Source organism: Centropristis striata, chromosome 24, assembly GCF_030273125.1.
Source record: "Centropristis striata isolate RG_2023a ecotype Rhode Island chromosome 24, C.striata_1.0, whole genome shotgun sequence".
Classification (NCBI taxonomy): Eukaryota; Metazoa; Chordata; class Actinopteri; order Perciformes; family Serranidae; genus Centropristis; species Centropristis striata.
The window spans coordinates 11,136,731-11,375,730 of NC_081540.1; the positions used below are offsets into that span (position 1 = coordinate 11,136,731).

Consider the following 239,000-nt stretch of genomic DNA (forward strand, 5'->3'; position numbering starts at 1 on the left):
CCCCTCAGGCCTGGAGCCCTGAACCCTCACGGACTTAACTGACCTCCCCTGCTAGTACTTGAGTGTGAGAGGCTGGGAGCACTCAACATTGTATTCACAGGAACGGGACAGCACTTTGCTTTGACATATAAAGTAGCAACAACACAACCTTTTATTCACCAAAGGTACACAAGATTATGACTTGGTGACAGTGCAGTAGGGATGGAAATAATTAATTGATGAACGATTAATGGTCGATTTGTGCATATCTGTGTATTTTTTAATTTTATTTTTATCTATGACTGTGTATCAGAACTCATTAAACTGAAACAAGGCAGATCGTTCAGTTCTGTGGCCGTACGTCAATAAGCCAATAAGGAGAGGGGGGTAATATTTCGGTTCCTTGACAAGGACAAAACACTGCATTCTGACTTTTTTCCCATAAATCTGCAACTTCTTTTCTCGCAAATTTGCCACTTTAATTCTCGTAAATCTGCAACTTTTTTTCTTGTAGATTTTCCACTTTAATCTTGCAATTTTTAGACTTGTTTCTCGAAATATTACCCCCCTCTATTAGGTCTGTATTTCTTTTGGGTTTTTTTCATACTTGGCCCTAATACGCCATCATACAAAACACATTTAAATATGCAGATTACTGTGAAATTTAACCTCATGCCTCTTCAGGGGCTAAAACATTGAACTCCTTGACGTTTTCTTTACAGTATAATCTTACTTGAGTTAGTGTACGATCGTCAGGAAGTCTCTTTTCGTCCTTTCAAAATAAAAGCCTCTGTTATTAAAACAGGCTTTTGCATAGTACTGTATATATATATATCTTTTATTTTTCCAATGTATGCATATAGTCTCCTAACGATAGCTGGCCATTGAATTTAACCAAATCTATGTCGAATCGATTAATTGATGGTTAACGTTATAGATAATTGAGTTGGCAGGTTTCTTCCAAACACCCACCCTTACAGTGCAGTGAGACAAAATTAAAGTTAAATGTTTATTTTGACAAGATAAATAACTTTAAATACATGAATGATAAAAAAAAAAATATATGTATATATATACTATATGCTGCTTAATGCTACATGCTAATGCTACAGTCCAAGTATCGTAATGTGAAATTGTGCATTTAGGACTTCATTTCAAAAGTTTTCATTTTCATTTTCTTCCCAACTGAGAAGATGAGAGGTAATTGTCAAATAACTTGCATATTTGAGCAAAATTAAAAGAAATGACTGTATTACACACCTGGTTTATTCATCGACTACACATTAATTCATCTGAGTGTATGTGTTTAATATCCATGTTAAATCCTTGTTAATATTTCAATGTAAATTGAATCTGCCAGGCCGAACACCCATGTGAAAATCCTCCTGGGCTTCCCCCTGTCCCTCGTGTTTTCACATGGGTAATTCCTTCAGACATTGTAGGTTCATTCGAGCTGAGCTGCACCTCGCCTGCAAAACTGACAAGAGCAGACTGCAGCAGCAACAGCAGGGGGCCGAGACAAAAAGCTGCAGTCAAGTCGGACAGTTTCCAGAAGACTTCAGTCTGTTCAGGGAGTCAAACACCGAAATCCTTTTAGACTTTAGGCTCCTATCAGTTTATACACACTCTCCAATTGTTTTCAGAATGAAAAATAACCTATAACGTTCAAGAAAAAAGAAGAGGGATAGGCTTTATAGTTAATAATTCCAGTGCATTGCATTTCGTAGGAATAATACAAACTATCATGAGAACAACCTCCAATAATGTTTGATTTCAAACAGATTTGTCCGCAAAATTCAATAACTTTAATCCAGTTTAACCCTCCAGGTTACCACTTTGGATTGAAACCGATGTTTTGTTTCATGTCTCATTTAAAACATTGCCAAAAATAAACCGTTTGGAATAACTAGATCCTGTTAAAAACATTAAATTCTGCTCCTGTGAAGCCATTATTGATTCTGCTGAGACGAGCGTGACAGATATTCACTAAAAATGTGTTTACACAGAGCAGAGAGGAGAGGACAGGAGAGGTTGTAAAAATGCAAATAGTCCAATACGTGTAATATGTGGAATTTTTTCCAATGTTCGTGAAACTTGTGGACACTTGGAAAAAATCAATTTTATTACATTTTTCAAAAAATAGTTTATCAGACAAATTAAACTTGTTTTTTTCTTTTTTATTATGCATGTCATTATAATTGTGTCCACTGCACATATTTTATATTTTGCAGTGAAGACCACAATGAGTAATGTGTAAAAAGAGAAAATGCCCTGAAACCACTTGGAGTTCAGAGGGTTAATTAACAGCCTCACAACTAATGTGTTGTTCAGGTTCTTTTGCATTTGCTTCAGAGCCAGCCGGTCTGCTGTCTGTGCTGACATTGGCGAATGACACTGATGATGTCAAAGGTAAAAATTAATTATGATGAAGTCTTGTCCTTTATCTGCATCTCAACAAGGCTTTGCTTTCTCTCATGTTTTCTCATTCACACCTCCTTCTATTTGTGGATTATTGTGATTTTGCCTTCAGGGAACTGTCTTTATATTTAAACCAATATGCAAAATGAGCCACTGTTTCTTTATCTCCATTCATCATCCCATCTATTTTTAAAACAGGTCTTATTTAGTGGTATGTGACACCATCTCTCTACTATCCATCCGTAGCACTAAAGCTCACCGAGCGGCATGTGAGCTACAAGACAGAAGCAGAGCGAGACTCTCTATTCTGGGCTGCTGGAGTGAAAGCAGTGGTTTCTGTTAGAGCGGCAGACAGAGCCATAAATCATATGTCTACTAATGGCAGCTCCAAATGAGTCCTCTCATCAGACAAGACAAGTGCCGTGCTTTGTGTGCTACTTCAGGCTCCACTATAACATCTGTGCGCTCTCAAGCAACTGTGCATGAGATATGTGTCGCCCTTGTATTCATTAGGAATTGTCTACTGAGCCCTAACAGTTCAATTTAGTGAAATTTAGAGCGTATCTGAGAAGCAGGCTGTTGCAAACAATCAGGAGCTGAGAAGTCTTGTTGTTAATTCTACAGAAGAGTCGCATTTCCAACCAAAAGTGTTAATCCTTTGTCGTTTGTCAAGATTCATTGAGAAAGCTCAGTCATATTTTAATTGACAACATGTCAAACATTGCAATGTGTTTGTTTTAATTTGGTATCTTTGTAAAATACTGATGTTTTAAAGGCAATAACCAAAGAGAATATCTATTCCAAAGCAAAACAGGACCATAAAAAATAAAACAGTTTAATTTTAAAGTGACCTGAACCCGGTCCCAGAGAGGGCTTTTCAGGCTCACGCGTGCCAAGATGAGGATAATCCAGAGGCTGATACGACACCCGACTCTGAAACCATAAATTAAAAGTCATACTGTATTCTGCAGCCTGTGAGACCGTGGCACAATTTGATGTGTAACCCCAGAAGGGGTCAGTGTCTCTTTTTGAGGGCCAAAACCATTGAATGTTAGGCTTTTGTTCCATTTGGCAAGCGTATAATGGAGTTTGAGAGGGGTATGCTGGTGCTGTATGGAGATAGGGACTGAATGGAGGAGAATGTAATTACTATACCTGTCTATGCAACAATGGCTAACCACCTTTGTCGCCCCTCACTCCACTTGAAGAAGCCAGACAGCAAGTGCTGTTGGATTGTGGGAGCACAAAAGCCGCCCTTGCTGCGACTCCCAAATCAGTGTCTTGCACTCGCACTCAGACAGCAGAAAAAGGATATGTCAAAGTCCTCTTTAAGGAATTAATGTGTGTATCTGGATGTGAACTTTTACTTCTCCGGGCAGCGATTGGCAGTGTGTGTTTTCTCATTGAGTTAAGTTCTTTCATGTATTGAAAAAATAATAATTTTTAAAATACCAATAATTTATAGCGGGCATAAAGGTTGCCAGCATGCAAACGTAAAAATAACTGGGTAATAAAAAATTGCAACAACTTACAGCGAGAGAGAATTATGTTGAATATAAGAGTGAGGTAATCTTCTGCATCTCTTGTGCATCATTTTTTTATACTAATTTTCGCCTTTTTTAAATTTGGTATCTGGATCTCTACAAGGGTGTTAATGTAACCATAATTTGCAAAACAGTTATTCTGCGATACAAATAAGTGGAAATTTAAATCGGTTCAAATTAAATTGCAATATGCTTTTCTTAAACAGCAGATGGGGATATCTATATCTGTTTTGCACAAATTATACCCAACCCCAGAAAGATAAAATTAAATTTTGTTGATTTTTGTCATCTTTTTCACTCATAATTAGGCCTTTCATCTAATTTTGGTTAAAAAAAAAATTGTAAGAAAATCCTATTGAATTGTATTGAGTGGAGTATAGTTACATTCCTTCTTCTCAATAAAGCTCTGTGGGTTTGAACAGTTTGGCTGCACAGGATGAGTCTGTAATGACATTAGAATATGAGAGTGGTTGAAGTCGAGGTATAATGGTAAACTAAAGCCCTCCAGCTGCACTGTGGTAAAGCAGGCTTTACCATTAATGACCTAGACTCCAATCTGTCCCGCCAGAGTCTCATGTGCTGCGATAACTTCACATTTTTAAGCTACTGAAAGTATTTGTACACAATTCATAAGATAAAGTTATTTTGCGTTGTGTTGCTGTTGCTCAGCAGCGTGTCTGTCATCAGTCAATCAGTCAAACCCCGCCCCCACCTCTCCATCCGCTTCAGAGACATGCCCGCGCATTCACACATTGAGTTTACCGAGCTGTCCACCCCACTTCTCCACTTCAAAACATGATATAGAAACATGCCTATCTGTCTGTATCAGTCCCGACCCCACAAGATCGCTCTGTATGCATGTGCGCGCACCGAACTAAATACTATCAACCTGTACGGGCCGGTCAGATCCAAACACACTGCTGCATACGCTGACCGTTACCCGCAAGCTAACATTAGTTAGCAATTAAAGTTGTTTTAATCACACTAAACTGTGACAAATGCTTTCCTTTCACTAAACACACACAGCCTTCAAAATAAGAGCACAGTGTGTTAACAGAATCGACCACAGAATTTACAAGATGACTGTCAAAATAAGATGCCTTAAATAAAATACACAAGAACCCTTATTCTTTAAAATAATTCTTAAAATATGCAATCATTAAGATCAGTCTATATGATGGAATAGTGGCATTAGAATATGTGAGAGGCACCAAATTTGGCTTTTATGGGGAAAAAAAAAATCTCCAGGGGATCCCCCTAGCCAGCAATTAAAAAGGACACAGGAGGATAACAAAGATTCTATAATACTAATATATAATCCTGACTGTGAAACATGTTATGTAAGGTGATTGTTCTCATTTTGCTCTCCAAGTGCACGAGATTGATGCATTTTACTTAAAAATGTACAAAATTTTCTCCCGAGGGCACATGCCACCGGACCCCCCTACATGGTTCGGCCCCCCACCCCCTCATAAAATCCTGTGGGAAACACTGTAAAGGCTGTCACTTCAAGCAGTGTTGTTGATATATCAATAAAATCTCCTCCCCCTCCATCTCTGCTTTTCTTGTGTCTACTGAGCCAGCAGCAGAGAATGACATGCTCCCCCTAAAAGCCGTAGCTGGTTATTGCTTACAGCCCATAATGTACTGCCAATTATTATACTTCTAAAATATTTACTATGCTCCACTCTGCATTATATGTAGCATGAGAAGGACGAGCTGCTCATCAGGTGTCACACCCTCCCACGTCTCCTCTGCAGCTTGTTTGAAAATGCAGCCGTGGGTCCTCTGGGTGATCATGCATGCAGCGTGAGCACCCTGCCCACTGCACCCAATTACAGAGGAAATACGCTGTCGGTGCATGGTGATGTCACTCTGTCATTAAGCAACATGATACATGATGAGAGCGAGGAGAGTAGGGGAGAGGAGAATATGGCTGATGATTATCGTGATTATAAGCATGATGATGAATGATGTAGTAACATGAATAAAATGATGCAAGATACCATAAAATTACATGAGATCTTGTTCCAGGCTTGAAGCTCTTTTAAGTCTGTTATTCTGTAAAACACTGTGTGCCTGAGTTGCAACAATAAAAGGAGCAAGGACCCAAATTGAGCATTTGCATATGTCTTGGATATATTTATATTCATATATCTTCTAAGAGTTATCCAGAAGGAGCTCGATTCAACTCCGCTTGTCGTAGTCGCAAAAGTTTCACTGAAGGAACAATGTGTTTATGAAACAAGGGATTCCAGTTGGGTTTCAAAGGGGCGACTAACCCTCTGAACACCCTCTGAAAGGCATGGTTTCTATTGAAAAAGAAAAACAGAAATTGCCAAAATTATGTGTAACAAACGCTTTTATCAGAAAAAATAACCAAATTTAAGCTTAAAATATAAATATTTAATTGAAAATCTTTGCATGTCTAAAATGTGGCCGGAAATAAAGCATTTGCACTAACCAGATCTTTAAAAATCATTAAACTCAGCACTCGCCAGCGCAATTTTGAAGCCATGAATGACTTGGCTAAGACCAAAAGTCGTGTGACATATAACCTGTTAAACCAACAGCCTGTCCTCCTGTCAAAACATCAATATAGGTCGTGTGTACAGGCAGCGAAAAATGATCTAGGGGAGCAGGGTTCGCGTCCCGTGTGAAACAAAAGTAAACCATTTTTAAGTTAAGTTACATTCTTTACGAAAATCACGTGAATCACGTTTTTGAACGTAACTTACATTTTTAACGTAACTTAAAGTAGACACGTAACCGTTGTAACTACTGCATTTCCTGCATTTACGTATATTTACTGATTAAACTCTAATATAACGCCTTACCAGGAAGGTTTTTGCTCTAAACCTAGGTCAATGGTTTTACAACATAAATTCACAGAAACTGCCGTCTTATATTAACAACTGGACTGTACATGTGTGCTATTTTTAGAATGCACCGTTGAACCGCGGGTCCGCGATTCGCATTGTGATATATTAACATGTGCCCTGAAACGGGAGCCGCGATATGTAATTTTTGGTACTGACACACAACCTTTTCTGCCGTTTATGTTGGAGAACTTGTTGACTCGAACTGAACTGCATGGTGCTTACACAGAGGAGAGAGGAGAGGACGAGTATGTGAAACCCATGTATAATAATAATCCTTTACTTCGATTTATTATATTTTTTTAATTAATGCATTATTTTCCCTTTTGTTGCATTGGAAATGGCTGAGGGTATACTTGAAGGGGACCAAGGGGGGTAATAACAATATGTGGATGGACAATTAGTTACATTGTATCTTTATGTTTTTGTACCCTTAATGTTCCTTCCAATAAAACATTATTAAAAATAAAACTCTATACGACACAAAGTATAGAACCAAACCAGTGGGACTGAAGCGACTGTCCTTCACAGCTCGCTGCTGCTTCAGACAGCACTTGAAAGAGGAGCAGGTGTCGCTGCTGTAGCTTGGCAGGAAAGAACTACTTGTCTTGTAAACAACAGATCGTTGGGCTCCAGGTACAATCTGAGTCTGTAGGTTGGTACCTGCTGGCAAAATGTAGCCAGACACTTAAGGATTTTCCATTCCCACTAGTGAAATCACATCTATATTTTATTCTATGTCTTCAGCTTATTCTAGTTATGTATTCAGATGTGACTTATGTATCAAAAAGAGACAGAAGGGCTGTTAAACGGATCAAATATGTGACATTTCAGCTCTTATCATTCAGCCTCACAATGACTGCAGCTCTCCACCATAAAATCTATTTTATTGCTGCTTTGACTCATTATGGATATGATTTCTTAATGCACAAGGTGAATATGCTTCCACATAGAGAGCAGAATGATAAAGTACTCTATTCCCCACGTATTTTATTTAAATGCTGTTTTGACAAACCTGATTAAGTGAATGAATGCCTGTTAACTATTATTTTAGGAGTTAATTTAAAAGCCATTCTTAGGAAGCTGAACAGCAGTCTAGCCAGTGTTGAAGGTTGTTTTATTTTGCTGGTCAACAAAACACATCACTGTAATAGAATTACATTACCGGTTATGATTACTGCGTTTTTTAATGGCGAGTTTGCCTTAAAAGCTTCTACAATGAATTTTATACCAACAATGGATGAAATTAGTGTATTATGTGAAAGAGGCTGCTCAGAGAGATAGACCTACAGATAGGTTCCCCTCATATCTACACTCCTTCAGCACATTGTCTTGCACCAAACAGCAAGTTAGCTACTCGCTGGTAAATATACATGGAAGACAGAGTAAGTGCCAGATTTTTCCAACAAGATCTCCAACCGAAACAACAGAATAGACCGTTTTGTCAATACCACCCATAACGACACATATTGCGTTCGTCAAAAGCGTCAAAATTCTAAAAACACGTCGTTATACATAAACGTACGGTTCGCAGTTGTAGAAAAGGCTGCTGTGTCTGTGACTTTATGCTACAAAACCACTGACATAGGTTTAGGGCAAAAAACGTCCTGGTTAGGCGTTATAAAAGATAAATGTGCATAAATTGTGCAAGTGATGTTGTAAGCAGTGTGACGTGAGCCACAGAAGTTATGTAAAAACGTGATTCACAAATGTAAGTGACCTAAAAAACATAAGTTATGTAAAAAGTGATTTGATTTTGTTTTTCCTCACGGGACACAAACCCTGTTGTCCTGGGTGAAAGTCCGCTATTTGTTCAAATAAATCGAAATGGGCTGAATTTTGGGTTTAAAGATACAATATGTAATTATGCGATACAGCACAGTACCGAGATATTTTGCAGGGAAGCTTAAAGTTGAGAAAATGCTGCAGTTGTTGTTGTCCATACATGTTTGATATCAGTTTGACTGAACACTTTGTTGGTCAGTCTGTGGGTTCGACTCTCATTGTGGAGAAATAAAAAGACTGAAGTGAGATGAATGGACTGAGAATATTCTGTATCGCAATACTCAACGTGTCGCAAAAATGTTTAAAATTGCAATTATATCGGGATAAACACATATTGTGGGGCTTCTGCTGATTCCCACCTCTAGTAGAAATATGGCTTAAAACTGAATACAAAGTCCATTTATTACAGCTTCTTGCAGACAGCCCAGGCATTGTTTATTCTTTATGTACTATATCTAGATGTACGAGGTATAATAAAATGAAAATTCCAAAAGTCAATCTGAAAAAAAATCGGAAATTAACTTTTCAGGCCAAAACGCCTCATCCTAAATAATTGCCGACTTTATATTTTGATAAGTCAAGCCGCCATCAGGATGAAGCTGTGGTGCTTGCACTCTGTTATCATCCTTGCAGCCAGTGGAGAGTCAGCGTCTTGCTCAAGGACACTTCAGTGGGGTGGACACTCTCAGAAAAACAGCAACTTGAGTCTAGTTCACAGACGAGGGTCTGTTTACCCACTGGGCAGCTCTGCCACTCCACGGTGTTTTGCCATTCTTGCAACTTGAAAAGTGTCAAGCATGAACAGATTTCTTTTTATACTCTGGCCTTCCTCACTTTTAGGTGACAGCTGCTGAGTTGGCACATGTGCATCATGCTCTTAAGCACAATCTGAGCTACGACAGCAGCGCTGACGGTGCACAGACACAAAGGACACTCGGTGGATCTTTGTGGGTCTTTGTGATTGGCAAAAAGATATCAAGTGGAAGGAGCAAAGCAAAAGCAATTTTCAGGAGCTGAGGGGAATATATTGAGGTCAAGTGAACTTCATTTCCCACGTTCACTTTACATGAAGTCTGGTCTCGAACACATTCATTATGTCCGAACAGCGGCCCCGTAACAGCTTATGGCACAGTTCTGAATACTGATTTCCTGAACTCTCATGTTGTATTTAAGCAATAGTCATGTTACATGTGAGGGGGCCAAGTAGGAGGTAATAATTCTAATTTTGAAGACAATGTGAAAAAGCCATGTTTTTCTCTCCTATGCGAGGATTTTGAGCTAAATTGATAAATTGTACCTTCAGTGTCAGCAATGTAGGGGTGGGCGATATGGACCAAAAGTCATATCCTTATTCATTTAGGCTGAATATCAATATACAATATATATTCTGATATTTTTATCCCAAAGTGAGAGCATATGTTCAGTCAAAGTCAAAGCCAAATACAAATAAATTGAAACCGTTTATTTAAGTGAACATAAATACTGTATAACAACGGGAGTACCTTTTTTTTTTTTTTTTTTTTTTTTTTTTTAAATCAAAGCTCCATAAAGTGCACATTTAAATTAAAAAAATATCTTAAATAAAAGCTGCAGCTTGCCTGGAGCAAGTATCATAGTGCAAATTTGAACTCTATTGATATATGCGATATGGTCTAATTCATATCACATTTAAAAATATATCGATATATCTTTTATATCGGTGTGTGGGCCAGCCCTACAGCAATGTCACATGTAATTGTGATAAAACAAACAATCTAAGGGGATGAAAATCACAACAGATGTTTTAAAAAATGCTCATCAATAAAGACAAGGATAAAGCCACAGAGGAAAACAACCTCCCAACTATAAGAGAGAAATCAGAAAGCCAATAATTGCTCATATGCTGAGAAGTGGGAGCTTATTTTCGCAAGTGTTCATCTATCCCTGAAGAGCCCTCACACCTCACCCAAACACACTCAGAGGCAGAGTGACAGAAACAGAGCAAAAGGTAAGATGTGCTTGGATGCATGATTTTACGGCGCCCGCTTTAATGTCTGCCCGCGATTCTGCAAAAGGCATCTCACTCTCTGGGTTTATTGACCGGGTCCTTTCTGCCTCGGCTGCAGTGACCATCAGATCAGCCATCCTTTGCTTCACAGTTTATGAACTTCAAAGCTGCGCGGCCAGAAGCGAGCAGATGATGGACTGCGGGGACGTTAAAGGGAGATAGCGAGAAGAGCCAAGGCTGTACTCCTAGCTGTTTAATTTCAAATGAGCGCGATGACAAGGCATCCGGCGGGTGGAAAGTATGGGTGGGCCTATAGTTAGTAAATAAATCACAGCAGCAGCAGCAACACTCAGGCCCAGGCACAAGGCCCTGTGAAGCTTTCGAAGGAGAAAGTGGGAGTTTCTGATCAATATGTACTTTTTTTTTTTTTTTTAGGGAAGCTAGCAAAGAGGAGAGCGTGTTTGGAGTACTTCAACTAGGGAGTGTTGTGTTTGTTGGATATTTATAAGGAAGCAGTTAAAGCAGCAGAAGAGGCAATTTTTCAGAGGACAAAAATGAATCACTTCCTCTCGGTCAGAAAATAACTTCACGCTAGAAATATGCCTCTTACACAGACTTGTCCTGTGTGTATCCTGACCACTCTGGAGTCTGTATGGTAGCTTAGGCAAGCTTAGTTTAGCATGAAGACTGGAAACAGAAGACAATAGCTCGTCTGGCTCTGTGCAAAGGGAACAAAATCCACCCCCAGCCCCTCTCAAACTCACAGATTAAACATTATTTTCATCGAACGGTGTAAATGAAGTGACATCAATTTGTGGACTACCATTATGAAACTCGGGTTTGGCATTTTTGCTATCGTCATCTTGATTTTTTGGAGTTGGGAAGTGACCCTGTATGCACGAGAGGGTGAAGCTAAGTTACCAGCTAAGGCTAGTGCAATCTTAGTGAGCATGGTGCATTGGTATTTTTTCATCTTACTTTCATTTATTTATTGTGCACTACAGTGCAAGACAAGAATGGGAAGATATGTGAAGCCAAATAACTGCAAAGGAAAAAAAAAGGATAAAAAGGAATTATGACAAAGGCATATGAAATAAATGGATCCAAACTGAACAAAATCAAACAAGCGGTCAAAACTTCGCTATGACTCAACTCATTCAAACACCTGAGATGTTTTCACTCAGTTGGTTTGTTGTATCAGGTGTGCTCCTGCTGGGTTGCAACAAATCCTTGCAGGATGACACCCATAGCTTAGTTGGGATAAAGCGTTCAGTTGGACTAAAAGACGATATTCTCAGCATTAATAGCCGTAAACAACCATTTACTACACCGCGTTCCAAATTATTACGCAAATTGTATTTAAGTGTCATAAAGATTACATTTTTTGTTTTTCAATTAAACTCATGGATGGTATTGTGTCTCAGGGCTCTTTGGATCACTGACATCAATCTCAGACACCTGTGATAATTAGTTTGCGAGGTGAGCCCAATTAAGGAAAAACTACTTAAGAAGGGCGTTCCACATTATTAAGCAGATGACCATTTCCAAGCAATATGAGAAAGAAAAAGGATCTCTCTGCTGCCGAAAAGCATGAAATAGTTCAATGCCTTGGACAAGGTATGAAAACTTTAGATATTTCACGAAAACGTGATTGTGATCATCTTACTGTTAAGAGATTTGTGGCTGATTCAGAGCACACACGGGTTCGTGCAGATAAAGGCACAATGAGGAAGATTTCTGCCAGACAAAAACATCAGATTAAGAGAACAGCTGCTAAAATGCCATTACAAAGTAGCAAACAGATATTTGAAGCTGCTGGTGCCTCTGGAGTCCCACGAACATCAAGGTGTTGGGTCCTCCAGAGGCTTGCAGTTATGCGTTATTCTATCAGTTATTCTATTTGGCCCCCCCTAACCAATGCTCACAAGCAGAAACGGCTGCAGTGGGCCCAGAAATACATGAAGACTAATTGTCAAACAGTCTTGTTCACTGATGAGTGCCGTGCAACCCTGGATGGTCCAGATGGATGGAGTGGTGGATGGTTGGTGGACAGCCACCATGTCCCAACAAGGCTACGACGTCAGCAAGGAGGTGGCGAGGCATGTTTTGGGCCGAATCATGGGGAGAGAGCTGGTCGGCCCCTTTAGGGTCTCTGAAGGTGTGAAAATGACCTCTGTAAAGAATGTGAAGTTTCTGACTGACCACTTTCTCCCATGGTACAAAAAGAAGAACCGTGCTTTCCGTAACAAAATCATGTTCATGCATGACAATGCACCATCTCATGCTGCAAGGAATACCTCTGCATCATTGGCTGCTATGGGCATAAAATGAGAGAAACTCATGGTGTGGCCCCCATCCTCCCCTGACCTCAACCCTATTCAGAACCTTTGGAGCATCCTCAAGCAAAAGATCTATGAGGGTGGGAGGCAGTTCACATCCAAACAGCAGCTCTGGGAGGCTATTCTGACATCCTGCAAAGAAATTCAAGCAGAAACTCTCCAAGGTCAACACTCACAAGGTCAATGGATGCAAGAATTGTGAAGCTGCTATCAAATAAGGGGTCCTATGTTAAAATGTAACTTGACCTGTTAAGATTATTTTGATTGAAATAGCTTTTGATTTCAGTAAATATGACCTCAGAATGCTGGAAAAATCAAAAATGAGCATTTTCAGTTCTTAAAAACCTATAAAATGTGGCTCGCTTCAGGGCACATATGTATGTATTGCGCCGCGGGCCGGCTCGCAATACAACGGCACATTCTAAAAATAGCACACACGTACTGTCCACGGTTGGAAATAAAAAGGCTGCAGTTTCTGTGGATTTATGTTGGAAACCACTGACCTAGGCTTAGGGCAAATAATGTCTGGTTAGGCGTCAGGGTTTGGGACAGTTTAAAACATTAAATTAATGTGCGTAAATGTCAGAAATGAGGTAGTTACAAGGGTCATGTGACTGCCGCTAGTTACATAAAAAAAGGTAACTTACGTTCAAAAATGTGATTAGTGTAATTTACGTAAACAACGTAACATTACTAAATTTCACATGGGACGCGAATCCCGCTCTCATAGGTGAAAGTCCGTTGCTTGTTCATCCACCACTCTTACGTCCAACCAGATGCGGGAATCCACCCTTTTAAAATTCACTTTGCTGTCAATCTACGTCAGCAAGATGGCGGAGGGCACATTACAGCGGACGGTGAAATACGGAGACATAGCTCGATTTTCGCTACCTGTACAGGCGACCTATATTAAATTTTTGACAGGAGAACAGGCTGATGTAAAAATATTGAGGAGCAATGGCCTGAGAATGAAGTCATGATCCCTCCATGTGTTGTAATCTGAGCCTCTCTGTTCTTTGTTGACAACAAACAACAAATTGTTGTGGTAGCCGGTCTAGCCAAGCGTGCAGGTTAGTCCTAGTATGTGTCCCACTCGCCCCACTGCACTCACACACTGGATATCGATGATAACGTCTTCCCAACACACTGCGTTGTCGCACAAGCAAACCTGCCACCTGCCGGTTTCCTCTCAGTGACACTGTTAGCTCTGTCCAGACTGTCAACATGTTTAGGACTGTTCGCAGCGCCATTAACAGTTAGCAGCACAATCGATAAACTATGAGTTCCATGTACAGCCACTTTAATTTAAAGTCACTCTCTTCTCCATTCATCTTTGTTAGCGTCTGTGCCCAGCGTGGGCACACACTTTAATGGCTGTTTGTTCTACAGACTGCGGTAATGATTTCCATTAGTTTCTATCTCAATTTATTATTTCCAAAGATGAACTTCTTTGTTAGTGTTCGAGCAGGAACAGAAAGCAAAGCAAACTTTTTTCACACCTGTCCAATCTCTTACAATTAAAGGAAAGTGCTTTCATAAAACATGATGCATGAGAGATATTGAAAATCCCATCGTCTCCAAACCTCAATAATAAAACTGGGCAACTCCAGGGACAGAAGCTGGAGGAATCTTCATAAATATAACTAATACACATCTCCAACATTCATAGTGAGGCACGTGGACACCAAAGACTTGAATATGTAATTTTTCTCCTTTATTTTAGTCTGAATAAATTTACTTTGTCTTAAGATCTTGATTGTTAATTTCATCCAGACAATTGGACTTGGGGCCTGTTGTACACGTCTGTAACCATTTGTATCTGTGCTATGAATTTAATGAGAGTAGTCTTTGTAGAGAAAGATGACCTTCTAAAATAACACGGTCAGATAAAAAAAAAAAATCTCTGCTCAAACAAAATAACAGCAAAAATCGTCCCGGAGGTCCGGAAGCTGATAATAGGTTTGATATGCAACTCTCTGATTTTGACTGGGTCTGATTTATAAATGACATTTTTCACACACACATCTAGATACAGTCGATGACACATGCACAGCAGAAAGGCATACAGACACAAACAGCCACAGAGGCGCCCAGATTGTCTCGCATAAAAAAATAAATAAAAAAAGATTGCAGAGGAGTTTCTATTGTCAGCAATTCACTCCCTGCTCTGGAAAAGCAGAAAATCTACATCACGCATGAAATGAAGTGATGCAAAGGAGCAATAGGTCCTCTCATATTCCTCTCCACAATGCTTGTGTTTGCAGTGCTCATCAACATTAGGATCTCATCTGCATAGCCATATTGCACTTTGATACGCTGACTGGCTGCCATTATGTTTACTATATGAAAAAGCTTTTGTCACTGAATGTTTTCTGTCCAGTCGTGCACAACGATCCCTGTGCCACCAGAGATACAGCCAGGTGAGGCTTTCAATATGAAAGTTGGGTTAACCCCCAGCTTTAAAAAAAAAAAAGCTCCATAAAGTGATTGATTAAAGTGACATTTAAATAAAAAAAACATCTTAAATAAAAATAGTCTATGAAATAAAATAGGCCAATCTTTTTCTGAAATAAATATATTTATATGAGAAAAGAATAATGAACATTACAAAAGAACTAAATATGACAAACACTAGTAAGGGCACCATTTATATATGAATAATTATTTAAAAAATTGAACTATATTTATAAATACGATATGATCTTATTCCAAAGCACATTTAAAAATATATCGATGTATGTTTTATATCGATATATCACCCAGCCCTACACAGACTGTTACGATATTGAAGTCTTGGGTACGTCAGCGTAGTAAGAATGACACGTGAATACAAGAGGAATTCATTAAACAATGGGTCTCATGCAAGAGCTAGGGATGGGAATAATTAATCAAAGATCGATTAACGGTCATGAAGAATTTGGTCGATCAGGTGGAATTTTTAATTGATCTGTGTATTTTTTTATTTTAATTTTATCTCTGACTGCGCATCAGAAACACGGCATAGCATTCAGTTCTGCGGCTGTACATCAATAAGCCAATGAGCTTAACATTTGGGTTTTTCCCCAACTTCTTGTGAATTAGGTTTGTATCATTTTAACTTTCTCATACTTTATCAATCATTTATATACACAAAATTGCTTTAAAGTAATGAAATATGCAATCCATCAGTAAAAAAAAAACTGCAAATGACTCTTACAACATGGCCATAGATGGATAGATATTTAAATGTTTTATCATTTTTTAATAATTAATTTTTCAATAATTATTTAACTTTTTTTTTTTTACATTGTTTTTCAGTTTAATTATATTGAGTCAAAAATCGGCTGTTTAAAAAAAAAAAGGATTTATTTTCAAAAGTTCAATTAATGCATTCCAAAGTCAGTGAGTAATGGTGTTAAATAATTGTAATCGCAATATTGATCATAATAATAATGATTATCCATTATTGAGCAGCCCTAGAAATAACCCAGTTTTATTCTGAGGCCAGGTGCATGCCTCCAAACAAACAGAAAAATGTGTCATGCTTACATTAAAAACTGACAGGGTTATATTAGAATGAAATAACAGTCTGGTGGAGTTCCTCTATCCTTATCTTATATGCAAAATAAACTGCTGGGAATACCAACTCTTTTCTTTAGCTCCTTAATTTAGCTTTTAACAAAACCTGCTCATGCACTTTATGCATTCATGAAAAAGAAAACAGCCAACAGGTCATGTAGACTGCCTGGAACAATGGACTGTCAGAAACTCGGATCTGCAGGCTGTTTTAATGGCTTGAACTTTCTGCCCACGCAGCTGCAGGTTCCTACACTTTCTGAGGACAACAACACACAAAAACAACAACAACAACCACAGACCTGCTTCTTCCCGGGCGATGATTTCAGCCTCTTGTGACTGCTCTGCTCACCCACTCTTTCCTGTAACAACACAAGTGGAACAATCACACTTAGCGTAACTCTCCAAGAATTGTTTTCGTTTTACAAAGGTCTGCCCACACTGTCCACTCTCTATTTGCACATTTCTCACACTGGACCTGCAATCTGACTTACAACTGGACTAGTCACCGGAAGAAAACAGCCGCAAACAGATTCCAAAAGATCCCGACATTAAAGCAAAGACTGTACATTTTTGTACTAAACCTTTATGACTTTATGTCCTTTTACAGGCTGTCATTAACTTTAATGAAGCTTGTTAATTTATACAGCGTTGTGTGTATTAATTCCTGCGTTGAATTTGCTACTCTCTCCTGTTCCTTACATTTTGTGTGAGCTCCACAGTTTATTCACCTACAGTCATGGAAAAAAATATGAGAACACCCTTGTTTTCTCCTTGCTTTCTTGTTTATTTAGTGCCTGGTACAACTAAAGGTACATTTGTTTCGACAAATTTAATGATAACAAAAACAGCTCATAAGAGTTTAATTTAAGAGCTGATATCTAGACATTTTCCATGGTTTTCTTGGAAATGATTTTAGTTATTATCAATAAAAATCATGGAAAATGTCTAGATCGTCTAGATATGGTCTAACAATGGTCTAATCATTTTTTCCATGACTGTATGTGGCGACAAAAAACCTAGATTACATTTTGCAATTTGGAAACAGTCTGAAGTTGGCATCCAAGTAGCTCAGCCTTAGTGCCAAACATGGAAGTCTATCTCAATAAAAAACAGCCCACTGCATAGTATTCAACTGCAAGAAAATATCAATACACACTTGTTTTGTGATACTGTGTCGATTTTCAGAAACATGTCAATTTAATTAATGGCTCACATGCAAAGAATCATACAAGACATTCATCCATCCATTCTCCTTAACCGCTTATCCAAACTCGGGTGATGGGGGGCTGGACATCGGCGATACAGACAACCATTCACGCTCTCATTCACACCTACGGATAATTTAGAGTCACCAATTTCAGTCTCAAATGCAGGGCACACTGTTCTAATTGCATAAAAAAATACCCATTTCTTAGTCTTGGGGGTGTAATGATACATCAATCTAGAGCTGGGGGATATATTGATATAAAAAATATATCAATATATTTTTAAATGTGATATGGAATTAGATCATACACTCTATGGAGCTTTCATTTTTAATTTTTTATGGACCAAAAGTCATATCACGATATATTTAGGCTGAATGTCGATATACGATATATATCCCGATATTTTTAATCGCAAAGTGAGAGCAAATGTTCAGTCAAAGTCAAATATAACATGTCAGTTTTATTGAAACCGTTTAAGTGAACATAAATACTATACAACAATAGGAGTACTTTTTTTTCTTCTTTTTTTTAAAGCTTTTCATAGCTCCATTCAATAAAAAATAGCCTTTGAAATCGGCCAATCTATTTATGGAATAAATATATTTATTTGAGAAAGAATAACGAACATTACAAAATAACTAAATGAACTTTTTTTGACTATATCGATATTTGCAATATGGTCTAATTCCATATCAAAAATGAAATATGATATATTTAATATATCGCCCAGCCCTCGTTATGTACGCTAATGTACGGCAACCGTATCTATTTCCAGTTCAGGCAACCAAAAGCTGATGCCACTTTTAAGGTTATTAAAATGATTGCAAGCGATGTACATTTCAGCGGAAATTATATTATAACTCAATGCTTTATCACAATTATTATTAACTATCTCTTTACAACCTAATGTGACATTTCTTCAGTCAGACATGATGAACAGAACTGAAGGAAATAAAAGGGAAAATTCTGCGATAGTAATATAAAACTATAATACAGGCTTTGAAAAGCCTTTTGGGAGTCTTACAAACTTGGAGGGATTCAACAAAGCTGAGCTCTCAATGTCTTTGGCTACCACCATTCAACAATTTGTTCCTGCTACTACTCCTCCATTTCTTCTTTTATTTTTTTTTCACAGCCTTGTTTCTGCTGCTGTAAATAAATCCAATTTTCGAGACCTTGAAGTGACTCAGTGTGTCTGTGAACTCTGGAAGCCAAAGCGTGTCTTTGATGTATCTTGTTAGATGTCCTTGCTTTTACAATAGCCTATATTTAGGCGCCGTTATTGCTGCTGCACTTGTGGCGTAAATAACCTCTGCAGCCGTTGATTAAACACGTGGGGTCATACATGAAACAATGATGATACGATTATTACTTCTCAACTGTGTTATGCTGCGGAGATGGCAGGAAAAGCAGCTCAGACGGGGTCACTTGAAGTATACAGACGGACTCTATAAAACATACATACATCTCCTGTGGGTAAAATCACTCTCCCTTCTGTGTCTGATTCACCCCTCAGGGAGCAATCACTCTTCAGTGCCTTCAATAACTTTCTAGACAGTCGTTTTCCTCTGCCCATCAACGTCAGACACCACGCTTCTCCTGCTTTCGCTTAGTCTTGATTTGTCTCGTTGCTTTGATTTGACAGAAATTCTCTGCCTTCGTCTGGTATCCGTTGCCCACACGCATTCATCATGCAAAATATTGATTTCCGATTGCTTGGATTACTGGCCATGCTGAAAATGTGTGAGCCTTTATTGAATATATATTTTTGGTTTTCAGTGGGCAGGTCAGTGTCATTTCAAGCAAAAATCAATATTTTTTAATAGTAATTTGAAAGGGGTCATCCCCATGTTCCCAGATTCTTACAGCCTTCTGTGTGAGATTATGCGAGTAGAAGAAGAAGAGATTGAGCAAGAGAGAAAAAATAATTTTAAAAAAACTATGTTGCTAATTGGTTGCCTTGGCCACCCATCAGAGAAATTATGTCTTCAGGAATTAGACTTAATTAGATAATACTTTATTGATCCCACAACGGGGAAATTCACTTGTCACAGCAGCAAAAACAGAAGCAAAACGTGTGGATATAAATAGGTAAGTAATTTGAATAAAACATTAAAAGTATAAATACAGATCTGGGTTTCAGAGGACATTTTTTTTAGCTGGAATGAAATGCTAATAAAGATAAAACAATTATTGCACAGCATTCCGTTTTAAAATAACGCTTGTTTTGTCTTTTGTTTTAAAACCAATTTCCTTTACAGCGATGTGAACTTCTGTTTATGAGTACCTGTCTGCAACATGTTGAAAATATAGTTCATTAAAAAAAAGGTTGAATATATGTTTAGGTTTGTTTTTTTCCAGTTGGTTGTGGCAGTGCGTATTTGATTTAACTTTTTTTAAAACATTTTTTTTACATTTAAGTGTATTTACTTGTTTATTTAAAGCAGTATCTCATATTTTCACATTTATTTTTTTATTTGTCTTTCAGTTTAATTATATTAACTTAAAATCCAAGAAAATCAACTGTTAAAATGAAAAAGGCTTGATGTTATTAAAGTCAACGAGTACACTACTGTAAAATACTGACCAAAATGATTGTGATTCTTGCCGTAATATAACAACTGTGGGCTATCAGCTCTAGGTGGATGATTTCACCATACTGACCCACTAAAACGAACATTTGACCTCAGGCAAAAACATCGCCGACGACATAAAACCTTCTGAAAGGTTTCCTTAATGAGTCACACTAAAAGGATATTGTGCTGGAGAACATCAGACCAAAAGGGGTCATCACTATGTTTCCAGGCAGTGATTGAAAGTGATGAAGCGGTGATTGTCAACTAGCACTTGATGATAGACATTTCATAGACAGACACAGGATCCGGTGATGCATCACATCTTATCAAAGTAAATGAAAATGCAGCTCAATGAGGATATTCACAATCTAGCTTCAAACTGATTAATAATTGCTGCAAATCAAGATTATATTCTGCAATTACAGCTCTGAAATTACAGATTTCAAACTTCACTCATTAGTTTAATGATTTTGTGAGTCTGTTCACACTAATACTGGCAAAAAGGATAGATAAATAGATAGATAGATAGATAGATAGATAGATAGATAGATAGATAGATAGATAGATAGATAGATAGATAGATAGATAGATAGATAGATAGATAGATAGATAGATGTGCATCTCAATAAATTAGAATGTCATAGAAAGTTTATTTATGTCAGTAATTCATTACAAAAGTGGAAATAACACATTTATAGATCCATTACACACAGAATGAAACATTTCATGTCTTCATTTATTTAATTTCTTCTAATTATAATGATTATGGCTATTTGACTTAAACTACTGGAAATTGACTTTTCTATCATATTCAAATTTATTGAGTTGCACCGACAGACAGACAGACAGACAGACAGACAGACAGACAGACAGACAGACAGACAGACAGACAGACAGACAGACAGACAGATAGATAGATAGATAGATAGATAGATAGATAGATAGACAGATAACCCCTGATATAAACTAACATTGTAAGAAATTAGTAAGGGGTTTCTGCGCAGTTCCAACTGCAAAACACCAAAAACAGCTGGATGTTTCAAATGTAGTTTAAATGGAAAAACTCTGTTGAACCACTGTTGAGATATCAAGAGTCAAAAAAAACTGTCTTGCTTGTAAGTTTTGAGAGTGTAGGTTCCAAGGAGTACAACATCAGTAAGCTATGAGCTGTAGGTGGATGATTTCAACATATTGATTGAGGGAAACATACACTAAACAGACGGAAAAACATAAAACCCTCCGAGTCATATTAAGAGGATATTGAGCTGGGGAATATAGGCCTCTGGGAACTCCTCTCTGCAGAGTCTTAGCATTCTTAGCTCTTTTTAGTTTTGGCTTTAAGGTCCACAATATTACTGCTATGGTTTAGTCTCACCTCTTTCATAACCCATAACAACCCAGACCCAGTTATCCTTATAGGAAAATTGTGGGCGATATACCTCAGACCAAGTGGACCACATCGAACGCATTTATGTTTTTAAATAAAATACTTCCCCTAAATGTCAAAGATCTTTGATGTGACGTATACGTTACAATGGGCATTTATGGTATTTATGTTTATAATATTTCTTATTTTAAAATAAAAAACTAGACACATTTTCTGCTTAGAGACACAAATTTACATTTTTCTTTATCATTTATCGAACATTTATCAAAATTGTGACATTCATAGTTCTTTTTAACAACAAATTATTTTTCAGATTTGTTTTTTAGGTAACAAAATAATAAATAAATAAATAAATACATTTTAAAAAATAACCATTTGCCTTTTTGCTTGCTTCTTCATAACATATCAAAATTGTGACTTTAATTTGTTTAGGAAATATGGTCAAAACAGGTTAAATGCAATACAGGACACCCTAGTAACTGATTAGAATTGTTAAATGGGTTTAAACTTAGCCTAGTAACAAAAAATAAGCTTTTTGAAATTAGCTAGTTTTCACATTTCTGTTTCCAGTCACAGCCACATTTTGGAGAAGTCACTTCTTGCCACAGTCACATGACCACCACCCCAGGGTGTTGAGTATAGTCTCTTAGGGATTTAATGAGTTAAGGTGAAGCATAAAGCTGAATATGTTAGATTATAGAAGATTTAAAGTATTTGTTACACAGGTGTCACCATGGGTTCTTATTTTTATAATATAATATATAATATAATATATTATTTTTTTACTGCGCCAAACATTACCGCTGCATGAAACTGCGTTGAAGGAGTAGGGCGTGTCCGCAGATCCGGAGGCTGCAGATCTGTACCATAGACTGTATAAAATTTCTAGACCTCTTGTATTTTTTTTTTACAACTATTGCACATGTTTTTTCATTCATTCATTAGTTCATTTATTAAATTAAACATGTTAAACACTTATTTTCATAAGCAACAGGTAGCTGTTTTAAGTGTGGAAAAAGCTTGTTTTAAAGCCACTTTAAGCTAACTAGCTACTTAGCACCATAGGCCAGGGATTCCCAAAGTGTGGTGCGTGGACCCCTGGGGGTGCGCGAGCTGCCTCTAGGGGGTGCGCAAGATGAAAAATGTAATGGCGGTCTGATAATTACACAATTACATTTTTTTCCCTCCACACAATAAAGAAGTGTAAATAAACATTTCTTTGTAAAATGTAAAATCAAAAACTGTAATATTAATTAATTAATAAATGCAGGCTATTCAAAATGCACTTCATCTTAAAATGAAGCGAAGAAGAAGTTATCTTCTTCCATTTTTCCAGCCTGTGTTATGATGACGGGGTTGTGAAACCTCCACGGTCATTTAAACTTCCTGCAATTTTTGTTCAACGCGGCTCAAAATATGATAACATTCCCCCAACTTATGTGCTTTCTGCCTCTGATCCTGAGCCTGTCACCATCCTCTTTGCTCTTAAAAGTGGAAGCTTGTTCATAATTTTGTTGCATTATATTGAAACTGTTTTTTAGGTTAATTCAAATGCGAGAGCTCATTGTTGTGATGGCGATTATTTTATTATATGTGTGTTCTGGTCATTTGAGCATGATCAAACATGCCGCCTTTAATATGGCTATAAAAAAAGCTTATTGCATTTTGTTTTTTTTGAAGGTCTGGGGGATTGGGGGTGCGTCAACACGGTTGGGACATAGAAGGGGGTGCACGGCTAAAAAAGTTTGGGAACCGCTGCCATAGGCGGTAAAAATGGTACAAACAGATAACTAACTAGTAGCTAGTAAACATAGTGGAGCATTTATGCTACCCATAGACTGTATATAAATAAGATGCTAACAGGTAAAAAGCCACAAGGCTTACATTCATCAGGTGTCCAGAAACACGACTCCAAATGAAGGCAGGTGTTACTGTTTGGGTTAATTAGAGCGCGCCATACTGCCCCTACATGGTCAAAAAAATATTTACCGCCGCAGACCCGGAGGCTGCAGATCTGTACCTGCATTTCTAGACCTCTTGTATTTTGCGACAGCGCCCCCAATTTCCGTGGAAGCATTCCAACTCTTGAACATGTTTTTTCATTCATTCATTAGTTCATTTATTAAATTAAACATGTTAAACACTTATTTTCATGAACAACAGGTAGCTGATTTACGTGTGGAAGAAGCTTGTTTTAAAGGCACTTTAAGCTAACTAGCTGCTTAGCACCATAGGCGGTAAAAATGGTACAAACAGATAACTAACTAGTAGCTAGTAAACATAGTGGAGCATTTATGCTAACAGGTAAAAAGCCACATGACTTACATTCAGGTGTCCAGAAAAGTTGAAGGGCCATTTTCACAGCATTTTACAATAATGCTCTTGTTTTGTCTTGCGTTATAAAACTTGGCCGTTTTTGAGTTACTGTCTGGAACATGTTTAAAATATAGTTCACTAAAAAGAAGTTTAATATATGTTTAGGGTTTTTTTCAGTCATTGATCTAACTTGTTTTTCTTTTTTTCTTTTTTATATAAATATATACTGAAAATATGTTAAATAGTTTTCAATAGGTTGTAACATGGTACTTAAGTGACACTGTAGTTGATCTTTTTTATTTTTTTTCATTTTTTTATTTAAGTGTATTTACTTGTTTATTTAATACAGTATCTCATATTTTTATTTATTTTTTATTTGTCTTTCAGTTTAATTATATTAACTTAAAGTCCACTTGCTAAACTGTTGTGTGATTTAATTTATAAAAATGCGAGTAGAGGTAAAACAGAGTGGCTAAAGTTTTAAATTATGGACAGTGATGTAAAGTACTTAGTACATTTACTCAAGCTTATTGTACTTTACTTTTGCATTTTATGCTTCTTCTATTTTCCTGGAGTTTTAAGAGACAAAATTACTTTTTAGGACATTTACTTGGCAAATTGGTTAGTTACTTTGGAAATTAATATTATTAATCCATACAAAAAATTACTTACTTTAAGTACTGTCCCCAAATGCAGTTTTGAGGTACTTTACTTGAGTATTTAAACCAATAATTTACCTTTACTACACTTCATTTATTTGGCAAATTGGTTAGTTACTTTGCAGATAAAGAATAGTAATGCATAAACAATAAACTAATAATTTACTATAAATTAATAAAGATTAGCTGTATATAAAATAATTCTAATTGCCAGATGCAAAATTAAAGGTATGAACACATGAATGCATCAATAATGAATCCAATAATATTTTATTTTGAAATGGGCCGATCTCACAGTTGGAACTTTAAGTATTTTTTAATGCTCATGCTTTACTACCTTTACTTTTTTTCAGTAAGATTTAAAGTGCAGGAGTTTTACTTAAAGCAAAGTATTTTTGAATCTTAGTCGTGCTATTTTTATTTTTATTTTTAAATCATTTCTTTAAATAAAATATTACATAATTCTATTTTCATGAGTAAAATAATTATGTAATTATGTAATGAATTATTTGCCCATTGCAGCAGTATTTATGGTGTCTTGTAAGCCTCTGAGGGTTGGGCACTTTGTGTACATCACATGAAAATACAGAAAATCAATCAGAAGCTGGTCGCCAGCGGGTAGATGGGTTTTAAAAAGGCGAGCTGGCCCAGTATTCTCATTCTTGCATCATCAAGGGCCCAAATGGAGCTGTGCGATTGTTGGTTTTCACATCCGCTCTCTCTCATCTTTCCTGTCGCTCTCTCCTGTGAGCTCTTCAGCAAAGCAGAAATACTTAAAAACAACAACAACAACGCCGTTGCCTCGCTGAGCCCACGGAGGACTGACATCAGAGTGTTTTAGGTACCTGACAGCTCCCTAATGATTTCTTTTGGCTTTCCTATCCTCCGCTGTCTGCTAGCAAGTAATTATGGCCCAACTCAGCACGGATCAGTGGGAACAGAATCATCTGTTTGTGTGTGTGTGTGTGTGTGTAGGTGTGTGTCAAAATCACACTTTAGATTAATCTCAGTAGTGTGCATGCTTGCACATCAAATAGTGAATACACACAAACCAAAGAAAAACAACACGAGAGGCCAAAAGAGGACAACACACAGTATATTATTGTTTGAATTTTGGCCAGACGAAGACCCATATTTGAGAAAAAGAAACTGAATGGAAAATAAATGAATTCCTAAAAATCTTTCTAGTATTTTGCTGTCAGTTTAAGCAAAACGATACCACCCAGAAGCTGTATTCAGCTCTTTCTTAGATCTGAATTTACTTACTTGTCTTTGCTCAGCATTTCTCCACATCACATGATTTGCACCTCCGACATTCAACCCTGCTGACACATCAACGCATGAAATACACAAAAGCCACCATCACACACTCCTGTAACGTATAAACCAATACTTTATTTCCTCTCAGGATCAGCAGGTGCATATTGAGTGATGCAGCTGCACTTTAATTAAACCTGTGTGGTGTTGATGACCTGTTGATTCTCGGCATTAAACACACAGATGCAGTGGAGATTAAACTCACTATTTCATTTCCGGCTACATAATGGTACAAATCTCAAATCTTTGCCCCCATTAGAAACAACAAGAAGCAGGAGGAGATGTTCCATACTGCAAGAGGACTAGAAAATATGTATAAAAATATAAATATAATGTCCTGGTGGTCAAGGGGGGGACATGCCTGGTTGGCACGTTACATTTGGCTATTAAGAGGCAGACAGAGAGGTCAAAGGTCAACCACAAACTAGTTTATTAGCTCCCCTCAGGCTTAAGCTTTCACATTGCCGGACCAAGGGACACACAGGGAGAGGTTTTGAGGAGGATCGCCCCATTAATAAAACATTCATTCATTCATTCATTCATTAACCTTAACCGCTTATCCGCATTCAGGTCACTGACATTGGGGCGAGAGGGACAGGACACCAGACTATCACAGGGCTGAAACATAGAGACAGACAATCATGCTCTCATTCACTCCTACGGGCAATTTAGAGTCACCAATTAAACCTAAGTGCATGTTTTTGGACTCCTCACAGAAGAACCAATGAGCTTCTTGCTGTGAGGCAAGAGTGCTAACCACTACACTACCGTGTAGATAATTACTGAAAAAAAAAGTTTATTCATAGTTCCTTTGATCTAAGTGCTTTATAAGCTATTGACAACATTTAGCAAACTAAAAGTCTTGAAAATGTAGCAATGGGAAAAGCCCATAATCCTGCTTCAGCTGTAAAAAATAAGAAATAAATGAAAAATCATGTGTGATATCCAGGCCTATCTAAAATATGCTGAAATGCTGTGCCTCCTGAAAAGACTGCACAGCAGGGGTTGCATGTACAGATTTGTAATTTAACAGAATAGAAAGCCAAAACAGTCTGTATAGATGTGCCCACCTTCTCCCAATGCAACTTTCCTCCATGCTCAAACACACATAGTTACATGTCTTGAGCTGTTATCCACTGTTATATAGTAATTTGTTCAGCTATTTATATTTATTGCATTTCATATTTGTGAGGTTTATATATTAGTTTATTGATGACTGTTGATTCATTTTCACCTCCCATTTAAAGTTTTCCTTGTGGTTTCCTTACATGTAACCTTAAAACATTTACATAATGTATATTTTGGGGGGCTTTTATGCATTTCTTACTTCTTCTTAAGTGTTTGCCTTTTTTTTAATTCATGCCCTTGTATGGCATGTGGTTGGCCTCGCAGCCACTCCCTAATTAAGATGGCTTCTCATTTTCAAAAAGACATTTGCCTGATGAAGGTCTAGCCCCGATACATTGCAATAAATATGTCTTGCTAGTTAGACGTTCTGCGGGAGTCTTCTTTGTATATTTTGAACAGAACCATCCAGAAACATTTTGTGCTTAAAACCATTTTTTTAAATCCCTTAACACTGAGATAATCAGCCACATTTACCCAACCCACTTCCACAAACACGGTTGCCCATAAAGTTAGTATAATTTTGTTTTTAAGACACAATCCTCTGTTAATTGTGGTTTTATTTGGAAATGTTTGGAAGAGATTGATTGAAAAAGTTTTGAGAAGATATACACTTTATCCGTCAAGAACAAATCACGAAAAAAATGTATTCCAACACAGAGTTTCCCAGACTTGCCTCGTTTCAAGCCACCATCACTTTTTGCCAAAGTGTCCATCAATCTGTAAATTATGCATTTCTCAGTCTCAACATGAAAGTCATTTTTTCCATTGTATAAATTCTTGGAGAGTCTTTTTAAGCCAGTTAAGTGTTATTGCTTTCTGGGAAAAGTACCGGTTCTAAAATTGATCCTTGTGGCACTCCACAGATAAAATCATAGTGTTTTGAGGAGTGGTCAACAAAAAAAGATTTGTAGTAAATCCAAACATACCATTGTATGCTACTTTACACCTCTTGAGACTTTATAACCTTGTAAAGAACAACCAAAATATATGTTTTGATATAAATAAAGCATTCTTTCATGTATTTCTGACCTCAAATGTTGTCAGAAACTCATTTAAGTGAATAGTTTCAAAGCCTGGGCACATCCTTATGACTTCAAAGTACAAAAGTCCTTCACTTAAAAGAAATAATAAGACACAATTGTAAACTTGCACCCACAAAGTAACCTTTACGAGTGACACTGAAGCGATCAAATCATTAATTGCATTTATTCTAATAACACTCAAGGATGTTCCTGACATGTGCATGTCAAAAGAATATGCTAGATCGCTTATATAAAGTGTGGGAGAAGGAATTCTTTGCTTTATATTTCACATTTTGCAGTTTGATGAATGCGAGCCCAGAATAAAAACTCAATGCCAGCCTATTGTGTGCCACGTTCATGCAGGTGCAGAGAGGATTCCTGCTGGCATTTCAGCACAGAAGAGCAGTTGTCAATCATGTGTCAGTCAGATTTAGCCTGAAATTTGTATCAAGACGTGCTCTTCTTCTTTGCCAGACCACAACAAGAGAGCTAAATTTGGAGGTTGTCCAAAACTATGAGAACAACACAACATGTTCCGGCCTTCAGACACACTATTCTCTGTGTTCCCGTATTGCCTCATCGCCAGCCCTGATGCTCCCCTGAGCCGCCCCCACTGCACCCTCACACCACCCTGTCACTCAAAGGCAGATGGCTTCATCTATGTCGAGCTTCCTCCCAATCCTGTTAGCTCTCAGTGTGGCTCCTCTCTATCCCCACTCACACTTTCAGCCCCTGTTTTGCTGAGCCCGGCCAGATACGCCACAACCTTCCTCTGCTCCTTTTTCACCTTTATCTCCTCTGTCTCTCCCCCAAATTCCACTCGCCCATTATTTGCGCTTTTTCCTTTCTTTTCTCTATCACTCTTGCGGCGAACACCTCATTATCCCTTATCTGCTTTTCTTATTCTCTCTCTCATCTCTCATTGCCTTTCGCCCCTAATCTCCCTCTTTTACTGCCTCTCTGCATCTCCTTCTGCCATTTGCTAACCTCCACTTTTTTTTATAACCGACCTTAATCAAAGCGTGCATTGTGTCCCTATCAGGTGTGCTGATAGCAAGCATGTTGCAGAAAATGAATTGACTAACAGCAGAGTGCATGTGGCACATTAGCTCATTGTTTTAGACGAGCACTTGCATGCAATGAGGCTGTTGGATCAGAAATGTGATGCAATGTGACATTGAAATAGGTCCAGCATTAGCTCAGACGAGTGCATTTGTTGATAAGGGCACTAGATAGCGAGGGGCCTTGGCTCAAGTGCTCTGCAGGGCAGTTTCTTCATTTACATTAACTGTATTCATCTTCACCAAAAGGTGCAAATTGCTTTTGTGGAATCAGGCCTGAATTTCATGAGCCAGCACTTAAAAGCTTTTTAGAAGTTAAAATATAGGACATGCTGGCCACAAAATCACTATTACTGGAATATGTAAAGAAACTGACTCTCTGATATATACTATATCACCTTTAAGGTTTGTCCGATTGAGCTTGTTTTTACTGTTACTATTTTTTTTTTATTATCTTTTTTTAAATGCTTTTTATGGGGGTTTTTTGTGGGGTTTTTTTTTTTTTTTTTACTTTTTCAAAATATTTTTTTTTTTTTATTTATTTGCTATCTATATTTATATTTTTATAACTTAGTAATTTGCCAATTGTATTCTTTTTTAGGAGTGGGTAGTGCATGGTAATTAATTGTTTTATCTATTTATTTTATATCTATATTTAGATTTTTATCATTTGGAATTTTGTCACATTTTTATTGTTGTTTTTTTTTCTTCTGAGTGAAATCTTGGTCCCAGTGGAGGTAAAGAGGGATTGGGTCCAATAATGTCTATATAAGTTCAGTGTGTTTGTACATGTGAGGGCTGTATATTTATATCAATGCAAACTTCTTTAATAGAACTATTTAATGAAATGACTCTTAGGGGACAAACAAATTTATATTTTTCTCACTTTAACTGGGATTTTTGCCTTAAGGCTGGAACAAATGATTATTTGATTTTTGATTAATTGTTCCGTAAATACAAATGTCAGAAATGTTTTCCCACGGCCCAGTGTGACATATTTAAACTGATTTATTTTTTCTTTTTGTCTAAACAACAGCCCAAAGGTATTACATTTACAGAGATATAAAGCACAGAAAAACAGAACATCTTATCATTTGAGTAGCTGCACCCAGTCCTACATGCAATCAGACAGTAAACAAGGTGATAACATCTCTACAGGGGACACACAGTAAAATGGAAATACAGCATAAAGGAATTTAGAGTCACTCAATCTGCATTGCAACACGACATAAATGTGGGTCACATTAAATTGCAATTAGCAGCATTCGTCAACTTTAGGAACTTGATATGCAAGTTTTGACACATACATAGGACAAGTAACAAGTTTAAGTTTACAAGGGGTGGGACCTGAAGCCCTCTGCTCGTCACAGCACCAGACTCTATTGACAAAAAGAATAATTTTACCTGCAGGAGACAGGAGTGGCTGGTGTACCGCTGCCTCCATCATTCAGTTAGTTTGTGTTATTGTGTGGCTTTAGTGTTTTAAAGGATTAGTTTGAAATCATATTTTACATGTAAGGCACACTGTAACAAAGTGTCAGTTGTCTAAGGAAATGCTTTAGCAACTGCGGTAAAAAAAAAAAAAAGTTATATGACAAGGTAGTTTACCTTCTATCATCAAGCGAAGCCCAACCAAATGGATATCAAGGAACATCAGAGATGATTATTCATTCATTCATTCATTCATTCATTCATTCATTCATTCATTATCCGTAACCGCCTATCTGCACTATGGTTGTGGGGGGCTGGAGCCAATCCCAGCTGACATTGGGCGAGAGGCGGGGTACACCCTGGACAGGTTGCCAGACTATCGGCAGCTGTGGCTCAGTTGGTAGAGCTTTTGTCCAGTGAGTGGAGGGTTGGTGGTTCCATCCCTGAACATGCCAACCTACATGTCGAAGTATCCTTGAGCAAGACCACAAATTGCTCCCGATGCTGTTTTCATCGGTGTGTGATGGTGGTAGTTGGCACCGTTTAGGGTAACCTCTGCCACCAGTATGAATGTATGGGTGAATGAGCACAGTCTGTAGTGTAAAGCACTTTGAGTGGTCACAAAGGGACTAGAAAAGCACTATATAAGTGCAGGTCCATTTACCATTTACTGTCGCAGGGCACATAGAGACAGACAATCAGGCTCTCATTCACACCTACGGGCAATTTAGAGTCACCAACTGAAGTTTAATTCAATTAAGTAGGAGACTGTTAGCAGTGGGAGGAAGCCGGAGTACCCGGTGAGAACCCGTGCTGACACGGGGAGAACATGCAAACTCCACACAGAAGAGCCTCAGGCCGGAGTCGAACCGGCGACCCTCTGTGTGGCAAGGGTGCTAACCACTACATTACCGTGTAGCCCTCAGAGATTATTAGTTACTCACACTGCTTGATTGAGCTAATAGAAATATTTTGAGAAAAGATATTTCACTGGGGGCGACATGACGGTGTAGTGGTTAGCTCTCTTGCCTCTCTCTTGTCTTCTGTATGGAGTTTGCATGTTCTCCCTGTGTCAGCGTGGGTTCTCACCGCATACTCCGGCTTCCTGCCACAGTCCAAAAACATGCACTAAGGTTTAATTGGTGACTCTTAATTGCCCGTAGGAGTGAATGAGAGTATGAGATGTCTGTCTCTATGTGTCAGCCCTGCAAAAGTCTGGCAACCTGTCAGCTGGGATCGACCCACAACCCGAGTGTGGATAATCGGTTAAGGATAATGAATGATAAAATGAATATTTCACTTTTTATCCCCTTCCTCAAATTTTCCGACATAAACGCATAATAATAATATATATAATAATAATCTTTGTTTATAGAGCACTTTTCAAAACACGGGTTACAAAGTGCTTTACAAAGACAAGTTCAAAACAAACATAAAACAACAGATCAAAGTATTGTTAGAAAATCACATTGTTCTGTGCAATTAAAAGACAGTTCAAGGGAAGGTTAAGTTCAGTTAAAATCAGGAAAGGCTATCCGATAAAAGTATGTTTCAAGAAGAGATTTCAAAGATATCACTGACTCAGCTGACCTGATTTCACAACACATAGATCAGTTTTAATCAGTGACAAAAATATTGATGAATAAAGCTTAAAATGCATCTGGTTGAATAAATCTTAAGAAGAAGAAGAGTTGAGAGTAGATTTGGCATCATCTATTGGTCAGGGCAGGAATTCAGCTTCTTACACTACATTTTAAGGCATGCATTCAGTATTTTGAGGGAGAAAATGGTTTAGTATAACTGAACACTGATTACCAATTGTGTAAATCCTCCTTTAAGCTGAATACAAATACTAGTGTAGCATAGACGCTCCCCTGCCGGCAGCTTCTCTGCATATAACAGCATTAAATGTACATTCACCCAACCATTATGTACGTTTAGCAGCTGCTCTGAAGACTCCTCCAGGAGCTCGCTCAAAATCTCCTTCAACTTTACCCTGTTTAGTGACATAATGAGACATGACATGGCTTCCATTAAAGTATGAAAGCTTTGTGCTCTTTAGTTAAAACCTGCAGCCTGCAGCTCCTGAATAGCTGAGTACGGCAGATTTAGCTTCTTCTGGGCTACATTTTGTTCCTTCATTGTCAACAGGCTTAGGTCAGACACTTGGAAACATCTTTAAATTCAGCCCAGATGAAAAGCAAAGACTCACGGTTGTCAATAAAGTAGCCAAGCAGGGATTACTGGAGCTGCAGTGCCCTCTGCAGGCAGGGAGAAGTAACCGCACGAGGGTGAATAACTCATTCTCTGTATACTCCCTATAGGTGCAACCTACTGCTGCGTAACCCCCTCCAGCACACAAGCACACTCAATTACCTATTACCTCTTCTATCTCATTTTAAAGACAGATGCACACACCGCAAGCCACGACTTGTTCATTATTAGCTCTTTATTTAACCCTCAGGGTCTCCTGACAGGTTGTTGACACACAGCTCACTGCAGGCATTTTTTAAAAACATGTTACACTGCATAATAGAGATTTACTGATGATTACAGATGAAACACACACACACACAAACACACACACACGGGGGGAAACAGAGTGGCCTGGTTACCCATTCCCCACTATGCTTGGATGTAAGATGAAAGGCGCAGGAGTTGAAAAGCGATGGCTTATCATCATAATGTGTCCTAACGCTACTCTCTCCTTCAGATGTGGGTTATTTGTCTTCTTCACTGTCTTTTTTAAACAGCACAGGCAGAGAGTGGGAGCTTCCTGCAGTGACCGGCTGCCTGCAGCGAGCATTGTTGCTGCATTTAAAGAGATACAGCGTGATAAATGATGTGATATCAAACTAAAGCCCAAAACAGCTTTGGGAACATTTTTTTGAACACAAGCCAGGGAGATACTTGAGTCCAGATTTGACAAAACGACGTTCACAGGTGTCGTTCTGGCATTGATTTCAACACTCTCATCAATATTAAAATGTTTGAGGTACAATTCCAAGCAGATCTCAATGTTTTTCACATACAGAGTGGAATCAATGGCTACTGTGCATGCAGTCAGTGTCCGTCAGCCCACGTGTCCTTGACTGACACACTAAGTGCCTTTCTGCTCATGTTTTATAAGCTGCTGCACATATAGAAGCTTTATTATTCTGATAAGGAGCATATAGATACAAGCTCTGTTGGTGCATATAGGGACTGCTTATATTATCACTCCCTAACCTGATTGTAGATATTAAAACAAAGGAGTTTTGAACTAGTTATGAAAGTCTCAGTTTAATGCTGATGCATCTACAGTCATGGAAAAATTATTAGATCACCCTTGTTTTCTTCAGTTTATTGTTCATTTTAATGCCTGGTACAACTAACGGTACATTTGTTTGGACAAATATAATGATAACAACAAAAATAGCTCATAAGAGCCAACCACTATTTTCCATGGTTTTCTTGATAACGATGTTGGTTATTATCAAGAAAACCATGGAAAATAGCTATCATCTCTTAAATTAAACTCTTATGCGCTATTGTCGTTATCATTACAGGTGTATCTCAATAAATTAGAAAATCGTAGAATTGTTTATTTATGACAGTAATTAAATTTTGTGTGTAATGGATCTATTATTTCCACTTTTAGAATTGAACATTTAATGTCTTAATTAATTTAATTTCTTCTAATTATAATGATTATGGCTTACATTTAATGAAGACCTTAAATTCAGTGTCTCAAAAAAAATGTAATATTATAAAAGACCAATTTTCAAAAAGTATGTTTAATATGGAAATATTGGCCTCTGAAAAGTATGTCCATCTATATGACTCAATACTTGGTTGGGGTTATTTGACTTGAACTACTTGAAATGGACTTTTCCATCATATTCTAATTTACTGAGATTCAGCTGTTTATTTTTTACAAACAAATGTACCTTTATTTATACCAGGCTTTAAAATTAACAATAAACTGAAGAAAAAGGGTGGTCTAATATTTTTTTCCATGACTGTATATGACCTACATAAGCAAACAAAAGCACAAGACTGGCTGTTTTATATAGATATTTGAATGCCTGTCACCAGGTCTGATTCCCTGCAAAATCAGATGAAATGATTCATGTCATGCAGAACAGAAGTTGTTTACAATTTCCCAGCAGGCAAAGTTTGGCAGTGAGTCAGTTGTACGTTTGCCAGTTAAAAAGAAGAAGGTGGAGAAATTACTTTGGAGTATTTTATATTTTCTGATTATGGTTCATATTGGGGCGGGATCAGCAAAGAGACTGCTGAATGCCTTTACTGTCACTATACGCATGTACTATGAGATTAAAATACGACTCCAAAAAGCAGTGCAACAGTAAAAAATATATATATAAAATATAAAAGCACATAATATAAACATAGGCAAGTAAAAGTACAAAAATATACAATATAATATAAATATGGGCAAGAAAGGGAGGTGAGGTGCACAGTCTTCATTTGCCAAAGCAGATATGATGCTATATACAGTGTTACCCATTTTTATATATATTGCACATTATAGGGACAAATATTGCACGTTGCCAAGTATAGCACAGGACAAGAAAAATAATTGACCGAAGAACAGAAAGAAGCTAAAAGGTAATAGCTAAAAGGTAGTCTGTGTACAACCCCAATTCCCAAAAAGTTGGGATGCTGTAAAATTAGATGAAAACAGAATGCAATGATTTGCAAGTCTCGTTCACAAACGACATATCAGATGTTGAAACTGAGACAATTTACCATTTCATGGAAAATATCAGCTCATTTTGAATTTGATGGCAGCAACACATCTCAAAAAAAGTTGGGACAGGAGCATGTTTACCACTGTGTAGCATCCCATCTTCTTTTAACAACTGTCTTTAATCAAGCTTTGTGCTTAATTCTCTTTTTAAAAAAAACCCTGAAAGGACTTCAGGAGTTCCTTGCTGACTTTCAAATTTAGGACACCCAAGTGTTAGCTGCACACCAAGAGACAAAACTTATATCCAGGTGTCACACAATAAAGTGAGTTGGTGAAATATGATATTGAATGGAGTTTTTACCACATGGAGCTGGCTTTTGATGTCACCCTGGAACAGCATGGTCAGAAGAGGCTTACTTCCTGGAACCTTAGGATGAGGGGGCGGGGCATCCTTTGCAAGGTTTGGTGTTGCACTCTTTTTGTGCATATGAAATAAAATGGATGCAATATGTTATACATTGAAGTTTGATCATGCTCTCACATACATATAGTAGTTAGCTGCTGACAACTTTCTCAAAAAACATTGGGACAGGAGCATGTTTACCATTGTGTAGCTTTTAACAGCTGTGTGTAAACGTCTGAAGGGAGGAGACCAGCTGCTGGAGTTTTGGGAGAGGAATGTTGTCCCATTCCTGTTTGATGCAGGATTCTAGCTGCTCAACAGTCCTGGGCTGTCGTTGCTGGATTTTTTTATTTTATGATGCGCTAGGGCTGGGCGATATATCGATATGAAATAAAAAATGTATAGATATATTTTTAAATGTGAAATGGAATTAGACCATATCCCATATATCGATATAGTTTTTAAAAAAATCTTTCTTTATATATAAATGCTGCTCTTACTAGGGTTTGTCATATTGAGTACTTTTGTAATGTTTGTTATTCTTTTCTTACTGTACATAAATATATTTATTTCAGAAAAAGATATTTTATTTCATAGGTTATTTTTATTTAAATGTTCACTTTATGGAGTTTTGATTAAAAAAAAAGGTACTCCTGTTATTATACAGTTTTTATGTTCACTTAAATAAACAGTGTCACACGACTTGTGACATGTCATATTTGGTTTTGGCTTTGACTGAACATTTGCTCTCACTTTGCGATAAAAATATGGGGAGATATATTGTATATCAATATTCAGCCTAAACATATCGGGATATGACTTTTGGTCCATATCGCCCAGCCCTATGATGCGCCAAATGTTTTCTATTATAGCACCCGGACTCTTCTACAGCGAAGCCATGCTGTTGTGATGGATGCAGTATGTTCTTTAGCATTGTCTTGCTGAAATATGAAAGAGACGTTGTCTGGATGGATGGGAGCATATGTTGCTAAATATGTTGATAAAACCTCAATGTACCAGTCAGCATTGATGCTGCCTTTCCAGATGTGTAAGCTGAACACGCCAAAGGCACTAATGCAACCCTAACATTACTGTATTATTGCCAATTAACCTAATTAGTTGCCTCCAGTTGTTTTAGATTTGTGCCAATTACTTTTCCAGCTTCTTATTGCCCCTGTCCCAACTTTTTAAAGATGTTTTGCTGCCATCAAATTCAAAATGAGATAATACCTTCTGTTCTTATCTTATTTTACTGTAATTTAAGATACAGGTAGGTTTATATTACATTATGTATGTATTAATGTCCAGTGAGTCCATATCCGCTTCTGTATTATTTGTTCAGCCTGTGGTGCCCTGATATGGGCTACAAATGTAAATGTACATATGGCTTAATGAGAATAATAAAATGTATTATAAATGATTGTATTGCCCTGGAAATTGTAATAAAAAATAATTTAAAAAATAAGAGCTAATATTTTCCATGAAATTGTAAAAAAAAAAAAAAAAAAGTGTTTATGTTCTATTGGGAATAAAACTCGGGTTTATGAGATTTGCAGATCATTGCATTCTGGTTTTAATTACATTTCTCATAGTGTCCCAACTTTTTTGGAATTAGGGTTGTACATGCTCAACACTGCTAGTGGAAAAAGATGTTCCTTTTGAGAGTAAATACTGTCCATTTATTTGTCATTACTGCAGTTTAATTGTTATTTTTTGACACTCCTCTCAATCAAAACGTGTCCTGCACCATTTTTTAATTCTTCTGTTTATTCCAACTCAAACCTGCTGCTTCTAGAAACATAAAACGCATCATTTCCTGTGTGCTGTGTGAGTATTTTTTATTTATTTTCCCATGGATGACCTACAGCAGCAGGCACTGAGCGTTTAAAACAGCAAACATAAAAGCTTTCATGAGCAGGGAATAGGTTGAATCACTTTTGTGTTAAATCACTTGGCAACAGCAAAAAGCAGCAAAAGGGCCGTGAACTGAGAGGAAATGTTTTTGGGCAGTTGTGCTGGCACCAGTAGAGCTGTCATTCATCTGGAAATGTTGACAGGTTGCATGTTGATGCCAACTGATGCTGAATAACATCAGGTAATACTTCTTCAGCATGGTAGAAAAACATCATGGTTTGGGTTCAAATAAGTGAGGCAGAACATAGCTTCATTTGGAAGTTAACTAGTAGAAATAATCAGTTAATTTGCATACATAACTTTACTTACACAGGCGGTTTTTTGGCTTTTTAAACATGGTGAAATGGTTGCGTGGTTAAGAACATTTAACAAGCCTCTGTTTAGTTTAGCCAGTTAGTGTTCAAGGTCCTTTTTTGAGAATTGGTGGTTGTGGGCAGTGGATGTTTAGGGGGAGATAGCAGGTCAACAATAAATGCCACATAGAAGTGGTGAACATCATTTGAAAGCTGTGAACCTGAAGATTAATTAGAGATGCAGCTCAGCACTGTGTCAAGTTGTTCTCATCAAAATATCTAATAAAAAATGACTTAATTAATTAGTTATTGTTACGTCCACCAGCTCTTAAAGGGGTTAAAGGAGGTAACATAAACCAGATGGAAAGTTTTTAACAGAGGTGTTTTAATAAGAAATAAATAGCAAGATAATTTTACAAAACAAAAAGACTCTCCAGGCACATGAGGTTTAAAACAAAAACAATAACAATCTCCAGTTTTAGTTCTAGCTGCACACAGACAAAAAACAATAATCTTAAAACAATAATCTTAAAGCCGAGCACAGACAAAGATTCGGGCGACAGTTCACATCAAATCCGGCCGCCGCTTTACTGAAGCTCCAGCCAGCCATCTGAAACCTGCAGCCGCTTGATCGTTGAATCTGATTGGCTCCTGTGGCTGCCATCAGCCTTTGGTTATGGTTGTACATGCCCACAAGGAATGTGAGCCAGTGAGGGTCTGTGAAGACAACAACTGGCAAAACTTCAAAATGTTGGAATGCCAACAAAAGAGCAAGAGTCTCTTTTTCAATGGTGGAATAATTTACCTGGTGTCTGTTAAATGAAACCTATTAAGGTGGTCATAACATTAATATTTTTCTACCTGAAGTTCATTTCCATGTTCAACTAAAAATGCAGCTGCGCGTATTCTCACTGGCACCAAGAAATATCAACACATCACACCCGTTCTTAAATCTTTGCACTGGTTACCCATTAGAATAAGAATTGATTTCAAAATACTGCTCCTGGTTTATAAAGCACTACACGGCCTTGCACCTCAGTACATCACAGATATGCTCATCACCTACACCCCAGCAAGAACACTTGGGTCAACAGGCAGTGGCAACTTACTCATCCCTCACACCAGATCCAAAGGAGAAGCAGCTTTTAGTGTTTATGCCCCAAGAAAGTGGAACACCCTGCCTGACACAGTTAAACATGCCACATCAGTAGCCATTTTTAAAAACAGATTAAAAACCTATCTTTTCTCTACAGCATTTGGTTGAATTGTGTGCATGTGTGGTTGTGGGAGTGGGTGCACATGTGTGAGTAAGTAAGTGTATATGTGGTGAATATGGAATAGCTTGTCTACCTGCACTCTTCAACTAATTTGTAATTGATTTTTGTTTGTTTTTCCGTGTTTTTTGTTGTTGTTTTTTTTAACTGTAATTATGTGTATACATTGGGAAGCACATTGAGTCTGCCTTGTGCATGAAATGCGCTCTATAAATAAAGTTGAATTGAATTGAATTGAATTGAATTGAACTATGTCCCATAAGTTGTTGCAGCAATTTCTGGGTTGATACCATTTGTTACACATATTTGGTGCTGAATAATGTAATTTTATTTATATTGAGAATGGATAAAAATGGTCAAAAACCCTCCAGAATCAATATATATATCCACATCAATATACCAAGACTTTTGGAACAACATATAGAGTCCATGCTGTGATTTGGGTTCAAAATCTTTGGTCATTTTGGAGATTGTATTTTCAGCAATTGGATGACGAGCACTTCTGTTCTTCAAACTGCTGAGAAACCCTTTTATTGTTAATAAGAATGAAAGCTGCACATCCTCTGAATGCTCTAGATCTCTAGTTTGTGGTTGTAAAGTTTCATGAGGCTGTGATTATCCTAGAGGACACAGCAGCTCATTTTATGCAGGTTGAGATGTCAAGGCTCAAGAAATGCCCTCATTGCAATGAATATGGCGTATTTTTATTTTTTTATTTTATTGTTGTACAATGAAAATGGAAAATAAAAAATGTTAATCACAAAAAATAATGAGTCTCAGCTTTCCACTGATACCCAGTTTATGTCATTCAAAGCCAGTTAGATAACAAAAAAACGCCTTGTCAAAGTTAGGGGGAAAATCAAAATTGCATAATTTTATTGTATAACGTCCCTTGACTTAACCACAGAACAAAAAATATTGCACAAAAATATCTTCAAAGTCAAAAAATGTGAACTCATTTCCAGGTTTTAGGACTCATTCCTGCAGCTCTCCATATACTGTTCAAATGCATTCTTTATGCTTCTATTGTAGATATTAAACATGTTTTTATGTATGGTTTCTGTCTACACTCTACACAGTCAAACAGCTCCTCTGTGTTTCCTTCGGGCCCACAGAGCAGACTTGATGTCAAATTGAAATGTTTCCGACGCAGCCACAATGAAGTTTGATAGCTGAACATTTTCATACAATCAAACTCTGCACCTACATTTGCACAACAATACGGAGAGACATCCATTGTAGAAGAGGAAGAGATACCAATTTCTTCACTGACGGAATCCTCAATAGAATAAAATGCAATGCAGCCTCTTTTTATAATCCTCCAGCTTTATCTGCTCGGGGCATTTTTGTAATTTGAACAATTGTATGGGGCCTATAATGGCTGCGCTCACTTTTCTTTGACACAAAAACTTTCTCTCTCCTTCTTTAAACTTGCTCTACACAGACTTTTTGGGGGGTTTGCTGAAAGGCATTTTGGGTTATCTGATAAAATCAGTAAGTAAAACAGATGCAGACAAGCAGATTTTGGGGGAAGTAAATTACAACACTTCATCACAAAATCGCTCCTGGAATGGACTGGACGTAACAGATTGATATCAAGGAGTGTAAGCATAATGAGGGGGGGATTGATGGTTGAAAGCATCTGCTTAAGGGCACCAGTGCATCTGCCGCTCCTCCTCGTCCTGCAGCACTCAGCATCATTGCACGAATTTCGGCTCCGGCGTCATGACATCGCTCACTTAAATGAAGCCTGTCTGTGTATCGACAACAGGGAGAGCCGTAATGAGACGGCACATTATTGCAATGTTTGGTTGCAAGTGACATGGCCTGTAGAAGCTGCTAACAGATGTTTGACAATGTCTAAATGAGGATACGCAACTATTTTTAGAGAGAAGCAGATTGCTGAAGCTCATTTCCAAATTGTCACGGACTGTTTACAATTACAGAAAATCATCATCTCTCTCTTGAGCTGCATTTTCCTCTTTTTAGTCCTAATAATGTCCTGGCAGATATTTAGGGCAGCACTCTAATCATCACTGTGTAAATGTGTAATTATTTTGTCAAGCAGGGACTTAAATCACCTCCCATCATTTAAAGAATTGTTATAATTTCGGCGTTATCCATCATTTTGCAGCAGGTGTCACTTTTTTTACAGCTCATTTTGAAGCTCGGGTTGTTTTATTATTATACAGCACGATTCCCTGCTGAAAAATGTTTCGCCCCTGGGCAGTTTAATTTGTATTACTGACAGATCACTACTGTACAATGTGACCAGAAACAAAAGAGATGGTGTGTCCGCGCTGTGTGTGTTTTATTACTGTAATGAGTTCATTGGGTTCGTGGTGCATGAGTCAGATGACGTGACTGCTGTGCTTTTTAGGCCCTTAAAGGCAATTTACCAGCAAAGATATGAGGGGGAAAAAACATAATTTAAATGCAAAACACACAGAACAAGTTCATTAAATGTTCCAATATTGCTCTGTCTTGTTTTGATCTCTTGTGTTGGGTCATTTTTTCTCTGGTGAGCTGTGCAAGGAGAAGATGAAAAGCTATGGTTACTGGTTGATTGATTACAGCCCAACTGGATAAATAAGACTTTAATTATTCTGTGAAAGTAGTGAGAGTTGAGATATTTTTATATCATTTTGCTGGTAAATGGGCATTTGGATTCTTTGTTCACCATGGAAGCACATGAGAAAAACAAAAAATTCTTTAGGAGTTCAGGTATTTTCTTTAAAGTTTGTGGCCATTTTTTAAACAATTTGTCTTCCAGTTCACTCAGAAGTTGACAAACGGAAGTCACAAATCCAGCCAACAACCGTGGATGGATGGATGGATGGATGGATGGATGGATGGATGGATGGATGGACGGACAATGGATGGATGGGTGGATGGATGGACGGACGGACAATGGATGGATGGATGGATGGATGGACGGACAATGGATGGATGGATGGATGGATGGATGGATGGATGGACGGACAATGGATGGATGGATGGATGGATGGATGGACAATGGATGGATGGGTGGATGGATGGACGGACGGACAATGGATGGATGGATGGATGGATGGATGGATGGATGGATGGATGGATGGACGGACAATGGATGGATGGATGGATGGACGGACAATGGATGGATGGATGGATGGATGGATTGATGGATGGACGGACAATGGATGGATGTGTGGATGGATGGACGGACGGAAAATGGATGGATGGACGGACAATGGATGGATGGATGGATGGACAATGGATGGATGGATGGATGGATGGATGGACAATGGATTTTGTTGGCCAACCCATAAGTAGCATCACCATGGGGTCTACTGAGAATTCTCCTATGGGATTTTTGCATTGGATTTTGGATCATGGCAGAAAATAAGCTCTGTGTCAAACACGTTTCTGATGCTGATGTGTTTTGTTCAGTATAATAATCTTCACAAATGAACACCACTTTTATCATGTTTGGAGCTCTAATGCAGTCGACAGAAGTAAAAAGCTAACGTCATGCTATTGCATAGCTTTGAATTAAAAACTCAAAGCACATGTCAAATTCCTCCTGACAATAATTCAGGGGTGGGATTTTGCTCAAATAGAAAAGTTTGAGGTGGAACATTACAAACATTTCATGTACTTGGAGGTCTATTTTGCTTTGCTAGTCAATACAAATGTAGTTTTTTTTTTTACTTCATCTATTCGTGTCTGTAGTTTTCTCTTAAATTCACCAAACGTATGCATGAGATACTGATTCTTTTTTATATTATATATAAAATTTCAGACAACCTGTCAAAAAAAATGTTGAAAAACCCCTGCTCTGTACACAGCAGTGCTTCTCCCCTGGGTGCTAAACTGGTGCAGGGTAGTCTGCAGAGTAAATCAGAAAGTCAAAGTTCCAGTGCACACCAGGATACTCAAATAGACAGAATTTTTTAATAAACTTACTGAAAAGAGAGAGGAGTGAACTCTCTTCTATGTTCTAAATTCTTTGCAAGTATCCTGACTTATAGAACATTTTATTCCTAAAAACATGGACTTTCTTGGTATTTTAAGATTTGTGGAGTGACAAATTATACTACAAAAACGTTTCATGGTAATATTTTTTTCACCCATTTCACCTGTAGTGTCTCCATACATGCTGTTAGTTCCCAGTACATATTGTCTATTTAATTCACCTTATAACTTCCCAAAAAAACTCTCTTCTCACTATGAGCTTTTTAAAAATTCTGTGCAGTGCCGTATCATAACTACAATCTAGAGATCCTGATATTACAGTAACTGTGTGCGAGCCAGGAGCAGAAATACTGAATAAACATCAGCGGTGACAAACTGACACAGGTGTATACTGAGCAGGTGCTGGGTGATGAACCAATCGATGTTCACGTTGAGCCAAAAATAAAACAGGACAACAAACACGACATTTCCAATCTAGTAGCAGCTGCTCGTTATGTAGACGTACTGCAAACAAACACAGATTCTGATCAGTCAAGAATATATTTAAAACATCTTTTATTGTGCGGTTATAAAATTCAAACTGGGTAGAAAAAATATTTTTTCAAACATCTAGCTCATTAACAAGAGAGTGAGTGCCGTACTGTAGAATTGAGATACAACATTGTAGTTTTAAAGTGATATTTCGTGGTGTTCTTTTGCTACACATATTCTCATGTGTTGTGACCCAGTATTGGCTGTTCCAGGTGTTCGTGTAATGATATTTTCTCCTCCCTCATCGTCCCACTGCAAACTCTTCCAACTCACAGGAACTAAACTGGGGCAATGTTGTGTTCCAAGTCTCCACATGTGTGTTTGTGCTTTTTGAGATGCAATTTTAGCTGTTTTCAAAGTGAAAATGGGTGCAAAAGAATGGAAAAAGCTGGAGGAACAACAACAGCAGCGCTGGCTGGCACCTCAGGGCCACCGGAGAGGCAGCGAGTGTGAGTCGTGCCCCGAGAGAAATATCACTTAAAAAACACGTACACAGTGTAAACAGCAGAATGCGTAAAAAAAAATCTGTAGCCCTGTAGACAAATAAAGACATATATTTTCATATGTTTACATATTTAACAATAAATAAAAAGATCATTTATGATGCTGCTGGCAGGAGACAGAAAATATTCCCTATTACAGATTTAACTCATCTTTTCCTGGCCGTAAAAACTTTACAATATTTAAAATTGAACAACTGACCCTTTGCTAAGTGCAGCCCCACATTGGTAGCCGTTGCTATACCTGTCAAGCTTTCACACAGGAAATGTTTGCCAATTTATAATATTAGTTTGAAATATCAGAGAGAAAAGGACAAAAAGCACTGCAATATGCATTTGAGAGATACATTCACGTAATATGTCATCTTTGTGAATGAAGAGGACATTAAAATTAGTAGTCAGGCTTTCCACGTCATAAAAATTCACTTTGACAACAAACATATACAAGGATGCCAATGTTTTTACAGCAGGGTAGGTCAATATACAGTTTTTAGAAAGCAAATATTGTGTTATGACTCCAGAGTGTTAGAAACTTTCAGCCGGATGCCATTGGCAACATGTGCTAAGATTAGCATAAGCTTGCAAGCCATTGTTACAGTTAAAGTTGTGACCCTGTTAACTGTTGAAAAAAGCTTTTGGCGTTTTAGTGTTTAAAGCTATTCAAGGTTACATATGCATTCTCAGGCGATCCTTACTTGGTGAAATAAAAAACTAAGCAAAGAGAACAGCATATTTTCTTTTCCTTTTTTTTTTGACAGCTATTGTAAGTACTGCGACCACAGACTCATTTGGTGAAGGCAGGGTTCGTACAGCGAGAGTAAAAGTTGAGCGCCTTTAAAGCACTTTCAAGGTCCAGTCTGTCTGGTGTGATACACCACGAGACACACGAGATTGTACAATTTTTCATGGTGTACATTTAAAATTAAGCATATTCCTTTCTTTGAAATCAGATTGAAGACTTTGTACAATCTTGACAAAGTCGCCAGTTAGCAGGGTCACTGGTTAAACCTGTCACACTATTGCAGACACATGAAATTGGGTTTCCGGTCAGCTACAACCAATACAGAGAGAGTGGTGTGTACTGCTTTTAAATGGAACTTGTAAATTTCTAAATAGGACATGGGAGGTTGTTTACACAAAAGGCTTGCCATTCAAGTGGTTATAAATCTACAAGCCACAGAGAAAAAACTTCTATGCCGCTAAAATAACAATATATTAACTCAATAATTGACCAAAAAACATCCATGGCCTTTGTCATTTTCTACAAAACGGCAGCATATAAGCCATAACTCGTGAAGCTTTCAGCACCATAGACAAGGACAGTGTGTCAGCAATGCTCCACGACTGCAGGGTAACATTACATTAAATGAAACACATCCAACATCTTTACGCACAGTTAACAGCATCACCCAGATGTGCCGATCACCAGGACAAGGAGAGAACAAACTAGGACCCAACCTCTAATCTCAACGTTACCATATAAGTGATAGGGTTATACAGAACACTGAAAGCTTGACAGGCATAGTTAGTTACTGATGTTGGACTTGGCTATTGCCGTTGTGTGGGAGGGGCTTAGCAAAAGGTCAATTACCAACAACAATGTAGTGTAACATTTTCGACATGTAAAGTACAGTGTAGTGTAGCAAATCACTTCCACAGTTCCCCTCGTTTCAGCTTTGTAGTAAAAAGGGAAATGTTTCTGACTTTATAAAGATTTTATTTAAAGCACTCAGCTGTAAAAAGCCACTTAAGACCTCCAAGATATCGTACACACCTTTTTTTTTCACTACAAAACCGCAGGTGCAAAAATAAATCAACGAAATATGGTCATTTTTAATGGCGGCATGTATACAAATCAGTTTTTCAGTAACAGACATAAACATATATAAGGTTATAGCGGACATATTTACATTCTTTGTCAATTAAAAGCCAGTTGGACAAAGTGAGTCCAAACCGTCTAACACTGGTATAAACAATAAGAAAAGGTTTCAGTCTACAGTCGCGAAAAGAGTTCAGCACCAAACGTGCTTTTGGGACATAAAATCATTTCAGGCAGGTTCACACTGAACATGTGAAACCATGAACCAGCTTCAGAGCAGGACTGCATTTCCCATGATGCTCCTGTGTTTTTCCTGTGTCTGTCACATGTCGGCGTTCACCGGCTCCGGCGTCTGAAGTCGCCTGTCTGCCGCGGTGTCTACACACCGCTCGCTTGAGACACAAAGCAAAGGGGAGAGCCGTGATTGGAGGACCTCAACCAGTAAAGGAGGTTAAAAAATGATGTCATGAGCGTCGCCGTTAGGCCGCGGCCTGTTCGCGAGAGGCGGGAGAGGCTTCTTGTAAAACTCTGTGGAGGGGATGGGAGAAAGGTTCGACTACGTTAGTAAACTACATCCATCGAGTCCTGAAATAAAAATACTGTCAATTAGATTTCTATCTACGACAAGCAAAAAGAGAATTAGCCACGTCGGCGAACAGCGAGAGTTAGATGGGACGTAGACTTGGGGGTGAAATGTGGATGAATAGACAGACAAGCCTTTGAGTTGATAGAGATGTCTGCCACCATGAAGGATCCACACACATTCAACATACGCCTGGTGAGATGCAGGAGAAGAGAAGACAGTGATGTGGGTCTGGGACACTAATTAACAGTCAGCGCACATCGTAAGCCAGTCAGTGTTTCCTCTGTACCACCACATTGAGTAATTCACCACTACTGCTGCTGCGACACACACAAATCCACCAGACTATCTCCCCGGAAAAAACTAAAACACTGCTACTACTTTGGAAGTATTTTTCGTTTTATATGACAGCTGCAGAAGAAGAAATAATAAAACTTCAGTGCCAGAACCGATCTCCACAACTCTGTTTTGAAAGGTTTTTTATTATTGCCAAAATTACACCATGTACAGCTATCATAGCCAGAAAGTGTCAAAACTGTCAGAAATACTGTCAGATTGCACTCTGTAATCTAATTTAAGTATTTTTCTTCTACAATTCTATCAGTGTTTTTGTTCATTTTCGTTTGTGTATGTGTATATGTGACTGTTTACATGTACATATATGTATAAAAAATAAGAAAAGGATAATTGTATTCCTGTAATTGGACATTTTTTATTGTATTTTTCAATAAAAATATTTTGGAAAAAAAGAAATACTGTCAGATTTATCTTAATCCTTGGTGAAGTCATGTGTGATGAACTCCCGCAAGGAAAAGCAAGCAAATTTAAGCTTAAAATAGTGATATTTCATTGAAATCACTTTATTCTACATGTTTCATTTAAAATTTCAGCGAAAATAAACTGTATGCACTAACCAGATCCTGTTAAAAGCATTAAATGTTGTGCTCCTGCAAGCTCCGAATGACTCAGTCACGTGGCAAAAAACAGGCAAACTTGCAAACTGCAGGCTGTTTACACAGAGCAGAGAGGAGCAGACAAGAGAAGGTTTTTTCCAATTTAAAAAAATATATTTTTCACTTCTTTGGGCCATGAGTGTGCTGTTTCCAGAGAGGTGCGGGATATATTGCAGTGAAATACAAGGCCACTTATGTGGGTACTGCATAGAGGAAACACTGATTTGCAGCCATACAGAGTTAGTCAATAAGTTAATCCACACAAAGACCATGTTAATAAGAGAGTAAATGGCTGATTTGGTAGTATAACAAAAAAAGAAGTAATGCATGAAATTAAATAGTGAAGGATGAGTAACGACCGAACTTCACAGGCATCATTACCAGAATGTCTCGTGTCCCCGAGTGGTTCTAGTTTTGGCAGCCTAGAAACTTTAGGTGTGGCCCATCCCACTAAAAAAAAACAAAATAAATACACAATAATCAGGACAAATCCTAAAAGAGAAAGTTGGAAAGGATGCTCCGGCAGAATCTGGTTCATCTGAATCCTTTACAGACTTGAAGTTGTTCAGAAGGATTAGCAATAAAACAGTACAGAGCATTAAACAATCTACAGCTAGACAGTGACACTGTGGTATTTGCTGGACAGAAAGCTCACTAAATTGTATCAAATAAGTATTAATACGTACATTACTTCTCCTCAAGCAAGATTTAAAACTGATCTGCTGACCAAATAGTGCCAAAGGTGCCCATATCTGGCTGTGTAGAACAATATTTATTGAGGAATCACAAATTCTTTTAACTGAGTGACAAAAACATTGTCTTTCCTACAGCTTTTTCACAATAAAAGCCTCCTATACAGGCCCATTTCAAGATAATTACTTTTGAGAGTTTCTCTTCTTTTTTTTTTTTTATAGGTACAATGTCATTATTTTTCTCATTTTTTTTGATAAAGTTTCTCATTATTTTCATGAAACTTTCCCATCATTTGATGAAAGTCTGATTTGATAAGTCAATATTTTGAGGGCTTCTCGTTATTTTTTTAGACACCAACTAGTTTTGATGTTATGACTTTATCATATAGAGCAATATCTGTTTTATCTGCTGATAATGGCCAATTGTGGATATAATGCAACCAACTACATCATACCAAGTTAAATAGCCCCAACCAAGTATTGAGTCATATAGATGAACATACTTTTCAGAGGTCAACATTTCCATATTAAACATACTTGTTAAATGTAAGCTATAATCATTATAATTAGAAAAAAATAAATACATTAAGGCATGAAATGTTTCATTCTGTGTGTAATGGATCTATATAATGTGTTATTTCCACTTTTGGAATTTAATTACTGACATAAATAAACTTTTCTCTGATTTTCTAATTTATTGAGATGCACCTGTATATGTTGTCCGATATGCAGCTATATGCTGGGTTTTTTTTTTAACAGAACGTACAGTATAATGCAGGAAATGATGCTTTGGATGATTTAGAAATGGTGTCATCATCAAGTTGTTTGTCCAGCATAGTGGAGAGTAAAAAAGAAAACCTGCAGATAGCTGAAAAGCAGTAATACATTGTACATATAATGTAAAATAATGTTGTTGGATACATTTGCATAGTCACATTGGTGCAAAATCAACACAAAATAGGTCCAGGTTCATTCTAGAGTTACTAGAGATACTAAATCATAATTTAGAGAAAGTTTGTCATTATCAAGACATACAGGATCTATCACAGGGCTACGTTTTCATGTTATTTTTTTTCTTTTACAGGCAGAAAAAGGGCTTCCAAAGACTCCAGCTGGTTCATTAGAGGAACATTTTAATGAGAAGCGGAAGCAGCGGGAAATATATGCATGAGCAGTAACTTAACACAGCTCCGATACGACTACGAGTGACTTTTAAACAGTTAGATTAGGCTGCTATTTGAAAGTGAGTGAAACTACTTATACTCCTGGTGGCAAGCAAAAAAGCAGTTTCAAGAAGGTGGTTAAAAAAGACCCACCTACAATAGGAGAATGGCTAGATGATATATATACAATGGAAAAGTTATCCTACTCCCTCAAAATCCAGACTGACAATTTTTCTAGAAATTATCTAAATGGACTGGGTATGTTGATCATATAGGCCTAAAATCAGATTTTGTTTTTGTAATTGTCTATGTATATGCATGTCCCTTTTTCTTTCTTTATTTTCTTTCAGAGAATTAAAGAGAAACTCCTTATATTCGAACTGTTCTTAAAGTTAATACATAAAAATGTAAAAAAATTGGGCCTGGGAAGAAAACTGATGTTGATATATAACTATGGATACAGAATGAAAATCCTGACGGTTATCTTTTCTATGATTTAGTTTTCTTTTCCTTTTCTTTGTGTTTCCTATGTATCAGGAACCTGTAAATCTCAGAGAAATCATGTTTTGTTTTGTTTTTAAGAAGGGAAAATATCTAAATATATACAGTACAGGCCAAAAGTTTGGACACACCTTCTCATTCAATGCGTTTCCTTTATTTTCATGACTATTTACATTGTAGATTCATCAAAACTATTAATGAACACATGTGGAATTATGTACTTAACAAAAAAGTGTGAAATAACTGAAAACATGTCTTATATTCTAGTAAGCAAAGGGTGGCTACTTTGAGGAATCTAAAATACAAGACATGTTTTCAGTTATTTCACACTTTTTTGTTAAGTATATAATTCCATATGTGTTCATTCATAGTTTTGATGCCTTCAGTGAGAATCTACAATGTAAATAGTCATGAAAATAAAGAAAAACGCATTGAATGAGAAGGTGTGTGTCCAAACTAGGGGTGTGCCATATCGTATCGTTCACAATAATATCGTATATTATATATTGTATATTTTTTTTATGGTTAAAAAAAATGCATATCATGATATTGGCAACGTTCTTACTTCTTGATGTAGTGGTTAAAGTTGTTTTAATCACAAAAAGCTACTTACTCCCTGTCGCTAAACACATGCAGCTTTCAAAATAAGAGCACGGTGTGTTAAGAGAATCCACCACAGAATTTACAAGACTGTCAAAATAAGATGCCTTAAATAAAACATACAAGAACCTTTTTTCTCCTTTACAAAATTCCATTAAAATATGCCCCCCAGAACCCCTAAACGGTTATTTTTATTATTTGCTCATACTCAAGTGAAATTGTTTTGTATTTGGCAACTGTTGCGATTTGCACTTCAAACTACATTTTAGATTTTTAATTATTTATACAGACTAAAAAAAAAATCATATTTTCTATATCTTTTTAAGTATTTCCTAATATCGTCAAGAATGTCGTTATCGCAAAAATAGCCTGCAATATCGCGATATTCTTTTAGGGCCATATCGCCCAGCCCTAGTCCAAACTTTTGGCCTGTACTGTATATGTTGTATGAAACCTGTTAGCCTCAAAAAAGATAAAATTTTTAAAAAAAAGAAAGTGAGTCAAACTAAAGAGAGATTGAGGTGGACTGACCTGGAGGAGGTGGAGGCGTGGGGCTCTCTGCCGGCCCGTCCTCCGTCCTCAGCGGGTCCACTCTGTGTTTCCTCTTCAGGTGCAGCTTCCTCGTCTTCTTTTTGTCCTGCTCGCCTGTTGTGACTGTCAGCACAGACACGAGTGGAAAAAAAGAATCCAGATGTTTGAACTGCTTAATAATCACATAAAAGTGGCTCCTCCCTTCAGCTTTTTACCACCAGACTTGAGCAATTAGCAACCGTTTCCCACTCCCATCCCTTTTATCCTTTAATTTATCATGTAATCATCCTTCTTAATGTGCAATTATGTTTATTTATCAGACATCAGTGCTGAGGAAACACATCAGACGGTCGCTTCGTGTGACTGAATATCTTTTACACATTTTTAAATATCTCAAACGGATATTTGTTGCAGTCTCTGTTTGTTTAATCGTTTGCTTTCAAAGTGAAAACAAATTTAATATCTTGCTTTTCGATTTATCTACAAGGACTGATATTTTTCCTTCATATGGTGCAAAGCCGAGCGACTCTTCAAAGGGCGCCTGCTGCCCTCACATCTACACTGATAATAATTTCATCTGTCGTTTTTACGTAGCTTCTAATAACTTTCTTGGCAGAAAGCACAGTTTTCAATAAACTGTTGAACTATTTGCCAAGTGATTCAAATCACGGGGCGTTATCCAGCCAACCAGACACACATCTGAAAGCTATTCCCGACCACAAGGCTGAATAAACTAACCCAAAAAGAGATTCAGAATGAAAGTGGTTTCAAGTGGTTTCAACCTCACCTGAACTGGCATTTTCCGGCTCTTCGTCGTCTTCATCCTCCTCTTCCTCTTGATCAGCGCTTGTCTTCGGGCTGTTGGTCCTGGCCTCCTGCTGCTCTCTTTGCCTCTTCCTCTCCTTTTCTTTGTCGTCGTTCTGAAAAGAGCATAAAAGCCAAAAAGTGTCACTTCCTGAACTATTCGGAATAAGTTCAGCTCCTGCTCTTAACCCCTTTGTGTACAACTTAAGGAAAGATGCCCTGATGTCTTTTAGGGACAAAAACATCTGCATCAAACTGCCACAAAACTAAACATGAATATTATTTTTTTAACCAACAGTCCAAATATATTTAGATTTAGACTTTATGCAACTTCTGAACTAGTAAAACGCAGACATTCGGTTAAATTGTATTTACTAAATACTAGGTAAACTTTTTTTTTTACGTGATAGATAACATTTTTGATGTACAGTCATGGAAAAATTATTAGACCACCCTTGTTTTCTTCAATGTATTGTTCATTTTAAAGCCTGGTACAACTAAAGGTACATTTGTTTGGACAAATATAATGATAACAACAAAAATAGCTTATATGAGTTTAATTTAAGAGCTGAAATTAACCATGGTTTTCTTGATAATAACCAAAATCATTATCAAGAAAACCATGGAAAATGTCTGTCTTATATTTGCTCAAACAAATGTATCTTTAGTTGTACCAGGCAAGGAAATGAAGAAAACAAAAGTAGTCTAATCATTTTTTCCATGAGTGTATTTTTATTTTAGGTGCGTCATTTGTTAAAAACAAATAGAATTTTGAAGGGCTCCAGATTTAACGCTTAATATCGTCAAAAAACTGTTATAATGTGAAGGTTGTGGGTTAAAAAATGGTGGTTTCAAATCATAATAAAGGTCTGTAGCATCTACACAGGCTACACGGTTTATATTAGACTTATAGAAGCTGAGGAAGATCTTCCCAAATAAAAAAAAGACCCATGCCAAAATTTATACCATATAGTTTAAGAAAATTTAAAAAAAGCTAAATATGTCCCCAGTGAGGCACAAGGCAAAAAAAAAAAAATCACAAACATGTCAATACACCGTCCCGTAATGTGTGTACAAAGTGGTCACACACCTCAGAGATCACGTTGCTGATTGGTTGAAAGGGGCTGGGCATGTTGTCATCATCAGGCTCGTCTTCTTGGATCTGCCTGCCTTCACGTTCTGCCTCTTCCCGCTCTTGCCGCTCTCTGTGGACAGACAAGAACTTTTCAGCATAATTATGCACCCCTCCTTTGACAGAAAACTGGCCAGAGGCAAGGTTATAATAGTTTTTGATTTTTCATTAGTTTTAGTTTTAATTTCGTTGTGTTTTTTGTTTTCAAATTTTTAAATTATTTTTTAGATCGAGTTTGCTAGTTTTAATTAGTTTTTATTTTTTGGAAAATGCTTAGTTTTAGTTTAGTTTTTATTAGTTTTAGTGTTCGTTTTTTTATCATGGGGTATTTGTTAGGTGCCAGATTAAAAAAAGTCACAATAAATGTTGCCTTCATTTCTTTTGTTGGATCCATCTCAGCTCCAAAAAGTTTATTAAGTCATAAAACCAGATAGATGAAATAGCTTTCATATCAAAAAGGTTTACGTATGAAAAAAGTCGACAAAGACGAAAACAAAGGACATTTTCACTATAATTTTAGTTAGTTTTGTAACCACACAATACAGTTCCAGTTAGTTATCGTTTTTTAAAACTCTCGTTTTATTTTTATTTCAGTTAACGAAAATGTTTTTTCAATTCTAGTTTTCGTTATGTCGTTAGTTTTCGTTAACTATAATAACCTTGGTCAGAGGTCAGGTTTAATTACATTTATGGCTTCGGTACAGAGGGAGTTTTCTCTTTTTAAACAAATACAATCTACTGTTTCTATCAAAGGATACAAAGGTTTGATTGCTGAACCTTGATTAGTTTATTAATTTGTTTTTACAGTGCACGTATCATCTTCCATCCATCGTTCGTGTCCTCACCTCTCGGCTCGTATCCTCCTCACTCTCTCCGCCCTCTCCTTCTTGTCCTGTTCCTCCTGAGCGCGCTGCTCCGCTGTGTCTTTCTGCACGCGCTCAGTAATGGCCTCGTAGTCTTTGGCAATGTTGTTGAGGAGCCACTTCAGGCCCTTCCTGATGGACTTGTCGGCCTTTTTGCCATAGCCGAGAACGGCAGAGCATGGCTCCTGTGGCAGAAATGAAAAGATAGGACCTCAATAACAACTCTTAAAAAATAACAAACTTGATTTTAATGCATGTGTGGATTTGCAGGATATCTTAAGCCGTCCTGCAGCCATGGAAAAAAATATTAGACCACACTTTTTCTTCAATTTCTCATTCATTTAAATGCCTGGTACAACTAAAGGTACATTTGTTTGGACAAATATAATGATAACAGCAAAAATAGCTCATAAGAGTTTAATTTAAGAGCTGATATCTAGAAATTTGAAGAAAACAATGGTCTAATAACTTTTTCCATGACTGTATATCCCAAATATATTTTGGGTTATTATCATTATGGATGCATTATGTATCAATATATTGTTATGAAGTTTAACTTAAACAAATGTCACTTTACTATCATGTTTTTTATGTTAAATCTCGACCTGAAAAGTAACTAAAGCTGTAGTAGAGTAGAAGTATAAAGTCACATAAAAGGGAAATACTCAAGTAAAGTACCTCAAAATTGTACTTAAGTACAATACTTGAGAAAATGTACTTAGTTACTTTCAACCATTGGTTTTATTATACTCTAATCTAAGAAAACCATGGAAAATGTCTAGATATCAGCTCTTAAATTAAACTCTTATGAGCTATTTTTGTTCTTATCATTATATTTGTCCAAACAAAACTACCTTTAGTTGTACCAGGCATTAAAATGAACAATACAGTGAAGAAAACAAAGGTGGTCTAATATTTTTTTCCATGACTGTATATCCCAAATATATTTTTGGGTTATTATTATTATGGATGCATTATCTATCAATATATTGTTATGAGGTTTAATTTAAACAAATGCCACTTTACTATCATTTTTTTTAATGTTAAATCTCGACCTGAAAAGTAACTATAGCTGTAGAAGTATAAATTACATAAAAGGGAAATACTCAAGTTAAGTACAAGTACCTCAAAACTGTACTGAAGCACAGCACTTATAAAGTAAGAGTTAATGAACTTAGTTACTTTCCACCATTGGTTTTATTATACTCTAATCTAAGAAAACCATGGAAAATGTCTAGATATCAGCTCTTAAATTAAACTCTTATAAGCTATTTTTGTTCTTATCATTATATTTGTCCAAACAAAACTACCTTTAGTTGTACCAGGCATTAAAATGAACAATAAAGTGAAGAAAACAAAGGTGGTCTACTATTTTTTTCCATGACTGTATGTTAAAGAAAAAGATAAACTGCTCTTTAAAACTAAGCCTGACTCCCTCTCTATATTCCGGTGAAACCAAATCCCCTTAATGTCATTCAACTGCAGTTCCACAACAGGTGCAAAAACACTTACGATCTGACAGAGACACTTGTTCTCATTAACAAGCTTCTCTAGCGACAGGTTCTCAATGATGTCTGCTTCAGCCAGCGCTCCCTCATGGTCTTGTTTGTTGGCGAGCCTGAAAGCAGAGAGGAATAACAATACGTTATGGATTCATGTGAATAAAAAGCTCAAAAAAATAAATATTGATTTTGTGATCCCTCTCCTGTGACAACAAAGTAATAAAGTGGCTGCAAAGACAGTTATCAAACTCTTTGCACAGTTGCAGAGTTATTAATGACTGGAAATCGTATGGAAATCTTATGGAAATATGACAGCACTGATTGTTGATTACAAAACTATCTGCATACCTGGAGAAGTACTTTCAACTCTTCATGACTTTGTGTCCTGATTAATGACGAACAGATTTCTCACTAAATAAAACCTACAGTGCAGGTATTTAACAATATGTTGGTCCAAGGACTTTTAGCACCCACTGTTGGGGATGGGTACCGAATTCGGTACTTTTATAGGTACCGACCGAATTCCGTCAGTACTACCGAGTACTGATTCATTTAAAATCAAACGGTACCATGTTTCGGTTCCGAAACAGCCTTTCCTTTAAACTGATCATTGATTTCAACCTGTTTTCATTTGATTTCTTTGATTAACAAGCGTGCTGACGATCGCACTATTTACGGGCAAGCAACACACAGGTTCTTCACGTCGTGTTTGATAATTAAAGGATAAATTAAATTTATCAGGTAAAATATTTTAATTACTAAGTAGCCTATGCGCGTAAAGAAAAAAGATGGATAACTCTTGTTTACCGCACTAGCTTTTAGTATAATCAGCAATAACATAACGTGTTTCAAAACAGTTTGAAATCTGCATTGCAGGTAGTTGCTTTGAATGCCTATTATCCGAGTGCGAAGAAGGAAGATATTGTCATGTATTTACAAATAATGTTGAACATTCAGAAAATATATACAGTACAGGCCAAAAGTTTGGACACACCTTCTCATTCAATGCGTTTTTCTTTATTTTCATGACTATTTACATTGTAGATTCTCACTGAAGGCATCAAAACTATGAATGAACACATATGGAATTATGTACTTAACAAAAAAAGTGTGAAATAACTGAAAACATGTCTTGTATTTTAGATTCCTCAAAGTAGCCACCCTTTGCTAACTAGAATATAAGTTGTTTTCAGTTATTTCACACTTTTTTGTTAAGTACATAATTCCACATGTGTTCATTAATAGTTTTGATGAATTTACAATGTCAATAGTCATGAAAATAAAGGAAACGCATTGAATGAGAAGGTGTGTCCAAACTTTTGGCCTGTACTGTATATATATTTGAGAAATAAATATGTTGAATTGAAAAATTTTGAGATTTTATTATTAAACAAATTTACATTCATTACCAAATAAACAAACGAAAAAGTTCTGAAAATTGGCACCGTTGAGTACCGATACCGATTCCCAGGTACCGGGTATCGGTTCAAATGTGAAAGGTACCCATCCTTACCCACTGTGCTTTCACAAGTCAGCAATAATTTAACCCACACACAACACTCACACTAGTACAGGTTTTCCTGCAATGCGTGGATGCTGGAGGACCTCGGCCATGGTCTCCCGTGTCTCCTGGATCCTCTGGACGTCACTGGAGTCCACCACAAACACCACACCATGTGACTCTGAGTAATAGTTCTTCCAGATGCCCCGGATTCTTTTGCCGCCACCCAGGTCGAAGATGGTCACCTCGAACTTGCCCTGCTTCAGGTCGACTTTAGAAAAACCCACTGTCGGAGCCACATCCTGCGGATTCTCTGTAAAAATCACAAATCATGTCAGAAAAAACATGCAAACTGTATAAGCGTGTTAGTGGAAATACAATATAATACCAGCAAGGCATAATTATAAAGCTGTTTATTGTGAAATAAACATGATAATAAATATTAAAAAGAGGAGTAAATGAGGCATGGCAAGATGTAGAACATTTCTATTATTTACAATGTTTTTTTAACAAGAAAAATGTGCAAAACACAAAATATACACTACCGGTCAAAAGTTTTAGAACACCCCAATTTTTCCAGTTTTTAATTGAAATTCAAGCAGTTCAAGTCAAATGAACAGCTTGAAAGGGTACAAAGGTAAGTGGTGAACTGCCAGAGGTAAATAAAAAAAGGTAAGCTTAACCAAAACTGAAAAATAATGTACATTTCAGAATTATACAAGTAGGCCTTTTTCAGGGAACAAGAAATGGGTTAACAACTAAACTCTATGGAGTCTTGGGCAATTTTGTCCATTTTTGAATTTTTCTCATGTCTTTTAAGTCATTTTGTGTCTTTTTTTGGTCATTTTGTGTCTTTTTTTGGTCATTTTGTGTCTTTTTTTAGTCCTTTAGTCCAACATAAAATGTGATTTTGAATCTTTTTTTTACTTTCAAAACACTATCATGCTCAATAAAGAATTTTAAATGTTGCAAATGTGCATTAATTTCAGAGTACACTGAGACATTAAACTGCATAATTTTCAATTAAATTCTGGAAAAGTTGGTGTGTTCTAAAACTTTTGACCAGTAGTGTACATTATTAAAATTTACAGCAAACAGTCCTAACCTCCTTGGATTCCTCGCACTGTAGCCGTCTTCCCTGCGTTATCCAGTCCCACCATAACCAGAGTCACTTTCCTGTTGGGGAAGAAAATGAATGCACATGAACACAGACATCACTATCAGTCAGCTACATATGGGGCAGAAGAAACCGCATCCCATGATGCCGTGCATCCAAATGTGCAGCACCTGAGCTAAAGAAGCTGCATTAGCTGCCACAAGGTCTCATGATGCATTTGAGGGTTCATAAGCCAATTTATAATCTGAATGACCAACGCAGAGGCTCAGTGAGTCAGCAACAGTCACATGATCAGCTAATACAAACATAGCAAGAGAGAAATACAGTTTATTTACTCCAGGTAGTATAGTATTAATGGTTAATATATTTGGATGTGATTAGAATTGGCAAATTGACTTTTCTTAGTCCTGTTTACCTTCAAACTTCACACTGCATATATATTTAAATATTTATACTAGGGCTGTGTACTGACTTCATTTCTTTTTCATGTTTTGTTAATCTGTCATTCTGAGACAGACAAAGACACTGAAGCATAGTGTATTCTGATAAGCAACACAGATACAGTCACCCCAACAAGTTTGTGTGCATTCACACACCTGGACAGTAAGCTGGGAGGATTGAAAGTTGCTATTTACTATTGCAAAGTTACCATCTGGAGGGAATTTAAATATGCAACTTAGTGCAACTTTTCTAAAAAGCAATGCAACATTTCGACTATAATTTGCTAATTTTTTTCTTCAAAAAGGATATAACACAGTCTGGCTGCATGTAGCCTCAACTAACCCTGTCCTAAGTTAAAGAAATGAACACACTTTGGCTCTCACAGTAATAGAAAAAGCAAAACAATTACCACCTTGCCTTACTCTAATTGCAATCTTGCAAATCTTTAAGTTTATATTATGATTAAATCTTGTGTAGGAGCTAAACCAAACACAAAATATAGAACAAAGGAAAGACCTGAGACCAGAGAAGAGCTGTAGAAAAAGCACAACCATACACATAAACACAGCCTGTCTATCTCTCCAGCGTGCATATTTACCTTTGACACTTGCGCCGAAAAGACATCAACCGAACTATCCATCTAACTGTCCTCTCAAGCCAACCGGCCTTCATCTAGACAGCGGCTTGTTGTAAACCTCCAAAAGGTGAGATGCTGTCTACCCTTTGTCTGCTTACCCATAAACCGCGTCCTCGCCGCTACAACAGGCCAAAAGGAAGAGACCCACGGAACAGACCTGGCTGTAGGATTAGGTGGGGATTTCTGGCTAAGTCCGAAGGATCAGATGCCTCACAAGCACCACGTGAGCTAAGCACTCGCAATTACATTTTGCTGGTCCCGCTGCTTTACAGTCAGAATGTTTTACACGCTCTGTATTCAGTCCCAAAGCTTTGCTTGGCGAAAAAATACTTCGAATAAAGACTGCAGGCTGGAGGCCTGTTCATAGAAGGTATAAAAAGCAGAGCAGGGACACTGTATCTCTTATAATTCAAGAAAAATTGTTGAAATACATAACAATAACAGAACAAATATTTTCTTTATTAATCTGGTTAATAGATTGTTTGTTCTAAATGCCACATAATCAGCAAGGCAAGGACATTTTTGTACAGCATTTTTCACATAAAAGCAATAAAAAGAGAGATGAATTGTTATGTTTCTGTCATCTTAACAGTCAACCAACAAATAGTTTCAGTTCCATTAATACCTGTAATAAGCCTTTGTTATTAACCATTTTGCACATTCCTTTAAGAATATTATAAAACACAGGCAGCATTTCATACACAACAAAAAGATCTTTAACATTATAAGACTAAATGTTGTAGTGTGCAGCTGATACTGTTTCTAAGGATCCAATAATGTATTTTATTTGCATTTTTGGCTGTTAATGGTACGAGATAGCTAAAATGTAAGAAAAGTGGAAATTATTTACATCCCCTTGTACTGCAAAATGTTAATTAAACTGTTGGGGTGCCTGCTCCTGCTCGATTAGTCGACTAACTGGTTGTATTGGTTAGTTGTCCATTAGTCATATTTTAAATGCTTTTTAATGATCACAAGATTTAAAGTAGTGTTTTTGCACTAACTCAGTTTTACAAATCTGTCAAATACATTAACTAGCAAATTAGTCAACAAAATCATAGACGTGTTAGTCAGCTGTGAATTTCTTAAGTTGAGGACAACACAGAAAAAAAACAGAAAATAATAACAGATGTCCAACCCACTTCATTAAAGTTCAAGGTAATGTCTTTACATGTATTTTTTTCCCAGTGCAAAAAACACAAATATTCATTTCAATTTGGTATGAAACAGAAAAAATCAGGACATTCCCTAATTTGAGAGGCTGAAAACAGCATTTTCTAACATATTAGCAAGAACATGTATTAATAATAATGATTAAACAATCACCCTATGACAATCAAAACAGACAGATCTGTCTGATCTGTTAGTGGTTGCAGTCACTGTAATATGCTGTAAAAAAACAAACAAACTGGCTTGTAATGAACTGCTTTGACCTAAAACATTAAAACAGTCGTATAACAGTGACTACAAACAGGTGTCGTTCACTTTTGCAAACTAGTGCAACACACTGATTTGAGCTGTATGATAAGGAGAGGGGAATGAAACATTTGGCATCATAATAATAACTTAATAAAACTTACCTTGCAGGCTCTCGCCAACGTTTCAGCCAGTTGCAGCAGTTCGCCATCAGGCTAAACATCGCAGTCAGAGTCCAGATGACTGAGATCAAGTGGTCATCCAGCCACTATCCAACCCACTTCAGCCAGCTGATCGATTCTTAACCTATATTGGCTAACATAGCGAGCTAACTCATGATAACAATAGCAGTTTTTTTAAAGTCGTCAGCGTAAACAGCGATGCTGATCAAGTGGTGGTTATCATGTGTAATGTTATTTCAGTTAACACCCATTTTCTGAAATACTAAATCCGTGTCCCGTTACCTAATGTTAGCAACAGCTAATCTAGCTAGCAATAACGGTACCTTGTCAAATCGTTTAATGTCAGTCCCAGCATGTGAGTGAGTCTGTTACCGTGCGGACGAAAGGAGTACTAACTAATAAAATAAAACACGGGTCCATATTGTAACCGAATTCAGCTACTGTAAGTATTTTACTCACGAAGCTTGAGCTAACGTTAATTAGCGTTAGCCCACTTGTAGCTCTCCGCTTTGTTTACGCCGTCTGTTCTGCTGCTAGGCTGCGGACGTGCTTACGTCATCTACCGTAATCAACCAATCAGCGTCGTTCCCAAGAGATGCAGAGAGAGCTTATGGAAAGAGCGCCCCCCGTGGACGATTGGCTGAACTACACCTGTAATAATATTTATTTTATGACCTTATGATTGTTTTATTATCGTCACCCTGTAAAAATAATCGCCTGGCTCATTTTTTTCAAGTTTTGCAGGAAACACAAAAAAACTTCACCAAAAGTGTAACATATGACATTTATTGATCATTTCACTCAAAAAGGATGTAACAAAGGATGGCTATTGGGATAGTAATAACACTGTGTGTAAATGATGTAACTCAAGAGAAATAAATGACTTAGGCGATTTGTTGAACATGCCTTTGTGACTTTAGCAAGATATGGTAACACTTTATTTTGAAGGTGTCTACACAAGAGTCACACAAGCCTGTCAGAAATATGACATGACAAGTATCATGAGCATTAATCTTACTTCAAAGTGTCATTAATGTTCATGACACATCCCATGTCATGTTTATGACACGCTCATGTCCCACTCGAATGAGAGAGGCGGGTATAGAGGTGCTTCTTGTATTTTATATCTCATTTTCAGCTCTTTTAAGAGAAAGAATATTGCATATAATATTATCAGAATATTGCACCTGCAAGTCTAGATAGATAGATTGATAGATAGATAGATAGATAGATAGATATACTTTTATTTGGCACTTTAGCGCCATCTGCTGTTTTCCACCAGTTTATCTGAATTTGAACTGCGCATGCGTTGTTCACATGATCCATCTGAATGTACCGCAGCAAGCATTTTTTCATGAAAGAATCATTATTTAATGAAGCTACGAGCCATCATCATCTTCATCACGCTCCTGGTAAGGCTACACAGAGCACAGTGAACTTATACAGTGTAGTGTATATTGTATGTTATTATTGCTTTTAGCCGTTTTGTGTTGTATAACACACGCAAACGTGGCGTCAACGTTTGCTTTCTGTATGCAAAGATAAGGGTTATGTAACGCCGACAGGTGTTTCTGTTACCTGTATCATGCGTGCACATGTTGAAGGTACAAACTGTTTTCATGATGCACATGTTTGTGTTTACCAGTGGTGGAAATTAGCATAAGCTAAACTACAGGTGCGCTATCTACTCGAGTATTTCTTTTTTATGCTACTCTATATTTAAACTTTTAAAATAATTTGGGTCAATATTGATTATTTAACACGATTACTCATTCACTTTGTAAGAAATCATGCACTTGTTAAATTATTATTATTTAAAAGTTATTTAACCCTGGATATTCTTGAAAAAAAAAATAGGAAAAAAGAAAAAATACAACATAATAATAACATTACTATAACTATTATTCTTATTATTGTTAATAAAAATATTGATAATAATAATGAAAGATATAGCTTAACATGATTCCTAGAAATAAATATAGAGAAAATAAATGTGTGAATATAAATTGAAATAAAAAAGATTAAATAAGTAAATTAAAATGTGTGAATAATCAATGAGAAATAAAATAAAAGCAAATATAAAAAGTGGAAATATGAAGAGAAATAAATCCAATAACTAAAAATAAGCAAATAAAGAGAAATGTAAAAACTAAATGAGCAAATTAAAAAATGGAAATACAAAAGAGAAATAAATTACAGAATAAAAAAGCAATTAAAAACGGGGACATTTAAATAATAAATAGTATTATGCATTTTCATGTTTAACATCTTTTTTGTTAATTTATTCCTGATTGGTATATTATGTAAATTATTTATTTTTTTGCATATAAATTACTTTATCTTTTTTCTGAATACAGGCAAAGGCTAACCCTCCTTTTAGAGATTTATTGTTTTTTATTGAAATTACTATAGTTCTACTTCTGTCTGTATCTTTTGTTTCTATGAAATGTTGAATGTTTTCTTTTCTTCTTCTTTTTTTTTTTTTAAGTGAATGCCTTTCTGCATCCACATGGCTCGTGTGTTCGTCTACGGCACCCTGAAGAAGGGCCAGCCCAACTACTACCGTATGTTTGAGAGCGCCAACGGGAAGGCGGAGTTCCTCGCCTCGGCCTGCACCGTCCAGAAATACCCGCTAGTGATAGCCACCAAGTACAACATCCCTTTCCTCCTCAACCTCCCCGACCAGGGTAGACGAGTCCGAGGAGAGATCTACAAAGTGGACGACAAGATGCTGAAGTTCCTGGATGACTTTGAAGGGGTTCCCACCATGTACCAGCGGACTCTGGTCAAACTGGAGGTGCAGGAGTGGGCGGGGCAGACACACGGGGAGCAGAGGCCTGCAGCAGGGAGCATCACAGAGGCGTTCATGTACAGCACGACTTCATACCAGCCGGACTGGCCTTCACTGCCCTGCCACGAGAGCTACGACTCTAATGGAGATCACGGGCTTCAGTATGTGTTGAGAGAAGGTCGAGATTGATGGAAATAAGACGAGCAAATACAAAGTAGATAGAAAATATGAGCACAAAGTTTTCCTTTCTTCTACCTCTATATGAATCATCCTCTCTTATCGTCACACTGTTAAAATAATCACCTAAGTCATTTTTTGTAAAAATAGTTTTTTTTTGCCTAAATCATCTCCTCATAGCCACCTATGGTAAAATCACCTCCATCCTCAGTTGATCAGATCATGTGATTTTACCCCTTTAAGATAATGGCCGATGTCAAGTGTGTGACTTAAGCAGATTTATTATGCCTAAGTCAAAATAAAATGTGACTTAGTCAATGTTTTTAACTTGCCTTTGTGACTTTTGTGACGCAAGATATGGTAACACTTTATTTTGAAGGTGTCTACATAAGAGTGACATCATCGTGTCATGAACATTAATGACACTTTGAAGTAACATTAATGCTCATGATACTTGTCATGTCATGTTTCTAACAGGCTTGTGCGACTCTTATATAGACACCTTCAAAATAAATTGTTACCATACCTTGCTTTAGTCACAAACGCATGTTAAAAAAATTGCGCTTCTCTTAAGTTACATAATTTACACACAGTGTTATTACTATGCCAATAGCCATCCTTTGTTACATCCTTTTTGAGTGAAATTATCAATAAATGTCATATGTTTTTTGTGTTTCCTGCTTGAAAAAACTTTTAAAAATGAGTTAGGCGATTATTTTAACAGGGTGACGATATGCTGACAGATTTATCTCTTAGTGACATCTCAAGAAAATCACACTAATACACTCCTGTGTCTAGTTTTGACTTATTACTTGTAAATGATCTCATATTTTGATGAAATATTGAAAATAAATACACTTTTATTCACTTGACTATTCTTTTTTCTTTCATACATGTTCTCAAATTTACCATGTGCAAGAACTATAAGCCATTACATCATAAAATACTCCCCAAAATGTTTTACCTCTTAGTAGTTTCTTGCTAAGGCGAATATTTCCCTCCCTGTCATACCAATGTAAAATAGTCCAAAAATATATAAAATATAAACCAGTCCGTCCATAAGGTTTTGATAGAGTGTCTGGGAGTCCGTTTTTCCTTTCACTGTCCAATGCAAAATGCTATATATATAAACTTTATTACAGGCTCTAGAGTCTAGACCAGACCTGGGCATTGGGCGGCTCGCGGGCCACATCCGGCCCGTTGGCTGTCCTTGTCCGGCCCGCATGAGGTTACCCAGAAATTAGGAATCAATATAACCGCAGTGCTTTTATTTTGAAGGCGATTTACGTATAAGTTACCCGAGGTACCTTGTCAAAAACACCTATTAAACACCTAAAAAGTTAACAAATTAACAAGTTAATAAATTCCTTGGTCACCTTGTGTTGTGTTTTCTGTGGATTCCTGTAATTTGTTTATTGTTATTTCTTATTTACATGTTTGATCAAATGTTTACGTTAGATTAGTGGGGAATAGTGCTGTGGCCCTTTAAAAAGAGGAGTTCGTTTACAGGATAGATACATTCAACCCGGTATGCAGCCACTTGGTAAGCTCTTGTCATTTTTTGTAATTCCTTGTTTCTTGTTTAGCTTTCATGTTGTACGTGTCATGTTGTCTACTGTCGCTTTGCTGCATCGGTGCACTGTGTTACGTCTTCTCCCTTGTTGATCGTTAAAAAAATAATGCAATGCTTTGGTAGAAATCACGGTTTGGTCGCTAATAATCAAAGTTAAAAGTTCCAGAAATGGCGAAGCTATAAAGCTAACATTATGTATTCATAGGTTGATATCCCATCTGTGTCATCCATGGTTGTTTGTTGACTTTATGAGTGTTTGATGAAATGAATCGCCGGGACCGGCTTTTGATGCGGGCGCTTTACTTCCTGGTTTGCCGCGGGGCATTTTGGGAGTTGTAGTTTTGGTGCAGATAAAGACTAATGCAGCTTTTGCATAGGCGTTTTGTTAGGCTTTGAATATGGTGTGTGTACATGAAAGAAGGATTAATTATTATTATTATTATTACATTTATTATTATGATATTCATGAAATTCTAAAATATGAAAATATAAATATAAAATGTTGATTAATGCATATTATGTTTAATTTAATTAAATAGTTGATTGATATTTTGATATTTGTTATGAAATATGGGTTATGTTATGTATTATTGTTGCTTATTGTTAATGGGTGATTGAGCTGTGATGATTTTATTATGCAAATAATTAAAACATTGCATTCTTTAATTTTTTAGGTTTATTACCTGTTGCTTTTCAGAAAACAAATAAACAAACAAGTTGGAACTGTAACTGAGTAATATCCTTTGTGCACCGGGTTGCCCTTTCCGTGGGGAGAAAACGGAACACCTTGTGAATCCACTGTAAGAGCTACGAGGTGGGAAACAATAACAAACATTAGCATTAGCACTTGAGCAAACAAGCACTTTTACTATAGTTAAGACAACAAATATAGCCACAAATATATATGACAGAAGAAAATAAACTTTAGCAAACTTTGTGTCCTGTCAGCCGCCACTATAGAAGCCTTTTGATACTTTATATCAACTTTATATGAATTACTACGCACTCCTTATTATTTACCGTTTGTTTTTCATTTAACCGTTCCACCTGTTACCTGTCACTACCTTTCAAAATTAAAGCACCCGTTTCACACTGGACAGCACCTTTTCAAAATAAAAGCATCACAACATTGTAAAACGCCGAGAAAATGTACATATATATATTTCATTTACTCCACATTAACAGTCTTATCATAACATGTATTGTTATCAATAGCAGCTCAAAAACAGATAATTTACTGTATTTTATAAAGCGGTTAAATTAATACTGAGCAGAATTTAGTTCAGAGTTTTGGTCCGGCCCCCGTAACCTTTGTGGTATTGGTCATGTGGCCCCTTTGGAAAATTAATTGCCCACCCCTGGTCTGGACCCAATAGCAGGACATACAACATACAAAAAAACAACAGATACATAAACACATACAAACATACTATTATTCATGAGAGTTTTAAAAGGCACCCATACCAATGTTTCCACAGATATGATTGATATCTGACCGAGCTGCACGTGGGGCTTGTGAGCATCATTATATTTTTTATAAAACATGATCCATTATGTTTATCCAAATCCATCCAAGTTTCCAGGCCGAAATTCTGCAGCATAATTAAAATGTCCTATTTCATGAGTAAAGATCATAAACCACAGACAAACAGGCTCTGCACCATCTGCTGTTAACACCAGTTTATCTTAGTTTTAACTGCGCATGCGTTGTTCACATGGCTCTGTATTATCTATATCACGGAGCAAACATTTTATAAAACCTGTTTTAAAGAAGCTACGAGCCATCATCTTCATCAGGCTCCTGGTAAGACTACACAGAGCACAGTGAACTCTTACAATATAGTGTATGTTATATCTTTACTTTTTGCTTATAGCCGTTTTTTGTTGTAAAGCTGTAAATATTGCACATTTTAGGGTTAGTCGATTATATAATAATTATAATCTTAGTCACTTTTTGGTCGATGTTGATTGCTTAACACGATTACTCATTCACTGTGAAGAAATCATGCACTATCTATCAAAGTTATTTAACACTGGATATTCTTAAACTTAATTTAACTGAATTCATACTGAAAAGTAAATCGAAAAGAAATGTAAAAAAAAAAAAATACAACCATAATAGTAGACTAACAACATTGTCATTACTATTCTTCTTCTTATTGTTATTATTATTATTATTATTATTATTATTATTAATAATAATAATAATAATAATAATAATAATGATAATAACATTAATGAAAATATATCTGAACATGATTTCTATAATTTTTTTAACCTGCATTTAAAATACATGATGGGTTCCTTATAAGTATTTTTTTTTAATAGATATATAACAATATCTGTACTTACATACATACATACATACTTTTGAAATAATGCTCTACATTCTGAAGATGTTTTGTTTTGCATAACTGTGCACACACACAAAATATGTTCATATGTAACTTAAGAGCAGCTATGTATTTTTAGATGCTCATTCTTTTGCACTTTTATTAAAGTAACATTTTAAATGCAGGACTTTTACTCACTTTTACTTTTACTTCTGTTACTTTTTCTGAAGTGAGACGTGGGAGAAGTCCTTCCTCCACCACTAATGTTTGCTCTGTCTCTTAACCCTCACACACTGTTACTGAATGACCTTCCTAAGCTTTAATGATCTTAAAAACAATAGTGTGTTTCAGAGATTATCTCACAGTGAATCAATTATTGAGCCAATGTTATCTGCAATAACAAAGTCCAAATTCCTTTGGTTAAAGGAAGCAGCAGGAACACTGTGGTATCTTTAACACTAAACATTCTGATCAGAGCCAACAGGAAGATTTTCATCACTTCTTTTAAGCCATACTTCACTTTTTTGGAGTAAAATGTTGAAAAAGTAAATATATATATATATATATTGTATATATATATATATATATATATATATATATATATTGCTTTATTAAAAGAAATACAAACAAAGAAACGCTGAAAATCCTCATGAATAAAGCTCTAACCAGAAAATGTTTTGGTTAAAATTAGTAATATGATTAACTGATTGATTGAAAGAATACATCTGTAAATAAAAAAAATAGGGAAAATAAATGTGTAAATATAAATATGAATAAAAAAAGATGATTAAATTAAATATTAAAATTACTTTAAAATAAGTGAATAAAAATGTGGAAATAATCAATGAGAAATAAAATTAAAGCAAATAAAAAAGGGGAATATAAAAAGAAATAAAAACCAATAAATAAAATTATGCAAATATTAAAAGAAATAAATGAGCAAATAAAAAAAATGGAATGTTATGGCCTCTGAATGCCAAGCTGTTTAATGTTATACTGCCCCCTGTGGAAAAAAGAGTAAATGCAGTCTTAACTCCCATTTAGTTAAGTTTCACTTTCGGTTTTGAGAGAAGGAGAGCACATGGCTGGTACTGGAGACCATTTTCTTTGTCTGTGAGCTGTGGGGGGACTTTATTTTGGTTTGAAGCCGCAGAAGACCATATCTGTAAGTTTTTATGTTTCATAACTTCATAAATGAAGATTGTGTGTTACAATCATTTTCATAATCACTTTAATTTGTACATTGTAATAGGCTAATTAGCCATGTATGATACATAATTTAGCCACGTAGCTTAAATGCTAATTTGATTCACTCAAGGTGTTTTCTCTTCTTGTGCATATCAATATTATGTGTACTTACCTCATTCATTATGATTATTTTTCTGTTTGTGTAACTTCGTTTACAAATTTGTATCTTTGGATTGTATTACAGTTTCACATTCGTGACATCTTCAGTAAAGATCAGTGACAACGCCACAGTCCGGTCTATGAGTCTTTTTCTGGGGAGTCTCGATTGTTTGGGCTAGCTGGATAACCACTTCAGCACAAGAGGGAGACCAGCATATGGAAATGCAAAAGAGAAATGTATTAATAGAATAAAAAGCAATTAAAAATCTGGACATTTAATTAATGAACAATATAAAGCATTTTAACATATATTTGTTCATTTATTCCTGATTTATTTTTTATTATGTAAATTCATTTTTTTGCATCTAAATTACTAAATTTAATAAAATACTTTATGAATACAAACCAAGGCTAATCCTCCTTTTACAGATTTATTGTTTTCTATTGAAATGAGTCTAGTTCTACTTCTGTCTGTATCTTTTGTTTCTATGAAATAATAATAATAATAATCCATTTTATTTATAAGCGCCTTTCAGAACACCCAAGGTCACTTTACAAAAAAGCATAAAATAATTTAAAAACAGTGACAACAAAATAAAACATTGAACAGTATTGAGATGGTGACTGAGTGACTAGGTGGTGTATGCTTGTCTGAACAGATGAGTTTTGAGTCTGGATTTGAAAAGTGGCAAGGAGTCAATGGTTGAATGTGTGCGCACCGGTCAGAAATTTTGCTCAGCCAACACTTCTTCTTTGCTTTTTTTTTTAAGTGTCTGCCTTCCTGCATCAACATGGCTCATGTCTTCGTCTACGGCACCCTGAAGAAGGGCCAGCCCAACTACTACCGTATGTTTGAGAGCGCCAACGGGAAGGCGGAGTTCCTCTCCTCGGCCTGCACCGTCCAGAAATACCCGCTAGTGATAGCCGGCAAGTACAACATCCCTGCCCTCCTCAACCTCCCAGACCAGGGTCGACGAGTCCGAGGAGAGATCTACAAAGTGGACGACAAGATGCTGAAGTTCCTGGATGACTTTGAAGGGGTTCCCACCATGTACCAGCGGACTCTGGTCAAACTGGAGGTGCAGGAGTGGGCGGGGCAGACACACGGGGAGCAGAGGCCTGCAGCAGGGAGCATCACAGAGGCGTTCGTGTACAGCACGACTTCATACCAGCCGGACTGGCCTTCACTGCCCTGCCACGAGAGCTACGACTCTTACGGAGATCACGGGCTTCAGTATGTGTTCAGAGAAGATTGGAAAAACTGATGGAAATAAGACGAGCAAATACAAAGTAGATAGAAAATATGAGCACAAAGTTTCTTTTCTTCTACCTCTATATGAATCATCCTCTATATTATGTCAGAGTTCTCTCTCTTACCCTTTTGTGACTAGAGTTCCTGCCCGGTGGCTCGGTGCTCGAACTGGTTAAACTTGTGAACCAGCTCTGAGCCGGTTTGCTTTTCCACAGGCTATAGAGCCACACCATTACGACACTTAACATCTATATACAGTAGTGTTCAAAATAATAGCAGTCCAATGTGACTAACCAGATTAATCCAGGATTTTAGACCCTTTATGGTAACACTTTACTTGAAGGTATCGTCATAATAGTGACATGATACTGTCATAACTGTGACATGACACAGTCATAAACGTGTCATAAACATTATGTCAATGTCATAAACGTTTATGACTGCTGTCATTAAGTGTCATTCGGTTTTTGTCATGACAAGTTGACATTCCTTAGGTTGTCTTGATTATGACAACTTGACTTTAATCAAAGTGACATTACCAGAAAATATCTTTGTCATGACAACTTGACATAAACAGTCAAGTTGTCATAAAACCGAATTACACTTAATGACAGCAGTCATAAACGTTTATGACATTGAAATAATGTTTATGACACGTTTATGACTGTGTCATGTCACTATTATGACGATACCTTCAAGTAAAGTGTTACCATATTTATTATGCTGGGTCTTGTTGGTTTTCTGAGAATCTACTGCACCTACTGGTACCTTGTTTGCCATGTAGCAATAAAAAATATACTAAAAACCTGGATTAATCTGGTTAGTCACATTGGACTGCTATTATTTTGAACACTACTGTATGTCTCTGCCCTCTCGGCAAGTATAACAATGGCAGACTACATGTTTCTACAACACATCTGTGCTGCTCATTTTGATCAGTGTGGATGCCCAATGCATTCTTATTAACACTGAACGTAAGATGTTAATGCTGACTTTGTTGTAAGCTCACGCCAGCAAGCTAGCTCGCACCTATCAATCACATTACAGTTAAACAAATCAAATAAATGAATGATACCGTACATGTTTTAGTTGGTCTCTCTCAACAGGCCGAGTTAGTCTTGTTGGTCAGATAACCCCGCCCCCAGCCCCTGACGTGGCGGTTCAAGTCCAGCAAAGAGTTGGTGCCGCTGTGGAACCAAAGAGACGTTCGCAATTGGGCACGGCCGGAAATTATCTCCGGTCGAAAAGGGGTATCAGTGACATCTCAAGAAAATCACACTCCAACACACTCCTGTGTATAGTTTTGACTTATTACTCGTAAATGATCTCATATTTTGTTGAAATAAATCACCTAAATCATAGATTAGTCTTTGAAGTCTTTATCACATACACACAATAATGCAAATGAAAAATACTTTTATTTACTTCACTGAACTTGTTTCTTTTATATGTTCTCAATTTCACCATGTGCAAGAACCATAAGCCGTTATATTATACAATACTCAAAACATTTTTTTACCTCTTTGTAGTTTCTTGCACACATTTGTCAGCGTGCTAAAAGTGAAACATGTTTGTTAGCCTCTTTCTTTAATTTGACTAAATTGAACTAATCATTCGCAGCCTTGTTAATTTCCCAGCTTCTCACATGAATTCTGTGTTAATCCCTGAAGAACTGCAGCAGTCTTACCTACTGTTGCACCTGTGATTTTTATTCTTTTCTTTTATATTTGAGTTTTTTTTTGAAGCACTAATGATTTTTCCTGAATTGTTACATGATCCACCTCTCTGTTTTGTGTCCTCATCTCATCTGACGTTCTGTTCCTATTAAAACTAGAGATAAAAACAAAAGACATCAATTTTTGAGTTTCGTTTTTTTATATGAACACAATCTTTTCTCATCTTTATTTAGAATAGTAAAATCCAGAAAACTTGAGGGGTACAGAAGAGACGTTTTTTGGCAAACGGACCAGTGAAATCTCTGTTGGCGCTGGAAGCAGTTTTCATTTTAAACAAAGAAAAAAAATTACAGGAAAACAAGAAAAAACAAAGAACATTTCACAGTGTATCAAAGAACTGTACAAAAAGTTGCCTTACAAAAAGGAAAAGATGGGTTTTTGTCTTAATTGTGTCCAAAATGGCATCACAGTTAATTAACCTAATTAAAAAAACACATCACCATGAGTGAGTTCACATGCACACGGTTTAAAATCCTGGTTTTACGTCTTTTTCAAGCTTTCTATATACACGTTTCCCCTCATCACAAACACAGGAGTATTTACCGAAATGCAAAAAAACAAAAACTCATGCTTCAGTGTCCCAAATACTTCTGGTAAATCCTGTCATTCAGGTTTAAAATCCTCTTTTCTGAAAACATGGGTGAATATTAAATCTGTGTGTGTGCACGTGAATAACACTCAATGGCACTAAATAAAAAATAAAAAAAAAGGAAAATCAGCGAGGCTTTGTGCAGCCATTAAAAAAGAGTTAAACGACATTGTGGGCGACTGCCATCTCTGATCAGACACTAGTGGTGCAGGAAGTGTACTAAGAGGGTGTTTCAGAGGTGTTAGTAGTGATTCTGATGATTCTGTGCCTATAATAATATTAATAAGTCTTTACTGAAGTCCAGATCTTCACCCAGGTGAGTGTCTCTGTGCAAGTTCGTCAGTAAAAGTCTTTCCTGGTGTTGGGTAGAGAGCGGCTGGCAGAGCAGGTGGCACTGCGGATCACCTCCATCCACCTGAGGAAAAACATTATTATGAGTTTTATTCAGTGGTGGAGGAAGTATTCAGATCCCTAACTTAAATAAAAGTACTAATACCACACTGTAAAACTACTTACTCCACTACAAGTAAAAGTCCTGCATCAAAAAGCAGTAAAACAAATAAAAAAATGGGTAATGCTTTATAATAAGGTCCTTAATAACCATTAATTAACAAGTAATAAGGCATTGTTCTCGCTTTAGATCCGGTAGTTGCAAGAAGCATAGTTAACTTATAGTTAACTTATAATAGATGAGCAATAAAGTAGATTTTAATATCAATAAGCAAACAAAGTATGAAGTATTTTCTTGTCAATTATATGGCAGAACAGTGTTTTTTTTAATGGAAAAACCTTTTATTTTTTACGGTAAAATATGGAATAAAATGGCAATCTTCAACGTGAAATCAACAGTGCTAATATAATTTTGCCGTAATATTAGAAAAAGTTCCGCATATTAAAAAAAAATTAAAGTTCTGGCACAGCTGCCGTTTTTTTTACCGTAAAAACAACAGTTTTTGATAACGCTTTATAATAAGGTCCTTAATAACCATTAATTAACAAGTAATAAGGCATTGTTCTCGCTTTAGATCCGGTAGTTGCAAAAAGCATAGTTAACTTATAGTTAACTTATAATAGATGAGCAATAAAGTATATTTTAATATCAATAAGCAAACAAAATAAGATTAATAAAGGCATGGCAAAGACATAATGGGTGGGTCATGGGTGTTTGTAATGCCATTATTAACACTTATATAAGCTCATAAACACACGATAATGTTAATAAGCATCTTATAAGGACTTACAAGGGCCTTATTACTGGTTAATTAATGGTTATTACAAGGACCTTAATATAAAGTGTTACGTAAAAATGTGTATCTTCGTAAATCGATGATTACGAAAATTTAAATAATTCACAATGCTGCTCCACCACCTCTGAAAAAAATTGTCCAACCCTGCTCTGAACGAATAGGCAGAGCCACCAGATCCATCACTAAGGGAGATTGTAACCTCCCAAATCGGAGCACTGCATTTGCACAATCAGATTTCTCTTTTAGAGCTACTAATGCATGGAACACTCCCCAGTAATCTAAAAAGTGTTACAGATTTCCATACTTTCTCACGTGAAGTGAAAAAATGGATTTTAAGTAATCAGTCTTGTCAGCACTAATCATTATTCTGTACTATGTGCATATGTCTATTTTTATAATTGATTGTGTGTGTGTGTGCTTGTTGTTCTTGTTTCATTTTATCCTGTTTTATTCTTCTTACCTGTCCAGGGACTGCAGATGGAAATGAGCTTTTAGCTATAATCTGGTATAAGCCATCTTTTTACTCCATGTAATTAATCAACCTTGTACATGGTCCCTGTTTTAAATAAACCAATTAACTAAACTAAACTAAAAAATCATCTCTGTTTGAAGTTAAAATCAGGCGTGAGATCTCCTGCAGGTTTTATTTTAATGGTTAAGGGAAAGACTAGGTTTATAAGCAACTTTTAAGGTTACTGTTTTGCAAATTTATCCAGAAAGTGACTGCCAAACAGTGGTGGAAAGTAAAAGGAAAGTAAGTAAAAGTACTAATACCACACTGAAGAATGACTCCACTATGAGTAAAAGTCCTGCATTCAAAAGTTACTGAAGTAAAAGTACAAAAATATCAGCATCAAAATGTAGTTGTTTTGCAGAATGAACCCACTTAGATTGTTTTATATATTCAAAATATATTATTGTATTATTATTATTGATGCATATGTAAGCAGCATTTTCATTTTCTCACCATAGGGCTCATTTTAATGACTTAATATACTGTTATGAGGTTTAATTTATATTTTTAAAAAAGCTAATCACTTAAACTAAAGCTGTCAGCTAAATGTAGTGGAGTAAAAAGTACAATATTTCCCTGAAAATTTAGTGGAGTAGAAGCATAAAGTTACATAAAAGTACTTAGTTACATTCCACCAATGCTAATAAGTCATAATGCCCATTTTTTAATATGAGTTTGTTATGTTTTTTGTTATTATCCTTATTGATGAATTATGTAAGCATCAAAGCATTATATTCCTAACATACTGTTATGAGGTTTAATTTAAACAAATGTCACTTAAATCACTTTAATATCATGTTTTTTATGTTAAGTATTGACCTGAAAAGTAACTAATGCTGTCAGCTAAATTTAGTGGAGTAAAAAGTGCAACATGTATTGGAGTAGAAGTATAAAGTTACATAAAATTAAAAAAGTACAGTACATGTACCTCAAAACTATACTTAAGTACAGTATTGAGTGAATGTACTTGATTACTTTCCACCACTGGTTTTATTATACTCTAATCTGGGTGAAAACTCAATTCTGATTGGCTGCAGCGTCTCCATTAATTACTGACCTTTCAAAGGTGTACTCGCTCTCTGATCTGAAGTAGTAGACGTGGGACTTGAAGTGGAGCTTGAAGACGTAGTCTTTGTGGATGTTCTCCGACTCGGACGGTACGGTGACGGAATAGCCCAGCAGAGGAAGGCTGGCCAGAGGGTAGTCATCCTGAGAGAGGAGGGGGACAGGAAATACTCAGCAATCATCTTTATGCATCAACATGTGACCACTTGATCACTTTACGAGCATATCAGGCAGTTTAAGCTCACCTGCACTGGCTGCCAGCGTTGAGTTTTAAGTTATTTTAACCCATATGGTATGTTGCTGGTCAAACTGACCCATTTAGTTAAGTTAACCCTCTGGAGATCATCTATTTATTGAAAATATACGTTTTATTTACAGTAATAACTTTATTTATATATGATATGTAGACAAGCTGAGAAAGCCAGTTGAAAGTGCAGCTTTCACAGTGTGCCATTTATGTTTCTAGACCATTTTTAAAATGGGAATTTTCTTTCTACAATGAAAACTATTACTATTTTTAATTTACATGCAGAGACTGTCTTGTAGTTTTATTATTTATTATTTTTTCTGCTGTTTTTGTGTGTATAAATGGTAACAAAAGAAATGGTACATTTCCATAGACACCTGTGTCTTTTGTTTGTATTTTGGGTTCCAGGCAGCTTTATACTTTAATTAAAATAAAATGAAAAATCTGACTGATAGCCAAGTTTGTGTGGAGAAAAAGGAGCCATGCATGTGATGTAAGGACAGAATGAAAGATGCTAAACAGAGAGAAGAATAAATGCATAGGAAGTTGACAAATTTGAACCAAAATCTCCTGAACTTCAGAGGTTTAAGAAATCTAAATAAAAAAATAGCTCAGGTTTGGTATTTGTTATTAGAAAAAATGTTAAAATGTAAAATAAAAATTTTAAAAAGTCAATGTGATGTAAAACCATTGTATTTGATATGTAGGTATTTCCAATGTTCGTAAAAAAAGTTTTAACATGGATTTTTGTTTTTGAAAAACGAGTGAATTATCCTCATTGAACCACAACCACTGCACTAAATATTGATTGAAATGGATAGTAATGGAGTTATTAATGAAATATAAACAGTGTTTTATTGGGATTTTTTGATTTCTGACACTTTTGGATAATTAAACATTATTGTTGTTCCTGAGAAACGAACATAACAGGAGGGTTAAAAGCTTTAAGGCTCTTTAGGTCTGACATTACTGATATTTTGTTTTATAATTTTTGCAAGTTGTGTGAGCATTTTAAATACCAACTGAAAACTTATGTATTCAGCACTGCTTTAAACTGTCACTGTCTTCTTTCTATGTCCCATCTCTGTTTGTTATTTATTTGATTGCTTGCTTTTATTGTACAATATTTGTCTGGTTCTATGTATTGTGTTGTTCCTTCACTTTATTGCAAAGCATTTTAAGCTCCATCCACCGTATGCAAAGTGCTACACAAAAAATGTACTCTTATTATTTTGCCTGTCCAGACCAGTTCTAACAGGACCTGCCATTATATTTCTCACCTGGTGTGACTTGTAGAAGAAGAGACTGAAGTTGGTGAAGACCACCCAGAGTTTCTGCCAGCCGTTACTGTTCTTAAACTTCCTCAGCAGGTTACCTGACAGCTGGTTCTGGAAACAAAAGAGTCAACAAAAGACATGTGAGGAGAAATAAAGTGAAACACTGTGTTAGAAATGGGAGAAAAAGACAAGGGAGAAAAATCTTTGCTATTCTAGCTCTACTGCACTTAACTGTAAATTTACCATTTATTATTGATTTTATGATTATTTGAAAGTGTTACCAGAATAACTAAATAGTCTTGAAACTGTTTTACTCCAGTTAAAGTTACAGTGGCCCTGAGAGCTCACAGAGCTGCTACTGAAAACACATGCAAATACACAAAATACAAGCAAATTGAGAAAACATCATCAGCATTTAGAAAACTCACTGCAAAGACCACAACACAACGCAAAAAAAAAACAAACACACAACAGAAGTGTTTCCAGAGGACACTTAAAAGTGATGCACACGTCTGGACACGCTTGTGATTTTATCACATTATTTCAAGATAATGATAATTTCACGTTATAACGTGATAAATAGCATTAGCCCGCTAGCGCTAGCCTGCTAGCCAATATCAATCACACAAATCACACAATCACAAATGAAATAAATGAATGATACACGTTTTAGTTTGTCTCTCTCAACGGCACAGAGATGGTCTTGGTCTTGCTAACCAGCTAACGCTAGCATGCTATCGATCACCGGCTAACGTTAGCACGCTATGACCGGCCGCTTATGTTGGTACGTTATGATTGTTATAATGTTTTCACGTGAGATTATCTTGAAATAACATGATATCACAAGCGTGTCCAGACATGTGCATCACTTTGAAGTGTCCTCTGGAAACACTTCTGTTGTGTTGTGGTCTTTGCAGCACGTTTTCTAAATGCTGCGCTTGTGTTGTCAAATTGATGAAGATGTTTTCTCAATTTGCTTGTGTTTTGTGTATTTACATGTGTTTTTTTAAGTTGCAGCGCTGTGAGCTCTCAGGGCCACTGTAAAAAGTACTTCTCTATATTAATAAAAGGAGTAGTTTTATTGAAATTTCTAGAGGATCAATAAGTTCTGTGGCTTCTGCAGTACCTCTCTGCTCCAGCAGGTGTCACTAAACGACAGGCTGTGTGCTCTGTACCAGCAAACCACAGAGAGAGACACGGGCCCCTGAAGACTGCTGAGGGGCCTCGTCGACTCAACGGCTGAACTACTACTGTCCTCTAGTAATGTTGGCGAGGACGGACAGGGGTGGACATGGACAGACAGACACATGGAGGTGAAAGAGGTAAAGATGGAGGTGAAGAAGAGAGAAAAGGACAAAAACACATGAAAAGTGAGACAAAGGACATTGGATCAATGGTCCTTTGCCTGAAGAAGAGGACAAGGACAGACAACACACAGACTGGACTCCACAGCAAGAAGAGGAAGAACAGGTGTGTGATGTGTGGAGAAGACGACTGAAGAGACACAAACACAGTCCGGTACCTCCACAGCCACACTAAAGTCCACCATGGACACGCTGGTGTTGCGGTGCCAGCAGACGTGCACGGTGGTGTTACCACGGTGACCCTGGCGCTCCAGAGACGAGCGCGAGCCGCAGAGCTCCTCCTCAGACTCCAGCTCGCCTCCACCGTCCTCCGACAGCTCTGGGGAACGACGGGGAGTTAGCAGGAAGAAACTGAGCTCTCACCAGGGAGAGTTTTTAAATGTACAGACAAACTTTTTCACCATTTCCTCCATTTTTCTCCACTTACTTGGTAACTAATCAATTTATAATTAAATACAGAAAATAAACTAATAAATATGTAAATAAATAAAGACATAAAACAATTAAAAAAAAATACTGCAATAAATGCATAATTAAAACAAAAAAATATATAAATACAGGAAGAAATCAATGAAATCAAAGCAAAAATAAATACAGAAATAAATAACTGTATAAATAAAATAATAATATGTAAATGTATAAATAATGCAGGAAATAATAAATATAAAAATAAAAAAATAAGACAATGTTGAATGCATGCTGACCTTAATACAGATATAAATAAATGCATTAATAAATTAATAAATGCTGAAACAAATGGAAAAAACGCATTGATAAATAAATAAAAGTTACTAATTCCTGTTTAAATAAATGCAGGAATTAATAAAATAAAAAAAATGAAAGAATAAATAAATGAATATTGAAATAAATATAGGAAAAATATATAAATGCATAAAATATACAATACATTTATATTGTGAATAATTAAACATGGAATAAATAAATATCTTAATTGATACATTTTTGTAAATGTGCATTTATTTATTTCTGTAATAATACTTTATTTTCTTTCCTGCATATAAATCACATTATGGGTCACTACTAATATGATTAGGCTAATTTTTAATATAATATGTAATCATCATCTATCATCTTTTAAAATACTAACCAATACAGTTCAGGATTGTTGTTTTTTTTTTTTATAATTTTACTTTTTCTTTCTATTTTCTATTTAATTCGTATGCATTTTTAGTGAGCAAACAGCAGAATTCAGATGAAATAAATAATCTAAAACGCCACTTTCATGGTTTTAAAAATGGCTGCAGGTCTTTGCTACAGAACAAAGTCCTGAGCCAAAACAGTGATCAAAGCCATTTCAATAGAGTCTGGACCAAATAAAGGAGAAAAACTCCTTTTGTTGTTACTTGTAAGCCAATACTCTTTAACAGTTTGAGTTAAAAATGTACAGAGCAGGTGATCAATGGAGACGTCAAAGCAAAGGTCACCAGGTTGAAGGCCTCATTGAACATCCTGACAGGCGTTCATGATAAAGAAGAGAAAAGGGGGCGACAGCTGGTGCCTACACCTACATATATCAGGTGACATTAAAAATATGATGAAAGACCACCTGGAACAATTCAGTGAGATTATTCATGAGGCGCTGACAGCAGCCGTCTGTCGGGTTAGAGGGAGAGAAAGGAGGGAAGGATTGAAATATAACCGCAGGTCCCAGCTCCAGAGCCTGTGTCACATTAACTTTAGCTGGGAGAGTTTGGCAAGAAGTGGGTGACAAACATTTCCAGAAATAACTCTCCTGTGGGGCTTCTTATGTCTGAGCCTGCTGGATCTCACATTCCTGTAATACTCTGATGATTTATGGATGTCTGGAAGGTACAGGACTTTGTATGAATATATACCAGTAGAAGAAAAAAATCTTGTTTCTTGATTTTTTTTCCACAAAGTTAAATATAAAGTGTACAGAGAGTCACTTACTTATGGCTGCACGATATGAGAAAATCAGGCAATAACGTAGCTGACTATTGTGATGATAAAATTTGCGATAAATAAACATAATCATGTTTTTTCAGTTCTGCCTTCCTGCTCCTTTTTCTATACTTCGAGAATAAAGCAAATTAATAGAAAAATTAAGGAAATTATTTCCAACTTTATTTTAAAAAATCAGGCAGTAACGTAGCTGAATATTGTGATAATAAAATTTGCGATAAATAAAGATAATAACCTGTTTTCAGTTCTGCCTTCCTGCTGCTTTTAGTATACTTTTAGAATAAAGCAGATTAATAGAAAAAATAAGGAAATTATTTCCATCTTTATTTTATTGAATTAACTGAAATTTAAACTGAACACAAAAGTCAAAAATTTAAAAAGAATGACATTTAATTTAATTTTTAAGTGCTTTATTTTGAAAATCCACTCTTTCATCCAATTAAAAAATAAAATCCTTGAGTGTATTATCGCAGACGTTTCGATGTGTTTATCGCGCAAGTGGACATCACGATTACAATAAAAATAAATAACTAAAACAATGTATATTGACGATTAAAAAAACAATCCATTGTGCATCCCTGCACTGCCTGTATAGACAGTAAAGGGCAGACTCACTGTTGTCAGACAGGCTGGTGGACAGCAGGTCGCTGGTCGGGCTGCTGCTCTGCTCCGCCAGGTCGATGGCCATCCTGATGTCCTCCACCCACCGCTCCATCTCTGGCGCACAGCTGCACACACACAGAGACGAAAAATTCTTTATCTATAGGCATTCTGTAGAAATATTGTCACCCTATTTAATTTATTTCAAATCAATCAAATCAAATCAAAATTACTATATTTATCCCCGAGGGGAAATTCAGTTTGTCTGGTAGAATCTCTTGAATTTGTTGGTGTAATGTAATTTCCTTTCTTTAATTCATTAATTTCTTCCATTCCCAGTAGATGTTTTATTCATGCTTATTGAGTTTTCTACATTAAAACAAATAATAGAAATATAAGTAAATGCATGAATTAATAAAGGTATTTAAATTATATATGTATGTAAATATTCAGTATTTTAAAAATATATTAAAATTAAGCATGTTTTTTCTGGACTGTGGACTTAATTTCCCCTCTATTATTATTTATCATTAATATTATTATTATTTTAAATATGTATTTATTTATTTTCTATTGTCTTGTCTTTGTATCCAATTTTATTACAAGAAAAGGTTAAAAATAAGGGAAATGTATCAGCAGGACGCCATGCAAGATGTTTTTTTAAAATATTTTAAAATATATTTTATTATTATTTTTATCTAGAAGCTGTTCAACTGCTGTGGATTCTAACCGTGTGCCTAAAAGTATTCATAAAAATAAATAAATAAAATAAATTATTCAAAGTAATTAAATCCGAAGAGAAGAATATATAACTATATATAAATATATTCTTTTAAACACAAGAAGGGGGTACTTTACAGAAAATGTTTTTTTTATATATTATCTGCTTTTTGCATTTATTTCAACCCCTTCTATTATATATGTGTTGTGTGTGTGTGAGTGTTCACCTGGCTGCCACCACCACAGACTGACGCTGTCCAAACAAGGTGAAGGAATGAGGAACTCCCCACTCCTCCTCACTTTCTCTGATCTGCAAACACACACACACACACTCTTAAGCTATAGACCTCAGTAATCCTAAACTTGGTCAATGCATGGAAAGAAAGTCATACCGACAACATAGGATGTAAAAAAGTTAAATCTTAACATCTAATTCATGCTATGACTTAAAAAAAGAACAACTTCACAGGTTTCAACTCTGTATCCTGCAGCACAAAGACACTTAAATATATACATATTTCTTTTAAAACAAGCAAATATGTTCACATACCGTCATACCATACAGCGGCAGCTGACCGTGAACTTTAAACTGGTTGGACGGAGTCATTCCTCGACTGGTGTACACCAAGGAATCACTGAACTGGAGAGGAAGGAAGAAAAGGAGAAGAAGAAGTGGAACTTAGTTTTATTTTTACAGCAAAAATATTAGATTCACTTTAAAAAGCAGCTGAAATTTCATACCAGGAAGAACATCCTCTGCTGCAGGCCTTTCCCTGAGAGCTTACTGAGGCAACCGAGCCTGATGAATTCCTGAAAGTGAAACAAAATCACACTATAAAAAACATTTCCACCATATATAAATGCAGTAAATGAAGTGTTTGTCTCTCCATCTGCAGTCATGGAAAAAAATATCTAGACATTTTCCATGGTTTTCTTGATAATAATCAAAATCATTCTCAAGAAAACCATGGAAAAATGCCAGCCACCCTCTCGCATATGTTCTGGTTTTGTTCAAAACTAGACAATTTATGGCAGTCAATATTTAAAACTTTTTCAGATGTTTTACAAGTACCTGTAGAACCTTCTGCCATTACTGCCATATTTGGAATAACTCCTCAAGATACTCACCTCAACCGCCAGGCAAAGAATATGATAGCTTTTGCATCTCTCCTAGCTAGGCGATTAATACTTTTTAGGTGGAAGGAGAAACTTTCTCCAACCTTTAAGATGTGGATCAATGATCTTCTACACCACTTGGTATTAGAAAAGATTCGTTATTCTACAAGAGGATGTATTCAAAAATGTTATGATATTTGGAAACCCTTTTTGAATTATATAGAGAAATTAGATGTCACTAATATTGGTGCTCTATATGACTGATCCTGTATTCTGTTTAATCTGTAATCCATAAGGACCCTCGTTTACCTATTGATTTCTTATTTACCTGTGTATCATGCTATTTTGCTTTAACTAATGTATCTGTTATTATTATGTATTTATTTATATATACATATATATAATCTGAAATTTTATTATTGTCTTTTTATTTATTTTTTATTTATTTTTTATTGAACACAAGTTCAATTAATACTAGGTTGTCGAATGGTACAGTAATGTTGTTGCAGGGATGGGGCTCTGTTGGAGCGAGGGGGGAGGTGATGTTTATGTTTATATTGTATTTGTATTATTACCGATCATCTATATTTCTGAATGTATATACTTTGTACACTATGCATAAACCTCAATAAAAAAGACTTGGAATAAAAAAAAAGAAAACCATGTTAAATGTCTAGATATCAGCTCTTAAATTAAACTCTTACGAGCTAGTTTTGTTGTTATCATTATATTTGTCCAAACAAATGTACCTTTAGTTGTACCAGGCATTAAAATGAACAAGAAATTAAAGGAAACAAGGGTGGTCTAATAATTATTTCCATGACTGTATGTCAGAGGGTTGAATATGTAAATGTAAGAGTCTGACCCTGCCGGGGATGGCGAGGTTTTCGATGCCGGTCAGATCTTTCTTCAGCTCTAGAAGCTTCTGGAAGTTCTCCATCTTCATCATGGAGCCTTGCAGCTGCAGCACCATCTCGCTGATGTCGGCCAGACCCGCTACGGGTTAAGGAAGATGAAAAGATGGTTATAAAAAAACGAGATTAATTTTGTTTTATGTGCACAAAACAAATGCATAAAATGCACCTCTGCAGTCCCTGAAGTCGTCGTGTGTGGGCGGGTAGTGCTTGCAGAGCCTCTCCAGGATGAGTTTGTAGTGCAGCAGGCGGTGCAGAGGCCTCAGGAGGAAGATGTTGAGGGGCAGGTAGCAAACTCTCTGCTGCTCAAAGTCTCGACACACAGCATCCGCTTTCCGACTGGATCTGAGGAGCAGGAGGAAGGAGGGAGAAAGTGTTGGTTTTCAAAATGCTCCGACAAGATTTTGCATTGAAATTAAGTTTAAACATGTTTCCTTTGATAACCCGTTAAAAAATTGAATTTTTGCTACACGACTGTTGGTCTCAACCAAGTCAATCATGGCTTCCCAGTTGCACAGAGAAGTGCAAAATTTTATTCTTTTTACAGGATCTGGTTTGTGAAAATGGTTTATTTTTTACATAATTTTAAATGAGGCATGTAGAATAAAAATGATATAATAATAATATATAATAATAATAATAATAAATTTACGCTTTTTAAAGTTTCTTTCCTGACAGAAGCGTCACAAGTGATGCGTTCAAAGAGAGAAAAAAGTCAGAAATTTGAAAATCTGTTGATAATTTCTGCTTCAACAGTTTATATGGCAATTAAAAAAGACATTCATTTTAAATAATCCAGCAGATATAATGCTGGCCTACCTGCAGGCCCGCTCCAGTTCAACCAGACACTCTGAATGTTTCTGCAGATGAACTGTCAACTGCTGCAGATGCAAAAGAAAATAAAACAATTTCAATACATAAGATAATGCATAAGAAAGAGAGAAAAAGTTGTTTCACAAAGAGCACATCGATAATTTTACACAAAGATGTAAATAACATAAATTTACCCTCAGACCCTGAATGTTTTTCAGGAGGATGTCACCAATTCGTTGATAATCTCCTTTAATGTGGGCGTTCGAGCGACCCTCCCTAAGAGAGAAAATAAATTAAAATCTTTTTTTAACATGCAGTAACATTTGTTTGCCACTAGATGGCAGGCTACAGCTACCAAACATGGCTGGAAAATCTTCAATCACTTCCCACAATCCCATTCATCTTACCAGCAAGTCCTTGGGCCCTCTCCAAAAACAAGGTTCATGTGTGTGTGTGTTGCAGTGTGTGTGTGTGTGTGTGTGTGTGTGTGTCATTACAGAAACAACACAGAGAAGATTCCCACAGGAGGAAGTGAGAAATAGCATGTGCTCATTTAGTTCCCATGCAACGTTACATTAAAGCAGCTTATTTGTGCTTCTTCTGTGAAGTCTAAATCAAATATCACACTTTATTTCCAGAGTTTTTTTGAATGGAGAACAGACAGATACTGACCACTGTGCCAGCCGCTGCTCCACCTCTTTCAGAAATCCCTGGTGAAACTTGTAGACCGGATCGTAGCTGGCACAGATCAGGTTCTTAACAGAGTCTGGGAACGCCTCGTCTTTCCCCGCAAAGCTCTGGAAGGACTACAGCAGACAAACATGCACAAAACCAGACAGTGATTAGAAATATGGGCATGAAAGAACAGAAGATATAAATTACTTGCAAAATTAAGATGAAAAAAAGAACTATCGGAGGTTCAAATTTTCCATTCTGGACGTGTTTGAGGGTCCCAACAGCAACATCTGAGAGCCACATTCAGGGAATTAACATGCAAGTGAAGCAATTAATGAGTTTAAGATGAAGCCAAAGCAATTAAATGTTTGGCTGATTGGCAGAAAATGAATCTGGATATGTGGACAAATGTGCCAGAGCTCTAACAGAGGAGGTAAAGGAGGTTCTGGAGAAGCTGCATGATTTCATGGCAGGCATTAATAACTATATCTATATCTATATATCTTTAATGATGTTTAAAGTGTAGGAAAAGAGCACAATTTAATCTATGAATAAAATGAAATACATGATTTGGGAAAATCAAAAAAGTATGAGATATCTAAACGAAATAACCCAGTTGATTGATATGTAAAACATACAAATAAATTAAAAAAATAAAACATATAAATACAATTTTGGAAAATAAATCAAAACTGAGAAATCATTTATTGTCCAAAATATATATATTTTTTAATAATTTAAAAGGAATAGTAAAAATAAAATTCCTGACATTAAATTTAAAAATGTTTCTTACTGAAATAATCTAACTGCAGTTGGGCTTGACTGCACGAATAAATAAATAAAATTGAGGAAAATATATCAAAACAGCAATACAGTTGTTTTTTTTTGCAAATTAACTAACTATAGTCCAATACCAATACTTTTTGAGAACATTTTTAAAAATAATTTAAAACAAATAACCAGGGTTGATTGACATTTTCTTGACTGCACAAATAAAAAATAAAAAATAAAATTTTGCAAATAAACTATTAAAAATAAAAATATGATACCAACGTTATCTTTCTTTTTTTAATAAATAAAAACAATTATTATATTATATTATATATTAAAAATTAACAATAATAGTGAGGAAATAAATAAGTGAAAAATAAATTGAAATTTGAAACTTTTAAATCATTTTTAATCACTATAATACATCTAAATCCACCAAAACAGGCACTGACGATGAACAGGAGAATTAACTGGAAAGCCAAATGACATTTTGTTTGCAGCAACAATCGGCTCAATGTGTCACTCACACTGTGACCTGCTGGCCCACAGAGAGAGATCCAACCCCTGACACCGAGGTGTAATATTCCCCTTCAGAGTAAATCACACGAGATTATGACAGCGAGTGCAGACAGGAGGCCGTCCAGCTGTTTCACAGAAGGACTCGGAGGGAGAGAGGAAGGGTGACAGCGAGAGGAGGAGGAGGAGGAGGAGGAGGAGGGAGGAGAGGGTGTGGGATCTCAGGCCTGAGCGCTGCCAGCCAAAGAAAATATTTAAGAGGTTTTAAAAAAGCGCCAGCGCACGCCTTCCTCCCACATCAAAGAAGGGTGGAAACTACTGTTGGGAAGAAAAACAGCTGAGAGGGTGAAAAAAACCCAACAGAAGGGAAATATGATATTTCCCTCTCTGCAGCGAGGTCAAAGGTCATAATATTAAGGTGCTTCAGCAGGTGCTTGCTGCTTCAGGGGCTTGAATCTGGGTTTTTTCCCCTTATTGGTGGTCTCGTTGCCGATTTTCCCCTCGTTTGTTTCAGTCAGACAGTAAAGTTAACGGCACAGTCTGACCCACATTAAACCGCACTTTCATCCCAGGATTTAAAATGCAGATGTTGTATTTATTTATGCATGCAAAGCGAGTTTTTCCCTCCGTGTTGATTTTAGTGGTTTTGCTTGTAAACTAAAGAGCCCGGAGCTAATAGTCGTGTTGTCTTAAAGAGCAAACGAGAAACAAGTTTGCTGGCTTAGAAAGAAGGAGATTTAGAACATGCAGGACAAAAGAGAGAAAACGCATCTTAAAGACATAGAGACATACACAGCTAATTTTCAGGTTTGACATATACAGGGTATATACAGAAATACTTGAATTCAATACCTTTTAATACCTTTTTTAATACCATCACAATATATTTTAATACCAACACGATTGATTGATCTGAAACTGTAGCGGCAACCTTTTTAACTTCAGCGTTGGAGGTAACTAATTATCAAGTAACCGATTACTTTTAATTTTTTTTTTTTGTTTTTTTTTACTTCAAGTCAAATCAAGTACCTATATCACAGTTACTTGATACTTTTTGCTTCAATAGCAGCACTGACCTAGACACAATTATTTGCTATTCAAACTTACCCCAACACAAAATGTTATTTCATTGTTATGTGTAGGGAGAGCACACACCACCTCATCATTCTTTCTCAATAAAGGGGGTAAAGGAGTAATAAATTCCATCACGTTTTAAAGAAGTAACTTGCAACTAATTGTAACTGTAACCAGGCTTCTTGTAGATTCTGTGGTGGATTCTGCTAACACATCTACATGCTCTTATTTTCAAAGCTACATGTGTTTGCTTTTATTTTGAAGGTGGGTCTAATATGTTACATGCACCGGGAAAACAAGTGGAGGCTGACTGGCCGCAGTGTGCTTTGTTCTCTTCCAGTAACGTTAGATAGCCATCTGCTCTAACAGATAGTCTTACTTCATTTAATTTACTACCCTTTAATACCTTTTAAAAACCCGCAGCAACCCTGATATATGATTTTGTTTATGGTACTCCATAAAATGTTCGTTGGCTCAAATTGGGTAGCAGTGGTGGAATGTGAGGAAGTACATTTACTCAAGTGCTGTACTTAAGTACAATTTTGAGGTAATATGTATTTCCACATATGTAACTTTATACTTCTACTCCACTACATTTTGAGGAAAATATTGTACTTTTTACTCCATGACATTTAGATTTAACAAAAAAAACATGATGAATTTAAACTATTACACATTTGCATTATTTACACCACATAACAGTATAATAAGCAGTTGAAATGAGCCCAGTAAATTAAAGCTTACATAAATACTTTAAGTACATTTTGATGCTGATACTTTTGTTCTTTTACTTCAGCAAGTTTTGAATGCAGGACTTTTACTTGTAGTGGAGTCATTACACAGTGTAGTATTAGTACTTTTACTTAAGTAAGGCATCTGAATACTTTTTCCACCACTGTTAGGCAGTCACTTTCTGGATACATTTGCAAAACAGTATCCTTAAAAGTTGTTTATTAACCTAGTCTTTCCCTTAACCATTCATTTAAAACCCGCAGGAGATCTTTTAATTTTAACTTCAACGATGCTTATTAAAATTTTCGTGATCATCATTTTACTAAGATACGCTTAGATGTTTTATTTGTTTTACTGCTTTAATGGCTTTAACCATGACTCAACATCCTGCAGATGTTTTAACTGAACTGAACAAATGTTCTAAGATATACTGACATTTAGACAAAAAACTACTCAAATGAGGGTCTGAATTCTGACGTCAAGATCAAATATATAAATCATAAGAAAAGCCTTCATGCTTCACATTCATCAGATAAACTGATCTGATATTTTAAGCTTGCTGAGATGGTTTTGTAGCTTCCCAAAGTGATCACTGCGACGCCCTGCAAAACCATGCCCATCTGGGTGAAATACCAAGTTTTTACAAAGTCCTGCTGATTGCTATTCCAACAGAAGGTTATTCTGAACAGGATGAGGGAGAGAGATCTATTAAAATCTATTTGTGTTCAGACCCTGAGCTTGTCTGGCCGAGTGTAAACACATTCCCTGAAGTATACAGCGCCAGAGGTTGGTCTCCTTAAGGCCCTGTTGCTGCAACAGTGAGTCAAGCTGCTTATTTCAGTTCCCAAAGTCTGACATCTTGAGCTCAATCTGGTCTTTTAAAAGCTTATGTGTTTCGGACAGTGAGTCAGAGTGGGTTTGTGTTGGAGTCACGAAGTGAATTTGATGTTTTTACAGCTTAAATGTTGGGGAAGTGAAGCCAAAATCACAAGCTGACTCTTTTCTGTCATGTCACATTAATATTAGTGGGGTTGTTTCAGCTCTCTGTTCCAGGATATTTTAATTCCCGTCCCGAAAACAGGCTTTTATGCTCATTTAGTTTGGCTCACGACTGAAGATGGGGTCTGAGGTTTTATGAGCATTTCTCTTGTGCAGGACAGAGAGAATACTGCTTCTCAGTGAGGATCTTCAAAGGTCAGATATTGTAAAAAGTTAGATTCCCAAGTGTTTTTATATTATAGATCAGGTCTCTTTGCTTTAAATGCTCTGAAAGTAGCAAAAAGTATCAACCCATTACCAGTAGCAGCTCAAAACCAGATCATTTACTGCATTTTATAAAGCGATGAAATTAATATTGAGCAGAATTTAGTTGGTCCTAATTGGTCCGGCCCTTTGCAATCTTCGCAGTATCTCATGTGGCCCCTTGTGCAAATTACTTGCCCACCCCCGCATTAGACTCAACCACTCACAGGTGCATCTCAATAAATTAGAATATCATAGAGAAGTTAATTTATGTCAGTAATTCAATTCAAAAAGTGGAAATAACACATTATATAGATCCATTACACACAGAATGAAACATTTCACGTCTTAATCGGTTTAATTTCTTCCAATTATAATAATTATGGCTTACATATAATGAAGACCTAAAATTCAGTGTCTCAAATTTAATATTACAAAACACCAATTTTAAAAGTATGTTTAATATGGAAATGTTGGCCTCTGAAAAGTATGTCCATCTACATGACTCAATACTTGGTTGGGGCTGTTTGGCTTGAACAACTGGAAATGGACTTTTCCATCATATTCGAGGGGCGCCGAGAATGCCCTGCTTATCCTGCTGCCCCCGCGACCCGGCCCCGGATAAGCGGACGAGGATGGATGGATGGATGGATGGATGGATGATATTCTAACTTATTGAGATGCAGCTGTAGAAGCTATAGGAGCCTTACCTCTGTGATGACCTGCAGGTCTTTGAGGTAGGTCCGCTCTGTGGTCAACAGTTCCTTGGCGATGAAGTACGCCTTATCTGTGGGAAACTTCTGGACACAAACAGAAAGATGACGTTCATTCAAATGCCCACAGATGAGAAATATCTTATTTTTCATGTTTTATTCATCAAATATCATTTCATCTACCTTCCTCCTCGCCTCGTCTTCATCATCGTGACGGACGCATCCAGCGTCAGTGAGCAGCGGGCTGGTGAGAGGCGACAGATGGCGTCCCTCAGGGCTTTGACCCAGGATAATAGTGCTGCCCACCCCCTGGCCATTAACGGAGCCATTTCCGTTAACGACCACATGGGGACTTCCCACCGGGGAGTCCTCTGAACCTGGACTTTCTGAGGGAGGAGAGGAAAAATAGGAAGATAGGAAGGGGACAGAAATAGAACAAAGGGTGAGATAAGGGAGGAGATGGCAGGAGAGGATAAGGGACAGAGTTAAAAAGGATTCCACACATGCTCTAATGAATTTCACTGGCTTCTTCCTTATCATTTAATTCTGAAAGTGACATTTTCACTCTTACTTCAGACTCTCTCTAAATTCAAGGTATTCCCAAAATGATTCCTCGAAATGTAACCGACAGCTGTGGCGGTGAATCTGAAGGTTGCACAATCAATCCTAAACTACGGGTCAGGACCCAGCTGTCATGAGAAAAATGCTACAATCGCTCATCTCTGAAGGAGGCTACATCTACTCTATTTCTCTATTTAGATTCATGTATAAAATATGGTTAAAAAAAAAAAAGCAATAAAAAGGATCAAAAGTAGGAAAAATAACTGTAAATATTAAGTGGATGTTAGTAAAGAGCTACAGATTATATAAGACGATTTATTTGGAAGATATATCTGTGCATTATAAGAGGAAAAAAAGACAAATAATGCAAATTAAAAAGCTGTCCTTCAAATCAATTAATCATTAAATGATGACTTTATAACATCTATGAATATTTTATTATCATTTCCCTTACAATGCACTACAGATATGGTCTTCTATATATGTGATAATGTTGCTAGATGTGATGACGCCTTAAATCATCAGTTTTTTAATAGGAGTCTGGTATGAAATAGAGTTGAAATCTACTTTTACAGGAAATCTAATCATCGGAGCAGGAAAATAAGGAGTTAAACCTACTTTTGACTACATCTAGAGTCACTACAGAGTAAGTTGTGACTGTATACTTGCCAAGGTGCAAAGTTTCCAAAGAGTCCACTGTTACACACCAAACTGGATCATGGGTAAAACCACTGAGTGCAGATCTGTGACGGGTGCTATAAAAGAACTTGCCACCATACAGAAACAAAAACCACTACGACAAAAAAATACATGTGAGCTAGACAACATGAAACACAGACAAACGGGTTGAAATCACGTGTGCACGCGCACAACACCGAACAAAAACGGACAACCGCTAATCTACGGGCTAGCTACCACAACACAACACAGGGGGTGGGGTCAAAGGTCAGGCAGGTAGAGGGAATGTGGGTGGGGGTTTGAGGGTTTTTCTCTCTACAGAAAATTCTGGAGTCCCTTTTCTTCGAACATACAAGGTCGTTTTTTATTGACACTAGTGCACACAGTTACAGTGTTAAAAAGAGAAATAAAGAAATAAAGAAGTCACAAGAAATAAAATCCAGTGGGTGTTTTTGTAATGAAAATAAGAACAGATGTGCAGGAATACAAAGTGTTACAAGAGTGAAAACCAGTGAGTCTTTAGGCCATATAGAGAGTGAGTTTAGTGAAAAATGATCACTTTAATGCCTTTCTTTTGTCAGGAATATAAAGACTTTTTGGCAAATCTTCAGATGGATTGCCAGCAGTTTTGCACCTTTGCGACACTGCCACCAATCTTCAAATCAGAAAATTAGAAAAGCCAGAAAGACGATTTATTCCGACAAAAGAAGTCGGTCAGTCAGAAAAAAGTGTGTTATGTAAACAGAAAGAGAAGCACAAATGTGATGCTAAAACGCCACCTTATACCATTTGAATTATCAAAAAAATCAAAGAAAATAGTTTGAAATTTGGGGAAATTTGCTTGTTTGGTTTCTTGGCAAGAAATCAAAAGAAGTGCATTCCCCAAAATGTTGAACTATTTGCTTTAAAGGGATAGATTTGTTTAAGTGGGGTTCTACTGTATGAGGTACTTATCCATAGTCAATGTTTTACAGACAGTAGATGGAGATCCACACACTTCCAGTTTGGAGAAGCAAGCACGAGTAGCAGCACGGAGGCTAAGCTAACAAACCCTTGATAACGAAAGCAGCAGCAAGACCACCTAAAAAGACTAGATTAAGTATAAGCTATATTTAGAATATTTTCCATCAAACAGTCCTGTTTAGGTTTTATCTGGGGAGAACTCTAGCGATCATCTACGCTTTCTTTAAAGCCACCAGACTCCTTTGAAAAAAACAATAATTTTACCTTGCAGAAGATGCTGCTCTACCACTGCCTCAATCTGTTCTATTTTTTGTGTTATTGTTTGACTTTGGTGAATCAGAAAAAAAAACCCTTGAAAACATCAAATTCACACAACAACAAAAAATAAATAAACTAGATGATCGAGCCAATAGTAGACCTGCAACTCCTGTGTTCCGCTAGGTAAAATTACTTCTTTTGTCAATGGAGTCTGGTAGCTTTGAAAAGAGAATAGATAACCGTTTCAGTTCCCTGTCAGAAAGAACTGTCTGATGCCAAGCAGTGAAAATATTCTAAATATAGCATACACTTAAACTGATTTTTTTTGGTGGTTTGAATACATTTTGCTGCTGCCCCCATCCACGGTGGTGCATTACTTATCTTCTGTGTCGCTCCTCGTGCCTGCTTATCCAAACAGGAAGTGTGCCCACCACCATGTACTGTTGCTAACACACTGACTTCATATAAGTACTTCATACAACCCCAGTTCAAAAAAATGTGCACTATCCCTTTAAGCAGCCGGATCGCAGTCAAAAATGATCACATCATCACAGCTTGTATACCGCAGAAGAAACTACAATCATTTTACTTTTAAAGTAAATCTAGAAAATTTGGCTCTGATTAAGTCCATTAACATACAAATTACAATATGAGTACAAAATCACAATCTATCAGTCTGTTACTGTATGTACAGTACATTACAAAAAGCCTCAATGGAAGTGCTGTTTTGGTGACAGTGAAAGGGAAGATGACTCAACTCCAGTGTTCATGTATGTGTGTGTGTCAATCTTCTGACAATACTCAGACTTTCACACCTTTTACAAAATGCCTCTCAAAGATTTCTTTGTTTTTGCACTTACTTTTGCATTAAGCTTCACCTAACTTGTGTCTGTCTAGCTTCGCCCTCTCACTCTGTGTTAAAAAAAAGAAAAAGAAAAACACTGGTGTTGAGTCGGCCTTGTTTGTCCTTATGCACAGTGAGGAAAACCTGGGGCGAAAACACAAATGGTTTCTAAATATTTGAAAAAGACTGGGTGCAGTGAATTAATCATAACGTGTTGGAGCAAAAAAAGGCATGAAAGATGCAATATCCCACAAGAAGTGTGGTGGAAAAACAGGAAACCTACACATTTCTAGAGTTGTAAGCTTTGTGTTATCCTGCTGCACCGAATGCTCCTCAAACATTTGAAACCATTTTTCAGCCCCGTGAGAGAAACACCGAGTGACAGAGTGAGCAAAAACAGAGCAGAATGACAGAAAAAGCAGAAACATCGCTCGCCTGGTTAACATGCATTCAGAGTAAAAAAAAGAAATGCGAGAAACAGTTCCCACTGACATGCTTAAAAACAGTGCATTTACAAAGCATGAAGCATGGACATCATGTTTCAAGAAGAAGCTCGGAGAAAAGAAAAGGTTGTTTTTAGCTTTAGAAGACTAAGCATAATGAGATGCTGATGACAATAAGTTGAATTTATATTTCATGAAGCACCAAGGCTCCCTGTGTTACAGTTTATTCATAGAAAATTGGCGAAAGTGAGTTTGACATCCAGCTCACAATTACTGAAATTCATCTGAAATACTTTAGTTTAAAAATTAAGTTCAGACTTATTTATTAATGTGTTGTATGAGGTATTTAGCGTTTTAGAATATTTTCACCCCTGTGACAGGAACAGAAGCCGTTATCTAAGCTCTCGTCTAAGCCACCAGACTCCATTGACAAAAACAGTAATTTAACCGAGCAGAACGTGTGTGTTGCTTGGCCCCGCTACCTCGATTGGTTAGCTTCTTTGTCTTTTTGTGTGACTCTGGTGAATCCAAACTAACCGTTTAAAACACCAAAATCACAGAATAACACAAAAAAAACTTAAATTTTAAAATTATTTGGTAGAGAAGCAACTCCTGTGTTCTGTAAGGTAAAATTAGTGTTTTTGTCAATGGAGTCTGGACTGTGGCTTTGAAGAGCACATCGAATGGTTTCACTTCCCCCTTCGTAAACTCAATCTGGGCAGTCTGACAGCAAAGTTAAAGCGGTGAAAATATTATAAATATTATGTACAATCACACTGATTGTACCTCATACAAGACCACATAAAAATCCAAACTATCCCTTTAAATCTGTGTTTTTATGCACTGTGAGTCAATCAAAAGCATCTGAAGTTCCAAATAAAACTCTATGTGTTTCTTACCGATATAATTTGTATTGCCAGTGTGTCTAAAACAAAAAAAAAAAACATGTTGCAGTGAGCAAACAGCCAGCAAATGACAGTGATTGGGATGAAGTGCCAGCACACCTTCAATAAACAGCATCGTAACAGAAGAGAGAACAGCATCGACAGAAAGTGGAAAATAACACCTTTTTGTGTGTGGTTGTAGTGCATGCCAGGGGCCGAGCCAAGCAAAGCAGACAGCTGTGAGTGGTCACAGGTTTAAGGACGATGGTTGTTGTGTTGGATTATTGCTCATTGTGTGCGTCAGAAAGAAAAAAGAACGATAGAAAGTTTAAAAAAGCCCATGACCAGCCAACAGAAGCATCTTCAGTAGAAATGTCGACATAGTTGTTATCAAAAATACAAATATAAAAAGTTAGGGTCTTCGTACTCTCCCTAACATTTTTAATTGATTCGCTAAAGGTAGATAGAAAAGAGCATTACTACAAAACGTCTACCACAAACATCAAGTGCAAGTTGCCCACAACAGACGGACAGAAAGGAAAGCATGAAAAAGTGCTCCGAAGAAAATCAGCTCGGGCCGAAACCAGTGAGAAAGGCAGACCGGCCGCTAGCTACAGCAGATCCCCACAGCTTACACATATTCACTACCAAGGAAATCACTCCACAATCCATCGTCTACCAATAACATTCAAATATTCTGTACAATTAAAGGTCTCTCGCTTTGACAATCCGTGTTTTCCTTAATTCAATCCGAACGACCACAAACTCTATACAACATCTGACACAAAACCTCCTTTAAAACCTCCATTTAGAGCCCCTTAATGTACTCAAGCTACCACCTTAAAGCCCTCCTATTGCACAAGACAACAGTGAAATAATTATAAAAGTGTGATTTTGAGAAAATGCTACATTAGGATGCTAAACATTACTATAACAGGATAATAATAATGACCAAGAAAGGCAGCAGATCCTGGTCAACAGCTATCAATCAATGCCACCTTTAAATTTCCTTCAATATCTCAACAACAAGCATTTACAATCAGAAGAATCCTAATTCCTCTAAATGGATGGAATAATAACAATGTTATTAAAGATTTTTATAAGAAAAACGAGGAAATAATCTCCCCCACAAAAACTACAATCCTACACGTGAAGGTTTTTCTTTAGATTTCTATCATGAACTTAAACTGTATTTTTCATCTGCACATACATCTACACTGAATGTACAGTTTTTGAAGTTATGGCACATTGCAAGGAAGGTTACCTAAAGCAGAAGAAGAACTGGCTGAAGTGCCTTCAGCAAGTTGAGGTGCTTACTTAAAGTTCGACTAAAGTCACAGAATCAGCAGCAAAATTCAATGTAGGAATGAGGATTTATTAACAATGGGTGATTATTAATCCAGTGCTTCTCAAACTTTTTAAAACATGCAAATTTTCATTTTGGCTACTACTCATTGCCTCGACAAACGTTTAGCAGCTAGTATGCTTCATCCACACACACTCTCTAGCCAACTTTAATTGAGAAAAATATATGACAAATTCATAAAACCTTGTCTAAATGAGTCTACACTTAAAAAGAAGTAGGGATGGGCGATATATCGATATAAAAAATATATCAATATATTTTTTAAATGTGATATGGAATTAGACTACATCGCGTATATCGATATAGTTTAAAAAAATGTCTTTATATATAAATGCTGCCCTTACTAGGGTTTGTCATATTTTGTTATTTGTAATGTTTGTTATTCTTTTCTCATATAAATATATTTATTTCAGAAAAAGATTAGCCTATTTTATTTCATAGGCAATTTTTTTATTTAACATATTTCTTTATTTAAATGTGCACTTTATGAAGCTTTGATTTGAAAAAAAAGGTACTCCTGTTGTTATACAGTATTTATGTTCACTTAAATAAAGGGTTTCATTAAAATTACTTGTGACATGTCATATTTGGCTTTGACTGAACATTTTCTCTCACTTTACAATAAAAATATCGGGATATATATCGTATATCGATATTCATCCTAAATATATCGGGATATGACTTTTGGTCCATATCGCCCAGCCCTAAAAAGAAGCACGGCAGGGGGAGTAAAGGCTGTACAAAAAAAAAGGAAAAAGAAAATTAAATCTTAAATAAATACTGGGTAAATCTTACAATGATGAGGCAATGAGTACTAGCCAATCACAGCGCACTCTTTTGTCATGAGGAAGTGGAGGAAGTGAGCTTTATATAAAGTGGGTAGGAAAAATTATAAACGCCTCCCCAGTTTGGGAAACACTGGATTAATCTAAAATTAGGGCAGGGGTTTCTATTCACAGTTAAAAACCTACAAAATTCTAAAAAATGCCAATACCATATTTCAAAAAATATGTTAGAACCTTTGCACAAAATGTGATTTTGTTTACAGCTAAACTTGTGTAAAAAGGAGAACTAGAGTTACAATATCGCAATTCACAGTTTTTCTATTAATGTAGCTAAGTTGCTGTTACAATACTTAAGTAACAGCATTTATTTATTTATTTATTGTGCATTATAACGACGAAAGTGCGGCCAAACTAGTCGCATATCATTATTTGTTTTACTTTGTTATCTCTTCAACAGCTGAAAACCCGCCCTCCGATATCTTCCTCGTTAAAGCGGTAACACCCCCCCTCCTCCTCCCCCTCGCCGTCCTCCCCCTCCCCCAGCTGCAGACTCCCAAAGGAGAACTTGCTCCGAGGCAGCGGGGACGAGTTCACGCCGTTCGAGTTAACCGAATTCATGGAACTGACGGCGGCCGGGTTGCCGTACATCAGCGGGTGGCTGTACGCGCTGCTGCCCGTGTCCGACTCCGTGTCGCTGGTGTCGGTGCCGCTGCCGCTGCTGGTGGAGCCGTCGATCATCTGGACCGGCTGGTTCGGCTGGTTCAGATTGTGCTGGTTGTTACGAGCGGTGGCGTTACCGTGCTTCCCCTGGCGACCGAACAACCGCTGCACCGTGTTGGACCGCGCCTGACCCGGAACCACGAGGTTCCCCGCGTGATTGCCGTTAGTTATGATCACTCTGCGCTCCATCGGGGCGGAGCACGGGGCCGTGGCGTGCAGCCCGGAGCGGTGAGGGTCGTGTTGGTGGACGGGCGTGGACGTAAGCTGGCTGAGAATGAACGGATCCGTGTCGGAGCGGTTTCGCATGTTGTTGTTGTGATACGGTTTGGCGAAATGTGGCGGAGTGCGGTTTGAGGTGATGGGGGAGTAGCTGCCGTAGTGGTTGGGGGGGTGGGATGGCGGCGGGGCGGGGGGAGTCTCCACTGGGAAGACTCCTGGACGCTTACTGAAATAATGCCCGCCGTCATCCCAACGCGGGGCAGAACGCTGCTGCCCGTTGGCCATCTCAGCGTGGCTGAGGGAGTTTGTGCGCTGGTGGAAGCTGCTGATCACGGGGCTGGAGCACTGACTGCGAGTCCCGGTCCCTAACGGTCGCCCTAACACGGCGCCCTGCTTCTCCCGACCCTGAAAGATCTCATCCAGCAGCGTGCTGTGCAGCGGCAGGCGTCCATGAAATGAACCGCCATTGGGTAAAACCTCCTCATCTGTTAGCTCGTGATTAAACTTGTTAGACACCGGAGACTGATCTACAGCGCCTCTGTTACCCAGCATGCCTTGCTTCTGCCCGACCTGCAAATGCTGCTGCATCAGCCCCTGGTGATTGGTGTGGTAGAACCCATTTACAGCCCCGAAAAGACTCCCCCCGTTGCGATTGCTACCCCCGTTCTTATCATTATACACACAATGCCCATCCGCTTTGCTGTCATTTGCGGCGCCGTGGCCCCTGGGAGCCCTGTTGTTCTTCGCCACATCACATTCACTGTCTATGTCGCTGCAGTCTATGTAAGGAATAGAAGAGCTGCTGCCTTTGTTTGCCCTGCAGGATGGACCTGGGTTGAGGAACTGCGATTCCGGCGCTGCTCCGGTGCCGTGGTGGTTCTGGCGGGGCGGAGTCGGGTCGGAGCCGGGCGCTGCCGCCGTATCGTGGAAGCCGTTGGTGGTGGACGCGGCCGCCGGCGGATCCTCTGAGCCGTTACAGTCGGCTCGATGGCCCAATCTGGAAGAGTCGGGCTGGTCTGCTAACTGGACAGACATGGCACTCTGCACATCAGGAAGGAAAGAAGAAGACAAAAAGAGACGGACGAGGAGAAGCTTTTTAAACTCTCATTCAACTGGGCTCATTAAAAGGATTCATGGCTGTGAATAAAAAGGGCAAAGAGAGAAAGCACACATTCAAACACTCCTCGGAGCTGCTCGGGACAAAAACAGCTTTTGGCACGGAGCAGCTCCAGTTTAAGAGAGGGGAGAAAAGCCATAAAAACAGAACACAGTACAATAGTCTGTAAATGGGCACAAGGAGAGTCACAAGGACAATAAAAGAGATGGAAACTAAAGACAAACAAGACAATATGTGGACCGTTCACACCAAGAAGAATAACAAAAGTGGTTTTCTGACCAGTTCTGGAGACTCCCTGAGAGGGCCGTTCTCCTGAAACTACATTTACTACAAATGCTTTTTTTTATGTTTGCATTTGTAAGGCCATTAGGAGCACTGAAGTGACATACACTGTTGCATTTATGCTCAATAAAACCTGGACTGTCAGTGTTTTTTCTTTTCGTTCAGAGCTGTAGTTTGTGTTTTCTTGTGTATGTCATTTACAATGCTATCTGTTGAATAAAAGTGGCTGTGATCCACCAAACAATGTAAAAGTATGTCACTCATAAGCTTGAAAATGTGGTATAAATATATCTAAATATATATATATATAATATATATCCAACTGTGTTCATAGCCCCAATGTGGATATTAATGACCTGTCACTGCTGCATGTTAAGCAGTTGGAATTATGATCACAATAAGAGTTTTCTACTGTAATAAGAAAACACATCAAGTGTTTTAAAAATGTATCTGTCGTTTTCTGACCACAAAACTACTACTACTACTTTACTCAAGTACTGTACTTAAGTAGAATTTTGACTTACTTACTTACTTACCTTGTACTTTACTTGAGTATTTCCATTTTATGTAACTTTATATTTCTACTCCACTACATTTAGCTGACAGCTTTAATTACTTTTCAGGTCGAGATTTAACATAAAATACATGATCAATTTTGAAGTGATTAGACTTTTTTAAATGAAATATTATAACAGTATATTAAGTAATCAAATGAGCCCTGTCTTTACAAAATTAAACACTGCTTACATAAAAGCATCAATAATAATAATAATAATAATAATACAATAATATATATAGAATAATAACAACCTGAGTGTGGCCATTCTGCATAACGAGTACATTTTCTTTTGATACTTTAAGTACATTTGGATGCTGATACTTTTGTACTTTTACTTAAGTAAGTTTTGAATGAATTTTACCCGTCTTGGACTTCTTATGTACTTATTTTTATTTTTAGTGTTTTTAATTTTATGTTTTATTATAAGATTGTGTATCTTAATTCTGCCCCTTTTTTCTATTTTTTCTTTTTTCTTTTGGTTGTTAGTTTGGTCTTGTAAAAAATTTAAAAACTCAATAAAAGTTGAAACATAAAAAACATGTCAGTTTTTTTACTTGTCATGGAGTAATTTCATAATGTGGTATTAGTACTTTTACTTAATTAAGGGATCTAAATACTCCTTCTACCACTGAAAGGATTAATAGATATCTGACCAGCTAGTAGAAGAGTTTTGATTGGCTGTCAGGGTTTCTATTGTTGATCAAATTGCTCTTCCAGTGATCCCAAAGATATAATTGCCAGTGTCGCTGTCATAACAGCCTTCTACTTCAACAATATATCTATTGTTATGATTCTTGGTGTGGCCGGCCCCTCAGGGTGAACAAGGTGGGTGTCTGTAGGTGTTACGGTGTGTATCACCTCTTTTGGCACTTGTGATCTGAAGGAAGACGACTGAGGGGACATGCTGCTATTGGACAGGATCTTACTGTGCTTCCTGAAAAGAGAGGAGGGGACACATGAAGCCTCATTCTATTAGTACTATTATTATTGCTGCTGCTTCTGTTTTTGAATATATATATAAAGAAAGGAGGGGGCTTCACCTTTCAAATGGAACTTTCTTGAGCTCCGAGTCTTTCACATAATCGATGATCTGCTTTTGGGTTCGCCCGCTGCAGGAGAGACAATCAGGTGATGAAAAACAAAACAAAACACAAGTTTTCACTGTTTCCATTTATTTATGGAGCATTGATTTTTTTAAAAAGATACTCCTATTGTTATACAGTATTGATGTTCACTTAACCCTTAATAGGGCACTCATTGAAATACTTGCAAATTCCAAATTTCAACCCTAGAGAATATTGGAGGATATTACATACAGCCAGAATGTGTAAAAAAAAAAACATACGGACCTGGGGGAGGGGGGTAATGTTTTTAGAAAAAAGTTACACATTTATGACAAAAAAAATTCAAATTAATGGTAAAAAAGTTACAAATGTATGAGAAAAAAAAATCTCAAATTAACGGTAAAAAAATCTCAAATTTGTGACCAAAAAATCTCAAAGTAATGGTAAAAAATTTTTACGAGATTAAAGTGGCAAATCTACAAAAAAAAAAAACATGCAGATTTATGAGATTTAAAGTGGTGAATCTGCGAGAAAAAAGTTGTTTTTCCTCCAACTTTTTTCTCGTAAATCTGCGACTTTTTTCACACAGACTTGCCACTTTAATCAAGTAAATTTGCATTAGTAGTATTATTAGTATTATAAGTATTAGGACCCCATTTTGATATCCACTGAAGATACCAAATATAGTTATTCGCCCGATGAAGGGTTAAATAAACGGTTTCAATAAAACTACTTGTGACTTGTCATATTTGGCTTTGACTTTGACTTAACATTTGCTCTCACTTTTTGATAAAAATATGAGGATATATATCATATATCGGTATTCAGCCTCAATATATCGGGATATGAGTTTTGGTTCATATCACCCAGCCCTAAAAAGAAGCACGGCAGGGGGAGTAAAGGCTTTACAAAAAAAAAGGGAAAAAGAAAATTAAATCTTAAATAAATACTGGGTAAAGCTTACAATGATGAGGCAACGAGTACTAGCCAATCACAGCGCACTCTTTTGTCATGAGGAAGTGGGCGTGGCTTATATAAAGTGGGTAGGAAAAATGATAGACGCCTCCCCAGGTTGGGAAACACTGGATTAATCTAAAATTAGGGCAGGTGTTTCTATTCACAGTTAAAAACCTACAAAATTAAAAAAAACGCCAATACCATATTTAAAAAAACATGTTAGAACCTTTGCACAAAATGTGATTTATATCTTAAATATATTGGGATATGACTTTTGGTCCATATCGCCAAGCCCTAGATGAAATCAGATCACAAGTGGACACTGAAGCCACATGGGGAGATGCAGCTCCTGCAGGTGAGAACACTCACACACACTGACAGCTGTCCACTTGTGTTGGGATCACTCAGACCATGTTACTGCTAAATGGAAACAGGGTCTTTCTGCTTTTTTCTCTTTCTGTCCTCTCCTTACCTGAAGCGGAACGAGGATCCTCTGGTGAAGAGGATGGGTTTGGGTTTGGGCTTCGGCTCCTCGAAGAGCCTGAAGAAGGCGTGGTACTCCACACAGATCTTCCAGAAGATCTTACAGCAATCCCTGCTGGCCATGGCGAACTCCAGCGTGTCGTGGTGGGCGCTCTGCTGGAAGACGCAGTAGCAGATGTTAATATTAACGGAGAGTCAGGACGGGCAGGAGAAAGAAGGAATGGAATGATGAAGGAGGTGTTGTAACTTACAGCGGGGTCGGCTCTCAGCTTGATTAGGAACCGTTTACGTTTGAAGCTGAGCTTCCGAACCTTGGACCAGTTGAAGGCGTTGATTTTTGTGTACCCCTAAATAATAAACAAGAAGACATTATGAGAGCTGATTAATATTCATGATCAACTCATTATCTCAGGATAAATTGGAGGATTTCCCCGAGGAAAAAGGACCTCCTTGACTCTTGGTGTCAAATTCTAAGTATACAATATATTCTCAATATCAAAAAATGTGAATTATCGATTCTAATAAACACATAATATAGACGTATATGTTATTATTATGTAGATCTCAATGTTCTGACTGCATATAAAAAAATTTTTTTTTAGATTTTATCCATATGGTGGGGGATTGTTTATACTGTGACAGTTTTCCGATATATTGATTTAATTAAAATTAAGTTAGTAATGTAACTTTTTTATTGAGTTATTTTCATGTAAAAAAAACATTCACAAATATTCAAACCATAAATTAAACTATTTTTATTTGAATACATTTTGCTGGTGATGTGAATATACATTGTATATAGTTTTGTGAATCTTCTCATTTATCCATAATTGCTTTTTCCTTTTTTTGATGACTATAAAATACTTTTTTAAATTAACTTTTACTTTTTATTGTAATAAATGTATTTGTATTATTATTATTGTTGTTATTAGTTCCTATTTTACTTATGTTTTAATTTATAAATTAATGCTTTACTATAATTGATATTATTTATTGGTTTATTTGTATTTATTTATGTATTTATTTTCTCTAAAGTCTGTTTTTATTTATATCAATCAATCAATCAAACTTTATTTGTGTAGCGCTTTTCATACATATAAATGCAACTCAAAGTGCTTTACAATTTATAATGGAATATGTTGCCTTGCTGACAGTATTGTAAGATATATCCCAGTATATAAAGTCCTAATCCCTGTATCCTGATAGTTGTTAATCAATTTAATGTTTATTTGGTTTCATCTTTATGGTTTCACCTGAAACACCAGCACGCCGGTGTGTGCTACAGCCAGGCTGAGCTTGGTTCCCTCTCGGTCCTTGGCCGGGTGCAGACGGACTCCGTACATCTCCAACCGCCGAGCGATTTCCAGCAGCTGGTAGTCGGACTCAGCAGGAGTCTGCCCGCTGTGGAGGAGATCGCTCCATTAATTATCTCTTAATACAATCCATCAATTTAATGCTCATATAACTATTTTAAAGATAAGATAAGAGATAAGATAAGACTTTATTTATCCCTCAGTGGGGACATTTAGTCGTCACAGCAGCTCAAGATACAGACGGGAGTTTAGATAAAAAAAAAAAAAAATAAAGAATAAGACATATACATACATAATATACACCTTACATACATAAGTAAACACAAGTAAATCTGCAAAAAAAATTAAGCAAATTAATGTTTGTTTAAATCCACTTCCGTTATGGAATTATTAGAAGTTGGTTTATTAAAATAAGCAGTCGGTAGCGCCAATTCCCAAAGTCGGAAAACCAAGAATTTTAGGATTACGTCAATAAAGGAGCATCATCTAAACGTCAAATGGTTAAAAATAAATAAATAAATAAATAATACCTGAATAAAAAGATAGCAAAGTTTTAGAGTTTTAATCTGCTGCTATTTCTCGTCTCAGAAGCTTCAGTGGACGTTAATGTCACATGCTTCATGTCTGTTAATATTTAATTGCTAACTTCTTTCTTTTTTACTTTGATTAAAGTTAAATGGGATGAAAAAGAACTTTCCCACCTCAATCCAATCGTGCAAACTTTTGTGCAGTTTTTAACAATTTTCTTTTGCATTTTTTCAGGTTTTCACTGATGCAAATTGAAGATTTGGATAAAAACAGGTGGATGTTATTGCACTTTTTCTGTGCCCTGTATGCATCAGCTGTTAGCCCAGACCCAGACTGTATTCCAGATTTATTATGAGTGTAAAAAAAACACAAGCAGTCCTAAAATACACCACAGGATCAGATGGCAATACCCTCTGTGGGCGGAAAGAAAAACTGCCACAAAAGAAGTTTGTTTCCTCACAAATCTGAAAATAGCTTCCTGTTTCCTGTATGAGCTGCTGAATTAGCCACTTCCTTCCTGTGTCGGTGAGGGACTGGGAGGGGGGAGGGAGGGGGAGAGTATGTGGTGCACACAGTGTGACCGTGACAAATAATCAACAAGTCTGTGGTTTGGTTTTCAGCTTATCTGTGGTTAAGTGCCGGCTTTTTAGGGGAATTTGCATCTCGAGAAAACAAGGAAATGCATTTGTCATGTATTTGCAAACAGCGGCGGGGAAAGCACAGCTATGATGTAAATGAGAGGAGAGGTGTGTTGTGTGAATGTGTGGTCCCTGGGGTGCAGAGGGAGTGCAATGTGGTATTTTTGGAGATAGCCACCTCTGCGGGGGAGAGATTAAAAGTGTGTTTGTGTGTGTGTGAGCTGCAGTTAAAGAGATAAACATCTCTGCAGGAGAGAGACTTATGGCTGGGTGTAACTGTGTATTGGGTGTGTCTGTGAAGGTACATTTGAATAAACAGATAAGCATCTGTGTGTGTGTGTGTGTGTGTGTGTGTGTGTGTGTGGGATTTTTCCTGACACCTTCAAGCCCAGAAACTGATCCCAGGTCAGACTAAAGCTCCGCTCAGTGTTGTTTCCCAAACCAGGATAATCCTCACCAGCTGTTTACAGATAAACAGTGCCGCTAAAGCAACTTTTTATTCACTTAATTTAATATTTTCATGTAAAAAGCAGACTCAAATGATCACAGATGTTCAAACCAGTGTTTTTTTTTTATATGAATACAGTTTGCTGGTGATGTGAATATGCACTGTAGTTTTGTAAATCTTCTCTTTTATCCTTAATTAGTTTTTCTTTTTTTTTAAATTCCATTTAATTTTGTCCATATAAAATGCATTTTTTTCTCCTTTATTTACTTATTTAATTGTTACTTATTTTTTAAATAATCAATTTAATATATCATTATAAATCACTTATTATATATCATTATTATTATAATAATATCATTTTATTTTAATTCATGTATTTTTTATAATTACCATTATTATTGCTGTTATCCATTTTTATTTTATTAGTTAATGTATTACTATATTTTTTATTTTTTCACTTATTTATTTTTGTATTTATGTTCTCTAAAGTCTGACATTTTTTAAAAATAATTCTAAGAGAATAGAAAAAATATTTTTTGAATGGTAATGGAATAATTCTGAAGTCAAAGTCTTTTTTTAACAATTTTTTTTCTTAATTTTTGTATCATATACATATATATATACACACACATATATACAAATATATACACACAAATATATATATATACATATATACACAAATATATATATATATATATATACACATATATACACAAATATATATATATATGTATATATATTTTTGTATGTATATATATATATATATATATATATATATATACACAAATATATATATATATATATTTTATCATTTTGTTACAGTCCTAAGCTTGAATATGAAACAGATGCATATTACTGTAAGTAAATTAGTAAAATATATTTTTTTAATAAAATATATTAAGGATTAGTCAGAAACAATAACTTACAAAATGATGTTTGATGTTTTAACGTCATACCACTGCTTTTTTTTTTTTTTTTTACCACCATGTAAGTTGGCCTCCCTTTATTTCAACCCTTTATTATTTTCTAAAAACTGAATGTGTCCCTGTAAACCTGTATAACCTGTGTGGACATGTATGTGCTCACTCACACATGCTTGCGGTGGCAGTCAGTGATCTTGTCTCTGATGGCGTCCTGGTCTGGCAGGTACTTATTGTGCAGGAGGTGCTGCCAGCTCTGGGTCTCATCGAAATCTCCGATCTCGGCTGGTGGAGGAGGAGGAGGAGGAGGAGAGCGTGACAATTCAATATTTATTTCAAGTGAAAACAAAGGGGAGTAGATTAACCCGACAGAAAAATAAATGATACATATATTATTCTACCTGTGTTTATTGTGTTAGCTCATTTCTTATCCATGCCTGTATTATCTGTTCTAGTGTAGATCAGATGAAGGGAAGTGATGCGTGGCTCGCCTCCATCTGTCCGATCGCAGCAATAATAAACCCTCGACGTGTACTGTACCACCCGCAGGTGCACATACAGGCTTCAGCGCTGACGGTTACCACGGCAACCAAGTGATATTCTTCAGCATGCTGTGCAGCCGCCCCGCCGCTGTCTGCCCGACTCAAGTGAATCCATATATTCTCCATCTCTCACATATGGTGCTGAATAACAATGGGCCGCCGCGTGGAGACGGATAGCTCGACGAGCAGGTGGCGGCCAGTGGAAAAGTGTTTATTTAATTCAAATATGTTAATAAAAATTAATCCTTTTAGAAAAAAACAAACAAAAAAACAGGATTGTTTGGCATCTTCTCTTTTATCCTGTTACATTTTTCTTTATTTTACCTTCAAGTTCACTGTAAAATATATTTACATAATATAATATTTCTATTACTACTCTGCTTTAATTTCATTTTTAATTGTCTATTTTTTTTTTTTTATTTTTATTGTATGTATTTATTTATACATAAATACAATATAGATATATATTTATATTCTATTTATGTATATATAAATAAATACATACAATATGAATAAAAATTAAAACATAGACAATGCATACATTATATACATATATATACACACACACACACACACACACACATATATATATATGTGTGTGTATATAATGTATGCATTTACTTTATTTTTCATTTTTAATATCACAACTGCTATCTATCTTTTATTTAATTTTAATATATTATTTTATTTTCTTTAATATAATTGATTGACTTTATACATAAATTATTTAATTAAATTAGAGTTTTGTCTATTTATTTATTTTTAATTAAGTATGTTTTATTTATTTTATTTAATATTTATTATCACAATTACTATCTCTCAACGTATTGAGGTATTTATCAATGTACACTGACCTTAGGAAATTAACTATTGATAAAACACTGTGGGGGAAAAAAAAATTCAATATAATGTAAATATAAGGTGATAGTGATGCTCTATGTGTTGTGTTAGAGGGAACAGTGATAACAGAGAGGAGTTATAAAAAGTTATGTTTTTATAATCCTTCACATCAGCATCCGTGTAGCTGCACTTACACTGAATGATGTGGGAGACCATGAGAGCAGCGCTGGTGTCGTTACAGATGAGATGACCGCAGGCCAGGTCACGTTTAATCTGCAGGGCAAACAGATACCTAGAGACAGAGAGAATAAAAGATAAAGCACAGACAGAAATAGAAGAGTGTGGGAGGGAGAAAACTCTTAAAAGCAATTCCATTTTTGCAGACTGCTGGCACTTATAAACACTTGATCATTTGAATCTACTGACTTTGAACTGAAACCTAATTGAGTTTATGACCTTTTCTGGTTAAAAATTATACAGCCACCTATTTATAACCTCGTCAGGAGAGTAACAGAAAAGTGAAGTAAAAGTCCTGCTTTTAAAACGTACTTAAAATAACAGAGCAACAACTCTGTTTACTTATGTATTTTCTGTTTCGTTCTTATGACTTTTCCTATTCGTTATTGGTGGGTTTTGCATTACATAAAGATTATTTCCATTTTCACTGATTTATTCACTTTTTATTTTTTGTCTATAAGAACATGTCTCTACCTTTTTTTAAATAAATATAACAAATTGGAAAAAAAGGAACGCTAAAGGGTTACACCTCTGTTTACTTATGTATTTTTTGTTTTATTTTTAAAACTTTTCCCTTTTTACTATTGTGGGTCTTGCATTACATAACCATTGGTAATATTTTTATTTATTCATTTATTTTTTTAATCCATTTTATTCTTAGTTACTAGTTACTATATCTTAGTAAAGTTACTTTTGTTTCTATCTTTTTGAAAATAAAATTACACATTGAAAAAATAAAAGTAACGCTAAGGTGTTACAACTTTGTTTACTTATATATTTTCTGTTTTATTTTTATGACTTTTCCCTTTTTATTATTGTCAGGTCTAGCATTACATAAATGTTGTTAATTTTTATTTTTATTAAACGATTTTTTTTTGTATTTTTGTGTTATTTGTGGTCTGTAATGTACATGTTTGGTCTTTGTGAGAAAAAAATAAAAATAAAATAAAAGATGGAATGTTAAGGAGTTACACCTCTGTTTTCTCATGTATTTTCTGTTTTAACTTCAAAACTTTTCCCTTTTTATTATCGTCGGGTCTAGCATTACATAATCGGTAATATTTATTTATTTAACTAATTTATATTATTTTTTATATTATTTAAGTTCAAAATTCATTTTTGGTCTGAAATGTACATATTTCTACTTTTTATGTATTTTCTGCTTTATTTTTATGACTTTTCTGTTTTATTATTATTGGGTCTTGCAATACATAACCACTGTTAATAATTTGTATTTTATTTTTTATTGTAAGTATGTCATTTTTGTTCTGTAATGTACGTGTGTCTACTTTCTTGAAAATTAAAAAAAAAACAAAAAAAAAAACAGCTCGCTACTTACTGCACAAGGACAAATAGTGTCCTGGAAGTCAGAGGTGTGTGTGTGTGTGTGTGTGTGTTTAATGGTCCAATGCAGCTTTTTCATGTGACATCAACTCAGCCTTTTTACAGCTGCATTATAATCTCTCTAATCAAGTTAATGAGGCTTTGGCGAGATAGGATATCTTTTTATTTTAGCCCTGGAGTAAATTCACTTTTTAACAACATTGAACCAATTTAAAAGTGAGATAAATCAGGCTTCAAACTCTAAAAGATAGCATCATATCAGAGCTGCACTGATTGGCCAGTGTCCCTTTTTTATTAAAAAGCTAATATCACCCTGACTTTCCTTCAAAGCACTGTTTCTTCCTGTGCGTGTGCATGTTTGGTCTGTCTGCGCCCACATTAACCATCAAAGGAAACACTGACAACAGTGAAATGCTATGAGAGCCAAACAAAGAAAAAAAAAAAGCTGTGTGCCTACTTCCTGTTTAACGCTGGAGTCAGCTGGCTCACTTCAAGACGACATGAGGCCAGCTGAGAGGCCCAACAACGTCAACGGAAAATATGTAAAGAGTTCTGAGCTGGTGATGGTATTTAAAGTTATAATCCATAAGATTTCAGTCGGGGTGAATTTTGAACTGTTAGATGCATTTCATTCAGCGGAGTAAAAATATGGAATGGGATGTGTGGAAAAATAAAACAATCTTCAAACATGAAACACTTCAAAACTACAAAATCAAATATAAAAAACATGTCTTCACACGACATAGGGATGAAAACGTGTGTGTGAAATGACAGTAGGTGGTTATTGTTGACGTTTTATTTTTTAAATGTATTACTATTTTTTCTTTTTTTGTGTGTTATTGTTGTTTGTTTGTTCATTGTTGTCTCATTATGACTACTACTATGGGTGTATGTGTACTTATGTGTTTGTAAGTTAATAAGTTATGTGTGTTAATAATGGTAATGATGAGTTTATAGACTACATTACTATGTGTTATACATACATATATATAAATATTATTGTTGTTATATAACTGAATATAGTAAATTAACATAGGGAGAAGGGATTTAATAAGCTTTGGCTTCTTCCCACTCCTTTTGAACACAAATAAGTGTTGAGTCTTGTGGTTGTTTCATTTTGTGTTGTTGTCTTGTATTTATTGTTGTTCGTTTGTTTTTAAATGTTCATCTTTTATTTTGTGTTCAAATAAATTCTCAATCAATCAATCAATCAATCAATCAATCAATCAATCAACTAACCATTGGTGATAAATGACAGCCAGCTCCACCCTCAGTGACACATACAAGGCTTTTCCTGTGACTTCTTCACAGCTTTCACTAGGAAATCCAGCGTCTACATCATCAGTTACTTATTACAGCTGTGATGCAGCTCTGCACTACAGTGAGCAGTGAAAAATGAGGCTGATATCATATTAAACAAAATATACAGCCTAAATGACAGAATAGACCTGTCAACACTGCCCATAACAACAGATATGAGTGTTTGTCAAAAGCGGCTCACAGTATAATTTCTGAATCATCTGTCGATATGTATTTTTTATTTATTTATTTTTTCTCTGTGTCTGTGGGCCGAGTTGTAGTGTAGTATAGCCCAGTGTGGGTTCTTTTTATTTTATTTTATTTTTATATATTCTATTTTATTTGTTTGATTGTTCTTTGTGTTTGTTTGTTTTTCACTGTGTGCTGTGAAAACCAATAAACATATTGTTTAAAAAAAGCGGCTCACAGTATAGATCGGAGCATTCTAAACATAGTATACACGTCATTATACATAAACGTACGGTTTGCAGTGGTAAAAAAGGCTGCAGTTTCTGTGAATTTAGGCTACAAAACCACTGACGTAAAAATTGTAAGTTGCGTAAAAAAACGTAAGTTACGTAAAAAAAAACCAGAAACATAAGTTACGTGAAAAACGTACATTATGTTAAAAAAAAGTAAGTTGTGTTTAAAAAAAAAAACACGCAAGTCAAGTTTTTAAAAAAGTATATTACATTAACATGACATCTTTCTGCCACCACTGGAATCTAATTTTTACAGATAGTATTGTACTAATAATATTCATGCAGCCTAATATGAAGCTGCAACTGTGCAGAAATATCAGCTTTAAACAGAATGAACAGACATGCAAAACTGTTGATTTATAAATTAAAAGTCATTGTTAACCCTTTATCGGGCGAAGAACCGTATTTCTGTGAGGTCGTAGAACCTCATGGATTTCTTTCCAGCTAATCAGCAAAGATCAGGCTACCTCACAGACAATGACACCATGACATCTGACCAATCAGTATGATAATAAAATAATAATATTAACTTTATTGACCTTGACTTCCAATGTAAAAATGAAAGATTTAGAAAAAATTTGGCAAGAAACAGTCGTGTTGTTCTTCAATGACTTGTACGAGGAGAACTTGATGGCATATAAGGGCATTTTAAGTATGAATAAAAATAAAAATACAAACCGGGGGTGGGGGTGGGGGGGGGGGGTAATATTTCAAGAAAAAAGTAGCAAATTTACTAGATTAAAGTGGCAAATCTACAAGAAAAAAGTCACAAATTTAAGGGATTTAAAGTGACGAATATACAAGAAAAAAAGTTGCAGATTTTAAGACATTTAGTCTGAAAAAAGTTAGATTTACGACAAAAAAGTGAAAAAAAAAACACTTTAAATCTCATAAATCGGCACATTTTTTTCTCATAGATTTGCCACTTTAATCCCGTAAACTTTTTTCTCAAAATATTACCCCCCTCCCCCGGGTCCGTATGGTTTTTTTTTTTACACATTCCACAGTCCACATTCTGGCTGTATGTAATATCCTCCAATATTCCCTAGGGTTGAATTTTAGAATTTGCAAGTATTTCAATGAGTGCCCTATTAAGGGTTAAGAATGAAGCTTTGAAGCTTCAAACTATTTGATACCTTAAAAGCCTTAAAAACTTCCCTTAGTGTATAAAAAGTAAATGCACTTAATGGCTTAAAGTGCCAGTAGTGAAAAGGATTAAAAATAGGGTTTGATTATAACTTCTTTCAATCTCAAGAGATCCCGTCACAGAGGAGAGACACTGTGCTCGCTTCCTGTTGGCTCTGGGCTCAAGTGAACCCAGCTGGGCAGTTAAAAGGAACCACAGCATCATGGGAAAATGTGGCAGGTCAAATGTTTTGGTGCTTTGATGCAAAATGGTGCTGAGCTGAAGGAGCTTAGACAAGCACAGACTGTGCAGGCTGCCTCTGTCAGACTAAACAAAAGAGAAGCAGACAAGATGGAGGCTGATAATTTACACTTTGTGAACAGGGAGGTAGAAAGTGTGCAGTCATAAGAGAGACATTAAAAAAACAATAAATCTGCAAAAGGGAAAAAAATTAGGGGGGGAAAAGGTGGTTTAAATGGCATTACATGAACAAACACATGTGGAACCATAAAAATTGTGATAAATATTTAGTTAAAAAATATATATAATTTTTATTATTTATTATATTTATAAATTTATTTTATTTGTCTTTGTATTTCCTCATCTATTTATTTTATTACTGTGTCTTTATAAAAACACATTTCCTTTTTTAGTTATTTTTAAAATATATATATATTTTTTTTTATTATTATTTGTTTTATTTTTTTTAGATTTATTCTTGGAAATTATGTGGAAACATTTTTCTTCTTTTATTTCCTCATTTGTTTATTCTTTTATGCAAGTGTCTTAATAATACCCAATTTCCTGTTTGAGCTATATATCCTTTTATTTATTCCGTCTTTATTCCCACATTTATTGTTTTCCTTTTTTTTTTAGATTTATGTGTTAAAATTGTGTGGAAACAAAAACAAATGCTTAAAAATATGTTTATATTTAATTGTTTTTTTAATTTCCTCATTTGTTTATTATTTTATTAGTTTGTCTTTATAATACCACATTTCCTTTTTTAGTTATTTATTCTTTTATTGATTCCTTTTTTATTACAACATTTGTTTATTTTTTTTTGTTTAGATTTATTCTTGGGAATATGGAACCAAATACAAATGCTTATAAATATTTTTATATTTTTTTGTCTTTTTTCTTCTTCCATTTCTTCCTCATTACATCAATTTTTCTTTTCTTTCTTCTTTAAGAGATTTATTCTTTGAATTTTGTGGAAAAAAATAAAAATGCTTATAAATATTTTTTATATTTTCATTTGTCTTTTTATTTCCTCATTTATGTATTCTTTTATTTATTGTTTTTTTAAAACCACATTTCTTTATTAACTTATTCATTCTTCCATTTTGTTCCTTTTCTTTCCCACATATATTTTCTTTTTCTTTTACAGATTTTTTTTTTCTGGCAGTCCCCGTTTTATTTGTCCTCTATAATCTAATATTTAAATGCTAACAGTGCAAAAGAGATGCCTCTCCAGATACAGCGTGGTGTCTAAGATTACTATAAAAGGTCTTTCAGAATAACACACACAAATACTTCTACAATGAAACAGCCTGTTTTTTTCAAAACTATGGGTCACAAGTGGTCAGAGCAGTCATCTCCTTTCAGCTGCTTTTGGAACAACAAATGTTTTTATGAGCCTGGTTCCCAGATGAGTGACTAAAGTTTCTCATTTGGGTCCAGAAGCAAAGAAAAAACCTTGTTTGATGCAGTGGCATGTGGATATAAATGTGTTATAAATGGCAGCAGACCGTGGACGACACAAAGTACAAAAGCAAGTTGCAAAACATGTAACAAGGTCTTTGCTCTGTGTTCAGACACAGCTGGGAAACTAAGAAAAAACACTCTGACTAGACAGAAAGCCAAAAGCAAAACAACATGTCTTTTAATCTAAGACGTCCCTCCTCAGATAGGTGGGGCTTCCGTGTGGAGAAGACCTACCGAGTCAGCTCCTCCAAGAGCTGTGTGTGGTCAGGAGGGAAGAACTTCACCACAAAACGAAGGATGGTGTTTTTAGGCCCTGAGGGAGGGAAAAGAAGAAGGGAGAGAGAGAGAGAGAGAGAGAGAGAGAGGAGACGGGCAGAGATGCAGAAAACAACGTTAAGGGAAATATTTCCCACATCACTGTTACATTTTCTGATTGGGGATGGGCGTTTGGAAGAAACCTGCCAACTTAATTATCTATATGCGTACATGGGTAAAATAAAAGATATATACAGTACTATGCAAAAGCCTGTTTTGATAAGGGGCGCTTTTATTTTGAAAGGACGAAAAGAAACTTGATCATGTCATATTAATTCTAAATGCCGAAGAGCAGAAATGTATGTATACAATGTGTATAGAATGTATGTATATGTGTTATTTTACACACTGCAGGATATATAGTAGTCTTATCTCATCTTATATTAAATTAAGAACTAAAACAGCAACAAATGTTGCATTTAAAGACTGAAGGAAAAGACAGAATTCATGAGAAACTTACGTCTGATCTGTTTCAGTGTCGGCTTTAGCAGATCCAGCCACACCTGCAGAAGACAGAGAAAAACTTGACTTTAATAGCTGCAAATCAAAGAATGACACTTGAGGATTTTCTCATTAAAACCTTCGATAGAAAGTTCTTCTTCCGTCTAGTTCTTCTGTTAAGGTGTTGGTTTAGAACAGACCTGGGCATTGGGCGGCCCGCGGGCCACATCCAGCCCGTTGGCTGTCCTCTGCCGGCCCGCATGAGGTTACCCAGAAATTAGAACTCAATACAACCGCAGTGCTTTTATTTTGAAGGCGGTTTATTTTAATTTTGTACAAATTATAATACAGAATATAAGACACTTCTTGTCCTATTTAAATAAATAATAATAATAAGACAACATTCATATACTGCATGTACAGCTCACATGCTTTGCAATTTACAATATTGCAATATTTCCCTAAAATAGACCCCAAATTGCATAGTTCTTCTCAGATAACCTCTTAGCCATTATTAAGAAAATATTCAGAAACGATGGAGCAGTAAAATAAAGCTTTACCCAATGACACCAGACTGTAATGTCATGCTACAAATGCTGCTCATAATGGCTTTTTATATGTTTATGAGTTTATTAGTTATTTATTACACCAATAAAACTCACACAAGCCAACATGAAGAAGATAAAAACATCAGCTGTCTACTTATATTTCCATGTATTTGCGTGTGGATTTATATGAGAGCTCACAATGTTGTCTTTATGTCTTCAGCATTACATCATTTGGCCCATCGATCGCTTCGAAACAAGCGTTTTCTCTGCCCGAGGCGGTGAAATGCACAGAGAGAGTCCAGTGTGTGTGAACACATTGAAGTATGTGTGTTCATACTGCGAGACAAATGGCTCCAATTCTTGTCCTCCAGCTAACTTTCCTTTTATTAGTAGCTGTTTCACGCACAGATACAGATTGTAGCAGCAGAGGCAGTAGAACTTGTGAGAGACGAGCAGCTGCCGCTTCATAAAAGAGGTGGAACAGTCCAGGTTAAAATCAAAAGGGGAGAGTTTACAGAAGAATTGACTGAGGTGGGTTTAAACAGGAGGGATTTTAGCAAATAAAGCAACTTTAATTGGAGATTTAGAGAAAAATCCTTTTAAATATAACGCAAAAAACATTTGTAATGCTTAATGGAAGTCATATGGTTTTTCCTAAGTTAAGTTAAGTTTAAGTTTTTCCTTTGAGGCCACAGCTGCAGGCAAAGAAAATACTATGAATCAGCAGAGGCCCAACCATACGATTTCATCTTGATCTTGAGTCACGATACGATATTGTGATTTTAAGCATTTTGCGATATGGTGAGTATTGCAATACAAGAAATTCAATCAAGAATTGTTTTGTCAAATAAGAGAAAATTATCAGTCTGTTCATCTCATTTCAGTCTTTTTATTTCCCCACAATGAGAGTCAAACCCACAGACTGACCAACAAAGTATTCAGTCAAACCGAACTGAACTACAACCTGTACATTTGTTTATATGATAATCCTTTTTTTTTTTAGTTCCTCAATTTTAAAACTTATTTTTCCTTGCTTTGGAAAAATTGTGGACTGTGAAAACAAGTTTTTTTTTTTTTATTTAACTTTTTATTTAACTTTTTATCATTTTATTTTTAAGTTTGTAAAAGTGCTCTTGACTCAATTTTTTTTAACCTAAAAGAAGAGAAAAAACCCAAAAGGAAAACACTGGTACAGGATTTTGCTAAGAAAATAAGTAAGTAAATTAAGAGGAAATTTGTTCGTATATAGCTTCCTGCAAGAGGTCCATTGAGAGTAGAACAGTAAAAAGGTTCCTAAATGAGAAAAAACTGCATTAAATAGAGTAAAAGTGTTCATCTGCAAAAGAAAAAAGCAGCATAAGAGAACATATGGGAAATAAAAACCACTGAGTGTGTTTCTCACCGTCATCTTGCGCTGGTCCTGGTACTCCAGTCCAAAATAGTCCCCCTCTACCAGATTGAGATGGACACAAACCAGGTCAAACAGCACTTTGCCAGGGGAACGTTGCTGCAAGAGAAGAAACAGAGAAGAAAATTTGATTAAAAATAAAAGAGGAAACTGGATTACAGGAAAGGTGAGAAGAGGAGAGGCCACATCATCTCATCAGGGGAGAGCTGCTGAGTTTTCAAATTCATCTCATTTAAAAAAGAAGCTGAGGAAGGTGAGATTCAGCAACTCATGGATGCTTTGTTCTCTAACAAGCCTCTGACCTTTGGCCTTGTGGAAACTGGGCTCCAGGATCTGGTCTAATGAATAGCTGGAGGCTGAGCAGCTCAGCTGGGAGAAACAACCACGATGCCCCAGGAAAAATGAAGCAGCCAGCCCCGATGCTGCAGATGCATTGCTTTGTTCCATGTTGTTTTGTCTGGACTCATTTGTATTACAACCTATTCTGCAGAATTTCAAAAGTAGACACAGATGTAGAAGTCAAACACAAAATGAGTAATTTTCTCCTCGCCAGTTAAATGGTTCCACCCTGAAGAGTTCCAGCACTCTATTATACATTCAGTCAAGTGAATACGTACTTATATAATGTCAAACATTCACTCCTTTGGCAGGGAGATATAATTATAGTAATTTGTACATTTTGACGTATCTTTCCTCTTTTCGTTTCTTAAAGGTACTATGAGCAATTTTTAGACACCATTGGTAATTGCATTAAATTTCAGTCAGTGTATTTTTGCTTGCATGCATGCTTGAGTGAGTTATAATCCTGGGAATCAGCCAAAACAGTGACGTGACATGCACCAAACTGATCGGAATTAAATGGTGTCATGTCGATTTAATGCATGAATATAAATCATAATTATATTTGGACCTTTTTGGCGAGAGAACAGGCTGTTACGGAGCAATCAGTGCCAGCTTTCTACGGGCAGGCAGGCAAACCATAGCGCAGTTTAGGATATGCCTTTTTGTGATTTGGTGGTTTTTTGACATTAGCTGACTCCACTACAAAGCTAACGTTAGCAAGTGTTGCACTCTGTTGGCACTGTAGGGGACATTCAATGCAATAATTTACAGAGAAATCATGCCAAAGGCTGTTCTAGGCAACTGAAAAACCAGGTACGATCTCAGTTTCTTAAGTAATGTTTTAATCAGTAAACAAAAGGCAATATAAAGTTATTCTACAATCCTACAGTGTCATTTAGCAGACGCTTTTATCCAAAGCGACGTACATTTGAGAGTTTATACAACACAAGCAAAGTCAAAAGACAAAATATGAGTAAGTGCCATGGGTTCAGTTTGAGTCTATGAAGACATAAGTGCTATCAGATAGTGGAAAAGGACAGTTTTCCATCTGATTATGTGTACAATATTATTGTGATTTTAAGCATTTTGTGATATGGTGTTGTGAGTGTTGCGATACAATATATTGCGATTTAACTGTTTAACTGCATTTGTTTTTGTCAAATCAGAGAAAATTCTCAGTCTATTCATCTCACTTCAGTCTTTTTATTTCTCCACAATGAGAGTCAAACCCACAGACTGACCAACAAAGTATTCAGTCAAACTGAACTGAACTGATATCAAACATGTACGGAGAACAACTGCAGCATTTTATCAAACTTTCCTCAACTTTAAGCTTCACAGCTCTGAATTCTTTTAAACGAAACAACAAAAAAGCCTTACTTTGCAGCTTTATTTGGAAAACTTCCCGACACGATATCCTGATGCACATGATGCCTATAGATTCCTTAGATCTCCTAGTTTCATATGATACCAGTATCTCCAGTATATTCCTGAAAGTCAGCCATCGGCGCTGAATATCAATACTTGGCGGCCATGAATCAATATAATATCGCGATTCTATGATTTTTTTTCCACACCTCTACTTTTAATATAACATTTTTTCACTTTTTATTTAAGGAAGCTGTAGCATGATAAAGCACAAATAGTGTAGACTAGAAAATTCTTTAAAAAACAAAACAAAAGCATGTGCTGTTGTGAGCTCACTGTAGTTGGAAAGTAGAAGAGTCAGACAGTAAAGAAAAACCAGGAGGACAGGAATCAGAGCGCTGAAGGCCGAAGGTGTGAGCCAAGTCTGTCACCATCTGGCTACCGTGTGTACACGTCCATGTGTCTCTGTGTGGCCAGTCACACCCACATACTGTACTCACACACTCACGCTAGCCAGGCCTTTAAAAACAACAATGGGAGGTGATTAATAGATGTCAGTCATTTTGCCGCCAGATAGCGATGATACAAATTACCTGCCTGACATCCCGTGTGCATGTTAAGACAGAGTGAGCAGGGAGCTGGAGCGTGACAGATGCCACGGCCCAGAACAAAGCTCAAAGATCCCTGGAGTTTGGCCAGGAGCCAGCGCTGGGTTGTTGTAATCTTGGTTTAAAGGAGGTTAAGACGGGAGAGGAGAAGAGGAAGAACAAGGTGGAAGAGAAACCAAGAAAGAAAAAAATGCTCTTTTTCTTCTTTGCTCTTCTTCTCTGGGAGGAGCTACAGAAGCCTTAAATGCAGAACTAGCAGAATGAAAAACTGCTTCTTTCCCTGAACTCTTAACACTCAGAACTCTCAACACCCACACAGGATAAATCATGGGTCTCAAACTCGCGGCCCGCGGGCCAATTGCGGCCCTTGTGGCGATATTTTGTGGCCCCCACCTTGATATGAAAGTTTAATGTGAGCTTAATATGAATGGCACTTTACCGTGTTGTGTGTGGAAGGTCCATTTAATTACTTTTTTTGATAATTTTGTGTCTTTTTTTTGGTAATTTTGTGGCTTTTTTTAAATAATTGTGTCTTTTTTAATAATGTTGTGTCTTTTTTTGGGTCATTTTGTTTATTTTTTAAGTAATTTAGTTTTTTTCTGTCATTTTGTGTCTTTTTTTGTAATTTTGTGTCTTTTTTTGGTCATTTTGTGTCTTTTTTGGGTCATTTTGTGTCTTTTTTTTTTGGTCATTTTGTGTCTTTTTTTTTTAGTAATTTTGTGTCTTTTTTTGGTCATTTTGATACTGCCTCCAGCAGCCCCCAGGTAATTTGAGTTTGAGACCCCTGGGATAAATTAATTACAAGGTGCAATAAAACGGACATGTGCAATACAATTGATATGTGCAAAACACTCAATTTACCTCATGTATAAATTATTGCATTTTAAGTAGCCATTTATTTATTTTTATACTTATTTATTACATCACATGGTCCTGTTCTTGTTTTTGTCCCTGTTTAGCTTGGTATATTTTAAAATGTTTTTACTCATGTTGTTTTGTGTTATGATTGTCAAAACTATGCACCTTATGCAGTGGCACTTTCAATTTCGCTGTATAGTGAACTATATAATGACAATAAAGACTATTTGATTTGATTGATTTGATTTGATGAACATATAGCACTCCTGTAGCGATTACAGTTGGCTCTTAAAGTTATGTACTTACTTGATTCCTGTGGTTTAAGGCTAGTACCATCAGGTTGAATGCACTTATTGTAAGTCACTTTGGACAAAAGCGTTTGCTAAATGAGATGTAATGTAAAAAAAATGTTAATGTAACTTGTTTGCCTACATTTGTGTGTAAAAAGAAAAAACAGCGTCTTTTATCGCCCTTTTTTAAACTGTACTTTTAGTCCACATTGCACACTTTAAATTAACTTGCAAAAACTTGCATGGAAATTTGACATTTCAGCAATACAGGGTCCAATTGTGTGTGGAAGAGCATCAAAAAATGCATTTATTCGTCTGAAAACCAACAAGTTTTACCCCTAAGTTGCATTGTTTTTTTTTACTAAACTGTACTTTCAGTCAACTATGCACACTTTAAATTTGCTTTTTTAAAACTTGCATGAACACTCCAGTCTGAAAAGTCAGATTTCAACAATACAAGGTGCAGTTTTGTGATGAAGAGAATCAGAAAACTTGTCATTTCAGCAATACAGGGTCCAATTTTGTGTGGAAGAGCATCAAAAAATGCATTTCGTTGTCTAAAAACAAACATGTTTTATCCCTAAATTGCATAGTTTTTTTCACTAAACTGTACTTTCAGTCAACTATGCACACTTTAAATTTTCTTTATTAAAACTGCCATAAAAACTTCAGTCTGAAAAGTCTTTTATAGTTTCTTGTATTCAGTCTTTATATATAGTGTGAAGATGGTAACATTGTTTGTTTTTGTCATAAATGACTATAATATTGGATGAACAAATGGCAAAAATATATATATTTTTTGATCAAATACAGTACCTGAAGACTACATCTGTACTTCACATAGCCCTCTAAACAGGACAAAGATATTCTTTGGGTTGAGAAAATTGTTATTTGCCTTTAATGATACTTTCGAATGGACCATTATGTATTACATTCCAAATGTTACAGCATTCTTTCATATAAAAGTCATAGATCTACAATGCTGGATGAAGAGGAAGTTAGCGGAGTATGCTGTTAGACTTTTAAACTTTAAAAACTGAGGAAAAAAGAAAAAAAGGACAGAAAAATATTGCATTTTTATATTTTTCATTGTCAGTATCAGCCCTGTTTTTACTTTTCTGTACAAAAGACAAACCCTGCAAAGAAAAGAGCAACAGAAATGTTCCTAAACCTGCGAGCAACAGGTCACGTTGTCCAAGATGAACTTTATTAGACTCAGGGAGATGTCCAAGTATGTTTTGGGCAAAAAGCTATTTCCTTTAATATCAGCAAACCCTTCTCAAATAGCTACAGTAAGCCTGCGTGCATGCATCTGGGAGATATCCCATATCACATTCAAGTAACGCAAGACATGGGAATGCAGGGAGGAATGTCATTGAGGGAACGGTGGTGAAATCTTTAAATATCAATACCAGTAAGAATAACACAGGCGTCACGAACACATGATGTGTCACGAACCTGACGGCATCCAGTCTGAGAAAACCTGATAAACCGCAGCATTATTTATTATTAACAAGCTGGCAAGAAAAGATAAATTTAACCTCAACTGTGTGAAAAGACGCTGGAATGAAAAGGTGAGAGCAGAAGTGCTGGAAAGTGAGGAAAGCAAGATCCCAGACAGGCTTTAAACCCAAGGCGTGTTCAGATTCAGCCCTTTTTGGACTCTGAAGTAACCCTCTAAAAACAACATACAGTTAGTGGCTGGCCAAGTTCACTGGATCTGGTCGACATAGGCTTCTAACTTCAAAGCTTTATGTAAAGAGAGTGTAGAAAATTTACTTTTAAGCCTGATAATTTAGTCAAAACCACATTTAAAGGTCAACAAATCTGCAGCGTTTCACTTTCACCAGCAAGTTTCAGTGAAGAAAGAGGAAATGAGACAGGATGATGTGAAACAAAACATCGGCCCCATTCTCACCCTGTGAATAGTCAGACATACTGTGCAAACCTTGCCTTTCACTTGCAGGTAATAGGTTTCCTGCTCTCTCAGATAATACCTGCAAGTTTCCAATCCGGCCGCTCGGTTCCTAATCCCACTCTCCAGCAGAGTAAGTCCATTTTGTTCAAACACGCAATGGTCGTGACTTAAATAGTCAAGATCAGAGGGTCAAGGATCCTCTAGCTGCAGAGGAGAGGTCATTTATCTCTTCCAATGGAAAGATGTGTTTAAAAAAGTCCTATTTAAAAACTTTTATCAGGGAAATTGAGAGTTCCAAATGTTCTGATCCATCAGAATCATATGCCTCCGAGTTTATCAATCCTCTTATCAATGCTGGCATGTTTTTTGCACATTTCAAAACTGATGTGAAACCCATGTGTTTGTGCTGCTGCAAACTTGCAGCAAGAAGGAGTCATGATGTAGGTAAGAAATGGTCCAACATGAGGCCAACTTCCTTCTGGTTGACACGTTTTTACACTCTAAACCACTTTATTCCCACACAGAAACTGATCAGGAATCAATAAGGAGATTGACAAAGAATCGGACCAATAAGCAGAACCAAAAATGGCACTGGTATCAATAGAATTTTATAAATTCCAATCCATACTTTCTTATGACACTTTCTGGATAAAAACAACTGGGATTACACAGATCTCCCCATCGATACTTGGGCTTTGGCCCAGTATTAATTCTAAGATCAGTATTAAATAAATAAGCTGTGTGCCTCATTGTGTGAAAAACATTAATATAAAAGGCGTTTGTAGATGGAACAGAATACATTTACATTTTATGCTGTCCCCTGCCACATTGCTGACGTAGTAGTGATTGATGGCGGATTTCTGCCCAGGAGAACGGGGTTCTGGTCCGTGTGAAAACAAAAGTAAAAGACTTTTTATGTAACTTCAGTGGCTCACGATTTGTGAATCACGTCTACATAACTTCAGTTATTTACGTGTGTTTTTACGGTTTGTGAATTCTACGTTTTCCGTAACTTTCGTGGCTCACGTCACCCTCGTAACTACTTAATTTCCTGCATTTACATACAATTATTTACTGTTCAAACTGTTTTTTATAACACCTAACTTGGAATTTTTTTGGCCTTAACCTATATCAGTGGTTTTGTAGCCCAAATTTACAGAAACTGCAGCCTTTATTACAGTTCATGCGTGTGTAATGACATGTGTGCTAAACTTAGAACGATCCATGGTACAGTGAGCTGTGAAACTCTCATTTTGATACTCATATGTGTCCTTATGGTTGGTGTTGACGTCCATTGTGTCTTTTAGGTTGGAGATCTTGTTGCTTGTCGCATTCATACTATGACTGGGAAGTTTATTGCATCTTTGAAATGCATGCAACAAAGTTGACAACTTGAACTCATCCAATTATTCGTCATAATGCTTCTTGGGTTGGCTTTATTAAGTTGTGGTGTAGCAAGCATGAAACCCTCCAGACAGCCGACATGTTTGTCGTTAGCTCCTTCAGCTAACTCCTCCTTCCAACTTAGTTATGGGTTCCTAACCCTGGATCCCACCACTACTACCCCCTTCTACTAGAAATAACAGCCCTGGAAATAGAATCTCTGGACATTTGACTCTCAAAACATCGTATTTTGATAAAACCTTGTATTATCTAGCAAACATTGTAAGTATAAAACTTAAATCCAACAATTAGGGTGGACCTAAAGTTTACAGGTAGATAAAGTTGCTTTCATGACTTTGAGAGCCTTCAACTTCACCTTATAGGGTGAAGCCATCTTTATTTTTAAAGCTCAATAATCTGCACTTTTCCTTGCTCAGCATACTGCGTAATCACTTATTTACAATCCAAAGTTTCAGACTAATTCCTCACAATATGTGATTATGATATGTACTTAAAGTTTGTTTGTGCGGCTGTAAACTTTCAAAACAACCCAAAGCTGCTTACTAAATTGAAGTGCCTGAAGTGGAGCAGCCGGTTCTCATGGTCTGCTCTCTTTTTGGCAGCAGTTTCAGCAGAGGAAATGGTCAACCAGGCCGAGGTCAAACATGATATATATATATATAGGTTCTGTTTATAATAAAATCAGAGAACAATAATAGACTTCAGTGTTGCATTCACTGGGAAACAAATACAGAAAGTGATAATCTTCTGCAAGTTCATAGTTTGAGAGTTTTAAAGTCTAAAAATAACCGGTGTGTATGTGTGCTGAAATTGTTCAGCTACAGACTGTAGCCTGTGGAGCCCAGACTGAGGTCCTTTCAGTTCAAATCACAATCACTTCATTCAGCAACGACCATCAATGAGCCTTTCTTACCCGGCCAAAATCACACACTTGTGCTCGCTCACTTCTGCACAGAGACACATTTTTATCTGGATTTTTCTCTTATCTAACAGAAGTGGAATGATGCTCTGCAATCCCAGACATATTGAGCACTTCTCTGCAGCATATGCACACAGTGACACATTCATTGGTATGTGCGCTCGCATGCAGACACACAATTAAAGCGCCCGAAAAAGCTGTCGGAGTCAGACTTTCCTGCTGCAGAGTTGGGACTGTAAAAGCAACCTGCAAATTTTTTAAAATGTTTTTACTCATGTTGTTTTGTGTTATGATTGTCATAACTATGCACCTTATGCAGTGGCACTTTCAATTTCGTTGTATAGTGAACTATATAATGACAATAAAGACTATTTGATTTGATTGATTTGATTTGATTAACATACAGCACTCCTGTAGCGACTACAGTTGGCTCTTTAAAGTTATGTACTTACTTGATTCCTGTGGTTTAAGTCTAGTACCATCAGGTTGAATGCACTTATTGTAAGTCGCTTTGGACAAAAGCGTCAGCTAAATGACATGGAATTGAAAAATTTTTTTGAATGTAACTTGTTTGCCTACATTTGTGTGTAAAAAGAAAAAACAGCCTCTTTTATCGCCCTTTTTAAACTGTACTTTTAGTCAACATTGCACACTTTAAATTAACTTGCAAAAACTTGCATGGAAATTTGACATTTCAGCAATACAGGGTCCAATTTTGTGTGGAAGAGCTTAAAAAAATGCATTTATTTGTCTGAAAACCAACATGTTTTATCCCTAAGTTGCATTGTTTTTTTTTATAAACTGTACTTTCATTCAACTATGCACACTTTAGATTTGCTTTTTTTAAACTTGCATGAACACTCCAGTCTGAAAAGTCAGATTTCAACAATACAGGGTCCAGTTTTGTGTTGAAGAGAATCAGAAAACTTGTTCAGTTGCATTTTGTTGTCTAAAAACCAACATGCTTTATCCCTAAATTGCATAGTTTTTGTTCCACTAAACTGTACTTTCAGTCAATTATGCACACTTTAAATTTGCTTTATTAAAACTGTGCACACACTATGCACACAGTGACACATTCATTGGTATGTGCGCTCGCATGCAGACACACAATTAAAGCGCCCAAAAAAAGCTGTTGAGGTCAGACTTTCCTGCTGCAGAGTTGGGACTGTAAAAGCAACCTGCAAAGGCGAAGGTCATGTCCTTAAAAGCAAGGTCCAGTTTCACACAGCTGTGCTTTCAGGACTCACGCTAACTTGGCTCTTGTCTTTTAAGATAATTAGAAGGCTTGCAGGTCTAGCACTGAGCCTTAACAACCAACTGTCCATCAGTGGATTCTGGCTCCAAGCCCGGCAAGCATTATGAAAAAATACTTGCAAGAGTCTTAAGAAATCATCAAAATAGCTCCAGACATGGGAAAAGAAACCAGATCGTCCATTTACAAAGCAACTTTTCAGTGCATCATTGCAGCAGTTTAGCTGTTTAAAGCTCAACTTTCTTGTTTGAGACACAGCTAATAAGATAAACACAAGTTTTATTGATGGGACCGCACATGACAGCAAAATAACTGGTTATTTTTCAGTCACCGAGGTTGTCTGCAGCTGTGGAGACTGCTTCCTTTTTCTGTTTACCTTTCATAAAATGACTCATGTCCTTTTCTTGTGCAAATTATAGAGCAGCCCCTGAATTAAACTTCATGTTAGAGGGGCTGTGTGTCACAACTGATTACAAAAATATACATTACGGTCAGCTGGCAGGTTGATGGTGGTCAATCCTACTCAGTGTTTCTGGTTGCTGTTACTGGCAATACACAAGGTTTGAGTTGACCGTGTCAGCAAAAAGAGCCCAAAATAATCCATTTTGCAAATTAAGGAAGGTGTTTTTTATCTTTCTCACTTTCTTTTTCTTTGGATTTATTGTCTCCTAGCTTCCTGTCCTTCCTTTTAATCCAAGAACTCTCTCATGCTACAACGTTAGTGTCTGGCTAAACTGGGAGGCTGTATATCAAAGTAATTGTTCTCTCCGTTCTATCCATCCCCCTTGAGGCCTTTACTAAGAAAACCTACATATATTTCACTTCACTTTCTCTCTTTAGTCTCTATTCTCTGCTATCATCACTGTTTCACTGTGGACAAAGCTTCCTTTATGTTGAAGATGAATGGTTAATGAAAATGCATCAATTAGAAAGAGGCCTCCATCTATCTTTTTCCCCAAGCAAGTTATTTAAAGAGTCACACCACGAGTAGTTTCTGTGTGTCTGTAGCTTGAAGAACAACCAGTACCTCACTCTAGTATTCTCTCAAAACCATAGACTGTATAAAAAGTGGAAGTAGACACTGTGGCTTTCGCCATCTTGGTTGTTTTGGAGTCAGAAAGGACAAAGGTCACATTTGGACAAAAGGGCGGATTAAAGTCACCAGCTGGAGCTAGATAGCTTTTCGTTAGCATTTTGTGCATTTGTAATCTGCTGTGATATTACTGGGATGCTAATTTTGGCTCCCAAAAAGGAAGCTTAAAACTAAATTTACCCCCCAAAAAATGAACAATTGACTCCTTAGATGGACTTTTATTCAAAGGCTTAACAAGACTTTTTAGGAGACCAAAATGTACAATTTGACACACTATTAAGGGTGAAAAGATGAAAATGTAGACATAAAAAAATATATATTTAAATGTACACATTGTCACGATTACACATTTTTACATTCCTATCTTAACTGACAGGTCGCCATGGTAGCAACTCGTCAATCATAAGGTAGACCTCCTAAAGAATACCTGTCTTTGCCGTCTATTTTTTCTCTCAATGAGACGATAATTAACAAAATAAACATCATAATGTATTGAAGAAAAGTTAAAAGTATTGATTGAGACCATAAACTCATGAGTGAAATATTTTCTGACGAAATAAATTAAGTGAGAAGTAGGGTCATTTTCTCACAGACTTCTATACAATCTGACTTCTTTTTGCACCAGTGGAGTCGCCCCCTGCTGGCCGTTAGAAAGAATGCAGGTTTAAGGCACTTCTGCATAGTCTTTTTCTTTTATCTATCGAGTCTTTGCTCAAAACACATGTCTGTTTTCCATATAAAAGTCCACATGGACATATTTAACCTATTAATTGTTTTGTTTTATCCTCTAATATTTTTCCATCACTCCCCTTTTCTTCGGATCCTGCCTTGCCCTGCTCACCATGGCCAAGTAAAATATTCTCACCATATGCCGTGGTGTGTTCAGGGTCTTTGGGGAGCCCTGCAGCGTCCTGATGCAAATGACCTATGAACCCATCTCCCCAAACCCCCCCAGCTTACATATGGTGATGTGGTCCAATGCAAAGATGTACAAACTTAGAAAGAAAAATTCTTAAGTATCGAAACAGTGTTGTACATGAAAGTTAATGCACGAAACAATAGAATGTGGCTTGAGGCAAACTGGTATGAAGTGAGGGGATGGTTGAAAGGTACTTCTCTGCACTCAGACTAATGTCAACAGGGATGGAAACCAGATGGCTGAAACTGATGATAAGAACTCTCCACGGGGGAAAAGACAGGAAAAAAAACACCTCAAAGCTGTTTCTTGCTCCAGTCCCCTGCTACGAATTCCAGCAAGGATCTTTGTCAGGCAGATGAGAGACGAATGTGTTATTAATTTGAGATATTCAGATTGTTGGATGTTTTTCTGACTCACAATTTAGCCCAGAAATTGACCTTTCTAAAAGAGATACATAACTGGAAAATCATTTTTTATTACTAAAACCAAATTGTGCTTACTTCAAGGTTATGTGACAAAGATACAAGGAGAGAAGAGAGAGATATGGGAGGACTGAAAATGAAAGAGATAGTTACACCCTGCTGGGAGAGCACCGGAGAATCACCTGAACCTTAACTCAACTCCTGTCTTGCTGTGATTGCTCGTACAAAGCAGTAATTTGAGCTGTAAATCTGGACAGGTAATTTTTTTCCCATGGTCAACCTCCTGATGGAACTCTGCAGGTTTCATACCACAGAGTATGTGGTGTCCTGCTGCTAAACTGCAGGTAAATGGGATAAAAAGCAACAGAGAAGACATAGATTTAGTTGCAGGAACTTCAGATGTAATTACTTCAGAAAGGAAATGAACAGGACTATGTCAAGAAATTTACTAATTGCTTTGAACAGACTGTAACTCAACTTAAAACCTGAGATCTTTCCCAACTTTCTTGCGTGCCTTAAAGGTCTGGTGACTGAATTCAATGTAAATAACCAACAAGACTTTTGCTGGGATATATACACATAGGATATACATAGCAAATACATAGGATGAGGAGGTTACTTGCCTCTCTTCAGCTCTCCCTATAGCACCAGCTTATTGTAAGAACTTGATACCGGACCCAAAGATGGCAACTATTGAGTTTAAATCGCTTCAGGAACGTTTCACCAATATAAACAGTTTTACAATCCTTGCTTTTACCATTGTGGTCTATGGGGGAAATGTTTTGTTTTTTGTTTTTTTACAGTCATGGTCCATGCATGTAAAATATATTGTGTAGCTGTAACTACCTATGCGGCATGGTAGAACTATATAATAGATTCATATTTATACATTTGCTGATATATCTTTTTTATTTTTATATTTTATTATTTATTATATTTTTTTTTTCTCCCTATGTTTTTTCAAATATTTTATTTGTTATAATTTATCAATACATATTTATATTTATCTATTTACCTATTTATTTTTTGTTTTATTGCCTTATTTTATCTCTATTATGTTGTATTTTATCCCTATATTTTTATTAAAATATTTCACGTTACATCACTATGGCAGTGGTAACATGATGATACATGATGCAGATCAATCATATTCAGCCTCCTATACGTTACATCACTGCTCTGACTGTAGATCATTTAAAGGCCGCTTGTGTCATAAATACCAAAGATTCCTGAAAACGGCACACAGTACGCCTATCTTTAACAGAAGCTTCAAGCTGGATTCCAAGGCTGCACTGATTGTGCTTCTTTATACTTGATTCATTAGCATGCATGCTATGATCTTGTCCTATTCCCACTCCATTTACTTGAGAAGTAGTTCCCTTCGGGCTAAAAATAACAGAAGCTCTGCACTGTTTAATAGCCTAAACACGCTTCCTTTTCTCTGAAAGCAAAGAAGTCCATAAAATCTGATTTAATAGTGTCATGTTAAAGTCATTGTGCTCGTTCTTCAGCTCCAGAATTGATGTTAAAGCTTTATTTGATGCTGCTTTGAGCGATTTCTCAAATGAGAAGACAAATCACAAAAGATCCCCTGGTGTTGTTCTTCATCCCCGCTGTGTGTCACAGGAAATAAAATGTCTGGGTTCTCCCTCGAGCCCATTGGTACCGGCTTGAATAATGGGGTGTTTAGCAAAGGGACAGGTTTTAATGGCTGTAATTTAATGTGATTTTATGCAATACTGAACCCATTATAGACTGTTTTACCTTTTTAATACCTGCACTGCATTCAATATCACCTTGGTATGAGGCTAAAGAATGCCTAAACAGCACAACTTCCCCTCAAGGGAAAAAAAATAAAAACACACCAGTGAACAGCAGGACAGCTGGGAGAGGCTTCCTCTCTCCTCGACTGTCCACCAATCACGTCGTCTCGTTCAGATTAGGTTAAACGGCTTAACTTCTGGCAAGACGTCAGAGCCGGTTCCTCCTGGCCACCAGAAGGGAGAGGACCACGCACACACACACAGATGGACACACACATATGCCTAACTGGACTGTTGAATAAACAGCATGTTGGCAAAATACCTGCTAGCATTGTCAGCAGTGACAGCAAGGCACTGTGGGTAATCAAACTGGCAACACCACAGATGGGGGGTTGATGAAAATGCCTACAGGCTGCTATGAAGACAACAGCGTGCAGCGTATGTGTGTGTGTGTGTGTGTGTGTGTTCCCAGCACACTTGAGGCAGACAATTAAATCAAGCAGCAGAGGAAAACACATGCACAGTGTTGTACCATTTAAAAAAAAGCAATTGGTGTCTCGTGTAGGACGATGTTTTGTGCTACGCCTCGTGCAGTAATGAGGTCTGTAAATCTCACAACAGGGCCGCTTTGTTTCCTAAAAGCCTCTGGAGCTCCATCAAGGAGCAGGATGATAAAATGGAAATGGTACAAGCTTTTATCTAAAGTGTCTTACAGTACTATGAGTACACTTGTAGCTGCTGTGGGAACATAGTCCGTCCATGGTTCAGCTTGGAATGCAGGCTCTTAATATGACAAAGATCGATTATTATACATGGATGCCTGCACAGTAATTTATGTCGAACACGGAAGAGGGGAGAGAGAAGTGAGGCGAAGATACAGTGGAAGGCTGCATGCATACCAAATCAGGCATTGCAGCAATAAGTACAAGGTTCTGTTACCTCTTTGTGTCACCATTGTGTTCCCTATATTTAGCATTTAGCCATGCTGCTAGTATGCCAAGTTCTACAAGTGATTATATAAAATAACAAATTCACTTTCAATAACTAACCAGGAAAAGGCTTTGGATTTTCAATTTGTTTTCTTGCCAGTGCAATGCAAAAATGCTGTGCATAAATATGGAAAATCTCCATGAAAATTTCCAGCGTGACGATTATGCTAATTTTCTGCATTGTAATGTTGGATTTTCCGCCACCCACAACTGTAGCCTGTACAGACAGATGACTGTCACTGGATTTCTTTCATGACGTAGAAAACATGATCATTCTGGCAAGTTCTGGAGTTGTCAAGCCTGTTACAATAATTACAATATTCCTTGATAATTAACATATTTTCGCTAGGATTTCTATGACCAGAAAATACTGCAACATCCTTGCTTATACCCAAACCCACCTTCTGTCTCCTCATCAGAGGCCCATGAGCATTTAAAAGGCCGTGGGCCGTTTGGGCTCCCTGTCTGAGAATTACCAGCTGATGGCCAGAGCCCTTACAGCAAAACCTATCCAGACAAAGAAGCTATCATATCTTTTGAGATCACCATCAGCTGGGATACGATGAAGATGGCAATGTAGCTGATATACATTTTTATTATGTTTTGGTGTTGTTGGTCATAAAAGCTAAAATTACCTACTCGTCCAACAGCAAGAAAATCAGCCCAGCATCCACAGCCATTTATTTTTTGTCACCAAGACTGGTGGTCTTGGTGGTCTTTTTACTTATAAGGAGATATTGTTATTGTTGTGACCAGCCAACAGAGACAGAGCAGATACAAGCCCACCCCCTTTGGGGAGGAAAACAAACTCCTTTAACTTTGTATTCTAGGACGGTACCTCCTTGACAATTTGATCCGCTTGCAAAAAACTGAAAAATGGACAAAAGCTGCTGTGTGGTTGAATGTACTTCCAACAAGTTAAAGAACCCAGAACTACGTTTTTATAAGCTGATAAACTGAAAATACAAACTTTTATGTGGTAAAGTGGTAAAAGTATCAGCACTTACAATAGGGGAAATTCCTTAAACTCAGTATATTACACTATAATGTTAACTTTTAGACAACCACACTAACAAAATGTCTGTTTCTAGCTAAAATTATTACATTTAAACATACAATTTCATTATTTTAGCACTTTGTCAGTCTATCAGAAAGGACAAGTTGACTGTTAGCAAGCTAATGTTAGCTATATGTTAGCGAGCAAATGTTAGCTATATGTTGGCGAGCTTATGTTAGCCAATATCTACTTTTGTCCTCTTAAAAAGTTCAGTTTTTCAGTTCGTCAGATTTTTAAAAACTATTATGCACTACCAACTTCAGCTTTTGACCATTTTTCTGTTTTTTTTTGCTAGCGACTGAAATTTTCTAGGCGGCTCCTTCATTAAATACAAAGTTTGCCTCCCAAATAGATGCAAGACTAAATCTAATTGGAAATAAATTCATATTCTATGTAATATTATACCTTTGTTTCATCATAACTAGTAGGAAAACTTTTTAAGTGCTTTAGGTTCCTCACCCTGTTTAACCTCACAGCAAAGAACTTGCCACTAAAGCAAGTCACAGATGCCAAAGCTTGGCATATGTTTTTGTATGTGCACGTGTTGCTAAACGGACGATTTATAAGCCAGAAGAAAGGGTGTGGAAACACAATTGAATGATTAAACTAAGCCTGCGGTGAGCACATATGTGTGTGGTTATGAAGATGCGCGGATGATTTACAAGTCAGGAATAGCATTTTTAATTACGCCACAGCCCAAAGTCTTAAATGTAATTAAAACTGGATATCTCAGTGGCATCAAAGTATGTCAAATAAATACACATTTATTACCATAAACAACAGTTTTACAATCTATGCGGCCTATCAGCTTCAAGAGAAATGCTCCCAAACAGCAATGACACATTGAAAAGCAGCAAAAAGCAATAAATCAATCACAGCTCCAGCCAGCAGAGTGATAATTAATCAGAAGATGCAACACTGGAAATTCCAATTTAGGGCTGAAAAGGCACCGTCCCCTCGGTAGTCTGCAGTGATTTATGATGCGAATGATGAGACTTAACCATGACGAAATGTCTTGACAGATAGAGAGGCATGAAGTCTGAGATGAAATAAAAGTGAAAAGAAAGGTGGAGAGAGAGGTGAAAACTAAAACTGCTTTTCCTCCCAAACATCACATTTCAGACCACATTCCTCTGCTAGTTTCTCAGAGAAACAAACGGCTGGAGACTCGGGGACACAGCAGGGGAGACGCCATTGAATTCCACTGAGGCTTCTGGAAAACATCCAAAACGGAGACGAGGAGAGAGCGAGGAGAAAGATTAAGAAACACTTCACCTATTGAAAGAGTGCAGCATGCTCCCACACACACACACACACACACACACAGAAAGACTTAGGGGTGAAGTTACAGGGCTTGGTCCAGATTTGCGACAGAGATTGAGCGAGGCCTTAGAAAGGCTTAATAAGGAGCCATGGTTAACACTTATCAAGGGGGAGAAATCTCATTTAGGATACTGAAGCTGACACTTGGGGTTTAAGCTCTTAGCATGCCCACTTACGCATTTCTTTGTTAATCAAAAACAACTGGTTCCCATCGCTGAGTTCCTGTACACATTTCACTCTCCAAATAGCAACATAACAAGTGTGTGTACACTTCAGTTCAAGTTCAATGCTCTCTTTAATAGGGCTGCAAAATACTGGGGAAAAAAGACATTGCGAGACATTTATTCTACGATATATATTGCGGTATGAAAACACAGCTCCCAGGAATTTTCAGGGTGCAGGTGAATGCACGTCCGGAGGAATATTTTGTACATTTCAGAGTCAAATGCATCATTCTGGTGCACTTTTGGAGCAAAATTAAGAGGCTAGATCTAAAAATGTGTGCTCAAGTAAACAATTTGGTGAAACAGGTTGGTTGTGTACATATGAATGGTGATGAGGCAGCAAAAAGAAGTCACCCCCTGACTCTGTAGGGCGCCCCATCTCTCAATGCAGGGAAAAAGGGGGAAACAAACACCAAGTCCATGCTGCATGGGCGAGAGGTGCTGTATAGTTCTCAGCCGGAGCCACAAGCCAGGTTTTCTAGCTGACCTAGAATTGGTTGCATAATGATGCATAAAAATACATAATAATGACCGAGTATAATGTGTAAACGTCCAATTAGACTGTAAATGTTGGTTAAAATGGTGTTTTCCAACAGCAGTGTGCAGGAATTTTCTCATTCATTCATCTTAATTACTCAACTCCTGCATGCCTGCACCAAGAAATCTGCTTATGGGAATATGCAATGTAGTTAAGTCAAACTACTGTATTAAAACTACTGATTACTCTGTGTGCATGCATGTAATGACAGTCAGTAAAAATACATTTCTCTATAATTTCACCAATACGTTTTGACATGCTAATTCTACTCTAATGTTATTTATAGGATAGGGACATACTCAGAATTCTTTATTTGTCAAGTGTTTAATTCACAGTAATCAATTAATATATTGATATACACTACCGGTGAAAAGTTTTAGAACACCCCAATTTTTCCATTTTTTTAATTGAAATTCAAGCAGTTCAAGTCAAATGAACAGCTTGAAAGGGTACAAAGGTAAGTGGTGAACTGCCAGAGGTAAATAAAAAAAGGTAAGGTTAACCAAAACTGAAAAATAATGCACATTTCAGAATTATACAAGTAGGCCTTTTAAAGGGAACAAGAACTGGGTTAACAACTTAACTCTATGGAGTCTTGTCCATTCTTTTCATGTCTTTGTAAGTCATTTTGTGTCTTTTTTGGTCATTTTGTGTCTTTTTTTAGTCCTTTAGTCCAACATAAAATGTGATTTTGAATCTTTTTTTTACTTTCAAAACACTATCATGCTCAATAAAGAATATTAAATGTTGCAAATGTGCATTCATTTCAGAGTACACTGAGACATTAAACTGCTTCATTTTCAATTAAATTCTGGAAAAGTTGGTGTGTTCTAAAACTTTTGACCAGTAGTGTATGTATATGTATATCACCTATATTGTGATAGAAGATTTGAGTCACCCTACCCTACATGCAGGCCTGGCTAAATCTAAACTGCAGTTGGAGAGTAATGCAACCAAAAAATAGAATTTCTCTAATTTGATTCTCTAATAGCTGGTGTGTTTCTGGGGAGTTTTCCAGCTCTCATTCCTCTCCCGCAAACAACCTTTTCCCAATGACTTTTTACCCTTTGCCAAGAGAAATCCCTGACACAAATTATTATTACTCCGTGTCATCGGGTGCAGATTTACGGCAGCAGAGACAGCTGGAAAGAGGAACCGTGTAACCTAATAAATCTACACATATAGTCACATATTGAGCAATGAGCTCCCACACGCTGCCTTCAAATTAGTTTTCAGGTGGAAGAGAGGGAAAATCAGAAGTATAATCTCCTAATTATGTGATTAGGAAAAACAGGAGTGCTGCCTGAAGCTACGTCCTCTGTCCAACACCAACATGTACTGTATACCCAAGTGCAGCTACTATTTTTCACCTCAGCCTGTTTCATTTTTCAAATACAACAGGAGCTCCAAATGAGCTTTGGCTGCCGTCCAGGGTTTCTGGCAGCGATGATAAACCGACCAGCATTTGCCGAGCGGGTGATGTTAATTTTTTCCCATTGTGTTTGAACACCGAGGTATCGCCATGCCAAACTGGAATAGTGCTTGTGATGACAGGCAGGTATTATTATAACATGTTAAATTATCAAAGTATCACAACTGCAATCAAATACAGGAAATAATCAATTTCCCACCTGTAAGGATGGAATGACAAGATAAACTTGTAAAAGCAGGATTTTCACCACATCCCATTTGGCCCCTACTGCTACAAATCTTACAGCTACGGATGGGCGATATGGACCAAAAGTCATATCCCGATATATTTGGGCTGAATATCGATATACGTTATATATCCTGTTATCTTTATTGCAAAGTGAGAGCAAATGTTCAATCAAGTGGTAGACTTGTAGATAAGTAGTTTTATTGAAACCGTTTATTTAAGTGAACATAAACACTGTATAACAACAGGAGTACCTTGTTTTAAAACCAAAGCTCCATAAAGTGCACATTTAAATCAAATAAAAATATTAAATAAAAATAGCCTATGAAATAAAATAGGCCAATCTTTTTCTGAAATAAATATATTTATATTGGAAAAGAATAACGAAATAAAATTACAAAATAACTAAATATGACAAACCCTAGTAGGGGCAGCATTTATGTATAAAGAAAGATTTTTTTTTAAAACTATGTTGATATATGCGATATGGACCAATTCCATATCACATTTAAAAATATATCGATATTTTTTTTATATATCGACATATCGCCCAGCCCTACTTGCAGCCACAAAAACTACCAATTTGCTGTGGTGGCTTTGAGTGAAACAGAGGTACAGTGATTACCCTAAATGGGGCCCAGCAGCTCTTCTACTGTTGGCTTGACAAGCCTCCTCACTTGGGACCTCATTCACTGCAATTACAAAAAAAAAAAAAGGGAATCCATCTGCAGCCAAGCAGAGCGGACAGTGTTTGCTCGCTCACTGGCTGCCGGGCGAACTGCAAAAGCCTCCTGTGGGAGACGGATGTGTGCCTGTATGCATCTTTCTCTCTCTCCCCATGCTGCCATCCCCCCCTCTTTCTCCATCACAGCGAGCGTAACACCACGTCTCTTTCTCGTCCCTCGGCGGGGCCCCCGTTCATTTATTTCCTACCCCCATCCTGCTCGCTTTCAGGAACAATCTCGCAGTAATTGTTTCTCCATCAGCAATAGTCTCCCACTCACTAAAGTAATAATCTCTGTCTCGTTCGCTCATGCCCTCCTTCCTCGCCCAGAGGCAGCTCCGTCTGTGGCCCCGTCTTTGAACTCAGCACGTCTAAACGCTTCCACGTGGCTCCACGTGCACACACCCACCTTAAAAGCCAAGGAAAATGCATGCTTCCACTGTAACTGTAGCACTGCATGTTTATGTCTTACTTTAATGTGATTCACATCTAACCAGTCCCACAGAATACCAGACTTTAACTTAACGCCATGATATTTAATTTGCTCAACAGGCAGGTAAACTTTGGACTCTGCTACCGAAAGGAAAAAGAAGAAGAAGAAGAAGTAGCTGAGAGTAAGTCAGTCCACATTCAGAAGTCCCTCTCTGAGGTCTCTGACCACAGGAATGAGACAGTGAATGCCAACCATTACATAATACAGCACAGTCCCTCTGTTAGAGGACTCTGTATGCAAGCATGCTGTACCACATGTTCCTCCATCTTTGGGTCTGGATACCAAATAAGGTCCCAGAACACTTCCAAGACTGATATTCCTATATTATATATATATTTTACAACCCAAATTCCAAAAAAAGTTGTGACGTAAAATGTGATTGAGAATAATTTGCTCATCTTTTGTACAGTTTTCAACTGAATATATGTCACACATACTATATTTAACCTTTTAAACCCACCACTAGCAGGTAGCAGAAACTAAAGTTGTAATCCTTCAAATGAAGCCTCGAACATGTATTTCCACCTCATAATTCTTGCGTTATAAGCTTTGGATACAAATCTTTTACTCACAATACCCCTAAACCTACCTGTACATGTAGAGTTAAAGCTCAAATTGATAAACTTTTGTGTTTGTAAATAAAAATTCTGAATTCTGTGGAAACACTATCGGAGGAAACACATAGAAGAAAAAATAAGGTTGCTTTCACAACCCAAAGTTTAGTCCGTTTCAATCGAACTCTGGTTGGTTAAATTCTTTCGCTTCAAATTGTACTCTGGTGCAGACCAAAACAACCAGTCCAAGACCACTTTTGCCCTTTTCCAAATTAACCCTAGTGCGGTTCAATTGCTTTGTGAACATAATCCGACCCAATTACAGGAAATGAACCAAAACTCAGCAGATTGTTGTCTACCTGTGAGATGTACACAGAGAGACAGATGCAACAGGACTGGGAGACGACTGGCTTGGACTTCTGCTGAAGTCTGATGTTTGACTGACATCAAAGCTGACGTTTGGTAGGACCACCAGAGGAGGATTACGGCCAGTAGATTCAAAAGTACTCAGGGTACTTCCAGCTCCATGTTGCTTTGTTTATTTCCGTGTCTGCTGACTAAATTTGGTCCTCTTACATTTATGCACTGTAAAAAGCAAACCAAACTAAATAGAAAACAAACCAAAAGTATCAGTTTCATTGAATTCATTTTCAATTCGGACTAACCAAACAGACTTGGGTTGTGAAAGCACCCGACATGTCCTAACCAGGAACTGGAGCACAGGATCTCTGAAGGAGGCTGCAGTTTCAGAATAAAAGCCCCCAGATGGTGACAGGAGCTGAACAGGAGCTCTGGAGAAGGCTGCAGTTTCAAAACAAAAGCCCCCAGATGGTGACAAGAGCTGAACAGGAGCTCTAGAGAAGGCTGCAGTTTCAAAATAAGAGCCCCCAGATGGTGACAGGAGCTGAAAAGGAGCTCTGGAGAAGGCTGCAGTTTCAAAATAAAAGCCCCCAGATGGTGACAGGAGCTGAACAGGAGCTCTGGAGAAGGCTGCAGTTTCAAAATAAGAGCCCCCAGATGGTAACAGGAGCTGAAAAGGAGCTCTGGAGGTGGCTGGATCTTAAAAATAAAAGCTTGTCAGGCCTGCTGTGCCTAGGTAATAAAATATAACTGGCAAATTTGGCGAAGGGGTTGAGCAGTAGGTCAATTGTGGGGCCTACAAAACTCTAATATATCATTTTTTTATAAGGGCAATTCTGAAGAAGTATGTGGTGACTCTGCTCTACTCTTGTGCTGACAAGAAGCTGATGCATCACCCTGTATTTAAATGATTAAACAAAACACTGCATTATTTAATCACAGTCTTTACAAATTCCCATCAATGAGACATTCATAAAGAGGAGGATATTACATCAGAAAATCTTATCAAATATTTACTTTAATAGGAGTGGAATTAACTGGTCTTAAGAGTCAGTAGAGCTGCGGGGCAGGTCGTAGCATGCACACATGCACTCACTGTGTACTTGTTCATGCATATTGGCCTATAAACTCACATGTCCATGTAATGTGGTTTAACGTGGCCCTCGTGAGCACATATAAACAGCATCAATATAGGTTTAGTATGTTCCGGGGCTGAGGGGTTTCGACACACGCACAGAGCAGCTCTCTGCAGACGGTGATGAATAGGACCTGCCAAAGCTACTGTTTGTTCTGTAAGCGCTCCAAGAAAGCAGAAAAACGTGATTATTTGAGGGATCAGAAGCAGGGTCTGGAGATGGGATGCATGGATAGGTAGAGAGTGAGAGAGCAGAAGTCTGAGACGAAGGGTCGTAAAAGCAGAGATCACAAAGCCAGTGTTTGAGCCTCACCCTGAAATAACTACATTTTACTATCCTTAAACATCACCTTGGCTCTACCCACACATCCAAACCACTTCAACCTTACTGCCAGGACTCCTGCCAACTTTAAAAGTCATAAAGAAACACATTCGTAGCTTGGCTCCAGCTTCAAAAATGCACACTTTCTCGTGTCTTATCACTTGTCTGTCTCTCTCCAGAGTAAATATCAGTAAAAACACGATTACAGTGGTGGAAATAACTGAATCTCAGCAGGGTTTTAACACGCTTCAGGGCAAAAATACTGCAGCAGGAGACACATGATCATCTCACAAATTCAATTTAGGGATTCTAGCTGACTCTTGTAAAAAGAAAATAAGTGTGTTGCTCAACCACAAGCTTAAAAATAACTGAGACTTTTCTGTGAATTCACAAATGGGAGGCTGAGTTTCAACTAATTGACTTTATTGAGCTCATGTTTGCAACAAATAGCCAAAGGTCTCAGCTTTGGAAGCACAACAATGAGGCAGTAATACTTCTGTTCTGGAGGAGGGATGAATCACAGTTAACCCACAGATATGCAGAAAGCTTTATCTTGAAGCATTTTCACAAAATAATGGAAAGACTGTGCCCTTTAAACGATACAAATATGCACAAATAGCAAGAAAACAAATTTAGGCTACACAAGGACGGTCTGAACAGAAGACGCAAAAGTGGCCTCGCGTCTTCACTTTTTATTCCTCGTTTAGACGAGCATTTTCGGGAGGAAATCTGCGTGCATACGGTGACACAAAAGTGTGTGAAATTCGATTGTATGCATGCCAGGCGGCATCACTTAAAGCGATAAGAGCATCTTTGGGCATGCAGAAGTTTTCACGCCACACATTTTCATCAGCTACTCCTTCCACAAAGTTATCCACCATCACTAGATCTCCCAGGTCTCGTTCACAGCCGTCTGGCTCGCCTCCGACCAATTGCTGCATCCAAAATGTGATGGAGGTAATTACAGATCCTTCTCTGTTCACTAATACTATCTGTACATATCCTGTACATTTGGTGGAAAGACTACTGTAAATTTATTAGAGCTGCCAGAGCAGCTTGAAGGTCCGACGCATGGAAATAATCCCACGTTTGTTTATTTTCCTGTACTGGAGCATGTATGTGACGTAAACACATACGTGACGTGAGCAGATCTGAGCAGAGTTTTGCGTCTTGTCAGTGTAGACGGACACGCTACGGCGGAGCGTATTTAACTTTTCCACTTTGGAAGGTGGTTTCAGATTTTTGCGTTTTTAAGCCCCAAAATCGCCGTCACCGTCTAAACGAAAGGCACTTCCGATAAAATATTTTGTCATTTTTACCCCCGAGCGTCCTCGTGTAAACGGGGCCTTAAATTGCAGAAATATCATGTTGAAACGGCCTCTTTTGATAACTTTATTGCTTCTTCTGAGAGACTTCTTCAAGGTGTGACTGACTCGCTATATTCCCTTCTCATTCCTTTCATATCTGCGGCGTGCACATGTGTCATTTACTCCCGAGGTGGCCGACAGCACAAAGGCCCATCCATTTGAAATGTCAGCTGCTCCACATCGGAGCCAAAGAGTGAGAGTGTGTGTGTGTTTGTGCATAATGTGGCGGGGGACTTGTAGCTCATTTATCACAGGCCTTTGGGGGACTGCTAGTCGTCAAATGATGTTGTCTATAAAGCGGTTCAATCATCCTAATCCTCATAACCCTCCCCCCTGTAGGCCTGTATCAGCCCCCAGCCCTCAAACACACACAGGGTCAAGAGCTGTAGCAGCAGATCATAAAGCTGGAATCCAATCATGCAACCAAAAAGCCCCATAGTGATCTTATTGTAACTGAACAGGCGCACCTCCCACACGCATGCAAAGCCAAAACTCAGTCCAGCCTCTCCTGCTATCTGTCTGGTTTTTAAATCTTCTAAAATCCACTGAGAAAGTCAGCCTCAAAATGTGGATATATTGGATCTTCTAGCAGGGATTAAGGTCAAGTAAGCATGCAAGACAAGAAAAATATTCACCAATAAGAAACCAGTGATTGATAGATAAAGAACCACAGAGGGCTGCAGGGATGATGTGTTTTTAGGATCGCCCTGGTTCCTTTCATTAAAGACAAATGGGATTTTTCCATTTTGTTTTAGATTATTACAGAAAACTGGAGGTAAACACAAGTATATGATACCTTTAGTGTTGTTTGGTAAGATAATTTTAAAAATGAAAACAGCTTTTATGAGTTTTTTTAAGTGTAAATGCGATTGTCAGGAGAGAAAAATATGACATTCTTATTTGTTTTTCTGGATAGAATTAATTAGAAAACCATCACAAAAAATATGATAGATGTTTACCATAATAAAGCAGCCCTATTGTTTATTTAAATGTATATATTGATACATTATATTTTTTTTTATTGTTTTGTTGTTTAAGTGAATTATGTCTAAATTTCAAAACAATTCACAAATAAAAAGTAGTAAAATTTTGACAAAAGAAAACATGATTTTTGCCATTATCAAGCAGCCCTTAAATATATTCAAATATGTACATATTGATAATTATATTTTATGCTATTTATACATTTTGTTATTTAATTTTTTTTTATTCATTATTAGTTTTTTAAATTGAATTATATTGAAATTTCAAGAAAATCCACTATGAAAAATAAGTAAAAAAAGATGTTTCCAAACTCCATGAGTGATTGTATTAAACAATCTAAATTTTTACCCCCCAAAAAAAAAAAATCATGATTTTTATCAGATTTATACTCAATAGAATGCAGTTTATTCCTGCTCTTTTCACAAAAAATAATAAATGATCCATATTTTAATCTCATCCTCTTTCAGAAACAGGTGCGAGTGACAGTAAAGTGCAGTAACTTGTTCCTATTTTCGTTGACTTATTAATCTTCACCACAAAAACCAAAATGGTTTCCTCTGGAAAGTTCCCTTCAGTGACTGGATGCTGTGAACTCGTGATAAACGGAGGGAATCTGGGGCAGCAAGCTTTACTTGTGAGGGCAAATCATACAACAATGTTTTTCTATGACACACAAGTAAACACTGCAGCTCAACCCGATTAAACTGTAATGAAATTAAATATAAAAAAAGGCAGAGTCAGAAGTACACACACACACACACACACACACACACACACACACACACCTTCCTCTCTACCTTCAATAATTCACCAGGTGGGAGTGAGCGAAGTAGTCCTGCTCACACACTCCTCTAACGTGCTGCTACCATTCCACATTAATAATGAAGACTCCAAGTGTGTGTGTGTGTGTGTGTGTGTGTGTGTGTGTGTGCCACGAATGCAGTGTGTGCCAATGTCTTGTCATGATGTTTTATTAATGTAATGTGTACTCAAACAATGTACATTTTCACAATGTCAGCAAAGAAAATCATGAACATGACAATAAATAATACAAAATATATAATAAATAGTATAAAAACTATTAAAAATCTATCTAATTTTTTCCTGTCCTTCCATGAGAGTGAAAATCTGCGTTAGATTTAACTGGTATTCAGGCTCTGAGTCCAGATAAAACTCTGCAGGGTCTCCTTTTGATCTAATGGATCCCACATTACTCCTCATGGGATTCTGGCTGTTAGAGTCCATCCACATTCCCAATGAAAGCCAAGGTGATTTTATAAACACCAGAAATATCATAAGGACAGAAATCTTCATCATGAAAGCCAAAGCCCTCAGTGTCAACCACCTGGATCCAAGAAATGTAACTTCATTGAAACCCATGTTGCACCAGCATGTTTTGAATGATACGTATCAGATCTGGGTTCACTTTTCAGCCAAGTTTACATATCAGAAAAGAAAGAAAAAGATGAATCGTGCAGGCCTATCTGCCCTGCCCTAACAAAAAGTTACTTCAAAGCATATCTATGGGAAATACAATTATAACTGAAACATGACTCTATAATTTGCACAAAAAGGTGACAAAAAGTGACCAACGGGCCTATGGTGAAATGTAAATCAGCACTTTGCTATTGAGAGTGACTTTTCCAAGAGGTGGGGCTGCCTTGTAGGTAGGTCCCTATATCCTGACTATGTTTATAGCATTTCTCATGGCACAGAAACCACTGAGAGTGAATCGTGTTGTTGTACTGTTGGTGTGTCTGTGTTTTTGTTCTGTACCTGCCCTCAGGCTGTGTTGCCTGCTCCAAGTATTCCAGGCAGCACTTTCTCATTAGTTATCACACATATTTGTCATAATGTATGATTTGTATGAGCGTCACAACTGAAATAAAGCCACAACACAACAATATGTGAAATTATTTTTCATTAAAAGTATGTATTTCAGATAATAACTCCAAAATTCACAAGCTGGGGTATTTGCTACCATATTTTATGTCGTACAATAAACAAGATCTCTTCAGCTTGTGTTAACCACAGACCTTATTTTTGGGTAACTCACCAAAACCCCATTCCAAATCCTCATTGAGTTTGAGAGTTTAGACCTCATCAGTCTTGCCAACTCCTCGGTAAGGAAAGTAGCTATTGGCTGTCCTAAAAGTCGCTAGAAGTCACTAAATGACGTCATTGCATAATTTGCATAATTTACCATGTGCATGTACTTGTAATGGACGCTGTAGGAGAGAGGAATAACATTGTGGGAAAGACAAAACGTGAGTAAAACTCCCTAAATATGTTTAGAACAGCAAGTGCCCTGTCTCCTGTCACAATTCCAACCCTCCTCCTCTATCCGGCCTTGTGACCAGCAAAAGTGACCCAAAAGAGACATTGACTGTAAACCAGCTAGCAGCGACTTTGTGCAATTTGCAGACTGGACGCTGAGGGGTTAACATCTCCTGCTCTGGCTGCAGCTGGGAGAGACTGCTGTGGGAGGACTGGGCCGCTTGTGAGTGCTTTGGGACAAGGGAGGGAGGGGCCACCGGTAGCACCTGTAGCTCGTTAAGAAGAATTATAACAAGTCTCCAAAAATCTCCAATCATACCAGAAAAAGTCGCTAGATTTGTCGCTAGTCGCTTTTTTGAAAAATAGCCGCTAGGGGGGGTCTGAAAATTTGCTAAATATAGCCACAAAGTAGCTAAGTTGGCAACCCTGGACCCCATGTCAATGCAAATATGCTAACTACTTCCTGGTTTAAGGAGCCATTCCTGTGGTGGCGTATAGGGGGAAATGATAAAGGGGGTTCATCTTACAAGACTGTGGGGGTTGTCTACCTCAGACCAAAATAGCTGGAAAGCAGTGATTTAAAGTGTATAAAAACCCCTGACTGTTAATTATAAAGAACCTGATGTTTTGAATCTTCCTTTCTGCAGCCCCCTGGCTGAGGTTTTAAGATAACAGGCTCAGTTAATGAGCAAGCCGTCCACTTCTCACCTCCCTGTAGTGACAAAATGCCCAATCAAGTGCCAGCGTCAGTGTGAGCTGCAGGCTTATCTCTTGATTCACACGTTAGACTACACCTACTGCACAAATACACTGGCAGGCATTGTAGCAAGACAGATTATGTGAGTCAAGCCCAGGAGACAATGCGTCCCTTATTTCACCAAGGCTGTGATAAGCATGGAAAACATTATAAGTCATTCATTTGGTAGGTTACATTTCCTAAACTCCTGCTCTGCTCTCTATTATTATTATTATTCCCAGTCCAGTCCTCTTCTGGTTCCCAATTCTCTCTTGTAACGGCAACCAAACAATCTGAGCCTGAAACAATAGTGTGTGAGTGCAGTATTAGTATTGTGCGGTCACGCTGCTGCTGTCAGCTGATGCGTTCTGCTCTCCTGCGGTCTGAGCTGTGACGTCTAAAGATGTTCCACAGAGATAGGACGCTTCATTAGTGTGTGTGTGAAAGACTGAGGACAGAAAAAGATAGAGGGGAGGGTTTTCTGTCATGAGGCTGCTGCTGCTGCTCTGTGGAGAACCACAACCTCGGCGTCCTTACATCAATTTTAGAAGACATCAATTTAGGATTTTTGAGAACGCTAAAAAAGAAGATGACATCCCGCACACAGACACCAGATGTCAAACTGTCCAGAGACACATCCTGAGGCACTGACACACTAACAACCACACACATTCCTGGGACTTTCACAAGAGCCAATTACTGCTCCCTGAACTGGCAGCGCTGGATGTTCTACAAGCCAGCAGAGACAGTGACTCGCTGCAATCTTTCTTAATTATCATCACAAAAACTCCCCGAATTCTAAGCTGATAAAACAGCAGCTGGGTTCACTAAAAGGCATGAAGAGCAGGGGCACAAAACTAAACTCTCTGTCAGCTCGAGGCAGACATTAATTCAGAAACTCAAGACGACTCCCAACCGGAGGTGACATACCGGAGCAGCGCAGCAGCGATGTCATTAAAGCTGCTGCCTGGGCAGCCTCTCAGAGGAGCTTTCTCTAAACAGCATTAGGGAGCTGCCTGGACCAACACATGCCTTAGGGTCAGCTCAGATTACTTCAAAATGTAGTCAGCCACTGAATACAAACATCTTTTTTTACAGTAATATAATCCTTTGGGGTACATAAAAAACACTTTTGGATGCACTTTATACAAAAAAATTGGACGTAGCCACTCAAATTTGAGCTCCACAAACGTTCTCATTTCTTTTTAGAATAAAGCCCGACAGCTGATATTATCTATTATCGATATGACAGAAATATCTGTATCTATCGGTGTCACATATATTCTCCCATTTGCCCCCAATGTAAAACCTTTTTTTTTTTTAAAAAACAGAACATTTAATGAAGAAAGTTTTGAGTTTTCGTTTGAATAATTGGCATGAATAGTACATGACCTATCAAACCGACTAAAGCAACTTAACTCTCACAAGGGCGACAGTTTAAAGGGTAAACAAACAGACCAGTTTTGTGCCAACTAGCCATGCCGACTGTCCCCAACTAATGCACATTAGTGACTTTTCCCAACTGGGAATCGTGGGTTTAGAGTGGATGTTGCCAAGCTATCACTCTGATCAACACTGGCCAATAGAGATGTGTCTTTCAGCGTAGGTCCCGCCCACAAGATTCAGCTCTACATTAAGCAGAACTTATGGGTTTGAATACAAGTTTTGGATTTTTAAGGAAAAGTTTTTTATAGGATATTTGAATCACATGTTTATTTTACTTGTAATAGAACATTTTAGCTCTATTTTTATTTAATGCATAATAAAGACACAAACGTAACCCCATAATCAGGGTGAATATGGACTATAAAGAATATACAGTTATGTATGTTTGTATCGGAATAAATAGGAGAATGGAAACAAGCACATAGACTATAATAAACATGCCATAAGAGCACACATTTTTAGCATCAGGAGACTGTGGGAAAGAAAAGCAGAGGCTGGAATTCATTTGGAGCAAAAAACAGAAAGGCAGGCAGTGTTTCTGTCCTCGAGGCAGGATCAGGGGTCTGTAGGTGTGGTGTGTTTAGACAGGAAACTGGTGTGTACCTCCAGGAAGTGGAGATAAGGCAAAAGGTAAATGGAGCATATTGAGCCATCCTTTTACATCAACAAGTGATACAGAAAATCTCTGTTTTAGGTCACCTTTCTGAGCAAAGAAATCCTTCGTCAACTAATGGATTAGTTGATGTAATCTACAGATCTGTGAAAATGAGTTTCTCCAGAGTAAATCTTGCAAAAGCAACACTTTTAATCACAAATGTTCCTTGGAAATGACATATTAAGCATGAAAAATGTCTGGAAAATGACTCATATACTACAGAAATGATCATGTGGGGGTGCAGAAGAAACAAAAACCCTAATTAATGTCACACACAAATGACTCACCGATATCTGGAAGACTTCCTGTGTGTCATCGAGCATCTGAACCCTGATGGAGACTTGTCGACCCGGAGGTTGGGAGGGCGGACGCAGGCCTGGCTCCAGGGTGGACACCCCAAAACTCTCAGGGGCGCCCAGCCTCTGTCCGGCTGTGGACGACCTGTCGGCTGGTTCCACCATGGTGACGGACAGCTACAGTGAGGGGCTGTCGGGCTGTGGGCACCTCTGTTCACGTCTGCAGGAGAAAGGAGAGTTTTACTCAAAATTTCGGGGTTCAGTTTGCATCTTTTTTATGTGCTGCAAGCAAGAGAAGCCAACAATCTTTTCAGGCTGTGATCTGGGTATTTTGGGCTTTTTAAACACATAGCAGGCAGTTTTTCCAAGCTTCTACGTAAGCCCTCAACCTAAATAGCATCACATCCTGTGTTTTGGTAAATATATATGTATACAATTTCCTTGTTATGTATGCCTCTATTTAAAAAATATAGAGTTGTCTGATGCATTTGTGGGTACTAAATGGACTAAAAACTACATGAGCATTTTGAGAAAAAAAAACGAGTGGCCCCAACAACCATCCCTGAGAAAAAAAGTGAGTTGCTGCACGAGCCTGATTATATCGGCAGATATTCATCTTTCACAGACATATCTGTATCTATGAGTAACTGCAAATATCTGCCGATATAAAAAACTTTTTTTACACAACATATAATTCAGAAAATGATACTTGGGGTGATGTAGAAATAGTGTAAACCATTTATTTATTTATTTTTATGTAAATGTTCAAAAATTGACTCATTCTGAATATATATAGCATTAATTTAGCTATTTATTTTATTTTTATTTGGGGTTTTTCTAATTTTTTTGAATTGGCTGATTTTTTCAAATTTTAATTTTATGTTCGGAATAAATAAACAAACAAACAATGTAATATATTGTAAAAATAAAATGATAATAATGTTAAATGTTCTTTAATAGAGCTTTCTGTTTAAGAAAGGAGCCTTTTGAGTACCTTTGCAGATTGTTTTTGGTTGAAGTCTATTTTAAATCCAATAGCTATATTGGGAAACTTTTTTTTTTTTTTGCATTTAAAATCGATATCGGTGGAAAAATCCGATACTGGCATTCTGGTATAAAAGTTTATTGAACTAGAAGAAAAACAACATTCATGTCATATTTAAAAGGGAATAAGATGTTCTGCTGTGGTAGTGCAAAAAACATTGCTTGGAGGGACATTTTGTGCTTAATTAGATCAAGAAATGTGCAAAAAAAAATCATGGCACGTTATTCAGTCTGGGTTAAATCGGCCTTGCACAATTTAAAACCACCAGACATTTAGTCAGTGGGGATTTTTTATTGGTTAGGAGGATGACAAAACGACAGCTCTACACAGTTTGACAGCTAAACTTAGAGTTTGGCCGATGCACAAAGAGGCAGACAGACGTGTCTCACACCTCGCTAGACACACACTTATTCCAGCTGCAGCACATGCAGGTGGGATTTCCTACAAAGCAAACACAGAGCTCTGTGTAAGGCCAGTTCAGACATGAATCAAAGCTGCACAAGTAGGGCAGATGAGATACGGTCTGAGAAGACACAAAGACACTCTCCGCCCCCCCCCCCCTCCACTCTCCTTTCAGACACAAACTTTTCAGCACCCCCCACCTCCATCCCACACTTGATAAACCTCAACCTCAGACAATAAATATGCTCTCAGACGGTTGGTGACATCACAGCTGAGGAATGTTTTAGAAGACAGTCAGGGGGCAACGCGGGGATGGAGGTTACGGCTGAACTGCCCCATAATACAAACACAGTGGTTTCTATCTGAGTGCATGGACAGTGTACAAGATAATGACAGTTATATCTATTAAAACCCTTTTATTTTGCTTTCCCCAAGCTGAAATTGTGGTTTTTGCCACAATTAGTCATTATTTCTGAGCAATAAAACCTTGAATCAATATGTCAGTTGGGACCAATTGGACATTGTGGCAATCTTTCTGGTAATCACAGGTTAAAAGCTTCTCCTCAGCAACATTTATCCCCATTTAAAGGGAAAAGAGGGTAAATGCATTAACTAATAAATATCACCCAAGTGGATTACTCACTTTAAGATAATTTAATTGTACAAGTTAGCCATTATCTGATTAAATATGTGCTTATTTGCATACATTTTAAGGACAGAAATCCAAATATTGGGCAGATTCAAAATTCTTGTTTTATTTTGTTGACACGTCAGAATCAAAGGTTTTTACAGAGGGAATGTTGGATATCTTATTTTATTACTACATGAATCAGAAAATCCTGTCAATGGCTCCGTCAAGAATATTACATTTTGTTGGAAGAAATATTGTTCCAGAAATAATTGCAGTGAACGATATCATTATTTCAATAATAACAGAGCAGCAAAAAATGTCTCAGCATAGATTTTTTTCTCTTTATTTAACTTGGATAGTGTAAGAAAAAAAGCTTCTGCTGCACCCTGTTAATAGGGTAAAAAACCCTGCTGTTTTTATGACATCATGTCAATAATTACTGCTGAGCTCAATTAATCGATATTGTAATCATTCTGAAGAAACCTTCAGAATATAGATCAGAATAAAACTATAACGTTTGGTTTATGTAAGGGCTACTGAAGTAGAGAGTATTGGGTTTTCCGATATTTCATGTTTAAATATTGTTACCTTTCTAAAATAATGGCTTATGTCATTTTTTTGCCTAAATCGTCTCCCCTATGAAGCGATACTGGCCACCAGTTTTTTTTGTGTTTTCTGAAAAACCTAAAATACAAACATGGGCCATAATTTTGAAAGGGTGTCGATATGCAAAAGAGCTATTACATGATGCAATTTTTTTGTGAATTTAGAAGAAATCTGCAGACACAACCAGAGAAAGTGTCATAAAATAAGTACCTAAATGATTGTTTTGGATTTTTCCTTTCCTCTAGTCTAAAAGATAACCAAAATATCTAACTAAGGTCCATATTTCACAATGAAATACAGTATGTCATCGGGTTGATGGGGCTGTCCGATTCCAAAGTCTCCTCTAAATGCCTGAGAAACACAGCTTACTGTAGCCCAAATCTGGAGAATAAATCTGGTGTATAATTTGCGGTGTTTTGTAGACCATCCTTAAAAAAGCCACTGGGTAATGGTCACTCTTCTCTGAAGACGGAAAGTACAATGACGCTGCAGTGAAGTCTCTGAGCACCATCTACTTCTGGGGAGTGGAGGCAGGTTAATTTCCTTATTTTCTGTCATTTATATAATGGTATAATGTTGGATGTTTATTTTTAACATGGCCAAAGTTTCAAGTAATGGCATAAAAAGTAAGTAAGTAAGTCATCTCTGAGAGCAAAAACCTTCCACTGTTTTTCCACTCTTGGCTAAAGCGGACATCAGAACATAACAAATTTATATGTGTGTGTGTGTGTGTGTGTGTGTGTTTTCCAGGCATTCTACTGCAATGCTTCATCACATTAATTGCTACAACCTCGTTGCCAATGTTGCTAATTTCTTCCAATTCTGGATCACAATCGCTACATTTCGGCCAGAGTGACCAGACTGGGCAGAATGGAGAAAAATAGTGAGAAAAAAGACATTAAATACTCATATGAACCTGAAAATGAGCATCGTAGATCATCTTTTAATCAGCAAAGACAATCATTTGCTCATATTCTGATATGGCTGTTGGTCCTACAGATAAAAGCAACTTCAAGAAGCAAATATCGGCACTAGGAAACGCGCAATTATTTTCTCAATTAATCAAAAAGCAGATTAATCGATGATAAAAATAATTGTTAGTTGATGCCTTCTGACAGATAGTCTAGTCCAAAAAGGAAGAGGCCCCGGATATGGCATGCATCCAGTGAATGCCAACAAACTCCAGGGGAGCCACTCTGCAGCTGACCTCTGACCTCTGTGTGAAAGTGGACTTTTCTTCCTGAAATAAACTGTATGCCCCTCTGAAATTAACAATAAACACAAATTAAAACGTGCGCATTTATCTGTACTTGCAAAAAAAGACTCCCACTTAGTTCTTCACACCAAATTAAACCTTTTATTCCCAACGTGAGAACCGAATCTTTCAGAATTCAAGACCCCATTTTTTACTAATCCCTCCACCTGCCCACACAAACAACGAGAACCTCTCTTCACCTCGGTGACAAAAGCTGAAACTGGAGCCCGGCCAAGGAAGTGACCCGACAATAAAGAGACCTGACATTCAAGTTACTCATTACACCTGTGGGAAAATGCCTTTGTTCTGGTGTGCTACTTCCCCACTGCACTGAAATGAACACTCTGCTCGGCTGTTTATTAGCTCTTCAGTATCGGCCAGTTTGGGAGAGTTTGCTGAACAAAAAGAAGAGTTTAGTGTCCAAGAATAATCTGTCTCTGAAACCGTACACTCCCTCCTCTCTCTCTCCCTGTCACGCTTCAAAGTAAAACAAGTGTCAGCTCAGAGCCAGCTTTATGGCTCTAACTAATCATTCTCCAACAAGCAGGTGCCAATTACCCCGACAAACACCAGTAGATCATATTCTGCAGACAGAAGGGTGTGTGTCGCCTTCACGTCTCCAGTCTCTCAGCTCAAACACATCAACAAGAAGCCTGTCAGGATAAACAGGCCACATTTTAGGCTTTTTAAGACTGTTTTTAAACCACAAACACAAAAAAGCAACCGTAGAAAGAGGGTACTTTATCACAGTCAAACATGACAAGGAGTATCGTATCCAAAAAGCTCAAGACACCTCTTTAAAGGGGACACAATCTACTCATTTCCAGGTACATTCTTCTTATAATTACTCTTTCCCAATGTCAAGGATGCTTTCTTATAGGACAGGTCCTTGTGAGTCTGGTCCTGAAGAGGCAAGGCAAGACTCCTTCCAATCATTGGCATAACACACAAATGGATCAGGCTTGTGTGGGTCCAGATGTGCGCCATTGTGTAATTGGACAGGCCCTACGTTCAATTCAGTGCTACAATTTCATGGAGGAAGACATTTAAAATGCACTTTTTTAAATAAATATACCTATACGCTGTATGCTAACCGCCAAAAAACTCAAAGACGAAGAAGAGTGTGCACAAAGCATTATGGGTGCACAAAGGTGGAGATTCCCAAAAATGTCCTTGGTAGAATTCTGAGGATCCTTGACATTGGAACAGTCTTTGGCAGATGTCGACAGCGTAGTATCCTTCAGAGACGTTTGAGGATCCTTCCTTTACTTTGGGAAACAGCTATGGCCTATGTGACTATACCTGTATTCAATCTCTGTCCCATAAAAGCCCATTTTGCCATGATTGTTCACTGAGTCTTCCACATCTGCACTTCCAGCATCTCTGCACCATCATTGCAGCTGGGGAATGACTGCATTGGTACTGTAGCAGCACTATTTACCTATTTAAAGTATAGCTGTGACGTCACATGCTTACAGAAGTCCTGGCAACGGCTGTGACGGTCTGGGTTTGGTATGAATGATGAAAAAGCAATATATCTCTGCAAGTTTGGCGGTTTACCACCAATGCAGTCAATGCTGCCAAAGGTGGTTAGCAGCCAATAAACCTAACAATACTGGTGTGCCGTTGTGCAACCATAAATCTTGTAGTGTTAACATTATTAGGGATGAATCAACAGGCTTCCAATCTTTTTCATGACACATGACGCACTTCAAATAAAAGTTGCGCCAATGCACCGTCATACGATCTTATGTTTTGTTTTCTCAGCACACATTAGCTGTGTTGTTTAGCGGAGTTAGTGGACACTATGCTAGCTTTCTGCAGGGTTGGGATGAAGGCTGACAGTCATCATATAAAGGTGCCAACTGTTCAGGGTGGTAGTTGATTAATGCATATTTTGCAGATTGACGCTCTTAAAGGGCCGGTGGTGGGTGCATATTAAAAACCCTGACCCACACATCACTAATAGGGAGGAAAGTAGCTGAAGAAAATGGACTGTGAATATAAAAAGTATGAAAGAAAGTATATCAAGAACAATGACATAATCCTCCATCGTGATGTTCCACTGTGGACCAATGCCAGTTTGGTAGACATTGCCCAACCCTAGCTTCCTGTGTGATGAGGTGGCAAACGTGATGCTCTCAACTGACTATCCTTTACATGTAGTGTCTTTTAGAGACTAAATAAATCAATAAATGACAAATCTGAAAGTCTTCAGTGATTATTTATCTATTTCTCTTTGTTGGAAACAGTCATTTGTTGTTAGTTTTAAGCTAGCAACCCCATGCTAAGCCACGGATTTAGTCTGTTCACCAATCAGAGATCTGATCTGTTGATTACACTTGGAACAACAAGAGATTGACCCGACAAAAAACCTGCAGCGATAGCTTCACATGACTGCAGTATCTTGCACCACCTTGTTTTAAAGAGTTTTCAAATGCAGGCTGTGAACAGTTCCCCACAAATTGAGTGCTTTGATACTTCCACAGTATTTTAATAGCACCTAAACCGGCTTTATCATAAAAAAAAAAGGCATCACTTTTTACATGTCGCCTTTAATTAATGATTTTCCCTCATTAATAGATCATAAATGTAGACTGGATTCATTCAGGATGTTGAGAATAACACAAATGTTGATTATTATCTCCTGTATTATCTCCTGGATACATTTGACATCTAAAAGACTGGAAATTTGGAAGCAGAAGTTTCATCATCTCCTCAGTCGGGGCTGTGGATGGATTATACATGGAGTTAGTGGAGAGGAATACAGAGCGAGCTGGTCACACGGGCACAAAGGAAGCCACTGTGGGAGCTTCCAGCAGCGGGGCTTTAAAACTCGGAGGGACCGAGGCCTCTCAAGCAGCCTTTGAACTGGTGTTAGCTGAAAGTTTCCCAAGAGCTTGTGAGAGGGAAGCCAGGCTCTGGGAATCGGATGCGAGTGTGTGTGTATAAACACGTGCATCTACAGAGAAGGCTTTATCTTTTACAGACATTGACAGCCCAATGTGGTTTCAATCCTTTCAACTATTATTTGAAATAATGAAGACATTAGCCTATTATGTTATGGATAAGAGACGGTTCGTTAAAAGAGGATTAGGTGATTATTTTTGCAATTAATAATTTAGTCAGCAGAGACAGTATTACAATGTCAACCAATTCTAGAAATGCAAACTGAGAAAAATAAAGAATCATTTAAATAAATAAATAGTAAAATAAACATCACTGCCCTATGCTCTTTATCAGTCAATTAGCAACCATTTAATTGAAGTAACCAACTGTAGCTTTCACCATAAAGCATTAGGGTTCGACTAGGGCTGGGCAATATATCGATATAAATAATATATGGATATATTTTTCAATGTGACATGGAATTAGATCATATATCAATATAGTTTTTAAAAAATCTTTATATATAAATGCTGCCGTTACTAGGGTTTTTCATATTTAGTTATTTTGTAATGTTCATTATTCTTTTCTCATATAAATATATTTATTTCAGAAAAAGATTGGCCTATTTTATTTCATAGGATTTTATAATTTAAGATATTTTTTTTTATTTAAATGTGCACTTTATGGAGCTTTGATTTTTAAAAAGGTACTCCTGTTGTGATACAGTATTTATGTTCACTTAAATAAACAGTTTCAATAAAACTACAGGTGACATGTCATATTTGAACATTTTTGAACATTTGCTCTCACTTTGCGATAAAAATATCAGGATATATATCGTATATCGATCTTCAGCCTAAATACATCAGGATATGACTTTTGGTCCATATCGCCCAGCCCTAGGTTTGACTATTGTATTGTTTTGGCAATATTTGGATACAGCATTATTCCTCAGAGTTGCTCTGTGGTGCATGAAGCCAAAAAAACTTCTGTGTATGAGATTATCTGGATCTTTTAGTCTCTTCTGCACATACAGGTCCCAAAGTGCAAAAACACTTGAGACTTCTTCCAGCTTTTTCTTCTATTTTCAGTGATCTGCTCCACTAACTTAAATGTGGGTAAAATAATTAAATCAAGCGGCCCTTGCGTACTTTCCAAACCTTATTGCTGGGGCTGTCCTAGACTACAGACAATGTAATTGACTTGAACGATTTTGTCGACTTATTGATTACTCATTTAATCAACAGATCCTTAGAACCACAGAGTTTCTCCACGAAGAATCATGCAAAATTTCTCACTTTCTCACTTTAAATCTTGTATTTACCAAATAGGTCACCCAGGATGAAAAAAGCATAAAAAATGATCGATGGACTAAAAATATCTTGGTGGACTGAGATAAAAACGGCAAAATAGTTGACGGCCTAGTATTGGATCGAATGAATCAAATTTTAATAGTGAAACAAATTATTTTGCGGGGGCAGACATTGACAGACTGATTTACAGACATCTCTCTCACAAGTTAAATCTTTGGGAAAGACCTTTTTGAGCTCCATGGCATCACACAATGGACCTGGAAGTTTTAATTCCACCGCTTGGCCAATAAGAAAACCTTCTTCTTAGCCCGGCACTGTTTCGCGAAAATGATCTTTGGTATAAATCTTTTTCCAACTGGCACTCAATAATGTAACGTCCATTGTTCTTTGCTGCAACTTGATTGGATGCTATTGGAAAAGTGAATCTGGGGAATTTAGTGTTGACTTGTTGGAAATAAATAGCACTAATGTTAGTTCGTTCAGGAAATTTGTGGCACCCTTTTTAAAATACATACAGTACAGGCCAAAAGTTTGGACACACCTTCTCATTCAATGTGTTTCCTTTATTTTCATGACTATTGACATTGTAGATTCATCAAAACTATTAATGAACACATGTGGAATTATGTACTTAACAAAAAAGTGTGAATAACTGAAAACATGTCTTATATTCTAGTAAGCAAAGGGTGGTTACTTTGAGGAATCTAAAATACAAGACATGTTTTCGGTTATTTCACACTTTTTTCGTTAAGTACATAATTCCATATGTGTTCATTCATAGTTTTGATGCATTCAGTGAGAATCTACAATGTAAATAGTCATGAAAATAAAGAAAAACGCATTGAATGAGAAGGTGTGTGTCCAAACTTTTGGCCTGTACTGTACATTAAAATCAAGTCAAAAGGCTCAAGTCCAAGTGAAGTCATGAGTCCTTTGTGTTAGTCCAAGTCCAGTGGGACGTCTTTTCTGATTTTGTCAAGTCCATATCATGTGACTCGAGTCCGCACCTCAGCGAAAGGCAACACATCCATTACCTGATTGTGTTACTGGTTGCCATTTTAACAACACCAGGCAGAGGATGGCATTCAATAAACATCTCCTGACGTTCACTATGTGACTAAACTGAGAAATGACACCCTGAAGCAACAACCTGACAAACACAGGTGAGGCTGAGATCAAGGCCACAACACAACACAGCCCATGACAGATCAATGAGCTGCGCTTGATACCACGTTTTATCAAGGTGACATCCTGCACCCGCCGAGCCATTAAGCTGCTCTACTGCTCTCTGGGGAGATCCTATTGTGCGGATGTGTGTGTGTGCAAGAGAAAGGGAGTGCAACACCAATTCTCCTGGCTTTATGGGTGTAATATTGATTGCAAAATTGAATTGGCAAAAGGGCAGCATGCTTCGACTCGTGAGACAAAGCTGGTCCTGGGTGCTGACCCTTAACTCTGACCTCACTCTGAAAGAGGGGGGTGCACAGAGACCACATGCCCCCTCAGAGATCAATAATTAAAAGGGGTTTGTTTGTCACCCTAGAGGTGCTGTTTCTCTTGGTTTGGTTGGTGAAGGTTTACAAAGACTTCTATATAAAGGCATCAGAGTACAGTTGGCACAGAGTGCAAGCTCCAGGATGTAGGTTAGCGGAGTAATCCTTTAGGCCAGAGTAAAGATGTCAGTAGGCTAAGCAAGGCAACCTGATCACACTCAAGAGACAGGGTTAGTGTATTTTTGTGTGTGTGTGTGTGTGTGTGTGTGTGTGATTTCAATGTGCATGTGATGACAATGACAAGCCTATTGTGAGGTTTAGTGAATGGAGAGGCAGCAGAGCAAAAAAGAAACTGGAAGAAGAAAAAAATCACATTATTAATATACAAACATCACCCAAAGTGCATGCCAGTTAAAGATTCACAGGTTATTAAAGTTTTATAGGAACATGCTGCAATGCGTGTAAATGTTTGAATCACTTATTTGTAGATCCGTGTCTATCATTAAGCTTACAGTAAGAGAAGCTCTGCTGGAGCTCAGCCGATTAGGAAAATGAACAGACTGGCTGCAATCGAAGCGAGCTTATACTTAAGATATCGGGCTCATCAAACATCACGCACTGTTGAAGGCAAAGTCTTTCAACTGGAGACCGCAACAAATGTGGCTGAATCTAAAAAACACAAGTGTGCTCAACACAAGGAGAGGCTACGTGTAACCTCGCTTCATAATCCGGATAGCATGATTTCCTTACCCCCCTTCTTGTGTCTTCAGGATCCACAGATTGTCCGTCAGTAAGAGCTTTTATTTCCAACAGCAGATGGTTTTTAAAAAATCCCGCACGGTGCTGTAAGTTTGGGTTAATAAGTCCTGTGTTCGCAGCCGAACCGCTCCCTCTCAGGTGGGACGTGGTTTCTGCGCGGTAGCCATTGAGACAAATGTGGGAAGCCGTGCATTGAGCTTTCTACTGGAACAATAAAGAGCTCCACACCGCCTCCAGCACTAGCCCGGCACCACCGTGTCAGCCAGCCAGGAGAAAGTGCAGCCAGGGCGGATAAACAGCGCCACCTCACAGTAGTTTGGAGAAATTGCATTGTACAGGTAAAGGGTTTGAGTTATTTGGGTATTTTTATTTATTTCAAAAGCTAAAATCACTACTTAATCTCTTTTTCTATTTTTTTTATTATTGGTAATAGTATTTCTAATTTGTTATATGTATTGGATTATCCCTGTGTGTGTGTGTGTGTGGGGGGGGGGGGGGGGGGGGGGGTATGGGGAAATAATCGAAAAAGACTTGTAAACTATACAAACAAAAGTCACAGAAAATGTGTTTGAATGTCCTTTGATATAAAAAAGATTTAACAAAAAAAAAAAAAAAAAGCAAAAATCAGTAGTTGAGGGAGTATTTAAATGATTTACTTAAGTAGAAGTACTAATAAAAAACTGTATTATGTAATTATTATGCTGACATGGGCTTGATGTACAAAGTGATTCATGACCTTGTAGGGCTGGGCAAGGCTGGATTTACAATATGGGCAAGAGGGCAACAATGCCCAGTTATTAAAATAGAATAAATCACACACAAATAGGTATGAATAAAAACAATGAAACAATAAAATACTAAAAACAGTAAAACAATAAAATAATAAACTAGTAATACACACTAAATCCAAAACAGAGTTAGAGAAAAAAAAAAAAGACAAATAAAAGGGTAAAAAAAAGTCAAAAGAAAGCCAAGGATTCTTTCCTTGCTGGGCCTGAACGCCAAGGAGAATAAATAAGTTTTTAATAATGTTTTAATGTGCTCAACAGACTGTGCAGCTCTGACCTGGAGAGTTCGGCTGTTCCACAGCTTTGGGGCCACCACAGAGAAGGCTCTGTCCCCACGAGTACAGAGTCTGGACCGCGGTACGACCAGGAGCAGCTGGTTAGACGACCTAAGTGCTCTGGAAGTACTGTGGGGTTTTAAAAGCTCTGATAAATAAGACGGTGCCAGACAATTAATAAAACCTTAAACTGGATCCTAAAATTTACAGGTAGCCAGTGCAAAGATGCAAGGATGGGGGTAATGTGATCATGCCGTTTCTTTCCAGTCAGCAGGTGGGCGGCTGCATTTTGGACAACCTGTAAGCGGCGCACTGCTGACTGGTCAAGACCAACAAACAAAGAGTTACAGTAGCCTAGGCGTGATGTAATGAATGTGTGGATGACTCGCTCAAAGTCATTCGTGGGGAGATAAGCCTTTACTTTAGACAGTAGCCGTAGCTGGAAGAAGCTAGTTTTGACTGTGGAGCTTATCTGTTTATTAAACTTGAAGTCAGAGTCCAGAATAACCCCAAGATTCCTTGCAGAGGGTTGACACAGAGATTCAAGGCTACCAATGGCGCTGTCATAGCCATCTAAAATATTTTGTTGGCCAAATAAAATGATCTCAGTCTTGTTTTTGTTTATTGACAGAAAGTATTCTTTCATCAATGACTGGGTGTCTTTCAGGCAGTCTAATAAGACCTGCATAGAGGATGGGTTATTCATTTTTAGCGGTAAATATACTTGTACATCTTCCGCATAGCCTAGTATGAAAATATAGTGTATTGGTGTTATACTGTAATTTTTTAAATACTCACTTTTACTAACATTTGTTAATTAAGGCTATTACTAATAATGAGGTTGCAATATTACTATTTAGCCTAGGTTACGGTGAATACACAATGTAAATTCTTTTCTTATAATACGATTTTTGTGAATCATGATATTCATATGATATGGGACAAAGTGAAAACAATGTATTTCCTCCGGCCATCTTTTTGTGGGAAAAAAACGTAGATGGCCCGTACGGGGATCGAACCCGCGACCTTGGCGTTATTAGCACCACGCTCTAACCAACTGAGCTAACCGGCCACGATTTCGGTCCGTCAAAACGTTACTTTTTATACATACATTACGGTATATCGCCACCATTGGAATTTGCTAATAGCGAGAATACAAGTCAGTTTTGAACTTAGCGCTGCCTGTAGATAGCAAATAACGATTTATATTATTTGTTATGTGAAAAAAACTAACTTTAAATCGTTGATGACGACGTTTTTCTTGCCACGGAGCACCATCGGCAAGGTCCGTTGCCATAGTTACTCTAGAGAGAGGGCGAGACTGCTCACGTGACCCAGCAAGATGGCGACCACAATGCAGAATGGATTTGAATGTGAGTTCGCCGTATTATTAGCTAACCGTTTAGATTATTAAACCACTGTATAATTTCATATTTCTATTTACTGTTGTCGGTTTACGTTTATGGGATAGCAAAACAACTGTTTTATTATCAGTTTGATGTAAAGAAAGAATCCCTTAGTCCCGTTTTATCCTCGGTTCAGCCTCCCAACTCAAGGTCCGATTCCGCTAACGAATCATTTATTGTTCATCATCGTTACTCAGCTGTTTTCACTTCAGCCAGGCGAGCTCAAAACAACCAGTGGTTCAATACTTTCAACTTAGTCTTGTTTAAAATATATATATTGTGTGTTTCAGGATTTAAACTGAGTGGATCCGTTTTGCTGGGATTTTGGATCTGCTGGTTAATTGTTCATCACAATCAACATCGTCACTTCAGAGACTAAAGATGGCCCTAAATGTGTTTGGTAAGCATTATCTGAGTGTATAAATGGTGTGTTTGTGTGTTTATATTAGGGATGCACGATATTGGATGTTTTGCCCATATCCGATATGTCGATTTTTTTTTTTTACAACTCATTTAGCAGATTACCGATACAAATATTTTTTCCCGCACAACTAATACCCACAATCAGGGCAAATTTGGCCAATTGACATAATAAGTAAACATAACCTGTGTTAACTGGTAACATGTGAAAAGTGCAACTGTACAGCAATTAAACCCAAATTGAATAAAACTACATGTTCCTTACAGACTGCTGCTTAAATTAGAATTTAACTTAAAACAGGAGCCCAATATGTGACGACTCAATCTGCACTCTGCAAAAAAAATCACAAAAAGTACAAAAAAATATAAGCAGCTTTAGTCCCTAATCACAAATTAAATAAATAGGTGGGCTCAGACTACACTGCACAATTCTATGAGTGTTGGCCGATGTCCGATAGTTCATTTTCAAGCCAATATCGGCCGATATCAATATTGCAGATAATATTGTGCATCCCTAGTTTATATGCTTGTTTGTAGTGGGGGACAGCCATCAATAATGATGATCATGTTTCTTTTATGTATTCAGGGTAAAATTGGGATAGGTCAGGATCCAGAATCACTGGAGCATAATTCAATTTATTAAAACATTATAGGCCTATTTAAGTACAGTTCTGAAGCCCTCTGCAACATTGTTCTCAGGCAAATATATACATTCTTACTCTACCACATGTATTTTACAATTAGTCTTTATTTTGCAGAAAAAGTTTTTTTTGGTGGGGATATAAATGACAAGCTCCCTCACTGCACTACATAAATGATCATATTTGCTGATATTACAAAGTCTGCCTCAATAGCATTTTGATTTAATTCATGGGCCTGCAATCAGTAATTAATATAATCATCATCATATGGTATGCCCAGTTACATTTACTGTATATCACTAACCTAAAATCAGCCATTGATGATTCGACAGCTTTATTTCTGAGCTCTCCATTTAAATGGAAAAACAATCCAGATCGATGTATCCAACACTTTGTGATGTAATGTGATGCATTATTACAGATTAAATTATCTAATAGTGTAGCTAAATCAGCTTTATCATGGCATATTACAACATTAAAGTGCTTCTTACAATGCATCTGCAATAATAGCTGCATAGTATAATATGAACACTCTCGGGACTCCTGCTACACAATAAATACCTCTTACACTTAATGCACAGTTTGCTGACAATGCACTTTGTAAATGCAAGACCTTCACTAAAGATTTAGTATTTTTATGTTGCTGTATTTCCATGTTATTTTTTTAATTATCAGAAAACTACTAGCACTCCTATTGCAGTTTTTTTAGGGGGAAAAAAGCACAATTTCTCTTATTAGATGTAGTGGGGTAACAGTATAAAGTCTCCTATTGTAGTAGTGAACATTCTCAACTAAAGGATTATGTTTTACACTTTAGTCCTGGCGGCACTTCTTTGCAAAACACTGCATGTAATATCTTTCCACTCCTGTTCCAGACATTGTGAGTTGTCAGCAGCTGATGTGTTTTGTCTGGTTGCTTGTGTCTAACTGTGAGGGCATGTTGCCTCGAGAAAGAGGGTGAGACACTTGCCCGGGAGGACTTTGAGTTATTTTGAAGACAGGATACCGGGAGGACAAGTGTTGAATAGATAAGGCTTGCAGGGTGAACTCAGAGTACACAGAGACAGGAAGCAGGCTGTTAGTTTTACCCATGCGGAGAAGATGGAAGACGGCATGTGTCTGAATTTTTCTAGATGCTGGGGGACAGATGTGTTTTCATTTCCGTCTTTCAAATTAGTCAATTTCCTACATAATGAGTTTAGTTCCAAACCGTTTTTTTTCTCTTGGCTGATTCCACAATCAGGTTCAGTTGTAGATGCAGAAATTTGTGTTATAATTGCACTTAAAACATTTTTTTTTTTTTAAATATATACTTTTTAAATACTCAGTCCCTATTTCGAGAACATTTCTCATGATAATTTATCTTTATTTTGAGATACTGAGTCATTATTTTTTATGATACATAGTCAATTTTTCGGGTTTAATTACTTAATTTTTTCAGTCGTTATTTTGGGAAGTCATTACTTTTGAAAATGTTTTGCTATTTCCAGATAGAAAGTCATTTTGAGACTTCCTCATTATTATGCAATACTAATGCAATACTACCTTATTTCAAAAAAGTTTCTGATTATATTGGGTCATTATTTTAAAAAAAAAGTTGATATATTAAGTCATACTCAGTCTTTCTTTCAGGATAGTTTCTCATTAGTTTTAGTTGAGTTACGCAATATTTTGAAAAAATCTGAATATTTTGAGTAACTTACTCTTATTAAAAGATACTTTGTCATTATTTCTAGCTACTCAATATGGGATAATAAGTAATAATTTCAAAATCATTTCATATACATTTTGAGATGCTAAGTCATTATTTTGAGAGTTAAAATACTGAAGATTAATCTCCTTATTTCGGGAGAGTTTCTCATAATTTTTAATAAAGCTTGTCATTATTTAGCAAAAGGTTTCTCATTATAATGACATTACTTGATTTTTTTTTTTCATGACGTGGCTAAGTTTTCTTTTCTTTTTTTTTTACTGGTGGAAATAATCCTCCATAAATCACAGAGAATGATTTTCAGTGAAACATGCAGTAGCTTCTGCAGAGTTCAGCCAAACTCCATTTGTGAGCCGGGGGCTGAAGATTATTCTGTTCTTCTCAGTGTCTTATGTTGCACCCAGTCACACTTACTCTAATATTAATGTCAGTGCTGTTTATGGCCTGCAACAGCTGAACAAGCAACGGAGACACACAGCTACAGCGTTGATATCATCTACAATTCATTTTAGGCCTGAGGGGCTGACAGCAAAAGCTTATCTTAGAGCGGGGAAGATAAACATCACAGTGAGCTCTCATTTACATCTTCTCTACAAAGCAAAATGAATGGATTTTTGCAGGTTTTTATGCTTCACAGAATAGAGTCGCTTAGTCACCATTTGTGCTCAAAAACCATTATCTATCAATGTGGTGACCTGAAATAATTGCACACAAACTAAATAAAATAAAGTAGCTGGAAGCCTGAAATTCATATGTCATGCCGTCACTGTGACAATCTGTTTATTTAGCCTTTTATTTGGCAATAACATGAATGGAAATTCAATATTTCCTTTGGCTGTTTAGCTCAAAAATCATGTGATTAATCAGAAGTGGTTTGGCTTTTACCCAAACCAAATGTTCATCCAATAAACCAGCATTTGAGATTAAATATGTATTTTTTTTATTGTCAGATTAAGTTCCCCTCAGCCAGTAGATAGTCTGTCTTATTTCATTATTTAAAATGAGAGTGATTAAATAAAGTAAGCGAGTCCCGTCTTATCTGGTTTATGGTTCATATCAAAATTGAAACATAAAACAGGCAGAGAAAATCAACCTGAGCATTGTCATATTTTGTCCACTTGAGGGCGCTGTAGCAAAAGAAATTCAGTTCCAATAGCTGAGCTTTTATGGTAGGAAATAGGATAAAACCACTTCTGTACGTAAACATACTGTATACACACATTTGGTTTAGTCAAATCACAATTTTGTTTGTATTTTCGAGTGGAACTGCTCTTTTTTTAGTTATTTTTGTATATGATATGTACACATTGCACAGCTCTGTTTAGACATTTTGTCATTTTTGTAGATTTGTACTTAATTTTTAATGTCATACTTGCTTTTGAAATGTAAACATGTGTTTCCCATGCCAATAAAGCAGCAATTGTACTTTTCTGTCCTCAGATCACGATGAATACAGACCACCAGTGTGGAAGTCTTACTGTAAGTATCCATGAAACATTTTGTCTTGTTGTCCTGATTTTAAGTTCAAGCTCTGGGATTCTTAAACTTATTCTTTGTCTTGTCTTTTTTTGCTGATGATTTGCTTTGTGTTTTTTTCCACCACAGTGTACCAGCTCCAGCAGGAGGCACCTCACCCACGCAGACTCACCTGCACCTGCGAGGTGAGAACACACTTTCTAATTGTCAGCCAGAAAATGCTTAATTAGTCTGTCACGTCTCACTTCAACGTGTTTTTCAGGGAAAACTTTGCTGGATAAAGGATATATAAAGTTTAACCCCTTAGTGACTTTTCAGACATCTTTCGAACGCTGTAACAGACTTGATTGAATTAAACTAAAAGATCTAGAATCCTTTGTACCAGGGAATCATGTCATGGTATCTTGTTGGGAAGGGAGTGAAATCATTGGAGTGTTTCCACTGAGTACTTTTTGGAAAGCGGCTGAGTGTTTTGGCTCCGCCCACTAGTTAGTTCTTCTCGGCCTCTGTTCCCATACAGGTACTTTTGTAGCAGCTAACCAACAGAGTTCGAATGTGACAACAGACCGACGCGGCAAGCACTGTTGCCAACTTAGTGACTTGGTTGCTATATTTAGACACTATTCAGAGCCCTCTTGCGACTCTTTTTCAAAAAAGCGATTAGCGACAAATCTGCGACAAAAGACTAGTGTTATTGGAGACTTTTGGAGACTCGTTCCTACTCTTCTTAACTAGTAGCAGGTGTCGTCCCAAAGCACTCACAAGCGGCCCAGTCCTCCCGCAGCGGTCTCTCCCAGCTGCAGTCAGAGCCGGAGATGTTAACTCCTCAGTGTCCAGTCTGCTCCAGTCTGCAAATGAATCACACATGCGCGAAATCGCTGCTCAATAGCGGCTCAGAGAGTACCTACCCGAGGCAGGTACTTTCTGAGCCGCTAACCGGTGAAGTTGGGAGGATCTCAAGCCACACCCATAGCGGCTCACTAGAGTGAAAAGTTCCTAATGGAAACGCTGCTAATGATCCAAAGTTAGGCTGTTTTTAGCGAGGAAAAAACAGACATGCTCATTTTAAAAACAGAGTTGAAAAATAGGTTCTGTGGATGCCCTTAACACACCTTTATTTTACTAATTCAAGAGTGGTCTTAAATGGTTTAGTTCCAAAGACAAAAATGTGTCTTCGGAAGAGAGGACTGCTGGGAAGAGGTTAACGAGGTGTCCCAGATTACAGATGATGAAGCCAAAAATGTCCGTCGTGGATGAGTAGCCATTGCAACAACACCTTGTGCTGTTTGCGTTAACAAATTAAAATGTAGCTTAAATGAGGAGCAGGAGATTTGTGCACAGGTGCAGTGTGTCAGTGCACTTCTCATCCGTGTGTCTTCACTTAGGCCTGGTTTATTTTCTCCAACATCACATAACTAAAGCAATAACTGTATGGCTCAAGCCTCAAGCAAGCTGAACATTTCACAGCGTGTTTGTGTTTGTGTTTGGCCTCCTCAGAGACTGTATTCGCTGACTCTGCTTTTAGCAGGGCTGATTGTTTTTGCTGTAGTTCACCAATCCATTGTCTTCAGGGACGGCATCTGTTAAGCCAGTCAACAATGTTAAACGCTGCAGGTTTTTTTTCATGTTAAAGTGCTACTCTACTCTAACCCTTATACGTGACAAAATTAATTTAAGCATCTATGGAAGCCCATTTCTGCCAATATGATTTAAAAAAATCCTTTAAGTGATATAATTAGAATCGTTCTTGAAATAATTACTTGGTATCACAAAAAAAGAAGAAGAAATATTCTTAAAATAATGATGTAATTCTTTAAAATAATTTCTATGTAGTGAAAAAATGGTGACATTTTTTTAAAATTACTTTTTCTCAAAATAATATCTTCAAAATGATGCCTTAGTATCACAAATTAAGGCTTTGCAGTGTAAATAATACACTTTATTGAAAGTAATACATTTCTTTTAAATAAGGGGTTAGCATCACAAAATAATGAGAAACCTCAAAATATAGACACAGTATGTCAAAATAATGACATAATATCTTAAAATAATGACGTGGTATATAAAATAAAGACTTCGCAAATAATGACTTAGACTCACATAATAATATTGTGTAATCATCAACATCTTTTTGTGAATAATGACCAAATATCCAGAAAATAATAGCTTTTTATCTCAAAATAATGACTTTTTATTGCAAACATATGAAAAACAGGTTGTTTTGCAAATAATTTCGAATAACTTAACTAAAGTTAGTCATTATTATGATGAGATTATTATGAGAAATATTTTTATTATAACAACTTTTCATGTATATTGTTGTTAAGTTTTCACCTTTTTTTTTTCTACTGGCAGAAATAGGCTTCAATAAGCATCTGTATGTTTTGTACATTCAGATGAATAGGGGCTCTGTCATAGCAGAGGACACCCACTAAATGCCACCCACCAGCACCTCAGCCTGCAGGGAGGGGGGCCGCCACCAGATGTGCGTTTGTGGCGGGAGGGTGACACGGGACAATCCACGAGAGATTAAAGAATGGTGGATTGTTTGTCTGGTGTTAATCTGTAAAAGAGAGTCTTTTTAGGGCACGCTGGATGGATGTTCGTGTGTGTTTTTGTGTGGATGAATGAACAGCTGTTGGCTCTGATGGCCTGGTCCGGTAGCTGGTGCTGACCCAGTTAAAACCAGCAGACAGACGGAGTAGAAGAGCCCCCCCCCCTGCTACCATCAGCTCCATGGTGTCTGCTGGGAGTTCAGCCATATGTGACTTAATGATGCGCCAATAAGCACTTATCTAAGACTGGTTCTTTTTAATTTGTGGCAAGTCAGGGTCACTTCAATGAGGAGGCTGTCTGTGAGACTTAGTGTGACATTATTATTAACACAGTAAACTTGATCATAGCTGTGATTAGGGATGCACAATATTATCGGCACGTTATCGGTATCGGCCAATATTGGCTTAAAAATGAACTATCTAATAAACCGATTAAATAATGTGGTGCTGCTTACTTGATTAAATGCACAACCTCGGCGCCTATGTCTGTCATATGTTCGGAATTTTTTATTGTTTGCACATCACCTCTCTGTTGCACCTTAAGCACATGTTTACTTATTATGTCAATTGTGAAATTGGCCAAATTTGCCCTGATTGTGGGTATTATTGTTATTGATTATCTCAGGGAGAGCATCATCCAAGTTTTAAGTAGGTTGTCAAAAATTAGTATGCAGTTTTAAGCATCAAGTATTTTTCTTATTTTGCACAAGGAATAAATATTACATAACAAATGTGATAAGAGTATACTCCACAAAACTGTATGCTAATTCCACTACAAAAGAGAGATAAAGATCTCTGCAATTAGTTGTGTGGGCAAAAATATCTGTATCGGTAATCGGCTTAATGAGTTGCAAAAAATCGGCATATCTGATGTCGGCAAAAAATCCAATATCGTGCATCCCTAGCTGTGATCAATCCTAACTCCACTCAGAAAACAATTTGGGTCGTCTATCAGAAATAAGTTCCAATTGTCCTGAATCCCATTCAGAAAACAAGCGTTTTTAAAGTTGTTTGCTTGTCGTTTTGCAGACAGACCTGACAAAGCAGGAATTCAGACTTTTTACACATTGGCATCATGTTGTACTTGGTTCTGCATCCTTTTGGTCTGTTTTTTTTGTTGTTGCTGCAATTAAATCTCAGCCAAATCAGTTTTCAATTTCAATTTGTGGAGTCAGCAGTCAATTACAATACAAACAATCAATAAAACAGGTTTATCCTTGAGCAGACCGTCCTAAAGGTGCAAAAATAAATCTAAGGATGTATTATTTTATTTATTATTTATTATTTTCCTACTCTGTAGACTTTTATTTGATGCTGCTGTTCACTATATTGAAGTGGCAGGAGTTTGGTTTTTGCTAACAGTCACCTTATTTTAAATCCACTCCTTGTTGGCATTATGCACGACAAAGCTACATTTGTATCTCTAAATTTGACACACATACACACACACACACACCTGACACCTTTCTTCCTCACACTTACACACACACACTGTCAAATTAATATTCAGAGCTATTTGTTGGATCTTTGTTGATTTATTGGCTGCACAGCAGTTTTGTTGACGACAACACAATGTTCAGCTTTTTATCTGACTTGTGCAATATTCTCTGCGCCCACATACTGACAAAGGGCACAGTGTGTATAGTCTTAGTGGCATATTGTTCAGGTTTTTTTGTGCGTGTCCTACAGAGCAATATCACATTGTTGATATTGTTATATTGCCATGTCAATTATAGCATTTAAGCTTGAAAATCAAATTTTTTACCTTAATTTCTTAGCTGTTTTCTTAAGTCTCATCCCTCTGCCTCAGGCTGGGCGAAAAGACAAAAAAAAATGATCTCTGGATATACAACCCAGATTCCTCAAAAAGTTGGGACATTGTCTAAAAAGAGAATAAAAAACGGACATATACTAAATTAAAAACTGTCCAGAGATATTATGTTATGTTCAAACTGATAAACTTCTGATTTTGTAAATATGCACTCTCAGTATATGCACAATATATCTCTTAATATAGCTTGTTTTCAGGTAACTCAATAAATAAAAAATTATAAGAAGTAACCACATTGTAAAGCCTAATACTCCTGAGTCAAATTAAATACATGGCAAATGGAAATTAATGAGTATTTTCTCATTTTATTAAGAAATTCAGTGCAAAATGCATGGATAAGAAAATAAAGCATTGTCCAGATGACATAAATATTACCGTCATTTTTTCAATATCACAATTGAAACAACATTTCTGAATCAATTGCTGATATATTTCACCATATCTCCCTGTGCTCTTACAACCTATATCTTTTTACTGCTTCCCAAAACCCTTTTTTTTCCTTTCCTGCAGGTGGACAACCGACCTAAATATTATGGGAGAGAGTAAGTTTGCTCTTTCTTTTTCGGTCATTTATATGAGGCACATTCCCTCAATTCATCCCCCAACAGCAACAACTTATGTTCATGTTTTGACCTATTGTTGTTCTACTCTTCGTGTCCAGGTACCACGGGATGATCTCGAGAGAAGAGGCCGACCAGTTGCTGAGTCAGGCCGAAGGCAGCTACCTCATCAGAGAGAGTCAGAGACAGCCGGGCACATACACACTGGCTCTGAGGTAATGCCTGCGTCTTGTGCTGTTAGCTAATTTAGGGGAAAACTAGATATTCTCTCAGATTTTTGATATTATAATACGGTAAGTGTCCTTGTTTGAAAGGCTTATAGGGCGCCACAGGAATGAGGTCTTAACCCATTTAGGCCTAAAATTCCTGGAAAAAATGCCTGTAAAACCTCGGGGCGATTTTAAAATAACCCCCTAAAACCTGAAGTTTTTCTGGAAATTCAACAGAAGTGTCAACGCTTCCTACTAAATAATCGATTTTTCAGCCTGTAGCAGATAAAAATGAAATTCAAAAAGTATTTGAGAGCTTATAGCTGTTATATCAGAGCTCCCTCCGCTATAGTCGTCTTCCGCCATGATTTCAGTTCTGGAAATGTCCCATGTTGCATTGCGACACTCCCACATGTATTCTGATGCATTTCATTGGCCAAGAGACTGAAAATAGGTGGAAAAAACTACAAATACTACAAAAAGGCTTATCCGCTTTCCCGGCTTTAATGGTAGAATAACGCAAGAGCGCCCCCGGTTTTAATGGTCGAAAAGAGGTAATGCTTTCCCGCCTTAAATGGGTTAAACCAGGAAGTAAGTTAGCATTTTGGCGCCATGGGGCATTTTTTATTCCAATGTGAAAGAGCTGAGAATAAATTCATATACTTTGCAAGTAATTCTGGGCCTCTGATTTTCCTTCATATTTTTTTGCTGTATGAACGAAGGTCAGACCATTTTTTGTGTGTGTTTTTTAAAGCACTCATGTTCTTTCTCATTGTGTTAAATATCTGAACATGTCTGGTCTCATGGAGGAATGGTCTGTGTAATATTATATATTTAACCCTTTGATGCACAACATATTGACCCCCCTTCTAATGCACAACATGGGTCAAAAATGACCCGCATTCATTTTCCATGTTATTTAATGCTGGCTGTGAGTTTCTGTGCTCTATCTTTTGATATATCAACTTATTTTATGATTGAATATTCCAAGTATTCTTTAAATATTTTGTTTTTGATAACAACAGGTGATTATTCCCATTTTGCCTCTCATACTTTATGAAAAATAACTAATTAGCCAAGAAGTTAGCTAAGTAGTTAGCTTCGCAAGCTACTTAGCAAGAAGTAAGCTAAGTAGTTAGCTTAGCAAGCTACTTAGCCAAAAAATGGATATTGGTCATTTTTGACCATGTTGTGCATTAGAAGAGTAGTGACACAAAAAGGGAATTTATACAAAAAATAATTAAGGAAACATAAAATTAGGATGTATGATGATCAAAAACAAACCAATTGAGGAAAACCTGGAATACTGAATGATGAAAATAATTTATTGCAAAGATATAGAATATAAAAACTCATACATATCGGGTCACTTTAGACCCATGTTGTGCATTAAAGGGTTAAAAAAAAGGTGAAGTCCTGTGAAAGTTTTGCCTTCTTTGTTTGTTCTGCCTCTCCACTTCCTGTGAATCCCGTGAGATCTTGCCAGAGCTGTTTCTTGACATCCTCTGTCTCTGCCTGCATGTATTTGTTTGACAAAGCTAGAAAAAGCCGAGCCGTTTGGCTTTGTGAAGCCTGGCTGATCGTGTGTGTGTGTGTGTGTGTGTGTTCAGACCCCGGGTGCTGCAAGGTGTGAGGGTTTAAAGGCAGCCAGTTTGAGCTGTAAGCTGCTCAGAGGTGCTCATCTCTAAACTCACATGGCTCTGCACACTTTTTCCTCACAAGGAGAGGTCAAAGCATCAGGGAGTGATAGTTGGAGGCTAACAAACTGCCGGTCGATGTTGTTTTTCGAGGCGCAGCAGCAGCAGTTGTTTCTTCTAGAAGTTTAAAGTGCCTAAATAGCTCATATGCAGCATGTGAGCGATCAATTTTCTCCGAGTAGGTGTCATACTTTTAAATGGGTGCATGGCATAATTTGAATTTGGTTTTGGGTCAGTTTGTTCTATTCATAGCCGTATCACTCTTCCACCTGCACACGTTCCTCTCAGTCTCACTGCCTCTCCCATCCCTGTGGTAATAATTACCTTCCATAAATACCCCTTTTATAAACTAGTGTCCCGCTCTGGGTCGGCAGAAAAGGAAAGGTTGGGTTTTGGGTTAATGATCTAACAGTGCTGTTTTATCTCGCGGTGGTTTCATTGTGATCCACTGAGGAGCAGATAATGTGTTGGCCCAGTTCAGACTATGACAGAGTTTGTGCCATTTTTTGACTCTGTAGTATCTTCATGAAGGGCTGCAGCATTTTGTGTATCATTTTACACTCGTTTTTTTATCATCTTTTATATTTTAGATGAGTTTAACTTACAATTTAAGCATTAATGGTCCAACCCAGATGTCTACTTTGACTTAAACTTCTAGGATCCAGTCCAATGCCCGATGATCTGGAAGTTTAAGGTCCAAATGCCTTTTTTAAGTCCACCTTATTGTTTTAAATACAGGTGCATCTCAATACATTAGAATATGATGGAAAAGTCAATTTCCAGTATTTAAAGTCAAATAGCCCCAACCAAGTATCTTTTGTCTTTTGTAATATTACATTTTTTTTTGAGAAACTGAATTTTAGATCTTCATTAAATGTAAGCCACAATCATAATTAGAATTAATTAAATATATTAAGACATGAAATGTTTCATTCTGTGTGTAATGGATCTATATAATGTGTTATTTCCACTTTGTGAATTGAATTACTGACATAAATAAACTTTTCTATGATATCCTAATTAATTGAGATTAGGGTTGTCACAATACTAACATTTTCAACTCGATACCGATACTCAGGAAAATATTCAATACTCAATACCATTTTCGATACCACCAGGATAAAAACAAAGACCCCAAAATTTAACAGAAATATTTTTATTAACAAGAAAAATGCAACATGTAAAAATTAACAGAACCACGGGTTAAATATTTATAATAAAAAACAGTTGTGCAAAAAGAAACTGCAACTTTGATAACAAGCTTCAGATACTCGATACTTTTGAAAATGAGTATCGTATCCGGATACAACGTTTTAGTATCGATAATTTTTGAGTATCGACACTTTTGACAACCCTAATTGAGATGCACCTGTAGCTTTATAATGCACGGCAAACTGCTGTCAATTGACGCGTTCACTGATTTGGGATGGGAAACATCTTCCTCCATGTCTTCCAGGTTTGGGAACCAGACAAGAAACTTCCGTCTCTACCATGACGGGAAGCACTTTGTTGGAGAGAAGAGGTTCGAGTCCATCCACGACCTGGTCACAGACGGCCTCATCACACTCTACATTGAGACAAAGGTGTGTGTCCCTCTTCCTCCTGAGAAACTTGAAATAATGACATAGTATCTCGAAATAATTAGAAACAAAATAAAAAAGTTTCTTTTTATTTCATTATTTCAACATGCTATTTTATTATTCCCAGATAAGTAAGTCAGTATTTCAGAAAGCTTTTCATTATATTAAAATGGCATCTTAATATAATGAAAAAACATTTATTGTGCTTTACAATGGAAATAAAACCATAACATGGGTATTAAAGACAGGAGACACTAGGAATAATTCCAGTAATAGTAATTGGTAGCAGTTAATAGTAATAGTAATTACGTTTCAAGCTGTTTCTAAAAAAGAAACATCAGAAGTTGCTTGTCTTTCATGATGCCCTATAATTACAAAATCATTGTTTTTGAGTGTTTCTCATCACAGGATCTTTTTTATGGTCACAAGTTTATTTTTTTCTCTTACAAGTAACAGTGGGCCTCCGTACAAAACAGTGCGGTAAAATTGAGACAATAATTTTCATATTGAGTCTAAAGGTATTTGGTTTTACAGTTGGTTTTATACTGTTGGGGGACTATGAAACATTTAAATTGCCATAAATGACAAAAACCTTCAGCCGTCATGTTGACAGTAACCTTCTTCTCTGTCAGGCAGCGGAGTACATCGCTAAGATGACCATAAACCCCATCTATGAACACGTAGGCTACACCACACTGAACCAGGAGCCCACGCTGAAAAAACTCCTGCCACAGAGCCCAGAGGCCCCCGATGGACCCGCTCCGGCCAAAGACGACCGCAACGCTGAAGAGAGGGTGAGTTCACACACATCTTTGTGAATTTTAAGATTAAGATTCCCTCAGTAGGAGTGGGGGGGTCAGCCCTGGGATTCAAACCTGCGATCTCCACAGACGGCCCCACTAGATGACGTGGGTTGTTATTGAGCCTTATTTATTTTATTTTTTTTAATTCACTTTTTATTGAGGAATTTTTTAACATTTTATCCAGAACAAAGAACAGGAACAGTTGGGGTGGGGGGTACCTACAGTACAGGCCAAAAGTTTGGACACGCCTTCTCATTCAATGCGTTTCCTTTATTTTCATGACTATTTACATTGTAGATTCATCAAAACTATTAATGAACACATGTGGAATTATGTACTTAACAAAAAAGTGTGAAATAACTGAAAACATGTCTTATATTCTAGTAAGCAAAGGGTGGCTACTTTGAGGAATCTAAAATACAAGACATGTTTTCAGTTATTTCACACTTTTTTGTTAAGTACATAATTCCATATGTGTCATTCATAGTTTTGATGCCTTCAGTGAGAATCAACAATGTAAATAGTCATGAAAATAAAGAAAAACGCATTGAATGAGAAGGTGTGTGTCCAAACTTTTGGCCTGCACTGTATATCACACAGCATCATCTTTTTCTCCTAGCATCATTATTTGCAGCAGTCGTTGTTAGTTAAACTACAGTTTTACATAAAGTCAGAACTTATAGGCTTAACATATTCTGTCCATTTTGACCAAGTTTTGTAAAATAAGTCCATTTGCAATTTTAGTTGAAAAGTCACTTTTTCCATTTTGTAGATGTCTTGTATAATGTTGATCCAGTCCTCATTTCTTGGTTGCTCAGGCTTGAGCCATCTCCTGGTAATGGCCTTTTTGCTTGCTGCTAAAAGAATATAAAGCAGTTTCTTGCCGTATTGAGCCATATTACCAAGCTGCTGTGGGAACAAAGCATTTTTGTGACCATAAATGTTGAAATTTCACAGAATTATTGTTATTCAGACCAAAAATCTGACTCTCTTTCTCACTGTATAGTAGGGCTGGGCGATATGGACCAAAAGTCATATCCCAATATATTTAGTCTGAAGAGCAATATACAATATATAAATCATGATATTTTTATCGCCAAGTGAGAGCAAATGTTCAGTCAAAGTCAAAGCCAAATATGACATGTCACAAGTAGTTTTATTTAAACTGTTTATTTAAGTGAACATAAATTCTGTATAACAACAGAAGTACCTTTAAAAAAAAAAAAAAAAAAAAATCAAAGCTCAATAAAGTGCACATTAAATACAAATTATCTTAAATAAAAATAGCCTATGAAATATAATAGGCCAATCTTTTTCTGAAATAAATATATTTTTTATGAGAAAAGAATAATGAACATTACAAAAGAACTAAATCTGACAAACTCTTGTAAGGGCAGCATTTATATATAAAATATTTTTTTTAACTATATTGATCTATGCGATATGGTATAATTTCATATCACATTTAAAAAGTATATATCAATATATCGCCCAGCCCTACTGTATGGCATTGAGTATCTTCATCTAAAGGAGATAAATGTCATCATACTCTGAGAAATATGAAAATAGAAACTATAATAACTCAGGCCAAAAGCATCCTTCAGTGAACATGTGTTTTCGGAAAACTGACCTGAAGGCTTCAGAGTTTTTGTGGGGTTGGTTTGAATAAGAAATTGGGTTGTTGGCAGAGAGTTTTGGCTTCAGACCAAAGAATATCTCCTTTAAGAAACTGCAGTCTGAAAGTAGGTCTTAAAATGAATCATTCTGAGACAAATTGAATCATAAAGTCTCTTTGTATAGAAGCCAATTTCCACAAATGTGATGATAAAACAGATCCTGTTAGTCATTATAACGAGAAACTTTCTCGGAATAATGACTTGAGAAAGCTAATCTGTTCGAGGTACTTAGTCATTTTTAAGATGAGTAAGTTATTACTTTTAGAAAGTTTTTTTTGAGATACCAAGTAATTAAATTAAGGTACTTACTCAGTATTTTAAGATACAAACTCATTCATTTGAGATGCTCATGGTACACCGGGCGTTTATGATTGCATACAAATTCAATGCAAAGGCGAGCAGGAATTGCATAGGAGTGATTGAAACAGCATTATGTCGTAAGAAAAATACAGACAAATATCTTAAGTCATCATTTCAAGAATGTTTCTCATTATAATGGCATACAAGATCTGTTTTTTTCATCATAACAAGGCTTCATCTTCAATTTGTCAGTTTAAATTTTATGTTTTTCTATTACTGGCAGAAATGGGCTTCCATATCTTTGGCTGGGTGTTTTGCAAATTGCCCATTTATATAATTTAAATAAAAATAAGATGCAATTAATACTGACGTTGACAATGGACAATGTGAATTTAAAACTTATTTATGGGGATCCAGAGTGAAAGGGAGAGAATACACTTGCATCTTGAAATAAAAGTGCCTGAATCCAGGAGAAGTAGGTACGAAATGTTCTGTTTTAGTTCAGCAAAAGAAGGAATTAGTCAAGTGCAAGTGGAAAATGAGTGAATTTGTGCTGCAGGCAGCATGCAAAATAACTTGCAAAATCAATCTTTTTAAGCCATTGGACCTTACCTGCATAGATTATATACCATCTTTCCAGAGTGGGGTAGAAAGTAACAGTGATACATAATGTTCAGAAGCCCTGCAGCAATTTAAAATGAGGGTAAAGGTGAGGAAAGTTGCTGTATGTACAGTGTGAGTTGATAAACATGGTGAAAGGAGGAGAAGAGGAAGGAGGAGGAGGATGGATGGATGCAGAGGAGAGATGGCCTCCAGCCAAAGGCTCTGCAGTAAAATTACATAACAGCAGTTTGCCTGCAGAAACCTGCTATCTCCCGAAACACGACTACTAAATAGTCAGGAATCAAGTTTGTTTTTGAACCGTTACTTTTACATTCAGGTGATTTTTTTTTTGTAATGCAGAGGAGGGACAGGAAACTTTTTTTTCCTAATGGCTGCAGTTTTTTTTTAGAGTTTGAAAACAGAAGTTTGGAGATGTGAGGTTTGCCGAATGACGCAGGAGCGGATTCTAATCGCTGGGCAAGATTCAATGTAAATTTCAGTCCTGCAGCTGCGTGTTTGTGCAGGTGGGTGCAAGAAAACCAGGCGGGCGGCAGATCCATTCAGAGAACTGCTGTAAAACCCTCACACCGAAGTACACAAACACAAAACGCACACCAACAGGCTCATAACAAAGTAGGTGTAGTGTTTGCAATGCGTTTATCTGCTACACCGCTACTGAGCCTCCTGAGGCCTCGTGTGACCCGCAACGCATGACCACCTACACTGCACCTCATACATCACTGTCTGTGTGTGTGTGTGTGTGTGTGTGTGTGTGTGTGTGTGTGTGTGTGTGTGTGTGTGTGTGTGTGTGTGTGATGGGGGTGGTCCCGTGTACGTGTGTGCTTTCATAATTGGGTGGATTTGCAGACAAAGCAGTACGGCTGTGACTTTGAGACCAGAGGTGGTTCTCCGTAGGGAAGACAAGCACACGAGAGAGAAATACATATTTCATGCAGCTAATCAGCTTTTATCACGGGTTAAATGCAGCATTTATGGTCCCCGTGGGGGTGATAAAGACACAGATTGGGTGATGGCTTTTTTCAAATTTACATTTTTAAGGTCTTGTTGGTAGATTGCGATTTTGGGGGAGAGGAGAAGGCAGAAACCAGATCAGAATACTTTCAACTTTGCATTCTGGGAGCTTAAAGTACCAATGATAAACATACGAGTTCCTGAGCATAATCAGATTTCCCCTCTTTAATTTCTCTGTTGTTTTTTTTGTCTTTCTGTCCAATCGGGGTGCTCTTTTGTTATCCACCCCCTCTTACCCCCACACAATGAAAACACATTAAATATCCATGACCAGGCGTTCATATTCCATGTGTTGTTTGTATAAAAGATTTGATTTTATCTCAAAAATTCAACTCGATTCTGGTATTTTTGATATGTTTTCCACAAAGGAATATTTGTAATATCTTGTGTGATATATTTTAAATATTTAAAAAGAAAAAGATCAAAACATATAGCTTAAAGCTTGTAAATCTCTCCCATCGCAGCAGGATTTAATGCCCGCCTCCTGTTTATTGACTGTTCCCTCAGCCAAAAATTGTAGAAGAAGTCCAATTATCTATCCACCAGAGGCACCGCTTAACGAGAACCAGTTTAAGTGTCCTTCTTAAGTGGAAGTTTAGCCTTAAACTGTTATATAATGTTACTTTTTATGATCTAAGATAATGGATGACTTGGGGCATCTGAGGACACGGGTTGTTTATATTCTTTCGAGCATATTTCAAGCAAGATGCATTCACATAAAGCAGGCGACAGCAGTTACAGTAATTGTTATTATTACTAATTAATGTTGCCGGTAAATGATAAAAAGGAGGAAGGGAAATAAAAACCGTGTGAACGAACGAATGAATGAAATAATAGCTTGTTTTTCAGCTCATTCTTTCCCTCCCTCTCCTTCTCTCCCGGGACAATTGCGGTGGCAGAAATTGGTGACGAACAACAACAATCTCTGCCTTCCGATTGGCTCGTTCTCCTCTCAATGTGACCTGTTAAATTCATCCATTACTGCACCGTAGCTCAGCCTCCTCCTCCTCCTTTTTCTCTCTCTCAGCCTTTATCACCTCCCTCCTCCACTAGTTCTGCCTGGTGAGTGTGTGTGGAGGGAAAGAGGATTATAACACACACACACTGAGCCATGTGGGCTGAAGCGCTCACCTACACGAGACTGAGAGACGGGGATGCACATTCTGCAGCATCAGTCCGCTTTGGAGGATTTTGGGAACGCTTTTCAGGGAGATTTATTGAATCACATTGAGGGAACTTTTTTTAATATCATCTTTTATTGCCTGTTTTTTATTGGCTTGCCGTTTGTTTTTTAAAATTCTGTCTTTGTTATGAACTGGAACTGCACCATGCAGCCCCATCAGTATGCAGAGCTAATCTGATTGGCTGATCTTTGTGGTGCTAAGACGGCAGGATTGGTCGCGTGTGTGCTCCTGGGTTTGGGATGTTGTTGTCAGATAAAGCTTTTAAATTATTTGACTCCAGCTGTTGTAGTTATTCCTGTTTTTATTAGAAATCCCTGGCTTTTTTTTGCCATTTTTTCACAATCCTTCTGTGTTTTTTTTTTTTAATTCCTTGACTGACTATTTAGTTGTATTTATTCATGGGGATTTGGTCTCAGAGGCACTGTTTGATTTAAACCTTTAGTGTGAGTTAAATTCACACTAAAACTACAAATCCCATAATGCCGAGCAGAGAGTCGTATGTCGTTAAAAAAGGTAAAAAGCAACCACGCAGGCGAGCTGAGAAGGAAGCAGGTCAGAAGGGCTCTTTGTTTACAGCAGCTCTTGGTTTGAATGTCAGCGCCGGTTCGATTCCCTCCCTGCCCGTGAGCACCTCGGACCCCAGCGCTGGCTCGGGACCCCGTCTCAAGCGGGCACCGGCCCCCACCAAACCCACCTCCCCTGCTTCCACTTTCTGGCAACCAATCAGATCTTTTGCCCTTTCACAGCTCACGTCTCTGGTGCGGCGGGCCACTCTGAGGGAGAGCGACTTGACGCCCAAGTATGAGAAGGTCCACAACTTCAAGGTGAGCCGCCGCTTTGCATCTCCATCCATGTTTATGTGTGTGTGTGTGTGTGTGTGTGTGTGTGTGTGTGTGTGTGTGTGTGTGTGTTGAATGATGCCAGATTCGCTGAATCAGCTCATGGGGTCTTATGCAAATTCACCACAGAGAGCACAGAGCGCATTAGCATACACGTCCACGTCCAAACACACATTTCTGTATTCACATTTCAGATTTTGACTTATTGTTTTCACAGATTTCCACATTACCAGCAGCAATTAGTCTGGAGTCAAAATTTCAGAGCAACATTGCGCTGAGCTCATGAATAATCTGGATGAACTCACAAAGTGTGATAATATGATGGAGGTTATTAGCATTTTATGATATAAGGCCGATAAAGTAAGCAGATTAAAACTAAATTCTCACCTATAATAAATGTCACTAAAAAACAGTGTCAATCATATATATCTATACATTTACTTGTTCTCAATGTAGACCTGTGCAATTACAGACATTTCTAAAGTTTAACTCATGTATTTCTTTTTTTTATTATTTTATCTGACCATGTCTGTTTTCATGCGAATAATTTTTGTGAATTTTGTGACGATTTTATATTTTTAAAAGGGGAATGTTTAGCATATTTATTTTTTATTTTTTTTATTTCATATATCCCCTTTTCTCTAACTCAGGTTCATACATTTAGAGGCCCCCACTGGTGTGAATACTGTGCCAACTTCATGTGGGGTCTCATCGCTCAGGGAGTCAAGTGTGCAGGTAACACACACACACACACACACACACACACACACACACACACACACACACACACACAAACAAACACGTGTACAGACTCTAAACAGTACATAATGCACTTTTCTCAATCCAAAAAAAGATTAAATTTCTGCTCCTTTTGCCTCCTACACTGTGTTTGATGTGTTGCGCCTACTCTCTCTTAAACCGTGACTCAAATCTGGGACAGCGGGCTTAAAGTTAGTCACTTTCTGCTGTTGACTCATCCGTTGACTCATCTTAAATGTTAAAGCTCTCAGATTGGTGCCAGAGAACACACTGTCTGTGTGATTATGACTGTGTTTGTGTCTGTGTGATGACCTGTGCCTCTGCAACGCCTACATCTCAATGCAACTTAGTAGTTATTATATATCAAAGCTACGTTATGTAAAACTTGTGTTTTTGCAACTTTGCACTGTTGTCATCATATGAACAGCTGCACACAAATATTTGTTATGATTCTGTTACTTATGATGAAAAACAAAAGTCGAAAACTTTTCTGAAAGACAGCAAGACAGCTAATATTACTCACTGCTTCAACAGCAAGAAGACTTGCTCACCATCTGCATTGCAGCCTTTTATTTTGCGAAGCTCTTTTGAAGCCATTTAATCAGCTGAGCCTCTTCTACAGTATTTTGATGATACAAAGCTCCTTTTTTCTTCAAAAAAAATGTTACGGGGTGTAAAAGGAAAGATGGGATCTGGTATAAAGAACAGTAAGGTCCGCTTAATACAGGACTTTGCCCCAGGAGAGTGTTTGTGTCTCACGTGAAAACAAAACAAATCTTGCATTCTGCACACTACAACAACAACAATAATAATAATAATAATAATAATAAATAATCCATTCAATTTTTATAGCGCTTTTAAAGGTACTCAAAGTCGCTTAACATAACAGATATTAGACGCACACAAACTCAGGTCTGCCAAATTAAGGCCTAAAATTACACATTTCCATAAAAAAACATTTGAGACTACTAAGCTTTGCATGAGACAAACAACAACAAGCTGTAACATGTGGAATACAATTAATAGGCAAACCGCTACAAACTATTTAAAAAGTTCAAAGTAATGACCAATATATGGTTCAGTTGTTGGTGTTTTGACTAACAGTCTTGGAAGGGAAATTCAAAAAAGGGGCGCAGCGAATACTATTAACATATAAACATCTAACTATGAACACTGCTGTACACACAATCTCTCCTTTCCAAAACTCTACACAAACTGATTGTTGGCTACCTTCTTCCAAGAGCCAGAGAGTGTTTTTTTAGTTTTGTGATATCCCTTTTCGACCAACGTGGACCTAGTTCTGAACGTAAGATGTTAACGTTAGACTGTGTTGTAAGCTAATTCTATCCAGCTTACACTTCACATTGCAGTTAAACAAATAAAATAAAATGAATTTTACATGTTTTAGTTGGTCTTGTTGATCAGATAATCCCGCCCCCAGCCCCTGACGTAAGTGGGTCGTGGTTCAAGACCAGTAAGGAGTTGGTGCCGCTCTGGAACCAGTTTTCCTGGCCGAGAGCCGGTTATTTGGCTGTCAAAAAGCGAAGGAACTGGTTCAAGATTAGGCACTAGCCCTGGAAAAAAGGGGTAACAGACAGCTAATTCAACTTGTCTGCAGATTTCATCCTTTCACAATTTCTGTCTATCAGGAATCTCTGTTAATCACGGATGTAAAATTGAATCCAGTTTCACCAAAATCACTAACCCACCCACTAAAGTTACATAATGCAGGAACAAGTGTTCAGAGTGGGAATGAGGCACCATTCTGTCTTTTATGACTATCGTTACTATTATCAGCATTAAATGATTTTGAAAAAATATAACAAAATTGCATTTTCCTGATATTGCTATCAGGTTTTCAATCCGATGAACAGGAGGCACATTTTTATGTTAATGCAGCCGCACAAGATGCTCGAGAGCCACGTTCAGGACCTGCAGTTAGGGCTGGGCGATATGGCCCTAAAAGAATATCACGATATTGCAGGCTGTTTTTGCGATAACGATAATCTTGACGATATTAGGAAATACTTAAAAAGATATAGAAAATATGATTTTTTTTAGTCTGTATTAATAAATAAAGATCTAAAATGTAGTGTGAAGTGCAAATCTCAACAGTTGCCAATACAAAATGTTTTCTTCTTGACTCTTGAGTATGAGCAAATAATAAAAATAACCATTTAGGGGTTCCGGGGGCATATTTTAATGAAATTTTGTAAAGGAGAATAAAGGTTCTTGTATGTTTTATTTAAGGCATCTTATTTTGACAGTCTTCTTGTAAATTCTGTGGTGGATTCTCTTAACACACCGTGCTCTTATTTTGAAAAGCTGCAAGTGTTTAGCTACAGGGAGTAAGTAGCTTTTTGTGATTAAAACAACTTTAACCTCTACATCAAGAAGTAGGAATGTTGCCAATATCATGATATGCATTTTTTTTTTTAACCATAAAAAAAATATACCGATATTATCGTGAACGATACGATATGGCACACCCCTACCTGCAATGATGTGAAATGATTCACTTTCATATTCTGTCTCACTCTGCCAGACTGTGGGTTGAATGTCCATAAGCAGTGCTCCAAAGTGGTGCCCAACGACTGCCAGCCGGACCTGCGGCACGTCAAGAAAGTGTACAGCTGCGACCTGACCACGCTGGTCAAAGCCCACAACACCAAGAGGCCCATGGTGGTGGACATGTGCATACAGGAAATCGAGGCTCGAGGTGAGAGGACTGTGTTGTTTGCTGCAGCCTTAACCCATTGAGGCCTAAAACGCCTGTAAAACCTCTGGGCGATTTTAAAATCAGCCCCTAAAACCTGAAGTTTTTCTGGAAATTCAACAGAAGTGTCAACGCTTCTACTAAATAATAGATTTTTCAGCCTCTGTAGCAGATAGAAATGAAATTCAAAAAGTATTTGAGAGCTTATACAAATACTACAAAACGACGTATCTGCTTGTCAGGCTTCAATGGGTTAAGAGAGTGGGGAAAAAAGAGCCCACAAGGCCGGCATATGTATGCAAGACGTGTATGGTGGTATAAAGATAGCAGAATAAATCCCACATGTGAGAGTGGTGGTGTTCTAATCCCCCTCCCCCCATGAGATCAGAGTATTCTCAGGGGAGCTGCCACAGACAGGTTTTTATTGACCGCCATTCAAGACCTGATTGAAACTAATATTTGAGATCAATAGAAACACCTGACTTGATGTGATTGAACTTGACGGGAACTTGACGAGAGCAGATCAATTTACTCCTCATCCCCCACTCTTTCTCTCATCAATCTTCACTGCCGTCCTTCTCTTCTCTTCGTTTTCTCTTCTCTTCTTTCTCTTCTCTTGATTGTGTGACTTTAACTCCTATTTCTGTTTTTCCTTCAGTTTTATTTCAGCTTCACTACAGAAGAGAAACCACTGCCAAATTTTTTTTTTAATATATTACCCTTTGTCAGCAGCTGACATTTATAGAACAATCAGCCCATTTTAGTAATCGGTAATAGAGCCCAACCAATATAGGATTTTTGGGGTAAAACTCATTGATTACCAATATGCAGCCACTCTAGTGAGTATTGGAGCTTGATTAAAAATAGATCTTTTTATGTGGATTGTGCACAAATTTTGCATCGATATGATGATGCAAAGTTTGATTTGTTTAACAAATGCATTTATTAAAGAATACTTACCGTTAATATATATTATTATTCATTATACTTACATTGTAAGCCAATTTCAGAAAGGAAATCTGATAAAATAAAGAATAAAAATTAAATAACTAGCTAAATAAAGAGCAGTATAAGTCAATTGCTGAACATTTAAATAAATATAAAATAAAAATAAATAGCTACATGATAGAGCTACATGATACTGGGGGAAAATAACATTGCAGTATTTTTCTTATCTGTGATATATATTGCGTTGTGATATATTTTCTTAACATGTCAAATCTTTGTGGTCTTCCTCAAGGTCTTGGTGTCTTAATGCGATATTTTGATGAATTTTTTTGACCATTTTTTATCAATTTGTGAGAGGTCAAACATTTTTAAATTTAGCACCAAATATGTGTAAAGAAAATGGTATCAAAAAGTACATATTTGCAAAATTACAACTTATGAGACATAATTGGTGTAAATGGCCTTCATACACTCATATCATAATATTTCATACACTCTCCACTTTGAACATTTGAATAGGTGCCCAGGTAGCATACCTGACTGCCACCCTGTGGTGGGTCTCCAGGGGGTAACTGATTAATCATTTATCCTTAACATGTAATAAATTAAAAATCAATGCTAGTCATGTGTCCTTGATTGTCTACTTTTATCAGATCAACAGTCCAGAACCAAAAATATTCAATTTATAATCATAGAAGACAAAGAAAATCATGAATCCTTGTTATTTGAGAAACTGGAATCAGTGAATTTTGACATTTCCAATTGAAATGTGTTTAATCGCAACAATTTATGTTCACTTGATTCATCAAATAAATGGCGGCACCCCTTCCACTCTCTTTGTCTCTGTCAGGTCTCCAGTCAGAGGGTTTGTACAGAATATCTGGCTTCAGTGAGCTGATTGAAGACGTCAAGCTGGCCTTTGACAGAGGTGAGCGTCCTGTTTTCTACTTAAATCCAGGAGCCTGATATATCTTTTGCTGCTCATTGTCTGGATCATTTGGTTGAGTGACGTATCAACTGATTTACTCCACAGATGGAGAAAAGGCAGACATTTCCTCAAACGCTTACGAGGACCTCAACATCATCACCGGAGCCCTCAAGCTCTACTTCAGAGAGCTGCCTATTCCTCTCATCTCATATGATGCCTACCCACGCTTCATAGAAACAGCAAGTAAGGCTTCACGCTATATGTACCTTATTACATAAGAGGCAGGGATGAATGGGAGGCACTTGGCAACATGGACAAAGTGTCCTGCGTATGCTGCAAATCAGACAAAGATGTGGGTGCAATGTACTTTTGTGGAAGCCCATTTCCGCCAACGTGATGTGGGAAAAAACCTGTCAGTAATTATAGTGAGAAGCTGAATTGTAACTTGGAATCCACCAATGGCTGTGTCATTATGGAACACAGTCATTTGCATGAGAACATTGTTTTTTTTTATTTTGAACACCATTTAAAGCAATGACAGGAAGCTTTTAGTGTGTCACTTAACGCAGAAGTAAGTTAACGTTTTACCGCCATGGTGTCCAACCCCTCTCATGAGGATTTTGATGAGTTAGCTTTTTGCTTCTGTCGGCTGCATTAACGCTTCAAACATAATAAAAGTGGTGTTCATTTGTGAAGCCACAGAGCTTTTCTGCAATGATCCAAAATCCAATGCAAAAATCCCGTAAGAGAATTCTCAATAGGCCCCATGGTGATGCTACTTTGTGTTGGCCTACAAAAATATGTAATTTCGTTTGCTCTCTATAGGTTTAAAAAAGTTTTCTTCTCCTGTTTTTGTCACTAGTTAACTAGTAGCTTATTATCTCATCAGAGCCAGCCTTTCTCTGTGATAAAACCTGTAGGGGCAGTGCGTATTCCTCAAAATGCCTGTACCATTTCAAGAAATACTGGCGTTCTTACAAGACGCTCACGTGTGCAGTCCTCTGAATTTTCAGCATAAATTGGCCCAAGTACTGACTGCACTCCTTGAAGAAATATGGTCTATTTTTATTCTAATGATATGTCAAACTGAATCAACAGGGAAAAGTTTCTCACTTTTTTAAGATACTAAGTCCTATTTGCACGGTTCGTACGGGTGTTTGAAATCAAGCACTTTTTAAACCTTGAAAATACAACATTTAAATTCAAGTATTTTCAAGGTTTAAAAAGTGCTTGGATTTTGGATAAAGTGCTTGTAAATGCTTGAAATTCTTACTGTATTTCTCTTGTATCTGACTATATCCATCTATAGACTATAGATAATCACATGTTCAATGTAAAAAATAATGAGTAGCATATCTGAAATGAAGACCGTTCCTCCTAAAAGTGTAATACCATCGCTGTTGGTGTGGTTAAGTGAAATCTCCCCCTTTTAGTATGTAAGTACTCATCTAAAACATGCAATTTACAACAGGTGTAAGATACTGGAAAAGCTTGAAAATTGACCTCAAAAGTCCTTGAAAAATGCTTGAATTTGACCACTGAAAAAGTGTACGAACCCTGTATTTGGAGGAAGTTTCTCAATGTAATGACTTGCAGGACTTTTCTTTTAATCATCTTCAAGGTATATTCTTTTTTTTTGCCTTTATTGGCGGCTTCCACAAGATAGTAAGTTGTTGCTTTCACATGAGATAGCCTTCGATTAGAGCTCCTGAAACACCTTTTTTATCTTCATTTTTGCGTTTGTGCATTGCAGAGATTGCAGACCCGGAGAAACGTTTGGAGTCGCTCCACGAGGCCTTGAAGCTGCTGCCGCCAGCTCACTGCGAGACGCTGCGATACCTCATGGCTCACCTCAAGAGGTCTGAACACACAAGTCGTTTACGTTTCAGTACAACAAGATAGATAGATAGATTACTTTATTCATCCCCGAAGGGAAATTCGGTTGTCACAGCAGTCCGGTATTCAAGTACAATAAAATACAATAGAATAAAATACTGAGGTAGCATAAATAAAAACAACAATAGAAAAAAAAACACAGAATAGAACAAGGACACTTTTAAGTTAAGAAAGAACATCAATTGGTAGGTTGGCAAGATGATGGTAATAATTAAACTGGTGATATGATGGCAACAATGCTATAGTGACTAGACGGTATATAATAATAATAGTACAGTATATAATATATATAATATAATATGTAATAATAGATAATAAACAATATAAAAATAAAATGAAAAATATAAATAAAGTAATTACAAGTAAAATAATATAATATATAATAATAATATTATATAATAATAATAATAAATAGGGCCGGTAAGGCCGGTATAATAATAATAGTAGTATATTACAGTATATAGTAATAATAGTAATGGCAGCAACAGCATATATAATAATAATAATAGTAATAATATTAACAACATAGCAAAGTGTCGTGCATAGACTTAGTGCATAGATTTTAGTGCATTTCAGTAATGTTGGTTCTGGCAGAGGTAGATGAATTACTTGATCTAAAAATATTTCAAGTTTTTAGTCAGTATTCTGTTTCCATGACACATACTATCCGTCCTGCTTCTTTTCAGAGTGACTGAGTACGAGAAGGAGAACCTCATGACCAGCGAGAACCTGGGTATTGTCTTCGGCCCCACACTGATGAGGGCCCCCGGGCTGGACGCGATGACGGCGCTTAACGACATCCGATACCAGAGACTCGTGGTGGAAATGCTCATTACCAACGAAGACGTGTTGTTCTAAGATAAGGGGGGAGGGAAACGACTCTTCCAGCGAGGAGAGGAACGGACAGATTGCAGTCCCTCCTGTGAAAAGATGGAGGAAAGGGTGACTTTTTACAAGACGATGAAGAAGAAACACACAAAACGGAAACAAGGACTATTTTTTGTGAGGAGTCGATAGACGGAAAATGAAGGAAGAGGAGGAGAAGTAGATTGAAGGATGCAGTGTTTCCCTACATTTTAAACTCAAACAACAGGCCTGAATCAAAATATACAATTTCACAGCCTTACTGGATAGAATTAAAATGTTATGACCTTTTTTGAAAAGCTGGGAGAAAAGTTAGAATTCTCTATCGTAAGGAGAAATTGTCTGTGTAGGAGAAACACTGTGATCTATCTTTATGTTGATAACTTTCTTAACTGATTGCCTTGACAGTTTTTAGTTTTCCTCTTTACCAGACGTATTTTAGGTCCTACTGAAAATAATCTGGGACCTCGAAAATCCATCAAAGAGTCCAAAATGAGCCAAAAGCTAAAGAAAGTGTCATTTAATGGTTCGAGTGATTTCTAATCAACTTTTTCCTCAAACTCTGGTAGTATGAGATTAGCTTGCTTTGTTTTCCGCCGTGTCAGCATGTCCCTTTAATCCTCCTCAAGACAAGAAGAAGCTCTGACTTCATAACAGTAGACAGCAGGATGAATGAATGAATGGAAAAGGGAACCACTCACCCATAATGCGCACTCATTCATCTGAATGGAATCGGGATGTCACCATACCAGGAATTTAGTCATTGACTCCAATGCAAGTGAAGTTCCACCATTGTCAATACCCAATTCGATACTACTGTAAAACATTCTTCCTGACCACTAGAGGTCGCTGTCATCCAGATATTTCATCTCAGGAGGAATTTATAGAACCTCGGGGTTCATTCTGTAGTTTAGAGCTTTAGGTATCGACATGGTAATGAACTATCAGTTGTCGTGGCAACCCCAGAATGGAACTTAAGTGACTTGGACCTACTGTGTTTTCATTCCTCTTTTAAAGCTCTTTACAGCTTCCTCTTCGATGAAATTCAGTTTTTCCCAATGTGAGGAAAAAAGAAAAAGCCAGTAAGTCAATACTGTAGGAAGGTTTCTCATTATATTGATTTAGTGTTGCAACTTAATGACCTAGTATCATAAAAAAATAAGAATGACTTGGTTATCTCAAAATAATGACCTAATATTAATCTTAAAACAATGACTTAGTACAACAAAAAAATTGAAAAATTGTTCAAAATAATGACTCTGAATAATTCCTTCATGGTCTCAGAATGACTTAGTGTCTTTAAAAAAAATCTTATCTCTAAATAATGAGTTAATAATAACCTCAAAATGATGACTCAGTATCTCAAAATAATGACTGTGTTATTCCTGAAGGATTGCTTAATAATCTCAAAATTACTTTCTTTAAAAAAAGTACTTATCTCTAAATAATGCTTTATTAATAATCTCCTAATGATGACTCAGTATCTAGAAATAACGACAGATTTTCTCAAAATGATACTTTGCATTTCAAAATAAAGAGAAACTCTTAAAATGGTAACTTGGTATTAAAAACACTTAGTCAATGTTATGAGATATTATGTAATTATTTCAAAATAAATGTCATTATTTTGAGATTCATCTTTTAAAACTTAACGTTTCTCATTCTAATGACTAATAGGATCTTTTTCCCCTCACATTGGCCAATCTGATAAGAGAAAAATGGGTTTCCACACTTCATTTTTAAGTCACAGAAAAATTCAGACTTAACATATTTTGTCTTTATTACAAGCTTTTGTTCAAGATCTGTTGTTGTATAGTTTCAATCCAGTTAATAGAGCTTTACACAAACTTCTTTTTCTCACCGTACCTAGAGCAATCCTTTATTTCCTCACTTCTCCAACTCCTTGTTTCGCCTCTGAAGGTGAAAAATGGCCGGTAAAAATGTAACATCATGTAGCCCTTGTAAGAGGGAAAATTTCCTAAAAATATAGCTCTTTTCTAGTTATTCTATCAGAGTTTTGAATGGGATTATTGTCTCCACACAACACTAATTCTTTGGCAGAGAGGAACACATCGTAATTGACTTGAAACATAGATATGTGAAACAGTGCTTTATGTTTTTGCTTTGCTCCGGGTTGTATAGTGATTAAGCAGTGTTAACAAGCAGATTTTGCGCTTGAATTAGTAATTGAAATTCCTAATTGCTTTCACCAGAGTGAAATAATAATTTTCAAGGCCTGTCAAATTTATTGGTCAGAGTGGGATCATTCAGACTTAAGTACTGAGATGGGGTTTGGGCACCACATTATTTGAAATGTTAATATGATCCTAACAAAAACTCATAATGTTAATTAATCTGTATCCATGTTTGCAATTAAAGTAGTATTAACGCTTCCCTCTCTGTGGTGACAGTAAGGCGATATTGTGACTTGTTTGCAAAGATGATTAAAACTGTGAAATTATGAGAAATAATATTGCTTACATGTAAGTTAAGGCCAGTTTGGATATTTTTTATTTAATCATTTTTTACAGGCAGAGAAAACCAGATAAATACAAGTTATTGTAATCAAAGTTTCCTCCAGATATGTGAAGATGAACAGGCTAAACATTGCAAAGCTGTAATGTCTTGACCTACTCTGATGTGATGAAAGCAGTATTAATTTGTCGGATGATGTTTCTAATCATCTGTAAGATGAAGGAGTATTTTTGCCATGATTTTTTATTTTTTAACTAGTGCCATTTGAAAAGGGTGGAGGTGTAAAAAAGCAAGCCTTCTGCATGCTACCCCCCACCTTAGCTAACACACTCAACCCCCTTTTCATTCATTTCTACCCCCATTTTTGTCGGGGGTCACTGATTACGTATTCGACAACCCACCAGATGCCAGGACCCATTTCATAATGCAAAGACAGTGAGGGTTGTAAAAAATTAATAACTGGGTGCAAAGTGGATGTAACCTAAAATAACATCAGCATTTTTTTTCTAACAAAACTAGATTTTGCTTCTTTATTTTAACTATTTTGTTGTACTAACTACCATCAGCCTAACCCAATAACAACATGTGAGCCTTCAGTGATCTGTGACACTTTTTTTTCCTGCATCATGAAATGTCATTTTCTTATTATAATTATTATTGTCATTGCTGTAAAGTATTTTCTATATGGTTTATGCATGGTGAAATTAAATTATTAAATATGGCTCTCAGTTGGTGCACGTCTGACTTTTTTCAGAACTGATTCTCATGCCATCACTCCAGATTGGTTACATATGAATATTGATCACTATCCATTGGGTGTATTACTTTTCCCATTTTTTTTTTCTTTTTGAAGATTTGTTGTATTTGTAAAATGGACATGTGGAAATAAATAGTGTTTTAAAGTAAACTCCCAATTGTTAGAGTAAAACTCCTTTTCCATCATAAATGCTCCATCATATCTTAGTTTATTTTCATCAAATTTAAAGTTAAACTTGTAGTCAAAGGGTAGAGAAAGACAACTCAGTTGCATCATTGTCCACTGGATCTTGTTTATGATGGTGATATTAACTTTAAAATGTATTTTTTCATTCTAAGAGGGGATACAAATTTACTTTGGAATGGTAAAAGAAATAGGTATATTACAGTGGATTTATATATATTATATTAATTTGGGGGTATGTTATTATGTTAGGCTTTCAGAAAATAGAGCTTGCAATTGTAATAATTTGTCATATTTTTGATGATATTTTGTGTTAATAATCCTAATCTGCAAAGTAACTACCAAAAATAAAAAATAAAAAAGTACTATAATGTTGGTTTCTAATATTTTATGAAGGAAGATTTGCACATAAGACCTTTTTTTTGTCTTTATTGACAATTAAGGAACATTACAATCATGAGGTCAGACAAAAAGGGATTACAAGAAACAAATGTCATGAGATAGAACTGATCAGGAGAAATAGTAGTAAAAAATAATAATAATAATAATGAAAATAAAGAAAAATAGGTACATAAATTGGTCACGCAGAGAATACAAAGTACAAAAAGTCTGTGCATTCACTGAGAATGATAAAAAATAATAATTTATTAAAAATTAAGGTTATACATTCATCAGGCTGTCATAATATTGAAGAAATAGTTCTTTTTTTTGTCTTGTACAATTTTGAAAGACTTAAGAAGATAGTTGAATTGAAGTAGAAACACCTTAAACTTTGGCTTAGCTTTGAGAAATCTGTGTTTGTGTATAAAGAACTTACAAGAGAGAATTAAGTAATTGGTTACAAATTCAACAGATTTGTTACAATGAGTAAAATAACAAAGAACATATTTTTTGGTGAATAGTTATGAGAAGAAAATTAAATTATACTATTTATGACAAAAAAAATCACAAATGTGCTCAATGAACTGTTTCGGACCTGGAAAATGTAAAACATAGGTTGCAATTATAAACATATAAAGGAAAAATTCAAATACAATAAAACTAAAAACAAAAAATACAGAGTAAAATAACAAAGAACATCTTTTTTGGTGAATAGTTATGAGACACTAAGAAAGTTAGATAATTGAATTATCAAGTCCATCCAAAATTCCTGCCCATTACATTTGCACATCAGACCTTGGTGCAGCACTTTAGCTTGCTATGATGCAGTCGTTAACGCAGTTAAACTGTTGCACACTTGCGCCCACCTGGCCGTCACGTGACATCGGCTCATGTTTGGCCTTCTCTGATTGGCTGCTGCTTAATTGAAGAGCGCCTCGAGGTCTGGAGTCACTTCACTTCTCAGACAACCACGCCACAGTTTTAACGCTTATTCTATATTTTCAAAGAAAGCTTTATGTTTCATAGTAGACACTGTCGGCATTATGAGTAAATTCTGGTGAAGAAGGAGGACCTGCAGAAGACATTTATAAACATGGAGAACCGGGACTTAAGAGTTGCTTTGCCGGAGTTTGTCGAAGACGGTTTAAGGACAACGCAGAAAAAATATGTTCAATCCCGCGACATCTTTTGCGGAAAGTGGGTGAGTTAACCTTCATTTTAACCTTACAACGCGACACTCATTTTGCTTTGGGAATTTTGTGGTATTTGCCGTGTAAAAGTCCGTCTAACATCGCTAGGTACGTTTTGTGCGGTATCTAGCGGTCGAGCAGCTAGTAGTTAAAAGGCTAGTGAATAATTTGCAGACTGGTCGCCCAAGCTGACATATTAATTATATAGGTACATAGGTTTTATCATTAGCCCTATTTTCTCCCATTTTTCGAGACTGGCTATCTGGTATACCGTGCAAATGCCCGGTGGGCCGATGATGTATACATATTTTTAATTTTTAATTTGTATTTTCGTTTACTTATTCCCCAATTGCCAATAAAACAGTAGAGCGAGGGCCGAGGTGTCTTTGCCCTTTCTGCTGTCGATCAAAACAGGTAGAGGGCGGGCCACGAGCCGAGGGCGCCTCCTCTTTGGGCCTATCAGCTGTCAATCAATCAGTCACGGCACAGACAAAATAAATGAAACGCACAGGAGTTGCAGGAAAATTATTAGAAAAACAAACGACAGGAAAATGCTGCCAGAAGCGCTAAGCTAACTGAAATGTTAAATGGAGCAGCAGCTGAAAGTGACTTAGCATCTGTAGCAACACTGGCGGCAGGTTATGACGGAGGTTATGACGGAGGAGGCCTTTAGGTAAGTAGAGACATGAGTAGAGAGAGGTGGATAGAGATGGCAGTACGCTGCAACATGCGGTAAGACGTGATAAACTGTTCTCTGTCTGGCTCAAATATCATGAAGTTATGTTAATAATTTTATTTTGTTAGCTTGCTAACTTTTTGAACACAGCATGTGTAGTTTGCTTGTTACGTGTGTCGTGTGTCTTGTTTACGAAACGTACTGGGTGCGCGCGCAGCCACGGGGCAAATCATTATTAACCCTCTGGGGTCTGATATACCGCATAATATTTACTATACTCATGTTTGGTATTTGGTATTTTCTCAGCACAACTTCAACATGATCTGACTATTCTTTTTTTTTTTTTTTTTAACTTTTACCTACTTTATTAACATATCAAGCCCAAAAATACACAAACATCTGGAAATATGAAATTAAATTATACTATTTATGACAATAAAAACCACAAATATGCTCAATGAACTGTTTCGGACCTGGAAAATGTAAAACATAGGTTGCAATTATAAACATATAAAGGAAAAATTCAAATACAATAAAACTAAAAACAAAAAATACCATAAAACATGTTTATTTATAGGAACAGTGTTAGATGATTAGACCCCTTTTTCCCATTTTTACCGAATGCCATGCCTGCCTCGTCCCATCCTACTTTTACACTTGAATAAATATTTTTGCATTATCAAATTAAAACAATCATATCTTTGGACGCACCAAAAGGATTCCTTTTGGATATGTTAACATTTGTTTCCTGGACATTCATAGAATATACTTTACATTGAGCAATGGGGTTTCCACTGTACTGTTAATTTGTGTTATTCCATATTTTTCTGCAGGCCCATGGGCTTGCTTTGTTTTGCTGCTTGTTATTGTGTTTATTTTTATACATTTAAGAGTGGAAGTTATCCATTCTGACTTCCTGTATTTTGATTGACACTCTGTGGATATGGTGCAATATGGTTAGTATGTCTACATGGTTAGGAGAGCATTCAGATAGTTATTGATAACTTGTCTAAGGAAAAAATCATATAAATGATTGTGTGTTGTTTGATTGTCATGTGGACAATGATGTATCAATGCATTTGCAGTGGAGCTGTTCAAGTTTTATTTAAAACTGAAATTAGTTCCATCTAATCTGTGTGGCTGTTATAAAGAAGCAAATAATCTCTTGTGACTGTTAATAATTACTCCCCACACAGAGTTCAAGTTAATTGCCGAAAAAAAACGAACTATATTTCCCAGGCAGCCATTCCAGTTGTTTATATGTTAATGTCATTGCAGTGTTTTGTTAACAGATCCTGGGAGTCTATTTTATTTGTTTTGGTTGTAGTTTATTAATTCATGTTTTATTTATCTAGGATATTTTTTTACTTTTTCTCCACATTTCCATTCCAATGTTTAATATTCTCAAGATTTAAAAATGTATTGCTGTGGAAAAGGATGCACTTATTATGCTCTAATATAGTTAAAAAACTAAATCAACATCGATGCAACGACACTACCAATTATTGTGATAGTTTCTGGGAAAATATATCGTCCTAATAAATGTGTTATCATGACAGGCCTAAACACAATGGCTCTTTGGTATTGGACAGCTATACAAGTAAACTGTTGGTGAGGAAGAGAAGAATCTTAGTTGTTTTGTGGTGTAAAAAACACATTGCATTCTCCCAGTATGTCTACATGGTTAGGAGAGCACTCAGATAGTTTGTGTGTCATCAGTTGTAGTGGGCCAGTCAGGGCAAAGATGCCATGGATTATTTATTTTGTCCCAGTCCAGCCCTGTTTACATCCATGAAAGTACATTCACTTGACCTATCTGTTTAAATTTCAGCTGGTTCAAAAGGTTGTGATGTGGCAGAATATTGATCAGTATTAATTTTGTTTTTTACTTTCTGTTTAAATTGTGTTAGATTTTTGGAAGATCTGTGTTATTTGTAACACAGGCATGTGGAAATATAGTGTTGTGAAGTACACCACCCAATTGGCCGTATAGATGTAGTACCCCAATACAGCCACCAGATGGCGACAAACACCACTAAGTCTTGCATGATGTCAAACGACCCAAAGGAAAATTAGTTAATAATAATAGTGAATAAGGGTGATTTATGCTTGTAAGGCCATTGATCGTCAATGAATCTGCCTAAAGCAGATTTTTAAGGCAAGCAAACTTAGTTTTGTAATGTCAGCTGTATCTGTTGTCCTGTTTTTAAAGCCTTCCTTTCTTGTAGTGTTCGAAGCCTCGTTGGCGCAGTAGGCAGCGCGTCAGTCTCATAATCTGAAGGTCGTGAGTTCGAGCCTCACACGGGGCACATGTTTTGTTACAGAATTAAACAGTGATGACATATGGTGTGAGCAAGGTGTATACCTCTATTCTCACACTACTCTATTGTATAATGTTACACTGTTATCAAAATGTGTCTGTTGTAGCTGTATTACTACACACAAACACTGAGTATGACTATTTGGGTACATTTTTTATTATTTAGCTACCACTTACTCTATCTGTAAGCTATTTTTTTTCTTGAGCTACTGCAATACTACACATTTTCTTTAAATGTGTAGTATATGCATTTGCTTTCAAACACATAGACATCCCTAAGAAACTGTTAAAAATTCAAGGTTTTTCATCTTACACCATGCCCGGCTAGCTCAGTCGGTAGAGCATGAGACTCTTAATCTCAGGGTCGTGGGTTCGAGCCCCACGTTGGGCGCAAACACTTTTTTCATCTGTGGTACACTGCTGCAGCTTTTTGCGATGAAATCTTGCTATATGAGACGTAAGTTGTTAACTGAACACCATATGTGACGTCTGTGTCTGTTGACTGACATCTATTTTAAAAAAGTAGGCGGGTCTTTCTTCTCGTGTGAGCATTGGTGGTTCAGTGGTAGAATTCTCGCCTGCCACGCGGGAGGCCCGGGTTCGATTCCCGGCCAATGCAACACTATCTTTTGTTCTCTCATCAGGGTGTTAAATGCTTTCTCAGACAAGGAAACAACTCAAAATGCTTTTGAGTCATACACTTAAAAACAATGTCAACTGGAGGGTAAGGCAATTTATTACTTAATAACTGCTGTTGAGAAGCTAAGAGCATAGTTTTGAACAATCAATAATAGGAGGTGCCACCCAAACATTATCTGTCTCCCTTATGAGATGATTTTACTATTATGTGTTTTAATTGTTCTATATTGTCTATAATTCTAGTTTTAAGAGCAGGAGGCTGCGAGGTGTTACGGGCAAGTTACTGTGTTCATTACACCGTCATTTTGTAATCAACTCAGTTCAGTCTGATTATTAGATAGCTATTCTTTTCCAGTCTGCTTTCTGCTGACAAATCAAAAGAAAAACAAATCATTTGTAAATGTTTTTACTTAATTGTTTTTTCTACATTATTTACTTCTGCTACTAGTTAGATACTGAGTAGAAAACACTGCGGATCAACATGTTTAAGAGAAAGCATTGATTACTCTCCAGACCAATAGGTGGCAGTAGCAGGAATATCGGTTTCCCTCCAAATGAACAAAGAACCAGGAAGTGGTGGTATGGTGAGCTGAGAAACAGAAGTGAGCTGTTGTTCTGAATTTCAAATTCAGATCAAACTACTTTTGGTTGCAGTATGACTTAGCTTTGTCTCATTTCAACTTGCTGCTGAGCTGTTACTCATTTGTTTGAGTCAAATAGTCAAAGCTGCTGGTTTAGGGTTGGCTTTTAATATGCAAACACAGCAATGCATGATGGGAAAACCATCATTTCTCAAGTAAAAATGTAAATAATTGTATCAGTCTTGGTTCAAAAGTGTTTTCTTCTGTCGTCAGCTCCTGTAGATTATCAGAGCATTTAAAGTGTCTGGTTTTGGTGATTCTATATTGTGAGCAGCACCATCAGTCAGCACTGTATGTGTGTGAATGTGGTGCCCGTCTCTGATCTGTACAACTCATACTTACCTGGCAGGGGAGATACCATGATCAAGAAGGTGGTTCACCCAGGGCGAGGCTTAACCATTGCACTCCGGTTGAGCTGACCTCTGCGAATTCCCCAAATGTGGGAATCTCGACTGCATAATTTCTGGTAGTGGGGGACTGCGTTCGCGCTCTCCCCTGATAACTTGTCTAATGAAAAGATCAGATAGATGACTGTATGTGAGCTTGATTGTCATGTGGATTATTATAAGGTCTGTGTATCAATGCATTTGCAGTACACCGCTGTGGAGCTGTTCAAGTTTTATTTAAAACTGAGATTAGTTCCATGTCATCTGCGTGTCTTTTATAAAGAAACAAATACCTATCGTTTGATATATAAAAATGGACACGATAGTATTTTTTCTGGACTCATACATTTTCGTTTACATGCGTGACTTTTTGTGCTTTTTTGTGTTGTGTTTAAAGTAATGCTGTAAATATTTGACAGGCAGTACGAATTGCCGGAAAAAAATATATTTCCCAAGCAGCCATTCAAGCTGTTTATGTTATTTTAATAATAAAATAATATAATACACAATGATTATCTCATTGCAATGTTTTGTTAACAGAGCCTGAGAGTCTGTTTTATTTGTTTTGCTTGTAGTTTGTTTAATTATGTTTTATTTATCTAGGATCTATTCGTATTTCTTTTCCACATATCCATTCCAATGTTTAATATTCTCGAGATTTAAAAATTAATTGCTCTGGTAAAGGATGCAGTTATTATAAAATCGTTATAAAACTCAATCAACATTGATACGATACTATCGTTTATTGTGATAGTTTCTGGGAAAATATAACGTCCTAATAAATGTGTTATCATGACAGGCCTAAACACAATGGCTCTTTGGTGTTATAGATAGATAGATGGATAGTATACTTTATTTATACCAAGCTGGGAAATTACAGTGTAGCAGCAGCATTACACACAGAGACGATGACAACACAATTAAATAAAAAGAACAACCTAGGCATACTATAAGCAATAAAATATAAAAAATACAATAAAATGTAATGTAAAGATAAAGTGTCTAAAGAGAGTATGTATTAAGGAGTAGAATTCCAGTGCAGAATAAATATGAATATGCAGTATATAAATGTTGGTGCCGTGAAACAAATAAGGTGCAATGAACAGTGTGCACAAAAAACACAAAGTGCATAACGATGGTATGTAATGAACCAGACTATTTGTTATTGTACAGTGTGATGGCATGTGGCAGGAAAGATTTTTGTATCTGTCCCTTTGACAGCGGAGCTGGAGCAGCCTGTGAGAGAAGGTGCTCCGCTGTCTTTCTACTGTGTGATGGAGAGGGTGCTGATCATTGTCCATGAGGGACAGCAGTTTGTTCAGTGTTCTCCTCTCCACCACAGTCCCAAAAGTCTCCAGCCTGAGACCAAGTACAGAGCCAGCCTTCTTGATAATTTTATCAAGTCTGTTGGTGTCGCTGGCTCTGATGCTGCTGCCCCAACACACAGCAGCAAAGAAAATGGCGCTGGCAACAACAGACTGGTAAAAGATCTCCGTCATCTTGCTGCACACATTGAAGGATCTCAGCTTCCTCAGGAAATAGAGTCTGCTCATCCCCTTCTTGTACAAAGCCTCTGTGTTAGATTTCCAGTCCAGTCTGTTGCCGATCACCACTCCGAGGTATTTATAGTCCTCCACCTCCTCCACCACCTCCCCCCTGATCTGAAGTGGCTGTGGAAGCATCTTCTTCCTCCTAAAGTCGATCACCATCTCTCTGATCTTGTTGACGTTCAGCTTCAGGTGATTCTGTTCGGACCACTCTACAAATCTGTCCACCAGTGTCCTGTACTCACCCTCCTCTCCCTCTCTTATACACCCGACAACAGCTGAGTCGTCAGAAAACTTCTGCAGGTGACATAACTCAGGGTTGTACTGAAAATCAGTGGTGTATAAGCTGAAGAGGAAGGGAGAAAGCACAGTTCCCTGCGGAGCTCCTGTATCACTGACCACCACATCAGACAGGACACTGCCCAGACGGACAAACTGTGGCCTGCCTGTCAAGTAGTCAGTAATCCAGGAGATCCTTGAGTCGTCGACACCCACCCTGATTGACTTGCAAGATGGCGCCGCCTATGGCTGCTATAGTGTTACACTGTGTCGTGTTTTGTTTACTGTGTACTTTTTCTGTGTCAAGTCGGTTAACTTACACAACCGAGGAACTTATGCACTTTAAGGGCTCTGTCCCTCCTGATGATTGCCTTAAATTACTCACCCGCTCTACGGACGTTTTGGATATACTTGTAAGGGGGACTTCGTTCTTTGCCTGCGCCGTGAGATGGATCAGAAGACAGCGGGGAAGGAGAGCTGGTTCTCTGGTCCGCCTGCGCCGGAGGGGAACGCGGCCACCGCTTCCGGGTATTTTCCTTGCTAATGTGAACTCTATTTGCAATAAAATGGACGAACTTCGGTGCCTTGTAGCAAGGAACAAGGACTTTCACTCCTCTGCTGCCTTTGCCTTTGTGGAAACCCACCTGTCGCCATCTGTTCCCAACAGAGCTGTAGAACTGGAAGGTTTCTCCTCGTTCCGGGCGGACAGGGACTTTGAGGCAGTGAATAAGTCGCGTGGAGGGGGGCTTTTGCTCCTTGTGAACGATCGCTGGAGTTCCGACGTCAAAGTTATTTATCAACACTGCTCCTCTGAAATTGAATCCCTCTTCATCCTCTGTTACCCATTCTATTCCCCCCGTGAGTACAGTTCATTCATTCTAGTGTGTGTTTACATCCCGCCTTCTGCTGACGTCACAACAGCTGTAGACACACTGGCCGAGCAGATCATGAGCGTGGAACGCCGGCACCCTGATAGCCTTGTTATTGTTGTGGGTGACTTCAACAGGGCTAATCTGAGCCGGACGCTCCCCAGATATAAACAACAAGTAACATGTCCCACCCGGGGAGCAAACACCCTTGATCACTGCTACTGCACAATCCGTCAGGCCTACCACTCCGTCTGCCGTGCTGCACTGGGCAACAGTGACCATGATCTCATTCACCTGATCCCCTGCTACAGGCGAAAACTGAAACTCTCCAAGCCTGTGATAAGCCGGTTCAGAGGGTGGTCCAGTGAAGCATGTGAGCGACTCCAAGCCTGGCTGGAGAAAGCAGGCTGTGACCAGAACTTCGAGTGGGCGGGGCCAGTGGCTGGCAACAACTTGGATGAGTACACAGACACTGTGGCTTCGTTCATCGGCTTCTGGCAGGAGGCATGTGTCCCCCTCCGCTCCAGGAAGTCTTATAACAACGACAAGCCCTGGTTCTCACCCCAGCTCAAGCGACTAAGGGGAGAGAAAGAGGCAGCCAGGCACAGTGGGGACGGCGATCTGTTCAAGCAGGCCAAGTACAGGTTCACCAAAGCGGTGAAGGAGGCGAAACAACGCTTCGCAGAGAAACTGCAGCTGCAGCTGTCAGACAGGAAACCTGCCTCTGTCTGGAAGGGCCTAAAAAAGATCACAAACTACAGACCCAAATCCCCTCAGGCGCCTGATAGCCTGCCCCTTGCTAATGAGCTCAATGAGTTCTACTGCAGGTTCGAGAAGGTGCCCCCCCCCGGCCCCCCCTCCTGGGTCTTATTCACCGGCCCCTTCTACTCCCCCTCATTGCCATTCCCCCACCTCTCCCCCGCATCCCCCCTCCCTCCCCCCCCCCCCCCTCTGTCACCGAGCGGCAGGTGAGACGGCTGTTCAGGAGTCAGAATCCTCGCAAGGCAGCCCGGACTCTGTCTCTTCATCTGCCCTGAAGCACTGTGCTGACCAGTTGGCTCCAGCGTTTACCTACATCTTTAACACCTCTCGGGAGCTGTGCCGTGTCCCAACATGCTTCAAGGCTTCAGTCATCATCCCCATCCCCAAGACGGCCAAGGCCACAGGCCTTAACGACTACAGACCTGTCGCCCTGACCTCTGTTGTCATGAAGGTGCTGGAGCGTCTTGTCCTGGCCCACCTGAAGTCCATCACTGATCCTGCACTGGATTCCCTGCAGTTTGCATACAGAGCCAATAGGTCCACGGACGATGCTGTGAACATGGCTATGCATTACGTGCTGGAACACCTGGACACTGCAGGGAACTACGCTAGGATTCTGTTTGTGGACTTCAGCTCGGCGTTTAACACCATCATCCCTCCTATCCTGGAGCGCCAGCTCTCCCAGCTGCAGGTACCAGCCCCCACCTGTAGGTGGATAACGGACTTTCTCACCAACAGGTCCCAGCGGGTGAAGCTGGGGAAATGTACATCTAGCCCCAGATCCATCAGCACGGGCTCCCCCCAGGGATGTGTACTGTCCCCCGCCTTATTCTCCCTGTACACCAACAGCTGTACCTCACTCCACCCGTCTGTAAAACTCCTGAAATTTACGGATGACACAACCCTGGTGGGTCTCATCTCCAGGGGGGACGAATCAGCATATAGGAGGGAGATTTCACAGTTACAGTCTTGGTGCAGCCACTACAACCTTGAGCTTAATGCATCAAAGACAGTGGAGATGGTGGTGGACTTCAGGAGGAATCCTACCCTGCCCCCTCCCATCACGCTGGGGGAAACACCGGTGACTTTAGTAGACTCATGCCGCTTTTTAGGTCTGATCATCACCAGGGACCTGAAATGGCAACTAAACACCACAGCTCTTCTGAAGAAGGCCCAGAAACGGATGTACTTCCTCCGGCAGCTAAAGAAATTCAACCTGCCGAGGCCCATCATGACTCAGTTCTACACCACCATCATTGAGTCCATCCTCACACACTCCATAATCACCTGGTTCCCTGCTGCAGCGGCCAAGGACCAGGCCAAGCTGCAGCGGGTGATCAAGTCGGCAGAGAGGGTGATTGGCACTCCCCTGCCCTCTCTCAAGTCCCTCCATGACACCAGGGCACTGAAGAGGGCAAGAAAAATTATGGCTGATCCCACACACCCAGGGAACTACCTGTACTCCACCCTCCCCTCTGGGAAAAGGCTGCGGGTGCTCAGGACCACGAAGACCCGCCACCGCCTCAGCTTCTTCCCCTCAGCCATCAGGCTGATCAATGCGGCTGGTCCTCTACCCCCACCCCACCCCTACCCCTACCCCACTGAATGTCATCTGAGTGTCATTGACCATTGAACTGAACTAGGACTGATGCCCACCCCATTGCACTTTATTATTATTATTATTACTAATACCTCGATCATTACATATGCACTATCTGTCTGTTGTGTCATCACTGTCTTTGTCTAGCTGCACTATATGTTATTTAAAACACACACACTGTAACTACTGAAACAAATTCCAATATGTTTTTTTTTACATAAATGGCAATAAAAGTACCTTGAACCTTGAACCCATCACCCGCAGCTTCTCACCCAATAATGGAGGTTGAATGGTGTTGAAAGCACTGGAGAAATCAAAGAATGTGATCCTCACAGTGCCTGCTCCACCATCCAGATGCATATGGGCTAGTTGCAGCAGGTAGATGACAGCATCATCGACTCCTAAATGGGCCTGGTAGGCAAATTGCAAGGGGTCCAGAAACGTCCTCACCTGTGGCCTCAGCTGGGCCAAGACCAGTCTCTCCATTACCTTCATCACATGAGATGTGAGGGCGACAGGTCTGTAGTCTGCCGGGTCAGATGGTCTCGACTTCTTGGGGACTGGGACCAAGCAGGACGTCTTCCACAGCAGCGGGACTTTCTCCTGACTCGGACTCAGGTTGTACAGGTGTCCTAGTACAGGAGACAGCTGGCTGGCGCAGGTCTTCAGGATCCTGGGTGTGATACCATCAGGACCTGCAGCTTTACGCTGATGTAGTCTTTCCAGCTGCCTCTTTACCTGGCCTGTAGTCACCGCTGAGTGGGGGTTGGTGCAGATCTCATCAGTGTAGGAGGAGAGGGGGGGGGGGGGGGCATATGGAGAGGTGCTGCACTGGAGAATGCTGGGGGGAGGGTAGAGCCATTCGGGACAGTGTGGGTGTGTGGGGGGCAGGCGGTGAGCTAAACCTGTTAAAAAAAGTTGTTAAACTGGTTCGCTTTGCATTTATTGGACAGCTATACAAGTAAACTGTTGGTGAGGAAGAGAAGAATCTTGTTAGCAGATTTTCTACTGAAACAATCAATGTTATAAAAATCTTCAGAAGGTTGAATTAATCTATAGTGTAGTAGAGATAAAATGAAGAAACTCAGTCATGGCTTAAATGTTGAGTATACGATTGAACCCTGCAGTACACTCGGTTCTCCACTAGAGACCACCAAAGCTCTTTTAGTTGTTTTATGGTGTAAAAAACACATTGCATTCTCCCAGAGAACACCAGTCAATTGTTTTTGTTGAATTTGTAACACTATTATGTGTTTTAATTGTTCTATATCGTCTATACTTCTATTTTTAAGAGCAGGAGGCTGCGAGGTGTTACGGGCAAGTTACTGTGTTCATTACACCAGCATTTTGTAATCAACTCAATTCAGTCTGATTATTAGACAGCTATTCTTTTCCAGTCTGATTTCTGCTGACATATCAAAAGAAAGACAAATCATTTGTAAATGTGTGCACTTAATTCTTTGTTTTCTACATTATTTACTTCTGCTACGAGATAGATACAGAGAAGAAAACACTGTGGATCAACATGTTTAAGAGAAAGTATTGATTACTCTCCAGACCAATAGGTGGCAGTAGCAGGAATATCGGTTTCCCTCCAAAAATGAACAAAGAACCAGGAAGTGGTGGTATGGTGAGCTGAGAAACAGAAGTGTGCTGTTGTTCTGTTTTTCTGAATTTCAAATACAGATCAAACTACTTTTGGTTGCAGTATGACTTAGCTTTGTCTCATTTCAACTTGCTGCTGAGCTGTTACTCATTTGTTTGAGTCAAATAGTCAAAGCTGCTGGTTTAGGGTTCGCTTTTAATATGCAAACACAGCAATGCATGATGGGAAAACCATCATTTCTCATGTAAAAATGTAAATAATTGTATCAGTCTTGGTACAAAAGTGTTTTCTTCTGTCGTCAGCTCCTGTAGATTATCAGAGCATTTAAAGTGTCTGGTTTTGGTGATTTCTTTATTGTGAGCAGCACCATCAGTCAGCACTGTATGTGTGTGAATTTGGTGCCCGTCTCTGATCTGTACAACTCATACTTACCTGGCAGGGGAGATACCATGATCAAGAAGGTGGTTCACCCAGGGCGAGGCTTAACCATTGCACTCCGGTTGAGCTGACCTCTGCGAATTCCCCAAATGTGGGAATCTCGACTGCATAATTTCTGGTAGTGGGGGACTGCGTTCGCGCTCTCCCCTGATAACTTGTCTAATGAAAATATCGAATAGATGACTGTATGTGAGCTTAATTGCCATGAGAATATTATAAGTTCTGTGTGACAATGCATTCAGTACACTCCTGTGTTGCTGTTTAAGTTTTATTTAAAACTGAGATTAGTTCCATGTAATCTGCGTGGCTTTTATAAAGAAACAAATACCTATTGTTTGATATATAAAAATGGACACGATAGTATTGTTTCTGGACTCATAAATTTTCGTTTACATGCGTGACTTTTTGTGCTTTTTTGTGTTGTGTTTAAAGTAATGCTGTAAATATTTGACAGGCAGTACGAATTGCCGGAAAAAAAAATAATTTTCCCAAGCAGCCATTCAAGCTGTTTATGTTATTTTAATAATAAAATAATATAATACACAATGATTATCTCATTGCAGTGTTTTGTTAACAGAGCCTGAGAGTCTATTTTATTTGTTTTGGTTGTAGTTTATTTATTTATGTTTTATTTATCTAGGATCTATTAGTATTTCTTTTCCACATTTCCATTCCAATGTTTAATATTCTCGAGATTTAAAAATTCATTGCTCTGGTAAAGGATGCAGTTATTATAATATCGGTATAAAACTCAATCAACATTGATACGATACTATCGTTTATTGTGATAGTTTCTGGGAAAATATAACGTCCTAATAAATGTGTTATCATGACAGGCCTAAACACAATGGCTCTTTGGTGTTATTGGACAGCTATACAAGTAAACTGTTGGTGAGGAAGAAAGGAGTCTTGTTAGCAGATTTTCTACCGAAATAACCTATGTTTTAAAATCTTCACAAGGTTGAATTAATCTATAGTGTAGTAGAGATAACATGAAGAAACTCAGTCATGGCTTAAATGTTGAGTATACGATTGAACCATGCAGTACATTCGGTTCTCCACTAGAGACCAACAGAGCTCTTTTAGTTGTTGCTGCTGGTTTAAGGTTGGCTTTTGAAATGCAAACACAGCAATGCATGATGGGAATATAACCATCATTTTTCAAGTAAAAATGTAAATAATTGTATCAGCCTTGGTACAAAATTGTTTTCTTCTGTCGTCAGCTCCTGTAGATTATCAGAGCATTTAAAGTGTCTGGTTTTGGTGATTTCTATATTGTGAGCAGCACCATCAATCAGCACTGTATGTGTGTGAATGCGGTGCCCGTCTCTGATCTGTACAACTCATACTTACCTGGCAGGGGAGATACCATGATCAAGAAGGTGGTTCACCCAGGGCGAGGCTTAACCATTGCACTCCGGTTGAGCTGACCTCTGCGAATTCCCCAAATGTGGGAATCTCGACTGCACAATTTCTGGTAGTGGGGGACTGCGTTCGCGCTCTCCCCTGATAATTTGTCTAAGGAAAGAATCATAAATGATTGTGTGTTGTTTGATTGTCATGTGGACAATGATGAATCAATGCATTGGTGTGGAGCTGTTCAAGCTTTATTTAAAACTGAAATTAGTTCCATCTAATCTGTGTGGCTGTTATAAAGAAGCAAATAATCTCTTGTGACAGTGTTAATAATTACTCCTCACACAGAGTTCAAGTTAATTGCCGAAAAAACCCCAACTATGTTTCCCAGGTAGCCATTCCAGCTGTTTATGTTATTTTATGTCATTGCAATGTTTTGTTAACAGATCCTGGGAGTCTATTTTGATTGATTTGGTTGTAGTTTATTCATTCATGTTTTATTTATCTAGGATATTTTTGTACTTCTTTTCCACATTTCCATTCCAATGTTTAATATAATAATACGACAACAGCTGAGTCGTCAGAAAACTTCTGCAGGTGACATAACTCAGGGTTGTACTGAAAATCAGTGGTGTATAAGCTGAAGAGGAAGGGAGAAAGCACAGTTCCCTGCGGAGCTCCTGTATCACTGACCACCACATCAGACAGGACACTGCCCAGACGGACAAACTGTGGCCTGCCTGTCAAGTAGTCAGTTATCCAGGAGATCCTTGAGTCGTCAACACCCATCACCCGCAGCTTCTCACCCAATAGTGGAGGTTGAATGGTGTTGAGAGCATTGGAGAAATCAAAGAATGTGATCCTCACAGTGCCTCCTCCACCATCCAGATGCATATGGGCTCGTTGCAGCAGGTATATGACAGCATCATCGACTCCTAAATGGGGCTGGTAGGCAAATTGCAAGGGGTCCAGAAACGTCCTCACCTGTGGCCTCAGCTGGGCCAAGACCAGTCTCTCCATTACCTTCATCACATGAGATATCAGGGCGACAGGTCTGTAGTCTGCCGGGTCAGATGGTCTCGACTTCTTGGGGACTGGGACCAAGCAGGACGTCTTCCACAGCAGCGGGACTTTCTCCTGACTCGGACTCAGGTTGTACAGGTGTCCTAGTACAGGAGACAGCTGGCTGGCGCAGGTCTTCAGGATCCTGGGTGTGATACCATCAGGACCTGCAGCTTTACGCTGATGTAGTCTATCTAGCTGCCTCTTTACCTGGCCTGTAGTCACCGCTGAGTGGGGGTTGGTGCAGATCTTATCAGTGTAGGAGGAGGGGGGGGAGAAGGGGGGGCAGATGGAGAGGTGCTGCACTGGAGAATGCTGGGGGGAGGGTACATTACATTACATGTCATTTAGCAGACGCTTTTGTCCAAAGCGACTTACAATAAGTGCATTCAACCTGATGGTACTAGACATAGACCACAGGAATCAAGTAAGTACATAACTTTAAGAGCTAACTGTCATTGCTACAGGAGTGCTATATGTTAAAGAAGAAAAGAATAGAAAAGAAGAAGAAGAAGAAGAGCAATTTTTTTTTTTTTTTTTTTTAAATATATATATGTGTTAGGTGACCATGGCTTAACCGAGGTATTGTTGGAAGAGAGAGGTCTTCAGCCTGCGGCGGAAGATGTACAGGCTGTCTGAGGTCCTGATGTCGGTGGGGAGCTCGTTCCACCATTTGGGAGCCAAGACAGAGAAAAGTCTGGAAGAGGTTTTGAGGCGAGTTGACCCACGGAGGGTGGGAGTCGCCAGCTGTTTGGCTGATGCAGAGCGGAGAGGACGGGCAGGGGTGTAGAGTTTGACAAGGTCCTGGATGTAAGTAGGACCTGAACCATTAGCAGCAGAGTACGCCAGAGCTAGAGTCTTGAAGCGTATCCGCGCAGCCACTGGTAGCCAGTGGAGGGAGCGGAGGAGGGGTGTTGTGTGTGAAAATTTGGGAAGATTGAAGACCAATCGAGCAGCTGCATTCTGGATGAGTTGCAGAGGTCGGATGGCTTTGGCAGGCAGACCTGCCATGAGGGAGTTGCAGTAGTCCAGGCGTGAGATGACCAGTGCCTGGACCAGGACCTGAGCTGCCTTCTGAGTGAGAAACGGACGGATTCTCTTGATGTTATGCAGCAAGAATCTGCAAGATCTGGTGGTAGCGGTGATGTTTGTGTTGAGGGACAGTTGGTTGTCAAGAGTCACGCCAAGGTTCTTGGCGGTTTCTGTGGAGACAACCACTGTGTTCTGGACAGTGATGTGGAGGTCAGTGGTGGGGGAGCCCTTCCCTGGGAGGTAGAGTAGCTCAGTCTTGCCCAGGTTGAGTTTGAGGTGGTGCGAGGACATCCACTGGGAGATGTCGGCCAGACATGCAGAGATACGTGCTGCTGCCTGTGTTTCAGACTGGGGAAATGAGAAGATTAGCTGGGTGTCGTCGGCATAGCTATAATAGGAGAAGCCATGCGAGTGGATGAGGGAGCCGAGGGAGTTGGTGTAAATCGAGAAGAGGAGCGGACCAAGGACCGAGCCTTGAGGGACCCCGGCGGTGAGTAGACAGGGTTCTGAAACAGAACCCCTCCAAGTTACACGGAAGGTGCGGTCCTTGAGGTAGGATTTGAGCAGAGACAGGGCAGAGCCAGATACTCCCAGGTGGTGAAGGGTGGAGATGAGGATCTGGTGATCCACAGTGTCAAAAGCTGCAGAAAGGTCCAGTAGAACCACCACAGATGAGAGAGAGGCTGCCTTCGCCTTGTGAAGCTGTTCAGTCACAGCGAGAAGGGCAGTCTCTGTTGAGTGGCCCTTCTTGAAACCAGACTGGTGAGGGTCAAGGAGGTTGTTCCCATGCAGATAGCAGGATAGTTGGTTGAAGATAGCCCGTTCCAGAGTTTTGGAGAGGAACGGCAGGAGAGAGACGGGTCTGTAGTTGTCCACTAAGGATGGGTCGAGGGTGGATTTCTTTAGGAGAGGATTCACCCTTGCTTCCTTCAGATAGTTAGGAAAGCGGCCAGTAGTCAAGGAAGTGCTGATAAGATGGGAGAGGAACGGGAGGAGATCAGGAGCAATAGACTGAAACAGGTGGGAGGGAATAGGATCCAGCTGACAAGTGGTAGGACGGGCAGAGGTTACAAGGCTGAGCACTTGAGGAGGAGACAGTGGAGTGAATGCTGAGAGGGAGGGAGACACTGATGGGGAGGGAGGAGAGGCAGGTTGTGAGACTGGATGGGTAAATGACGAGCGTATGTCCTCAATCTTTTTCAGGAAGTGGCTGACAAAGTGGGTCGGTAGGAGGTAGGAGGGGGGGTTGGAGGGACCAGGAGATTTGTAAAGATTGAGTAGAGCTTCTTCGGGTTGGAGAATGAAGATTGAATCTTGGCCTGATAGAAAGAGCTTTTTCCAGCTGAGATCAGAGATGAGAAGGCAGCAAGAAGAGATTGGTAGAGGGTAGAGCCATTCGGGACAGTGTGGGTGTGTGGGGGGCAGGCAGTGAGCTAAACCTGTTTAAAAAAAGTTGTTAAACTGGTTTGCTTTGCATTTATTGGACAGCTATACAAGTAAAATGTTGGTGAGGAAGAGAAGAGTCTTGTTAGCAGATTTTCTACTGAAATAATCAATTTTATCAAATCTTCAGAAGGTTGAATTAATCTATTGTATAGTAGAGATAAAATGAAGAAACTCAGTCATGGCTTAAATGTTGAGTATATGGTTGAACCCTGTAGTACACTCGGTTCTCCACTAGAGACCACCAGAGCTCTTATAATTGTTTTGTGGTGTAAAAAACATTTTCTACCAGAGAACACCACTCAATTGTTTTTGTTGAATTTTTAACACTATGATGTGTTTTAATTGTTCTATTGTGTCTATACTTGTATTTTTAAGAGCAGGAGGCTGCGAGGTGTTACGGGCAAGTTACTGTGTTCATTACACCGTCATTTTGAAATGAACTCGGTTCAGTCTGATTATTAGACAGCTATTGTTTTCCAGTCTGCTTTTTGCTGACATATCAAAAGAAAGACAAATACGTTGTATATGTGTTTACTTAATTGTTTGTTTTCGACATTATTTACTTCTGCTACTAGTTAGATACTGAGTAGAACACACTGTGGATCAACATGTTTAAGAGAAAGCATTGATTACTCTCGTCCAATAGGTGGCAGTAGCAGGAATATCAATTTCCCTCCAGAAATGAACAAAGAACCAGGAAGTGGTGGTATGGTGAGCTGAGAAACAGAAGTGTGCTGTTGTTCTGAATTTCAAATACAGATCAAACTACTTTTGGTTGCAGTATGACTTAGCTTTGTCTCATTTCAACTTGCTGCTGAGCTGTTACTCATTTGTTTGAGTCAAATAGTCAAAGCTGCTGGTTTAGGGTTCGCTTTTAATATGCAAACACAGCAATGCATGATGGGAAAACCATCATTTCTCAAGTAAAAATGTAAATAATTGTATCAGTCTTGGTTCAAAAGTGTTTTCTTCTGTCTTCAGCTCCTGTAGATTATCAGAGCATTTAAAGTGTCTGGTTTTGGTGATTTCTTTATTGTGAGCAGCACCATCAGTCAGCACTGTATGTGTGTGAATGTGGTGCCCGTCTCTGATCTGTACAACTCATACTTACCTGGCAGGGGAGATACCATGATCAAGAAGGTGGTTCACCCAGGGCGAGGCTTAACCATTGCACTCCGGTTGAGCTGACCTCTGCGAATTCCCCAAATGTGGGAATCTCGACTGCATAATTTCTGGTAGTGGGGGACTGCGTTCGCGCTCTCCCCTGATAACTTGTCTAATGAAAAGATCAGATAGATGATTGTATGTGAGCTTGAATGTCATGTGGATAATAATTAGTCCTTTGTATCAATGCATATACAGTACACTGCTGTGTTGCTGTTCAAGTTTTATTAAACACTGAAATAAATTCCATCTAATCTGTGTGGCTGTTATAAATAGAAGCAAATAATCTCTTGTGACAGTGTTAATTACTCCCCACACAGAGTTCAAGTTAATTCAGAATTAGTGAACAAGTGAATCATGCTCTCGTATAAACACAATTAGGCCTGTCACAATAATTGCCATATCAACCTATTGTTCAATATACAGTAGTGTTCTAAATAAGAGCAGTCTAATGTGACTAACCAGATTAATCCAAGTTTTTAGTATATTTTTTATTGCTACATGGCAAACAATTTACCTGTAGTTGCAGTAGAATCTCAGAAAACCATCAAGACCCAGCATTCGTGATATGCATGCTCTTAAGGCTGTGCAGTGTCTGCCGATGACTTTACGAACTCAAAACTGTTTTGTACAAACTTTTTTGTTTCTAGGATTTAAAAAAACCTGTGAATCACTAAACTAATATTTAGTTGTATGACCACCGTTTTTTTTAGAACTGCTTCACATCTGTGTGGCATGGAGTCAACCAACTTGTGACACCTTTCAGCTGTTATTCCACTCCATTGTTCCTCCATTTGTCTTTAAGCCAGTTGATGTGTTCTTTGGCAAATTCAATTGTTTTTGTGGTCAGTTTAGCCTTTCCGTTTGTTGTTAAAAACAGAAGTGTGTGATATTCCTTCATCATCTCCTCGTTAGTATAGTGGTGAGTATCCCCGCCTGTCACGCGGGAGACCGGGGTTCGATTCCCCGACGGGGAGTGCATTTTTTTTTTTTTAAGATCTATATTCCATTCTATTCTGGGCAGCATGTCATGGAGAGGGTGGGAGACACTGTCCAAGATGACCCGTATCTTAGAAAGCATCCTCCTCTCTGACACCACCACCAGAGGGTCCAGTTTCACCCCCGCAATGTCACTGGCCCTGCAGATCAGTTTGTTGCGTCAGTTGGCATCCGCTACCCTCAACCTGCTCAGGACCCGCAGCCTCCTCAGAAAATAGTGGCAGCTCTGGCCCTTCTTGTAGACGGCTTCAGTATTTTAAATCTAGATCAGTTAATTGTCTATGTAGATTCCCAGGCATCTGTTTGCACCAGCCCCCTGGATGGAAACGGGTCACACCGTGCCTCCTCAGATCCCAAACACAGTGTCGCAGCCGCATATTCTGTGGCCCGCCGGTCAGATAGTTGACAATCCAGGACACAAAGGGCATCCACAGAGCTGTCAGCTTCTCACCCAGTAAAACTGGACGGATGGTGTTAAAAGCACTGGAAAAGTCCAAAAACATGACCCTCGCAGGCTTGTTCAGGTGGGCATAGGCTTTGAGCACCCTGGGGCTGACACCATCAGGGCCCGCAGCCTTTTTGTGAAGTGAGTGAAGTTTCTTTAGCAAGTCTGCAGCAAGATGATTTCATAGTTTGTTTCTAGTCCCTTCTCCAGTTTATAACGCCCGCTCTCCCTTCAGTCCATTAATGTAGGCATTGGTGGTTCAGTGGTAGAATTCTCGCCTGCCACGCGGGAGGCCCGGGTTCGATTCCCGGCCAATGCAACATCCTTTTAATCACCTCTAGCTAGGGCTTAAAAATAAAATCTCTGATTTTTTCACACAAAACCCGATTTACGATTTTAATCGATTTTTTTTTTCCATCTTAAAAACACACTACAAATGATACAGAATTTATTCAAAACAATTTTTGCTTTTATTTTGTATTGACTTTCCCTTCTATTAAGAGGGCTTGTAGCACCTCATGTAATAATTTCCTGATAATGTAATAATAAATACATTAATACAAATAAATATTTTTTTATTTGATTGATTATTATCTCACTTTTGTGGTCCTCGGGGAAATATGCTGTTTGTAGGCAGACGCTTCGCAGATCCCAGTTGTTGTTGATAAAATGTACCGTTAAACTCATGTAATGTAAAGTAAAATTTAGAAACATGCCGTTTAAAGGGGGTTTTTTTTGTTTGTTTTTTCTCTAATCAAATATGGAATAACAGTGCTGTGCGGTGATTGTAGTTGAGGTTGTGCTGTGTCTGAACAGTTAAAAACGCAGGAAACAAATTTCACAAACATCTCCTCGTTAGTATAGTGGTGAGTATCCCCGCCTGTCACGCGGGAGACCGGGGTTCGATTCCCCGACGGGGAGGGCACATTCTTTTTTGTTTATTTTCTTTACACTACAATATTTCTTTGAAAATTAAACCTCTGGAAGGCGTACAATGACACCAGAAACCCTCTTTTGAAAGCTACAGGTCTGACGGAGCGACTGCATTTTACAGTAAGTTGATATGATCCTCTGTTCAGGAGATATTCAAAATCGTCGGAGGTATGTTAGCTAGCTAACTTGTTTTTTGTGTGGCTGTGCCCATATAGCATTTGGTTGTCGTTAAAAGCAAATAAAAATCAAATTTAAGTTCAGCCTGAAGACAAAGGACACGGTCCAGTGTATTGATTTTTAAAAGGGGAGCTTTTTACTTCAGCCTGAAAACGGGATACGGTCCGCTGTGTTGATTTATAAAAGGGGGATTTTTTTAGGTCAGCCTGAGAACGGGATACGGCCCGCTGTGTTGATTTATAAAAGGGGGGAATTTTTTAAGTCCAACCTGAAAACAGGAGATACGGTTTCCTGTATTGTTCTAATCAAGACATAATCAAAACCAATAGGGGGTAATCAAATGTGTGGGCTGGGTCTCTTCTCATAGAGAGAATTAAAAGAGCATACGTTTTGTGTCTCTTCTCTGAGAAGTGTCTGTGGGGAAATTGTGGGGGAGTTGTTTTAAATTGTTGGTGTTTCTGTCAAGGTTGTATTTAAACCTGTGTGCCGAACTGAGATCGAACTCCCAGTGATTAGGCTCTACATTCCTTATAAATCTTGTAAAAGCTTCCCAATCTAGTTCGAAACACAGGGCAAAGCGTCCAATACAATCTTTGACTCAGCACGTGTGGCAAAGTGATTTATATGTGAACATATTTATGATAGCAAATGGTAACATCACCACTTGTAAACTTTGGCCAGTTATGGTCTGAGATTACTAGTGTTTTACTGGCAGGCGTAAAGCCATAAGAACAAGAAAAAATTAAGAAAGAACTCAAAGAATGTAATCAGGTGTCTCATCAGATGATAACACGCACACTCAAGTGCAGTTGAACATAAATTACTTTATTTATTAAAAAATGTCATTAGGACAGGAACATGTGATTTATTATCCTTTATGTTTTGTGTTTTGTGTGGAGGAGTTTTTCCTTGTCTGTGTGGAAGTGTAGATCAGGGTTATGTGAGTGCTAACTGACTGGTGTGCTGGACGTTACTGTAATACGAATGAGTGTTCCCCTGTTGGGCTACGTGGCGTTACCCCTCTGGGTTTCGTCTTGTTTGTTGTTTTACTAGGGCTGTGGTGGCCTTGGTTAGGCCTTCATTAGTCTCGGGAGCACATCCATGGTTAAGGGTAGGTCACCAGCTTCTGGTTGCTTCCCCTCGCAATTGGGCTTCATTGCATAAGAACCCACCACTGGTCACCACATGAAGACTAGGATTGAGCTTAGGTAGACAGTAATGGTCAAGCAGTCAGTTAGAGGGGCACATTTGTTTGCTGTCTAGGCCAAGGTGTTTGGCTGGTTGTGCATCAGGGTGGCTGCACTGTTCGTTGCATTGATTTTGCTCACACACAAGTATGACGACTCCTCCAAGAATCGCCACCTTATCGTAGTGGAGGGGTTTGTGAACTCACAAGCTGTGTTGGAGTTCTCCCCGAGGAACGAGAGGGTCGTCTCCTTGCGGCTGCAAGTCGCGAGGAGAAGGTCTCTGACTGTTGTCTGTGCCTATGCACCGAACAGCAGTTCGGAGTACCCGGCCTTCTTGGAGTCTCTTGGTGGTGTCCTGTACCGCCTGGAGACTCTATAGTTCTTCTGGGAGACTTCAACGCTCACATGGGTAACGATGATGGTACCTGGAGAGGGGTGATTGGGAGGAATGGCCTGCCCGATCTGAACCCGAGTGGTGTTTTGTTATTGGACTTCTGTGCTAGTCATGGATTGTCCATAACAAACACCATGTTTGAACATAGAGTTGCTCATAAGTGTACCTTGTACCAGAGCACTCTAGGCCAAAGATCGATGATCGATTTCATTATCGTATCATCAGATCTGCGGCCGCATGTTCTGGACACTCGGTGAAGAGAGGAGCAGAGCTGTCAACTGATCACCACCTGGTGGTGAGTTGGATCAGGTGGCGGGGGAGGATACTGGACAGACCTGGCAAACCTAAACGCGTAGTGAGGGTGAACTGGGAACGTCTAGCGGAGGCCCCTGTCTGCAGGGTCTTCAACTCACACCTCCGGAAGAATTTCTCCAACATCCCGGGTGAGGCTGGGGACATGGAGTCTGAATGGGCCATGTTCAAAGCCTGAATTGTTGATGCGGCTGGTAGGAGCTGTGGCCTGAAGGCTGTCTGTGCTTGTCGTGGCGGCAACCCAAGAACCCGCTGGTGGACACCAGCGGTGAGAGAGGCCGTCAAGCTGAAGAAGGAGGCCTTTCGGTCTTGGCTGGCTGAGGGGTCTCTGGAATCAGCAGACAGGTACCGTTCGGCCAGAAGGGCTGCAGCTGCGGCAGTCGCTGAAGCAAAAACTCGGGTATGGGAGGTATTCGGGGAGGCCATGGAGGAGGACTTTCGGTCGGCCTCAAAGAGGTTCTGGAAAACCGTCGGGCGTCTCAGGAAGGGAAAGCAGGGCTTGGCCCAAGCTGTGCTCAGCGGTGGCGGAGACCTGCTGACCCGACCTGTGGATGTCGTCAGACGGTGGAAAGAACACTTTGAGGAACTCCTTAATCCAGCCAACACATCCTCTGTAGAGGAGGCAGAGTCTGAAGACTCAGGGGAAGACTCATCAGTATCCCTGGCAGAGGTCACCGAGGTAGTTAAAAAGCTAACCGCCGGCAAGGCGCCAGGGTTGGATGAGATTCGCCCTGAGATGCTGAAGGCTCTGAACACTGTTGGGCTGTCATGGCTGACAAGCCTCTTCAGTGTCGCGTGGAGGTCTGGGACAGTGCCAGTGGAGTGGCAGACCGGGGTGGTGGTTCCCATTTTTAAAAAGGGGGACTGGAGGGTGTGTTCCAATTACCGTGGAATCACACTTCTCAGGCTCCCCGGAAAAGTCTACTCCAGGGTGCTGGAAAGGAGGCTCAGGCCGATTGTCAAACCTCGGATTCAGGAGGAACAATGCGGCTTCCATCCTGGCCGTGGAACAACGGACCAGCTCTTTACCCTTGCGAGACTTCTGGAGGGGTCATTGGAGTTTGCCCATCCAGTCTACATGTGTTTTGTGGACTTGGAGAAGGCCTACGGCCGTGTCCCTCGGTGAGTCTTGTGGGGGGTACTGCGGGAATATGGGGTACCGGGCTCGTTGCTACGAGCTATCCGGTCCCTATATTTAAGTGAGAGCTGTGTCCGCATACTCGGCACAACGTCAAACACGTTCCCAGTGGGTGTTGGCCTCCGCCAGGGTTGCGCCTTGTCTCCGATTCTGTTCATGGTCTTCATGGACAGGATCTCAAGGCGCAGCCGGGGGGAGGAAGGGATCCGGTTTGGTGACCTCAGAATTGCATCTCTGCTTTTTGCAGATGATGTGGTTCTTTTGGCTTCATCAAGCCGTGCATGTGTGATTTGTTGTGGAAGAAGGAGGCCTTTCGGGCTTGGTTGGCTGAGGGGTCTCTGGAATCAGCAGACAGGTACCGTTCGGCCAGGGGCTTTAGCTGCTGTAATTGCTGAAGCAAAAGCTTGGGTATGGGAGGAATTCGGGGAGGCCATGGAGGAGGACTTTCGGTTGGCCTCAAAGATGTTTTGGAAAACCGTTGGGCGACTCAGGAAGGGAAAGCAGGGCTTGGCCCGAGCTGGGTTCAGTGGGGGCGGAGACCTGCTGACCCGACCTGTGGATGTTGTCACACGGTGGAAAGAGCACTTTGAGGAACTCCTTAATCCAGCCAACACATTCTCTGTGGAGGAGGCAGAGTCTGAAGACTCAGGGGAAGACTCATCAGTATCCCTAGCAGAAGTCGCTGAGGTAGTCAAAAAGCTGCCCAGCGGCAAGGCGCCAGGGTTGGATGAGATTCGCCCTGAGATGCTAAAGGCTCTGGACACTGTTGGGCTGTCATGGTTGGCACGCCTCTTCAGTGTCACATGGAGGTGGAGCTGGAGGAGTGCATTGCAATGGTTATAGAGAGCATTGGTGGTTCAGTGGTAGAATTCTCGCCTGCCACGCGGGAGGCCCGGGTTCGATTCCCGGCCAATGCATCACCCTTTTTGATTGCCTAGATTGCGTTGTATTTCTGGAGATATGGTAAAACTATTTATTGCATAAGGTTTTTTGTGTTAAAAAAGAAAAAAACATGTCTTCTACAGATCTGTTTTTACCGTGTTGTTTGATCTGATGCAAGCCATTACATGCCCCCTCCCCCCTTGCTCTCTCTGTGTTATTAGTCTGTTACTCATTTGGTGTCTTGTTTTCCCTCAGGTGTGATCAGTGAGGCTCACACTGTAGGTGCTTTTAATCACCTCTAGCTGTTGACTGCTTTGGTTTTCTTTTGTTGTACACAGTTAAAGATTCTTTATCTTGATGTGCTTAACAGTTATTGTTGTAACTTAAATTTGTAGAAGAGTGTATTTTAAATGTTTTAGTCTTTTTCTATCAATATTTTATTGAAAATGTGGACTCCCCGTCGGGGAATTGAACCCCGGTCTCCCGCGTGACAGGCGGGGATACTCACCACTATACTAACGAGGAGTTGTTTTCCAAAACTTGACTCCTCAATTTTCACGTGTGAGGTCTATTCTCAATGGCATAGTGATTGTCGTTGAGGTTGTAATGTGTTGTATTCAAGCGGCAAGCTCCGGTCCGGAGCTGAGAAGCCTATGCGGAAGTACCAAAAACTGCAATTCCTCGACTCGCCGCTTGAGGCAGGCTGCAGAAGGGAGCAAGTTAGATTGACTCTCATGTTAAAATGTCCGATTTCACACTAGAAATAAACATGTTTACAGCCTGGTTCAAACGATGCCTCTACTCTCAAAAGCAGTTTTCCGCTTTCATGACAACTCTGAGGGGGGTGAATTATTTTAAATCTCACTAGTTTAAGTTTCGAAAATTGTGCATAATGAAGCGATCCCCGCTCTGAGTGACAGGTGACGTAGCGGACGGCACTAGCCGCTAGCTGTCTGTAGCTACTAGCGCCGTGGCTAATTCACTGGAAACTTTCCCTGTCGGCTGTCGGAGAGTTTTACAGGCAAACATCGGACTAATAACACCACCTGCTGTGTGGTGAGCTGTACGACTGCTCCACAAGAAGTCCAGGCTCCAGTTGTTGGTGAGTGTTATTCTCGTTTTATTTTATTTATAAATGATCATTTATTAGCGTTTACAGTAGTTTGTTAGCCAGCTAATGCTGCCTTCGATGCTAACGGGAGTGAAGTAAAGAAGATATTATTAAACCGGTATGGTGACTGAAGTCAAAAGTAATACAGAAGTGTTATAATTTATTTTTGTAATACTTGGAATCAAACACAGCGTCTGTGTGTTTGGAAAATAAAGCTTCACCATGTTAGTATGGTAACATGATGCAATGTTACGAAATGATGACTAAACTTACCATTGCATCAAGTTAACGCTACACTCGGCCCAATTTAACGTGTTCATCTGTGTGTAATTACAATAATATCTGTGTAATGTAAAAGCATAACATTTAAGCATGGTTCAGAAATAACAGAGTTTGTTATAAAGACTCAGACTGTGAAATATTCGTTAACGTAAAATTTGACGGCGCAGGACCCCAGACTTTATCTTTTTTAAATTTAATATCAGTATCAAAGCAGGCATTTTAATATGAAAACACTCCAGAAACCGACTGATTGTGATCGACTTTAGTTAACACATAACGTTAAGTCTGAATTTCAGGAGGAACTGCATGATAACGTTTACTAACAGGCTATATTGAGAGTAGTTAATACTGTTGAATGTGTTTCGTTATCCTAAACAATAATCAGTACTGAAATGAAAATACAGCCTGTCCGTTGTAACACATATTTTACTTACATCTCTATTTGTCTGTGTAAAGTTTTCCTCTGCAGGTGATGCAGACAAGGTGGACCTCTGATGCTCCACATGAGACAACTGGACTCAAACACGTCAACAATTTATCAATATCTGAGGTTACATATTGATGTTTTTATATATGTGTAGTTTGACTTAAATATTTTGCTGCTGTAGTGTTTTTACGTTATTGCATTAAATCATATTATTAAAAGCACTAATTTATCAGCTTCTTGATTGTATTCTCACATTTTTAAAATTAGACATATATCACCTGGAATAAGAGTTGAACATAAATGCTTAATGTTTTATCTGTGTTGTATTATATCAGATATTTTAAATCTAACATTTTCACACGGCAATAAAGACAACGTTAGCTCAAATGTAAATATAATTTATTGAAATGCATAAAAAACAAAAAGGTGGACAATATTTAAGTCTAGAAAAGTTCTCCATGATGGTGAGCAGCTTGACCTGCTGACCTCCCCCATGCTGCTGCCGTCACAGAGGAAGAAGGAGACATCTGGGCAGCTCTTCCTCAAAGAAGGGGAGAAGGTCTTTCCACCACAGTCCACCAGCAGACACTGATGTCCAGCAGCTCGCTGGACACAGAGCTGTCACCAATGCTTCACACTGACTATGGGAGGAAAATAAATGAGAGTATTAAATGCTTCAGGTAATAGATAGATAGATAGATAGATTGATAGATAGATAGATATACTTTATTTATCCCAAGCTGGGAAATTACAGTAGGTAAAACAATATATATAACAAAAAGCTATGAAGAGTGCCTAAATAATGTTGAAAACACTAGGATTTGAAGGATAAAATGGAAGAAGGGATCCACACCTCAAAAATATAAAACATTCAAATTAATTTATTTTGTAGTCCTTTGAAGACAGATGTGATCATAATGTCAGCCGTCTAAAGTCAAGTTACCAAGACTAGAAGTTAAATTTATTGACAAATGTACTGATTTAAGTAAATATAAATATAAAATGGCCTTTCTGTTTTAATTGATATTCCAGATAATAATCGCAGACAGTCTGTCAGTGTCACATCATAAAGGTAAATGCATACTGTTTAATAGCGCTGTGGAGGATTATCATTTTACACGTTAACCGATACGCCCTGACACATCTACACTGAGAAAAAACCCGCAGATTTACAAATGTAATAAGTTTGTTTTAATCATACCTGAGTAGAAGTTATTAATAAGCAAAAAATATATAATTATGTGCCAGTATCAATCCAACATCTACGGTAAGATTACTAACCTAATTATTTATCACTCAGCTCATAAAGTTTAATCAAGGGTCATCCAAAATAAACAACTTCTAGCTAAAGTAAAATTAAATTAAAATTCAGGTTAACATGTTTGCCTCATGTAAGTATCCGTAAACGTTATGTCTACTCAAGGTAACACTGGCGACATTACTGCAAGTCTCGACAAAACCGGTATTTCAAATGACCCTAATTATATATCTAAAACAAGTTGAAGTTGCTGTGGTAAAGTTTTAGAGTAACTTACCATAAGTTAAGCAGTGTAAGCTGGGACACCAACAGACGGGAACATCACGGCAGTAGTCAGCGAGCCGGCCGGCTGCTGTCCATCCCGGTGTAGCATGTAGCCTAGCTTGTTAGCTCCGGTAGCCTCCGCTAGCTTGGTAGCTTCAAGCTAAGTGGGCGTGTTTCGGCCGCCTCAGCTGCACTTCTATGTCCATTTATGGATTATCCGGGGGAGTTGGGCGGAGTCAACTTTGCCAAAATGGCGACTGTGGGAACGCCCACAAAGCTTCATTTCAGCTCTTCAGAACCCTATGGGTGACGTCACGGAGACTACGTCCATATTTTATACAGTCTATGGTTGTATTGCAATAATTTTAGGATATATTGCAAACCACATTATGTGGCTGGGGACATGGAGTACGAATGGGCCATGTTCAAAGCCCCAATTGTTGCCCTGAGATGCTGAAGGCTCTGAACACTGTTGGGCTGTCATGGCTGACACGCCTCTTCAGTGTCGCGTTAAGGTCATGACCTCCTCCTCCTTCTCCTTCTCCTTCCTAACATTGTCCACACTGCACACAGAGAAAGTTACTTTGTGTTAGATGTCAGAGATGTAATCAGGTTGATACAGAATTATCACTATGTGAGCATTGGTGGTTCAGTGGTAGAATTCTCGCCTGCCACGCGGGAGGCCCGGGTTCGATTCCCGGCCAATGCATCATCCTTTTTGATTGCCTAGATTGCGTTGTATTTCTGGAGATATGGTAAAACAATTTATTGCATAAGGTTTTTTGTGTTAAAAAAGAAAAAAACATGTCTTCTACAGATCTGTTTTTACCGTGTTGTTTGATCTGATGCAAGCCATTACATGCCCCCTCCCCCCTTGCTCTCCCTGTGTCATTAGTCTGTTACTCATTTGGTGTCTTGTTTTCCCTCAGGTGTGATCAGTGAGGCTCACACTGTAGGTGCTTGGGCCCTATTTATAATTCCTTTAATTTCAATAGGTCCTTCTTCGATGCTCGCTTCCTAATAATAGACAGACCAATTTCAATAGAAAAAAACCCCAACATATTTTGGATGGCAGTTATAGTTTGTGTTCTGGAACTAAAAGTCACTGGTGTACAAAAAAGAGATGCCAGCAAGTTTTAACATGAATACAATAACACTCCCATTGTAATGTAAAATTGAATGTAACTTTTAAATTCAGTACATTTTTGTCAGTGTCCATATTCACAGAAATGACATTGTACAGGCGATGTCATGGCTGCTCTACTAATATTCCTTCTGTGTCCATTGATCCAAATTTTTTAATTTATGATCTACAGTATTTAAGAGATGATAGATACTACATAAATAGCTTTGGTAGTTTACAGATAATCAGGGATCTTTTTTAATACTCCCATCCTCGAGCATCACAGAACTTAAACTTAAACTTGCATCAAAAGTCCTCAAGTAATATACAAGTACAGCTAATGACAAGATACCACATGATTACCATTTCAAAAGTAACAATATAATGCGTATGAATAGTCACTATATACTGTCACTATAACACATTTTAGGACAATATATTTTCCCAGAAACTATCACCATAAACGACGGTTATTTTCAACAATATGATATTAATTATTATATATTATATAATATTCTTTTCCACAGTAATGGATTTTTAAATCTTGAAAATATTGAACATGGGAATTAAAAATGTTGAAGATAAATATCAAAATATCCTGGATGAATAAAACTTAAATATATAAACTACAACCAAAACAAATACAATAGACTTTCAGGCTATGTTAACAAAGCATTGCAATGAGATCATTATTATTCTTGTATTATTAAAATAACATATAAACAGCTGGAATGGCTGCTTAGGACATTTTTTTTTTTTCCAGCAATCCGTACTGCCTGTCAAACATTTGCACCATTACTTTAGACACAACACAAAAAAGCACAAAAGTCATATCATATATATATATATATATATATATATATATATATATATATATATATTGAGTCCAGAAAAAAACCCTATTGTGTCCATTTTTATATATAAAACGAATGATAAGTCAATATAGTAATTATCATGACAGGCTTAATAAATAGGAGGCCAGTAGTGAAAAGATATATATTTTTTAAATTGCTATTGTAACACTCTTTAATGTGTCATCATAAAAATGATAGAAGTGTTCACCATTTTTTAGTTGTGTTGCCAATTCTGTGTCTTTTGCAAAGCTTCTTGATAGAGACGAGCACTTCTTCAGTCTTTAAAGAGTATACAATAGGATTGAGCAAAGCTGGTATTGTGTTTGTTAAGGTGGAGTTCATGATTCTGGTGTTAGGATGGATGTAGGAGGTTACTGCTGCTATGTTGGTGCCCAAAATGGGAAGGAAGAAAATGGCCACAAGAATGAGGTGAGAAGTACAGGTTTTAGAAGCTTTGAGTCGCTCCTCTCCTGATGCGATCCTGGCCAGTGCTATGGAAATGCAAACATATGTCAATGCTATCAGTATGGGAGGAATACAGATGATTAAAACGAAAACAACATATGCCATTATGCTATTTAAAGATATGTCATTACAGGCCAGAAGAAATACTGGTGCATGATCACAGTAAAAGCTCTTTATCACCAGAGATCTACAGAAGGAGAGGCGATCAATAATCCCAACAATAAATGCTAAGAGACTCACTAAAAAAACCCACTCAGTCAGCAGCATGGCAGCAATAGCTGGTTTAGTCACAATTATATGGTACCTTAAAGGGAAACAAATTGCTATAAATCTGTCATATGCCATTATCACCAGTGTCCATGACTGCACAAATGCAAAGACATGAACAAAGAACATATAACTTAAACAAGCCTCATAGACAATGTATCTCCTGTCAAATAAAAAAGTGTCTAAAACTTTCGGTATGAGAGCTGTACTCCCACACAAATCTGCCAGAGCCAGGTTAAACACAATCATGTATTTAGGACTATGAAGAGTCTTGACCAGGCAAATAACTGAGAGAAGGATGCCATTTCCAAGAACAGTCATGATATAGACAAAACACAAGAAGACATAGAAATACTTAACATGAGCGAGTTTGGAAAAACCACTGAGATAGAATTTTGCAGGACGAATGAATGTGGCATTAACAGCTTTCTCTTCTGGAGTCATTTCGCAGAGCAAAAAAGGAGAAAATAACAGAATATACAACAAAGGCTGACACATGGAAGAAATTGTTGTCACCAAACTAATTTCAGACACCACCAAGTGTGCAGTGCACTAAAGTGAGATGTTACATTTATGTCCCACCACTTTCATTGTGAGCCCGTAGAAACCCAGGTTGTTGTCACATGGCCATTCACTGGGTAACTGTCTCATGGTTTATGTCATCTATGTGCTGATGCAATCAACTCAGTTCATTATTGAATAATTAACCTTTTTCCTTTCCAAGTCCTTTTTAATGAGAATTGGGGCTTGTGTGCAGTGGGTGTTTAGGGGGAGATAGCAGGTCAACAATAAATGTCACATACAGGTGCATCTCAATAAATTAGAATATCATAGAAAAGTTTAAAATTGTCAGTAATTCAATTCAAAAAGTGGAAATAACACATTATATAGATCCATTACACACAGAATGAAACATTTCATTTCTTCTAATTATGATTATGGCTTACATTTAATGAAGACCTAAAATTCAGTGTCTCAAAAAAATTGAATATTACAAAAGACCAATTTTAAAATGTATGTTTAATATGGAAATGTTGGCCTCTGAAAAGTATGTCCATCTATATGACTCAATACTTGGTTGGGGCTATTTGATTTGAACTACTGGAAATGGACTCTTCCATCATATTCTAATTTATTGAGATGCACCTGTAGAAGTGATGGACATCATGTGAAAGCTATGAACTAGAAGATAAATGTGGGGTACAGCTCAGCACTGTGTCAAGTTCTTCTGGTCAAAAATATGTAATAAACATGACTTAATTAGTCCTTTAAGCCTATTATCCAGTATAAGGGTTCATAACATTAATATATACCCCTTTAAAGTCCATTTGCATGTTCAACTATGTCCCATGAGTTGTTGCAGCAATTTTGGGGTAGTTACCATTTGGTGCTGATGCAAGTCATTACATTGCGCGCGCCCCCCCCCCCCCCCCCCCCCCCCTGTGTCATTAGTCTGTTACTCATTTGGTGTCTTGTTTTCCCTCAGGTGTGATCAGTGAGGCTCACACTGTAGGTGCTTGGGCCCTATTTATAATTCCTTTAATTTCAATAGGTCCTTGCATCTTCGATGCTCGCGTCCTAATAATAGACAGACCAATTTCAATAGAAAAAACCCCCAACATATTTTGGATGGCAGTTATAGTTTGTGTTCTGGAACTAAAAGTCACTGGTGTACAAAAAAGAGATGCCAGCAAGTTTTAACATGAATACAATAACACTCCCATTGTAATGTAAAATTGAATGTAACTTTTAAATTCAGTACATTTTTGTCAGTGTCCATATTCACAGAAATGACATTGTACAGGCGATGTCATGGCTGCTCTACTAATATTCCTTCTGTGTCCATTGATCCACATTTTTTAATTTATGATCTACAGTATTTAAGAGATGATAGATAGTACATAAATAGCTTTGGTAGTTTACAGATAATCAGGGATCTTTTTTAATACTCCCATCCTCGAGCATCACAGAACTTAAACTTAAACTTGCATCAAAAGTCCTCAAGTAATATACAAGTACAGCTAATGACAAGATACCACATGATTACCATTTCAAAAGTAACAATATAATGCGTATTAATAGTCACTATATACTGTCACTATAACACATTTTAGGACAATATATTTTCCCAGAAACTATCACCATAAACGACGGTTATTTTCAACAATATGATATTAATTATTATATATTATATAATATTCTTTTCCACAGTAATGGATTTTTAAATCTTGAAAATATTGAACATGGGAATTAAAAATGTTGAAGATAAATATCAAAATATCCTGGATGAATAAAACTTAAATATATAAACTACAACCAAAACAAATACAATAGACTTTCAGGCTATGTTAACAAAGCATTGCAATGAGATCATTATTATTCTTGTATTATTAAAATAACATATAAACAGCTGGAATGGCTGCTTAGGACATTTTTTTTTTTTTTCCAGCAATCCGTACTGCCTGTCAAACATTTGCACCATTACTTTAAACACAACACAAAAAAGCACAAAAGTCATATCATATATATATATATATATATATATATATATATATATATATATATATATATATATATATATATATATATATATATATATATATTGAGTCCAGAAAAAAAAAACCTATTGTGTCCATTTTTATATATAAAACGATAAGTCAATATAGTCATTATCATGACAGGCTTAATAAATAGGAGGCCAGTAGTGAAAAGATATATATTTTTTAAATTGCTATTGTAACACTCTTTAATGTGTCATCATAAAAATGATAGAAGTGTTCACCATTTTTTAGTTGTGTTGCCAATTCTGTGTCTTTTGCAAAGCTTCTTGATAGAGACGAGCACTTCTTCAGTCTTTAAAGAGTATACAATAGGATTGAGCAAAGCTGGTATTGTGTTTGTTAAGGTGGAGTTCATGATTCTGGTGTTAGGATGGATGTAGGAGGTTACTGCTGCTATGTTGGTGCCCAAAATGGGAAGGAAGAAAATGGCCACAAGAATGAGGTGAGAAGTACAGGTTTTAGAAGCTTTGAGTCGCTCCTCTCCTGATGCGATCCTGGCCAGTGCTATGGAAATGCAAACATATGTCAATGCTATCAGTATGGGAGGAATACAGATGATTAAAACGAAAACAACATATGCCATTATGCTATTTAAAGATGTGTCATTACAGGCCAGAAGAAATACTGGTGCATGATCACAGAAAAAGCTCTTTACCACCAGAGATCTACAGAAGGAGAGGCGATCAATAATCCCAACAATAAATGCTACGAGACTCACTAAAAAAACCCACTGAGTCAGCAGCATGGCAGCAATAGCTGGTTTAGTCACAATTATATGGTACCTTAAAGGGAAACAAATTGCTATAAATCTGTCATATGCCATTATCACCAGTGTCCATGACTGCACAGATGCAAAGACATAAACAAAGAACATATAACTTAAACAAGCCTCATAGACAATGTATCTCCTGTCAAATAAAAAAGTGTCTAAAACTTTCGGTATGAGAGCTGTACTCCCACACAAATCTGCCAGAGCCAGGTTAAACACAATCATGTATTTAGGACTATGAAGAGTCTTGACCAGGCAAATAACTGAGAGAAGGATGCCATTTCCAAGAACAGTCATGATATAGACAAAACACAAGAAGACATAGAAATACTTAACATGAGCGAGTTTGGAAAAACCACTGAGATAGAATTTTGCAGGACGAATGAATGTGGCATTAACAGCTTTCTCTTCTGGAGTCATTTCGCAGAGCAAAAAAGGAGAAAATAACAGAATATACAACAAAGGCTGACACATGGAAGAAATTGTTGTCACCAAACTGATTTCAGACACCACCAAGTGTGCAGTGCACTAAAGTGAGATGTGCTGATAGAGACCTAACATTTATGTCCCACCACTTTCATTGTGAGCCTGTAGAAACGCAGGTTGGTGTATCACATGACCATTCAACTACTGGTAACTGTCTCATGGTTTATGTCATCTATGTGCTGATGCAATCAACTCAGTTCATTATTGAGTAATTAACCTTTTACCATTCCAAGTCCTTTTTATTGAGAATTGGGGCTTGTGTGCAGTGGGTGTTTAGGGGGAGATAGCAGGCCAACAATAAATGCCACATACAGGTGCATCTCAATAAATTAGAATATCATAGAAAAGTTTATTATTGTCAGTAATTCAATTCAAAAAGTGTTAATGGTAAAGCTCTCGATTTACCGGTCCATCTACGTTCCAACCCTCACCTATGGTCATGAGCTTTGGGTCGTGACCGAAAGAGCAAGATCGTAGATACAAGCGGCCGAAATGAGCTTCCTCCGTAGGGTGGCTGGGCTCAGCCTTAGAGATAGGGTGAGGAGCTCAGACATCCGGAGGGAGCTCGGAGTAGAGCCGCTGCTCCTTCGCGTCGAAAGGAGCCAGTTGAGGTGGTTTGGGCATCTGGTAAGGATGCCTCTCGGGCGCCTCCCGTTAGAGGTGTTCCGGGCACGTCCAACTGGTAGGAGGCCCCGAGGAAGACCCAGAACACGGTGAAGGGATTATATCTCTCGCCTGGCCTGGGAACGCCTCGGGGTCCCCCAGGAGGAGCTGGACGTTGTGGCTGGGGAGAGGGGCGCCTGGAATGCCCTGCTTAGCCTGCTGCCCCCGCGACCCGGCCCCGGATAAGCGGACGAGAATGGATGGATTATGCTGCTTTTTGAATAATAGTATGTATGCAATCATATACTTTACCTTATATATTTTTTATTAATTGACATTTTGTAAAGATCTGTTTTCACTTTGATATTAAAGAAGGGTTGTTTTTTTTAATAATTCTTGTCAAAAAACTCAAGTTATTGGCCATGATTTCATGTGTAAAAGCAACAAAAGGGTGAAACATCAATGGGGGTGAATACTTTTTATAGGCGTTGTAGATTGGACAAAAACCAAGGCATTATAATAGAGGGGTTCAAATGGATGAACATAAACATGTGTTTACCATCTACTTGGGAACGCTTCAGTTCTGTTGGTGTGGACAGTCTAGCAGATGGCATTACAGAAGAAACTCTTGTCAGTTATTTATATGTTGGCAATAATCAAAAGCTGGTGCTTGTAAAGGCACTCATGGTTTACTTCACCTGCTTATCTCTGCTTTATGTAGTTTGTTACATGAATATTTAAAGAAAGCATTCATTAATACAAGGGATGTAACAATACACTCATCTCATGATTCGATACAATTTTCAATACAGGGTTAACTATGCAATTTTCTCAAGGTAATTTTTTTTCCCAACAGAATGAGCTTGCAGACAAATTCTGACTGAAAGATAACTTTAATTATTAGACAATGCTCGTGTCCTAATAATAGACGGACCGATTTCAATAGAAAAAAACAAAGCAATTATTTTGGATAATATTTTGGATGGCAGTTATTGTTTGTGTTCTAGAGTCACTGGTGTACTAAAAAGAGATGCCAGCAAGTTTTAACATGAATACAATAACACCCCCATTGTAATGTAAAATTGAATGCAACTTTTTAATTCAGTACATTGGGGGGAGGCGAGATGCCGCTGTGACTCGCGAGATCTGAAAGGGGAGGCGAGACTCAACATGGCGGCGACCCGCTGCTGAGAAGTAAACAAATCTAACTTTCAAAAAAGTTTTCGTTCACGGACTCAAATATCCACAAAACGCCAATAACCCAACTGTCAACACCAACCCGGATCACTACACTTTAACAGTGGAAGACCTCGAGGCATTCATCGACCAATATTACTCCCGGCAACCCGACATGGATAACACATCCACCCCAAACCCCAGCAAACAAAATCGTCTCTCAGACTCCTCAACGGACACAGACGATCTACAAACGACCACCATCGAAGTTAGTATCCTTGCAATCATCAATAAAAAACTAGACCTACTCATTCCACTACACAATGAAATAAAAGAGATACGCAATAGCCTCGAATTCGCCCGTCAAAGCATCATCACACTGCAAAAAGCTAATCAAGACCTTCAAACATCCGTCAACACCGTCAATGAACAAATGCACACTGTTAGCAAAGAAAACAAACTACTGAAAGAAACTGTTCTGTACTTACAAACCCGCTCCATGCGTGACATCTTGATTTTCTCCTGCATCCCTGAAAAAACTCCCGACAACCCGGAGACCAACATCAAAACATTCATGACTACACACCTCAATCTATCACCCGACACCGTCAACAAAATCACTTTCCACAGAGTTCACCATCTCTGCAGACCATCCAACAAAGGACCCAGACCCATCATCGCCAAATTCGAACATTTTAAGCATAAAGAACTGGTGAAAAGGAAAGGAACTCAAAGGCAAACCGTACGGACTAAATGATCAATACCCAAAGGAAATACTCTACCCGATCTTCAAACAAAACAGACAGAACAACAAACGCTCATCTCTAATTGTGGACAAACCGTATATCGATGGACAATTATTTCAAAGCTCCAAAATCACACCATGGCTCTTCTGAACGAACAGACTCAAACGGACTCAACATCAAGGTAATTCAAACAAAACCATGACAGCCTCACACCCAACACCACCTCTCATCTTGCTGAAAAACATGGCTCCCTCATTTCTTGTGTATATATGTTATTTTTATTGTTTATGTTTCTCATTCTCACCATTCCCTTTTATGTCCAGAGTTGTGCGTTATGTTCATTATCCCAAACATGGCCCCCCTCCCCTCCTCCCCCCTCCCTCCACCTTCTTCTCTCTCTTTCTTCATTTAAAACTAGACACACATAATACACAAGCATGCATACACTAATTATAGTAACATGGAATGTACGTGGCTTCCGCACACAAAATAAAAGGATTAAAATCATCAATTACCTCACAAAATTAAAGGCTGACATATGCTTTCTGCAGGAAACACAACTCTCCAAACCCGAACTACAAAACTTGAAATTTAAACAATTTGATAAAATTTTCTCATCCACACTCAACAGCAAACAACAAGGCGTTTCAATCTTGGTCAATAAAAACATTCCATTCATCCATAACTCATCCATTGTTGATCCAGAGGGTAGATTTATTATTATTAATGCATCCATTAACCAAACACAATTTACATTTGCTAACTTATATGGCCCCAACACAGACAACCCATCTTTCTTCCATAATTTTTTTTCCCTTAATATGCAACTCAACAAATACCTTAATAGCAGGAGATTTTAATACAGTGTTACATTTTAATACAGTAATACAGATTTACCGGTCCATCTACGTTCCAACCCTCACCTATGGTCATGAGCTTTGGGTCGTGACCGAAAGAGCAAGATCGTAGATACAAGCGGCCGAAATGAGCTTCCTCCGTAGGGTGGCTGGGCTCTTTCTTCATTTAAAACTAGACACACATAATACACAAGCATGCATACACTAATTATAGTAACATGGAATGTACGTGGCTTCCGCACACAAAATAAAAGGATTAAAATCATCAATTACCTCACAAAATTAAAGGCTGACATATGCTTTCTGCAGGAAACACAACTCTCCAAACCCGAACTACAAAACTTGAAATTTAAACAATTTGATAAAATTTTCTCATCCACACTCAACAGCAAACAACAAGGCGTTTCAATCTTGGTCAATAAAAACATTCCATTCATCCATAACTCATCCATTGTTGATCCAGAGGGTAGATTTATTATTATTAATGCATCCATTAACCAAACACAATTTACATTTGCTAACTTATATGGCCCCAACACAGACAACCCATCTTTCTTCCATAATTTTTTTTCCCTTAATATGCAACTCAACAAATACCTTAATAGCAGGAGATTTTAATACAGTGCTTTATCCCACAATCGACTGTTCTAGCACCCTTGGTAATTCAAGAATCTGGCACTCCACTGAAACAATAAAACAATATATGACTGACTTTGGGCTTGTCGATAGTTGGAGAATGAGGAACCCATCATCTAGAGAATATTAATATTTTTCCCCCCTTCACCAGTCCTCTTCCAGAATCGATTATTTCCTAGTTAGTAAATCATTCACCCAACATATCCAAGAAAAAATAAAATACATCCCATCATAATCAGGGATCATGCTCCAGTCTCTCTCTCTCTATAAAACTTAACCTCAACATTAGGTCTCCCACAAGGTGGTGCTTCAATACATCACTATTACAAGGCCCAGAGTTCACCCCATTAATCAAGAGAGAGTGGGCATCCTTCTTGGAGATGAACGATTCCCCAGAAATCTTACCATCACTTCTATGGGAAACAGGAAAAACAGTCTTAACTGGAATAATCGTATCATACTCATCATACAAAAAAACCAGCAGCAGGAACAGGAAACAAAATTAGAGACTAAAATCAATCAGCTAACCCTCCAATTTAACAATAATCCCAGTGAACAAATACAACAGGGAATAACCCACTACAAAACAGAACTAGATACCATCCTACACAAAAAAACACAAAGAGTGGCAAAAATCGTTATAAGGAGGAAAGATCACTGAGTCGTTGGAGTATAAGCAAAAAAGGTTTATTCCAATTGCAATTAGGAGAGCACAAGGTACAGTCAAAAAAGTCTGCACAGAGTGAATCTGCAGACAAAGGGAGCTAACAGTTTTTATAGAGTTACAATACGTGTGTGTGTGTGTGTGTGTGTTGGTAAGGAGGCACAGTCTTACGACCTTGAGGACTTGAGATAGCAGGCATTCTGCGCAAGAACAAGAAGAAGCAACTGTGACATGTTACCTTACAGGATGAAAAGGGCGGATTGTGTTCGCATGAAAATGATATAAAGTTATATGAAAATGATATAAAGTTATGTGAAAATGTTCAGAAAGTTATGTGAAAATGCGTACTCATGGCACTTTGTCATAACACAGGAACAATCACTCAAAACCCACAGGAAATAAAAAACGCCTTTCATCAATTTTACAGCAACCTCTACACTTCAAATCACGAACCTTACCAATCAGAAATAGATACCTTTCTAAATAAACTGGACCTTCCAACCCTCCCGACAGAACTAATCAACATCTTAGATGCACCTAGCCTGGGTATACCCATACTGCCTTGTGCGCTCGAATTTCATTTCGAACCTCCAGGCAGTCTGGCAACCAGAGAGGTTTCTTAGCCCTGTTTTAGGGATCCAATCACAGAGCGGGGAGGGACGGCAAGACGATGACACGTACTACTCGGCACTTGGAAGCTTGTAGTTTACTTACGGATCCAACATGGCTGCTGCAGACGCGAAACTCTCTTTAGCTGTAGATGGTGTTTTAAATAGTTAAGAGCGAAAGTTGAACATTTCTGGAACATACTATCACCCCTATTTCACAGAGTAACCATAGAAATCAAAACTACTTCCACTATACCCATCCACATGAATACAGCTGCAATGACACTTCTTTTAAAACCAAATAAAGATCCATCCCATCCTGCAAGCTATCACCCTCTCTCACTTATTAATACAGACTTCATCATATCATCATAACAAAAACACTTGCAACAAGAATAGAAGCAGTCACTCCACTAATTATCCACCCCGATCAAACAGGCTTCATTTAAAATCGACACAGTTGAGTGAATATCCGTAGACTCTTCAATTTAATTATCATATCACAAAACTCACACAATAAAGCCAAAATCATATCACTAGACGCAGAAAAAGCATTTGACAAAGTTAACTGGTCATTTTTTATTCAGCACACTCCGCAGATTTGGTTTTGGGGAGTCGTTCATCCATTGGATAAGAACACTGTACACTGCACCTAGAGTTTGCAATATTCATCGAACCTCTTGCAGCAGCAATACGTCAAAACAATAAAATCAAAGGAATCCAGGACAACGGAACAGAACACAAAATTAGCCTTTATGCAGATGATTTATTACTATACCTTCAGAACCCTTACAAATCTCTACGAGCAACATCTGATATCATTACAACCTTCTCTACCATCTCATCATATACTATAAACTGGGACAAATCCACTCTCTTACCTCTCTCCGATGACTTGTGGGACCCTGCAGCCCAAGACCACACTTTGTCACTTTACACTGGTAACATTAAATACTTAGGTATTAACATCTCCGCCAGGCTGTCAGAACTGTTTAACCTCAATTACACCCCACTACTAAAAAACATAGAAGATGATCTCAACCGTTGGACAAATTTACCACTCACTCTCACTGGATGTATCGCAACAGTCAAAATGAAAACCCTACCTCAGATTAATTACCTATTTACACTACTCCCCATTACACCCACTGATAAATGGTTTCAAACACTTAACACACTAACAACTCAATTTTACTTGAAAAACAAGAAAGCAAGAATCTCAATATCAACATTACAGAAAATAAAATCACACGGCGGTCTTGATGCACCAAACTTTTTCATATACTTTCTGGCAAATCAATTGCAATATTTATTTAAATGGATTAAAAAAGAAAACTACAACAACTCATGGCCAAACATAGAACAAAACCATCAATCAAGAAGTCAGACTACTACAAGAACAACATCACAATTTCATCTACTCTGACAATATATATATATATATATATATATATATATATTTAGATTTATATATTATAGATATATATTATTATATAGAGTCCAGAAAAAAACCTAAAAGTGTTCACCATTTTTTGGTTGTGTTGCCAATTCTGTGTCTTTTGCAAAGCTTCTTGATAGAGACGAGCACTTCTTCAGTCTTTAAAGAGTATACAATAGGATTGAGCAAAGCTGCAATTGTGTTTGTTAAGGTGGAGTTCATGATTCTGGCGTTAGGATGGATGTCGAAGGTTATTGCTGCTATGTTGGTGCCCAAAAGGGGCAGGAAGAAAATGGCCACAAGAATGAGGTGAGAAGTACAGGTTTTAGAAGCTTTGAGTCGCTCCTCTCCTGATGCGATCCTGGCCAGTGCTATGGAAATGCAAACATATGTCAATGCTATCAGTATGGGAGGAATACAGATGATTAAAACGAAAACAACATATGCCATTATTTTATTTAAAGATGCGTCATTACAGGCCAAAATATTTACTGGTGCATGATCACAGTAAAAGCTCTTTACCACCAGAGATCTACAGAAGGAAAGGCGATCAATAATCCCAACAAGAAATGCTACGAGACTCACTAAAAAAACCCACTGAGTCAGCAGCATGGCAGCAATAGCTGGTTTAGTCACAATTATATGGTACCTTAAAGGGAAACAAATTGCTATAAATCTGTCATATGCCATTATCACCAGTGTCCATGACTGCACAGATCCAAAGACAAAAACAAAGAACATATAACTTAAACAAGCCTCATAGACAATGTATCTCCTGTCAAATAAAAAAGTGTCTAAAACTTTCGGTATGAGAGCTGTACTCCCACACAAATCTGCCAGAGCCAGGTTAAACACAATCATGTATTTAGGACTATGAAGAGTCTTGACCAGGCAAATAACTGAGAGAAGGATGCCATTTCCAAGAACAGTCATGATATAGACAAAACACAAGAAGACATAGAAATATTTAACATAAGCGAGTTTGGAAAAACCACTGAGATAGAATTTTGCAGGACGAATGAATGTGGCATTAACAGCTTTCTCTTCTGGAGTCATTTCGCAGAGCGAAAAAGGAGAAAATAACAGAATATACAACAAAGGCTGACACATGTAAGAAATTGTTGTCACCAAACTAATTTCAGACACCACCAAGTGTGCAGTGCACTAAAGTGAGATGTTACATTTATGTCCCATTATTATTATTATTATTATTATTATGTCCACTTTCATTGTGTGCCTGTAGAAACGCAGGTTGGTGTATCACATGGCCATTCACTTATATAATAGTAATTGTATGTACACAGAGTCAGAAAGAAAATCATGTATGTTGCTATCACTTTAATTCATTTTTTTTTAGTTGTTGTAGCCCTCACAAGTAAAAGGTTCACAACTGAACCATTCTTTATCCCCTTGTTAAAAAGCTGGAACAACTTTGCCTAATGAGTTGTTTGTTGACACTGTTTTTGCAGGATGATGACACATCCTGAACACTGAGGAAAGAAACTTTTTCTTTGGAGGGGGGGGGGGGTTATGTATGCAATCATATACTTTACCTTATATATTTTTATTAATTGACATTTTGTAAAGATCTGTTTTCACTTTGATAATAAAGAGGGGTTGTTGTTTTTTGCAAATTCTTGTCAAAAAAGCCAAGTTATTGGCCACGATTTCAGGTGTAAAAGCAATAAAAGGGTGAAACATCAATGGGGGTGAATACTTTTCATAGGCGTTGTATAATGGACAAAAATCAAGACATTATAATAGAGGGGTTCAAATGGATGAACATAAATATGTGTTTACCATCTACTTGGGAACGCTTCAGTTCTGTTGGTGTGGACAGTTTAGCAGATGGCATTACAGAAGAAACTCTTGTCAGTTATTTATATGTTGGCAATTATCAAAAACTGGTGTTTGTAAAGGCACTCATGGTTTACTTCACCTGCTTATCTCTGCTATGTTATTAACTCTCTGTTCATACCTCTGGTTTTGGGTTATTCCTGGCTGACAAAGCATAATCCTAACATTGACTGGACTACAGCTAAAATAAGTAACTGGAGCCCCGCCTGTCTTGCCAGTTGTTTGCGATCTGCTCTGCCTTCCTCTGTATTGCACCAGAAACCCGAACCAGTCCCGCCGGACCTGTCACTAGTCCCAGCTGCGTACCATGGGATTTCTGAGGTATTTTGCAAACGGCAGGCCCTCTCTCTACCCCCGCACCGACCTTACGACTGCGCTATCAACCTGCTACCAGGGTCAACATTTCCCCGTAGCCACCTGTATAACATCTCTAGGCCAGAAAGGGCGGCTATGGAGGAGTACATCAACAGCTCGCTGGCGGCAGGGATCATCCGTCCCTCCTCTTCACCTCTGGGAGCGTTTTTTTCTTTGTGGGCAAGGAAGATGGAACACTCAGGCCATGCATCGACTTCAGAGGTTTGAGCGATATAACGGTAAAAAACAAATATCCACTCTCTCTCATGAACTCTGCTTTTGAATCCCTCCAGGGAGCAACTGTCTTTTCCAAGTTAGACTTGCGCAATGCCTACCATCCAGTCCGGATCCGTGAGGGGGATGAATGGAAAACTGCCTTTAACACTCCCCTTGGACACTTTGAGTATCTTGTCATGCCCTTTGGCCTCACCAACGTACCCACAGTTTTTCAGTATTTGGTCAATGATGTGCTGAGAGATATGCTGGGAAGATTAGTCTATCTTGATGATATACTAATTTTCTCTCAGAATCAAGCAGAGCACATCCAGCATGTTCATCAAGTCCTCCAGCGGCTGCTAGAGAACCGTTTATTCTTAAAGGCAGAGAATAGGGGGGTTCCACGCCTCCACTGTTACGTTTCTCGGCCACATCATTGCCAAGGGTCAGGTGAGGATGGACCCGAGAAGGTGAGAGCGGTCTTGCATTGGCCCAAGCCAGAGAGTAGGAAGCAGCTTCAGAGATTCTTGGGTTTTGTTCATTTCTATAGACATTTCATTAGAAATGACAGCCGCATTGCTGCATCTTTAACTGCACTTACCTCCCCTGCTAGATCGTTTCACTGGACCTTTGAGGCTGAAGGAGCCTTTTTGGAGCTGATGAAAAGGTTCACCTCAGCCCCAATCCTCACTCAGCCAGATTCATTCCGACAGTTTGTTGTTGAGGTTGACACCTCGGACGTGGGAGTCAGAGCCGTCCTGTCTCAGCGGTCCCCAGAGGATAACAATCCCATCACTTATCTCCCACAGAGAGGAACTACGATGTCGGGAACCGGGAACTGCTGGCGGTCAAACTAGCACTCGAAGAGTGGCGACACTGGCTGGAGGGCGCAGAGCAGCCGTTCGTGGCTTGGACCAACCATAAGAACCTGGAATACATCCACGCAGCGAAATGCCTAAACCCTCGTCAAGCCAGGTGGGCTCTATTCTTCGGTCGTTTCAATTTTACTTTAACCCACAGACCCGGATCAAGGAACGTGAAGCCTGACGCACTATCTCGACTGTTTGAGAGGGAGGAGACTGCTGCAGAACCTGACACCATCATACCCAGAGCCTGTATTATTGGAGCAGCCACCTAGGAGATATCAGATCTCCAGCAACTCTCACCACGACGAATTTTATTCACCCTTTATATGCTCCCTCTAGGTAATATAATTAGCATTATAATTATATAATATAATAACATTCAATTAACTTTCATTGTTATGCTGATGACACTCAGTTATATATATCAATCAAGCCAGGTGAAACTGATCAGCTAGCCAAACTTAATGCATGCCTTAAAGACTTAAAAACCTGGATGGTCCACAAGTTCCTAATGTTAAACTCGGAAAAAACGGAAGTGATTGTGCTGGGACCCGAACACCTCCGAAACTCATTATCTAAAGACTTAATTAGCATCGATGGCATTACCCTGGCCTCCAATACCACCATAAGGAATCTTATCTTATCTTCGATCAGGATCTGTCATTTAACTCCCATATAAAACAAACTTCAAGGACTGCATTTTTTCACCTACGTAATATTACAAAAATTAGACACATCCTGTCTCAAAAGGATGCAGAAAAATTAGTTCATGCTTTTGCATACTGTAATTCCTTACTGTCAGGCTGCTCCAATAAATCCCTTAAAACTTTTCAGTTAGTCCAAAATGCTGCGGCTCGTGTACTAACAAGAACCAAGAAAAGATCTCATATTTCTCCTGTTCTAGCTTCGCTGCACTGGCTCCCTGTAAAATCCAGAATTGAGTTTAAAATCCTTCTTCTCACTTACAAAGCTCTAAATGGTCAGGCACCATCATATCTTAAAGACCTCATAATGCCATATTACCCTTCTAGAGCACTACGCTCCCAAAATTCTATGTTACTTGTGGTTCCTAAAGTCCTTAAAACTAGATTGGGAGCCAGAGCCTTCAGTTATCAAGCTCCTCTCTTGTGGAATCATCTCCCAGTCTCAGTACGGGAGGCAGACACCCTCTCTTTATTCAAGAGTAAACTTAAAATTTTCCTCTTTGACAAAGCCTATAGTTAGGGCTGGCCGAGGCCTGCCTTGGACCAGCCCCTAGTTATGCCGCTATAGGCCCAATGTGTCGGGGGACACGATACACCGGGGCCCTCTTTCTCTCTGATGTCCCAATAATACATGACACAAGCTTTTATTTTCCCAGAGTACTCGCACTTTTCTCTGCTCTCTCTTCACAGGGTGTTGAGCTGTGGTCCTGCTCGGCATCACTCCTGCTGGTCTCACTACCGTGGATCTGGTTCGGCCCCAGATGGGAATGCTCCTCTCCTGGTCCACTCACCATCACTACTGGCCAATGGTGGCGCTTCATCACCTGCTGCTGTGCCCTCACAGAACTCCTACTCCTCTCTATCTCTCTCTCTCTCCCTCTCTCTATCTCTTTTTTTAGTAATATTTATTTTAGGTACTGACAAAAGAATGAGTGAGACATAATACAGTTAGAATAATTTCTCTGCTAAAAATCTGCTTATTTTATCATATTTTTTGTTCCAGAATTATTGCTAATGATAATGTGGAAATTTCATCTTTTTTTTGGATTGTGTGTGTGTGTGTGTTTCTGAAGTTTTAGTTCATTGTGCAACATTTAGATGGGTGGACTACAGAAGTGACCTAATACCAGATTATCAGTCATCATAGTTTATAAAAAAAAATATAGCGCAGTGATGATACAGGTGATACATTTAATCTTTGTGTAGTCCAGTCATGAATGATTAAAACTGGTGCAATGAAGCTCACCATTCACATGCTTCTGTGGCATCACCCATAAAAAAATCCAACCTCATTTTAACTTTAATATACAGTATAATAAATGTACAAATGGAATAATGACAGTCTAACATTTGGGTTGATGGTAGTAATGATGAAGCGATGATTGTGTGGCAGTGGAAACCTTTCATTTTCAGTGGAATGTGGTGTAAAGGGTTTGAGCTCGAAAAATTACCAATTAATATTTTGTATTTTGGTTTGTTTTGCATTTAGTCCCTAGTGTAGAAAGACCAATGCAATGAACTAAAGCCTAATTCCTGCCTTGGAGAAAGTATTGTCTAAACTCCAGGCATACATACATTTGTGAAATCTCTAAATTTAATTTGGCTCAGTCTGCTGTGCATCAGGATTCACCCAAGAGACTATTGAAGCTCCAGAGTAACCAGATATCTAATATTATCCATAGGGATCTGTTATTAAGAGTTGTGTTTTTAAAATAATGAAATTAGCTCCCTGGGAATATTACTGGGGTTTACAATCTCCCACAGGGAGAGATCTACTATGAAAATAAATAACAAATCTTATCTTTCACTTAACCGGGATACCCGGCCTTTCCCATTGAAGCCCCTAAACCAGGGGTCTCAAACTCAAATTACCTGGGGGCCGCTGGAGGCAGTATCAAAATGACCAAAAAAAGACACAAAATGTTTTTTAAAAAAAGACATAAAATGACAGAAAAAAACTAAATTACTTAAAAAGACACAAAATTACAAAAAAAAAAACAGACACAGAATTGCAGAAAAAAACTAAACTAGAAAATTACCTCTGGGGAAATTCTAAAAGGGCCAGGGGGGCTACTGCCGGTGTGTATGATGAGATTCTTCAGAGATTTCAAACAATTAATATTAGTAATGTTATGATACTATATTATATAATAGGAGCACACCTACAACAAGCATTCATTTTCAAGTATTTATTTATACAGCAACCTATGCCCTTTAACCTCAAAATGTATGTGTGTGAAACATGTCTATCTGGAGGAGTGTGCACGCTTATGCCAGCATGTGTGCGTGCGTGTGTCTGTAACTGTAATTACATAAAATGACCTGTGTGTGTGTGTGTATCTGTAACTGTAATCACATGAAAAGATCAAAGGATCAAAGGCAGAGTAATCAACAGAATTAAATGCAGCTGTCGAATGTTCCGGAATAATGACAGCAGTCAGAGGTGGACAGACTGGAATTTCTGGCCTCAAACAGAAAGCATTTTTGGCAAA

The 239,000-nt window shown here is 37.9% G+C and overlaps 8 protein-coding genes and 14 non-coding genes across 29 annotated transcripts; 15 read left to right on the plus strand and 7 right to left on the minus strand.

The window, feature by feature from the left end:
* Positions 1-43,663: 43,663 nt before the first annotated feature.
* Positions 43,664-61,159, minus strand: arl13b (ADP-ribosylation factor-like 13b). Of its 5 annotated transcripts, none has more exons than XM_059328038.1 (10): positions 60,576-61,157; positions 57,906-57,976; positions 56,864-57,113; positions 55,310-55,415; positions 53,780-53,982; positions 52,893-53,007; positions 51,786-51,918; positions 50,999-51,121; positions 47,893-47,961; positions 43,664-46,503 (listed from the first exon to the last, which is right to left on the minus strand). In XM_059328038.1, exons 1-10 carry the CDS (start codon positions 60,632-60,634, stop codon positions 46,427-46,429), a joined length of 1,206 nt encoding a protein of 401 aa, XP_059184021.1. In that variant the 5' UTR covers positions 60,635-61,157; the 3' UTR covers positions 43,664-46,426. The 5 variants fall into 5 exon arrangements, with proteins under 5 accessions (XP_059184021.1, XP_059184022.1, XP_059184024.1 ...); XM_059328039.1 differs by having other exon boundaries at positions 43,664-46,367; positions 60,576-61,156; XM_059328040.1 differs by lacking the exon at positions 43,664-46,503 and adding an exon at positions 46,514-46,750 and having other exon boundaries at positions 60,576-61,156.
* Positions 61,160-61,911: 752 nt separating this feature from the next.
* On the plus strand, positions 61,912-63,931 carry LOC131963001 (gamma-glutamylaminecyclotransferase C-like). Its single transcript, XM_059328126.1, has 2 exons — positions 61,912-62,005; positions 63,082-63,931. The coding sequence occupies exon 2, from the start codon at positions 63,085-63,087 to the stop codon at positions 63,571-63,573; it is 489 nt and encodes a 162-aa protein (XP_059184109.1). The 5' UTR covers positions 61,912-62,005; positions 63,082-63,084; the 3' UTR covers positions 63,574-63,931.
* Positions 63,932-64,857: 926 nt separating this feature from the next.
* On the plus strand, positions 64,858-70,351 carry LOC131962982 (gamma-glutamylaminecyclotransferase B-like). Of its 2 annotated transcripts, none has more exons than XM_059328102.1 (2): positions 64,858-65,104; positions 69,585-70,351. In XM_059328102.1, the coding sequence occupies exon 2, from the start codon at positions 69,606-69,608 to the stop codon at positions 70,077-70,079; it is 474 nt and encodes a 157-aa protein (XP_059184085.1). In that variant the 5' UTR covers positions 64,858-65,104; positions 69,585-69,605; the 3' UTR covers positions 70,080-70,351. The 2 variants fall into 2 exon arrangements, with proteins under 2 accessions (XP_059184085.1, XP_059184086.1); XM_059328103.1 differs by lacking the exon at positions 64,858-65,104 and adding an exon at positions 68,568-68,632.
* Positions 70,352-71,810: 1,459 nt separating this feature from the next.
* LOC131963163 (FERM, ARHGEF and pleckstrin domain-containing protein 1-like) lies at positions 71,811-157,160 on the minus strand. 3 transcript variants are annotated; one of them, XM_059328316.1, is made up of 28 exons: positions 156,935-157,160; positions 146,542-146,770; positions 116,249-116,353; positions 114,318-114,360; positions 113,777-113,855; positions 107,542-107,639; positions 106,136-106,250; positions 103,372-103,519; positions 102,370-102,465; positions 102,108-102,271; positions 100,655-100,723; positions 100,473-100,548; positions 98,487-98,697; positions 90,119-90,321; positions 89,933-90,022; positions 84,885-85,018; positions 84,407-84,488; positions 84,219-84,280; positions 83,569-83,744; positions 83,351-83,481; positions 82,111-82,179; positions 81,920-82,009; positions 81,597-81,679; positions 80,665-80,777; positions 78,264-78,424; positions 76,745-76,852; positions 75,210-75,361; positions 71,811-72,806 (listed from the first exon to the last, which is right to left on the minus strand). In XM_059328316.1, the coding sequence occupies exons 2-28, from the start codon at positions 146,713-146,715 to the stop codon at positions 72,731-72,733; spliced, it is 3,108 nt and encodes a 1,035-aa protein (XP_059184299.1). In that variant the 5' UTR covers positions 146,716-146,770; positions 156,935-157,160; the 3' UTR covers positions 71,811-72,730. The 3 variants fall into 3 exon arrangements, with proteins under 3 accessions (XP_059184299.1, XP_059184300.1, XP_059184298.1); XM_059328317.1 differs by having other exon boundaries at positions 89,933-90,019; positions 102,108-102,274; XM_059328315.1 differs by having other exon boundaries at positions 102,108-102,274.
* A 1,844-nt stretch (positions 157,161-159,004) lies between these two features.
* Positions 159,005-159,078, minus strand: trnai-aau (transfer RNA isoleucine (anticodon AAU)). The gene has a single exon. It is a non-coding gene; the product is annotated as a tRNA-Ile (tRNA).
* Positions 159,079-159,153: 75 nt separating this feature from the next.
* On the plus strand, positions 159,154-189,843 carry LOC131962793 (N-chimaerin). The gene is made up of 15 exons (XM_059327871.1): positions 159,154-159,379; positions 159,703-159,812; positions 163,625-163,663; positions 163,790-163,845; positions 168,557-168,588; positions 168,708-168,821; positions 171,969-172,095; positions 172,725-172,886; positions 178,437-178,514; positions 179,180-179,264; positions 181,834-182,007; positions 183,803-183,880; positions 183,986-184,123; positions 185,634-185,739; positions 186,463-189,843. Exons 2-15 carry the CDS (start codon positions 159,794-159,796, stop codon positions 186,632-186,634), a joined length of 1,380 nt encoding a protein of 459 aa, XP_059183854.1. The 5' UTR covers positions 159,154-159,379; positions 159,703-159,793; the 3' UTR covers positions 186,635-189,843.
* Positions 189,844-194,538: 4,695 nt separating this feature from the next.
* trnam-cau (transfer RNA methionine (anticodon CAU)) lies at positions 194,539-194,611 on the plus strand. The gene has a single exon. It is a non-coding gene; the product is annotated as a tRNA-Met (tRNA).
* Positions 194,612-194,940: 329 nt separating this feature from the next.
* Positions 194,941-195,013, plus strand: trnak-cuu (transfer RNA lysine (anticodon CUU)). The gene has a single exon. It is a non-coding gene; the product is annotated as a tRNA-Lys (tRNA).
* A 157-nt stretch (positions 195,014-195,170) lies between these two features.
* trnag-gcc (transfer RNA glycine (anticodon GCC)) lies at positions 195,171-195,241 on the plus strand. Its single transcript has one exon. It is a non-coding gene; the product is annotated as a tRNA-Gly (tRNA).
* Positions 195,242-196,236: 995 nt separating this feature from the next.
* LOC131967582 (U1 spliceosomal RNA) lies at positions 196,237-196,400 on the plus strand. The gene has a single exon (XR_009393724.1). It is a non-coding gene; the product is annotated as a U1 spliceosomal RNA (small nuclear RNA).
* A 6,975-nt stretch (positions 196,401-203,375) lies between these two features.
* Positions 203,376-203,539, plus strand: LOC131967583 (U1 spliceosomal RNA). Its single transcript, XR_009393725.1, has one exon. It is a non-coding gene; the product is annotated as a U1 spliceosomal RNA (small nuclear RNA).
* Positions 203,540-204,734: 1,195 nt separating this feature from the next.
* LOC131967585 (U1 spliceosomal RNA) lies at positions 204,735-204,898 on the plus strand. The gene has a single exon (XR_009393727.1). It is a non-coding gene; the product is annotated as a U1 spliceosomal RNA (small nuclear RNA).
* A 4,490-nt stretch (positions 204,899-209,388) lies between these two features.
* Positions 209,389-209,552, plus strand: LOC131967584 (U1 spliceosomal RNA). Its single transcript, XR_009393726.1, has one exon. It is a non-coding gene; the product is annotated as a U1 spliceosomal RNA (small nuclear RNA).
* Positions 209,553-210,354: 802 nt separating this feature from the next.
* trnad-guc (transfer RNA aspartic acid (anticodon GUC)) lies at positions 210,355-210,426 on the plus strand. The gene has a single exon. It is a non-coding gene; the product is annotated as a tRNA-Asp (tRNA).
* A 715-nt stretch (positions 210,427-211,141) lies between these two features.
* On the plus strand, positions 211,142-211,212 carry trnag-gcc (transfer RNA glycine (anticodon GCC)). Its single transcript has one exon. It is a non-coding gene; the product is annotated as a tRNA-Gly (tRNA).
* Positions 211,213-211,742: 530 nt separating this feature from the next.
* On the plus strand, positions 211,743-211,814 carry trnad-guc (transfer RNA aspartic acid (anticodon GUC)). Its single transcript has one exon. It is a non-coding gene; the product is annotated as a tRNA-Asp (tRNA).
* Positions 211,815-215,880: 4,066 nt separating this feature from the next.
* On the plus strand, positions 215,881-215,951 carry trnag-gcc (transfer RNA glycine (anticodon GCC)). The gene has a single exon. It is a non-coding gene; the product is annotated as a tRNA-Gly (tRNA).
* A 418-nt stretch (positions 215,952-216,369) lies between these two features.
* On the minus strand, positions 216,370-216,441 carry trnad-guc (transfer RNA aspartic acid (anticodon GUC)). The gene has a single exon. It is a non-coding gene; the product is annotated as a tRNA-Asp (tRNA).
* A 3,316-nt stretch (positions 216,442-219,757) lies between these two features.
* Positions 219,758-222,864, minus strand: LOC131963183 (olfactory receptor 8G17-like). Its single transcript, XM_059328336.1, has 3 exons — positions 222,850-222,864; positions 221,444-222,396; positions 219,758-219,821 (listed from the first exon to the last, which is right to left on the minus strand). The coding sequence occupies exons 1-3, from the start codon at positions 222,862-222,864 to the stop codon at positions 219,758-219,760; spliced, it is 1,032 nt and encodes a 343-aa protein (XP_059184319.1).
* Positions 219,897-219,967, plus strand: trnag-gcc (transfer RNA glycine (anticodon GCC)). Its single transcript has one exon. It is a non-coding gene; the product is annotated as a tRNA-Gly (tRNA).
* Positions 222,865-224,745: 1,881 nt separating the features above from the next.
* On the minus strand, positions 224,746-225,717 carry LOC131963184 (olfactory receptor 8G17-like). Its single transcript, XM_059328337.1, has one exon. The coding sequence runs from the start codon at positions 225,715-225,717 to the stop codon at positions 224,746-224,748; it is 972 nt and encodes a 323-aa protein (XP_059184320.1).
* A 6,878-nt stretch (positions 225,718-232,595) lies between these two features.
* Positions 232,596-233,567, minus strand: LOC131963185 (olfactory receptor 1571-like). Its single transcript, XM_059328338.1, has one exon. It carries the CDS (start codon positions 233,565-233,567, stop codon positions 232,596-232,598), a length of 972 nt encoding a protein of 323 aa, XP_059184321.1.
* Between the last annotated feature and the right edge of the window lie 5,433 nt (positions 233,568-239,000).

Excerpts from the sequence above, each read along its gene's own strand:
- arl13b (XM_059328037.1), bottom strand. The coding sequence starts at position 60,634 with ATGTTTAGCCTGATGGCGAACTGCTGCAACTGGCTGAAACGTTGGCGA. Across the intron at positions 57,114-57,905 it reads AGTGCGAGGAATCCAAGGAG|AGAATCCGCAGGATGTGGCT; the intron begins GTTAGGACTGTT and ends TGATTTTTACAG. Across the intron at positions 53,008-53,779 it reads AGGAGGATACGAGCCGAGAG|AGAGCGGCAAGAGCGGGAAG; the intron begins GTGAGGACACGA and ends GTCTGTCCACAG.
- LOC131963001 (XM_059328126.1), top strand. The coding sequence starts at position 63,085 with ATGCCTTTCTGCATCCACATGGCTCGTGTGTTCGTCTACGGCACCCTG.
- LOC131962982 (XM_059328102.1), top strand. The coding sequence starts at position 69,606 with ATGGCTCATGTCTTCGTCTACGGCACCCTGAAGAAGGGCCAGCCCAAC.
- LOC131963163 (XM_059328315.1), bottom strand. The coding sequence starts at position 146,715 with ATGGTGGAACCAGCCGACAGGTCGTCCACAGCCGGACAGAGGCTGGGC. Across the intron at positions 113,856-114,317 it reads GACACTGAAACAGATCAGAC|GGCCTAAAAACACCATCCTT; the intron begins GTAAGTTTCTCA and ends TCCCTCCCTCAG. Across the intron at positions 90,023-90,118 it reads AAGACGAGGCGAGGAGGAAG|AAGTTTCCCACAGATAAGGC; the intron begins GTAGATGAAATG and ends GTTTGTGTCCAG.
- LOC131962793 (XM_059327871.1), top strand. Across the intron at positions 168,822-171,968 it reads ACATACACACTGGCTCTGAG|GTTTGGGAACCAGACAAGAA; the intron begins GTAATGCCTGCG and ends CATGTCTTCCAG. Across the intron at positions 183,881-183,985 it reads CAAGCTGGCCTTTGACAGAG|ATGGAGAAAAGGCAGACATT; the intron begins GTGAGCGTCCTG and ends TTTACTCCACAG.
- LOC131963183 (XM_059328336.1), bottom strand. Across the intron at positions 219,822-221,443 it reads GGCAACACAACTAAAAAATG|TGTGGACAATGTTAGGAAGG; the intron begins GTGAACACTTCT and ends CTCTGTGTGCAG.
- LOC131963184 (XM_059328337.1), bottom strand. The coding sequence starts at position 225,717 with ATGACTCCAGAAGAGAAAGCTGTTAATGCCACATTCATTCGTCCTGCA.
- LOC131963185 (XM_059328338.1), bottom strand. The coding sequence starts at position 233,567 with ATGACTCCAGAAGAGAAAGCTGTTAATGCCACATTCATTCGTCCTGCA.